The 249,852-nt window shown below is 41.9% G+C and overlaps 2 protein-coding genes and 1 long non-coding RNA gene across 12 annotated transcripts; 2 read left to right on the top strand and 1 right to left on the bottom strand.

Annotated features, from left to right (window-relative positions):
• The first annotated feature begins 6,521 nt into the window (after positions 1-6,521).
• LOC115650397 (NADH-cytochrome b5 reductase 2) lies at positions 6,522-43,444 on the top strand. 4 transcript variants are annotated; one of them, XM_030560316.1, is made up of 9 exons: positions 6,522-6,603; positions 8,099-8,245; positions 9,575-9,647; positions 10,822-10,928; positions 14,562-14,691; positions 17,907-17,990; positions 18,765-18,850; positions 19,771-19,870; positions 43,352-43,444. In XM_030560316.1, exons 1-9 carry the CDS (start codon positions 6,589-6,591, stop codon positions 43,390-43,392), a joined length of 783 nt encoding a protein of 260 aa, XP_030416176.1. In that variant the 5' UTR covers positions 6,522-6,588; the 3' UTR covers positions 43,393-43,444. The 4 variants fall into 4 exon arrangements, with proteins under 4 accessions (XP_030416176.1, XP_030416179.1, XP_030416175.1 ...); XM_030560319.1 differs by lacking the exon at positions 43,352-43,444 and adding an exon at positions 29,151-29,233; XM_030560315.1 differs by lacking the exon at positions 43,352-43,444 and adding an exon at positions 21,056-21,628.
• Positions 28,645-239,309, bottom strand: PPFIBP2 (PPFIA binding protein 2). 7 transcript variants are annotated; one of them, XM_030560305.1, is made up of 30 exons: positions 239,218-239,309; positions 180,300-180,397; positions 150,171-150,385; positions 118,776-118,868; positions 112,776-112,889; positions 100,489-100,620; positions 93,391-93,573; positions 83,446-83,538; positions 76,167-76,275; positions 73,116-73,148; positions 71,126-71,187; positions 66,100-66,175; positions 60,497-60,603; positions 60,209-60,273; positions 59,924-59,992; positions 59,600-59,660; positions 57,143-57,184; positions 48,231-48,384; positions 46,721-46,753; positions 43,451-43,589; positions 42,546-42,674; positions 41,537-41,687; positions 41,196-41,307; positions 40,329-40,417; positions 38,495-38,617; positions 37,159-37,284; positions 34,541-34,729; positions 33,152-33,331; positions 30,860-30,925; positions 28,645-30,105 (listed from the first exon to the last, which is right to left on the bottom strand). In XM_030560305.1, exons 2-30 carry the CDS (start codon positions 180,361-180,363, stop codon positions 30,034-30,036), a joined length of 3,081 nt encoding a protein of 1,026 aa, XP_030416165.1. In that variant the 5' UTR covers positions 180,364-180,397; positions 239,218-239,309; the 3' UTR covers positions 28,645-30,033. The 7 variants fall into 7 exon arrangements, with proteins under 7 accessions (XP_030416165.1, XP_030416166.1, XP_030416168.1 ...); XM_030560306.1 differs by lacking the exon at positions 46,721-46,753; XM_030560308.1 differs by lacking the exon at positions 57,143-57,184.
• Positions 226,228-246,072, top strand: LOC115650398. Its single transcript, XR_004000078.1, has 3 exons — positions 226,228-226,238; positions 227,186-227,191; positions 245,851-246,072. It is a non-coding gene; the product is annotated as an uncharacterized LOC115650398 (long non-coding RNA).
• The last annotated feature ends 3,780 nt before the right edge of the window (positions 246,073-249,852 follow it).

The raw sequence follows: 249,852 nt of genomic DNA, 5'->3' as shown, positions 1-249,852 counted from the left end.
CACTTTATGAATTGTTGATAGAAGGCTTGAAATCAGTCATATTCATCTATTAGTTTCTGTTAGGCTGCCCTCTTTAATAGTGACTCAGTCAGAAATGGACATGTTGACTGGAAGGACTGAGAAAGGACTGTAGGATTTGGCTCAATATTTTTATATGTAATATGTGACCGTATAATAAAAACAGTTATGCACTGAAAATGGCTGCATGAACTTTTGTAGAGTCTAACTGCTTGTGGGCCATTATGGCTCATAGATTCCAAGGCCAGAAGGGACCATTGTGATCATTTTGTGTGACCTCCTGTACAACACAGGCCATGGAACTTCCCCAAAATAACTGTTAGATCAGATCTTTTAGAAAAAAAACATCCAATTGTGATTTTAAAATGGTCATTGAAGGAGAATCCATTGATGCCATTGGTAAATTGTTCCACTGGCTACTTACTCTCACCATTAAAAAATTATGCCTTACTTCCAGTCTGAATGTGTCAAACATCAACATCCAGCCATTGAATCACGTTACATCTTTCTTTTCTAAACTGAAGAGCCCGTTATTAAATATTTATTCCCCTGTAGATACTTGTAGCCTGTAATCAAATCACCCCTTAACCTTCTCTTTGAGCTTTTAGTTTATCAATCTATTTAGCTCATCACTATAAAGCATATTTTCTAATATTTTAATTATTCTTATGGCTCTTCTCTAAATCCTCTCCAATTTATCAACATCCTTCTTGAATTGTGGGCACAGAACTGGACACTATTTCAGCAGCAGTCACACCAGTGCCAAATATAAAGGTAAAATAACCTCTCTACTTGTGCATGAGATTCCTCTGTTTATGTATCCCAGGATCGCATTTGCTCTTTTGTCCACAGTGTCACACTGGGAACTCATGTTCAGCTGATTATCCACCATGACCCCCAAATCTTTTTCTGAGTCACTGCTTCTCAGGATAGAGTCCCCCATCCTGTAAGTATGGCCGATGTTATTTTTTCCTAGATGCATACTTTTTACAGATAGCTGTATTAAAATATATATTGTTTACTTGCATCTAGTTTACCAATTGATCCAGATTGCACTGAACCAGTGAACTCTCCTCTTTGTTATTTACCACTCCCCCAATCTTCATGTTATCTGCAAATTTTATCAGTAATGATTTTGTTTTTTTCCAGGTCATTGATAAAAATGGTAAATAGCATAGGACAAAGAATCGATCCTGTGGGACCTCACTGAAAACAGCTGCTCAATGACGAGTCCCCATTTGCAATTATATTTTGAAAGCTATCAGTTAGCCAGATTTTAATCCATTTAATGTGTGCCATGTTAATTTTATATTATTCCATCTTTTTAATCAAAATGTCATGCAATACCTAGTCAAACGCCTTAGAGAAGTATATTACATCGACACTAACCTTTATCAACCAAACTTGTAATCTCATTAAAAAAATTGAGTTACTTTGACAGGAACTATTTTCCATAAACCCAAATTGATTTGCATTAATTACATTACCCTACTTTAATTCTTTACTAATTGAGTCCAATATCAGCCACTCCATGTTGGGAATGTGGATTACAAGGTACGTCAGGGATGTGTAAGATGTAGGATTGTCACTGTTGAAACTTCAACCACTTGCCCTTCTTTATTCCAAAATATTTGAACACGTGAATAGTTGATCACATCAGCTCAACAAGTAATGAAAAAATTTCTTAGCATTACTTAACTAATTGAAAAGCATTTCAAGGGCCAGATCTGCCAAATCAAAAGCCTAGAATTATACACAGAACTGCTACACATGCAAATACTGTAACAAGGTGATCCTTAAAAATCAGATATTTTCACATGCAAACCACAGTTGTTTACCTAATGCCCACATGGCTACTTGCATGAACAAATACCTGATTTGCAGATGGAATTTCAGCAACTGTCAATGCAAATTAGCCGTACAATTGCATGCATTTTTGTGCATGGCTGAGTGTTTGAAAATCTGCATCCAAAAGTCAGTTTAGAAAAGATCATAAATATAATGGTACAATATTTAGTTTAAAGAATAATCAAGTCAGAGAATATTTTAATGTCTAAGGTAAGTAGTCAGAATGCAGGTAAAGAGCCCAGTTTTGATTATAGCCATTTGAATGGCAAAATCCCTGTTGTCTTCAGAGATCTGTCACTAAGTTTATCAGTCTGACTCAACTGTTTGCAATCTAACCTTTGTGGGGTTTGGGACTCAGTCTTCTGTTTTTATTTTTTTTATTATGGTGCAGCTGAGAAAGTTTTAGGCAACTGTGTAAAACAAAGAGAATATTGCTCTCCAAACCTATGTGTCAGGAACCTTTGACAAGAGTCTTCCCTCCACTGAAAATATTCTGTCAAGACCATACCAAAAGCTCCCGGAGCACATGAAAATACTTGGAAATCTAAGGCTATAAAACCTAGGGAAAGTGTGAGGAAAAGAGACTGGCCATTCACTGCCTGAAGAACAGTGGATGCAAGCTGTTTTTTCATTATGTGTGGTCTTTATTGGTGGTGAAGTGTACTGAAAGCAGTTCTGTTGCTTTTGCACAGCTCTGGTTATAACTTGGTTGATGTCATTGGATGTTTGATGTCATCCACCTTTGTCAGAAAGGAATTTGGCCCTTGAGTACCACCCTTGAAACAGAATTGTAGGTGTGATTGAAAAGGATGTGGTGGAAAACTATTGAGGTTAAAGAGTGAAATATAGAATGTTACTTTGCCAAAGCTTTGTTTTTATTGTTTGATATAATTTTCAGAACAGAGATCAGGGCCTGATTCTTATTTTCACTAAGATCACTTTACCTCGCTCCAGTAAATGACAGTAACACCTATTTCAGGGTCCATCTTCACTGCCATGGTGGTATACACTGACATTAGTGTAAATGAACCTCACGCTCCAAGAGTCTAAAAACAAGATGAAATCATTTGTTTCTTGAAATGCAAGTGAAAACAGTCCTCTCAGTAATAGTGTGTGGAAGCAAATTAAAGCTTTGTGTTACATTTTTATCTGGAATAGGCACTTGTTTTCTTCCTATTGAAATAATTAGAATCAAAAACAACAACTACTATTTCTTAATGTCTAGAACAAGTACACAAAGGTGCTGGGTTCTGTTTCACAGCATGATCAGTATGTGAAATGGAAGTCCCAGTCCTGTGTGATCAGGCTTTCTGATACTCTGGTTATATGTGATGCATCTCTGACCAACCACCTGGCTAATTAGCTCTGAAACATTAGGCCTAGTGTATGCATGTGTGTTAGAATCCAACCGTGCAAACACTTTATGAATGGATGCTACACCTGGTAGAAAGTATTTGAAAGAAAAATTTGGCCCTTAATTACTAGCACGGCTCCATGTCTTCTGAAAGTAAGTGTGCTCTTGCTTACAAAAATTCTCTGTTTTTGAGAGTATGTCCATTGCATAAGAAATATAGGCCTGACAATGGTATGAAACAGGAAGGTGACGTTGGCCTAAAATCTGCATCCATGGGAAAAGATATCGGAAACCCCATGGATCTTATGTGGGTATCTGTGTTGCCTTCATGTGGCTCCCAACTCTTTATTGCCCTGTCTCCTCCCTCCTCCCTTACCCGCTGAGGGCCACACATCTGACTCCTGTGTTATGCTGTTTCCAGTACTCCATCTTTGCTTGTGCTCAGGTGAGCTCCACTGGAGAACACAGAGCAGCAGTAACTTGTATGTCATACTCTCTTGATATACTTTGTCAGGGAGCATGAAAAGCAGATATTCAACCTCTGGCTGCCCACACACCTTTTCCTTTGTGGGGGTCTTCAGTGGAGGAACTGATGGCAGCTGCATCATGCAGCATGTGTTACTCCATTTGTTTTCCACAGGGTCTTCCCAGGCCTATTTTTCTCTTGCTTTATCCCTGCTGGCTTCCCTCTATGCTATGGAAAGGTAAGAAGCATATGAGCCATCACTGTAATTTTTAATGGAAGAAAATTGCCTTCAAATATTGGACCCACACAAAAGGAGGAAGCTTTTCCTTTCTGAAACCAGAGACAATGGGCCTGATTTTTCAGGCACTTACACAAGTGTAAATTAAGGAGTAAGTCCAGTGGAGTCAATAGTTTCACCTGTGTAAAACTGGACAGGTGGAGTAGAATCCAGAATCCAGCTTGTGGTTGGCAAGAAAGGACCATCACTAGAAGAAAGTGAAAAATAATATTGGCTAGAAAGAGGCCTCAGAAATGGCCTGCAATAATCAAAAGATCAGATAAAAATCCACTCCTGAAATTCTTTCAAGGGTTTCAAGACACCTTTCTTGCCTTCATCTTATCATAGGAATTGAAGTCATGTCCTTGAGAGAAGACAAATTCTTTTCCCACCAAAAGCACAGTTCAGAAAGCCACTGATAATCTAGTCACACAGCTCTGCAATCATTAGAGTCACAGTAAAATATGCTGGAAGCCACATGTTTGAAACTAACATACAGTGAAGTTTAGGATTAATTCCTGACTGAGGAATTTGTGTTTAGAGTTTTTTATTGTAGTTTAGTTTTGTCAAGTCTTCAAACTGTAAGTTGAACAACATGGAAACTTTATATAAAAATGTTGCTTTCATTAGTCTTTATTTTAAAATGTTATAAGTATAAATTGTTTTTCCAACTGAACAAATTAACTGTTATTCTGCCATGGAAAATAAGAAGTCATGCCACCTTAATCAATCTTTGTGGCATCAGAATCCAACAGCTTCTGCCATGGAAATAAATCTTATGCTGCTGAAGAATTCCATGGGTCCTGATTATGATAGACTATGGGCTTTGCCCATTATGTTTCACTAACTTTAGGGATTCATTAATGTAACTACTGAATTGTAAACCAGGGCATTTTTCAGAGCACATCTCTGTTCTCTGGCAGTCTGAATAATGGGGAGAATTAATGGTATTTGAGGCTAAACATTCTCCTATTTTTTAAAGTGATGAGTGGAGAAAACAGTGGTAAGAAAGGTAAAAATGATAGGAACCAAGAAAATAAGAGGTGTAGAGGTATTGGATTATGCATTTTCCCCCTCTTTTTATAATCATACTTGCTTCATTATATAATAATATAATGCATGCATTTTACTTTCAGTTTGGATAACTTCACTAGCATGACAAAATATACAAGTGTTACTAAAGTTAATGCACCAAGAAATTGTCTAGGACAGGTTTAATATAGTACTGAGGTTTTATATCTTGCAACCTTATTGTACCACTGTCCATAACCTGACGGTGGAAAATTATTGCTGGCATCTCTTTCTCTTCTCCCAGAGTTATGCATTATTTTCCTTTCTTGCTTCTTAGTATAATGTGTGTGTGCATGCACTATTTTAGGTCATGTCTAAACTGTGGGGATTGTATTGGCACATGGCTGTGCCAGCATAACTCCATAGTATCAACTACATTGATGGAAGGGATTTTCCATCACTGTAGGAACATCATCTCCGTGAGTGGTGGCTTTTCAACAGAAGCATTCTTTCACTGAACTGTGTCTACACTGAAGGTTACTTTACTCAGGAGTGTGAAGAATCCACACTTCTGAGCAATATAGCTATGTCAAAGTGATGGGATAGTCACATTACACAAAGTGGCAGAGCAGGGTAAATTAGATTAATTAATCTGATGAGCTGCACCTGGGGGAGAGCCAGGGCTTGAAAGGTTGATTGATGGAGGCAGAGAAGGAACAGGTGGGGCTAGTATAAAGCCAGGCAGCAGAGTATGTAGCCACTCTCAGGACATTGGAGAGGATATATGAAAAGGTTCAGGGGAATAATAAGATGTAAAATGGTGCAGACCTTGGCTGCTGATTGGAGGGACCCTGAGCTGGAACCTGAAGTAGAAGGTGGGCCACTGCAGGAGTGGCAAGGTCAGGGCAGTGAAGGGAAGACTGCCATTTTGCATGGAGAGACTTTGATGCTCCAGAAAGGGAGGATTATAGTGACCTGATGAGGGGGCCAAACCATGAAGAGAGAGCACCCTGAGTCACAGAGATAGGTGGCAGCATGCATAAGTCAGTGACAGAAGGGGGCATCAGACCTGGTGATGAGCTAATCCCCAGGTGGGCTATTAGGAGGCCCCTGCATGGTGAGTGGGGCCTGTGATAGTCAACCTAATTTTTAAGCATAAATCAGGCCTCATCTAGACTGGTGAAATTCAGTGGTTGGTTAGGGAACATGGTAAGTGCAGTGGAAGTGACCTCTATAGTCAGCTGCTAGCACACTGCAGAAGCAGGGAGAGGGGGAAAGGATTGCCGGGACCAAGGGTCAGAAGGTGTTGAAATGTGTGGGCAGGGTTTTCCAGTGGGGTGAGGGAGCAGTGGGAGTGTGCAGAGCAGAGGCTTGCATGGCAAAGTGTGGGCGGGGGAAGGGGAGCGTGCAGGGCACGAGGGGTTTGCACGGGCTGGACAGTGCACTGGGGAGAGGGGGGAGTGTGCAGGAGCTGGAGAGAAAGCACGGCTGGAGGGGGTGCACGGCGGGGGAAGTGTGCAGGGCGGGACTTGGGAGGAGTTTGCAGGGAAGAGGACTCGGAGGTTTCACCGGGGCAAAGCGGGAGTCGACGCGGGAGCGCTGCCTGCCGCAGTCATGGAGCCGAGCGCGGTACGAGGGGCGCTGTGTCCCGCGTGCAGCGCAGGCTGGGCTCTGTGGTACCTGCTCCCATCCCTCTGCAGCGTGGGATGGGGCTGTTTGAGGAACTCCTGGGAGCGGGGGGAGCTGCTGTAGCGCAAAGGAGCATGGGGGTGGGGGCAGTAATGGGGGCTGGGGCTGTGAGGCGGGTGCTCAGTTTGTGTGTTTGTCTCTTGTCGGGGACCCGCAGGTTCTCAGCATTTCTGAAGCCCCAGATCCTCCTCACAGCCTCGCCTCCCGGGGAGCTGCGCGCCCCCACCCGTCCGTCTGAAATATGTGGCCATAACATTAACGTGCCCAGGGTCACTTTAGCTGTGTCCCTTCGAGGCTGGTGCATTTGCTGCACTAACGCAGTGTGCGCGAAGGCTGTCTGACTCTGATGGAGGGCTGGATTAACCTTTTGTGGGCCTGGTGTCAAACATCTTTGTGGGCCCCCATGGGGAGAATGGAGCATGGCGTGAGGAGGTCAGTCCCCGGAGCGAGGGGCAAGCCAGAGGCAAAGGGGATCGGCAGGGGTGGCCCAGCTTCGCCCAATGCGAGGGCACTATTTACAAACTGGCAGTTGCCAGATGCATAGTGAGCTGCCTGGCCCTGTGCTGCCAGCCTGCCCCTTCTCCTGGGGGGCGGGCCTATGCCACACCACACAGCCCCCCTGCTCAACATCCCCCAGTCTCTATGGCCAGAGCCCCCCTGGACCTCACTATGCCCAGTGCCCCCTGAGACCCACCCACAAATGCACAGTGCCCTTCACACCACCACCCCTGTCCACAGCCCCACCACAACTGCCCAGAACCCCCACTTCCTAATGCACCAACACACAGATCTTCCCGGCCCCTTCACCCCCCCCCCCCCCCGGCTGCCCACAGACCCACTCCCCCAAGCCCTGCCTCCTGGCCGCACTCACTGGCCCTGCTGAGAGGCACTATGTCTGCTGGGCTGAGCCGGCAGCGCAGCCAGGGCTGGTCCCAGGGCCGGGAATCACTCCAGTCTCTCGGGAGTGGCATGATCCGCCAGGCCAGGACCTGCCCTGGTTGGGGTCCCTCAAGATGCACTTGTTTGGAGGGACCCAGCCAAGCCCTCTACACTGTTTCACCTCCCCCCCCCACACACCTGGCTGAAACTGGCCAGGCTTCTGCACCAGTCCCAGGTGGCTCAGCTCCAGGGAGACAGGTGGGGCCCCACAGGTGGTGGGAAGCAGAGACTGCCCAGACTGCCTGGGGTCCAGCCAGGGGGCTGAGAGGACCAGGGGAGTGGGGCCAGGGAGCGGAGAGGAACCCTCGGCCAGGCGAGGGACAGGCTGAGAGGAGCAAGTGGTGGGCAAAGGGAGCCAGTGGGGTCTCAGGGCACAGTGCAAGTGGAGCAGGCCGGGGCCCCTTCTGAGCATGGGCTCAGCTCCATGGAGCCACTGGAGCCATTGTAAACCCAGCATTGCTCTGATGTCATTTATGATCTGTTTTGGTTTTTTTAGGACCTGGCCTTGCTGATTGCTTTGGTTGTCATTGCTGCGACAGCCTTGCTGTTAGTTTTCAAGACTAGGAGATCCCAGAGGAAGAGTGATCCCATTACATTACAGGATCCACACACTAAGTATCCATTGCCATTGATAAAGAAAGAGGTGATGAAAGCCATTTGGTTTTAGAATCCTACCAAACTGCTCTGTGAAGAACACTTGGATTGTGCAGCCTACACTTTCCCAGGGAGGAAGCATGGTCTAATGACCAAACTAGGACTGGAGTTAGATCTGTGCTCTTTCCCTGGCTCTGGCTCTGACTCTTGTTCACTGTGTGATCTTGCGCAGTTCAATGAGTCTTTGTTTTGTCTGTGTCCATATCTGCAAAATGAAGACCCATAATGAAAAGTTATTTCACAGGAGTGTTTTGAAGCTTGCATAATTAGAGATGAACCCAAACACAGATCCCCTTATTTCTGAAACTGGGAGTGAAGGTTTTAAAATTTGAACTTGGATCCAAAGTGTTTCTCTGGTGGTAATGGGTTAGCTTAGAACTCTGATATGAACATCCCTGAATTTTGGGATTTCCAGTTGTGAGTTTTGTGGTTTAAAGGCATGTCTATAATTAATGTTTGTAAAATGTTTTGAGGTCCTTAGTTAGAAAGTAAAAAAGATTATTTTTAGTATTAAATAACCCCTTTAAAGTATCTCCATGAGTGTTCCAATACAAATTTATCATCACCTTTGGTAATAAACTTTTTATATGGCACCCGGATCTTGTATCCTCCCTGTTCCTTGAGTGGGTTTACTTAAAACAGGATTCTCTGTCATTAAGTATTTAAAGTATTTGGGAAACATCTCATATTCATAGCTGCTACTGGAAATGTCTTGGCATATTTTTTTCTAAATGTTGCATAAATTTGGGTCCTAAAACATAATGCAAAAATTAGTGTTTACTTTAGTTACCCCTTCAAAATAGTAAATAACTGGATTAGTTTCTTTGAATGCACAGTTCTTAATCCAGAGGCATATCTTCCTTTTAATACACTTAGAATTTGCATTGGTGGAAAGTAGGAGTTACATATTTACATTAAGGAAGGCTGTGCCTCTACTGAGGCATGCCAGTTCTGTCATAGATCTGGAAACGTCAGAGATACAATGAGCATGCATGTTGATTAGAGAAAATCTAATGATTTTTGTTGTAAGGCTGCAGTTGTCATAATGTCCTTAATCAGTAAAAATTGCCTTCCTGTTGGCTTTGGGGGAGAGGAGAGGACTTCAAGATTTGGCCCTTTATAACCAGGTTTAGAAAAAGATGAACTGTTAGACTTCACTGTCAAAACTGTTTTTGTTTTGCTGCTTGGATTTTGGCTTGCACTTTAATGAACAGTAGTTTCACCAAAGAATATTGTGCTGTTTTCCAAATTCAGAGGGATACTGTACTGTCTTGTTAATACCACGTTGTTTGTTCTCCGTCTCTTTGCTTTCCGACAGGAGATCAGCCATGATACCAAGAAATTCAGGTTTGGGCTTCCGTCGCCGGATCACATTTTAGGGCTACCTATAGGTAAATACTGAAACTCTTTCCTGTGATGATTTTTATTTGTAAATTTAGGATTTTGCCTTTTTTTTTTTTTTTTTTTTTAAGTGTAGTGAATTTGGTGCTCAGGAAGATGGGGTATTAAAAACTCCATCTAGAGGCAGCCATGGTACTGCATTGTTGGACAAGCTCTCTATGTTGTATAGTACCATGTGACAAGGATCCTAGATTAGCACTGACAAACAGGAAAAGGAATGGAGGCTGTGTGGATACCTGTTAGGCTGGGAGCAGCATCAAAAGCCAAATTACTGTGCTTTCATTTTTTCATAAATCCCAAATATAGGTTGACTCATGTATTAAACTGAGCCCCTTCCCAAATATACGTATATAGGAGAAACAACTGTAGGTTATATGTGAAGACATGTGTAGAGTCTGCAGCATCTTGTTCTAACCGTGGGCCCAGCCACTAGAGCAGAGAAAAGGAGATGTGACAGTAGGAATAGTCTGATACAATTTTATCCCCTCTACTGAGTCGCTGTCTAAACTGCAACAAAGCAAAAATCTTCTGCCCAGTAGAAATAATGACTATTCTCTATATTGGTTTTTCAGTAATAGGGATTTGGAATTGTAGATTTATACATGGTATTGCTTTATTGGCATGAATTGGGAAGAGTCACAATGGGCAAAGTGTTTGTTTGTTTGTTTGTTCAATATCTGAGGTGGCCCTGTAAGAAATGGGTTAGGATCCGTGTACTGGTAATGTCAAGGTGTGCAGAACAAATGAACAAAATAGCCCGCATGACATAGTTCAGCAATTTATTTCATGGTTGTAAAAGGAATTTATACTATTGCTGTTCTCATGACATATAGTGTGTGTGTGCGTGTGTGTACTGCATACTCCTGATGGTGTTATGATAACCATGGATTATGCAAATACACATATTGAAGGATATAGAATATATTCTCAACAATAGCATTTATTTGATTACACTGAAATGTAGTGAAGAATGTTTCTAGGGTTGTATGACTAGATGAGACATAACTTCTGTATCCCAACAGGATTTGCCTCTCGTGGTTAGCTTCTAATGCTTTCATTGGAGTTATTGTATATGTTTAGATTCCTTATTTCCCACTCCATTCTTTGTTTTCCCTTCCCCCCAGTCCTGAAAGTGATGATTAGATTGTAACTCTTTCTCCCTAGGACAGCATGTTTACCTCTCTTCCAAAATCAATGGTAATCTTGTCATCCGCGCCTACACTCCAGTTTCCAGTGACGAAGTAAAAGGTTATGTTGACTTAATTATAAAGGTAAATATTAGCTGCCTTAATGTAGACAAATAATTTAATCTAACTGGACATGTTCACTATCCAAGTGTAGAGGGCAATGCTTGCCTTAGGAAGGAAAGGATTGGATTTCAGTGACATTTAAAATGATGCTGTCAAACACTGTAGTTTTGTTTATGCTCAAAATCTGACCTTTCTTAAAATACGGTTATTTGATGGCAAAAGTCTTCCAGGTTAGTATTTATTTTAAAGTGTATTTAGCGAGCCTGGAAGGTGCTGGATATTAGACATGGAGAGTTGTCATAAACAGATAGCTAAGGGTTAATGTCTCTTTCACCTGGAAAGGAGTAACCTGAAACACCTGACCAGAGGACCAATCAGGAAACAATCAGGAAACTTTTTCAAATCTGGGTGGAGGGAAGTTTTGGGTGTGAGTTCTTTGTCTTGGGTCTGACCCTCTCGGCTCTGAGAGTGATCTTTCTATCTCCTGCCTTTCTAATCTTCTGTTTCCAAGTTGTAGGTACAAGGATAGTAAGACAATAGGTTTATATTGTTTTCTTTTGTATTTACATGTGTGTAGTTGCTAGAATGTTTTAAATTGTATTCTTTTTGGATAAGGCTGTTTATTCATTGTTCTTTTAAGCAATTGACCCTGTATATAGTCAACTTGATACAGAGCCTATTTTTAATGTCCTTTTTTTTTCTTTTTATATAAAGCTTTCTTTTTAAGACCTGTTGGAGTTTTTCTTTAGTGGGGACTCCAGGGAATTGAGTCTGCAGCTCACCAGGGAATTGGTGGAAGGAAGAAGTCAAGGGGAAAATCTCTTTGTGTTAGATTTACTAAGCCTGACTTTGCATACCCTCTGGGTGAGGGGGAGAGAGATTAGATCTCTTGGTGCTTGTGTTTCCAGAACTGGAAGCAGGGAATCTCCTAGGGTTGTCCAGGGAGGGGAGCCTGGGAGGAAGTAACAAGGAAACAAGGGGAGGGGGTTATTTCCCCTTTGTTGTAAGACTCAAGGCATCTGAGTCTGGGGGTCCCCCAGGGAAGGTTTTGGGGAGACCACAGTGAGCTAGCAGCAAAGAATCCTGTGGCACCTTATAGACTAACAGACGTTTTGGAGCATGAGATTTCGTGGGTGAATACCCACTTCTTCAGATGCAGTGAGCTAGGCACTGTATAATTCTTAGCTGATGGCAGTGGTACCAGGTCCAAGCTGGTAACTAAGCTTGGAGGTTTTCATGCTAACACCCATATTTTGGACGCTAAGGTCCAGATCTGGGAAGAAATGTTATGACAAGAGTGAAGCCTATTTATCTGTTGAATAGGTAGAGGGGGGACACTGCACATTTCTCCCTACCACTCCCTACCAATGCCTGTCGTTTGAGGGGGATATCTTTTTGGTGCCTCATTCTTTAGGGATGAGATGATGATTGATACAAGGCTGCCAATTGTGACAGCAGTTTTTATGATGTGACACTTGCCTGTTAGGAATTTGAAACACCAGCTTATTTCACAATGTCCTTTAAATGATATAAATCTCGCTAGTAAATCTGCCATCACGACTCTAAGAGTGAGAAGAAACCAATAGTCACTATTTCGGCACAGTATCCAGTAAAATGACACCAGGAGCTCTTCCCTGCTACTTCTTCAGCAATGATTAACTAAGGACTGTTCTTCCCAAAACTATGCTGCTGCCATTGATAGGGTTTACATGTAAGTAGAAAATAAGTGACAAGGTGCTTGCTAACTTCAGCTTCACTAGAGAAATTCCACCACGCCTCTTTAAACTTGGAAGTTGTTCTAATGAGATTATTATTTGGAGAATGCCATAAGCGCAGAGTGCTCTACAAAATGCATAGAAAGACAAGGGGCCTGGCTGAGCTCTCATACTGGGACAAATTAAAGTCAGTAGTTACACTAGTGTAAAATCCGTGTGAAATCAGAATCCGGTGAAGGTTGCCTTCTTCAAGAGCTCAAATGGATAACCAACATGGGGCAACAGTTCAGATGCTTTAAGGCTGGGGACCTAATTAGTGAAGAGTTCATCATTAGAGTTGGTCAGGAGTTTTTCAATGAAACATTTTTCATCAGAAATGCTGATTGATTGAAACCAAAATTTATTGCAGGAAAAGATGAGGTTCAACAAAACTTGAGTTGGGAAAGTTTTCTCCTGACCAGGATTGAATTTTTTGGGAGTGTATCTCTTGTTTTGTCAAAAAAAACTTTGAAAGGTCTCAGGTCACTTTGATGCAGAACAGGAAAAGTTTGGAAATTAAAATTTTTTAATGGGATAGGAAAACTGTCTTCAGCCCACCTCTTGTTTATCATGGGAAGGCTTAAAAAAGAAGTGGGTTTAAAGGAGACATTTGGAGGAGGAGAGGGAGCATTTGGTTGCCAAAACTGTGGGCTGTTCAGAGTGCAAAGGGTAGAATAAAATAAGGTTTGACGCTAGGATGGGAAGGAGACAGAGGTGCAGAAGGTTATGAAATGAGAGCAGAGATGGAGGCTGGGGACGAGATGTGCAGGACCATGAGAATCAATGAGGACCTTGAATTTAATGAAGGAGGAGAGAGGAAGCCCTTAAGAGTATTCTAGGTGCAGTGGAAGTGGAAGAAGAAAAGCTAGTCGGCATCTGCTCCTGGCATGAGCATGAGGCCCTCATTGTCCACAATGAGATTCTTGTACAGAGTTCAGCTTTAAAAATGAGCTGGAATTGATTTTTGTTAGTCAGGATGGGTAGAGAAGGAGATGGTATTGCTTTGCTCTCTCTTTGCAGAGAAGTATGTTACAGCCTGCACATCTATAACCCACTCTTTGAGAATCTGCCTTGCACATTCCCCAGACCATCTCTGTATGCTAATGCAGCAGCCTTAGATTTTTCTCCTTTATTTCCTGTCTGATGCTTGCAAAATTGAACAATGGACTTGCAGTTCTTTGTATACGTGGTGCAGTGTCATGAAAAAAATGTTGCATTGTCTGATTCAGCGTTCCTGGAAGATTTTGAGGAGGGATGTTTGTAGAGTTTCCTTTGCTGGAAGCTTTCAAGCTAGTGTGGATTGTGGAGTGCGCTGTGGTTTGGCTCCTGGACTCTGGAGTTCTTCTAATCCCCATTCTAATGCTGACTGTCTGCCTTTGGGCAAGCCACTTTCTCCTTCTGTTTTTGGGTTTTGTTCTTGTTCTGATTCCTCATGTTGTGAGGATTTGTCAGCGGTTTAACATTTGTAAAGTTATTTGAAGGTGAAAGGCAATATTTAAGGCAATATTCATCTATGGACTCTATGGTGGTGCCCTTTTGAATGCTGTGACATATAAAAGGAGCTCCTGCCATTTTCTGGAGGGAGAGTAGTGATGGAGGTGACTTGAGGCTGGTGTTGCAGAGATATAGGGATATAAATGCAGTGCCTAGAGTCCACGTGGACATTCCCATTAGCTACACTATCTGTTATGGATGGAACAGAAGCAGCTGCATGAAGCAGCATGTTGCTTATTGCACTGTGGTGGTTTCCAGTTACAGTGCACAAACAAATACTGAGAGCGAGAGATTTTCTGAGTCTCATTTCAGGTGTCCAGTGTATTATGCAAGATGTTTTTGAGAGAACACCATTGCCATCTGATAGCTAAACGGTGAACCACTAACAACTGTTGTGTTTTTTCAGGTCTACTACAAAAATGTCAATCCCAAATTTCCTGAAGGCGGGAAGATGTCCCAGTACTTAAACAGCATGACTGTTGGGGATACCATTGACTTCAGAGGGCCAAATGGGCTCCTTGTATACAAGGGGACAGGTACTGTGATGTTAAAAAGGAGGGAGGGGGAATCTAGTTATTTTCAAAAGCAATTTAAATCTTGAGGGCTTTCCAGATTGGGACACTGCTTTCTTTTGAAATGAAATGGCAAGAAGAGCCCCGAAGTTCTCCTGTGGCAATTCTCTCCCAGTGTTCTTGACTAGCACCTGTTGTTGTAGTGTGACCATGTGGGGGAATGAGAGCACTGTACTTGTCTGAGAATGGGATGACTGTGACTGGTCGTGTCAAGGGAATTAAATCCCCTCTTCTGTATTGATACAGTCACATTTTTCTCAGTGACACAACAATATATTTGAAGTAGCTGAGAGTTTTTTAATCTTTGTACCAGATGCTCAGGCTGAAAATCTTAAAAGAACTCCTTTGGGAAGCACATCCTTCTTGCTTTGGAACTCCCTGGTGGCAAGCCAGCTTGCCCTGTTTTAAAACAGGCTTGTCTTGGATAAGGATCTTTCGGAGTGGGAGGGACTCATGTGTTGAGGGACTCTCACATAAGATGGTTGTAAAAGAGTATAAGGGATTTTGCCCTGATCTTGATTGACTGGGACTGTACACCTAAAACTTCCATCTGTTTCAGTGGCAGCTCCAGGTGCTTGGCACGTCTCAAGATTAGGCCCTTTATTAGGAATGAAGTACAAATGAGTCTTCTTTTTTGGATGGAATCAATGAGCCACACAAGTTACAGATCCACACGCTTTTCTGTTGCACTTTGGTTGCTATAGACAACAGCAACTCTGCAGCATTGGTTACAAATCTGTTAAATGATTATCAGAGCGTGCATTTGTAAAGCGTTCGTCATGAGGCTTTCTCTTTTACTCTTGGAGATATGTGGCATCTGAATTGAGTTACAAGCTGTGTCTTATTTTTTGATTACCCCAAAGCAGCAGTATCCGCTGGTGTAGAAAAGAAGTTATGTAGCTTTTTTGATCCCTGGATGCTAGGGGTCAAGGTCACATGGCATTTATTTCAATGCCAAGGGTTTGATTGGATTCTTCTTAGCTAATAGGTATCTAGAGATAAATAAATTATTATAATAAAAAGGGTCTGGTCTGAGTGTGCAGAACACTAATGTATTTAATTGATGTATTCGTTGCAGGGTCTCATGGCTCAAAGCTCTTGATCTGTTAATGTTTTAGTGCAAGTCTGTTGAACACTAACATTATAAAAGGCAAGATCCTCAGCTTTGCTCCTATGATGCAAAGAGATCATAAAGATGACTTAATTAGCCTCCTGAGGATTTCCTCAGGGGAAATCCCCGGGTGACAGTTACTGCTATTCCCAGCTCTCAGGGTAGGGTGCGTGGTCACTGTGCTCCAGCAATCCACAGCTGTAGGATGACCTTTTGGTGCAGCTAGATGCAGTTGTTCAGAGGAGCCTCAAGGCTATTTTAAATTATGCTTGTGGCTAAACTAGTCCTTGTCCAGCAGTGAGATTGGAGACTACAAAGGGGGCATAAAGCCACTTTTACCATTTCCACCTTGGCCTCTGCTGAGCACAGCTTGGCTGGATCTGAAGATCTGTCCCCATGTATCAAGTTGCCAACTCCAACAATTGGACTTCCACAGCAATTGTATCCCTTAAGAGCATAAGGACAAAAACAGCCATATTGGGTCAGACGAAAGGTCCATCTAGCCCAGTATCCTTTCTTCTGCCAGTGGCCAATTCTAGGTAATTCAGAGCAGGCAATCAGTGATCCATCCCCATGTCGTCCACTCGCAGCTTCTGGCAGTCAAAGGCTAGGGACACCCAGAGCATGGAGTTGCATCCCTGACAATCGTTGCTAATAGCCATTGGTTGACCTATTCTCCATGAACTCACCTTATTCTTTTTTGAGCTCAATTATAGTTTGGCCTTCACCTTTGCTGTTCCACAGGTTGACTGTGTTGAGTGAAGTACTTCCTTATGTTTGTTTTTAAACCTGCTGCCTATTAATTTCATGGGTGACCCCTGGTTCCTGTGTCATGTGAAGGAATAAATAGTGCTTCCTTATTCTCTTTTTCCATATCGTTCATCATATCCCCCCTTAGTTGTCTCCTTTCCAAGCTTAAAAGTCCCAGTCTTTTAAATCTATCCTCATACAGAAGCTGTCCCATACCCTTAATAATTTGTTGCCTTTCTCTATACCTTTTCCAATCCCATCTTTTTTTGAGATGGGGCGACCAGATCTGCAAGCAGGATCCAAGGTGTGGGCATACCATGGATTTATATAGTGATATATATTCTGTCCCTTTCCTAATGGTTCCTAACATTGTTCACTTTTTTTCACTGCTGTTGCACATTGAGCATTTTCAGAGAACTATCCACAATAACATCAGCTAATTTAGATCCCATCATTTTATATGTAGAGCTGGGATTATGTTTTCCCATGTGCATTACTTTTCATTTATCAACATTGAATTTCATCTGCCATTTTGTTGCCCAGTCACCCAGTTTTGTGGGATCTCTTTTTAACTCTTTGCAGTCTGCTTTGGACTTAACTATCTTGAATAATTTTGTATTGTCAGAAAATTTTGCCACCTTGCTGTTCACCTCTTTGTCCAAATCATTTATGAATATGTTGAATAGGACTAGTCCCCGAACATATCCTGGGGGGACATCACTATTTACCTCTCTCCATTCTGAAAACTAACCATTATTCTCCCTTTGTTTTCTATCTTTTGTCTTTCTTTTATCCCATGACTGCTTACTTTGTTTGAGTCTTTGGTGCGGAACCTTGTCAAAGATTTTCTGAAAATCTAAGTACACTATATCTACTGGATCAACCTTGTTCTCATGTATGTTGATCCTCTAAAAGAATTTTGATAGACTTGTGAGGCATGATTTCCCTTTACAAAAGTGGTGTTGACTCTTCCCCAACAAACTGTGTTCATCTGTGTTTCTGATAATTCTGTTCTTTGCTATAGATTTAATCAGTTTGCCAGGTACTGAACTTAGGCATAATTGTCATGATTGCCTCCAGAGCCTTTTTAAAAAATTGTTGTCACGTTTAGCTATCCATGAGTCATTTGGTACAGAAACCGATTTAAGTGATCGGGTACATACCACAGCTAGTAGTTCTGCAGTTTCATATTTGAGTTCCCTTAGAACTCTTGGTTGCATGCCATCTGGGGTCCTGGTGACTTATTACTGTTTAATTATGTTTGTTCTATTATACTTTATTTATTCAGTTACCTGTAAGTTTTGAATTTTTCTTCCAGGTAGCTTTGCTATCAAGCCTGACAAGAAGTCTGAAGCATACAGAAAGTTTGTAAAGCATCTTGGGATGATAGCTGGAGGAACAGGTGAAACTGTTGTGCTGAGGGTAGGAACCTCATGAGAGAGCAAATAGAGGTTTAGAGGGTTGTGATGATTATTGAGACATTTTCTGTTTAATTTATTTTGTGACTAAAGGTCCTCTCTTCATTATCAGTTGAATCTGTTGCCTAACAGTGCTCTCTTTGATACATGGATGTAATATTTTAACATTCCATTTGATTAAAACTGACATTTTAAAGTGTTCATCTATGTATTTATGTACTGAACATTGTGGATTTCCTCTCCTTTATACTAAGATATTCAAGGCAGGGACTGTTTTCTCCTGTTTTTACAGTCCTTGGACAATAGGCTCCTGATTCTGATAGCAGATGTGGGGCATTGCCCACAGTATTAATAATCATAACAATACAGAGAAAGAGAGCTCTGGTCTGAGCTCACATGAATTCTGTCCTGGTTCTTAATAAATCAGTTTGTGATTTTGGGCAAGTCACTTTACCTCTCTGAGTCTGACTCAGTCTCTGTATAACAAGATTATAATATTTACTATATCTATCCTACCAGAGTATTTATTATTTAATGTTAGTAAAGCACTAGGTAAAGTGTTACTTTGTGGCTTTTTTGAGTAAAAAGAAGAAACTTTGCACTTAACATGGATCAGAAATTGGGATATTATGGGCCTGATCTTGTGGCTTCATGCAGACAAATCTTCCACTGAAATCAGCTTGCCATACCGCCTGATAATGCAGCCTTTGTGTGAGCTAAAAGGAAAAGTCCATCTATAATTCTTTTGTTCCAAATAGGAATAACTCCCATGTTGCAGCTTATCCGTCACATCACAAAGGATCCTAATGATAATACAAAGTGTTACCTCCTTTTTGCTAATCAGGTAAATATATGATGTCATTTGTTTGCCCTCTCTTTTTTTTTACCCCAGGGACATTATTAGGAGGACTTTGAACTGGTGATACTGTTGTGATATTTTAATTCTGAAAAATTACTTCCCTGAATCACAAGATTTTTTTTTTGATCTGTATTATGCATATATACCACACAGTTGCGTTAAAGCATGTGATCCTAGTCCATATACTTCACATGCACAACTCCCTTTGATTATCAAGGCTGCTATGTGATTTGCCATGGTTTGTTTAAAAACAATCTATATAAGAAGTTATAGGAGATATTACGGTTTATTGCATCTGTTCTCATACACTGTTCTGAGTTTGGTTTCTTTTGTTCTTAAACCAACAAAAAGGAAACAATATCCCTAAGAAATCATATTAATACAATGTACAAAGAGTTTGTGCATGTAAAACTGCCAGAAGCCCCAAACTCCTGAACTGAAGTTTGTGGGTGAATCCTGGTTCCACCGATTTCAGGGATGCCAGGATTTCACTCCCTGTTCTTAATTCTCACTGTTATACCTAGGCACTGCCATATTTGTAATATGCAAAAAAAGCCAGTGGTGGGGAGACCAAGACTAATCTGTGCAAATGGATTAAAGAGTTTTAACCTTGATTCTGAATTTTCTGGCATTTGGCTGTTTTAACTATTTAACACTAGTTTCAGCTAGGTTGCTGTTTAAATCTGATTTGTTTTTACTATTAATCTGGATTTACAGTGAAGAAAAGTATAAACTACCATATGCTTAAGAAAAATTCATTTTGTCTACTGACTTGATAAATGAGGAAAACTCTGATTCCTTCCTGCTGAAAATGAAGTAAGTGCCATGTTAGTCCATGTTACTGTGTGTACTGATATGGTCTGGTCACAAACAATTCCCTCCCCCCCCCCCTTTTTTTTAAACAGACTGAAAAAGACATATTACTGAGAGCAGAGCTCGAAGAGGTAGCCAAGAATCACCCTGATCAATTTAAAGTGCAGTATACATTGGACAGACCTCCTCATGGTAAGTTACTGGTATTTGAAGGAAGACTTTCTTCTGCCCTCTTTTCTGTATCCACAAGTTTTTCTTCCTACTAATGGGTATTGCTACAGTATCCAGCCATCCATTCCTATGGTATTTGAGCACTCCTAGCAAACTTACTAGTATCTGACCTTAGAAAACAGGAACTAATAATTAACTTCTGTTCAATGATGCAACCATTACCTGCAGACCTTTGGATAGTGAAATGAAATGTTTGTCATTGTACTAGTAGGTAAAGTGTCACTTTCTTGGACTTCTCGGCAAAATACACAACTCTGCTGCTTTGTCTAGTCTGTCTTCCTCCCTCCCTCATTTCTTCAGCAGAATCATGTTACCTTGGCATCGTGTCTGCTTAGTACTTGCTATGGGCACAATAGGCAAACATACAAGTGCCGCTTACAGTTTTAAATAGGGTGCAGGTGCACAATACAGATAAAGAATCGGTTGTGGATTTCTACGTAGTACTGTATTGAGAGGGAAAACAAAAAGCTAGAGCTTGAACTCTACAGTATGTAGCTCATAAAACACTGAGCCAAATTAACGGCTGGTGTAAGTGATCAGAACTATGTTGATTTTAAATATTTGACTTCAATGCCGTCAGACCTAGGCTATGTCTACACTTAAAGCAGCATGGGTAGAATAATCAGTGTAGATGGTGAAGCACTGCTTAAGTGAGTAAAGATATGCCAGAACCTTAGTGTATATACTCTACATGGCTTTCTACATGCCCAAGCAGTGCCTCTCATGTCAGTGTCCCACTGCTGGAGTTTTTCCCCAGGGCAGGGGAGAGGCAGCAGGGAGAGCGGTAGCTTCTGAGTGGTGGAGCCTTTCCCCACTGCTTCCCTTCTACTAGAGCCTTTCACTGCCATGTGTAGGTACATGCTGCAGTGTGAAGCAGCCTGTTTTTCACTGCAGCTTATTGCATACCCCACCTCCTGCTGCTAGACAGGGCTGTACTTGCAACAGTGGTGGATGTAGTCCAGGGCTTTGATCCTACCCTTGTCAAGTGCCTGCTTACAGTAATGTGGTATTAATGCTGATTCTATATGGATATTTGTCAGTGTGTGTGGTTGGTGTCATGTTGAGGGACAGGATGGGGACCTTTAGTGTGAATATATGTTTGAATTGTTGTAAGGTACTAATGGTATCCCTTGTTGTTTGTTTCAGATTGGAAGTATAACTCTGGCTTCATTACTGCAGACATGATTAAAGCACACCTCCCTCCCCCAGGCAGAGATACTCTTATTCTGATGTGTGGCCCTCCACCTATGATTCAGTTTGCCTGTCAGCCTAATCTGGAAAAACTTGGTTATCCCAAAGATAATACATTCGCTTATTAACACTGATGCAATGCAGTATGTCTCATTCACATGCAGAAATAATCCATTGTGCTACAGCACTTTTAGAACAATGTAAGTTGATTGCAGTTTTCATAGTCCTAACTAAAGGTTTTATTGAATAGCTGAGTAATTTTGTTCTGTCTCTGTTACCTTGAATGTTTTTAATACTGAGAGCTTGAGTAATAGTCTTTAAATATCTTCTATTGAGCAATAAGACATGGAAATGCATATCTGGCTAACTATAATATGGAGAGGGTTTTAATATACAAAGTTAAAGGCCACCTGACTCTAGCTACCTGGCATTAAGTTGCCCTGAAATGTTCTGTCTTTTTTGCTATAATGCGATAAAATTATCCAACAACGCAGGGGTGAAATCAGTTTAATTATATACTTGGATATAGCACTGACATTCAGTAGCCTACAACTGTCTTAAATTCTGAACCTATTTCTTAACTTACGCAAGCTTTGTGTGACAAGACCCTACATGCTTAGTCCGTTAATTACAATGTGAATAAATTAATTTCTTTCCTGTAGGAAAGAGGGGATAAAGACTACAGTAACTCCTCACTTAACATTGTAGTTATGTTCCTGAACAATGCAACTAAGTGAAATGTTAAACAAATCCAATTTTCCCATAAGATTTAATGTAAATGTGGGGGGTTAGGTTCTAAGGAAATTTTTTGGGGCAGACAAAAGGCATTATGTACTGTACAGTATACTGTGGTTGGAAGGTGCCGCTGGCTTACCCCACACAGGCACAGCTCTCTGCAGACAATGAGGCAGGCAAGGACGCTCAGAAGCACCTTGCGCAGCGGCAGCTTCCCCCCAGAAGAACAGGTGCTGACTTTGCCGGGGGATGCTCCAGGCCCGCCTCTTCCCATCCCTGCTCCGCTCCGCTCCACTCCGCCTCCTTCACGGAGCATGCCACATCTCCACTCCTCCCCCGCCCTCCCAGCGCTTCCCTGCTGCCAAACAGCTGTTTGGTGGTATTTAGGACTTTCTGGGAGGGAGGAGGAGAAGCGGAGACACAGCCCTTCTCCGCTCCCTCCCAGAAAGTCCTAAGCAGGAAGCACTGGGAGGGAGGGGGAGGAGGCAGAGAAGAGGAACTTGTGCTATGCTCCCTTGTAAAGTCGCTGCTCTTCCACAGAATCCTACAAGCAGTGGACAGAGCCGGCAGCCAAATGACGTTATAATGGAGCATTGCACAACTTTAAACAAGCATGTTCCCTAATGGAGCTGCGACAAAACTTTGAAACAACATTAAGCAGAAGGAGATTAAGTGAGAAGTTAAACAGTATTTGTTAGGAGTGTGCTGCCATAAAACAGCAAAGTAGATTAAGGAATAGGGTCTGGGAAGAAATTATAGTAGCTCAGGGCCAGTGAAAGTGCATGAAGAAATTCTCATGACTTCTCATATTGTTGTGTTAATTTTTGTTTTATTCATAGATTCTAGGACGGGAAGGGACCTTGAGAGGTCATCGAGTCCAGTCCCCTGCCTTTATGGCAGGGCCAAATACTGTCTAGACCATCCCGGATAGACATTTATCTAACCTCCTCTTAAATATCTCCAGAGATGGAGATTCCACAACCTCCCTAACCAGTTTATTCCAGTGTTTAACCACCCTGACAGTTAATTAGATCTAAAATTTAATTTAGGGATTCAATAGTAACCTTCATGCTGAGTCACTGAATGTTATTCAGGTATATATACTTGATCATAAGCTGGTTCATTTATAAGCTGACCCCCCACCCCACGCCAGATAAGTAAAAATGGAAAATTTTGATGACCCATTCATAAGCTGACCCTATAGTTCAGAGGTCAGCAAACTTTTTGGCTTCCAGGCCCTCAGGATAAGCCACTGGTGGGCTGAGACAATTTGTTTACCTCGAGCATCTGCAGGCAGAGAGGTAAACCTAAGTAAACAAAGTGTCCCGGCGCACCAGCTGCTTACCCTGACGGGCCACGACAGCAACTGGTGGGGGTCAGGGGAGTAACCCCTGTGACCACCCCCCACATGGCCCCACCCCTAGCCTGCCCCATCCCTTCCCACCTTAGCTGGGGTGGGCCTGGGAGAATGTCTCTAGCCTGGCTGTAGTGTGTTCCGGCAAGTGTGGCTGGGTGGCATGGCTGCAGCCTGCCGCCCTTCGAGCTGCAGCTGCTTCAGAGGCTGTGGGGAGAGCAGTGTGGCCAGAAGCAGAGAGACTCCGGCCCTGCCTCTTCCCTTCTGGCTCTGCTGCCTCTCCTTATTCCCTCTGTTGGGGGTGGGGGGCTTTGTCCCCACCTCTATACTTGTTCATAAGCCGACCCCCTTCTTTGATGCTTCCCTTTTTTTTTTTTTTAAGTAAAAATCTGCTTATGAATGAGTATATAAGGTATTTGTTTGCCAGTATTTAGATTTCTGCTCTAGAAAGAAGATTTGATTTGACAGTCACGGAAAACTGCATTGCTGCCTTACGTTAGACTAAACTTCAATATAAGTATCTACTGTAATGGACTCAGCCCAGAAGGATAAGAGTAGTGAAAGGCGGGTATATCAGCCTCAGATTGAGCTGGTCTCAGTTTCCTGGATAGCCAAACAAAAGCTATTCCAGGACAGTCAGACACCTGATGCCAATTCAACCAGTTAAGGTTGTTTGGCTAATGCTGCCACCTGACTGCAAGTAACTGGCAATGGGTCAGTGAATGCTAATGGAGACAGCTGGAACCAATTAAGGTCCCCTCATACTGCATTAAAAGCTCTCCTTGCCAGTTCTCTTGGGAGAGGCCCAGGTGAAAGGAGCTGGAGGAGAGGAAGCATTGCTGAATCCTGAGGTATGGGTGAATCTAGGAAAAGGGGACCATGGGGAAATGGGCCAGGGGATCAAAGCAGTGTCAGTGGTGAAGGGAAAGCTGCCAACATTACTCTGGGTTCCAGCCCAGGGACCGTAAAGGGCAGGCCTGTGTTCCCTCCCTTCCTGCCCCACCCCCACACTCTACAGAGATCCCCTTGAGAGGGGAAGCAGACTTTGGTCCAGGCAGGAGGCCAAACTGCATCTACTGAGCTCTAAGAAGCAACAGAGACTCGGGGTATTCCACCTCCCATACTGGTCTATGATGAAAATAGCTCAATAAGCTGTGACCTTTGTCCCTGTCACAGTACTTGTGAAATACTGTTCTCTCCATGAAGTACATGTGCTGTGAGCAGTTTCAGAAGTTTGCCTTACTCAAAAGAAAATGGTACTTCCACACATAAGGTACATGACTCATTCTGTGCACCCTTAATCTTCATTGTTTTTACTATCTCTCTTCACAAACACACTTCAGGGCTGGTTTGTACTAGCTTGTGCCTTAAGCTTTGTGGGGCAGGGATCCTGTTTTTACTTTCCAATCAGATGTTTGAGACCAATAAAACTTGTTCTTTATTACCTCACTGGTTTAAGTCTACTCAGTCCACTATCCCAATAACAGTCATAGCAGATAGAGATCAAAACGCTTCAAGCTTGTACGCCAGCCATCTTAAAAGTTGCAATGATCACAGTACCACTGAAGACTGAGCCCTTTTAATACCATTTCATTTTGGAGAGTCATAATCAGGGCCCTTTGGCAAAAACATAAGCGAAGAAAACTTTACAAATTATTTTCAAGAATGTGTTATGGATTTCAGGCAGCCTGGGCCACTGCTGCTTCACTGTTAGCTGGGCCAGTTGTTTTCAACCAAGGGTTGTATATGACTGGGGATACATAGAGGTCTTCCAAAAGGTACATTTAACTCATCTAAATATTTGTCTAGTTTTAGCTCAGGCTACATGAAAAGCACTAGCAAAGTCAGTACAAACTGAAATTTCACAGAGTCAATGACTTGTTGATACTGCTCTGTATACTATACCCTGAAATGTAAGTACAATATTTATATTTCAACTTTTTATAATTCTCAGTAATAGCATGCTATGACATTTTTGTATTTTTATGTCTGTAAGAAGTAGTTTTTAAATGAGGTGAAACTTAGGGGAACATAAGACAAATCAGACTCCCAAATCAGTCTGGAAAGGTTGAGAGCCACTGGGCTAGGCTGTGCAGTGGGAACTGGCAAACATATAGCAGGCTTTAACTGGTGCACTGTTCACTAGCCTGTACTGTGGCTTCCCTCATTCCCTGGCTGCAAGCTGGACTGCAGAGATGAAATCCTGGCCCACTGATGTCCATGACAATACTTCAGTACATTTTTCTGAAGCTAGGATTTTGTCCTAGAGGAGATTTGCTTGCAAAGAGAAGCTCTTCATGTCTCTTCTCTTAAGTACCTCTTGAACCTGTCAATTTTCCCCTCTTGTTCATTCTACCTTTGTTTTTTTAGAAAAAACATTTCTTCTTAAACACTGCATATTTACCCATTGTGATAGCAATTGCTTATAAAGCTAAATAACGTTTTTAAATTATTGTAACACTTTAAAGGATTCTCACTCATTTTGAGGGTGAAGTTTATACGCTTTATGAAATGCACAAGAATGGCCTAAATATATTTTTACACCTAGTATGATGCTTACCTGTTACGGAGCATTTTTCCAGCCACAGACTTTTTCTCAAAGTGAGTCTGCTCATTGAATAGATAGAATAGAAACAAACACTCAGAGGTTAATAGAAATAGCCAGGCATTCAGCAAGGCACTGGCAGAAATGGGAATAGAACCTAGGTATTCTGATTTCATCAGTATTCTAGCCACATTGCTTCTCTGGGTGGAGATGTATTTTATATAAAATCCCTACCCAGGCTCTGGGCATGGTACAAGGACCCTGTACTTCAAGAGAGGGTACTCACTGAAGAGCAAATGGGGGTGAATGAATAAACTTTAAAATTCCCTGAAGACCAGCTGCCCAGGCATATATAAAACATGATCCACCAAGTCAACCTGGAATAAAGACAAACATACAGCATTTATTCATTACAGTCTGAGGGCCCAAAGGTCAGCATTTGTATAGCAAATAAGATACTCTAGTATTCAAATATAAATTAACAGAACACTTAAGTCCACAAACCAACACACTGGAACTGGATTTTTAAAAAATACTTACAGTATGGCCTGCTTGAAACATCTCAGGGTGCAAAACTACCCTTATCTATGTCAGGGTACAGTGAGTCAACATTCATACAAAACAAACAAATTTAATTACATGTTCACAGGCAAATTCATCTAAGGTGCACAGAGCACACTTAAAATGATAACCAGGTGTTCAGACAGACAACAGGAAGAATTACCAAAAGTGTTATTTAAAAACCTAACTCTGATCCCTGTTAAGTGAATGGGACTTTTGAAAATCCCCACTTCTATCAAACAGTTCTGCTGTCTCCATATATTAAACCTCATTTTGCACAATGGGCATCGTGGAAATTAGCTGTTAATTTCTAGCATTATAGAGATTTATACACAAACTTAACTAGTCTTTAGGAGAAGTCATTTTTATGACCACAGTTCAAGTCTCGCTTCCCCACTTGGGTCACACTTTGAAGTTTGTGCAGTAAGGGCCAGATTTACTGCATGAGCAATGTTTTGCTCTTTAACTAGTCCTATGGAGAAGGACCACCCTTTACTATTCTGAATAGCACTTAAGTGAAAACAGCCAGGCTTTAAGCTCTTTTGAATGAGGCATGTCTGGCATTGACATACCCTTGAGAAATATTTCCAAACATGGTCTAGCATCATAACATATAAAATCAAACCTCATTGCAACCAAAAGGGATGAGGTATAACCAGTAACCCACCCTCTGACAGTGTTTAATTCAAGATCATTACATACCAAAACCCAGTCAAGCTTGTTTTTGGAACTGCCCAGTACAAAATATCTTGCTGGTACTATGGTAGTGAATGCTTGTGTGTGTGGAGTCATCACTGTAGCCCCACACCTGGGGGGACCCCTGTTGAGGCCAATACGGCCCTGTCAGTCTATCTGGCTGACAGCTGAAGAGAAACCTTAAGGTAGAAGGATTGTTAGGCAGCATTACATGGAAGGAGGCCTTGCAGGCATAACATCTAGCTTTTACATGCAGCAAGCAGGACTGCAGTTACCTCCAGCTCCAGGGGAAGCCCTCACTGTTTGGTATGTCTACACTGGAGCTGGTAGGTGTAACTTCTAGTTTGAGGAGATGATACCAAACTGGGAGAGGGTTGAGGTTTGGAGGACAGGATTAGAATTCAAAATGATAGACAACCTGAAAAAATGGTCTGAAATAGGATGAAATGTAATAACTGCAAAGTACTGCTTTTCAGAAGGAATAATCAGTTGCACAAATACAAAATGGAAAAGAACTGGCTACGAAGGAATACTGAAGAAAAGGATCTGGGGGTTTATAGTGGATCACTAACTATGGGTCAACAATATAATACTGTTTCAAAAAAAAAAAAAAAAAAAAAAAGCAAACCTAATTCTGGGATATATTACCTGGAGTGTCATAAGCAAGACCGGAGAAGTAATTCCTTCTTCTCTACTTAACACTGGAGTATTGTGTGCAGTTCTGGGTACAGGGCACTACAGTCCAGGAAAGATTGGAGAAAGTCCAGAAAAGAGCAACAAAAGCAATTAAAGGTCTAGGAAACATGACCTAAGAGGAAAGATTAAAAAAACCAGGAGAAGACTGATGAGGAACATAAATCTTCAAATACATAAAAAGTTGTTAAATTGTTCTCCTTAACCACTGAGGACACGTCAAGAAGCAATAGGCTTAACTGGAACAAAGGAGATTTAGGTTCGATGTGAGAAACTTTCTAACTGTAAGGTTATGTAAGAATAGGAACAAAGTATCTGGGGAGGTTCTGGAATCTGTGTAACCTGTTCTTAAAAACCTCCAGTGAGAAACACCTGTCAGGGATGGTCTAGCTCATATTTAGTCCTGCCCCAGTACAGTGGACTGGACTAGATGACCTATCAAGTTTCTTTCCAGTTCTGTATTTCTGTGATTCTGTACCTGGGTGATCATCAGGTCTCCAGAAAAGAACTACACCACTACATTTATGTCCTATTGGAGATGATAAAACATTCATCATTTGCCCTTCCTTAGATGCATACGCAAGGGAGAGTCAGTCTCTTGCTATATTTCATCATTTAATTTCCTTTGGAGCAGAACTTCTGATTCATTGCAACACATCCTGAGACACGTAGCTCAAGTTTCTCTTTCACCTATGCTAGCACAATGCCACTAAAATCTGTGGAGCTGCAGAGCTGATGTGGCCAATCTATACTCAGCAATAAGCTATACTAACACCAGTTAATGGCAGCAGCATTACCTAGCATTTCCTAACTAGTGACTCTTTGTATGTCACACTGGCTAGAGTTGTGGTTCGCTACACTTAATTAGGGTAGTGCTCTACATGAGTACACATAAGAGACTGGAATGAAGAGTGAACAGTTAAAGGAAAAGTATAACTGCAGGTACTGTCTTTAAAAAAAAAAAAAAAAAAAGTTTCTCATGCAAACATTACAACTCGTTTCTAACCACATCTCAGTCATGCCAGTAGGTGGCACCCATATATATTTACATTGCTTATAGTATGCTGAATGCAATTCAGGGAGCAAAGAGTGTGGAGTTTATCACTTAATCCTGGTTTTCCAACCATCTGTGTGCTAAGTTTCACACTACGTGTTAAACTGTGCTTTGTAGCTCTAGTCATTTTGACTCAAAATTCAACAGAGCTTACTGAAATGTTCCAATTGTACAAGGAACTTTTGTCAGTCATAAGGCAAACCACGTACTGGGCAAAAAGTTCTGTTGCACTCACCTTGAAGTATCTGTAGTGAGGGTGGTATGCACCATTTTGGTATTTCAAATGCGTGTTTTAAGTTAATGAATTTTCTGCCTGTTCCATGACCACTAACACACACAGTGCTTGTTTGAAGTTGTGTTAAGAGTCATTTTCTAAGAAAAGTCAACTTTTGGGTCTCTGTTTCCTTTGCAGTCTCAAACTGAAGATGAGATTGTGGAATTTCCTGCTGTGAGCAAATTTCTCATTGCAGAGAGAGCACAGTAAGGATCAGCATGTTCTCTGCTGGCCTAAGAACACACCCACCTGCTAGGGCTTCAGGAAGGGTGAAAGGTGATCTGTCCTTTCTCTTCATCCCAGTGGTATAATCAGGAGAGAGAAAGCGGAGACAAGGAGAGTTGCAGAGGAAGAAAGAATGAGGGATGAAGTTCCTTCTTCCTCTTTAAGGAGTCTCAAAATCCTAAAGCCAATCCTATCTCTAAATCAGACTGCAGCTTTTTCAGCAATGGTTCAGTGAACAACTGTCTGCACCAGTGTCTGTCAGATCCCAAGATAACATGTGCTGCACCATGAATCATATAGCATGATAGAAAGTCACTGGAATTGTCGAAGTATCATCCTCGCCACTATCATATAATATGAAGAGGACCTTATTCTGTGACAGAGGCATATTCTACTTATGTTATTGCTATATTGCAAGTTAATTATAAAAGTACAAAATTATAAAACCGATAATTTAGCAGGTGACAGTGCATAAATCCACTGTATAAAAGTAATCATAAATCTGTAAAGAAATCTTTTATTAGTCTTAATCATTTGCCAATTTTACCCTCTCTGGATGATGAGGAATAATTTTGCATAGCTTTTCTTAATGCCCATGTAAAAATACCTAGCACAGTGGGTTTTTTTTTTTGTTTTTTTTTTTTTACGTGTAAGGTGTTGCTTCATAAACCTCATATACATTTTACACTTCTCAGTGGCAGAAAAGCCTAAGCCATTTTCTGCATATAGCACCCAGCTTTCATCAGCCAGTTCTCTGGATACATGTGAGGTATAACAATGTTCTTGGTCATGTTCATCATCTCCAGTCTTCAAAGGTAGGTGTTAAAAATCTGCTGTCATTCAGCATTTCATCTTGGCTGAGCATATCCTGAAAGTAAACAGTATGAAGACCAATCAGAAGTATGTTCAGTGAGATGTGTATAGAAATGGCAAAGCAATCCAACTGTAATTAGATCTGATTCATGACAGCAGGAACTTACCATCTTGATGTAGCTGATTTGATAATAAAATATTTAAGGAACTACAGGTCACCTGATTATATGTAACAGTGCAATGATAGCATCAATGAGTCTCACAGATGGGTGACATAGTGGATAAAAATACTTTCACATTACATGACCATCCATTTTGCTTTCCAGTGAACGAGTTTATCTACTTAAATCAGCTGCACCAATGCAGCCGTGAATTGTACACATTATGTGATTCTATGTATTAGATACAGAATCAAATCCATACTGCTTCAGTAAAGTGAACTCTGTCTAAGGGAGATGGGACAGCAATTGCTTGCAAAATGCTGGAGTTACTGATTTTCAATTTTTCAATGGGTTTTTATCAGATATAGACACTTATTTACTGTGGGCAAAAGTCACTGTTTTCAGAGGCTGAGCAGAATCAGTGGAGACGACGCACTACTTAAGTTCAACTTAGGCCATCCACTATGACTAGAGGTCTGACAACTTATTTCAAAATAAAGATTTTTGAAGTATAGAAATATAAGTAGGCTGTAAATAAGGGGTCTATAACAAGAACACTTACTCTAGGGGACTGCTGGTCCTTTAACTTTCACTGCATTCTAGCAGGATAAGTTTGTGACTTTACAGCAAGTATAAATTGGTACATACCGTGAGGTTGCTTATGCCTTGAGAGAGCACCCCTATTTGCATTACTGTTCCTTCTGAATGTTCCATCTGTAAAATCAGTCAGTAAACTAGATCAAATCAGACAGCAACTACAGTTTTAGCCAGAGCATGCATGTATGTAGAGCATGCATCTTTTGGAGGTGATTCTGTCTTGAGGAAAAACGAAATCTCAACATAATGAATTACTACTCTTGGCAATGTGTTAACAATTTGTTCTCAAAGTTATATGGAAATAAATATACATATTGTACATAACACCTCACAAAACAAAAGGAAAAATACTCCTATGCCAGCATAATGCAGTGAAAATGCAGTTATGATAGGAAGATCAATTTCTGATGAGAAAAGTCATTCTTTAATCCCTTAATACAAATGTTGCACACACTAGCAAATTTAAGAATTTATCAGTTTTCTCTCATGAATTTTAGTGCTGTGTGTTACAGAAGTCAAAAGCATTCAAGCATTCAGTAATGCATGTGATGCATTTCTACTAGACAAGCAATTACAAGTACTCTTCATACTCTCTTACTGATTTTAAAAAGGGATATAAATTGTTTGAGCACATCAGATGGGCTAAAATGTAAAGAGGGTTCAGTAGTAGTTCATTAAAAGTATTAATATTTCACTGTGTACAAAGGTGTGAATGTATTATGTTCACTTCCAGGTCATTTTTTCAGCTGGAAGATGGACTGTCACCAATTTTTTTTAATATTCAAAATATTTTGTAACATTTGTATTTAGTAATTTAAAATGGGGTCAGGAATGGTGGAATGTTAAAGTTAAATCAAATCCATGCTGCTTCAGTAAAGTGAACCAGGGGCAGTAGTTGCTTACAAAATACTGGAATTTACTTCAGTTTTTCAATTGTTTTTTATCAGATATAAACACTAATTTACTGTGGGCGAAAGTCACCCCTGTTCAGAGCAGAATCAGTGGAGACTACGCACTACTTAGATGCTGCTTTTACCTTGTAACTGGACATTTCATTTCTGTAAACATGTCAAAGCGTCAAAATACAGTACATTCACTACAGATACTGACTGCGCTCAACTCTGTTGGGATTTGGTTCTCTCTTATTTCCTTAACATAAATAAGATTAACAATACTATTTTACTTTGTAAACACTAACACAGGAGCCACTAGATATGAAACATTTCACCTTTTTATCGTTAAAACATGCTAAAACATTTTTGTTAATGGGGTCCTCTAAATAACACAGTGCAAACTTGCACAAGAAAAGACAGTGGTTAGGTAATGAGTTGCTTTACAGATGAGCACAAATGATGCATTAGGTGCAGTAAACCATGCAAATGAAAAATGAATTGTCAGTTTATCAATGTTGTGATCACTCTCTTATCTGGTTTCTCACTTAGGAGAATTATTTAATCTAGCTTCTCTCTGGAACAGTCTGAGCTAGTGTAAATTGTCATAGCTCTATGGAATTCACTGGAGCTATAATAATTTATACCAGCAGGTCTGCCCACATCTGGCTCTTGTGCACTACAGAAGCTCACACAAGCTCCAACAGCTTCCTTTTTCAGGGTTTGCAGTACTTTACACAGACTTTGGCAGGAAGGAGGCTGGATAACGTTTTTAGGGAAATCGTGTGTGTGTGTGTGTGTGTGTGTGTGTGTGTGTGTGTGTGTGTGTGTGTGTGTAAACTAAATTCCATTACAGAGAGAAAGTGATCAATACATATGTAAAAACAATGGAATTATTCAAAGTATTCTTTTATTGTCTAATTGATAATGTTCATGAGTGTTTATATGCTTAAGCATAATTATTTCATAGAGTAATACATTTACGTGGTGCAAATGATGCACTCTTCAGTTAGTCTTAAAATATACAATCCAGTTGTACTTCTCTGAGAATAAAATATAAATTGATATCTCTGTACAAATTGTTCTGAATAAAATTTTATTACATTACAAACCACTTATAAAGATAAAATTTATCTGTGCAGTACTCATGGATTATGTAATTAAAAGTACAAAAAATATTTGGTGTTTCTACTATAATCCCAAATTTAACAGTCCAATACGTTAACTTTCATAGTGTAAAGTTTTGATGTACCTGAAAAAGGGCTTGAAGATAAAAATATAATTCATCTGATATTCTCAGTATAAAACTCTTCAAAAGTGTCCACAGCCCATACGTACGTTCTCAACGAGTTCATGCGGATGTAGCAGAAATTTTATTATATGGTAACAAAAGGTTATTGGCAAGCTTTGGAATGCATGTAGGATGAGAATGACATCAATCTATTTGTCCCACCTGATCCAGTTTGTCCAATTCCCTATCAGTGAGTTGATTAAGTCCTTTGTATCCACCGTAGCTCTTCTGAGTACCATTAGTTGCACCTGGACTTGTGTCCATAGGACAAATGTAATCTGTAGATTCATCAAATTTCTTTTTTCGTAGGTTTCCAAAATGTGAAAATCCAAGTTTCTTTGGCTAAAATAATGAAATATAAAGTTTTACACAAGAGAAACAATTTGTCTAACATGTAAAATCTAGTTTGAAGTTACAATTTTGTACATGCCAACAATGCACAAATCTTGACTGAAGTCTACAAACTAGAAAAATACCGCTATAATCATCCCTTGTATATTTTTTACTAAAGGATATAATAGCAGAACACTGTGCTGAGATTAACAACATTTGATTCTTTGCTAGCTAAACTACAGTACATTTACTAGGATAATGATGAATTCTCACAGTTAAAGTTGTCAAAATAAATCAAGTGTGTTTTTGTGATGGTTTTTTTTTTTTTTAATCATGGCTGTCTGTATATTTGCTAATTCACAAAAGGTCTCCCCTATCATTGGTATGATTTAGTAGGGTTTGACCATAGCTCAGATTAACATATATTTTCATTTGGCACCTGTGTGACCAGTGAAGTCAGTTGTACTAGTTGTGTAACTTTAAGCAATAGTTCAACTATTTCAATTGGACAATTCATGTGTCTAAAGTTATCCAGGTGCTTAAGTACTTTGCTGAGTCAAGGCCACAGCTATGGGCTTCAGTACTCAGAACAAGGATGGTCTTAAGCTCTTTCTTAAACTGGGGTCATAAGCAGCAAGCATAGCACTTACCTGCCTAAGAGAGACCCCACTGAAATCAATAGACTCTTTACAAAAATGAAGTCACTTGTGCATAGGTATCTGCAAGATCAGGTCTACAAACAGCCTCGCTCTATTTTTGGCTACAGTAAGAGCTGATATATATGTTCTACAAATCATAACATTGTATTAGGCCATTGGGAAAAGCGCAGATTTAACAGATACCATTTGTATACTCGGCGTCAAATATACTGTAGGAGCTCAAAAGAAGAGGATTTTAAATTTTCAATGCTATTCAATTCGGAATAATTTTTATGAAACTAGGTTAAATCTTTGTTAAAACTGGGAACAGTTAATGATAAAAATGAACAATATTTTGTTTTGGATTGCGTTTCCTTTGAATAAAAAGGTTATAATATTGTATGTTTATTTCTTTAGTAAATTATGATGAATTTGTGCTGAATCATTGTGTATTAAGAATAACTAAAATGTAACCTTAGCGGGAAGTGGCCTCCCCTACTTCCCAGAGTTGGCCCCTGAGTCTGTAAGAAAAGCAAACTGAACTACACTGAGAGATCCTAGAATTCACACAGTGGCATACCCGAACTTTAGCAGTGGTAGTCAGAGGTGTGTAAGCTGTAGATTCCATTATTTCTCTTTTTTCTTGTTGTGCTTCTGGCCCAATTAACACATTAAAGTTACTGGTCAGGTGGCGTCTCAGGAGGGTCTTTTGAGGTGGAATGTTAAGCAGCATTGCCAGTGTGTCACCATTAAAGCGAGGTTCAAGAATCTATTAAGAACAACACAATTATGCTTTATGTAGACAAACCTCTACAACATACATATATAAAAACATAATTTTAAAAAGTAGTCATCCTATAATGCTGCTTAATATGATCTGTATGTTCTTAGTGTCTATGACAGAAACGTAATTACTATCAGACAAATAAATAAAAGCCTCACTCATTCTCGAGTAACTATTGTAAGTGACAGGAGTCACCTGAAAAAACTTTCCAAATGCCTTTAACTAAACAACATTAAGTCAGTATTTGCACTGTTCCTTAGCTATTCTCTCTATTAACATATAGAGAAGTTAGGAAGTACTTGTGGTAATTTTATGTTGCCAAGAAAGCAAAACAAAGAAACAAAAGCCCTAAAACATTTGTAAAGGCAACCCACTGCACTCAAAGTGCCCTTAGTGTAGATGTACCCGTAAGTAAAATGTGTTTTAAAACCCACAGCCATGGTGTGGACATTCAGGATCAGGCTGGGCTGGGTTTACGAGCCTGAGGTACGCTACTGGTTCTAACACCGCAGCATGAGCCCAAGGCTGGAGACTCTCTGCTGTGGGTTTTGAAACAGTGTACCCTAGCTGCTTGTCATCTTAACTCCCGAGTCTAAACAATTCCTGATTATTGGCAAAGGTGCCACAGCTCAGCAACCCAGGGCAATTCCTTTTCTGTGACCAGCCTCTGTCTCAAGTTCATTTTATTTCTTTGAACAGCTCTGGTGATGTTTTATCAATAAGTTATTAAAGTAATTTCCACTATAATTTCTTTTCTGTAGCCAGCACCTCCCACAGTTCTGGACATCTGGGCTGCTCCCCCCTCTGCAGCTCAGAGATGTATAAAAGTCTTGGCACTACCCGTTCTGGATACACCCCCTCTGTGGCAGAATGTGAATGGTGGTTCTGTTGCTGCCACCTACTTTCTTCTTTTCAGGATTTTTGGGGGGCAATGGTGAGCAGTGTTTTCCCTCCCTAGCCTCTCTCATCCCTGGCTGGTTTACAGTCAGGTGACGTAACTCACCCCGAGCTCCGCTACCATCTCTCTATGCTGGCTCCTCTGCACTGCTCAGATGTGGCAGAGCAGCCCAAAAAGCATAGGGCAAAATCTAACAGGTGCCCCATCTGTGAGACGGCCTTCCTGGGCTTGGAAGACAGTGAACTGTACCCAGCCTTCCGCCCTGAACTCTGTTAGGTCCTGGGGCCATGAGTCGAAGAGGGATGTGTGGGTGACTTCAACATGGAAGAAACAGACCAGGAATCTCTGAACAGAGCAGGGAGAGGTTCTAAAGATGAGGACAATGCTAGTTAATCCCCCCCCCCACAAGTCTTAGTGGGTCCTGAGTGCCCTGGGAAAAGAAGTCAGACTCAAACTATACCCTCCTTCCCAATTTGACAAGGAGGCCTCTAGTGTTATATCCCCAATCCCTGGAGGAATGGACTCAGCCAGGGAGGGCTCTGGAGGTACATCTATACAGTGAAACTGCCCTCACAGCAGGTCCTGCTGCTGGTGGTCAGCTCCTTAAAATGGTGGTTAGCCCAGGGCAATATCTGCAATACTATTCCCATGCGTTTGCCAGATCCTCTGGTCTCATAACTCAGGAGCACACTTGGGAGTCCCAAACCACTTAAAGCAGCTGGAGCCCAGAGGGAACGGCTTCCTCCCCCCACATACCTTCTTTCTGACCTTTTCTATAATCCTCCCTATAATCACTGCTCACTACTTTCCAAATGTCCAAAACTGTGGGAGATGCTGGGCTGCAGAATGGGAAAACATTTCTTATTGGTGATTTCCTTTTTGCTAGTAGCATCTCCCATAATTCTACCCACCTTAAATGGCTTATGAACCAAAAGGTCAGATGTTTACCATGTGACCGTTTTTTGGTCCACTGTACATAGCTGGTCTGTTTACTCTGGAGTTACTCATATTGCTATACAAGTTTTTCCAGTGTTGGAATAACTCCTTTGGTGGCAAGCAGCAGCAGAGGGGGGCATGGCCAGAGCATGCTGCACCAAGACATTAATTCACCTGTGAGAGCTGCAGAGAGGAGGGAAGCAGCCCAGACATTCAGAATTGTGGGAGATGCTGCTAGTAGAAAGGAAATATTTGTTCAGAAATTTTCTATCCTGCACTCCCTGTTAGTCCAGAAGACAATGCAACATCATTTTGGTTTTTAGATTTCTAATATTTCTTTTTTCTTTACATTTCCTATGTTGTAAAAATTAATTTATATAAAACAAACAGACTCAATAGCTTTTAAGAAAGTTGATCCGTGAGCATACAACAACAGATTACTAAAATTAAGGTATATCCTCTTTCTGTTTCATACTTGGAAATTAAATAGAAAATGCATTTCCAAATTACCTTACCAAAACTACTGTAGCTAAGTTAATATTATATATATAAAGGAATAAAACTATGAACCAGTTCTCACAATGAGGCCACCATGAACTCCACTTCCTCGAAGGTTTGGTGCATATTCTGCCAGATCTACTGATCTGAGCCATTCCATCACTCTATGATTGGACCACTGCACTACTTCAGAAGGTGAAATATTATTCTGTAAAAGTAACCACAAAAAGACAATATACTACTCTTCTTTACACAGATAATTTTAGTTTATATACATACATGCAGACACAATTCAGATAAGAAAATACAGTTCAATACTTGAAAAAGGCTGAACCTCAGCTAATGAGTTTACCTTTCATGCCTGCCTAGTTATCAGTTACTATTAAGTCATTTCTCCTGGCTAACAATTAGTATTTCCGAAATTCTGAGGTAACCTGTTTTGCTCTGAGCATCTTAAGCAGCTCTCAGAAGTCTTGGAGAATCCAGACCGGCTCGTGAAATGGAAAGTACATTCTATTACAGATGGAACCCTAAGAACTACTGCTTCATATAAAAGACAATATGCAGAGAATATTTATGCTGCAAAAAATATTGAAATTATTATTAGAAAGGTTTCCATCACTATATTATCTAGGTACTTAATACATAGACTAAGATAAGAACTGATGCTTGCTGGAGAAAGGCTAAATTAGTTTATGTGCTGTTGGGAGTACTGCTTGAGAAATTAGTAGAGCTAAGTAAATAATAAAAAAAATTCCAATGACTTCACTCAAACGTTATTAAATTCTTACATAGTTGTGGAATGATTTGCCAAACTTTGCAGAGTGGGAGAACAATGGAAAAAAAGTGGTTGAATAATTAAAAATAAATGCAAGATTCACTGAATAATTTATTCAACCAGCTCTGGCGCTTACAGATGGCATATACCTATTGCCATCGTACTCCATCTCACTGACAGTGCAGAACTGGTCCCAATGTGTGACAAAACAATGGAACTTCCACCTTGCCCCACGGGAAACTGTTCTACGGACAGTGTTGAGAGATCTCACAGTTCAGAACTTTTTCTGGATATTTAGTCAAAATTCTCCCTCTCTCTCAATACATCCCATTTCATTCAGTTACACCACCTGTGCCAATCTACTTAATGCCACCTGGCTCCCTTCCACATGGGAACACAGAGGGGAACCTGCTTCCTTGGGTTTGGGCTGGTGACATGGAAGAGGATAAGCAGTAACTTATACTATTTTCTTCCTCTGGGATGTGGAACTTCCTTGAGGAGACTCCAGAGGCAGCTCCTGGCTGCAGTGGCAGGTATATTGTACAGTTAATTTTCTTTCATGTTCACCTTTGACTAGTGTGGGATAAACAAGCAGTGGCTCAGTGATACTAGACTCATGACACACAAATTTCTTCTTTACCTCATCAACTGGCCTCCTACGTAGACAATGAGGGTTGAACTGGTTGACATGGAGCACGTGAATGGCACATTTAATACTGAGATGATGCAGCTGGCTGGTGACTTTCAGAAAGAGAAGGTCATTCTGAAAGAGGAAAAGCCTGGGTAAAAGTGGCATAGAATACCACAGCACAATGAGATCCCCCCACCCCCCCCCCCCGGACAATAAATGCTGTCCATTTGTATGTATCAAAGAAATTCAGGTTAGATTAATGGTATGCATTCCTATTAGAAAAACAGTTGAATCTTAATAAAACTAATGTAGACATCTAGAAGACTATTGGTCTATTATGTAGAAACATGAGATGGAGTGTTTCTCAGTTGAGTAAAACCATGTCCATACTGGGGTCATACTTGCTATAGCCACATTTAAATAAAGTGGTTGGTATCAGGGTTCTAGAATTGTCTCCTTGACCAGTATGGACAGACATTTTCTTCTGAGAACAGTTGCTAACCAAAGTTACATTATGGACTCATACCCAGTTGAACTATACGATCGTTTTATAGCAGTTACAAGACAAAAAGAAAAATCTTTATCCACACTAGACAGGGAAGTGATGCTAGAGCCTTACCATCAATTTAAACATAGCAATAGCTTGTATGGTTCTGATACCAATTTGGTTAAGGCTTTACAACAAACTGGGTTCACTGCTGGTCTCCACTTGTTAAACATCAGTTACCCTATGAACAGGCTAAATATCCTGAGCTGCACACGCTGTAGGTTATTATACTCTTAAACATATTGTGTGGATATGGTATTGGTAGTCAGATGTCTTGCAGTAACCAGCTATAGTTGAATCTCCTGTATGCTATTCCTAAGGCAGATATGTGACTACTGGTTTATCTTTGGGCGGCTCTCCCTCTATTGTTCATTAGATAAGGTGATCCCCCATCCCACCAATTTTTGCCTTGTATAGATCCTTTAGAGTCTTTTGAATGTGAGCAAAGTCTCAAGACTTAAGGGAATATTGCTGAAAAGTTACCAGTAAAATAGTAGCTAATTCCCCTTCTTTCCAGAATACAGTAGACTCTGCTTATTAGCAGCCCCTGGGTTGACAACAAAAAGTTGCTATTATGTGGCAGTTGCTAATAAGTGGAAGGCAGGTTTATCAGGCAGCAGCTAGGGAGGAAAGCACTGGGCAGGCCTTCCCTATCTGAAACTCTGCAAACATGCCAGCAGGGAGGGAAGCTGCAGCCCAGATGCAGGGCCCACAGAGCTACTCGGTACCTCTCCCTGCACTCTCCTGGTGTCAAGGTTCAGCTTCCTTCCCTGCATGCAGTCCCCTGGCAAGGTGCAGCCCAGAGAATGCAGGGAGAGGTATTGTGCAGCTCCAACATCTGGGCTGCAACCCTGCTTCCTGCTACTGCTCTGCCTACAGCCCCCGCTCCCAGCCCACAGCCCCTTGCTTCCTGTGTGGGCCCTGTCCACAGGAACGTTTGCTGGGCTGCAGCCCCAGAAGGAAGTATTGGGATGTGCTAAGCACAGTCTCAGGCAGATTTGCGAGGCTGCAACCAGAGAAGATATATCCCAGCACTTTCTTCCGCTGTTGCAGACCTGTGTGCAGGCGGCTCTTTTCTTCCAAAAAAAGTTGCTAATGAACATACTGTTGCTAATATCTGAATCCCATTATCGCTGTTGTTAATGGGATGGGACTGGTTCCTGGCAATATATTGCCATTAACCAGAAGTTGCTAATATCAGGATTGCTTTTAAGCAGAATCTGCTGTATTTGCAAGATGGAGGGTTCAGAGTCAGTCTGAATGGAGGGAAAGTGGTTTTATGGTAAGCCATCTTACCACAGTTAAGTACTGCAACATTCTCCCATCAACTCTGGATTCATGAAACTGATCTTTGTACTGAGGTAAGCCAATATCATCAAGCCATCCTGAAAATATAAAAATAGTGGAGAAAACAAATCCAGATTTAGGAAGTCTTTTCAGATCAAGAAACAATCCATGAAGATGAAATTACATGCCCTCTGCACCTTCACTCAGACTCAGGGTCCTCTGACCCTCTTCAGAAACTCATGTGTCATCTATTCTCTTTTGCACTGCCCTTTCAAGGCCTTCTACCCAAAATGGCCCTCCCTTTGTCTGAGAATGGCAGACAACTCTCACCAAAACCCACAAATGACATTCCTGAAATGCTTTAGAGGACAGAATATATGTCTGAGCATGTGACTTCTACAGGACTGTTTAGCGCCTCCCATGCTAGGAATAAAAAAATCTAGTTCCTTGCACTCAGTCCCCCTCAAGGCGGTTACATTGGAGGGGCTGCTTGATTCCTGGCCTGAGATATTTTAAGCTGAATTCCAGTTGCCTTTTTCTGAGTCCTAAATTCAGTTATGATTTCCACAGAAATAAAAAAGCAAGCAAGCTTTTAAAAAATAAGGCATATTCATTATAACTGGCATTCAAGAAAGGCAAAATTTTAAAATATAAATCTCTAAAATATTCTTCCAATGAAATCTTCCAACTGCCACTATGGTATAGTACATTTAGACAATCAATCAATCAATCCTATAATCAGCTGGCTTTAACATACATTTCTATGAGAAACTCTCATTCACTGTATACAAGAAATACTTGAAACATTTTCATTATTTCCCAGTTGAGGTTAAAAAACCCCCCAACCTCTAGTCCCACAGTTCAACAAGCCCTTACGTGTCACCCAGATATGATCTAGTTGTGCAGACTTATCATCCTGTTTTGTATTTATTGATTTAACGGCCAAGACTAATTTCTTCCTGTGCAGAGGATGTTTTATTCCTAGTTCCTGTAATAAAAAAAAATAACTATAATAAATAGCTTGTCCTTATGTGGTGCCTTTTACCTCAGAACTCATCCCTGTGAGAGAGACTGATTTTAGTTTTTGCTACATGCACCTTTTTGAATTAGCTGCTATATTTTGATGCTTGGATCTAAAGGTGGCCAATGGACTGATACAATAAAGGACCAGCCATTTACACCTGCCTAATAGACAACAATAATTCCAGATTTCTTACCTTTTCCATGTCCTGAGGTGTTGCGGTTAATAATGTGTGGCCAGAAGTCACCCACTGACGTGCAAAAATGACATACTGACCAAGACCGAAGTCCTCAAGCCAGTTACAAACTCTTTCAGTGCTCCACTGAGCAAAGGGGGCATTGTAGTCACTGAAAAGCACAAGTGCTGTATGAGGATCACACTAAAGAGAATTAACTGACACTTTAGAAAAGCCTACTAACCTGGCATGGGGAGGTTAGTGATGCTTTAACAATAGTTTTACTTTAACTACAGTCACTTTTAAATATATTTTTCCAACTTCTGTTAAAAAAAAACAACCCATACCAGGTAGTAAGTTAGGGCCTGATCCTTCAAGGTTCATTAACTTCATCTGATAACACTGAGAAATGTTTAAAAGATTATAAGCAAATTAACTCAATTCATGCACCAATTGCTTATACATGGTTTTAATCTTGTTTCAAGAACAGGCAAAAAGTGCATTTCTACCAGAGTCTCTGCCATGTGGGTAATTACTAATATCTCTGTTCTCTGGATCGCAGTAAAAAGAATCTAGTCTTGCAGAACATGATATGGTAAATAGACACTGCAATATATAGAATGTTAATTTGAACGTTCATAAATAGTTTCAGCTCAACCTACACTTCAAAAACTCACAGGAGAGTGGAGAAAGGAGAGACGTTTCCATCATTCATGTGGACAGAGTTAAGGTGAAATCCTTGACTCTCAGTCATCCTGCAGCTATTCCCAAAGCATGGAATGAAGAGGAGGACATCATGCTACACATGCTCTTTGTTACAAGAGCAATTATGGCTTCTCAGACTTTCCAACCAGCAGCTGCCATTGCCGTCTGCAATCGCAACAGTGCAGATAGGGTTTTTCTGGCTGAGGCTTTCTAGTTACAGTGAGATTCATTTGTAGTGAAATATGCTGGGCAACACTTCACCAAAGGAGATACGCTCTGTTCACAATACTCCTTTCATGCACTGAGAGTAAGAGAGAATGATTACCTCTTCTGCCCCTTTGTTTCCTTTGATCTAGATAATCGAGGTCCAGCTGTTGCACGGAGACCACCTCTTCGAAATTCAGCTAAACCTAGATCGTCTGCATGGAAGTTACCTGACTGAGTTCTTCTTATTCTTTACAGAGAGCAGAACACCAAGTATTAGAGCATGACACAGCATTTCCATTTCAGTCATAAAATGTAAATACACTAGAAAGGTACATTAGCCCTCTGGTAATCCCAAGACATTTGTATTAAAGCTAGAGAGAAGACATGGAACTAACTGATAATTTCAGCTTTTTGTAAGTTCCAAGGAAACTTTAAGATCTGGCTATTATGTTTTTTTTTCTGGGACCATTTAATAACCTTTTCTTGAGCAAACTATGAAAGTTACATAGATGGTTAGATAAGGCAGCTAAACCAAATCTTGTGAAAAGCAATGTGCTCTTCAAGTAACACTGCACCCCAGTCTAAACGCTGGGACTTAGACTGTCAAATGACTGGTGACCTGAAATAGGCAAGTGTCTGACGGGACAGGGTAAGACTAAACCTGTATGTGCAACTTATGCCTTCAGAAATGGAAGGGTAGTGAAAAAAATGGTAATTAAAGTTATTGGTTTCCAACTAATGTATTACATTAAGAAATCAGAGGACTTCTCCTTTGTATTCGATTTCTTCCTATAGCATGTCTGCTCCTTTATTAGTACTGGAATCCATTTTGTCTCAATCTGATGTGTACACATATACCTGCCCATGTGGACACTGCAGAGTTGCTGGTTTTGCTTATTGCATTTGACGTTTTGTTTTTTACAGGTACAGATCCTCTAGGTCTTCTAGAACGTGCCGTAAACTGAAAATGTTCTCATCTGAAACATTTTGACAGGACATGGATAAAGAATGAGAAGGTCTTACTTTCCCCAGATTTTCCTGATGCCTTTTGGGCTCTTTTTATTTTCTGGAGACAATGGAGACTGTGGACCCGATTCTGTTCCAGAAGAAAGGGGTGAAAGTTCACCTGAAGTTATTGTACCATCCATATTTTCTGTCTCTCCTGAGATTAAACATAGTAGACAGGTTATTTTTAAGCTTCTTGTCCACAACGTACAAGATATTAATTCAGAAACTATCTGAAAGGCAATGCTTCACAGAAATTAAGCCATAACAGCTTTAAAAATGAATTCATTCACAAAGAAATTCCACTATGCAGAAATTCAGAATACACATCAGTCAGACAATTTAGACTAAGTGTGAAGTCTGTGAATCACTGAGCAAAAACTTGTACCCCCACTCAGCTTCATCGCTGAAAATCATTTGGATTGATACCATTTATTACAACTCTTTCAAGGAATCCTATTTTGAAAAAGGTCAAATTCTGCTCTCAAGTACACCAGTGCATTCCCATTAACTTCAGTGGAGCAGAATTTAGCCCTTGTCTGTGGGAAGAACTGAACTTTTGTCACAGTGGTACCACTGATTTAGAAAGTTCCTTAAATAGTAATGACATCAGTCATACAGTAAATAGCATTTAGAATAATCCATGGCTGCCGCCATGTGGGGGGATGGCTGGGTCAGCTGTTTAGAGACTTAGGGAAGGGAGTGAGGGGCCCAACAGACCTGTCACAGTGGCTCTGTGTTGCTTTAGCACAGTCAATCTCATTAATAAACAGCAGCAGCTGGTCTGGTCAATACCCTTTATACCACTGCCCTCTGGTGGATGGATTATCAGAGCTGGCCAAGTGTGTGTTATAACAACTTCTTATTCCCTCTTCTTACAATCATGAAGTCTGAGGTGATCCCAGTTTATGGATTCAGGGCCAAATAATGGAGTTATGCTAGTCAAAAGTTTGGGCCAGTATGACAACTGTGAAATCCTGATTGGTCAAGAAGTGCCATAAGAAACTAAAGAAAAGTACTATGCAGCTTTTCTCTAGGGGGGTAGAATCCTCACAAATTTGTGAAATCATGAGGAACAGTATTGTACGGAAACTCACCTTCTAGTACACTTGTCTAATTCTAGAGTTATTTTAATTTTCTTGGCCCTCCATCTTAGAAATGCCATATGAAAGAAACGGAAACAGGACTAAGGTTTGTTACAATTGTTCCTTTTATTCTTCCCTACATCCTTTCTAGATATCAGGGTGACTGAGCAACTTGGTTAAATATTGGGTTCCAATCCCTACTGAAGGGGGTGCTTCCATGGAAAAAGGTTCCATATAGACCCAGGGATGTCTCAAATCACTTGGGTAAGACATTCAACTTGCATTACACAGTCTTTCTGAACTAAGGTCACAATTCTCTCTGATTTACACAGTAGATCTTGAGTACTAGATTCCAATCTCCCTATAGTATGCAAGGAGTTTTGGCACAGGAACTGTAAGTTCCTTGGAGCCAGGACTGTCCTTTTTTACTGTGTTTACTGTGTGCACCTAGCACAGTGGGGTCCTGCTCAAAGAGTAGTTATCAGTGGTTTGCTGTCAAATGGGAGACTGTATCTAGTGTTGTCTTGCAGAGGTCAGTCCTGGGTCCTGTACTATACAATATTTTCATTAATTACTATAATGGATAATAGTGCGTATGCTTATCGAATTTACCGATGACATCACATTGGGAGGGGTTACAAACACTTGGAAAGACATGATCAGAATTCAAAACAACATTTACAAATTGGACAATTAGTCTGAATTCAATAAGATGGAATTCAATAAAGACAAGTGCAAAGTATTTCACTTAAGAAGGAAAAATCAAATACACAACTACAAAGGGAATAATTAGGTTGGTGATAATTTATAGTTTATCACAAATTGAATATGAGCCAACAATGTGATGAAGCTGCAGAAAAATGATAATATTCTGGGATATAGTAACAGGAGTATCATATGTAAGACATCGAAGGCAATTGTCCCACTCTACTTGGTACTGATAAGGCATTAACTGGAATACTGTGTCCTATTCTGGGCATCACACTTTAAGAAAGATGTGGACAAATTGGAGAGAGTCCAGAAGAAACAACAAACATGATAAAAGGTTTAGAAAACTTAGGGAAAGGTTAAAAACTGGGCATGTTTAGTCTTGAGAAAAGAGGACCTAGAAGGGACCTGATAGCAGTCTTCAAATATGTTAAAGGCTGTTATAAAAAGGATGGTGATCAATTGTCCTCCATGTCCCCTGAAGATAGGACAAGAAATAAAGGCTTAATCTGCAGCAAGGGAGGTTTAAATGAGATATTAGGAAAAACTTTCTGATTATAAGGGTAGCTAAGCTCTGGAATAGGCTTCCAAGAGAGATTGTGGAATCCTCATCACTGGAGGTTTTTAAAAACAGGTCAGAGAAACACTTATCACAGATGGTTTAGGGATACTTGGTCATGCCACAGCAGAGGGGGCTCAACTTGATGACCTCTCAAGGGCCCTTCCAGTCCTACATTTCTATGATTCTATAAGATTGGGGGTTGTAGGCACTGTCTCAACACAAATAATAAATAATAATAAAAGTTGATTAAGTTTTTTGCATAAAGGGCAAGTTTACATAAAAGCAATTGTATTGGTGATGTTTATCAGTTTATAATTAATACTTAATATCTTAACACTAATTTCTTAAGAGACTTTGATTTAATAAGAATAGGATTTTTCTAAAGCTCTTATCATTGGCCTCTCTCCTCCCCTTCAAGTTAATGGGAGTTTTACCAGATTTCAGTGGAAGCAGAGTAAGTCCATTGTTGAGTGCTTCTGAAAATCCCACACTAAGGGTATGTCTATACTTAAAATGCTACAGGGCACAGCTGCAGCACTATAACACATCATTGCTAACGCTGCCTACATCGATGGGAGGGGTTCTCCTGTCACTGTAGTTAATCCACCTCCCCAAGACACAGTCAATGGAAGAATTCTACCAATGACCTAGTGCTGTCTATACCGGGGGTTAGATTGGCATAGCTACATCTCAGGAGTGAATTTGTCACACTCCTGAGTGACGATGCTCTGCTGAAATAAGTTCCCAGTGCAGACCAGGCCTAATACTTTTAAAAGAAAAGCAGTTCTTTTGTTTCAGGATTATACTCGCCTAATTTAATTAGGATTCCCAACATGCACCTGCAAGTAGCATTTTTAAGTGAGAAAAACAGAAAAGAAAGCAAGTAGGAAAATTCACAGTAGGTTACAATTGCATCTTGATTGGATACAGTACCTAATATTGGTGCACTAATACTCCTGATGCGATCTTCAGTCATTCCAAGAAGCAGAAAGCCAGATGAAGAAGCAAAGATGATGGAAAATCCAGCAAAATGAAGTTACAGAAAGCAAAGAAATAAATAACCAAGCATTAAAGGCAGGGGGAAAAAATGACAGAAAGCGAAATTACACTGTAAATGAAGGTGGATTTGCAATGGCATGTATGGAACTTAAAAAGTTTTGCACAAATTGTCAGTTAAAACAGATGGAGATGACTTTTTCGTTTATTACTAATAATGCTTTTTTTTTTTACCTCTTTCCAGTCAACTGTAATGTGCTGCAAACCTACTGTACAGCTCAAAAATAATAAAAGAAAAATCTCAAAAGGACCATTCCCCAAAGCTACATGGAATTCATTAGAAATGGGGAAACTGAGTTCAGTGGGAAGAGAGGGGTACTCAGCACGTTTGATAATCAGACTCCGTAATTAGGACCTGTTCTAGTAAAGCATTTAAGTATGTACGTAGCTTAAGCACATGCTTAAAGTGATTTGATGGAATGAAGTCTTAGTAGCTTAAATATGGATTTAACAGTGAGGTTTTCATAGGCAAAAAGGGCATTTAGGCACCTAGCCCCTTTAGAAAATCCAATGGTATATATGTTTAATAAACAAAATACATGCTTAAGACAGGGAGCCGTTTGAAGAGAAGCTAAACGTCTTCCTCCAAGTTCTACATCTGATGGGTCTCTTCTCCCTCTACTAAATGCATCTTTTTCTCATTAGTGCCAATGAGTTATATACAACATATACTGATTACAAAATAGACCACCAGGACTTTCTCCTGAAGCAAGTGTTTACATTCATGCTAGACAGACTGTAAATAAAGAATAAAATACAGATTTTTTTTTTTTTTTACATCAGATGGCAAATATCTTGGGGTGAAGTCATTTGTTAAAATAACTTTCTTAACCAACTGCTTTATAACTTGTCTTTATCTTGGCCTGGCTAGATGTTTTGTTTAGCAAAAGAGGTGAGAGAGCTCTGGAGTTCCCAGGAAGGTTTTGCACTGAACAATGATCACTTATTATTCATAGAGTTACGTGTGCGAGGGGCTTGATTAAAGTCCTGATTTTAAACTGCAGAGGTTTGCTATTTACTATAATACCCCCGCCCCCCAATTTCTGGCCTTTTTCATTGCTTAACAAAATGTTTTAGCTAACATCCAAGAAGCACGTGACATGTGATGCCAGCATAGTTTTATCATTCAACGTTAACAGAAATCAGTACACTGATCTTAGAGACATCCTTTACTTTGCAATCTGGCAAGTTAATGCATCATTTTGATTTTAAGTACCCTCTTAAAAAGGAACAGAAATTTCTTTCCTGAATCCTCTGAATGAAACAGCCCACTATTCTAGCTTAAAGGATTATAAAACATTTGCTTTCTCAGCTGGATCGTACAAAGGAATTTGTTTATATAAATACACAATTATTCAAACACTTGCAGGGAAGTAGGAATACATACTCAGGCTCAATACACTGTTGTCCTCATTGTCATTCATTCCAAATACATTTAGGGAAGTGGGAGTATCGTATGTTCCATGATCTCCGTTGTGTGTGGGTCGAAGAAGCTTCCCTGGCAAGGTCTGATATTTGTTACTCTTCACATATGGTTTATTCTGTATTTTTTTTAAAAAATACAAATTATTTGTATAATATTTGTAAAAAAGGCACTATATTCATTCAAGGGACAGGCAAAGTTATGTGGAGGTCACAAATATTTTTTAAAACCATGGTTTTCCCCTATGGGTGATTTAATTTAAAAACAATAAACAACAACAACAACAACATGTTTTTCTAGCTAAAGGGAAGTTTGTGATTTTTTATAAAGGATATAACACCCTTCACCCACCCTCCAAAGCTATGGTAACACAGTGGGTATCTATCTACTATGTTGAAGTGTAAAGTATTGTTTTATTCTGTCATTAGAATTTCTTTCTTTGCCTTTCTTTTCCTCCTTTCCCATTCCACAGTTTCACTGCATACTCTCTGGTCCATATTTCATCTTGTTTTTCCAGCGTTATTTCCCCTCTCTTCTTCTCTATACGTTCCCTCCCACCTACATAGTTACTCCCACACAGAGCTGCATCTTAGTAAAATATGAATGCAGAAGCATTTGAGTTTCAATCAAACTTAGGTCAAATGTAATCACCCATGTCTAGTAGCAAGGTATAAATATAGATGCAAAACAAAGAGAATATTAAATAGAAGACATTTTTATGAACACCAAAGTTAGGCTAAAAAAATTTGCTAAATAACTATATATAGTTAAAATAATTTTCATATATACATTGCACTAATTTTCTTTTTAAAATTACTAATAGTTTTAACATAACTTTTAGAGGGAAAAGCATGGATTAAACTTATATTTTAGAGTCATTCTATTTAGAGTGGTTATATGAACTCTACTAACTATTCTATACAGTTTTTGCCTGTCTCATACTACAGCAGGTCCCAGTCTACACTCACAGCCAGCCACAGTGCTTAGCACTGTACATAATGTCATTGAAGGCAATGGTACTATTAATCTTGGTAGGGCCTATGCCTGGTAGTAAGTGTTCACATCACGAAGCCCTCAAAACATCAACATTCAATATACACCTCTACCTTGACATAACGCTGTCCTCGGGAGCCAAAAAAATCTTACTGCATTCGTTATAAGTGAAACCACATCATATCGAACTTGCTTTGATCCACCGGAGTGCTCAGCCCCGCCCTTTTAGAGCACTGCTTTACCGAGTTATATCCGAATTCGTGTTAGATCGGGTCACGTTACATCAGGGTAGAGGTGTATTGTACTGAAAGTGAGCGGTACAAAGCAACCATTCACTTTTCTGTTGTATAGGCTAAGCTAAGTATAGGAAAACAGTGAATTTTGTTACAGTAAAACCTTGGTAAGGTCACCTGCTCTGGTGGGCCAAGTTCTCTAAATAGGCATGGTGGATGCATTAAAAAAACTGCATATGTGCCTGCAAAAACCTGTATTTGTGCATACAAATCTCATTGTTAAGAGTCTAGTGAGACTATTTTTAAGCTGAAGTGTGGGTTTCACAGGTGTGCTTGCTGTTCCCAGCTTTGAAAAGTTGTCCAGTAAAAGCGCGATTTCTCAGCAGAATATTGGTATCACTATTTCTTCTGGGTTTCTTCCGAATGAAAGGATGAGAGGCCACCACTTAGGACTTGGTGCACATTCCAGAAGTGGGAGAAATTTAGAAATACCAAGTCCTCACTGGAGAACTGCTGAGCACCCTTTGACTTTTACGGAAGACACTGGCAGCTTTGGGTGTTCTTTGGATCAAGGTCTTATTGCTAAATGTTTATTTTGGCATTATCTGAGAGTACATGAAAGGAAAGGAATGCATGAGGATAAAGAATGCAAAACATATTTAGCCCACAGAAATACATCATGTAACCTCACGTACTAGCCGTACCTTTACTACGCATGCTGCAGGACAAATATAATAGAAACCATGGCTACTAAAATATACATGGGAAATGTACAAATGTATCCCAAGAGTAATGTGTAATTTACTTTACACAGCTATTATATTTCATATGTAATAATTTTATGTAACTTTGTACATCAGTATTAATTCTTCGAGTGCTTGCTCATATCCATTCCAGTTAGGTGTGCGCGCGCTGCGTGCACGTTCGTTGGAAGATTTTTACCCTAGCAACACTTGGTGGGTCGGCTGGGCGCCTCCTGGAGTGGCGCTGGATATATACCCCTGCCGACCCAACCGCTCCTCAGTTCCTTCTTACCGCCTGTGTCGGTCGTTGGAACGGTGGAGTGCGGTTTCACTGACCTCCACCTCCCTAGCTACTCATAGTTTTCTAGTTATTTTGTTGTGTATATAGTTCGAAGTTACATAGTTATAGTTAATTTTTATTGTTCATAGTTAGTGTATAATTAAGAGGGGTTTGGGGATTAGCCCCTTCCCCGCACCCGGTGCCGGGGCCCATGCCCGGTTCACTGGGTTTCAAACTGTACTCGGCCTGTCATAAGCCAATGCCGACAGGAGATCCACACGACTTCTGCCTTAAGTGCCTCGGGGAATCTCACTTGACAGATAAGTGTCACATTTGCAAGGCTTTTAAGCTGAGAACAAAAAAGGAGCCGGACTTTCGGCTAAAGCAGCTCCTTATGGAGGCGGCTCTTACCCCTCCGCCTTCGGCACCAAGTGCTGGTCAATCAGTGGGCAGAAGCACCTCCTCGGCACCAGACCGCGCCGGTACTGCCAAGGCCTCTCAGCACCAGCTGTTGTCGGCACTGAAGTCGACTTGGCACCACTCCCTCTCCCCGAGGTTGAGAAAGCCTAAGACTCCTGCTGCTTCTGTGCCACCTGCACCGCAGCCAGAGAGCTGGTCTAAGTCGGATCGCCCGGCACCGACACCTGCTGCGGCACTGACGATGTCGGCACTGTCGAGTCCGGTGCCTGACAGCTCCCCAGCATGTGTCGTGGTTGAGCTTACTGTTCCCTCCATGCCGGAGACATTCTCAATGGCGAGGGATCTGATTGCCATGACAGAGTCGATGCTGCCTCAACCCCCGGCACTGCCGGTGCGGGTAATACAGTCTATCGGCAAGCCTGCCTTGATAAGACCATCCTCTCTTGGCACAGCAGAGCGGCACCGTTCACGATCCCGCAGATGCTCCAGGTCCCGTCGGTGCTTCCGCTCCTGACGCTGCTCACAGTCCCGGTACCGTTCTCTTCCTCGGTACCGGTCGCACTCGCAGCACCGGTCGGTATCCCATTCGCTGGCCCGGTACTCTCGGCACCGTTCCAGCTCCCGGCACCGCTCCAGGCACCGTGACTCCCGTAGCCGCTCCCGACTTCGAGCCTTGAGATCTTGATCAATCTCCCGGCACTGCTCCGGTCGCAGGTCCCAATATCATTCCCGCTACCGATACTCCTCCTGGTACTGGTCCCTGGGGCCAAGTAGGGCAAGGTCCACTAGAGACAGAGACTCTGCCCAGGGCTTTTCAGCACCTCCATGGCCATCCAGACATGCATCAGTGTCGTCCCACGCGGACAGCTCTTATGCTCAGGACTATGATTCTGATGTGCCCACCAGAGTCTTCCAAGAGACCCAGGCCCAGGACCAAGGACCCCATCAGTGGTCTTTCTGGACACCTTGGGCGTACCACCAGGCCCAGGGCGTACCAGTAGTTCCGTCCCGCTCTGTCTCATCAAAGCACTGAGTGCCAGAGGCGACAGTTAGCCTTCCCCCTCTGACTGCTGCGGAGGAAGCCCCAGTTCACCCACCGGACTCCCAGGTTCCTCTAGAGCAGGAGATCGTCCAAGAGCAACAGGCCACCCAGGACCCGCTCGTCGCCGGCATCTCCTCTTCCTCTTCTCCAGATGAGGCGGCGGCAGGAACATCCTCCTCCAATTGACCTGAGAGTCCATCAGGACCTCCTAAGGAGGGTAGCACTCAATGTGAACCTCCAGGTGGAGGAGGTCCCGGAGGTAGAGGACCCAGTAGTGAACATTCTATCGGCGGATGCCCCCACTAGAGTGGCCCTACTGCTTATTCGGACCATCCAGGCCAATGCCGATACTATATGGCAGTCCTCAGCCTCTATCCCTCCTGCGGCCAGGGGAGTCGAGTGTAAATATATGGTGCCCTCTAAAGGGTATGAGTATTTGTATGTCCATCCTCCTCCCTGCTCACTAGTCGTCCAGTCCATTAATGAGAGGGAATGCCACGGCCAGCAGGCGCCAGCCCCGAAATCAAAGGAGGCTAGGCGAATGGACCTACTCGGCCGCAAGATGTACTCGGCAGGGGCCCTACAGTCCGGGTGGCAAATCAACAAGCCTTGCTTAGCCGCTATAATTATAACACCTGGGTGGCGGTGGGTAAGTTTACGGAGCTTCTCCTTCAAGACTCCCACCAAGAGTTCGCTGCCCTCTTGGAGGAAGGGAAAAAGGTGGCCAGAACTTCCCTCCAGGCCTTGTTGGATGCAGCGGTCTCAGCAGCCAGGACTCTGGCCTCGGTTTTGCCATGAGGTGCATCTCATGGCTTCAGGTTTCAAACCTCCCACCGGAGCTGCAGTATACCATTCAGGACTTACCATTTGATGGTAAAGGCCTCTTCTCGGAAAAGACTGACCCCAGGCTGCAAAGCCTGAAGGACAACAGAGTCATAATGCGCTCTCTCGGCATGCATACGCCAGTGACCCAACGCAGGCCTTTCCATCCCCAGCCTCACTGCCCATACTCTGTGCCTAGACAAAGACAGGACTTTGGCAGGCGGCACGATCGAGGTGGTTGCAGACGACCATAAGGACCCCAAGGGGGCCAAGATCAAGGTCCCTCAAAACCACCACCGGGACCAAAAACGAACTTTTGAAGGTGTGCCCGAGGGCAGCGTACCAGTTACAGGCCAAGATCCCTCTCCTCCCTTCTCCAACCGTCTCTCCTACTTCCTCCCGGAGTGGTCCCAGTTAACTTCAGATCGCTGGGTCCTACGCACGGTGGAGTATGGGTACCACCTCCAATTTGTTTCAACCCCGTCCTCCCACCCTCCAACCCTGTCCCTCTTCAGGGACCCCTCTCACGAGCAATTCCTCTTACAAGAGTTATAGACACTCCTCACCATAGGAGCCATAGAGGAGGTACCGATGGATGAAAGGGGCAAGGGGTTTTACTCCTGTTATTTCCTAATCTCCAAGTCGAAGGGAGGTCTCAGACCTATCCTAGACCTGCGAGGACTCAACCAGTTTATGATAAAGTTGAAGTTCCGCATGGTATCCCTGGGGACCATTATTCCGTCCTTGGATCCTGGAGACTAGTATGCCGCCCTCGATATGAAGGAGGCGTACTTTCACATCGCCATCTTTCCTCCGCACAGGAGATACCTCCGCTTTGTAGCCAACCATCAGCACAGTTTACAGTGCTGCCGTTTGGCCTTTCTACAGCCCCAAGGGTATTTACAAAGTGTATGGCCGTAGTCGCTGCCTACCTCCGCTGACATCGGATACACGTTTTTCCGTATCTGGACGATTGGCTCATCCGAGGGGCCTCTGAGACACAAATCACTCAGCATGTGGGCATCGTCAAGGACCTATTCATACGTCCAGACCTGATGATCAATATAGAAAAATCCACTCTGGCTCCCACGCAGAGGTTAGACTTCATAGGAGCTATCCTGGACTCCAATCTAGCAAGAGCCTGCTTACCACAGCCGTGGTTTCAGGTGATGGCAACAATCATCCGAGGTCTAGAGAATTTCCTGACACCTCGGGTTGCACTTGTCTCGGTCTCCTGGGTCACATGGCTGCCTGCACGTTTGTAACCAAATACGCCAGGTTCCGCCTCTGTCCTCTCCAAATTTGGCTCAACTCGGTATACCGCCCGGGCAGGGACCCGATAGACACGATAGTCGCTATTCCCTTGAGCACCCTAGGCTCCCTAGAATGGTGGCTATCTCCCTCCCTGGTGTGTGCAGGGATGCCGTTCCATCCGCTCCATCCCTTAATGTCCCTGACGACGGACGCATCATCTCTCGGCTGGGGTGCTCACCCTCATACTCAAGGCCTTTGGTCTTCTCAGGAGCTGGCATTACACATAAATATCCGAGAACTGAGAGCAGTCCGCCTGGGGTGCCAGGCATTCCAGCAACAGTTGCAAGGCCGTTGTGTCTCAGTGTTTACAAACAACACAATGGCCATGTACTACATAAACAAACAGGGAGGGACACGGTCCTCCCCCCTTTGTCAGGAGGCCATCCAACTCTGGGACTTTCGCATAGCCCATTCGATAGATCTGGTAGCGTCCTTTCTCCCAGGCGTTCGGAACACCTTGGTGGATAGACTCAGCAGGTCTTTTCTGTCTCACGAGTGGTCGATCCACCCGGACATTATGCAGTCTGTTTTCTGGAAGTGGGGATTTCCCCACATAGACCTGTTCACTTCCCGCGAGAACAGGAAATGCCAGATGTTCTGCTCCTTCCAAGGTCTCTCCCCGGGATTGATCTCGGACGCTTTCCTGATGCTGTGGAAGAGCCAGCTCCTTTATGCCTTCCCACCGTTCCCGCTGAAACTCTGCAGGGACAGAGCGCGCATCATGATGATCGCTCCAGCGTGGCCCAGGCAGCACTGGTACACCACGTTGCTCAACCTCTTGATAGCCAACCCAATTACCATGCCACTCCACCCAGACCTCATAACTCAGGACCACGGCAGGCTTCGCCACCCAGACCTGCAGGCTCCTCACCTCACGGCGTGGCTGCTGTGTGGCTAAAACAGTCAGAGTTACGTTGCTCTGAATCAGTACGACAAGTTCTCCTGGGTAGCAGGAAGCCTTCCACCCGGTCAACATACCTGGTCGAGTGGAAGAGTTTTTCCTGCTGGTGCGAAACGCTTAATCTTACTCCCACTGAGGTCTCGATCCCCTCTATTTTAGACTACCTCTGGTCTCTCAAACAGCAGGACCTAGCAGTATCATCACTGAGGGTACATTTGGCAGCCATCTCTACCTTCCACCCAGGCTAAGGTGGTCGTTCCGTGTTCTCACACTCTATGGTTTCAAGGTTCCTCAAGGGCTTGGAGCACTTATACCCCCAAATACGCCGCCCAGCCCCGACCTGGGACCTCAACCTGGTTTTAACCAGATTTATGTCTCCCCCATTCGAGCCGTTAGCAACCTGCTCGCTGCTATACCTGTCTTGGAAGACAGCTTTCCTTGTAGCCATTACATTGGCCAGACAAGTCTCCGAGCTTAGGGCTCTTATGATGTAGCCGCCGTACACTGTGTTCCACAAAGACAAGGTGCAGTTGCGACCACACCCGGCTTTCCTCCCTAAGGTGGCTTCGGCCTTTCATGTTAAGCAGGACATCTTTCTCCCGGTCTTCTTCCTGAAGCCACACTCAACGCGACGGGAGCAACAATTGCACTCCCTGGACATCTGTGGAGCGCTTGCATTTTATATTGAGCGGACAGAACCATTTCGTAAAATGCCCCAGCTCTTTGTCGCGGTAGCAAACCGAATGAAAGGCCTACCTGTTTCCTCTCAGAGTGGGTGACAGCGTGCATCCGCACTTGTTATGATAGGCTCATATTTCCCCAAGCCACATCACCGTGCATTCTACCAGGGCTCAGGCTTCATCTGCCACCTTCCTGGCTCGTGTACCTATCCAGGAGATACGTCGCGCAGCTACCTGGTCCTCGGTCCACACCTTTGCTTCGCATTATGCTCTGGTTCAACAGTCAAGAGATGATGCAGCCTCTGGCTCAGCAGCTTTACATTCTGCTGAGCCAGAGGCTGAGCCACATCTCACTCCGACCCCACCGCCTAGGTAAGGCTTGGGAATCACCTAACTGGAATGGAGATGAGCAAGCACTCGAAGAAGAAAAGACGGTTACTCACCTTTGTAACTGTTGTTCTTCGAGATGTGTTGCTCATATCCATTCCAAACCTGCCCTCCTTCCCCACTGTCGGAGTAGCCGGCAAGAAGGAACTGAGGGGCGGTTGGGTCGGCAGGGGTATATATCTGGCGCCATGGCGGCGCCACTCCAGGGGGGCCCAGCCGACCCACTGAGTGTTGCTAGGGTAAAAATCTTCCGACGAACGTGCACGCGGCATGCGCACACCTAACTGGAATGGATATGAGCAACACATCTCGAAGAACAACAGTTACAAAGGTGAGTAACCGTCTCTTTCATGTTTTGCTGTTTTTTTTTTAATCCTTCCCCATCTCTCAAACTAGTGAGGATAAAAGTATAAAAGTGAGGATATAAAACTATTGCTGTGTGTCGTATTTTCTACACAGAGGGTAGAATATTCAGCTCACATTGAAATCAATGCAATTTTTACCATAGATTTCAACGAGAGTTGGATCTAGTTGTCTATTTTCATAGATTAAGACCAGAATAGAACATTAGATGATGACAATATGACCTCCATAACAACACAGGGCAAATAACCTCAACAATTTCTGGATCAAAATGAAAACTCTTGTTCAAGATGGCTATAGCAGCTCTTTTAGACAGACATCCAGTCTTGACTTAAAGACAGCAAGTGATGGAGAATCCATCACGTATAGGTAAATTGTTCCAATGATAAATTACCCTCGGTGTTATAAAACTGCACTGTAATTCTTTTCTGGATTTGTCTAGCTTCAGTTTTCAACCACTAAATATCGTTATGCCTTTTCTGATGGACTGAAGAGTTATTAAAGAACTGATTTTATTTTCCTTATTAGACTAGAGTTTTTCCTCTCAAGTTCTACCCCCACCTTTTTTAAAATGTTGGTACTTTAACAATACAAAAACAATTTAAGAGACACTGAATGAGAAGTGAAAAAGTAGCCACTCCATCAATGCACAATCACAGAAGGTAAATGTTAAAGGAGTTAAGATACAGTCAATATACCTCTTGCTCTACAACAGGTTCTACTGGTTTCCCGTCTACATGCTACGGAGTTGCAGGGAGGGTAATTTCAAAATTTGATGGAAAAAAGTAACAGATAAATGTTAGTATAAACATACATACAACACAAAACAACAGTTTTAGTTTGATTTCTAGATAGCGATTCTATCTGAAGATATTAAGAGGTCTATTTTCTCCTCATTCAATAATGTATAGCTCCTGTCTTTCCTCAACCATTTTACCAAAATGAACCTCATCTAGATTCTGTTGAGATCAATGGGATTTTTTGCTTTCAACTTCCACAGGAGCAGGATTCGACCTAAAGATTAAGAATTACTTCATTCAACACTTATTTATTGCTTCCTCTGGTGTTAGATGTGTCAGCTGTTTAACAAACCACAACAATATAATATTACATAATGATCTAGGATAGGAAATGAAGAATATCTTATTTAATTGAAGCTGTATGAAGAATTTAGGTAGGAATGTAATTATGCAAACAGTACTTTGGCCAGGTCAACAAGGCTAACTTTTACTTTAGAAAAGAAATGTTTTGGGATCTTTAATTGTTGCAAGTAAAAAGGACCTAAGTCTTAGACCCCATGTAAGATATTATACTTCAGCAATACAGTACCCCAGTGTTGGTCTATTATGGCCTCAATGGTAGAGTACCAACTATTAAGGCCTTAACTAGCAATGCAAGTAAATGTACTTAATTTTAAACACACAAAGAATCCCATCCATAGTCAGCATAGCACTTAAAACACGTAAGTCCCACTGAAGCATATACTTCCATGCTTTGTTGATCTGGGGCCTAAACTCACTAATGCTATTCTCTGTGTCATCTTGTTGGTTTTTCCTCCAAATACTGACCAAGCCCTACAGCGCTTAGCTTGTCAGATCTGAGTAGCTCAGAGACCAAATTAGAATACCTGCACACCTATATTTGCATATGCATCCTGTATAGCCTTTTAAAATTAACAGCATATACAGGAGCACATCAAGGAGAAAATAGACCTTTAGATTCAACAAGGAACTAAAAACGTTAATCCTTGATTCATTTACCATATGCATTACTACAATAAAATGAGTGCAAAATAAGTTTTAAACACGTTTTGTTAGATTACAGTTATATTAACAAATCAAAAGATCACAGAAAAGGTTTTAGGAAAATCTAGAACAAATTTTGGAATTAACCATAGTTTTACTGGATATGGTTACATTAATTCTATTTAAAAATGAAATATCAATATGCATGGATAAGTACTAGTACACAAACCTAGTAAATGTGTTATACAAAAAAACAATAAAACTCTGGCAAAATTAAAGTGGCAGTGGGAGAAAACCTAAATTTAGCGAGTAGAAATATGATCCATTTGATCGTGTTGAAATAAGACTTGATCAAAGTGAAAAATAAGCCAACCTGAAATGCATTTAGTCTTGACATTAACAACACTGCTCACCCGGTTTAAATAATATAACAACACCAGCTTCAACAATGCCATTTATATCAGAAGTTTTGCTTGGGAAGTAAATATATTTACAATCAAACAATCAAACCACAATCATGGGCAGAAATAATACCATAGCCTCAATATTTAGTAATTTAATTTATTTTTAGATTGTGATCTAATTAATAGTTTAAAAGGTTTGTTACCATTGAAGTCCTTGCAACTCATAGGACTTAAAGTTATTTTAAAATACATAAAACAAGTGTATGTTAATTGTGTTCATGATTAAATCCATTTTAGCCTTAGCAAAAGCATTATAATTTGCTGATAAAGTGAAATTACACAGTGAATAAATACTGTATAATGTCATAAAACAGAATTGGCTAATGGTTGTCAATCAGGACCTGCTACAAGCTTCCTACTGTACATTTAATAGGTAATAAGAGTCAATATGCTCACGGTGTCAGATGCTGAATCTGAAGAATATACTACAAAAATAGAGCTATTTTATGAATTCAGTTAATGGTGAGGCCTGAAAAGGTCCAACTCTGAATAAAAACATCTACTTTTAAAAAGAAAAATATGAAAAAAAAGAGTATATTGTTCATTTGACGGGTAGCTCAGTGCACAGCTCTTGTGATCATGTGTCCTGAAACTTAAAAGGCATATTGAGACATGCAATTCAAAAGGATATTAATTCCCATTACCATTTATACACTGGAGATACTTCATTTTAATGCATTTTCCCTTTTTCCCTTGTTTAGCTGAAAAGCTGAATATTAGGATGTGTTTGTCTGGACAAGGCAAATACTTGGTTCATCTAAGCTCAGACATGGGGGTGGGAGACAGAGGGTTTGAACTACAGTACCATAAACCTTTTTTACATATAGTATTGTTGTTGGTTATGTTTAGCATATGCAAACAGACAGAATATATATTATATAAATTGACACTGATGTCTTAAGATTTCAAATTAAATGCTAAAAGTTGTAAATACTTATGAACCAACCTTTTCCATGGATTCACTCTGCAAGTCCTCTAGACTACTTGACATTTTTTTCTGTGGAACCCTTAAAAAGTATAAAATAATGATATCGGAAAATTAAAACAACAACAATTAATGCAAAATAATGTCTGTGGAATCATATACATTATCAAGATGATATAGAAATGGTGTGATACCACTTGGAATAATCTGAAATTGACAGAAATCTTTAAAACCACCAAAACTGCAAAAAACTGGAAAAGTCACCTGTAGATTACTGATGAACTAAGTGTTCTGTAGATTTCAGTTAATCTTGGTGATAAGTGTCTCAAGTAATATTGTTCTTACCTACTTCTGGTTTCCAAGGATTCCTCATGTGGAGAAATAAAGTTATTTGAAGGAACTGGAATGCTTCCACTGTTAATCAGAATAATATAGCTTGTTATAAGTGTTATGTGTTATGTACACATCTTTATCAATGACATTGCCAAGTCAGCACTATAAGCATATACAACAAGCAGTGCATCCTCATCTGACCACATATTGTTAGCTTTGTACGAATAGGCAAGATTAAATGTAAATATCTGAATATGTTATTTAGATCTAGGACAATTTACAAAACTAAGGTCTTACCTGATTTCCAGAGTTTTTTGTGGCAGTAAAGACTCCATAGTTGGTGACAATTCTCCTGGAGGCATCTGTGTAAAATATGAGTCCCAGTTTGTGATTCTAGACTATGTGTGTTTGAATCTCAAAACTAACCCACCAAACACACACATATGTACAAATAAATTCACCTAGAGTCAAATTCTGCCCTGAGTTATTTTTTTGCAACCATAGTGAGATCAATTGTGTAGACTATCTCTGATATGGTGAAGCTAAAAGAAAAAGTTACTCCTAAACAATATATTTGTTAAATACCTCGGATTTGAGTAATTCTGCTGGGGGCTTATTCATGAGATTCCACTTCTTCAAACTTGCCTCAAGTTCCTCTTCACTGCTACCAGATAGAATTCTCTCTGAAGAGCCTGGAAGAGTTAAAGGATAGAAGTGCTTTAATAGACTAACTGGCTAAATGAGCATTTGATAGGTTCCTATATATTCTTTCTGCTTAAAAAAGCAACTGTCCTATACAGTATTTTTAAGTGAGATTTAAAATGGAGCACTATATCTATATGTAAATAAAACAAACTGAATATTATTTTTTTTGTCACTGCACATGCACTGCACAGATATTTACATTTCTCTTACTAAAAGGCACATGTGTTAGAATAAGCATTCTCTAGCACAATCCAGTTTCTCAAACTTCATTCCAAAGTGAAGTTATAAGCTGACATTTATTTAAATACAGAAAATGTACCCTGAAATTCTAGTGCTCACAATCCAGTGTCATTTTATCCTGACACAGAATATCAGTAATGATGATCAATGATTCACATCAACAGAACACCTCTCATTAAATTCTCTATTTTCCTGCTTATCAATCTACAGAGTACTTTTTTTTTTTTTAAACCCCAGGGACAGTTCCCTCCACCCTAATCTGAAGATGCTGCACAGAACTAACATTTCCAGCTTTCATTTGACTTTAGTGACAGAGTACTTAAGCTAATTCACAATGAAATAAATCCATGTCACATGTGAAAGCAGCCTTTAATTCTGACACAGGGTTGATGTATGCAATTGGAAGGTAAATCTGAAAACGGGCTGAAGTGGAAGAAGAGACACTTTTCTTTCTGAAATATGTTCTCTTCTAGGCCTTTGAGTACAGCAAGGTTTCCTTTGAGATTTAACCTGTTATAATAGCTAATTTCAATAACTGCTGCAGAAACATAGAAAGTATCAAATTACAGCCAAGTCTTGACTTGGAACTTGTTCAAAGAGTGTCTGAACAGATCTTGTGCATGTGTGTGCCTTTACAAAGGCTGATCAATGGAATAATATTGAAACAGAATGTGCAGTACTTCAAAATTTCCCACCATGAAAGCTGTTCTCTTGAGGTCATTTTAGAAAAGAAGTGAAGTACTCAAAAGGCATTGTTATTGTTGATAACAGTATAATCTCAGATGTACAACCAGTAATTTACAGCAAGACATGTAGTACATTTTTAGGTTTCTCTGCCATAAGAATGCAAGTCTGAGGATGTTAAGTGATGTGAATTGCACCCAGCTGATACGAACTGTAAAACAGTTGCTTCTTCATTTCACTATATTTTACTAGCTGATCTATACAGCCTATGATCACTAACAGATATAAAAGAAACTTGTCTTAAACTATGCTGTTCAAAGAAAAGGATTTATATTTATTAGGGCTTGTCTACATCAGAAAGTTGCAACGCTGGTGAGGGAGTTACAGCGCTGCAACTTTGAAGGTGTACACATCTGCAGGGCATCACCAGCGCTGCAACTCCCTGTTTGCAGCGCTGGCCGTACTCCCGTTTTGTCTCGGGTGTAGAGGATCCAGCGCTGGTGATCCAGCGCTGGTAATCCAATGTAAACACTTACCAGCGCTTTTCTTGACCTCCGTGGAAGGAGGAAGCCTCTGGTAATCAAGCTGGTCTCCTTCCCCAGCTTGCTTTCGCGTTCCCGGAACCCCGAGCAAGCAGGTCTCCTTCCCTGCGGTTTGCAGGGGGGTTCGGGAACGCGAGAGCAAACCGGGAAAGGAGACCAGCTTCGCCGCGGTTTGCTCTCCCGTTCCCCGAGCAAGCAGGTCTCCTTCCCTGCGGTTTGCAGGGTGGCTCCGGGAACGCGAGAGCAAACCGCGGCGAAGCGGGTCTCCTTTCCCGGTTTGCTCTCTAGTTCCCGGAGCCCCGAGCAAGCAGGTCTCCTTCCCTGCGGTTTGCTGGGTGGCTCCGGGAACGCGAGAGCAAACCGGGAAAGGAGACCAGCTGCGCGCGGTTTGCTCTCCAGTTCCCCGAGCAAGCAGGTCTCCTTCCCTGCGGTTTGCAGGGGCTCCGGGAACGCGAGAGCAAACCGCGGCGAAGCGGGTCTCCTTTCCCGGTTTGCTCTCTCGTTCCCGGAACCCCGAGCAAGCAGGTCTCCTTCCCTGCGGTTTGCAGGGGCTCCGGGAACGCGAGAGCAAACCGCGGCGAAGCGGGTCTCCTTTCCCGGTTTGCTCTCTCGTTCCCCGAACCCCGAGCAAGCAGGTCTCCTTCCCTGCGGTTTGCAGGGGCTCCGGGAACGCGAGAGCAAACCGCAGCGAAGCGGGTCTCCTTTCCCGGTTTGCTCTCTAGTTCCCGGAGCCCCGAGCAAGCAGGTCTCCTTCCCTGCGGTTCGCAGGGGGTTCGGGAACGCGAGAGCAAACCACGGCGAAGCTGGTCTCCTTTCCCGGTTTGCTCTCTCGTTCCCGGAACCCCGAGCAAGCAGGTCTCCTTCCCTGCGGTTTGCAGGGGGTTCGGGAACGCGAGAGCAAACCGCGGCGAAGCTGGTCTCCTTTCCCGGTTTGCTCTCTCGTTCCCCGAACCCCGAGCAAGCTGGTCTCCTTCCCTGCGGTTTGCAGAGGGGTTCGGGAACGCGAGAGCAAACCGCGGCGAAGCTGGTCTCCTTTCCCGGTTTGCTCTCTCGTTCCCCGAACCCCGAGCAAGCTGGTCTCCTTCCCTGCGGTTTGCAGAGGGGTTCGGGGAACGCGAGAGCAAACCGCGGCGAAGCGGGTCTCCTTTCCCGGTTTGCTCTCGCGTTCCCGGAACCCCCCTTGAAGCCGCCCAACAGCGCTGCAGTGTGGCCACATCTAACACCACTTGCAGCGCTGGTTGCTGTAAGTGTGGCCACTCTGCAGCGCTGGCCCTATACAGCTGTACTAATACAGCTGTAACTACCAGCGCTGCAAAATTTTAGATGTAGACATGGCCTCCGTGGATGTGAGGCATACTTGGAGGATAAAACAGAAGTTACACAGCTATGTGTTTTTCTTTTGCCTTGACATAAGCTACTTATGTATTTTGCAAGAAGATCGGTCTCTGAATATACTTTGAAGCTCTTCCCCATATAAACAGCCCAGATTTTTCTAAGAAAAAACTCAGCCACCACCAAATGCCCCCCAACATAACTAAAAACAACTCTAAAAACCAACACAAACCCCTAGGACAGCTCCAATCTTAGGATCTTCCTCTGAAATATCTTTTCAGTTCTTTGGTGGTAATTCTTCAGATAATAAAGGTTTCTCTGGAGCAAATAGCCAAATGCAGTACATTATAATGTACCAGACTTTTCTGAAAATAAATAGGAGCTATGAAAACCTGTATTCACTTGAGACATAATTCTGAATTCTGGAGAAACAAGGATATCTGGTAAATTTACTTTTCACATTATTCTATACTTAATGATTTTAAAGACTTTCTCCAAATGTTTTGTATTTAATTATATAAAATTAGATCACTGCAAAAGGACTCATAAGAGTATTATTGTGTCTCTGGAAAGGGTTATAATTATGTAAAACAAAATACTGCCTAACAACAGCAGACCCTATTCAGCTAATGAAAATGCATGACAGGTCAGAAAACATGAAAATTGCTTTCAGCTTTTCTTTTGTCTTTCAAGTCTGCTGAAAAAGAAGTTTACTCTGGCTGCTATACTGACCTGCTCTTCAGATGTCACAATGTTGTGTTAACAAGAAGTAAAGGAATAATAGTATAGGCAAACTCATTGGCGACCATATTACAGATCATATGAGACCTTCCAAACCCAACCTAACACCACAGATGCTGTGGTGCCACATCCTCTTGCTTGAAGTTGTTTCCATTACATACAGGGTTTACAGTTTGGTACAATGGCTGTCAGCACGCCCACTATAAAAACTGTTCCAGCACCCCTGTCTAATGCCGTTTAGTGTTCAGTAAAATTTCTAATGGTAGTAATGGTACTAACTTAGAGTCTGACCCACAGCTTGTGGAGTCAACTGAAGATTCCCATTAATTTCAATGGGCTTTGGATCAGATCCTTAAAATGTGCATTTTGTGACACTTTTTTTTTTTTTAAAGAGAAATTGCCTTGCTTATGCTTGGTCTTACCTTAATGGCTCTGCTATTCTAAATGCAGACAGGATGGATGATATTTCCTAGGCTTGTCTAATCAGATGGGCTAGTATTTCATGGTGGATCAATCTGTTTACTAAAATGTCAATTATCCCTCATTTACCCGACTGAGGTGGTTTGATCATAACCTATGGAAAACTATTGCCAGCTATATTAAGCCTTGCTGCTGCCACAAGAATAGACTATTTCCTGGTGTATTTGGACTAGTGTGCATTATTACCTTGTTAGGTTCAGAAGACAGCCAGCAAACCTGCTGTTGTTGACTGAGCTCTTGTGATGTGAAGTGGAAGGTTATTTGGTGTTGCCACAAAGCGTGGCTTCCTATGGGCACATCCTTAACAGTTGTAAATTATCATAGCTTCACTGACACCAGTGGAGCTATGATAATAGAGATAATCTAAAAGTGAGACTATCTTAAAATACCTATCCCATTTTCAAAGTAAGTGATGCAATGGACAAGGATGATCCCCAGCTACACCCTAATTAATTAAGTAGTGTTTTGTAAAACATTGATAAGGCTGTAGTTTTTTCTCATATCAGCATTTGCCCAAGTAGTCAGCTGTGAATATTTGTTTTGGAAGAATTTACTATACTCATTTAATAAATCATCATATGCAAAGAAAAAAAGGATTCTCTTAACAGCAATCAGCTGTATTCAAATAAAGTTCTTTGTAATGAACCTTCTGTAAAAACACTTCTTACATCAAGGAAAACAATGACTTGTACAGAAACATTGATATGAAAGAAGTCTGAATAGCATTAAAAGTATAGTGACTTATTATCATCATCCCAGTAAGGTCTCCTGGAGCCATATTGCACTGCTGAAATTTGTGTCTTATTATTAATTAAAGAAGAGTATAATTAAAGAATTAAAGCATCTAGTCATGCACATTGCAAACCTATGTTAACACAAGCGCTTATTGCTTTTGAGCCCTCTTCTTCTCACTTTTGTTATAACCACTGCTGGTCTTGTCTTTAGATTCTGAGCTTTCCTCGGGCAGTGTTTTGTACTCTGTACAAAATGGGGTCCCAATTCTTACTGGGATTCCTAAGTGCTAGGATAAAAACAAACAATAAATCTGACTGACTGAGAAGCTCTCTCGTGTCAAGGAACCTTAATGACACCATTTAGAGCAACACAGAATTTCAGAATTACATTCCAACCCGCTATTAAATGATGTAAAACAAACTTTTAGGTTAAGACTTTCAAAACTGACTAAGGGATTCAGTCATACAAGTCTATATGAATAGGAGTGACGTGGTGGCTAAATCTCCTAATCAGTTTTGTCCCTAGTTTTATGATGTGTAGTATAGCATGTTAACCAAAATTAAATGTCTAGATGTGACAGATGAAAACTATAATTTGCCTTAAACAGATTCTTTTTTTATGCCTTATCGTGTGGCCTTCTTTTTATGCCTTATTAAGGAATATTCATTACAGAACATACAGTATTCAGGAAGACCACACATCAAACATTATCCACAACACTTATTTTACCATGAGCTGCTAACATTATCTCCTTCACCCTTCTGTACTGGCTTAGCAGCACTGTTAACTCCTCTATTCGACGGTCCTGCAAAAAAATATTAAAGGGAATTCATATTCAAAGTGCCAAATTTAATATCATTACATTTGTTGATAGAGTAAGTTATACATATTATTAATAGATATACATTCACTGTGACGACTGGGGATTTGTGCCTATTCTCAATAGGAATCGTGTCCAGAATCTCATGTTCTTTGTATAGAACATTTATTCCTCAATTTTTAGCTGGTATTATACATATTATTTGCTGAAATGTATATTATTATTATTATATTTTAAAAACCCAGATAAATTTGATACCAATGACAAATCAGTTATTTACAGAGGTACAGCAATAAAGAAATTTGGTTTGATTGAACTGAATCCTCGACTGTTCAGGAGCAGCACTTGATTTACCTTTTTCACCAGCTCCTCTCCCCCTACCCCTAAGGTCATAGCTTAGAACAGCCCTACAGCTATGTTAAGTTGCACTGGCTTGATTGATGAGGATCACTGAAGTACAGTGTGACCTGGCCACATCCTCTTCCTACATTCAACATGCTGCCACAGTGGACCAGGAGGGGATGGTATAGAGTCAGATATGACAGCCATATTCTGTCTGAGGATTTCCCCTGAGAATCCCCAATTCGCTCACTTAAGGCCAGATTTTCAAAAATGGCTCAGCCTGCAACAACTCTCCCTAAAAATCTTCTGAAAATCTGGCCACTTCACTGAGATGTCTGAGTGGGAGCACTGTGCTCAGCTGGACAATCTGGCTTCAACTGTGGGTGCCAAGTTCTTCTGAAAAATCTATCATTAGTTATTAGTCCCATTTGTGCTGCTATAATAGTACAAAGCCAATTTAGTTGGGCTGAATATCTGGCCCAGCATCCCCTTTTTTCCCTCCTGAAGTTGCAGCCATTAGAGTGGAAGAGCAGAGGAGAGGAAAAACAGCATAGCAGAACGAACAGCTGACCACTTGGCCTATTCCTTTAGGTGTCCCCTGAAGGTGTCTGTTGTATTTGGGGTTTGGACAGTGAATGATGAAAGACACCACTCACTGATTTTCTCTAACAATGATCCCTCCCTCTCCAAAGAATTTAAACTGACAAATAGTCTAAAGATTCTCAGCTGTCTAGGTACATAGACTCCACAGCTTCTGCCTAAGCCAGCCCTTCCTTGCCCCCTCCCCCAACCGAACTTAGGATAAAAGTCATGAATTTCCACCATGAAATGCTCAGGCCTCTATTGCTAGAGTTAAAGGAAAATCTCCACAAATGCTAGTAACAGGGCTTAATTCCCCTTTGCAGACCGGTGACAAGAGAGAGAGGTAACTGAGGAAGTCTGATTCAATGCAGCAGAGAACAAAATTGTACATGCCACCAACTAGTACATTCCCTAACGTGAGACCAAGGTTTATTGACAAGCAAAACAATTTCAAAAAAATTTGGAAGAAAGGATGGACTTCATTGCTCTCTGCTGGAATTTGCAAAGGTTCTCTGTCAAAGTTCCTTCCCCACTCTGAACTTTAGGGTACAGATGTGGGGACCTGCATGGACACTTCTAAGCTTAATTACTAGCTTAGATCTGGTACCCTGCCACCATCCAGAATTCCAGTGTCTGGAGCACACGCTGTCCCCCCCTAAAACTTTCCCCTCCCTGGGTTGTTTTGAGGGACTTCACCAGTTCCCTGGTGAACACAGATCCAAATCCCTTGGATCTTAAAACAAGGAGAAATTAACCATCCCCCCTCCTTTCCCCCCACCAATCCCTGGTGAGTCCAGATCCAATCCCCTTGGATCTTAAAACAAGGAAAAATCAATCAGGTTCTTAAAAAGAAAGCTTTTAATTAAAGAAAGAAAAGTAAAAATCATCTCTGTAAAATCAGGATGGAAAACAGTTTACAGAGTAATCAGATTCATATAGCCCACAGCCTTAGGTTCAAAGTGACAGCAAACAGAGGTAAAATCCTCTTAGCAAAAAAGAAACATTTACAATTTGAGAAAACAAAAATAAGACTAACACACCTTGCCTGGCTATTTATTACTTACAAGTTTGAAACATGAGAGACTGATTCAGAAAGATTTGGAGAGTCTGGTCCCTCTTAGTTCCAAGAGTGAACAACCCCCAAAACAAAGAGCACAAACAAAAGACTTCCCTCCACCAAGATCTGAAAGTATCTTGTCCCCCTATTGGTCCTCTGGTCAGGTGTCAGCCAGGTTTACTGAGCTTCTTAACCCTTTACAGGTAAAAGAGGTATTAACCTTTAACTATCTGTTTATGACAGTCTCATAGCAGTCCAGACTGGCAACAACATTCATTTCTCTCTCCCACCCACAATGCAAGGCAAAACAGTAAATTTGTAGACATGGAAAGTAGGAGTTTGCCAGGTAAGAGAAGAGAAGGTGCAGCTGCTACATGCCCTAGGAAGTCTACAAAGAAAAAAAAAATTGGGCTTATAATAGAAATTCAGCTTTTACCATAACTATGGAGACAGTAGAGTCTCTCTATAATGAAAAGCAGACACTGGAATATCCACTCCAAAAAAGTATGCATGCATCTTAAACCTAAACAGAGCAACTTCCAAAAACCTTAAGCATCTGACTACTTTACTTGCTCTCCTAAATGGCACATGCAGTCACATTATTCAAGATAGCTGCTTTACACACATCAGCAATGTACCTCTATACTGGCCATTACTCACCTACTTAAACCCTCCATATGTGCTAATGGAATGGGTCTCCTGTCCCTATGAATACAGTCTCTGAGACTAGAAAGTGAGCAAAGATATCTGATGTTCCTCTTAGGGCCATGTCTACATCTAAAATTTTGCAGCGCTGGTTGTTACAGCTGTATTAGTACAGCTGTATAGGGCCAGCGCTGCAGAGTGGCCACACTTACAGCAACCAGCGCTGCAAGTGGTGTTAGATGTGGCCACACTGCAGCGCTGTTGGGCGGCTTCAAGGGGGGTTCGGGGAACGAGAGAGCAAACCGGGAAAGGAGAACAGCTTCGCCGCGGTTTGCTCTCGTGTTCCCCGAACCCCCCTGCAAACCGCAGGGAAGGAGACCTGCTTGCTCGGGGGTTCGGGGAACGAGAGAGCAAACCGGGAAAGGAGACCAGCTTCGCCGCGGTTTGCTCTCGCGTTCCCCGAACCCCCCTGCAAACCGCAGGGAAGGAGACCTGCTTGCTCGGGGGTTCGGGGAACGAGAGAGCAAACCGGGAAAGGAGACCAGCTTCGCCGCGGTTTGCTCTCGCGTTCCCCGAACCCCCCTGCAAACCGCAGGGAAGGAGACCTGCTTGCTCGGGGGTTCGGGGAACGAGAGAGCAAACCGGGAAAGGAGACCAGCTTCGCCGCGGTTTGCTCTCGCGTTCCCCGAACCCCCCTGCAAACCGCAGGGAAGGAGACCTGCTTGCTCGGGAGTTCGGGGAACGAGAGAGCAAACCGGGAAAGGAGACCAGCTTCGCCGCGGTTTGCTCTCGCGTTCCCCGAACCACCCTGCAAACCGCAGGGAAGGAGACCTGCTTGTTCGGGGGTTCGGGGAACGAGAGAGCAAACCGGGAAAGGAGACCAGCTTCGCCGCGGTTTGCTCTCACGTTCCCCGAACCACCCTGCAAACCTCAGGGAAGGAGACCTGCTTGCTCGGGGTTCGGGGAACACGAGAGCAAGCTGGGGAAGGAGACCAGCTTGATTACCAGAGGCTTCCTCAGGTATGCTGGGATACCTGCTTATTCCACGGAGGTCAAGAAAAGCGCTGGTAAGTGTCTATACTTGATTACCAGCGCTGGATCACCAGCGCTGGATCCTCTACACCCGAGACAAAACGGGAGTACGGCCAGCGCTGCAAACAGGGAGTTGCAGCGCTGGTGGTGCCCTGCAGATGTGTACACCTCCTAAGTTGCAGCGCTGTAACTCCCTCACCAGCGCTGCAACTTTCTGATGTAGACAAGCCCTTAGAATGCAAAATGTTATACAGCCTTGTAACAGCTCTGCTAAAAGATAATGCCACATCTTTTATTGTCCGAATGTAAATTCTGGCTTTTTGACCACTTAAGCCGCTCAGCCTATTATGAGTCACGTTCATTTATGAGGTGCTTAATTCTCTAGAATTATCATTTGTTCTTTCAGTGTTCCCTGCTTCCATATGAGGGTGTGTATTAAGAGGCTACTTGTCCCCACCTCACATCTATTGACATGGACTAACAACTTACTAATGCACACCCTGGCCTGCCTTTTTGCTATTATGGTGCCCTAATTACAATTCTCTTAAAAACATCAATTTAAAACCACCAAACTTTAATCTTTATTTATTTATGTATTTATTGCAAGAGTGAGAAACAACTTAAATGGAATTTGAAGCTGCTCAGCATCTTGCAGGATTGTGTCTTAAAACCTCCCACTCAAAGAGAGTTCAGAAGAACTAGCACATAGCAGTGGAATTAAAAGGCAGGACCATTGTTCCATTTAAAGATGTTGTCAAACTATTTTTTCCAACTTTTCTCTTGGCTTTTTCTGAACTCTTCAGGCTCTCTTCACCTGGGAGTTCAGTTTCAGACTCAAAGGTCATTCTCAGCCCACTCTCTGGTGCAGAATTTAAACGGGCAGTGTCAAGGCACTCCTGATTCAGACTCTGTAATGGAAAGCCATGTAAGAGTGGCTGGAGGGCCACAAAGTGTTGCTGAAAGGTCAGTGAACCTTATAAGCTAGATAAGGAGGGATGCCTGTAACCCTGGATCTCTGTTCCCCAGGCAAAAGAGCTCCCAGATGAGAATCCCATTTTAAAGATGCTGCAGCTGGGCTGGTGGAGAAAGGCAGCATCACACTTTCAAGGTTAGCCACATAGGTTCCATAACCCCATGCGACACCAGGTAACTCACAGGGAAGTTGGCCTTATGAACGCAGCATTTTAGATCATTGCAGAGATGCAATAAATTATACCTTCTTCACACACTTCCATTATTAATGCAAAGGGGCAAGTTAATCCTAACCATTTCCTCACCTTTTCTTCATTTGCAGCTAACAACGATTCCATTCCTATCTTCAGTCGTTGAACTTCTTGATCTAAAATAGTTTTAAAATGTTAAGAGAAAAATGTTTATTATATTTAATCTAGGTTAAGTCATTTCCATTCTGTTCTGCTTAGGTTCTTATACAGGGCCTATCACTGGGCCATGTACTGTACAGTACATAGTATAAGTAAAGTTAAACTGGGACAATCACACTTTTTGGGAGTCTCTTCAACTACAGATAGCTCAGGCTTGCCAAATGCTGTGATATTAAAGGTGCTATGTATAATTAATACTATATAATGGCTTTTGTTTTAAACATTTTATTTTCCTAAAAATTTGACTGGAAAATATTTGACACCTGTTTCCCTAGAGATTTGAGAGGCTCCTCTGTGTCATATTTATGGAAATAATTGTAAAAGAAATAACCTTCCAGCTAGGGAGAATGATCTATAGTTTACATGAACAGTGGTTAAAGAATATTTGTGAAGCTTGAAGATCAACAACAACAAGCAATAAAAAAAGAAAGCCCGACATCCTGCTGTAATTCTGAATGTCTTCTTGTAGTCTTCACTGCACAAGAAAAAGGTTTCTGTGGACTCCAGAATCTATTAAAAACTTTCTAAATTTGAATAATTGAATAAAATCTGTGGCAAAAATACCAACAGCGAATACCGAGCTGTACCACACATATCACAATCTTTACAATGCAATATTTGTAGGTTCTTTATGCAAGTGCATAGGCAAAAATTGTGTGTCTTCACAAACCTGTATTTCTGTAAATTTACAGAACTTTTACAATGGGATTTCTTAACTAATCATAGGCACAAATCTGCCATCAGTTCTCCATGTACTACTTCCACAAACTATCCCACGTCCCCATTTGTACTAACCCAATGTAGATGACCAAGCAGAGCTTAAAAATATTTTATCTATCGTAGCTTCCATGCAAGGAACACACTCCTGGACATTTTTTAATTGATGTACTTGGTTCACAAAGAACTGTGCTACCAGTTCTCAAAGACAGTAATACTATGGATAAGGAAATGGGAAAAAATTAGTGTTGCAAAAGGCATTGTTAGCAAACCTTTTTACAACGAATAGTTTAAGGTTGAACATTCAAGCTTCACATTCAAATTGTTTGTAAATACTTTAATTATTAATTTTAGTTAGTTATTACCAGATCCATACATTTTGCAATGGTTGGCTATGATTAATACATTAACAAACATTCAAATAAAGGTACTGAAAACATGTTTCTCATGCAGAAAACAGCATTTAGTCAACATGCGAGATGCACTAACACAATTAAATCAAAACAAATACAAAAACCAGCAAGCAGTGAGCAAGCAATCAGACAGGTTTAAAAAGAAAGCTGCCTTTTTAGAAAAAGCTTTAAAAAAAAATCAACCTTGAACTAATTTTCATTCATCGCTATCAGACTTTCAAAAGAACCATGTCAAGGTATTTTAATCACTTTTAAAATAAACTTCATTCTCACTGTTTGTAATAATCCCAAACAAATCTGATTGAAAATCTATTTTCTTACCAAAATGTTTTCCCTTATTTACCTCAATGGTGAAAATAAGAAGCAGGCTTTCAAACAAAACTATCTCCCACTAATCACAAAGAAACACATGCACAAAACAACTATCGCATTGGGTTTACATGCAAATAAAAAAAATGAAGGTCAAAACAAGGGCCTATTAACCTTGACAGTGTCCTTTTAAAGTCCAGCTATTTGATTTAGCAACCTATGAGATTTCATTCATATTTGTTTGAAGTGATAAATCAGACTCAAGCTTTAAGCAGGGCCGATAGCTGTCTGCTTGCTGCAAACAATGAAATATTTGTCTCATATACATTATGATAAAGCAACTAATGTAAACAGAAATTAAATTATTGCTGCAGAAGTGCATTTTAGCTATAATTTGTATGAAAATGAATATTAAGAAAATGCCAAAAGTGAATCTCAACGCTTACGTTTTTCTTTTAGCCTTCTCCTATATAGTTCCCCTACGATGGCAAATGGTGAAAGTCAAATAAAGTTTGTAAAAAAAGCACAGACTAGATACTGTATGGCAACTTAGTCAGAATATGCATTCAAGCATAAGAGGTACGTCATGACATTATTGTCCTTGTGTGTTTCAGAAGAAAATCAAAAAGTTTGACCAGAAAATTTGGCAATTTCTTTGAGAGGAGATGTTGCTATTACTTTATATAATACCTTTCAAACATATACCAATTCAGTAGCTTCATTAGGGCACTCACAAATTTAGGCCCTGCTACTGGCTCCGAGCTCTTGGAATCACAGAGAGTTCAAGCATTGATATCAGTGGGAGCAGGGAGTAGTTGGAAAACTGAAACATGTGGTGCTCTTGACTTATTTGTAATACATACTCATTTAAAAAAAAATTCTTTCAACATCCTGTAGAAAATTGTAAACTATTCACCTAATGGAAAAATTCCTTTTCAATTAATCGTTAAAGTTTCAAAACACTGTTAGGGAAACTGTATTCTCTAGTGTCATATGCAAACCTTGTAACACTCAACATGCACAAGCTCTACAGATGACTAGCTAATACAGTGTTAGAGCACTGCCTGAATAGATATGGAAGACATTATGGAAGATACAACTGTAAAGGGCTAGGTTGTCTTCTTCATTTCTGGAAGCGGAGACTCAACAGTTCTCTTTGGAGGGGGAGCAGTGAGAGGGAGGGAGTCATGGGCCTATAGTATCATCTCCTCCTACCCTCTGGTATTCAGTGGAAGTTGGGGGAGGTCAACACTCCAGGGAATGTTGGCGAGGTTGGCTGAAAATGGAAGGAGAGTGAGGGAAGGGGACCAGTTCTTCTGTGTAGCCTTGTTCCCTGCTGATGGTGCAGATGTACACAAAGCAATCTGATGGAGATTCAGTCCAACCAGGGGATGATGTGGTCCTAACAAGTTATGATTTTGAATGTTTGATTACATAGCGGCTGCACATGGCTATTACTGGGATTGTGACGCTGTATGATTGGACTATGACTATTTATATCATTAATATTGCCAATGTTAGACAATTGCAACAAATCCTGTACAAAGCATGCCATGTTAGGTACCAATGGAAAAGTCACAATCTATCAGCTATGATTACCCTGGAAGCATCTCTATTTTGACTCTTTCCTACTCTGAGGTCTGGGCCATGGTCTCACATGAAAAGGAGTATTCTAATCAATGGACTGAGGACCTTCTAATCTTTTGGAAGTTAGCAGAGACTTTACAAGCCAGCATTCTGTAACATCACTGCTTCAAATCTGATACATGCAATCATTGCAAAGTTCTTGTATTTGATTTCCTTAACCATTTTAACAACAAGGAGTCCAGTAGCACCTTAAAGACTAACAGATTTATTTGGGCATAAGCTTTTGTGGGTAAAAACCTCACTTCTTCAGATGCATGGAGTGAAAATTACAGATGCAGGCATTATATAATGACACATGAAGAGAAGGGAGTTACCTCACAAGTGGAGAACCAGTGTTGAGAGGGCCATTTCGATCAGTGTGGATGTAGTCCACTCCCAATTATAGATGAGGAGGTGTCAATTCCAGGAGAGGCAAAGCTGCTTTTGTAATGAGCCAGCCACGCCCAGTCCTTATTCAAGCCCAAATTAATGGTGTTAAATTTGCAAATGAATTTTAGTTCTGCTGTTTCTCTTTGAAGTCTGTTTCTTAAGTTTTTTGTTCAAGAATAGTGACTTTTAAATCTGTTACAGAATGTCCAAGGAGATTGAAGTGTTCACCTACTGGCTTTTGTATGTTACCATTCCTGATGTCCGATTTGTGTCCATTTATTCTTTTATGTAGGGACTGTTCGGTCTGGCCAATGTACATGGCAGAGGGCATTGCTGGCACATGATGGCAAATATAATATTAGTAGACGTGCAGGTGAATGAGCCTTTGATGGTGCGGCTGATGTGGTTGGGTCCTCTGATGGTGTCGCCAGAGTAGATATGGAGACACAGTAGGCAATGAGGTTTGCTACAGGGATTGGTTCCTGGGTTGGTGTTTCTGTGGTGTGCTGTGTAGTTGATGGTGAGTATTTGCTTCAGGTTTGGGGGCTGTCTGTAAGCAAGGATTGGCCTGCCTCTCAGGGTCTGTGAGAGTGAGGAATCGTTTTCCAGGATAGATCATTGATAATGCATTGTAGATCGTTGATAATAATGTGCTAGAGAGGTTTTAGTTGGGGGTTAAACGTGATGGCCAGGGGTGTCCTGTTATACTTAACCATTTTAACTCTCTCCTTTTTCTTTAATCTTCTAAATAAACCTTTAGATTATAGGTACTAAAGGACTGGCAACAGTGTGATTATTGGGTAAAATGTGAGTTACATATTGACCTGAGTACGTGGCTGATCTCTTGGGATTAGAAGAACCCTTTGTTTGATTATATTGGCTTTCAATAACCACTCGTTACAGAGTCTAGTATATGGGTGGAAAAACAAGAGCTGGGATGCCTATGGAGAATGCATTTTTGACTTCATGTTAACCAGTGTGGTGAGATAGAAGTTCAACTTTTGTTTCTGTCTTGGTATATCTAATAATAGAATAACCACCAGTCTGGGGATCAGTCTGCTCTGTTTCTCAGCAGTTTGTCCTGAATCTGGTATTCTCAGCTGTGATCCACTGAGGCACGGTGACAGTGATAAACAATGGTTTGGTAATTTAAAAAAAAGGTAACTAGAAATACCCTTTCATATAACTTTGAGATCAATATTTTACAAATATATAGCTACAAGGAACATTAAATGGTCTTTCAATTTAGAACAAAGTTCTCTGCATTAGAAGTTTTAGTGCTCTGTGGATACCAAATTCTTTTACTTGGCCTGTCAGTAGAGCAGCTATCCCCCCTTCTTCCCCCCCCCCCAAAAAAAAACGTAGAAGGCAGAACTGTCGTGTCTCCTTACATTGCCTTAAATGCTGATCAGTTGCTGCTTCACAGAACTGAAGACAAATGTTTTCATTTCAGCTTTGATTTCTTCCCCATCCATTCTTACCTCTTTCTGCAATTTCATTATGCACCAAGGTCCTGGAGAGTTGACTCTGTAAACGTTCAATTTCTGCATCTTTGAGAGCTAACTGCTCCTGAAGCTGGGCTATTTCAGCCTGAAAGAACGGAACAGAAATTCAGAATGTCACCATCACTGGATACGCATTCATTCTCAACTCCCAAACAAAAAGTCACTTCACTTGATTCCAGACCCTGATTTATAACTTCTTTTAATATTATGAAACTCTTAGATCCTTAAAAATGCCACCTATCCTGCAGGAAGGATATACCTTTTACAGGTACTCACTGTTTTTCCATGGTATTAGCCCTGCAAAGCAGGAAATGTCTTGCAAGGATGGTATGATTTTAAGGATTCATGACTCTACAGCCTGATCAAATACACCCAGGCTGTTTTCTTGGTAAGTAATCTGGGAATAGACAAAGTATTAAGCGTAGTTGTTTTCCCAAAAGTTTTACTTGGGCCAGCAATACAGTGCTAAATATAGAGTTATTTGCAAGAGAGCAGAATATTTTCCCAAATTTTACTCACATTTTGGAAGAGAGCCCTGCGGTGTTCACTATAGCCACGGGTCATTTTATTATGTAAATTGTAGTTCGGATTAGGTGTAGTTTCTACTATCGTGATATACTATTTCTGTCTCCATCATATTAAAAAAGATGAATAATCAAACACAAGAAAAGTGTCCTGGGTTGATTTCTACTAAGTTTGACCACTATTGTCAGACATTTGGTAAAACTGCTCTCACCTTCATCAGATATTTTAGATGGCAATTATGGCAGAAGCAACGCATGAACTGAAAACCAACCATGCATATGGATCAAAACACAATTGTTAATTTACACACATCAGAATTCAGGCTGCCCTTATGACTACGTAAAATCTCAGACTCTAAAATTTCTCAAAAATCCAGCAGGGATAGAAATACAGACTTGTCCAACTGGCAACATAATGATACTATTATCTCATGTTAGTCCATCTGAGAGCAGCTGGCTGTAACACACTTTGCTATTTTAGACAATAGCATCATTTTTCAGATTTTTGTGCATCTTTAGAAGCACTTAAAGCATTTGACTCAGTAAAAATTTACTGTGATCTACCCATGACATTACTAATAGACATATCACTTTAGTATCTAGCATCTAGGATGTAAGGTGTTACCAGGTCCACAAGACATTATAATTAAGAAAAACCCATGATCTGACAGGGAAGAAGGGGAGAGATTTAGTTTATTAGGTGAAAACACATTTTGACAAGAAGGAGCAGGCAGCTGGGTGGCAGCAAACGCTCACCCTTTCTGCCATCAAATCCTCATGGAATATAGGAATTCAGCTGACTAAACCTCTGAATGATTACCATGTGTTCTTAGTGACTAATGTGCTTTATATATCCCAGCCAGGGAGACATTTCAAATTTTTATTTCAGTAGCTGGAGCAATAGGAAGACAGAAGAGCAGACTTCCTAATAGCAGATTTGGACTTGTTTCCTCCACCCTATTCTTCAGTCTTGGTTTCTCCCTTTCCTCTTTTATTCAACTGATGTCATCGCCACAGTTAATTTTCCTCTTCCTTACCTTGCACTTATATTCCTTTCCAGTCCCATATCTTCTGCCACCCATTTCTCTCCAGAACTTTATTCCTCTCTCTCTGTCTCACTTCCTACTTTTTCTCCTCTTTCCTCTGCCTCCACGCTCCTCCACTTTTCCCTTTCCCAGTCACTATCTCTGAAGATAATAGACCGCACATTATTTTGACAAAACATTTACCAAAGACCTAGAAAGTTAATTGTCACTGTTTCAGAAGATGGATTTATTACTGTGACGGAATGCACCCCTGTATACACACTACTGTAATAATCTTTGTAGAAAGTATACCTTGTAAGATATTATTTAAAAACTCATAATTTGCTGATTAGTATTATCCAGCTAAAATAAGCGTGGCAACATTGTTAAGATTCCTCTGTATGATGTTATTAATGCACGTTCCAAACCCCACTGACCTGGCCAGGCAGAAGTCAGGTCTGTCCTAAACAAAGAGACGAATGTGTGCTTGTCTTAATTTGCATTTATGCAGGAAGCAGAGTCATCAATCAGGGAGGGAAAACAAAGGAAGTTTACACATATTCTTCCACATAGACGCTACTCTATGATGATTGGAATGTTGGTGTGGATGGGTATAGTTTGCTCAGGAAGGATAGACAGGGGAAAAAGGGAGGAGGTGTTGCCTTATATATTAAAAATGTACACACCTGGACTGAGGTGGAGATGGACATAAGAGACGGAAGTGTTGAGAGTCTCTGGGTTAGGATAAAAGGGGTAAAAAACAAGGGTCGTGTCGTGCTAGGAGTCTACTACAGGCCACCTAACCAGGTGGAAGAGGTGGATGTGGCTTTTTTTAAACAACTAACACAATCATCCAAAGCCCAAGATTTGGTGGTGATGGGGGACTTCAACTATCCAGATATATGTTGGGAAAATAATACCGCGGGGCACAGACTATCCAATAAGTTCCTGGACTGAATTGCAGACAACTTTTTATTTCAGAAGGTTGAGAAAGCTACTGGGGGGAAGCTGTTCTAGACTTGATTTTAACAAATACGGAGGAACTCGTTGAGAATTTGAAAGTAGAAGGAAGCTTGGGTGAAAGCGATCATGAAATCATAGAGTTTGCAATTCTAAGGAAGGGTAGAAGGGAGCAAAATAGAGACAATGGATTTCAGGAAGACGGATTTTGGTAAGCTCAGAGAGCTGACAGGTAAGGTCCCATGGGAATCAAGACTGAGGAGAAAAACAACTGAGGAGAGTTGGCAGTTTTTCAAAGGGACACTATTAAGGGCCCAAAAGCAAGCTATTCCGATGGGTAGGAAAGATAGAAAATGTGGCAAAAGACCACCTTGGTTTAACCATGAGATCTTGCATGACCTACAAAATAAAAAGGAGTCATATAAAAAATGGAAACTAGGTCAGATTAGGAAGGATGAATATAGGCAAACAACACAGGAATGCAGGGGCAAGATTAGAAAGGCAAAGGCACAAAATGAGCTCAACCTATCTATGGGAATAAAGGGAAACAAGAAGACTTTTTATCAATACATTAGAAGCAAGAGGAAGACCAAGGACAGGGTAGGCCCACTGCTCAGTGAGGAGGGAGAAACAGTAACAGGAAACTTGGAAATGGCAGAGATGCTTAATGACTTCTTTGTTTCGGCCTTCACTGAGAAGTCTGAAGGAAAGTCTAACATAGTGAATGCTTATGGGAAGGGGGTAGGTTTAGAAGATAAAATAAAAAAAGAGCAAGTTAAAAATCACTTAGAAAAGTTAGATGCCTGCAAGTCACCAGGGCCTGATGAAATGCATCCTAGAATACTCAAGGAGTTAATAGAGGAAGTATCTGAGCCTCTAGCTATTATCTTTGGAAAGTCATGGGAGACGGGAGAGATTCCAGAAGACTGGAAGAGGGCAAATATAGTGCCCATCTATAAAAAGGGAAATAAAAAGAACCCAGGAAACTACAGACCAGTTAGTTTAACTTCTGTGCCAGGGAAGATAATGGAGCAAGTAATTAAAGAAATCATCTGCAAACACTTGGAAGGTGGTAAGGTGATAGGGAATAGCCAGCATGGATTTGTAAAGAACAAATCGTGTCAAACCAATCTGATAGCTTTCTTTGATAGGATAACAAGTCTTGTGGATAAGGGAGAAGCGGTGGATGTGATATACCTAGACTTTAGTAAGACATTTGATACGGTCTCGCATGATATCCTTATTGATAAACTAGTCAAATACAATTTAGATGGGGCTACTATAAGGTGGGTGCATAACTGGCTGGATAACCATACTCAGAGAGAAGTTATGAATGGCTCTCAATCCTGCTGGAAAGGTATAACAAGTGGGGTTCCGCAGGGGTCTGTTTTGGGACCGGCTCTGTTCAATATCTTCATCAATGACTTAGATGTTGGCATAGAAAGTACACTTATTAAGTTTGCAGACGATACCAAACTGGGAGGGATTGCAACTGCTTTGGAGGACAGGGTCAAAATTCAAAATGAGCTGGACAAATGGGAGAAATGGTCTGAGGTAAACAGGATGAAGTTCAATAAAGACAAATGCAAAGTGCTCCATTTAGGAAGGAACAATCAGTTTCACACATACAGAATGGGAAGAGACTGTCTAGGAAGGAGTATGGCAGCAAGAGATCTAGGGGTCATAGTGGACCACAAGCTAAATATGAGTCAAGAGTGTGATACTGTTGCAAAAAAAGCACACGTGATTCTGGGATGCATTAACAGGTGTGTTGTAAACAAGACACGAGAAGTCATTCTTCCGCTCTACTCTGCGCTGGTTTGGCCTCAACTGGAGTATTGTGTCCAGTTCTGGGCACTGCATTTCAAGAAAGATGTGGAGAAATTGGAGAGGGTCCAGAGAAGAGCAACAAGAATGATTAAAGGTCTTGAGAACATGACCTATGAAGGAAGGCTGAAAGCATTGGGTTTATTTAGTTTGGAAAAGAGAAGACTGAGAGCGGACATGATAGCAGTTTTCAGGTATCTAAAAGGGTGTCATCAGGAGGAGGGAGAAAACTTGTTCACCTTAGCCTCTAATGATAGAACAAGAAGCAATGGGTTTAAACTGCAGCAAGGGAGATTTAGGTGGGACATTAGGAAAAAGTTCCTAACTGTCAAGGTGGTTAAACACTGGAATAAATTGCCTAGGGAAGTTGTGGAATCTCCATCTCTGGAGATATTTAAGAGTAGGTTAGATAAATGTCTATCAGGGATAGTCTAGACAGTATTTGGTCCTGCCATGAGGGTAGGGGACTGGACTCGATGACCTCTCGAGGTCCCTTCCAGTCCTAGAGTCTATGAATCTATGAATCTTGTCTCCTGACTTTCAGATCAGGGTCCCTCCCCCAGAGTCCTATAGCTGTTCACTTCTGTCTTCTCACATGCAGAAAATGAGGTGGGCAGGGAGAGAGAAAATTGGGAGCTTTGGGATGTTTGTCCCTCTGCTTTTTAGTTTCAGTCCCCCTCTTGAGTTTGTACTGTACATGAGTATCATAGATTATTAGTGTTGGAAGGGACCTCAAGAGATCATCTAGTTCACACCCCTCTTCCTGCCAAAGAATGGCTGCTTATCCAGGTGACTGTCCATCTGATTTTGTTGATACCTGGATGAGGCATCCATTTGCCTTTTGTCTCTGAGGAATTGGTTTGGGCTGTTTCCCCAGATAAATATGCATCAGTGACATCATACAGTAGAATCTTATAACGTTCAATTTTGCCACACATTTTCTCAGGACAATCATGATCAGTGAATTATGATTTTTCAAATGATACCTCAGAAGATATACTTTGTGCAAGATTTATCATGGTTTTGCAAAAGTGGTGAATATAAGGGTATAGTCTGTCACAGAATTATATTAGCCTTTTACCAGTATTACTGCCTAGACAGTTATTCCCCATTTTGTAGTTGTGTATTTGATTTTTCCTTCCTAAGTATACTACTTTGCACTTATCGTCACTGAATTTCATCTTGTTGATTTCAGACAAATTCTCCAATTTGTCAAGATCGTTTTGAATTCTAATCCTGTCCTCCAAACTGCTTGCAACTCCTCCTAGATTTTATAAGCAAACTCTGCATTCCATTATTCAAATCAACAATGAAAGTATTGAATAACATTGGATCCAGAACAGACCCCTGCAGGATAGATACCTCCTCCCAGTTTGACAGCAAACCAGTGATAACTACACTTTGAGCATGGTCTTTCAATCAGTTTTGCACCCACCTTATAGGAATTTCATCTAGACCACAATTTCCTAGTTTGCTTATGAGAATGTCATGTGGGGCTGTGTCAAAAGCTTTACTAACAATCAAAATATATCACATCTACTGTTCCCCAACACCATCCGTTGCGCCAGTAACCCCATCAAAGAAGGAAATTAGGTTGGTCTGGCATGATTTGATCTTGACAAATCCAAGTTGGCTACTACTTATTAACTTATTATCCTCCAGGCGTTTACAAACTGATTGTTTAATAATTTGTTCCAGTATCTTTCCAGGTATCAAAGTTAGGCTGACTAGTCTAACTGCCTGGATCCTTTTTTTCCCCATTCTTAAAGACAGGTACTATGTTTGCCCTTCTTCAGACCTCTGGGAACTTACTCATCCGCCATGAGATCTTGAAGATAATCACTAACAATCTCAAGATTGCTTCAGCTAGTTCATTAAGTACTCTGAGGGGAATTTCATCAGGTCCTGCCAACTTGAATATATCTAACTTATCTAAATATTCTTTTACTTGTTCTTTCTCTATTTTGGTTTGCATTCCTTCCCACTTGTTATTAATACTAATTGCATTAAGCATCGGGTCACCTGAAATATTACAAACAACACTAGTTTCTTAACTAAGTTGAAACACTCTGAATTTACTCATGTGAATAGTCCGTTAGAGCTGACTGGGAACTATTCACATAAGTGGTAACTTGATTATGGACTATAAGTATCTCAGCGGGGAGGAAATGTTATATACTAAACGGCTTTTTAATCTAGTGGAGCAAGTCATAACAAGAACCAATGGCTGGAAGCTGAAGCCTGACAAATTCAAACTAGAAATAAGGCACAAATGTTTAACAATGAGGTTAATTAACCATTGAAACAAACTTCAAAGGGAAGTTGTGAATTCTCTCTCTCTTGATGTCTTCAAATCAAGACAGGATGCCTTTCGGAAGTCCACGCGTTACTCGAACACAAGTTATTGGGCTCAATACTTGAATAACTGAGTAAAATCCAAGATGATCCAATGATCCATTCTGGCCTTACACTCTCTGAAAGTTATTCATGTGGTACACCAAAACAGCTCTGCATTTTTCCTCCCACTGCTGTCTTTGTTTGCATCTGTGAAACTGACTTTCATGCTAGAGAACTTACTCCAGAAGCTTGTAACTGATATGGAATGAGTGAAATAGAAAGCTTGAAAGGAAGGCTTGCTTGTGGAATAATTCCTTTGTTAGCCAAGATATTAGTTTTTGGGAAAAGAAAAAAAAGAGAGGAGAATGGGGTGGCAGGAAGAGTAAAAATCCTAAATAAAAGGACAGAACAACTTTAAAGGCAAAATCTGCATTCAACAGATTGTTCAAACAAAACCTTATTTTACAGTCATCAGTGAACTGTATTAAATGTTAAAAAAAGTAAATATTGAGGGAAATAGGGAGTATCCACTTGCAGGTTAGAATAAATCTGTCTTTCATAAGTGCTAAATTTACTGCTTACTTTGGTTGCTTTTAATTTCCATTCATATTGGGTTCTTTCATTTTCCAGCTCTTCTACTTTAATTTTGAGATGTTTGAGTTCCTGAAGCAAACCCTGCAAAAGGAAAAGATAAAGAACAGCTAAAGAAAGGCTCAGCCGAGTGTTTGTTTTTTTAAGGACACGAATTAAAGCTAATCCATGACACAGTCCAGTGAATGTGGAACCACCCATGCAAAATAAACTTTTCCTTGTTATTTGTGCACCCTAAGTTAAGCAAGTGAAAGCTACTTTGATTTGCTATATTATTAAGCGGAATCCTTTCTGAAACTCTCTAGCCAAAATTATGACCAACTTTGCTTTGTTGTGTAGGAAAGACGGCTGACTCTGATGTGTTCAGGTGCTCGGATCCACTTATATCCATGTTATATTGTACCAAGGGTTGCGTTCAGAGGTTCTTTAAAAAAATCTAGAAGACTGAAATGCTGCCGAAGAGTCTCCTAATGTTCACAGAAGGAAAAAAGCTCCTGCTGGCAGGTATTTAAGATACTTAAAAACACCAACAAATACCACAGATGAAGCAATATTCAGCAGACAGGCACCACACACAAACACTTTACAGACAAATAAGACTATATCCCTACCTGAGGAGCTGATGATGGAGAGACCCGTCAGTAAATAAAAGGTCCCATGTCAATTGATGCAGCCAAGAGATGCATTTACAACAACAACAAAAAGATTCTTAGCACCTTTATTAGGATATCTACATGGGGAGTCTTAACGCAAAGCTTTTTGCTGCATGGCTGCTAACGCGCTGTACACAAGCTGCACCAATAGTGTTCACACGGTTTGAAACTCCTCCAGGTACTGGTCTTCTAGAAATAGCTGCTCAGTGTCCTTCTCTTCTTCCTCACCCTTGTCCTGCTTCCACTGTTGCTGAATTTCCTCCTGCTGCTGGAGGAGCAGTTGCTGCTGCCACATCCTCCACTCAGCAGTTTTGTTTGGCCTTGAGTGCTGAAATACACACCAAACAGTCTGCCACCATGTTGAGCAGAATATTTCTGGCCTCGGAAAACCAGCATGGCTTGGTAGGAATGAATTATTGTGCAGAACTGGGATGACCAGCAGTAGCGAGAAAATTTCAGAGTGGAAAGGGTTACTTTTTTTTAGACAAGCACTGAACTGACCTTGGAGCTTCATCAACAGTGTACCAACATGCTGTACCCCTGCCCCTAGAGAAGCAGGTCACCATTACCATCAGGAAGCTGGCCACTCCAGAATGCTGCTGGTTGGTGGCAGATCAATTCAACTTGGGGAGATCAACTGCTTGCGACATTCTCATGCAGGAGTGTCATGCCATGGAAAAGGTACTGTTTCATCCAGTTATAATGCTGGGTAATGCTCAGGAGACTATTGGGAACCACATACATGCAAAGCCATCAAACTGTCTGGGATAACTTATAAACCATCTCTTATCATTTGCTCCCTCCCAGACCCTCATTCCCCCACTCAGGAACAGAACTTATGAATAGGAAGAGATAGATCTCCATGGTGTTCTAAGGGCTGGTTGACCACCATGGTAGGTTTACAGACATAAATGTAGGGTATACTGGAAATGTACATGATCAGAACTCATGTCTTGTCAAACTAGTGGAAGGAGAACTGTGTGGCCCCAGTAACACTATTGACATTAATGGTGCGGATGTTTCTCCAGTTATTCTGGGAGACCTCTCAAGCCCTGCTTCCTTAGTTAATGAAGCCATTCACAGACCATCTGGACAGAATGACAGAGCTTTCTAACTACCCACTCAGCAGCTGCAGAATGGTAATCAAATGTGCATTTGGCCATCTGAAAGGGAGATGGCACTGTTTGTGGAATAGGTTGGAAGCAGCAGAAAAAAATGTGCTAAGCATTATATCAGCATATTGTATTCTATCCAACATTTGTGCAGATAAGGGAGAAAGCTTTAACAGTGGGTGCAAAGACGAGGTCCAGATCTTGTTCAGTGGCTTGAGCAGCTAGCCAGGTATCTCGCAGAAAATGGAAATAAACCAGAGACATATTGTTTGGGATGCCCACTGTCCTTATTTTGAGTCTCATCCCTGAAAATGTGTGGCTATACAATCAGCCGTTAGCCCCTTGAAGTGGGATTCAGGTTCATTGGGTGCTGTAAGTGTGGCCTTGTTCAAGTACTTCTGTGAAACTCCATAAATTATTTTACCATTGTTTAAAGGGATTTCTAACTTTCATGCAGTGATGAGTCATAATATATGAATTTTAAATGGTTTTGATTATGAAACAAGAAAGAGTCATGTAACAAACCAAAAATTAAGTTTTTACTGATGCAATACTACAGCAGCTTTTAATCAAAAATATATTAAACAAAACAACAGTGCAGCCAACGCTGAAAGTGCCGTGCAGTGCAGAACAGTTGGTGGGGTGGAGGGGCTTAAAGTTACAGGCGAGTATACATCTTGCTTCTGTCTCTTCTTGTGGGATTTCGTGCCGTGGCTCAAAGTTCTCAGGGGCACCGAAGGACTCAAAAGAGCTGGGCTCAGATGCATTTTTAATCTGTGCCTAGAGGGGCATGGCTTCTGGGAACACTGCTCCAGGTGGGTGGAGCAGGGTGGAGTTGCAGGTGGCCCCAGTAACTTGTATTATCCAGGGGCTCAAGAACGTGGCTGGGTCCCACCTCTCTGAGCTGCAGCACCTGCTGTCCTAACACCACCATAAGATGAAGCAGCATATTTTGGCTTAATATAGTCTCTCTGAACTGCCTCTGCATTTCCCTGTACTTTTCCATGGTCTCCTTGGTTATGGCAATGTTTTCCTGGTGACTGTGATGTTGTCCTTGGCCACTGTCTCATTTGACAGCTCCATTTTTTTCTCCCTTTGGCTTCTCAGATACTGCCTCCACCTTTCACACATCTTGAATTTTTCTGTGGGACTCTGTTATGAGCTGTGCAAACACCTTGTCCCAAGTCTTCCTTTTATGCCCCCTCAGATTGGACAGACACTCTGCCATTGACAGAGGCCCTCTCCTTGGCAGTTTGGCCATTGCAGATGTAATGGCTACAGGAGAATGGAAAAAAAAACAAAGAGTGGGCTATTGTTTGTTTTCCAGTCAGGCCATGACAGCTTTTTTTTAAATATGAATTACAGACTTTACCTTCTTGAAATTCTTCCCAGTCTCGAGTGAACCTCAGAGATAAGTGGTCTGCATGTGGGAAAGGTACTGATTGCACTGGAATTTTAGTGTGCACAGTGTATGCTGTCTTGCCTTGCCATTGTGCCTTGGATTGCTGGGGGCAGGGGACTTATGTTCCCGGTCATGCTCTGCACTTCTGTTTGTGCGTGGGAGGTGGCTCTGTACTGTCATAGGAGTGAGGTGGGCAACAGAACATGAGCTGCATAGTAATCCCCTCTACATTCCCTTTGTGCTGCCCTGAGTCATGATGATGTTACACTGAAAAGACTAGGAGGCAGAGAATAGCATTATTCAAAAGGCAAAGGGCAGACCAAAGAGATATGCTGTGAAGATATTCACCAAGATGGTCCCCTAGAAGTGCTGTAGGAGTAGAAAGGAGTTGTGAGCTATACTGGAAGGAATGAGTACATGGCAATCCCTATAATGTGAGAACCAAAATCAAGCCATTTCTCAGTCTTAAATTCTGCTTTATCTCACCTGCAGGCATGGAGAAAATCCAGAGATTAGACAGGGTCCTGCAATAACTGTCAGCTACAATGTGCAGGACGCTTACACCTCAGTGAGGAGCATTACTTTTTGTATCTGCTTTTGTATGGGCTTTCAATATGCATTTATACTTCATGCAAACTATTACCACTAACCAAATTCCTTTTCCTGTAACCAGTGTTTCAGTAACTGTTGTATTTTTAGCACAAAGAATGTATTAATTATTTGAATCTGTCACAGGAGGGGGTGGGGTAGAGGCTGTGGCTGCGCCATGCTGTAAGCTGCCATTGTGAGAGGGCAAACGGGTGACGGTGGAAGAGGGTTCACTGGGCAGGACAGATAAGGAAAGGTGAAAGGAAAATGGGCAGATAGGCATGTACCCTTCATGGACTGGGCCTGAAGACTGCTGATGATCCGGGATTTAAGATGGAAAAGAGTTCTCAAGTGAAACAGCTGCCATCTTGGGAATGTGGATTTGCGGGGAGGAGGGAGGATCTGAGTGAGAAAGGAGGGGGGAAGGAAGGGGGTTTGGGAAACTCAGAAAGACTCCTAGTTTATATCTACCTAAAATGAGCTGTGGGCCACCCAGACAGAAATCAGCATAGGGGCATACCACAATTAATAAAAACAACAACAACAAAAACAAAAAACTTTAAGTAGGTACCTACATGCTGAAGTTCCCTCCAGAGGATGTGTCTCTTTGTAGCTCTTTGGTCCCGGCTTGGGTTACTGGCGGGGACTTGGGCTCGGCTGATAGAGGGCAGGAATTGGGCTCTACAGCTGCAGGGCAGGAACTGCGTTGATTTTCACCCGGCTCTCAGGGGACAGCTCTTTGCCCTCATCCCACTCATCTTTCTGGTTGTCCTTTGGCAGTTGGAAAAGTGCTGGCAGCAAGATCCAAGAGTGTTTGCTGGTCTGTCCAGTTCTTTGTAAAATGGACAGGTTACATGTCTCCTGGTGGATGTTTTCCTTGCATCCCTCAACTTAAGGTAGGCCCTCCTGAGCTGTGTGCTCTTTCTCCAGCACAGCTTGATGTCCCAGTCATGACTCTTTGTGGACACCTGCTTCACAATATCCACAAACTGTTCTTTATCCTGATGTCTGACCAAAAGAGCTTCCTGCACCGACTCTTCTCCCAGATGGCAATGAGATGCACGGTCTTCACATGGCTCCAAGCAGTAGCACAAGGCAAGTTGTGGGGACTGTGGAGTTGAATTGCTATAGTACTGCAAGAACACAGGTACATAGACAGGCCAGTAGTGGTTGACTTCAAAGCACTGAGGGATAGCTGTTGAAGCAGTGCATACACACGAACAACAGATCTAACTAAATCAATTCATAGCAAACTTAGTCCACTTTGCTACAGGACTCCAGAATTTTGTAAGTGTGGAGTTAATGCATGGGGATGTGTTGCGTCACGTGTACGCTAGCGTTATAGAACCGGATTAACTCCACTTGAACTGTTTTAAAACCCCCAGGTAGACGAGTTGTGTCTGTTTAATCCATCAGCGGATGGTCAGTTTAAACTTCCCTGCTGCTGCTCAGTTTTCCTGTTCTTCCCTGCCTCACAGGAGCATTGTGAAGATAAATACATTACATGTGTTAAAGATTGTAAGGGGCTCAGATACTACCTTATGAGGCCCTTATAAAGTCGCTCAAATATCTAGATAAGACATATAGAGGGAACACAGTGAATACTCCCAGGGCCGCCCAGAGGATTCAGGGGGCCTGGGGCAAAGCAATTTCAGGGGCCTCTTCCATTAAAAAAAATTACAATACTATATTCTCATGCAGGCCCCTGCAGGGCCTGGCGCAAATTGCCCCACTTGCTCCCCCCCTCCTCCCCATGGGTGGCCCTGCAAAAAATAAACCTTCCGCATCTCGGCACAAACCCAGTTTTGAGAAAACTTCTTTATAAGGTATCACTGGTTCTCAGCATTAGCTAGTACTAAAAGGTACTAAAGCTCATTAAAAGGGTTGGACAAATATTTTCCATCAAAACTTTTTTCGGATTGAAAACTAGGGGTTTTTAAAAAGCAGAAAAAAATCACGGACAATGTCTGCTTTCCTTCAATATCTGTTATGTTTTTTTTAATTGAAAAGCTGAAATTAGTTTGCCAAAACCTGAATATGGTTTGGGGTTTCAGAAGTGTGTGGCCAAATATTTGCTGCTTGCTGTGTTTGATTGTTTAAAGAAACAATAAAAAAATTCTGCTTAAAAAAAATCCAAAACTTTTGAACCATCTCAGCTTGTGACCAAACGCCTGAGCCCATCCAGTCAGAGATTTTTCCATGTTTCTGATACTCTGCTGGCTTCCTTGACTCGTATCTGACTCCATAGCTTTGGGTTAATTTAGGTTAGAACATAAGAGCAGCCATACTGGGTCAAACTAAAGGTCCATCCAGCCCAGTATCCCCAGATGGAGTGAACCTAACAGGTAATAATCAAGTGATCTCTCTCCTGCCATCCATCTCCACCCTCTGACAAACAGAGGCTAGGGACACCATTCCTTACCCATCCTGGCTAACAGCCATTAATGGACTTAACCTCCAAGCGTTTATCTGTTTCCTAGAGATTGGCTCCATGGGGTCCCTCACAAACTGGAGACGGTTACTGTGAGTTTGTCTTTAGTATAGTTTATGTACATATGCCACGAACTGAGCATTTGAGCTTGTTCCAGAATCTGGGATGAGCCTATGTTGTGAAAACTGAAATGCTCAAAATAGCACATGCATGTGAAAGGACACAGGGTGCTAAAATTAAATTAACCCAGGGGTTCTCAAATTGGTGGTTGGGACCCTTCAGGGGGTCACGAGGTTATTACTGGGAGTTGCAAGCTGTCAGCCTCCACCTCAAACCCCGCTTTGCCTCCAGCATTTATAATAGTGTTAAATATATAAAAAAGTGTTTTCAATTTATAAGGGGGGGAGGGGTCACACTCAGAGGTTTGCTAAGTGAAAGGGATCAGCAGGACAAAAGTTTGAGAACCACTGAATTAACCCCTCTGAAGCCTCAAGGAATGCAGGGGCGGGGGGTCTCCCTTGGTAGGGTTGGGAAGGAGCTAGGTGGTGTAGGATTTTGCTCTTCTCATGTGATCCCTCCCTCAGTGACTAATTTTAAATGAAGCTACTCCCCCCTAACATGAATCTCTCTATGGCACTAAAATTAAATATAGACTATAATTTGGCATTTGAGAAGTGAAAGGGATGGTAGCCCTAATGGAACAGCTAACAGCTTGGCTCTCCTGCAAGCCTCAAACTGCTGAATGAGCTTTAGGGTAGGGAAGGCTGTGCCTCCCAAACAGCCTGGCCTTGCCCCCTATCCAACTCCCACCCAGTTCCTGCCCCTCAACTGCCCGCCCCCCTCAGAATCCCCAACCCATCCTGCTCCTTGTCCCCTCCCCATCCCCGACCCCACCTGCAACCACCAGCATGGGCACCTACTCCTGCTCCCTGTCCCCTAACTGCCCCAACCCTCCCGAGTCCTGACAGACCTCCAGAACGCTCACAATCCAACCCCCCCATTCCCTGTCCCCTGACTGCCCCCCCAACCTCTGCTCCCTCCCTGTGCCCTGACTGTCCCTGGGACTCCCTGCCTTTTAGCCAACCCCCCCCCCCAGCCCTGGCCCCTTACCCCCCGTTTCACCCTCACCCAGAGCCTCAGCGCATAGAGGAGCGTTCCTCCATAGCTGCAGCATGTCTCCGGTGGGGCCTGAGGCCCGCCCCACTCAGAGCCGCATGGTCACGAGGCAGGGCTGCAAGCTCCACGCCGAGCGGAGGGAGCTGAGCTCAGGCCCCGCTGGAGCTCACAGCCCCACCCCCTTACCATGCAGCTCTGAGCGTGGTGGAGCTCAGGCCCCACCGGAACCATGCTGCAGCGCTGTCCAGGGACACTCTTGGATGTGCTGAGGCTCCAGGTGAGGAGCGGAGGCAGGGTTGGGCTGGGGCGGGAGCCTCAGTCATTCTCTTGGGAGCCCCTGTGGAGCCCAGGGCAAATCCCCCCTCCCCCCCCCCCCCCCCCGGGCGGCCCTGAATACTCCTCCCTTCTAACAGCCAGGGTGATCTGGTTGGGGATGGGAGGCACTGCTTCAAATTTATTGGACAAGTACTATCTGAAGACTCGATATAAAAGATGACACTTTGAGGAGGGTAGCGGAAGAGCATCAGGATAGGAATCTCAGCACCTTCCCATTTCCCAACACCTTAAGAGAGATGGAGGGTTAGGAAGGAGGGACATCTCACCTGGGCACTGACCCTGTCTGGTATGTTTAACCACTTAGCTGTTAGGAATCTGGTAAAATTCCCAAGTTCTTTGTGAGAGTGGTGAGATTCTGAAAGATTAAGGGGGAAGAAGAGCATGGTATTTTGGGATGAGAGATCTGGGAGGCAGAAGTGCATGAGGAGACAGAAATTACAGAAGAGAAGGTAGAGCACACGACATAGTGAAAGAGTTATAAGGCGGTGGTAGAAGAGAGGCAACAGATATGGAAGACAATGAAGGAAATATGCACTATGATCTACAATAGAAAAGAAAAGAAAAGGAAAAGAGGAAGTTTAAAGCCAAGAGAAAGAATAAATCTCATTTAAAACCCCCCCAGAAAATTGACTATATTTTACAACAGCACACAACAAACAATACATAATCATCTTATTACTTTAGATTACAGAAGGTGTGATTCTGGAATATGTATGAACAAAATCACCAGTGTATTTTACTAATGGGCTTAGTCCACAATAGGTACATTTTTCAAGCTCTGATTTTAATGCATAGTAATGTTTTGTAATTTAGTATATTGAAATGCAACTTTTGTTACCTTTTACATTGGTGCTCAATTTACCTTCACCAGGCATCCAAGCACGGGGGTTATCCTTGTCACTGAGCCTACTCAAAGGCTCCAGACAGGATCCTAATGACCTCCAGCTATCTGGCCATATCTTGCCTCTTGAATCTCTCCCCTTCTTTAAGATACTTATAACCTCAGTGTTCATTCTCTGAGACCAACATTACTGATGAATCTTGGCACTGGCATCGAGGGGGCACTATTTCCCTGAACTGACATTTGTAATGTGACAAACCCTAAACCTAATCCAAACACATGGATCCTGCATATTCTTGTACATTAAATAATCCTACCTATGTCTCGGGGAAAACAAGAACAACAGTTCTTCAAATGTGCATTTTAAACATGGAACCCGATTCATGGTGCTCTTCATACCTTAATATAAATTTTAACCTTTTTCTCCAATGTGTATTTCATATGTACTCTAATGATTCACTAGACAGTGCCAGACAGAGGTGAATTATTAAGCAAAAACAGCAGCCGTACGTTTAATAGGCATCAAATCAACAAAGGATATTTATTAAAAAAAATCCTATGAAAAAAAGAACAGAAAAATTATTTGAAAACCAACCTACCCACCAGCAAAAAATCAAAACATCAAAACCCTCTGTCAATATGAGTAGATTACAGTTCGGCTTTCCAGAAATGATCCCACAAATAATTAAGGAAACACTGCAAATGCAGCAAAGTGGAACTAAAGAGTAATCCTAAAATAGGCTTTCAAGCATGCCAATGTCACTCCACCTCCATTCAATTTAAGCAGCTTAAGCAAAGTACCTGTTACCCTGACACATGAAGTGGTTTTGATCAAATAAAGTGAAGGTTTGTACTGTAAACATAAAAAATGTTTTATCATAAGTGCTTGTTTCAGAGAATAAAAAAAAATTATTTCAAGATTTTCAATTTTTTAAAAGTACAAACAAAAGTCTTTTCTGAGGTTCTTTTAATTAATTTCATTATATCAGAACACACACAATGAACAGAATGAAAGGAAAGGCAAATTATTTCTGCAAGTGTGCTAAGCACTTCTCAAGTGGCTCACTGTATTCAGTGTGTCAATGCGTAGTTATGCTGACATATATGGTGGCAGATCACCTCAGAAACTATGCTGCTATACAAACATAGTTCTATTGTTGGCATTCTAAAATAGAACAGCTATGACAAAATGCTTTTGAGAGTTAAAAGCAAAATGCAAACTTTATTAAAAAGTTAGGTCCATATTTTGCTCTCATTGACATCTGTGCATTGGTAAAGCAGTCATCAATAAGAGCAGAATTTGGCACTAGGTTTTTTATTATTAACACAGCACGCTCTCTAAAAAAAGTCACACAGATTAATGCCTATTGTTCACAACATAATTCTGGTTAGTGGAATTCAGTTTTTGTGAGAAAGGGGGCAATGCACAAAATTATGCTAAAGTGTACTTCTCATACATCACACAGAGAGCAATTCTTCTGGGAGAGGCTCTCTACCACTGATCTTGTGCTGGCCTGAAGATCATTAGCTGTCAGTTCAAGTTTCCTATCTTGAGACTTTCTTTCCTGGATTTTACTATTAATTTCCAGCTGTAGTCTACACATCTGGTCTTGTAGCTCACTGATCAGGTTCACTACTGACTGCAAGAAGGAAAGAGAGACAGGTGAGAAAGAAAATGACGGGGATTAAGGAAGAAATAAGGGCAGGAAGCACAGAAGATTATTTCACAGTCACAGGACTACGGAATACATGAAGTTGGGAAGAGACTACAAAGAAACAAGCCTGATTTTTCCTACGTGAGATAGGTGTAAATTGGTGTAAATCAGGAGTAGCTCCATTTAAGTAAGTGCTCATATATCAAGGGGATGGATGTTTTAGAAATACCTGAGACAGAGAGGTTTAGTGGAGTTACTTGTGATTTACATCAGCGTGAAGGAGATTAGAATTTGGCGCCAGGTCTTTACCAATCTGCCCAGCAGGATACAGAGATATGACAACAATTGGAACTTATACTGTGATGTTGGCCAGCTGTTCTGGAGCAATTTGTGACCACAGACAGCCTTTTTTTTTTTTTTTGGCTGCGCTAAAATGCGATCAGTTATATACATTAATATATGCACCCAACATCATTTACTAGTAAAAAGTTGTCATGTGATCATTCTGGACCATAATCTACTCTGTCATATAATGTATAATTACAGACATCCATGCCAAAAGAAATCCTACTCCAGAAAATGAATTAGTCGACCTCCATTCTACTACCACAGGGGTGGGCAAACTATGGCCTGCAGGCTGAATCCGGCCCACCAGCTGTTTTAATCTTGCTCTAGAGCTCTTGCTGGGGAGTGAGGTCTGGGCCTTGCCCCACTCCAGTGCTCCAGCCAGGGAGCAGGATCGGGGGCCACTCCACATGGCTCCCGGAAGCAGCGGCATGTCCCCCCTCTGGCTCCTATGCATCTCAACCCCAATTTTGTGAGCATTCATGGCCCGCCATACAATTTCTATTCCCAGATGCAGCCCTCAGGCCAAAAAGTTTGCCCACCCCTGTACTAGCAGGTCCCTTTATACTCAGGACTAGTAAGGATAAGAACAATAGGTCCCTAAACCATCCATTCTGCCATTTAGCCCCACCAACTTGGGCATGTTCCTGACACACATGATTAAGCAACACATTTTGGAGAAGCCAAAATGATGCTCTAAAAAGGAAGGCAGCAGAATGACAATATATAGGGTTATTTTAAAATTGTGAATACATTCAGATAGGGAACAGCTTCCCTGGAACAGTCAATAAAACAGGACACTTCTAGTTATGGGAAGGAAACCAAGCGCAAGTCTGTAGTAAAAGTTATGTGACGTCCTATTCCCCTTTCTTAATTAAATGGCTCAATCTTCAATGCTTCCTCAGAGATTACAAAAATTTGGAATTGCTCTCTTAATATTCATGTATATTGATATCACGTATTTTACAGCCTCTCATTTTTTCTAGGCAAAGTAAATCTTATGACATTAATCAATCACCTAAGTGAGTGGGAAACTTAATGGGCAGCAGAACACCCAGAGGGAATGGGGACCTGCAAAAGGGGCACAGAAGAGATTTCCAATTTTTCTATTACAAAACATGAAAATCCTCTTAAAAGTTTACACTTACCTGAAACTCTCCTGCAGTGCAGTAAATGCAAAGCTAGCTAAAATTGTAGAAGGGATCACTGAGAACTTCTTTGTGCAGGGGAGCAGTTTATTGGGTCTCGGCATATATTGTTCCAAACAAGCAAATACTCTACAGAACCAACCAAGGTGCACTAATGGCTCAGAACTCCAAAAGCAGGATCAAAGCCTTTAAATATACTCTCTCTTTTAATTTCCGAAGGTATGCACATCAGCAATCTACAGAAGTTATATGGCAAACAGGTATTTCATGCTAAGGCCCTGATTCAGCAAAGCATCGGCTAACTTTTAAGCACATATTGAAGTGGTTTGCTGAACCAGGGCCTAAATATATGCTGTTTTCAGATCCCTTCCTCCACTTAGCAGTGAACAGCCTCTTTAACATTTAGGAAAAGTTGTGTGGCCTGCAAAATCTGGGTATTAGTTCCTTTACAGATTTTGCTACACTGTGCCAGGACTGTAGGTAACAAAGCCAGGCTCCTGAAGCATCAGCTAATGCAGATGGAACTGTATCCCTCATATGCTGAGAAGACTGAGTGACCACATCCATTAGCAACTTTGCAATAACACAGCAGGGCAGTGGGGAGGGAAGTGTTTCTGTAGCCAAGCCCATCATCCTATCACATTATTGCCAGGGGAACTCCTGGAAAGCACAGGCTTTGTGTAAAATCAGGATACTATCCAGAGCCCTTGATTTTCCATGTCTGGATTTTGTTCCATTTTCACAGTCATTGCCACAACAAGGCAGCAGTTTTTTTAAAAATTAACACTGTGCTAGTAAATTCCTATTGAATACTATTACTGCTACAGGCTGAGATTTTAAAAAGAGACTAAGGAAGCTAGACACCCATCTTCCACAGAATTTCAATGGGAGTTGGGTGCTTGCCTAACTCCCTTAGTCTCCTTTGACAATCCCATTTTTTATTCTGCATTTGTCGTTGGCAGGGAACAGGGAGCACTATTAACCTTTATGAGGTAGAGCCAAGCTAGGTTTTGCAGAATCCTTGGTGAAATCAGATGTGTGGGGCCCATGCAGACTTCTGTAGGTATGCATTGGCACAGGTAAGGGACTGGCAGCTACTTTAGTGGTAGATTCCAATCCTGGCAATGCAGGAGTTTGGCAGCTGGGAGAAGATCCCCTCTGCTTTCCAACTCTTTTCCACTGTGCTCCAGTGACTGGTTCCTGGAATGTGGGGCTGTGTGCGTCTGTGCACTCTGGACTTGCCTTGAGCCACCCCTGATAAGTTGGAGATGGTAAAACTCCCTGTCCTCCCCATAGACAATAAGATGGGTCCATAGAGGGAAAATGCTCCAGCTTCAGTCTCTGCCTTTGTAGCTGCATGTTCTCGTTTTATAGGGAAAAGGCTGAGAATACATTCTTTTCATCTTTCTCTTTTTGCTTCTCCTCTTCTGGGAATCTCTTTCTATACGTTTTCCTATACCAGGCCTTTTCTCTCTCAGCATTAAAGGCTGTTATAACTATAGCTGGAGTTTGATTTGAGCCAAAGAGTGGATCTAAACTCCCCTAGACTTTGGGGAAGCTTAGAGCCAGATCTAGGATCAAACTATGTGGCTCTTGGCTTTCTCTGAATATACGCACAAGAACGTTCAGAAACAGAGAATGCACCCTCTCTCTTTTGCCAACCTCTTCCCCACAGCTCTCAGACGAGGCTCAGAAGATCTTGCAAATTAAATCTGGATTGAGGTGAAGTGATGCAAAAAGCTGAATGTCAACTCCACCTACTAGCAGCTCCAGGACTGCAAGTGATAGGCTCCTTAGAGATACAGACATATCAGAGATAAATGTGTTTCTTTTGGTTATAATTTCTAGATACAAACAAAAAGTGCCTCTAAATAACCCTAGCCACAACAGATGAAGAATCATTGTACATGGGACATAACTTTTCCTACTGACCACTAAAATGGTGGCACAGCAGAGATTAGTTGCTACTGTTTGAGTCTCTCTTCTTATCCCAGTAAACTCTGTACAGAAAAGAATTACTGAAAAAACAAGAAGCATTCCAAGATTCGTTTTTCCCACAGCTAAAAACTATGGGTCCAATTCTGCCGCCTGTCCTCATCTGAGTAAGAGCTCCAGGATATGGCACAAAACTCTTTGTCTTGCATACACATACTCCCATTGAAGTAGTTTTGCCTGTATTATAACTTCAGGAAATTACTTTGTTGCTTTATCGCACCAGCAAATGGAACTATAAAACATACAAATCTGAAGAAAATGTACAGGGCAAGTTTATGTAGATGTGCTGGGGGCACAAATGTGGAAGCAGAGCGCCAGGACCCAATTCCCCACTCCCACTGCCAGGAGGGACCAGGGCACAATCCCTTCAAACAGGACACTCATGATAGTGACAGGGCTGTGTCCCTCTCCTGCACGCTGTCTACCTAAGACAAACAAGATTGTATTGTCCAATGGGCCAGAAGGGCCAGTGCAGCACGTGTACACCCTCTGTGCACCACGGACCTTAAGGAGTGTGGCAGTGCATTGCCTTCAATGCAGATCAGTGCGTAAGCTACACTGTCTAGCCAACACCATACAAATGGTCCATTCATACAGCCAGAGTGTACAATACTAGGTGCGGAGAGGGATGGGTAGGGTGGGGGGAGGGGAGCATGACAGTTGTTCCTGACACCACCTAACAGAAGACCTGGTTATGCCTCTGTACACATATTGCAGGTGGCTCCAGTGCAGGTGGTCACTTGATACTGCAGCTCTTTACATAACCTCATATTTTTTAAATAATTTCCAAGGGGTCCAGAGCTTCTAAAGAAAGGAAAAAGCTACAGAGAGCTCTTCAGGTGGGACTTGAGAAACCAGCTCATAAATCTTTACAGTGCTGCACTGTGACAGAAGAGAGAGTTATTTTGCGGAGTGGACATTAACGTTGCAGAGCTCAGGAGTAGAACCTGTCTGTTTACAAACTTCTATCCTCTTGGCCCTCCTGTTACATGGATATAAATAGCACTTTCAATTTAGCTCGTGCTTTTGAAGAGCCAGTGACAACTGGCATTCAGTGTAAAATTAATACCTTTGAGGGGAGCTTAGAGAGATTCAGACTCTTTGTTACTAACTAAAATCAAAACCAAACCACAGCTGCATGTTGTGCAGGACAAAGTGAAATGGATTTGAGAGATAAAACTCAGAATCACTCCCAGATATACTTTGCCTTATCTTCCCATAATACTAGAGAGAGAATTTAAGAAATTCTATCTAGCTGATGGGAAACAGCTGGTTTAAAATATAAAAGCACAGAATTAAAAATTACATATATGTTTTAGTTAAATTATCCTGTGTTTTTGATACTCATTTAAAAATAAATTTAAAAAATCCAATTGCAAGAGGCAAGTTTTAATATGCAGTATAATTTGCAGGCAATTTAAAAAGGCTTAGCTAGAGAATGCCTCTGGAGTAAAATAGCACTGGTGCTGGGGTCAGGCCTTAGCACTATCCCCTCTAGGTAGTGTCAACACAGCGTCCCATCAATCAATGTCATACCCACCTGGGTCAATCCCAGCCCCAGTCTAGAGCACAGTGATTGGCTGGCAGATGGCATGGTGCTGCCTAGAAAAGGCAGTGGCTGGTGAAGGCAGTCACCTTCCGCTCTGCCTCCTGCATCTTCACCCACACTCCCATGCACCTACCTTATTCCAAATGTTTATTGCAGCTTCAATTTCATTTAACAGATGCAGTTACTAGAGGGTGCTATGTACATTATGGTTATTTTGCTCAGTCAGTGCTGGTTTGTACAGGTTTGGCTCTCTGAAGCAACCAGGTGGGCCACAGCATGACTCTTCAAATTCAACAGTCTCAGTTTTTCTTACTTTGGGTGGTAGTCTCTTAGCAGTCAGGATCAAACTGACCCTCACATTGGGGTTATGGTGGGGGTCAGATCTACCAACCCTAGAGAAGTTGACAGTTTGGCATATACTTTAACCCCACATTTCTCAGCCATTCCCACCAAACTAGAACCTTCCTATCACTTAGGATAGGGCAATGTAGTCATAACCCCCCACGTTGAAAACGCCTGACACAATCCAAAGGAGATGGGATTACCCCATTCTGATGGGATGTTTGGATTCTTGGGAGCACCTACCCCTTAGTGAGAGATTTGGCGATTTCCTTGTGAAGTAGACTACACAGACCTGGTTAGACCTTAGGGTTACATGGGATTCTACACTTAAAACACTAATAGTTCTGAGTGAAAAATCATGGGGAGGCCATAGATGATAAAAGGGGCACGTGTTACTTACTTGGCTGTCAACCACTGCCAGAATTTATCCTCCCTAATGCTATCAAAGTTTCAGAAACCTTGAGAAGCTCAAAAATCCCAAATTCCAAACCTAGAAGTGAGCAGTAAATTACAGCTCCCATAGCTAACCTATGTACAGTCAGCATGTGTCCAACAGTTTGTTGGAAGCATTACAGAGGACAGATATTTTACACAACCTGAATTTCAAATTTTTCCTAGGTAAATTTAGAACAAAACATTTTTCTGCTGCAGTAAAGTGCAAACCTTAGTCCCAGAATATAGTCCTTGTAATCCTCCCCTGGCAGGCTACTGCAGAGCTCCATTCTGTTAGGGGCACTGATCCCCACCCCGGCTGAGGTGCAGGGAAGTTCTGGGGAGCTGTGCTCTGTGATGTGCCTGGAAAGTGGATTTCCTGCAGGGTTCTCAATATCCTATTCACCTCCTCACCCCATGTGCTAGAAACAAAGGTTCTGCTATGTCCACTGCCTCCCATACCTGCAGTACGGTCTAGTATTTGTCCCAATATAGACATCATTTCTTTTCACCAAGATTTCTCTTCATTTGACATTTACAGTGTAACTGCAAGAAACCCACCTGTCCTCCACATAAGGGAAATCCTGCCCTCCCACTCCCCAGGTCTGGTGTTCATGGCTGATTCAGAACCAGTACAGATCTGCTGTATGGGACCAGGCCACAATTGTGCTAAACCACCGGCTATTCCCTCCACACAAACATGGGGCACATCAGCTGTGGTAGACCTGAAACTGCAGCAGCAGCTGCAGAACTGCATTGTTGGCTTTGGAAGGATTCCTACACTCCCCTCCCACAGCTCTGTGGAAGAGGAAGGGTTACGTGATGAACAATTTTAATGCATGTTTTTGGAATGGACTCTGGGTCTGACTAAAGTGACACAGTAACCTTTGACATTAGTAAGTATGAAAAGGAAAACACACAGACACAAATACAGTAGCATCTAGGGCACATTACCAAAGGTACAGACAGTGCACTGTAAGCGGGAGACGGCTGTTGCACACGCATTTCAGCTCAAGTGCTTCTCAGAACTACAGTATAATGCATGAGACTGAGCATCAGAAAATAAACAAGGAACTAAGTGAGACTCACCTCAGCTTTGTTCTGCTTCTCTTCATATTCACTCTGTTCCTTCTCCATGCCAACCAACTTAATCTTCAGGTCTGAAACTTCTGCCATTAGATCTAGTTTCTGAGTCTCTAGTGACGTTCGACTTAGCAGCTCCTGAAAGAACAGCAGAGTTTTCCCCCTAATTATTATTATTTGTATAAAACACTAGCAGTGAACTAATGTATTACTAACATTTATGTGGACAAAAGTCCCTGCCCAAGGAATTTACACTTTCAATACAAATTCAAGATGACTCTATATCTTATTTAAGAACCACCATTCACTCAAGCGTATAATTTAAAAAAATTGTAACTTACTGTAAAATGTAATAAATTTACTTTTAAGGATTTTTTAAAAATTAAACCGGAATTAAGCAGTAGTAAGTCACCAGGACCCAAGAGTGCTGAAGAAATTCAAATATGAAATTGCAGAATTAACAACCTATCACTTAAATCAGCCTCTATATCAAATGATTAAAGAGTAGCTAAAAAAGGCTCCAGAGGCGATCCTGGTAATTGCAGGCCGGTAAGCTAACTTCAGTACCAGACAAATAGGTTGAACTATAGTAAATCACAGAACTATCAGACATAAATAAATACTATTCATTGGGCAAGTCTCAACACTGCTTTTGTAAAGGGAAATCATGCATCAAACTATTAAAATTCTTTGAGACTGTCAAAAAGCATGAGGAGAATGGTGAGCTAGTTGATATAATGTACTTAAATAAACCTTTGATAAGTTCTCTCATGAAAGGTTCTTAAACAAAGTAAGTCGTCATGGGATAAGAGGGAAGGTCCTCTCATGGATCAGCAACTTGCTGTTGCAGAAAAATCAAGCAACTTGACTGCAAACGTAAGAGGAAAGCAGCCTTTTCTACCCCCTCCACTGTGTGTATCCTTCCAAGGATGTCAATGAATTTTGCAGCTATTTTTCCTAAATGTTCTTCCATGTAAGCTACTAGATAATATTTTTTTCAGGAGAATGTTTGTGTCCAAGCTGTTTCATGGCCAGGACATCAAGCTGGAGCAGTATGTGGAGGCTGAATAAGCACAAGGACATAATCCTACACAAATCTTCAGATGACACAGTAGAAAAAAGTGTATCAGATAAAATCTTTTCTTAGAGTTTTCTGCAGTCCTGTGACTGAGCGCCTGAATTCCAGAACACTTACCCAGACAGAGACTGATTTTAATATTACAATGCAATAATTTAGATTGAAAAAGCTTTTTATAACGCATTATTCAGCAAAATATATGTTCCACAACATGGAATCCCACAAAAGGCTCAAGAAATCCACTTCAGTTGCTGCGTTAACAGAGACAGGCAACTTCTTTCCTATCACATGAATGTACCCTGAAAGTTTTCTTTGCACAGTGTAGCAACTGTTAATTTTGGAAGCGTACACATGCTGCAAAGTGAACAATGTTGAATGGAAAGTGATGTGATCTAACTGGAATCCAGCACAGAAGACAATGTCTAAACTGAGCCACATATTAACTAGAAACATTTGGCCAAGGCTTTTGCTTAAGCAAGCGAGCTGAGTTTATTTTTTTGAAGTATTAGAAATCTATGGCAGAGCATGGCATGATTTGGATAGAAATAGTAAAAGTGATTTTCATACCAGTCTCGGGTCATGTTTGGAAAACATCCATTTCTTAAGATTTATCTCCTCACACCTTTCAATTTCCATGCCAGTCAAAGCCAAGAAAATAAGATGACAAGGATAGAATTTTCAAAAGCACCTAACGTACTTAGGTACACTTCTGTCTCATTCTCCAGAGTGATGTATACTTTTAGGAGCCTAAACCTGCTTTAAAGTCAATGGGCCTAAGTAATCTTTAAAAATAGAATGTCAGCTCCTAAACCACATAGGCATATTTTGAAAATTTTATCCCAAATCTGAAATGGGGTACTAAAGAAAGGAGGCTAGACTCTGATCTCAGTTGCATGGGATAAATTCAGAGGAATTTCACTGAAGTCAGCATAGCTACTCTGGATCTACACTGATGTTATGGAGATCAGAATCTGGTTCAAAATTATTATGTATGTATAATATGGTTTAGAACCAATGAAGGATTTTGAAAAAACAAGCAAAAATTTTAAAGTTATACAGTCACTATTTATTTAGAACCCAAATTTAATCCACCTCAACATTCTTTCAATCTGGTGGAGAATATTGTCTGGATTAAAAATAGTAATCGACTGTCATCTGTGCTGCAGCAGCAAGTATCTAAACCACCCACTGTTCCCACAGTTGTGCCCATTCTTGCTGACATTGTAAAGGGTATTTGGGCACAGACAGGAAAATAAACAGAACAGGAACGTCGTGTTTTATGCCTCTGCCTATGCATCCCTCAGAGTGTTGCATCTGTCTGATACTGAATTATTTCACTGAGTTACATCTGATTATTTCCTCTTTTGTTTGTTTCAGTATTTATAGTTTAATATTTTATTGATGTAATGTTGTTCAGAAACTTTGTTCCAAGAATTACTCAATATATCATTTTAGTAGTGACTGCTTTTTACAAAACAAATTCTGTTTTCAAAACTGTGAGCCAAAATCCTTATAATATATAAAATATAAAAGTTATTCTTACACTTTTCAGCCTTCCTGGAAAGCAAGGATAAAGCACCACAACTACAGCAACATGTAAAGGATCAATGTCCAGAAGTATTTATCACTCCAAATTGGCACAGGCATTACTACTGTAACTTTAAATTAGAATTTTAACTTCAAAAAGGGGAACTGCACAAAAATGAGGAAGCTTGTTAAATGGAAATTAAAAGGAACAGTCACAAAAGTGAAATGCCTGCAAGCTGCATGGAAACCATTTAAAAACAACGTAATAGATGCTCAAACAAAATGTATACTGCAAATTAAAACAACAGGACCAAAAACATGCCACCATGGCTAAACAGCAGAGTAAAACGTGGCTAGAGGCAAAAAGTCATCCTTTAAAAACTAGAAGTCAAATCCTATTGTGAAAAATAGAAAGGAGTATAAACTCTATGAAGTTAAGTGTAACAGCATAATTAGGAAGGCCAAAAAATATCTGAAGAGCACCTAGCAAAAGACATACAAAAAAAATTGCTGTTATCTTTTAAGTACACCAGAAGCAGGAAGCCTGCCAAACATTCAGTGGGGCCACTGGACAATTGAGGTGCTAACTGAGCACTCAAGGAAGATAAACCCATTGCAGAGAAGCTAAATGAACTCTTTGCATCAGTCTTCACTGCACAGGATATGAGGGAGATTCTTACCACTGAGCCATTCTGTTTACGTGACAAATCTAAGGACTGGCTTAGACTGAAGTGTCAATAAAGGAGTTTTTGTACAAACAGATAAATTAAACTATAATAAGTCTGCAAGATCGGATGGTATTCCCCAAGAGTTCTGAAGGAACTGAAGTATGAAACTGCAAAACTATTAAGTGTACTATGTAATCTATCACTTAAATCAGGCTCTGTATCAGAAGACTTGAGGACATCTGATATAATGGAGATTTTTTTTAAAGGCAGTAATTAGAGCAGGCGTCCCTAACGTGGTGCCCGCTCCCGCATACTGGCCGGCAGATGAGCATCCGCTGAAATGCCGCCGAAAGTCGGCGGCGATGCCTCTGGATGACGCTGCTTGTCAGCGGCAAGTGGTGTCATCCAGAGGCGTTTCCGCCGAAATGCCGCCAAACTTGGGCGGCATTTCGGCAGATGCTCGTCCCCCACTACAGTCCTTCGTCTGGTGCCCACCAGACAAAAAAGTTTGGGGGCCACTGAATTAGAGGCAGTAATAAATAACTTCAGTACCAGTAAACTGGTTGAAACTATAGTAAAGAACAGAATTATCAGACACATAAATGAACACAATATGTTGGGGAACAGTCAACACATCTTTTGTAAAGAGAAATCATGCCTCACCAATCTATTGTAATTTTTTGAGGATGTCAGCAAGCATGGGGACAAGGGAGGTCCAATTTATATTGGACAGTTGGACTTTCAGAAAGCCTTTGATAAGGACACACGCCAAAGGCTCTAAAGCAAACTAAGCAGTAATAGGATAAGAGTGAGGGTCTGGTCATGGATTAGTAAATCATGGATTAAAAGGTTAGAAAAAAAGGGTAGAAATCAAAGTTCAGTTTAAACAATGGAATGAAGGAAATAACAGGGTCCATAAAGATCTGTATTGGTATCTGTGCTGTTCAACATATTTATAAATGGTCAGGAAACGTGGGTAAACAGTGAGGTGGCAAAGTTTGCAGATGCACAAAATTACTCAAGATAGTTAAGTCCCAAAGCTGACTGGAAAGGGTTACAAAGGGATCTCTCAATGCTGGGTGACAAAATGGCAGTTAAACATCAATGTTGATAAGTGGAAAGTAATGCATACTGGAAAACATAATCCTAACTATACATACAAAGTGATGGGAGATAAATTAACTGTGACAATTCAAGAAAGAGATCTTCAAATCATCATGGCTAATTCTCTAAAAACATCTGCTCAATGTGCAGCAGCAGTCAAAAAAAGCTAAAAGAATGTGAGGAATCATTGGCAAGGGACCGATAGTTAAGACAGAAAATATCATAGTGCCACTACATAAATCCATGAAACGCCCACACCTTGAATACTGCACACAGTACTGCCCCATCTCAAAAAAGATAGAATTAGAAAAAGTACAGAGATGCAATAAAAAATGATCAGGGATATGGAACAGCTTCTATACAAGGAGAGAGAAAAAAAGTCTGGGGTTTTGTCTCCATTACATGGTTCAGGAGTGTGGAAAATCCACACCCCTGAGCAATGCAGTTATATCAACTTATCCCCTGACATAGTTACCGCCTCTCGGGGAGATGGAATACCTATACCAATGGGAGCAGCTTAGTTTCTTCACTAAATACTACAGTAGTGCAGCCGCACTGCTATGCTGTATGTGTAGACAAGCGCTGGGACTGTTCAGTTAGAAAAGAGATAACTACGGGGGGATACAGAAAGAGGTCTATAAAATCATAAATAGTTTGGAGAAACTGAAGAGGAATGTCTTATTTATCCCTCGCATAAACCAAGAAGTAGGGGTTACCTAATGAAATTAATAGGCAGCAGTTTAAAAACAAACATAAGGAAGTACTTTTTGTGCACAGTCAACCTGTGGAACTTGTTGCCATGTGGTGAAGGCCAAACATATAACTGGGATTTAAAAAGAATTAGATAAGCTCACTGAGGATAGATCCATCAATGGCTAGTAGCCAAGATGGTCAGGGATGCAACTCCATGCTCTGGGTATCCTTAAACCTCTGACTGCCAGAAGCTGAGACTAGACAATGGGATGGATCACTTGATAATTGCCTTGTTTCATTCATTCTCTCTGCAGTATCTGGCACCAGTCACTGTTGGAAGACAGGATATTGGGCTAGATGGACCATTGGTCTGACCTGTATGGTCGTTCTTATGTAGCTTTGTATCTTACTGTGAACTTGGTATGAAGTAATCAACAACATATTAAAAAGGCTAGAGCACCAGGTCTGCTGCAACTGTTGCACTTTGGCTCCCATATATAAACCTTAGTTTGACTGTTTAACTGAAATGTTTAGAGTACTTTTTGAGTTTGACATCGGTTTGAAGTTTCTTTATTATTGTTAAGGACCATGATACTGCAGGAACACCACTAAAAAAAAAATTCTGTATCAAAAACATGTGCATCAATGCAATACAAGATCTTTCCTTAGACTAGACTGTATAGTATTTCCTTATGAAGATTTTGCCACAGTTACTCACGTAGAACAGTGTATCTTATCCATTCAGTAGACCCATGTTGACTTTAATGGTTCTGTTTGAGCAATAAGGTGCTATTCAATGTAATAAGTAACTATTTACACCAGCTGACGTTCTCTCCTGGATCTAGAAAGTCTGTAACTTTTGGTTTGATATAAAGCACAGTTTAAAGTTCTTGAAATGGATACCATCTGGAAGCAATTACTTTAATCTTCTAGCAGATGCTTCTAGTGAACAGTTCAGCCACTGAATACAACCCATTTTGTTACAGAGAAATTATAGAGTACTTCAGTGGTATATATGCAATTTGAAACCAGCTTGAATAAATATGCAGTTGTAAGAAAAGAAAATACAAATTTGTGTTGTTGGTTTTCAAGTAAAAAAGATAATACATGAGATGCAGAAGGGTAATTTTGGCTACAGAGGTTTTAGGAGGATCTTAAATTTAGAGTCAAAGTCCAGTGTAAAAATAGAACATATTCTACAAAGATGTCTTGTTTTATAACATTAATTAGTATTTCTTATAACTGGTCAAACAAAGTAACTTGTTTAAAAAGTGACTTTTACCTCTTAAAACTCAGAAAAATATTATTCCAGAGCAGAATTATTATAAAGAAAAACCATGCACAAGCTGTTACATTATGTACACCACACAGATCAATGTACAGCAAACCTAAACCTGCATCTTATTTCTAAGTTCAGATTATTTCTGAAATGCTCAGAGTAGATTGTATAAAATAGCATTTTTTATTTTTACATTAAAACATGCATTTAATAATTCCAATTAAATCTGGACATGTGCTATTGCTCACTTTCAAATTTACACAGCAGATTTTGCTGGCTTGGGAAAAGTACAGATCTTGTAAAGTTGTTATAAGAAGGTTTAAATGAAATAGGATACTTTAGAAAAAAGGCCTCTGCAGAGTGTCTATATAGCCCAAAAATAAAGTAAGTACAGTAAGTTCCAGGATATTCAGTAGCCTACAGGAACAGGAGGAAAGTCATGCTATACATTAATAGAGAAATCACAGAGAAGATTCTCAGTCAGCTAAGAAAAACTATTCTGCACAAATACATGGTGTGAAATATTCTGCTGAAGAGTCAGTTTGTACTTTTAATCTTTACTTAAAGCAGTTTTGAAACAAAATGGTTAGAGACCTACCTGGTTAGCAAAATTCAGCAAGAACCACCACTAATGAGGACTGCACTTTTCAAGTGCTGTGTGTCAGCTGTGGTAGAAATAAGATACTTGCTTAACTCAAAACACAGCTGAGAGCAACGTACATGTGTAATCTCCATGAAATGGTGCAAAACAGTAGCAGACAGCAAATTACAGCTCTCTGATTCACCATTTGCACATTCTATAGCCAAGCAAATGGAAAGCACTGAACTTACCAATACACAGACTATTTGAATAGTCCTTTGCATATATGTGTGAAGAACAGAGCAGTACCTATATTAATGTAAACTAGCAAAAGGTGTGCAATGCTCACCTATGCAAACAGCACATGATTAGCCAGTTTGCTACTATAAACTTACTACCACCAAAAAAGCACAGAATATATCGCCATTTAAAATGCTCGCACCAAGCGAGCTACTGCAAGTACTTGCTGCAATTGTAAGAAGTGTTGAAACTTGTCTGCATTCTGGTATCTTGGGTAACTGAAATTTGACAGTATGACCTTTTCTGGGCAGCAAAACCCCCATGAGGTGAATAGTTATTCCAGATTTACACCACTGTAACTGTGATAGGAATCTGGCCCCACTCGTATACAGGAAGATGATAGCGAGAATGAAATAATTACAGGCTACAGTGGATCACACACAAAGTTGCTGCCCTTGCACCATTTCCCCCTGCGTTTTTTAAGCCCTAGTGCTTGTGGGAGAACCATGCTCTCCAGTGGCATCCTGGCCAGCCCTTTCAAAAACACAAGCAAGGACAGAGTTCCTTAATACCCTCCTCCTGCTTCTTAAACCTATGAAATGGTTTGGCCAGACTCTCACCCCAAGAGGAGAAAAGGACATAAATACAGACCCATTTGTGTTCAGATCTTTATTTTCGATTTATATTCTTAAGCGACAGTGTCCTGAAGACAGTCTGACTGATCCAAGACTCTTTGGCAATAGACCTTGTGGGAAACATCTCTTGTCATAATGTTATGGAGACTATCTCAACAAACTACACGGAGTCCTCTGAATTGACTATTGCTGATCACATGCCAAATGCAGGATTTCTATGGAAAACGGGTGGAATCAAACGGTCAAAGCATAGCTAGGCATTGGGACTGATATGAGGGAGAAGCACAACATGCTGAAAATCAAGACTAGCCTGAGGAATCAAGTCCTTCTTGCTCTTGGAAGATTAAGTTACCACAGCCTTGTTTGCACTCATTTACTTGGTCAATCTTGGATAGTCACTTCCAAGGCTAAGACAATAAGACAATCTTCAGTAGTGAGTCAGAGCAGGGATTCTGCACCTTGCCTCACCCTTTATAATTTACCTACAGATGGACAATATAACTACAAAATGTTTATCTATCTATGAACTAAAGCCTTGTCTAAAACAAAGACCTGCACTGGAACTGCCAAAACTCTCTTCTCTCCTATTTATTTATTTTTGACAAAGAGGATAAACGCAGGAATCTCTAGTATTGAACTCACACATCAAAATAAACTTTAAGCAACTCTCAGCACTTCAGGATGAATTTCCTCTCAGTCAGAATGGGACGTATATTTAGGGCCTATCCAAAGTGTTAAAGTCAACAGAAGTTTTTCCACTGATTTCAATGGATTTTTGAAAAGTCTTATATGTTAAGTGGTTTAAAAAGAAGGAAAAAAAAAAGAAAAAGAAAAAATACCCAATAATACCCATGATCCTCTTCTTCATTTCTGACAAGACAGAATACATATTTTCTAAATTTAAGGCTTTATCCAAAACCCACTGAAATCAATTCAAAGACTCCTATGTCTTCAATGGACTTTAAAAGACCCATAGTACAGCTCTTGGGTTATGAATCAAGCCCTAGTAAAAGCAGAACCACCATTACAAGTTTCTTCAAGAAGACATGAGAAGTTGATCTTGACACAGTCACATGTAAGACTACTCTCTAGCACCTGAGCTGTTCCACTACACTCTGCTTTGTCATCCTCTACAAGAAATGGAAGGACATTTTGCATACTACTAATACACAAAGAGTAGCTTATTTTTAAACCACTGTTTGTAAAGTGTTTGCACTGCAGCTATAAAGCAGAGTTCAAAATAACCACCCATAAATCATAAGTCAAAAGGATCCTAGCCAATGGCCCCACCCTTACATCCTGGGCGAGTCTCTGCTAGTCTAGGTTCAGCTGGTATGTGTTTTTTAGAGTAGCATTACATACTGATGTTGCAGTGATATAATCAGATATCTTCCTAAAGGAACGTCATTAAACCATATCTAAGCAAGCTCAATAAAAAAATAGACAACATCATCTAAGTGTAGCACTTTTGGAGCACAAGCAACTTTGGGAGAAACTCAAATTGTATTATCTGTTAGAAAATAAAATTAAAAAGCCAGAACGCATTCTGGAACAACATACATTATTGTTATTTTCAGAACAGTGAACATGCTGATCCACGTTGCATTTTGGCTTAGACTGGTTCTATTACACGTTAAGTTTTTCCAAGCATGGAGAATAATCTTTTCCTTTTCATTTACTATTTAACACAAGAAAGGCAGAGAAAGTGAACTGCCATTCACTAAGATAGAGTCAAGGCAGCTCAACATTCAGTAGCTGAGCAATACAACTATAAATTAAGGCTGATATTTTCAAATACACCTAAGAGAGATAACAGCGCAAGTATTGCTGAATGGCAAGCGGAGTTGTACTGTTACCTCCCTTAGATATTTTTGAAAATCTAAAACTTGCATGGTACAAATTTAGCACATATATAAATCTTTGCACAGCTGGGACCTAAATTAACAAGTCAGTGTCTGGAAAATTAAACTGAAGATAAAATTTTGTAATGTTTAATTCATAAAGAGACTCCTGTTCTACATGCTGTTTGAAAAAATAATAAATAAATCACCAGTTTATGCCTATCCTTACTGTATGCTCCTACCCAAAAACAATGGAAGTGGTAACAAAAACGCAAACCACGTATAGAATGTGTAGGTTTAATTTAAACAAAGCAAATACCGCATGCAATAGTTTAATAATAGACTTGAGAGTCAGGTCTCCTGCGATCTGTTCCTGTCTCTCTCTCTGCTTTGTGGTATGATCCTGGCTAAATCCCTTGGGGCTTGATCCTGCAGTTAGCCCTGTGAAGCTGTTAAGGTCCACTGATATGTAACTCATTGCAGAATCAGGATCTAAAAGTCTCTGTGCTTCAGTTTACACAAGAGTTAAATAGCTATAATGTTTACTCTTGGGGGAATTCTGCACCACTGCGCAAGGGCAGAACTAATGTCCCTGGCAGATTTTACTCTTTCCCTGTGGAATAATTGAATCACATGCCCCTCCCAGACAGTGGTCCTGAGCAGGTGTATCTGGTTTGGGAATCAGGAGCAGCCAAGAAGTGTAAGTGCTGGAACTAGGGATGCTGCCACATCCTCTGGCTTCAAGTGGATTCCATTATTTACAAGCTTCACAGCTTGGTTCAATGGCTCTCAGCACTCCCACTATAAAAATTGTTCCAGCACCCCTGTTCCAGCAAGCAGTCATAAATTACCACCTCCGGGGGTGCGACTGGGTGTGCGTGCAAGATTCTGTCTCTCTCGTTCACTACAGAAAGTGATCCTGGAGCCAGGGATGAGCAGGACTGGGAACACCCCTGCCAGTGGATCCTGCTGTGTGCTGGGCACTAGCTGCAGAGAGACTTCCTCTTCCTCTGCACAGGCCACTCCTGGGGCAGCGACTGGGTTAGACCCATCCACAGGAACCTTCCTTGGCTGCCTCCATTGCTCCCCAGCCACGGGTGGAGGGATCACTGTATGGAGAGCTGCCCCCATCTGCCCAACCTCCATGCATCCGGACCCCTACCCCCGAGCACCCTGCACCTGAACTTCCACCCCACTGAGTCCCATCCCTCCTGCATCACTCTACCAAGCCCCTACACTTGGACCCCCACTGAGCCCCAATCAGCTGCCCTCGGATCCCTGGTCCCACCAAGCCCCACTCCCTCAGCACCTGGACTCCACCCTCACTGATCTAGAAAAATATCCTCTCTGATCTGACTAGGAATGCGTGTATTCTATTTCTGATGTTTCACATTCTTAACAGCTGCCATTCTTTTCCAGAGATTCACCTTCTGAATAGAAAATCATAGGTGTTAAAATTGGCATTTTTCAAAATTTAGCTGAGTTTATACGGGTGAATCCAACTTCCCCCAACTTAAAAAGTTTGCGACCATTAATATTACCAAGAAATCATGTTGGTTAAGATGTGCATACGAAAATTGTGATTTTAAAGAGAGACATGAACCAACTTTACTATATGTTGACTGCCACTGTTTACCTAATATTTGTGTACCAGAAACACTATTAACATGAACATGGAGAATGTCTATATAAATGAAGACAACGCAGTAATAATTTAAAGTCATACATATTTTGTATTATCTAAAACTAAGTGTAGATAACACTTGGATAACATCAAAGCAAATAAGCTTACCAATAATTTTGTCCTAGAAATCTACAGCCTTGATTTTAAGATCTATTTAATTCTCTACTCTTTCCTAAATATCAATAATCTAAATTACCTGCAGACACTCAGCATTTCCAGTACCTCTTGTTGGTAACATGGAAAATTGCAGAGACCAACTTCTTCATAATCTCTGTCACTCCGAAACTGTCACTGCTGTATGAAATGCTTAACTGTATTTACTTTATGGTGTATTCTACTCCCTCATCTCCTGCTGTGAAATGGCATGGATGGGTTAAGTTGAACAGCAAACTGAAAGTGAACTGTGGTTTTGTAAGCACATGGCTAGAAGTAAGGAAAAACAGCTTTATATAGTAGCTCTCTTTGAGAAGAGAAAAAGAAAGCTCATAAAAATGAATAAAGAAAATTTTAGCCTAATTCATTTCAACCTCGAATGAGTTTAAAATTCAGCTTCAAACCCAACCACATGAAAGTAGGACACAGTTTAAAGCAGTGCACATTATAAAATTAAGCCCTACAGAAACTGGTATTTTGTTATTATATTTAACTTGTCTAACAAGTTATTCAACCATCTCTCCAGCCCTCCTCCAGCTTAATTTGTTTGACTATTCTGAATACTATACAGTGGCTTCATTTTACATGCCTACTGCTTACAGTGTTATACAACAGACCAGTAAAATCCATGTACACCAAGAAAGCAAACAAACGTATTATGAAAATATCGTTCAAGGCAACAGACACAATAAAAGGAGACAAAAAACTTTTCTATATCCATTTACTCAGGGCATAACAGATTCAGAAGCATGAATACATGTTCCTCCATCTTGAAAGAGATTGCATAAGAATCCTTCCCACTAGACTTTACCTGTTGAAGCATTTCTTCAGTAGCATTAAGTTTTAGCTGATGCCCCTCAAGACAGACTTCTAGGTCCCGGATTTTCTCTCCTTGGGCCTCCACCTGATCCGTGAGGACACTCACCTGTAATTTGAGAACAAAGCAAGGAGAACACCTTTGAAATTACTATAAATAAATGTCAGCTAACCTTATTAACCAAACAGTCCAGCATACAATGTATTTTTATATCCAGTCTGTCACTGAAAGTCCTTAAAAGTTTCACATTCCTGAGTATCATATCATCTTCCTCTAGCAAAACAAACACAAATTTTGAATCTTACCTCATAGCCTGTTTCACAACATCTTTGCTTTAAAAACATCAGTCATCTTTCTTATACTTGTTTTAAAATTAAAAAAAAATAAAGACAAAACATCTCTGGAAGACTATGTATAAGCAGCCTGAGTAAATCATATACCAATGTGTACAGTAAACACTCTCTTTTAAAAAAAAAAAGCATAGAATGTTAATGTTTTAAGTGGCATTAGAACATGCATTGTTATTTCAGCTTCTGAAGTGTCATGCACTTCACTCCTTGAAGTAGATAAACAATAAAACTGTTCTTCAGGAAACGAACCAATTAAAGTACTACTTACAAGAACCTGAGAACAACTTACCTATCAATAAAGCTTTGTGAAGCTATAAAAATGTAATATGTAAAAGGCATGTTTTAGCCTTGACAAAACTTTACCCCCACAAAATTTCCAAGCTTTACAAGCCAAAACGAATGCAAAAGAACTGAAATACAAGGGATGAATCGCTGCAAAGGAACCAATTAGTAATACTCTTAAGGAACTGTAAGAATGGTGGTACAAACTGGTTTACAAAAAGAGTAAGCTGTAATAAGAAGAGCCCAATAGCTTAACTCAGAAACTTATTAAAACTCAAAAGATGTATTCAGCATAACACTACAGAGATTTGAAAATCTACCCTGTAGGCCTAGGTGATGCAGTCCATGCTGCATAATCTCATATATTAGTTCATTGTTGTTATTATTTATTAGCATTTGGGTAACCCTAAGAGACCCAGTCATGGACCAGGACCCCCATTGTGCTAGGTGCTGTACAAACAGAGAACAAAAACGACAGTTCCTAAAGATCTTATTTATGCACAACAATCCCCCCAAAAACAAACAACAAGGATGAAATTGCAGATTTAACTTCTAATTTCTTGGCAGTAATATAATTAAAATCAAACTGAAATTTGTGCGACAAGTTCATTTTTGTTTAAGTTCTTTCTTTTTTCTTTCTAAAAGTGGCTATAAAGGAATGAATGAGATTTCATAGAACAACGCATTGTGACTGACGCGCACTGTATCTCTGGAAGTTAAATTTCAGGCCTTCTTACATCCATAGTAATGCAGATATTTAAACACTTTAAAAATAAAGTGCAGAATGGCCAAGTTTTGTGCATTTTGAAGCACGGTGTTTAAAATTTAATAAGTAAATTTCCACATTTTCAATTAATTTGCATGTAACCACTTATGGTAAACATACGCTGTCCCAAACCACGGCAGGGATAGCATAGGGAGTTGCACAAAACTCAGTGTAGTTGGAAGCATGGAGGGGCCAGTACTGGGCCCCCCCAACCTTCTGTCCCCACACTGCCACCACTGCCAGATGCTCCTTTCCCGTTCAGCTCCGGCATGGGAAGAGGCTGCCTGGCTGCTGCAGAGCAGGCACCACGGTGGCCCCTGGCAGACAAGAGGAGCATCTGCAGCCAAGCTTGCTGAATGACGTATTTTCTGAGCCGCAGGAATGTGTTGCAGAGCTACCAAATGCTTGGGTGTCATGCCAGGAACACGGTTAAAAATCTTCTGAAATAATTTTATGCTAAAACATAGTCTCACATCAGGATTTCTGAATTTGTATCCCTAATTATGCAGCCTCGCCTCGCCATATAGAGTCAAGTGGTTCAATATGTATCAACTATCATAAGCAAGGGTTTGACTGTCCTTCTCTACCCTGGGCTAATAAATCCTTCAGCCCTGGAGCTTTAGTTTGCTACAAACACCTCAGCCTTCATTCTGAGAATTTATTCAGCCCTGGCTATTACTTTAGATAGAATGTAACTTCAGGCTTCTAAACTCCTGCTAAACACAACCTTTCCTCAGCCGTCACGCCCAGCTGCAGCACAACAACAACTAGATAAGCCGCTGTCCTTGAGGAGAATCTCCAAAACCTTCAAATGGGCCAGCAGGACCCACCTACTTTAAAAAAAGTCTGCTTGTCAGACAGCCCTTTAAGAAGAGGCACTAAAGAAGAGGCACTGCTTAGATATTTGCAGGCTTTTGAACCCACCTGCTAACCCAAAGGAAAGGATGATCAATTGAATTCGCTGCAGAGGGAGCGGTTTGATAGGATGATCAATTGAATTCGCTGCAGAGGGAGCAGTTTGATAGTCCACCTTTCCTTATTTATGAAGAGATTTGGTGGGAGGGAGGGGAGACAAAAGAGTAAGAGAGAGAAAGGAAAAGGGGTATTTTCTGTTACTTCCTTTATAGTTTTTGGTTCCAGGGGAGAGTCCAGATGAACACAGATAAATAGGTAGGCAGAATTTTAAGGAAAGAAAAGAAGCAACAAACACAGACACATCTGAGCAGCATGAAAAGCACCCCAGCAAGAGACATGGGTTCTATAGGGAAAGCTGCTGCTGCTTAAATACTTAATTAGGTTGTCCATTTTTTCCATGAAATGAAGATGGCAGGGAAACGGACAGATGAGAAAGGAGGTGATGAGTAGAGATAAGGGGACAGGGAGAAAAAGATGTATAGAATCCTCCTTTTTAGTTTGCTCCCTGCAGCTGTCACTATAAGAGAGAATGCAAGTTCTGTTTAAAAGGTTACGGTGTAATTGGGTAAACACTGTAATCCCCAAGGAAAAGGTGACCTGCATAGGCATTTAATAAAATCCCAGCAGCTTTAGAAGTACTGCTGAATGTTCCAATAGCTAAGCTAAGAGGCACATTAGTAGCTTAAAATGACATAGTTTCTCCTCTGTTAAGTCTCACATCTGCCAGCTCCTCTGGGAATCACTGAATTGTGCATAGAGCAATGTTCCCGCATAAACCACCAGCCTCAGTCGTCAAAACCCACTAAAGCCTATAGAGAAAGTCCTTTTCTTTTAACTCACTTCCTTGGCTTTGCACATGTTTATTGTTTGAGAGCCCAAAGGTGAGAGCTTTGAAAAACTAGGCAATATAGGAGAAAAGAGGCACTTGCATGAACTCCCATAAACTGTCTCAGGGCTACAGCAGGTTGATGCGGCATCTCTAATCTATACAGCACTTTTGGCAAAACTGAGAAGCACTGGTCAGTGGTGAGGCTTGATGGGAGAGAATTTAACTCTGAAAGATTTAAAGCAGAGGTGTTTGAGTCAGCCCACTCACTACAGGGTAGAGGTAGGGGGCACTGCCTTTTCCACTGCTTCATCTCCAGCTGCTCTGTGTGGACCAGGAATGCTCTAAGCAGCCTAGAGGCTACTTAACCTTGTGCCAATGGACTATGGTCCCTAAGAAAACATACACCATGTGGGGATAGCAGCAGAGCAATGTGCACCAGTCACTCCCTCATCTCACCTTGCCCTCTTGCTGGAGCACCCATGGGGAAAAAAGTCCCACTGATCAGCTCCTCCTCCTCCAGCGCTTCCCACCTGCCAGCAGCTCTGCCGATCAGCACTTTCCCCTCACTCCCAGCACCTCTCGTCCATCCTGATCAGCGGTTCCACGTGTGCAAGAGATGCTGAGTGGGAGGGGAAGGAGTGAGGGTGGGGCGCGCTCAGGGGAGGGGGTGGAATGGAGTTGGAAGACCCGGGGTAGGGGTTGAGCAGGGGTGGGAAGAGGCAGAGAAGGAAGAGGCAGGGTGGGGCTGAGGCCTTAGGGGAAGAGGTGGAATGGGGGCAGGCGCCTCTGTGACTCAAGCTAAGAAGTATGGACACCACTGATTTAGACTGTGAGCGCTTTAGGGCAGCAATGGTCTTTTACAATGGGGCACTAGTCTTGGATGGGGCCTTGTGAGTGCTACTGTAACACGAACAGGAAATAATGTGAGGTGGGGTGGGAAAGTGAATGAGATCAATATGTTGAATAAGCAACTTTGATCCGGCTTTCGGGAGCATTCAGAACAAATTTTTGAAGCAATTTTATTAAATTCCTTTGTACACAGACCCAAAGTAGGTGTCTCAGCCATGCTTAGAACTAAACATGTATGGTTTTAAACCAAGTTTCAAACAGAAGTTTTACTGCTAAGGTTTTTGCCAATAGCAGTTCTAATTAGACAGGAATTAAGAATTCGAACCAAGCCAAAAGAGTATGTCTCTTAAGAGGTTTACTGCTTATTTTACATTGGTAATGAAAACGTTACTCAGTTAATTAAAGCAAGTGTGAACAGAAACACATGCAACTGAAAACTAGTTCACAGAAGCTCATTACTGAGATTAACAGAGAATATAAACCCACATGTATTATGGATATGTGACCTAGGAGTCACTTGCAGAGAGAAAAGGATAGATAAAGATTGCATATCTAGAGAGACTTCTGCTTTGGGCTTTAGGAACAGACACTGTGCAGCCTAGTAAAGGAAAGTAAAAATATTCAGAAAGACTCAAGGACCTTGATTTTACCTTATGCATAGTTTTATTTGCCCAAGAATAAAACTTATTCACGTGGGACAGAGGTCCTGCTTTTGAAAAAAGCTTATAAACTGGGAAGCAGAAAACCTGAAAGAAACTGAACTGGTTTCAGACTTATTTTCCGCTGGATTTATTGCCAAATTCTTCCATCCCCTCAGATTTTAAGGAAGTAAAACAGCTCAGCTACAATCCAAAGGCAAGGAATGATCACAGAACCTACTGCTCTCTCTGCTTCTTGACAGAGAAACGAGATTTGGGAAAGCCAGATTTTAAACACATTTCTGAAGAGGGATTAGGCAATGGGAATACAGTGATATTGATGTCTGGCTGTGGTTTGAGTCATGGGGTAGAGAAGAATGAGACACCTGGAGAGTCTCGTGTCACCTGGAGAGTGGAAGGAGCATGTGTGAAGGAACCATGCTACTATGGAGGGAGTCTCTTCCTGCCCTCTGTAACTTTCCCTTGATCCCACCTTTCCAGTTCCCTCATTTCTCCTGTTCCAAGTTCCTCACATTCTCCCTACAACCGCAGGACCACTGGATCTATCACTTCACCTTTGAATTCAGAGTATGCTGCTGAACAACAAACTATGGGACTTCTCAGATCACATTATATATTCTCATGCATGGAAGAACAACTATAATAGAAAAAAAGAGAGTGGGGCAACTGGATCCTCATACTCAGTCATAAATCCTGAGGGTCAGATCCTCAGCTGCTATATGTCAGAATAACTCCACTGACTTCTGAGGATTTACACCAGCGGGGGGGAGGGAGGGTGGGGACAGGCACCAAAGAAGAAAGAGAGGGAGTATTTGTGGCAGGTGGATCACGACAGAGGAAGTGGAAGCACAGGAAGATGGGAGAGAATTGGGCACAAGAGCCAAACATCCAGTTGCCAGACAATTATAGAAATTTGCACAGAACCATGTTCTCCATAGAACCAACTGGGACAATCTCACAAACTCAGAGCAATCTCTTTGACCTGCCACATCTGGTCACTCTACAGTGTACTTTTTGTGGATTTTACAGAATGCTGTGAATAAAGTCAACTGACATGTCCACTATTTATGATTTGATTTTTCTTCTTGCTTATTCATTCTCTTCTCTCCTATCTCTGTGTTACATACAAATATCAATCATGTTGGAGGCCAGTCTGGTTAGCTGCAAGCCTTCCTCACATCCAATGACAATTTCATATTCCATGGCCAGTAAATGTTTCTGCACTTAACATATTCTTATTGATCTAACAGAACCAAGGTGTTTGGCTTCATGTCTCTTTCCGGACTCCCTCTAACTTTTATCCATTGAATACCAAATATGTTGATAGTACGCTACTATACATACCTGCAATATGAGGGACTCTTTATCACCCTCTAATCGTGCCAGTCGTTCTTGATAGGTTTCATTGTTAGCAGAAGAAAGATGATTCACCTGAGACTGAAGATAATGATATACTAAGAATTTAAACAAATCACTGAAATTAAAATGTCAAGCAATAGCAAACATAATGAAAAGTAATATAGAACCAGGGGAGTTGCAATAATGCAAAATAAATACACATATTATACTAAATATGATCTGCCAAGAGCAATCTGGTATGCCATAAGCAGTTTAAGTGCAGCAGAATTTTAGATAACTTCTTAGTTCTAGAGATCAATACTTCTGAATTGACTCAAAGTTCAAGAATGACATCCAGTAGAATTTCATGTCACTCCTGGCCTTTGTGCCTACTAACACTTTTCTAAATTCAGTGGAATACTGATTGTGGCTTGAACTGGAATCAGTGTACCATCAGCCATTAGTGAGCCTAAGGTAAGGTATTACATGGCAGGCATTTCTTTCTGCTGTCCATTTGTCATGCAAACTTCCACTGAAAATATCACAGATAGGTTGGAAATTCATAACTGCAATGCAAATATTTGTGCTAATATGCAACTTTGTGAACATCTTGGTAGTGAACTCCTGAAAATAAATGTTTGTTTATTAGACCAAAAATATGAAAGAATCCAGCCTCTATGGTGATCAGCTGCAACTTTCTGAAGAAAAGCAGCAAATCCTATAGAAACGACAGGTGAGTCTAACTGAACCACTGGCTTTGGACACCTGCCATCTTTGGAATGTTAAATTTCACTTCAAGAACCAAACTTTGTATCTTGGACCCATTGGTGGAAATGATAAAAACTAAGAACTATGAAGACTATGCACAGAAGCACACTGAATTATACTACTTTGACATCCTTAGTCAATAAGACTTCGTATTAATTATAGCTCATGCAGGAAAGCCATTTAAGGATCCACTTTACATTTTTAAAGTAACTCCAGAGTATAGCTTGCATTGCAACTAAGTCCCCAAGAAAAGGCTACAGGAAAATATGACATTTTCTCTTTTATTATGAATTTATTAAAAATATCTTATGTTTATAATGGAGACAATTTAAAATTTAACAATATTCAATATAAGTTCAGGCTTTAAAAACCCTGCTGAGAAATAAATCCTTCCATAATTCTTCCAACATGTAAGACTCTACAGAACCTACTTCAAGTCCTTTGCTCTGTTTTTTCAGTCGAAGTAGACCACAAAAAGCTACCTTGTATTTTATAGGCTACAGCTCAGTAGATACATTTTTAAGCAACATAATTACTATAAAAACAATGCAAGGGGAAAATGAATCCTTGTTAATAGGTTATTATTACCTTGTTCAGCTAGCAACTTATCAGGAACTACTGCAGCTGTTTAATTAGATTTCTAAAGTAAACTCACTGTGCAGAGCAGACAGGAAAAAAGCAAATGTCAAATTAGAACATAGTATTAAATGTCATTGTCAGTGACCATCCAATTATGGGGCTTAATAACAATCAATAGTGCCACAGTGTCTGCAGTGATTCTGAAAGGAAGACAGTGGAAAGCTGTGAAATGTATGCAAAGGAAAAATCTGTATACAACAGCACAATCTACTGAAATACTGCCTAATTCTGCTTCCAACTAAAGTCAACTGCAAAACTCCTTTTGTCTTCAGTGATGCAGGAGCAACTCCACATATTAGTAATTTTTGAAGAACATGCGGCAAATTGCTACGATAGCAGATACCACACTAGGCAACAACAGGAAAGGATGGTACTATGGACAAGTCACTAAGGCCAGACCTCCAATGTGTGCAAATAAGTGTATCTCCATTGATTTCAACATAGTTTTGCCAATTTGCAAAGTCAGAAGATCTATCCCTTCTGCCTCCCCTCCAGTATATAAAACGGGGATTATAATATTTCCTATCTTCCACCCTTTGTTTTTTCTATTTCACTTGTAAGCTCTTGTGGGCTGAGGTGTCTCTTACTATGATTTGGAAAAATGGGTAAACAGTGAAGTGGCAAAATTTGCAGATGATACAAAACTACTCAAGATAGTTAAGTCCAAAGCAGACCGCGAGGAGTTACAAAGGGATCTCACAAAACTGGGTGACTGGGCAACAAAACAGCAGATGAAATTCAATGTTAATAATGCAAAGTAATGCACATTGGAAAATGTAATCCCAACTATACATTAAAATATAAATCTGATGGGATCTAAATTAGCTCTTACCACTCAATAAAGAGATCTTGGGAGTCATTGTGAATAGTTCTCTGAAAACATCCACTCAATATACAGCAGCAGTCAAAAAAGCTAACGATGTTGGGAATCACTAGGAAATAATAAGACAGACTAGAATCATAGAATATTAGGGTTGGAAGAGACCTCAGGAGATCATCTAGTCCAATCTCCCTGCTCAAAGCAGGACCAATTCCCAACTAAATCATCCCAGCCAGGGCTTTGTCAAGCCTGACCTTAAAAACCTCTAAGGAAGAAGATTCCACCATCTCCGTAGGTAATCCAGTCCAGTGCTTCACCACCCTCCTAGTGAAAAAGTTTTTCCTAATATCCAATCCAAACCTCCCCCATTGCAACTTGTGACCATTACTCATTGTTCTGTCATCAGGTACCACTGAGAACAGTCTAGATTCATCCTCTTCGGAACCCCCTTTTAGGTAGTTGAAAGCAGCTATCAAATTGCTCCTTATTCTTCTCTTCTGCAGATTAAACAATCCCAGTTCCCTCAGCCTCTCCTCATAAGTCATGTGCTCCAGCCCCCTAATCATTTTTGTTGCTCTCCACTGGACTCTTTCCAATTTTCCACATTCTTCTTGTAGTGTGGGGCCCAAAACTGGACACATTACTCCAGATGAGGCCTCATCAACGTCGAATAGAGGGGACTGATCACATCCCTCGATCTGCTGGCAATGCCTCTACTTATGGAGCCCAAAATGCTGTTAGCCTTCTTGGCAACAAGGGCATACTGTTGATTCATATCAAGCTTCTTGTCCACTGTAACCCCTAGGTATTTTCTGCAGAACTACTTCCTAGCCATTTGGTCCCTAGTCTGTAAGAGTGAACTTCCGTTCTAAGTGCAGGACTCTGCACTTGTCCTTGTTGAACCTCATCAGGTTTCTTTTGGCGCCATCCTCTAATTTGTGTAGGTCCCTCTGTATCCTATCCCTACCGTCCAGCGTATCCACCACTCCTCCCAGTTTAGTGCATCTGCAAACTTGCTGAAAGTGCAGTCCACACCATCCTCCAGATCATTATTTCCAAGCCTGAAATTGTAATCCTCACTGCAAATTCACTTAGGGTCACAGGAAGCCAGCACAAAGCATATGCACCACTAGTCCTGCCTAAACCCTGTTGTAAGGAGCCAAAAGCAGTGCACAGTCTTTTTGCTGGCCACTTCTGCATGGGGGTGAATTTCTCCCTTGGAATTTACAGTTTAATATTAAATTAGCTTTTAGAGTGGTGAATAATATTCTGTTAGTTTTCAAAGATTTCACATTTGACCATGTTGTGCATTTTTGCTAGAAGTATTGTGGCTCACTCAGCTTCCTAGAATATAGAATTCCTCTCTGGGATGTCTGACTGAGTTTTGTAAGAAGACGAGCCACATCGATGCTTTCAATATTACAAGCATCCCCAGTAACTAATCTTCTTTGGCTGCGTAGTTGGGCTCAAACCTGGGAAAATAAAATATGATGCAATTTTGTTGCTGTTAGAAAATGTACTTAGCTTGCTTAGTTGCTGATAATGTTCTGTCTTTGACTATAAGGCCAGCGATGATAAAGATAATGGTTCTTTCAAGAGTTTGTACAGGAATCTTGAAGTAGGTAGGCTCTCCTGCAATTTTTCAAACTTCCATTTAGTTTAATCTCAACAGGACAGGCAATATTCAAGGGAGAAAAGAGGGCTACTGTGGGGGGAGAGACAGAAATGTGGTTCTAGATTTCAAGACCTGTGCAGGAGAAGCTTCTAACAAAAAAATAAGATTGTGTTTGCGATGAAAAAGATGATGAATTTTGTATGATATACTCTTTTTCTGCTGGTTTTCCCTTTTTGCTACATTGTTTTTCAGAAACAGGTCTGTGGCCGCTTACGTTTAGGGGAAAGATTGTACAGCACAATGAATTAAATGAATATCACATTTTTTGCCATAACTAACTTGTCATGAAACATAAACAGGGTTCAAAGTTGTACCTGAAGAGTCAGCTATCTAAAAGAATTAGATCAGCATCAAATCACAGATAACTGAGGTACTTTGCTGTACCCACATTGTCTGCCTTGTTGTATGCTTGTGAAACATCCCCAATTGAAAGTGTATTATTCAATATCCATATAAAAGCTAGTGAATCATTTTCATGTGAGCAGAAAATATCAGCTTTGCTAACAGGTTAGCATGAGTGAGCTACTGTCTGTAGTTGTCAGATAAGTGCAAACAAGATGAGCTGTTAAATAAAAGTAGTAGACTGATATGTAGCAGTTGTTTAAGACTTGGGCAATATTTGTGGTGAACAAAGACAAGATTAAAACAATGTAATATAGCCCAAGACCATCTGAGAATGGTTGGAGTACTTTCTGCAGTTGTAAAGGTAGATTATTTAGTTTACTCTAAACCAATGCAGATAGATACCAACAAGGACTGAATGTGGGACCTTTGACACTAAAATCACAAGATCTTAAAGTACTTGATTAAAAGACATAGCGCCAAAAGCCCGGACCAGCAAGACTTATCACAGTGACAACAAAAATATTAAGTCTGAGGACCAAACTTGAAAGACCAAAAGTAAACATGTGTGATGAGTAAACCTTTGATAAATTAAGTCTGCAGTTTATAAACTAAAATGTGTTAATTACAGAGCTGGTCAGGAATTTTCTGTAAAAATTATTTTCTGATGGCAAATGCCTTTTCTGCAAAATCAAAATTTTCTTTGGGGAAATTTCAGTTTTGGCCAAAATGTTCAATTTTCCACTGTGGAAACAGAAATGATGCCTTTCCCCGCTGCCTTCCCCTTGCCAGAGCCTTTCCCTGTGGTACTGACAAGCTCCAGCATTTCCTTGTGGTGGGGAAAGTCTCTGATAGCAAGGAGAGGATCTTTCCCTGCTGCCTCCCTGATCACAGGCTGGAGCCTCTCTCTGGTGTCTTCCTACTGCCACAGTCCATCGGGAAAGGCTCTGGCGGTGGGACACCACCACACTGTTAAAAATTGCAGTATAGAGAGAGAAGGCACTGCTTGGGTGTGTAAAGAGCTGTTTAGGGTAAAAATCATAAGGTTCTGCCCACCTAAGCAGTGCTTCACCATCTATACTGCTGTTTATGCCGGTGCTAGGGGGTTGTGCAGCATATGAACTCTACACAGCTGTAAGTCTAGACACAGTCTGAAACCAATTTTCAGAATTGTGGCAGCACTTCAGTGCCTGTTTGTTTTAAGAATGCATTATGTATAAATGCAAACATTCTCCTTAACCCAGCATGCTCTGTGTGACATCTACAATTGTTTTCCCAGTTAAAGTAAAAGTTTTCACATAGAGGTTTATCCCAGCATTTGCTTCAATGTCTTAAACATCTTCGGTGTCTATGCCCACGTCCAGACTAACCCGCGGCATCGTCGGTTAAAATCAATTGCTCGGGGATCGATATCGCGTCTAGTCTGGACGCGATGTATCGATCCCAGCGCGCTTACATCGATTCCGGAACTCCATCAACCCGAACGGAGTTCCGGAATCGACACAGAGAGCGCGGACATCGATGCCGCGCCGTCCAGACGGGTGAGTACCTCGATTTTAGAAATTCGACTTCAGCTACGTTATTCCCGTAGCTGAAGTTGCATATCTAAAATCGATTTTAATACCTAGTCTGGACGTGGCCTTAGATTCTCTCTGTCATATCATGCTCTCTTCTAGCTTAGATAAAATGCTGTTATGTATTGGAAGCACTTGCTGTGCTCTCATTTATGTAATCTAGTCATTAGCCATTCCTCTTCCAAGAAGCTTAAATGTTATATGGCAAGAGTGTCACAAAAATTTCAGGACATGCTCTAGAAGTATTCATTTTATAAGAACATCAGAATTAATCACTAAGAAGTACACAGATTGAGCTGTAAGAGGAAAAAGGAGAAATAAATCAGACCACCACCATTAGCTACTTTAATTTTATGAATTGGAGGTCAGAGAAGCTCTTGGTCTGGGTATGCATGGATTTTTCAAGCTTCGTGCCATGTCTCATTTTATTTTCATAGGAGACTGGATTCAGAACACAGCTTATTGTCCCATATAGAAGGAAAGCCAGAATTCAGGTTTCCTGTATTAACTCTCATAGCTGAATGCTCCACAGCCTGCAAAAGTAAGGCCTTTAAGCAAGGACATATGGAAAATAATAAATTCAATATGGGTCAATCTATGGTTTCCTTGTGCATGTTAAATTTCAGCTTCAGGAATCTTTGTCAAGCTTGATAAGTTGGTCAGTACATTGAAGCACAGTAATTCAGCACTAATTCTAAGGAAGCCATATTGAAAGAATATAATAAAGCTCACAGACATTTAGATCAGCGATTCTCAAACTTTTTTGGCAAGGCGCCCATACCTTAATAGGGAGCTTGTGTCATAGTTCTCCTCCCATCCCATTCACAATCACATGAACCATCTCCAATTCCACAGGGAATTGAATACGTTCCCTGGGGCAACTATGGCAATTGCATGCATGGAAAAAGTAGTATTAAGGACATGCATAATGTATTCTGTCTTCTGTTGCAATTTGGCAGCTATGAACAAAGAAGCGGAGCCAGCAGCGTGCGACCAACCAGTTTTCCACTGACTAGTAGCAGTCCATGGACCACAATCTGAGAACCTGTGATTTGTCATTTGCATCCAGATTGAAGAAAGAACACCTCATTCCTCTACCTGCTTTTTTCAGGATCAGTCTAGTATGGGGTCAATGCTAATGAGAAAAATATGTAATTCCCACCTCTATCACTTTTCTGGGTCTCATTGGGGTCACTACTTCCATTCCACAACAATTGTGTAGCAATGGGCACATAGCATATTATTTGTGAGATATTTGTATTTGAGGATATTATTTGAATCTCAAATAGGATTGTAATCCGAATCCAATTCATTAATGTTTTAGAGCTACCTGACTGTATAGGATTTTTGAGGAGTTGCTGGATAAATTGCTCTTCTTTTTCTGTTCACCTGGATGGAATGAAACAAGCAGCCAACAGGTTTCTCCCCTAGCCCATCTCTCATGTTTGGTTAGGATGAGGGAGAACAGTAGCCAGCTAGACAGACCTAAAAGCACATGATCTGAAACTAAGCAAGGCAGAGCCAGAGGAACTTATACGCTCTTAGATAGCATGAACATTTGCTGAAATTCTTTGCTCTGAACTGGATGGCTGGATATGGCAGATGTGCTGGCATTTGGAAAATCTAATATTTTATTTCCCCCCTCCCTGGCCTTTCCAGCCAACAAATGTGAGAGGGTTGTCCATTCTGCTCCCTCTCACATCCTTCACTAAATTAATTAGACCAGTGAAGGTCTAACAGTTTCAGACAATTCTCACCCCACAGTTAGTGGAAAACATCAACATTTTTTATGTCATTAGCTGACCACTTATTGGTGCACACACACACTCCCATAGGCAACAATGGGGATCACACTTTTATTGCAGAAATATGGGTTCTACTTAGGTCAGAGGAAGGGATACTAGAAAGCAAAAGGGAAATGGGGAAGAGTGATGATTTTGGAAGCAATCGTAAAATTCTGTGGGAGAATTTCCTCCCTCATCTCATGGGAACTGAACAGAGTTCATACTACAGATAAGTAACTTTTGACCTTATCCTAGATGGGAGCCTCTTTTCCTCTTCACTCCCAGCTTCCTCAGTTTGTCATGGAAGGTTTAATTGGGGAGACCATGTTGTCCTTCCTAACTGATGATGGGTTGAGTCACAGGGCAAGCCTTCTGTAAAATGGCTTGAAAGAGGCGGCAGTCTCCACAAACTAGTGCTGTGTGAGAAACATCTACAGTTGTATATCCTGATGGGCTCACTTTTGTCTGTAGGTAGCAAGGTCTCTTAGAATGTCTCCATAATTTCAAATGGCAAACTGAAACACCACATACCACCACATCCACCACCACTGTAGTGTTACATATATCTGCCAGATCTTATTCAACTTCTTAGACAGTATAGGCTGAATGTTTGTTGGTTCAGGAAATTGTTGATAGGAAACAATTTCACAGTGTGCAAAGGGCACAGTGAAATTACTTTTTTGCCCTTCCACCAGTAGGTAAGATTCTACTGGTTTGGGGAGTTATTCCCTGTGCTTATTATAGGGAATATTGCTACAACTGATAATATCTTTCCTATCAGTAAAAGGCAAAAAGAAAACATTTTAACTGTGCTATGGTACAACTGAGAACAGGGCCCTGTGTTTCTTGGCTCCATTGATTTGCTCCTTCATTTTTCTGCTACCCAGTCAATGCCCAGGGCCCGTCTTGGCACTGCTGTCTTAATGAGTCTTTTCACTGCTAGGAAAGTACAGTACATACACCTGGATTGTGGTAACATTTGTTTCAATTTGATCTAAGTGGTTTTTCTCCTTCCAGCTATCACCTGGCACTCACAGCTGTACAAGTTAAATGTTACAGGAGATTGCTGTTAAGGGACTGATTCTGATTTTCTGAGAATCTGAAAACATCAGCTGCATTATCTGTCTGGGGTTTGGGTTTGCAATTTTACATTTGTCCCTGCACTCCCATAATCGAGTTCAAGACCACAGACTTGATACTGTAATGAAAATCCAGCTATACCACCTAACCTCTTGTAAAATTAAAATTGATCCTTCTCCCTTAAGTGTTTTATACGCATGGTGAAACTGTTCTTTATCGTAGGAGAACTGCTTTTATTATCAGCCAAAAAGCAACAGTTTATGATTACAGGATCTGAAATCTTTATATGCTATCACAGTTGGTACCAGAACATGTGACACAACACTGGGATTCTGGGACATGAGGATTCAGTAAATCACTTAGATTGTTGCAACATTTTATCACTTATCATAGGAATTTGGGAGCACAACAGCTCAGGTTCTTCTGGGATCACTGCAAGATTGTTTGCAGTTCTCCACTTCCATTCACTCCCACACTTTAAGAACCATTTATAGAAAAGAGAGAAGTATTGACACTGCCTTAAAGTCATCAACATAAAAGGAATTACACAGCTACTGTAGTCATTATACTTTCATTTCTGTAAAGGTAGATTATCAAGTATGCACTATAATTATAGGTTCATACATTTCGGCATATTGTTTTTGGAATAATCCCAATGTAGCCACTGTGTTCAAGAATTATTTTCCATGAAAGCACTATACAGTGTTAAGTACTCCTTATCATTGGGAACAAAAGATAATGGTGCTTCCAAGCTAACTCTTAAGGAATTTAAAATTCATCACTGTAGAGTCCAGCTTACCGAAAGCCTACTTCTTGAGCATTCCCATTTTATTAGAGAGAACTGGTATGTGTTATTGGCCTCAGTTTAAAGTGTATGCTGCACATCTTCTTTACTGCACACAAGCCTTAACTTGGCATATGTAAGATCTGAGAGATGAATTTTATCAGGAAGGGGAAATGTATTGTTGAGAACTTATGTTAGTAGAAAGATTTAACTTCTGGCCTAGGTAAACAGTAATAAAAGTTATTTATCTTTGCTTTAATTGTGCAAACACAGGCTAACCTCTGATAGTATAATAATACCAACTGCCATTTCCTGCTGCATACCCCTACTGAAAAGATACAAGGGCCTCCGGGACTGAAGCAAATATTTTCCACATTTTTTTTTAAACTGACTGAACTTCAAGCTTCTCAAGCTTCAGCCTTTATCAGAGATGAGATAATATTGTGAAGCTTTCCATGAATTCAAGAGTCAATGAAAATTGCAGATCCTGTTCACATTTCACATACAGAATAGACTTCTACCTACATATTTATTTATTTTTATTTATATAAAATATACAGGCAGTTAAAATCAGTAGCCAGACATTTCAAAAACTGAGATAATAAAAGACAATGCGAAAACTGTACTGGAATGATACTTAATTTGATTCTTAAGCGAATGCATAGTATTTGCAATAAAATATTACACAAATACATAAAATTAGACTTTAAATGCTAGACTATTTCTGGAAAGTTAAGAGTTTTTTTTAATACAAAAAATATTTATGCTATGTTTAAAAAACTGAAGATAGTGTCAGGAAAGGATACAGAAAATTATAAAAATCCACTAGAAACACACTTAATTCTAGATGAAAAGGAAATTCTGTTTTCTGCACTTTTACTTTTAGACAAGACAACTTTAAAAAATCCCATTTAGAAGTAACTTTGTTAAGTTCAGACTGTTCACCATAAAATTAAGATTTCAATTGTATTTAATCTATTTTAAAAATCCATAAACTACACTGGATGGCAAGTGTGTAACCCTGCCCCACTTCAAAGTTCCGTGCAATTACACCTATGCAGAAAGAGCTAATTAAATGAACTACCGACACAAATACACTCTATCACAAATCATCAACAACATATTCTCATTGCTTACCATAAACTCTTATAAAGGAAGCATGCTTTATGTTTACAGTCTCAGATAACAGCCAAATTAAAATATTCTTTTCCATTTGTTCAAAAGCTTGATTTCAGAGTTTCATTTTAAGCACAAAGACAGTTGACTTTCCCCCTCATGAGGTATGCCTATAATTAGAGTCTCATGAAGAACTTGGCAACTGCGTAAGTTTGAGGCACTAAATATGTTTTCCTTACAAAGCTGAAAAGTCAAAGTCTGTTACTAACAAGTCTTTACAAAGAGACAACAGAGACAACAAATCACTTACCCTCTTAAGCCAGGTGAAGTGCTTGTAAATATCAATCTCACCATCCATGCTTTGGGCCCATCTCAGCAATAATATTTCCAGGGTTAAGAGGAACTTTTGGACAGAGGATAGAGCTTCGTCTTGCAGAATGCAATCACTCCGTCTCCCCTTTCCGCCCCCACCTCTAAGAGCATGAATCCGTGTCCATATTTTTCTTAAATCTCCTGCCTCTCTGTCCCTCAGGCTTATCCCAAACTCTACTGACGGATGTATATACAACACACAACTGCATAAACTTCAGACTCTCCCCTCTGAGCAGCTGTTTTTTTAGTGCAGATCACAATTAGTGACAAGCAGCAACATCATTCTAAAAGCTTCAAAAGAGTGCATCATGCCAGATGGTCTCTTTGAAAAAAAGGAGCCTTCCATAGTATCTAAACCTGCAGTAACTGTTTCCTATTAATGGCAAAACAACAAGCTAAAATTACTAACTCTCATATAGAAACTATTTTCAAGTAATGCTTTCCCTGGCTTTCTGTTTCAAGTGTGGCTGGAACTCATTACCCAAAGACCCCCTATTTACCTGTCTCTGTTTTACTGTGTTTATCATAACACTCCTCAGCTTCTTCAATTTATTTCAAGATGGGGGTTAAGCCTAAAAATAATCCCTGCTCTTTGAATTACTTCCCTGTTCACAGAACACACTGTAAAAATAGAAGGGAATTCAAGAAAGACCTTTATGGATGAGTTATGAACAAGACTTTTGCCAGAAGGGCAAAGCTTCATCTTTACAAAGAACAACAATATGCCCCCAGCTTTTTTTTACAGTCTTTTCCTACTGCAGCTGAAACCACATAGCATGGCAACATTTCAAACTTGTAATGCCAAGATCAATGTATAGTCAAAGCAATGCTTCTGTTGAGAGGGGAAGTCTCAGGCAATTTTGCCTGTGATCGTGGTGTCCCCTAGTGCCGACACACAGTATTATGGCTGTGACTTAATTTTTCTTTATGAATTCCAGTTTCAGTTTTTTAGATTTCACTAGATTTAGAAACTGGACAATAAAGAACTCCACATGAAGACAGAATTATTTTGGACAAAAATATTTAAAAAACTGTAAGAAGTTAAATGACAGGATCCAGGTCATGTCAACCTCTGAAAAAAAAAACCATGATGCCTTATGAGTAATGAGGTTATGTCGCACCAAGTGGCTTGGGGAGTGGAGTTTTCCCCCTTGCTGAGGAAACAATGACATCCTCACACCCATGCAGGTCTCAGAGCACTCACACAGATTCCCATTGCTTCCAGGTTCCCCAGCCAAACTCTTTCTGCCTTTAGAGGTAATTCAACAGCAGAATGAGGGAACCCATGACCAATAACATTGCCAACAATGGCACCACCATGTGCAAGGAACAACCAGGAGTTTGAAGCAGTATGTTTCCTTGAAAGACAACTCTTGTCTAGCTCTGCCTCATTTAGCTACACCTCAAAGTACAGAGCCTCAAGTAAAAATCTCCATCACTCGAGATTTTTAAGAGCAGATTAGACAAAACACCTGTCGGGGTCTAGATAATACTTAGTCCTGCCAAGAGTGCAGGGGACTGGACTGGATGACCTCTCAAGGCCCCTTCCAGTCTTCTGATTCTATATGGAGAAGTTTCTGCAGTTGGAGTGGTGAAAGGAATGGTGCCATGTTATCTCAACTCCTCCTCAGACAGACTTTGGCCAAAGTATCAGGGGATAGCCATGTTAGTCTGTACCCACAAAAACAACAAGGAGTCTGGTGGCACCTTAAAGACTATCAAATCTGTTAGTCTTTAATGTGCCACCGGATTCCTTGTTACTTTGGCCAAAGAAACTCTGTTCTATATCCTCCAAGGAAAAAAAGCAGAGGGGGATAACGCAGGTTGCCAGCTCTGCTTAAAAGATCCTTTTTCTCATTTAAAGCCACATGCTGGGGGAAATGTGTAAGACTTCTAAAGAATGAGTGATGTTAAAAAGTGCTAGTATGATTAAAGGCACAAGCAAACCTCTGACAATGTAACAGAATGGTAAGCCATTTGTGATAGCACTTTGAAAGAATTAGGATATTTTATATTTTCATTCCAGGTTTGCCTCATAAGACTTTACTGATGGCTGGCCTTTGTTGGTGGGAAAGGCTTCTCTTAGTAGTTCTGCAGTTCTTGACATCTAGAACAACCAGGATTGCCAAGCCTCTAGGATTGGCCTGGAATCGGCATTGATCTCCCAATGACTACTGAAAGCAATCCGGGAGATTTTAAGAAAAGGATATTACGTCATGGTAGGGAAAAAAATCCTTCCGGAATAGCTTCAGTCAGAGTTGGCACACAGCCTTCCTATATTTGTCTGTCTCATCAACTCTCCATATCATTTAAAATCTCATAAAAACTCTCATTTCTCATCTTACATAAATTAAATATGCCCATATGTGACAGCCACTATCTTGGCTGACATACTGGGGATCTCTGGAACTAAAAACCAACTGTTACAGCTTGAGATAAAGAGATCTGAAAGTTCTGAAACATATTTTCATGCAGGACAACAATAGTTAGTTACAATTTTATCTTGAGCTTCAGGTGTACATTACATGGCACTACTTGTGTGGAACCAGACTTCCCAAACTTTATCAATTTCAGATCATTTTCCAAACCTCATTTCAGATAACTTTCCAAACCTCCCTCATTTCAGATCATTTTAAAAAATAACTTGTCTGTGTTAAAAAGCTTTCCTGCCCCCGCCACATTATGCTTTTAATTAGTCAATTAAGTCCAATCATAATTTCTTTAAAACTTTTCACAATCAAAATGTCACTGCTTGACAGCAGTGGAATCAATTAATTATGCTCAAGGAAAGCTGCATTACCCTGCTTATTACTGTCTAAATACAGTAGTCACAGACAGGTGAACAATCTCTCTCTTGCTATAAAGAAAATTTTAAATTAGTAACATACCTTATTCCTGCCCAATGATTTGTTTCAGATTTCATGTAACTGCGCCTTGATTTTGTCACAGTCATTCTTTCTGACTAAAAGGTAACACTGTGACTGAATTTCTAGATATCTTACACACAGTCAATCCCTTATCAGCTAGGAATGTTGACAAAGTACATTCCAAACAGTCACATGCTTGCTGTTAGCCTGTCACCTGAATGCTGGATTTTCTCTCCTGTTTTGAGCTTTGGCCCTAAAGAGTTTCAAGTACCAAATGAATAAAGCAAGGTTAATCAGCGTATTTTTTCATTTAACTAGGAAGATGGGCTGGTTTCTCTCAGGTGTATAAAGAGTGCTTGTGAGAAATGTTAGTTTGGAAGTATTTTCATCAGGCTACTATTATATCGCTCCATTATATCTGCTGTTAAGAAACCAATGTCAACTTCTAAATATTCCTTTTTAAAAAAATTGAACAGGTAATCCTACATTCAATCCAGACTATTCTCAAGAAACTTTATTGCTTATACCCCCCCGCCCCCCAACAAAACAAAACAAACCACAAAGGATACACAGCAGATATGGTAATATAATCTGAAACATTAATCTTAAAAATAGCAAAGTTCCTGTTGTCCATTGTCTGTTGCCAGAGACCATTGAACAAAATGCCTTCCCTTCCCAATGAATTCTCAGAAGAGACCCACTGATCACAGCTACTGCTGTTACAATATCAACTCCTCCACTTTCAAAACAGATCAAGGGAGAGATCCACACGAATGTCTTGCCTAATATATAATGAATGGAAACCACACTGCTGTTACCCTGTGCAATTTTGGCTATGTACTAATCTATATTTAGAAGCATTACATTTGCTTTTAAAAGCTCAAATACTCTTTTAATCCCATATCAAACATTAACAGACTTAGAAATGTATTGTGGCAAATCTACTAGGATCAGTGTGCTCCAGGCTCTTATTTATACCTCCTGCAGATAAGAGACCAATGTTGTCATCTAATTCCAGAAGTAAAAGGGAAACAAAAAGCCACAGATCCCGTGGGGTTGGGGAAAGAAGGGAATGCTTGCTTTATGTCATGTTTGTCTTCTCTAGGGCTGAGAAGATGGTCATTCTTGGCAGCATTGTTCTATTACATGTTCTGGTGCAAACCTGTTGTGATGTTTTGGGATGGCACCCAGCAAAAATGTCTGTGAATTGTATTGAAGCCATGCTGCCATATGAGGTCGGAAAGGGGGGGGGGGGAACAATACAGAGATTCAGGAACTCTATATGTATGACTCTAGCCTCCAGCAGATCTGCAGAGGAGAGAAGGGGGGCATCTGTTCTGAGGACAAATCCCTCTGAAATGGAGCACATCAAATTAAATTTAAAGTAAGAAGTTTTAATGAAAACTGGGAATTGTTCAAGGATATCCTCCTGGATGTCCAAAAAGCCACAAGTCCATAGACAGTGTAAAAAAATTACACTGAGCAAGAAAGAGACTTGGTTAAGAGGATTATATATCTAAATAAATAAAAAGATAGAAAAAAGTGGAAGTAAATGGCAATGAATACAAGTTTAAAAAACTATGCTATTGATAAGGGAAACCAAAGAAATCAATGAGATATAAATGGCCAATAGGGGTAAAGATAATAAGGTGGCATTTTTTAAACATATTAGCTAAAAGAAAAACGCTACGTCAGGCATAGGTCCATTGTTAGATGCAGATGGTAAAACTATGAATAGTGATGTAAAAAAAGAGAAATATTCAATAGATATATCAATTCTGCATTTAGAACAAAGCAGGAGGATGTATCCATCTGTATGATGTTGTGGATGGAATAGAAAGTTTACTATCTGTGACAAAGAAAGATGTGAGGCAGAATCTGCTAAAATTAAACATTTTTAAATCAATAGGCTCAGATAATTTACACTCAAGAGTCTTAAAGGAACTAGCTCAGGAGTTCTCTGAACCACTAATGATAACAAACAACAAACCTTGGAAAACTAGAGAAATTCCCAAAGGGCAGGAGGACTGCTACTGTAGTTCCAAATATTTAAAAGAGTAAAAGGGATAGGATGACCAGATGTCCTGATTTTATAGGGACAGTCCTAATATTCGGGGTTTGTCTTATGTAGGCCATTATTACCCCCACCCCTTCCCGATTTTTCACACTTGCTATCTGGTCACTCTAAAAAGGGATGACCCAGGCAACTAAAGACCAGTTAGCATGATCTTAATCCCGGGTAAAATAATTGAATGGTTAATTTGGGATTCTATCAGCAAAGAATTAGAGACTAAAAAAAATAAATGCCAGTCAGCTTCGTTTCACGGAAGGAAGGTCTTGCTGAACAAACTTCCCCCCACCTCCCTTTTTGGACAGAATTACAGATCTGGTTGATAAAGGCAATTGTGTTGATACAGTATAGCTGGATTCTTCCAATGCATTTAACTTAATACCACATGGCATTTTGATTTAAAAATTTATATTATATGGAGTTCACAGTGCACACATTAAATGGATTAAAAACTTGCTCTACTGACAGATCTCAAAATGTAGTTGTTAATGGGGAGATATCAATGAGTAGGACTGTTTCTAACAGAGTCCCCAAGGGATCAGTTCTTGGACCAACACTATTTAATATTTTCATTGGCACTCTAGACAATGATGTAAAATCTTTGCTGGTGAAGTTTGCAGAAGATAAAAACAGTGGGATAATAAATACTGAGGACAGGCTACTGTTACACAGTGAACTGAATCACCTGGTTAAATTATCACAATCCAGCAAAATGCATTTTAATACAGCCAGAGGCAAAAGATAATACATTCAGAAACTAAGAGCACAGATTATGTGAGGTTTAAGGAGCTCAGTTTATTCATTTTATCACAGAAGAGGTTGAGAAGTGACTTGGATGGGAGTTGTGGGTCAGGGAGCCCATGTAAACTCTCTCTCTTTTCACCTCCTCAAGCATTACCATTAGCCTGTCCTCCACCTCTTGCCTCCAAAGCTTAACCCTCCTACTGCTTGGGCTGGGCAGGCCTTAGAAGTTACATATATCCTTGGAGACTGGGGGGAAGCAGGCCAGGATCAGGTTTCACTGGCAGGTTTTGAATGTGAAAATGCCCTAGGCATCCAAAACCCCATGTCTGCAGATACGGAGTGGTAAGGGGGCATGACAGGGTGACCACATAGCAAGTGCGAAAAAATTGGGATGGGGGTGGGGGGATAATAGGCACCTATATAAGAAAAAGCCCCCAAAATTGGGACTGTCCCTACAAAATCAGGACATCTGATCACCCTAGGGTGTGGTGCATCTCATCAGTAGAGTGGAAGTGTGAATGTGCTGAAAAGGAAAATCAGGCCATTTGAGCAAAACGCAGCAGCCCTTTTACATGTGGTGGGAAATGACTGTAGAAACATGAACAAGCATCTCCAACAGTTGGTTCTCAGCAATTTGGTTAAGACCAAGTGACACTCCCTGGATGACAAGCCCAACACAAATGATGTACATTATAGCATATTTGGACCAAGCAGCAGCAGAAACAAGGAGCACGCAGCTTGTCTCATTGGCAGAAGGAGAAACAATTTTGATTTTGGAATTAAAACTTTTAAGTGCTTATTTGGAGTTCTGCATGTGGAAGCATCAGTGTGTAGTCAGGACACAAGACTTTTAACTTGCAAAGGACATCAAACAGTTTTTTTTAATCCCTTCCTCTTTTCTAAGCCTGCATGATTAAGCCAGGCTCCTATTACATATGCTGGATGAAAACATAACTCCTCAAGCAGGTGCAGGAGACTTTGGAGCCTTTCCCAATTGCAGGTCATACTATACCATAACTCCGTAGCACATTTGGCCTTCCTGGTAGTTCTAGCAATAACTGGCTCTCTTCTCTTCATTTACACAAAGAAAGTATCACCAGTGCTTGGACAGAAGTTACTATTTACTTGTTCATTCATAGACATTTGCACATTCTTGGCAATTTCAAACATTCTTTGCCACATACTGAAATATACTTTCAGACCCAGTCACAAAGGAGCTACAATTTACATTTGAGGTTTCATTAAATTTACTTAAAATAAAAATGCAGAATTTAGGAAATTTTAATACTTAGCCTTGGTGTAAAATTAACTAAAAAACATTTATCTTTTAATCAAATGTGCAACTCCTGTTATGGACATCCAAAACTAGCAGGTCTGCTCCACCTAGGGAAAGGTAAATCAATATGGAAAATGTGAACTTGGAAAATGTTTGATGAGACTAGTGTAAAAATTTCTCCTAGTAGTCTGACTTACCAGCTCAGACTTGCAATATTTCGCCTGACAGGTTTCCATGTACCACTGAAATTATGAAATATATAAGTGACATGATAAAATGGACTGTGTTAATAATTGCATTTTGAGGCTTCACACACCCTAGCGTTTTACAGTTAATTTTTTTATTTTAAAAAACTGGGCAAAGGCTTACCTACAGTATTTTATTATAACCTGGCAGGGAATGACATCTAGTTTCTAGATCTGTTTTGATTCTAGCTTCACTATGCGCTGAGAAATAAGAAGTCAGTCTTTTAGAGGACTTGGACTTAGGAACACTCAGCCCACGTCCAGACTAACCCGCGGCATCGGCGGGTTAAAATCGATTGCTCGGGGATCGATATATCGCGTCTAGTCTGGACGTGATGTATCGATCACTGAGCGTGCTTACATCGATTCCGGAACTCCATCAACCTGAACGGAGTTCCGGAATCGACACGGAGAGCCGCGGACATCGATGCCGCGCCGTCCAGACGGGTGAGTACTTTGATTTTAGAAATTCGACTTCAGCTACATTATTCCCGTAGCTGAAGTTGCGTATCTAAAATCGATTTTAATACCCTAGTCTGGACGTGGCCTTAGTATGAAAACATTTATATAAATCCTGTACCTAGTGTTATGATTATTAATTATACTGTATCATTATTATAGTATATCAGGCAGCAGTGTGATCCTTCCTCCAACTAAGTGAGATGGAGTGCAGGCTGGGTTATTTTCCTCTTTAAAAACTTTCACTCCAGTGTTGAACAGGAAATAAAACAACTTCAGCATTTACTCAAATTGTAAACAAAACCTATCAGGATATGTATCCTGTTTTATTTATGTGTATATGAACTACAATATTTAGGTTTTTTAGCTATTCAGTACTGGAAAGATGATAAAACCTGAAAATATATTTAGCTGGAACTAAAGTCGAAGTGCACCTTCCTAGGCAATGTTATGTTTTTGATTTGAATTATAAAGATACTGTTATCTTTAATAGGGAAGATATTGTGTTATCTTACAGATATGATAGACCAGATTACCCAAATACATTTTGTACAGATTGAATGTCTGGATGACAGCTGTAAGCAAGAATATTTTAGGTCTATACTGTTTCTATACAATTCCAGTAAGATCTCCAAATCCAGCATTGGCTATCCAGAAACAGAGACTTTTATCATGGCTATCTCTATCTCACAGTTGTGGCACCCCTAGTTTTTATCTAGTTTTCATGATCTAATAAAATAAATCCCTCCTTATTCAGCCCTTGATAGACAACAATTCCGTCAACAAAAGCCTCCTTCCTCACATACAGCAAATTACTTTTCAACCTCAATATCTGTAAAATTAGAGCAGTGCATCATACTATGTCAATAGGAAGAGCTAGAAATTGCAGTGGCAAGATCGGATATATAAAATGAAAACCTGTCAGCAAGCAGAGCTTTAGGCACAAGGAGAAAAGAACTTATACACATTTGTCAGCTGCTTATTGCAAGGGGAAAAGACACTAGACGACAGCTGAGACTTTGATACATAGGATTTGTCCAGATCCAATATTCAAAATCCTCCTAAAGGCAAATGTGCAATTGCTATCCCCCGATAGGTTCTTGAAAACACACAAAATAGTACCCTGCTACAAGCCCTATGAACTAACGAAGAGGAGGTATTTCAAATGGGGGATGGGGAGAACTCTACATTTTTATTATAGACACCCCAAATCTAGCTCTGAACAGTGTGAATCCCCCTGCTCAATTCCTGGCAGGAATTCTGAGAGGTGGTCATGTTCAGACTGCGGGACAGCACTGCTGGCTAGAACATGGGTGCAAATAACTGTGGAAAACGGAATCAATGTTTCCTTTTTGAGCAAACATCTGAAGAGAGCCAGTTTGGCCCCATTAATTGTAAGATGACTTCTAACTTGTGGCTTTTGTTTGCACAGTGTTGATTTTTTCCTATCTCTGCTGAATAGCTAGTACAGTAAATGATTGTAATGTTAGTTTCTGAAGATTTATCATTTCCAAGCAGGGCAAACCTATAATAAATCATATCTGTAATAGAGAGTATCCACATCAAGCCCTGGCTATTTATATGGGGGAGCCAATGCTGTCTGGCATTCAGCAATAGCTGAAATATAAAGACACTCCTACCACTTCTCTCCCCTGACCACACTTCTTAAGGGTTGTTAGAAGAGTTGATATAGTAGCTCTATACCTACACAGGGGGAATTCCCAGCTGGCCAAATCTTCCGGCTTTTGAGCCACTTTGTGCTGGGAGATCAACGAAAAGGAGTCAGAGTGCATCTCAGAACTGGGTCCTATGTTTTCTACCAAAAAAAATGCTTTTCAGAAAAGGTATTCCAGCATTGTGTTTTAAGTCAGAAAAAATAGATGAATGAAAACGAATGCAAAATGAAGGCTCTCTTTTACTCTCCAAAGTCTCTCTGCAGATCAGTTTTCAATGTTATGTGTGCTAATTCCACTTGGTGCTAGGGAGATCATACTATATTTAGATTCATGATGCCTCTCAACAGTTAAGTTCTATAGTCAAATTGTTTCTGGATAAATGTATGAGTCTCAATTGGCACTACACATAAGAGTGTCTATCTTCATCCCAATGTGGGAGAGTCAGCTGCAGATGAAAATTTATAGAAAAGTATAGTTTATTTTTTTCCTTAAATCAGCCAAACTTTCAAATCAAATATTGATATTGTATGCAACTCACTTAAAATGACACTGATTAAGCTATAATAAATTATTTTTGCAAAAATAGAATTTTTACCTATGTTACTGCTAACACCTTAGATCACTAAAATAAAACAAGGATTTTGAACCTTTAATTTACTTTCCACTATTTATGCACTTCACTTATTTGCACTTCTCTCAGTTTGACCAATGAAAACTGACTGGTCGTTTTATAAAACTTTCATTTATAGTTCACAGATTATTAGGACAAAAGAGACCACTGTGATCATTTAGTCTGGCCTCCTGTATAACAAAGGCTTTGGAACTCCCCTGCATTAATTCCTGTTTGAACGAAGGCATCTCTTTCAGAAAAGCATAGTTAATTTCACTTTCAGGTCCTCATACACTAATATAACTCTGCAGTGTCTGAGTTGTGAACAGGGTAGTGTTTACTTGATAAAAAATATTTCTGTAACAATTTTATAAATAAGTTTGAGGAAAATATTATTGGCATCAAGTTTAGTAAAAGCTATGTTTTACAAAATCCATACTTTGGGCCAATTTGATCGCACAGTGTCCCTTAAATTTCTGTACAAATAAGAATGATCTATTACCAGCGGACAATATTACAATTATATAAATCCTTTCCACCTATACAATGACACTCGCCCAAATCTCTCTCTGACATTGCTCCCCATATTCTTCACAATGATACTATTATGATAGGATTATGGCATCATTACGATGCATTTTGTACAAGATAAGTCATGTGAGGTGTTATTGGAAAAGTTATGATTTGCTGAATATGATTATCCTATTTGTATGCACGGATCATTTTTGTACCTGAACTAATGAATATTGACTATGTATCTGTATTTCAAATGTAGTTACACCTGGGTAATGCCCACTAGACAAGATGCTTTCAGTCTAGATAGCTAGCTGGGAAGGGCCTATTCAGGGCAATGAGCCATTAGGGAAAACAATAGGTCTTAGGAGAGAAGCTTATCTCCCACTTGCTGAGCCTTCCTGAGAATGCTACAGCCAGCCTGTGAGTGATGGCTGCTATGACTCTACAAGGACATGTGACCAGGCCACATAATGCTGGACTCTTATCTTGGGATGTCAGTATTTTTCCACAGACTGGTCTGGGAATCAAGCTTTGGAACAAAGGGTTCCCACCATATGCAAAAGCTATATAAGGCAGGGAGTGATGTCATCTGGGGCTCTTCACTCCCCACACAAGAAGATTCCTCAAAACACCTGAGAAACAAAGACTGAACTGGGGGAAGTGCTGGACCCAGGCTAAAGGGATTTCTAACCTGTGTATGAAATGCCTGAGGATTCCAAGCTGTAAAGCAAGTGCAGCTTGCCCCTAAAGAATCTGCAGCCTGCTTGTATCATCTTTTAGAGTGAAAATCTGCTAATTCATATCCAATCTATCTGGTGTATTAAGCTTAGTTTGCATTTTTTGTTTATTTATTAGGTAATCTGCTTTGATCTGTTTGCTATCCCTTATAATCGCTTAAAATTTATCTTTTGTAGTTAATAAAGTTGTTTTTGTTTTAATCTAAACCAGTGAGCTTTGACTGGAGTGGTTGGGGAAAAATCTCTGCTTAGTTACCACAAGTGTGCCTTGTTCTCTTCACACTGAGGGAGAGGCAGACCAGGTATTAAACCCATATACTGCCCAGATTTGACCAGGGCAGCAGGACCCTACTGCTCTAGGGTCTCAGGCTGGGAAGAGAGCCTGCATGTAACTGCAGCTGGGTGTGTCCCTACCTGTATGAATGCTGGTGAAAGTGCAGGCTGGAGGGCTTTGCAGCTTGTCAGAGCAGTACAGTGAGAGAGGGAGCCCAGGCTGGTGGGTCAGAGGGTTCAGTGGTACCCCAGTTCCAGGTGGCACCCCAGGGGGAACCCATCACGATCTCCAGTTCCTTTGCAAAGCAGTAATAACCCCATGTTATGGGAGGAGAATTCTGAAAAGTCCACCTCAGTCGCATTTAGAGAAGTGGGGAGCAGAGGGATTTGGCACCAAACCCCCCAATTCAGCAAAGTATTTAAGCACATGCAAATTTTAAATTTTGAAGTCAATGGGTCAAACACATTTGTAAACTTAAGCTTGTTTTTTATTCTTTTGCTGAACTGGGGCCTAGTGGTTTGATCCAAAACCCAACTAAGTTTTTAATTAGTGTAGAAGCACCCAGAGTAATAAATAGGCACTTGTTACAAATCAAGAGAGATTAAATAAAATAATTTAAAAATATGTATAGTATTTCAGATTTTTCTACTCTTCTTTTTTTCCTTACCATCTGGCAAATAGATTTATCAAGTTTGCCAGAGTTGCATTTCTCAAAGTGAATATGGTCAGGAAAATATTTCCATGTTTTCAAGAGTCAGCAGCTTTCGAATGGCCAATGTACAATGCTCCATGGTGAAGTGGTTTAAACTAACTAGACATTTTACAATCTACGAAACTAGATTGTCACTCATGTTAAAAATCATGTTAGAATTATTCTCAGGTGAAGTGGATCCAAACATTCTTATGGGAGAAATGCATCTTTGCAGAGCCTAACACACAAAAGAGCATTAGCAGTGCAGAATGTCATTTGGAATTAGTAAAATGAAATGGTAACTAAATACGTATCATTTAGCTGACCAAGTCAAGCACAGTCAGTGGTTAATTTTTAATGCTGAAATTACTATCTGCTGTGTGATACATCATTTTGTCCTTGCACTACTGAAATATTTAGCAATAACTGTGGTACTATACCCAAAGTCATTTTACAGCCAGTTGCCCATAATAATCTTAGCTTTCATTTTGCAGTGTGTCAGATACAAATACAAAGCATTTCTAAATGACACAGACCTGTTCACCCACAGGCAAAGAATCTCAATACAGTTCTTACTGTATTGAGTAAGTAAGTATTTACAGCTGTTCAATTAACACAGCTTTATTCCATCTTAACCTTGTAAAAGCAATAGTCCTGTTCTAAGTTACAGAGAATGTTAAGCCCTACTTAATGAGCTGCCTACATCTAATACACTCAATACATTTCCTGTGAAACTCAGTTCTGACTTCATGAAGGGTAGATTTGTCCCACAGTATTGGGAATCAGAGTTCTAGCAGGTCCAGAATTTGAAGTCTAATAAAAAAAGCCAGCCAGGAATAGCTACATCTCTCTTCCTCTCTGTTTGAAAACTGCACTGACACAGCTTTTGAGGTTGTTTCTTCAATAACTTTTTGTGCACCTGGGTTCTCAGTAGCATTTCTGTCTGTTACGCATTCAGCTAGTTCATACTAAGGAACCACAACTAGTGACACCAAATCCACTTATGTCAGACTCTTTGGGATATGTTTTAAAATTACAGAAACATCAGCAGCTTCAGAAGCATCACTCCACACAGTCCTCCTCTAGTCTCAGGAACCTTGGGGTTCCCTGATCATAGGTTGAGAGAGAATAGGAGCCTTATGGTATGAGCTTGTGGCCTCACTACCTTTATTACTGCGAATGGTCTGTTTTTAGAGCCTTTCCATTCACTCTGATGGGTTCTGGGCCAGGCCCTTATTTTCATAAGTACAAAATTCATCTTAAAGGAACCATGGAGTCACAACCAATCCTTTCCATAGTAAAGGATTAAAACAGACACTTACAGAAATGCAGGTGAGCAATGATGGGCATAAAACTTTCTGGTTATGTTATTATTTTGGTTTTACACTCTATGAACATAACTAAATTTCATGGCACCTACATACTTACATCTATAGCAGATACCCCCAAAAGGCTACAGCTATAATTGGTTTAGATTTAAAAACAAATGAATGGATTTAGTGCTTTGTGACATGCTTTGTGACAGGTAGTCTCTATTTACTGATAGAACAGATATAGCATGGGCAATAGTCATAAAGCTTCCCCCTCATCACCTTGCCAATATGCTTCAATCCTGGCCTGGAGGGACCAAATTGCATAGCCTTGTCTACTTTAGCAAACTTTGTAGCAGTAATTCACCACTGGGAGTATCAATGACAGAAGTGGTATTGTTCCAGAAGTTGTAAGCTCTTCAAGGCAGGGATTTTTTGTTTTGTTATATGTTTGAATAACAATGCTGTAGAGAGGCCTTTTTTGGTCACTTTCCATTGTCTATCCCCACTCTACATTACTCTGGAAGATCTGAAACAGCTGCAATAGGGTTAGGCGACCCAGAAGTGAAAACACACAGTGTCCAGGGGGAATTCTGGTTATGAATTTCACCAATGAGAAAACAGTTGAGTCTCTGTTCTTATTCAGCAATGAGTCCCGTGGCACCTTATAAACTAACGGATGTATTGGAGCATAAGCTCTCGTTGCTTTTTGCAGATCCAGACTAACACAGCTACCCCTCTGATATCTGTTCCTATTCAGTTACTGACCTTTGCTAAACAAAAATGTGAGGTTTTGTTGCTTTAGTTTTAAATGATGATACACTTGTGAGCTCTCCCATCGGCTTCACTATTCCAGCCCTTGCAAGCGGCAGTAGCTGTGTCGGTGGGAGACGCTCTCCCACCGACATAGCGCTGTCCATGCCAGCGCTACTGGCAGTGTAAGTTGTGATTTATTCACCCCTCTGAGCAACATAATTTATACCGACATAAACTGTAGTGCAGACATAGCCTTAGTGCAGAATGGCAGCCTCTCTTGGGTAGGGTTTGCTACATGAAGCATACTGTACCTGTGCTTCATAGACTGTACTGGCTATTGCTTTGCTTTGGTATTCAAATCCAGCCCTTAATGGTTTGGTTTCTGGCTATCTTGGGAGACCACCCTTCCTCACATCATGGGAGATGGAAAAATCACTTGGGTCCTTTTTACACCAATCTTTTGATTTCAGTGCTCAGGGCTGAAAGTGAAGTGTTCTCAGAGTATGACTTTTAACCTGGAATTCGTGTCCAAGTTCACTGAGCAGACCAGGAGTTTGACAACTTCCAATGGATGATGTACATATTTACTTGCTCAGGCTTTTTCCTGATGCCTCACCAGAGCTGCCACCACTGAGCAAGAGAATGTTTCAGAAATTACTCTTGCAATTTGTCATTTTGAATAGGCTGCCGTGAGTCATGTATATGCCACTGGACACAGGGTTAGGTATATTCTTAAAAGTAAGTAAAAACAAAACATAATATAATAAAGTGAAAAACATTAAAAAAGCAGAAATATTGTTTCACAAGAGACCCAAAGATAGATAGTACAAGTTACCGCTAATTTATTGTTTTTGAGCATATATAGCCCAGGTACTTCACCCAAATCAAAACAGTTCATGACTTACTAGACAGGGCTGCAAGATTTGCAACTACAAATAATGATGTTCTGAGAAGGGAACTGTGGTTTCTGTTTTAGATAATGTCCCATATGAGGAAAGTACTATATGAGAAAACGTGCATTTGTTAAAAGATTAGTGGAAAACAGAGGAGTCTAAATTCAAAGGGGATAATACTCTCAGTATTACCTGCCTCACAGAGATGTGACGCTTAATTCATATTTGTACAAGAGAGGAGCCCAAAGCAAAATCCCAGATCTAAACTCCCCTGAGCTCTGTGGTTCAAGGCCAATGCATTTAGATGGTGCTATGAAAACGTAAAACCAGTATATAAAGTACTAAATATTTATATTTTAATAAATACTTTCCTTTACCTACCATTGGACCAAGACCTGAAAGCCTGCCTAAGTTCTTACCCAGGAAACTCAGCAGGAGCATGCCTGAGGGAGGACTGAATAAGAACTGACCTCAGGATTTGGCCAACAGATTCCAATGCTGAGAAAATTAAATTTAACATTTTTAAAAACCACTAAATCTGCACCAACTTCCCATTCCTTCCTTTCATAAGGTCCCAGATAAAGACTTTCCAACCACAACATTGCACCTCTAGAGTATGCAGTTCAAAGACAGGCCAGGCTAACAAAGGCAAACAAAAGGCAGAAAGTATTCCAGAAGCCTCAGCACATATTAACATCATGACAGCTATGGTAGGTGATGCACATTGGATCAGAAGCTAGAGTCATAATTAGGAAAGAACAAAATTGTTTGTTGGAGCCAACCAAAACTGCCACCACCCACCCATACAAACAAACCTTTCTGAAGCTTTGAAAACACTTGGTTAACTCTCATCCTCCTTACCTAATCACCACATATCTGCAGAAACATGTCTTCTTGGGGAGGTGCATTTTGGCAGTCTACACCCATTTTTCCTCCCCCACTTACACTGGGTCTCTTCTTCAAGAGGTTGTCTGAGGCCGGATCACCACTTCAGTGAGCCTCAGGCCATGTCTACATCTAAAATTTTGCAGCGCTGGTTGTTACAGCTGTATTAGTACAGCTGTATAGGGCCAGCGCTGCAGAGTGGCCACACTTACAGCAACCAGCGCTGCAAGTGGTGTTAGATGTGGCCACACTGCAGCGCTGTTGGGCGGCTTCAAGGGGGGTTCCGGGACAAGAGAGCAAACTGGGAAAGGAAACCAGCTTCGCCGCGGTTTGCTCTCTCGGTCCCGGAGCCACCCAGCAAACCGCAGGGAAGGAGACCTGCTTGCTCGGGGTTCCGGGACCGAGAGAGCAAACCGGGAACGCCGCGGTTTGCTCTCTCGGTCCCGGAGCCAGCCAGCAAACCGCAGGGAAGGAGACCTGCTTGCTCGGGGTTCCGGGACCGAGAGAGCAAACCGGGAACGCCGCGGTTTGCTCTCTCGGTCCCGGAGCCACCCAGCAAACCGCAGGGAAGGAGACCTGCTTGCTCGGGGTTCCGGGACCGAGAGAGCAAACCGGGAAAGGAAACCAGCTTCGCCGCGGTTTGCTCTCTCGGTCCCGGAACCCCGAGCAAGCAGGTCTCCTTCCCTGCGGTTTTCTGGGTGGCTCCGGGAATGAGAGAGCAAACCGCGGCGAAGCTGGTCTCCTTTCCTGGTTTGCTCTCTCGGTCCCGGAACCCCGAGCAAGCAGGTCTCCTTCCCTGCGGTTTGCTGGGTGGCTCCGGGACCGAGAGAGCAAACCGGGAAAGGAAACCAGCTTGATTACCAGAGGCTTCCTCCTTCCACGGAGGTCAAGAAAAGCGCTGGTAACTGTCTACATTGGATTACCAGCGCTGGATCACCAGCGCTGGATCCTCTACACCCGAGACAAAACGGGAGTACGGCCAGCGCTGCAAACAGGGAGTTGCAGCGCTGGTGGTGCCCTGCAGATGTGTACACCTTCAAAGTTGCAGCGCTGTAACTCCCTCACCAGCGCTGCAACTTTCTGATGTAGACAAGCCCTCAGTCTCCTTAACTAGATGACCAAGTGGCTCATTTCCCTACCTGCCTCCTAACACAGCCTTGCATGCTCTGGTGCAACAGGAGCAAACAGTGAATCTCGCTGCTATGCTCACCGCTCTCCTCTCTTAACAAACCCAAGCGGTACTTTGGAGAGTCACGATACCCCTGAGTGGGGACACCACAATGTAGAAGGCTAGGAGCATGAGAGATCCCTTTAACCCTTTCCATATTAGCTGCCTCAGAAACACATGCCACTCTACACAGTCACATTCTGAACCAGGGACTAGAGGTGAAAGGTTCTGTATCCAGTTACAAATCTCATAGACTCATAGACTCTAGGACTGGAAGGGACCTCGAGAGGTCATCGAGTCCAGTCCCCTGCCCTCATGGCAGGACCAAATACTGTCTAGACCATCCCTGATAGACATTTATCTAACCTGCTCTTAAATATCTCCAGAGATGGAGATTCCACAACTTCCCTAGGCAATCTATTCCAGTGTCCAACTACCCTGACAGTTAGGAACTTTTTCCTAATGTCCAACCTAAATCTCCCTTGCTGCAGTTTAAGCCCATTGCTTCTTGTTCTATCATTGGAGGCTAAGGTGAACAAGTTTTCTCCCTCCTCCTGATGACACCCTTTTAGATACCTGAAAACTGCTATCATGTCCCCTCTCAGTCTTCTCTTTTCCAAACTAAACAAACCCAATTCCTTCAGCCTTCCTTCATAGGTCATGTTCTCAAGACCTTTAATCATTCCTGTTGCTCTTCTCTGGACCCTCTCCAATTTCTCCACATTTTTCTTGAAATGCGGTGCCCAGAACTGGACACAATACTTCAGTTGAGGCCTAACCAGCGCAGAGTAAAGCGGAAGAATGACTTCTCGTGTCTTGTTTACAACACACCTGTTAATGCATCCCAGAATCATGTTTGCTTTTTTTGCAACAGTATCACACTGTTGACTCATATTAAGCTTGTGGTCCACTATGACCCCTAGATCTCTTTCTGCCATACTCCTTCCTAGACAGTCTCTTCCCATTCTGTATGTGTGAAACTGATTGTTCCTTCCTAAGTGGAGCACTTTGCATTTATCTTTATTGAACTTCATCCTGTTTACCTCAGACCATTTCTCCAATTTGTCCAGATCATTTTGAATTTTGACCCTGTCCTCCAAAGCAGTTGCAATCCCTCCCAGTTTGGTATCGTCCGCAAACTTAATAAGCGTACTTTCTATGCCAACATCTAAATCGTTGATGAAGATATTGAACAGAACTGGTCCCAAAACAGAACCCTGTGGAACCCCACTTGTTATACCTTTCCAGCAGGATTGGGAGCCATTAACAACTACTCTCTGAGTACGGTTATCCAGCCAGTTATGCACCCACCTTATAGTAGCCCCATCTAAATTGTACCCTAGCTTATCTATAAGAATATCATGCGAGACTGTATCAAATGCCTTACTAAAGTCTAGGTATATCACATCCACCGCTTCTCTCTTATCCACAAGGCTCGTTATCCTATCAAAGAACGCTATCAGATTAGTTTGACACGATTTGTTCTTTACAAATCCATGCTGGCTATTCCCTATCACCTTACCACCTTCCAAGTGTTTGCAGATGATTTCTTTGATTACCTGCTCCATTATCTTCCCTGGCACAGAAGTTAAACTAACTGGTCTGTAGTTTCCTGGGTTGTTTTTATTTCCCTTTTTATAGATGGGCACTATATTTGCCCCCTTCCAGTCTTCTGGAATCTCCCCCGTCTCCCATGATTTCCCAAAGATAATAGCTAGAGGCTCAGATACCTCTTCCATTAACTCCTTGAGTATTCTAGGATGCATTTCATCAGGCCCTGGTGACTTGCAGGCATCTAACTTTTCTAAGTGATTTTTTACTTGCTCTTTCCTTATTTTCTCTTCTAAACCTACCCTCTTCCAGTAAGCATTCACTATACTAGACATTCCTTCAGACTTCTCAGTGAAGACCGAAACAAAGAAGTCATTAAGCATCTCTGCCATTTCCAAGTCTCCCGTTACTGTTACCCCCTCCTCATTGAGCAGTGGGCCTACCCTGTCCTTAGTCTTCCTCTTGCTTCTAATGTATTGATAAAAAGTCTTCTTGTTTCCCTTTATTCCCATAGCTAGTTTGAGTTCATTTTGTGCCTTTGCTTTTCTAATCTTGCCTCTGCATTCCTGTGTTATTTGCCTATATTCATCCTTCGTGATCTGACCTAGTTTCCATTTTTTATATGACGCCTTTTTATTTTGTAGGTCACGCAAGATCTCAAGGGTAAGCCAAGGTGGTCTTTTGCCACATTTTCTATCTTTCCTAACCATCGGAATAACTTGCTTTTGGGCCCTTAATAGCGTCCCTTTGAAAAACTGCCAACTTTCCTCAGTTGTTTTTCCCCTCAGTCGTAATTCCCATGGGACCTTGCCTATCAGCTCTCTGAGCTTACCAAAATCCGCCTTCCTGAAATCCATTGTCTCTATTCTGCTGTACTCCCTTCTACCCTTCCTTAGAATTGCAAACTCTATGATTTCATGATCACTTTCACCCAAGCTTCCTTCTACTTTCAAATTCTCAACAAGTTCCTCCCTATTTGTTAAAATCAAATCTAGAACAGCTTCCCCCCCCAGTAGCTTTTTCAACTTTCTGAAATAAAAAGTTGTCTGCAATGCAGTCCAGGAACTTATTGGATAGTCTGTGCCCCGCGGTGTTATTTTCCCAACATATATCTGGATAGTTGAAGTCCCCCATCACCACCAAATCTTGGGCTTTGGATGATTTTGTTAGTTGTTTAAAAAAAGCCTCATCCACCTCTTCCACCTGATTAGGTGGCCTGTAGTAGACTCCCAGCACGACATCACCTGTGTTTTTTACCCCTTTTAGCCTAACCCAGAGACTCTCCAACCTTCCGTCTCCTATGTCCATCTCCACCTCAGTCCAAGTGTGTACGTTTTTAATATATAAGGCAACACCTCCTCCCTTTTTCCCCTGTCTATCCTTCCTGAGCAAAGTATACCCATCCACACCAACATTCCAGTCGTGTGTATTTCAATTGCTTTTCTCCAGATGAGGGCAACAGAAAGGGCATGGAAGGAGGGGCAGCACTTTTAAACTTTCCTTTCCACCTCTCTCTCCATCCTCCCCCTCCCACCATAAAATGAGACCTTCGACCCCCAGCTATGCTAGCCGAGTACAAACAGCTGAAGTCCACTAAGTGTTCTAAAACTTGAGTAGATTGCTGCAGCTTGATTTCATTACTACAAGAATTGAACCATGAGATACGGCAGTCAATATTATTCCCCAATCAGATAGAAAAGTTGTTCAAGATGACTCACCAGGTTTTCCTCCAGCCACTCCTGTATACATCTTGCTGTATCCCCCGGTATCTGATTTCGTAATGCTTCTCTCTCTTGAGGATCGTCTAGCATTTCTAGTGCCATCTTCAGGTCTTCTAGCAGATGCAAAATTCGGAATGTGCCCAAATATACTGATGGAGCAGGTGACACAATGTCATATATGCTATTTGCATATTCTGTGGCTGCCTTAGTACCTAATACAAGTAGTAAAGAGAGGGAGAAAAGAGGTTTTTATAAAAATGTTAAAAGGTCTCCAATAAATATATGGACATAATTTGATGATACAACAATAGCTACACTCCAGATGCTACTCTGTGGGCATTATTAACAATTAAAGAAAAGGTAAATATGACATCTTTCTGATCGCACTTACACATTTTTTAGTTAGCTGTTATTTAAACAGACAAATAAATGCCCCCTTTCAGAATGAGGCAGAGGTGAAACATTCAGATCACTACATTTTTAAAAAGGAATACTGGGTCCAGGATAGATTTGCTAAAGCCCCATAAACACAAACCAACCCCCCAAAACCATCTGCAATTATCCTTACCAACCATTAGATGTCACAATGTAGTTGAAAGACCCCACACTAGCCCCATTTCTCCTGTATTACAAAAAAGACTTTTGTTGTATTTTAGTAAGAAATCCAGGTGAGAACAGGTTTCATTACAATCATGACAGAAAAAACTAAGCTTTGATAGAAAAAAAAATCATAGCTATATAGACCGCTAGCAAATCCTCTCTCACCCTCTTAAAACAGAATCCAGCCATACTGAGAGAGAGAAAAAAAAAACTTTCCTCAAGGCACAATACACATGCAACTCCACTAAAGTTTTAGAAGAGGGCAGAAGTTAGCCCTTAGATAAAGCCTTAAGTTCCAAGTTCCAAAGTATCAGCTTGGCATTGATTAAAATTACCAAAAGATGGACAGGAAATTGGAACTGGAAAGAACCCATTGCTGATGTAATGCTTTCCTATCATTTAAAAAAAAAACCCAATAAGGTGGGATTAGGAGACATTTCCCCATGGCATAATGTAAATTTAACTCCTTCAGCAGGGTCCCCTCCCTTCATATGGTAATCATGCACTGACTGGGTTGAAAGAGTGCCAACTAAATGCAAGCCTCAGAAATTTGGATTGTGGCTTAAATATGGAGGAGTTCATTTTCCTTACACAGGAAAACTGGATAGCATCCTTAGCTTAGTAAAACATTTGATAGCACAGAAGACAGTCATCAGTAAGTTAAGCCCCCCCAACAATGTGAGAAGGGAGTGTCAGAAACAAAAGGAGAAGCAAATAAGGGCCAACACAGGGCAGGGGAAAACTTCTGTTTATAAGGCCTTGGCTACACTGGCGGGTTACAGCGCTGCAACTTTCTCGCTCAGGGGTGTGGGAAAAACACCCCCCAAGTGCTGCAAGATACAGCGCTGCAAAGTGCCAGTGTAAACAATGCCGCAGCGCTGGGAGCCACGCTCCCAGCGCTGCAAGCTAATCCCCATGAGGAGGTGGAGTACGTGCAGTGCTGGGAGAGCTCTCTCCCAGTGCTGGCACTGCGACCACACTCACACTTCAAAGCGCTGCCGCGGCAGCGCTCCCACGGCAGCGCTTTGAAGTTTCGAGTGTAGCCATACCCTAAGTGTCAAACTTCAATTAGAACATAGGAATTGCCATACTGGGTCTTGTTCCATCTAGTCCAGTATCCAGCATGCGTACTACAGAAGAAACCGAAAAGAAACTCAGTGGTGTGCTATATGTGAGATAATTTGTTCCTCCGTGAAACCTTCTCTTAACCCCTAACAGTTAAGAGACTGGCATAAACCCTTAAAGTTTTTTTCTTCCTTCAAAAACATTTTTGTTAATATTTTGTTGTAATTCTGGATATTATCTATATCAATGTTCAAGCCCTTGCTGAATCTTGCTAAATTCTTGGCCAAAACAACTTCCCGCATCAATGAGTTCCACATTTTAATCATGGCTTGTGTGACTCTCATGAGAATGGTCCCTGAAGAGGCACGGGGAAGGCGGGTGGGGTAGAAATGAACTGTAGGGTATAACCCTTCCCCACAGTATCGGGGACCCAGCGGTCTGAAGTTATAGCAGTCCATGTGGGGAGGAAAAAAGAAAAGCGGTTAGAGAACAGCAGGACAGACGGATACAGAATACTACGCGCTAAGGTATAACTGGTAAGAAGAATAAATCCAAGCCTTTTCTTTTGGTAAATAAAGTGTCTTCAATGTAATCAAATTTCTTCATCAATGACTCAGGGCCTATTCATCACTCACCACCAGGGGGCTATCAGGCTGGATCTTGCAAGGCGCTGAGCATTCTAACTTCAATGCAACAAAGTCTATGGGACTACTCACATTTTTAAAATTAAGCACATGCTTAAGTGCTTTGCTAGATTGGGGCCATAGTGCTGAGCACCCTGGAAGATCAAGCCCCTATATGGGTAACTTTCATTTTCTGGAATGGGAGCTAGGCACACAGATCCCAGTGCATCATTGAGAGAACATAATCCTTCCTCTCCCCTTTCCAAACACACGCACACACTCTCCTCTTTTGTGCTGTTATTTTAAATCCAATTTGCTGTGGGTTGCCATTGCAGCTCTTCTGCTCTTTGACTAAAGGGGGGAAGGGAGGGCAGACAAATCCCCCTGGAGGCAATGCCAAGGCACAGTTCACCAGGGAGAGAAGTGATGTAGAAATGTAGAGGCTCATTCAACATTTTAATGCATACAGCTTCCTATTTTGCTGGCTGAATACTGGCAGGACTCAGATCATTGACTTACTTCCTCTTGTTCGGTTCCTAAATATCTTTGTATTAAATAGAAAATGCCTTGTTCATCTGAAAAGGAGAATAGAAGAAAGAAACTGAAAAAACAGAACTAAAAACCCACAGGAACTAGTTTAATTAAATACTGTTTATGTTCAATTTAACCAAGTCCACACTAAAACTGCAAAGAGCACAAGCGAGTTACAATACAAGACAGACAGGTTTCTGAAAGCAAGAATGAGGATCGTCTTGCAGCCTGAAACCTGATGAGATGCTAGGATCAAAAGAAAGACTGCACGTGTTTTCCTACCATTCCCTTCTTTCTTAAAAGCTCAACAAGGGAAAGATGGTTAAAGCAAAGGCACCTATCTGGAACTCAGGAAAAATGGCCTCACTTCCCAGCTCTGCCGCACAGACTCACTGGGTGATCTTAGGCAAATCATTTAATCTCTCTGTACCCCAGTTTCCCATCTGTAAAGAAGTGAGAAGTAATATTTCCTTTCTCCCACCTTTTGTCCATATTTAGATTATAAACTCTGTGGGTTAAGAATCTTCTGATACCATGTGTCTATTCAGTGTCTAGCACAATGGGTTCCTGATCTTGGCTGGGGCCTCTGGGCACTAATGTAATACAAATATGTTTTCCATGTGGCTCTTTGTAAAGTGTTTTTGGGACCAATTCAAGTAATCTTTTTAGGGTTAACCAACTCCTTTTTTGGCCTGCATATCCAGATAGTGGGTGACTGAGGTTACAAAGCTTCTGCACAACATATTTAAAAGTGAGGGGGAAAAGGACATCATTTTCAGTTACACGTTTCCTATTCTCTGAACATAAAAGCGTGTTTGCAGTTCAAAGTTCTTTGGAGCCATTCAGTTAATTCCAGGGAAAGGTTGCTTTGGGGTAAATATATAAACAGTTGGAAAGAAATGCATTTGCAGCCTTGTGAAATAAGTTACCAAAGGGAGCTATAAAATTATAGTGAACAGGAATTGGGGTGGCGGAGGCCATGGTAAATTGTTTCACAAGCCTAGAAATGCTAATGTCAGCTTTGTACATATTCTACATAGTGTCATGTTTTGTGTAGCTCCAAAGATTTTAAAAATATTTTGTTAGCAGCTACATAGGGATTTCCAACACTAAAGGCAAACTGCAGCAACTGGTTATAATGCTATAATCCTAGGCAGCTACATAACTGCATAGCTACATTCAGGGCCGGTGCTTCCATTTAGGCAACCTAGGCGGTTGCCTAGGGCTCCAGCATTTCGGGGGGCCGCATTTTGCCGCCCTCGGCGGTGGGGGGTCCTTCTGTGCTCCAGGTCTTTGGTGGCAATTCTGCGGCGGGTCCTTCACTCGCTCTGGGACCCGCCGCTGAAGTGCCCCGAAGACCGGGAGCGCGGAAGGACACCCCCCCACTGCAGAATTGCCGCCTATCGGGAGCACGGAAGGACCCCCGCCTAGGGCACCAAAAACCCTGGCGCCGCTCCTGGCTACATTCCCTCATAGGTGCTGGGAAATTGAGTTCAGGCTTGCAGTTTCCTTTCGATTCTTCTATTGGGAAGACAGGGTCCACTTCCCCATGGAAAGGGTAGAAAATTCATCTAAATCCATGGCTATTGGGCAGTCCATTGAAGGCAAGGGCCACCAGCATGAGAACCCTGTGTTAGGCCATGCTCTTTGTCCCCAATCCCTTTACCTCAGGTTGTATTGCATTCAGAGGGATTCCAACGGTAGCTTTTATTATCTTTTGTATTATTGTAGGGCCTACAGGAACCAACCCAAGATTTGGGTCCCACTCTGCTAGGCACTGTACATGCACAAAGAGAGAGATATCTCCTACCCACCAAAATACGTAGAATCCCAACTAAATGTGGCAAGGGGAGAAATGGGGGATACGCCAGCAGCCTCAAAGCTAGTGTGAAGAAATGCCTGCACCATAGGTGGATTACCATTGATCCCAGCAAAAGGTTTAGGGGCAGAACCACAGACCATTTTACCAGGCAGAGGAAAGCAAAATCCACCCTTGTCCCCACCAAAGTAACTTAGGGAAATTCTGTAAAGAGAGTCTCAGACAGATTTCCTTTGCCAGACCATCTCCTGCAGGTTTTCTAGCCTAATGAGATTTTGATATGATGGGGACAAGAGAGAGAAGACATCTTTTCAGTGCAAAATCCAAAATGAACTTATCTGCCCCAGAAAGCTTTGTGGTAACTTTAAGTAGGCTGTAGAGAACAAGAACACTATCAAAAAAGCTGAATCTCTGAAAGTATATAAATAATACATTCTTTGGTTTGTAGGGGAAAGGAAGGCATTTAGCCTCAAATAGTCACAAGGCTGCTTACATTTTTGTGTTATTTTTTTTTCTAATCTTAACTTCTGTTCATAATGGAACAAAACAGCATTAAAGACAGAAACTCTATGGATGATAAAACTTGTTAAAAACTGACAGTCTTCAAAAATTTAATTGACAAACTGAATGACTAACATGAACAGATTTCTGAACCACAAAAGACCTTTGTGCTTCAGATTCTCCATCCTATGGGATGATAGCTAGCATGTTTTTAATGCCTCTTTTTGCCTACATTACTGTATTTTCTGCTCCTTGCACTTCTATTCCTTTTAAAACATATAGCTTCCACAATGGGAAGCCTGGAATTATATATAGCTTGTAGTTTTCTTGGGCATTCCATAGGTAAGTTTTAAATTAGTTTCTAGAAGGTGGAATATGAAGCTCCCTCACCCAACTTCTGTACTCTCTATAGAGAAACCAAACCCCTTGAAACTTCATGTGGCACACTACAGCTCACAGTAGCATTTTCCTGGGAAATCTGGGAAATTAGGGATGTAAATATCAGTTTAAAACGTTAATCAGTTAAACAATTAAAATTATATCATTTAACTGGTTAACTGTTAACCCAGCTCCCTCCAGCTGGCCAGAGCAACGCGACCGAGATCGCTTCGTCTGGCCGGCATGGTGCACCCAAGGCTGGGGCCACTTCGGCGTGGCCGGTGCTGAGGTCCTAGTGAGCCATCCGTTGCCTCTCCATCCGGCCCAGCGCAGGGCCAGCCGGGGGTGGGGTGCCGCCCCATGGGGCTGGCTGGCCCAGCACTGGGGCTGCTCTGGCCCAGCGCGGCTGGGGGTGGGATCACTCCGGCTGGTGCAAGGCCTCCAGGGTTAACAGTTAAGGTCGGTTAATGGTAAGTCTAATGCTTACCGGTTATCCGTTTAACCTTTTACATCCCTATGGAAAGCAAGTGTTTTGAAGTTAGTGACCCAGATCCTTCAACACGTGTAGGCAGCTTTGTGTCGCTCTAACAGTAGTGTAAGCGTGCCAACATTCTTTCTGAAAGAACTCTCTCTGAAAGGCAACTTGTAAAAATGTTGGTTGAGCCAATCAGAATTCTCTGTCAAGGAGCCAACTCCTAGAAAGGTCATTTTTGGACACAGTACTGGATGCCACCAAATGATGTCACCTTCTAGTTTGGAGGTACACAAGGCTAAGGTATGCACATTTTCCCACCTCAGGACCCTAAAATAGCCATTCAGGTTCAGATGAACTGAAAATTGGTCTAATCAGCTCAATCCATCTCTACTGAATACCTTAAATAATAAAAGATATGGTATATATAAGTGGCACATATACTTAATTTAAATGTTGTAGTCTTACAAGAGCCACAGGAACAAAATGGTGCAATATGTTTTACTGTGTGTTAATTCAGAAATGTGGTGCTTGATTATGTTTTGATGATATAACACTTGTAGGCTTGGAGTATCTGGAGTTATAGTTGTATAATTTAAATGGCATTTACTTTCCATCCAAGGTTCTTGATTTAGAACTTGTTTTGATTGTAACATGGTTTTGAGATCTTTGCCTTTATTGTTTTGTAAAAATAGAGAGAGCTAACTGCTGATGTTCTAATTTCGTACTGATCTGTGGAATCTTCCTCACATATGTCTCAACCATTTCCTTTACTGACATTTAAATAGCAGACATTCTCAGTTGTTGGTTGAAGAGTAATTTTAGAGACAGCAAGGTGTACAAGACAGACATATTTTCTTAGCTGAAACATGGCTCTTAGTGTGCAGGTGTAAGGCGACTGTTGTCCCCTTACTAAAACTCAGTTGGGGTGTTTTGGTTGGCTAGCTCCTAGTACCAAAAGAAAGGGGAAGGGTCAATGGGAAATCAGGACACAGAGTGACAGTCCCCAAGAACAATGGGGAGAGGCCAATGCTCCAGGTCAGCTTGATTGACAGGGCGGGCAGGCTAATCAGGAGGACGGGGTGGGGGTCCCCATCATCTACATGAACCGGAATTGCCTGGGTCAGAGTTGGGCCGAGCTGAGCTGGGGAACAGAGCCGTGCCATCCGGAGGGGCCAGAAAAGCAGTCTAGGAAGCAGGTCAGTGCTGGGAGCAGAGTCACAGAAGCAGCCCACAGAGCAGACCTGTGCTAGGAGGAGAGCTGTAGCAACCAGAGCCAGAGGGGCCAGCAAAGCAGCCCAGGGAGCTGGAGGCAGAGCAGAAGCAGTACTGAGGCAGAGTGGAGCTGGAGCTGTCTGGAGCCAGGTGCAGTGAGCAGCTGTGGTGAGCGAGGGGGACCCTAGGCAGCCCAGCACAGGGAGATGCCCCCATCTAAGATGCCTTGTAGGCCAGACTTGGAGGGGGGATCGTAACCCGAACAGGGTGGAGGCAATGCTGAGAAGGAGCCTGCCACCTAAAGCCTGAGGGCGTGTAGCGACCACCAAAGCAAGTGTCCAAACCGCAGAATCCCTGAAGCATAGCCAGGGCCTGAGAAGGCGGCCTGAGATTTGTGAGGAACAGACTGAACTTCCCTTACATTCCAGAGATGCTGGTTGCAATGTCCCCATACACAGAGTGGGGTTGTGTGTTTTCCTTTAAACTTTCCCATTTTTTCTTTATTTTTTAAAATGGATTCCTGTTTAATAAATTGTATTTGTTTTGAACTGTACATAATGATCAGTGGGTCAGGGAAGCATCCAGTACAGAGAGAGCACCCCAGAGTGGGAACAAACTAGCCCCTGCCCAAAGTGACCACAACAAGGTTGGGGGTCGAGCCCTGCAGAAATCCTGGGCTCAGCCTTGTTGGGATTATGAAGACTGCCCCACAGGAGAGTGGAAGTAAGGCTGGTTCCTGGAAGCTTTTTTAAAATACTACAAAACAAATTACAAAACAAAAACTGAACTTTTAAGGACAGTGCTCTGGTAAATTTATCTGCAATGATCAGCACCTTACTTCATAAACTAATCAGAGTCCCACTGATTTCAAAAGGAACTACTCGTGGAGAAAGGCAATCAATATAAGGGTATCAGAATTGGGCCCTGAGTTTACAGCAGTTAAGGTTACCCCAAAGTAGTTAATTAATTTAGATAATTATTTGTGCTTCATTGATTCGAAAAGAGAAACTGATTTAAAAAAGATAAATGTGGCAAATTACATGTTTATTAAATGAACCAATTCCTTTCTATATTTAACATATTGCACAATTTACGTGAGCATTACATTTCCCTCTTAATGCCACATTAGCAAGATATTATGAGTACTTGAAATGTACAGAAAAAAAATGATTAATGATCTCAGCACTAACTGCTGTGTTATGAAAATCCACCAGGCATCAGAGGCCCTGATTCTAGTCCCAGTTTGATGAATGATTCACTGGGTCAGATGCTGTGGGTCTCGGACCAACGCCTGCAGGGTTGACGAGTGAGAGCGTGCAGGAGGGGGCTGAGGGTTGGAGCTGAGGGGTTTGGAGTATGGCAGGGAGCTCCGTGCTGACGCTGGAAGGGTTGGGGTGTGGGCTCTGGCCTGGGGGTGCCGGTTCCGAGGTAGGGCCAGAAATAAGCATTCAGGGTATGGGAGGAGGAATCAGGGCCAAGGCAGGGGGGTTGGGTATGGGAGTGTGTGAGGGCTCTGACTGGGGATGCAAACTCTGGGGTGGGGCTGGGGCTAAGAGGTTAGGGGTGTAGGGAGGGTGCTCTGCGCTGGGACCAAGGTGTTTGGAAGGTGGAAGGGGGAATCAAAGCTGGGGCGCGGGAGGTCAGGGGTACAGGCTCTTGGAAGTGCTTACCTCAAGCAGCAGCTTGTCCCACCTGTGGCTCCTACGCAGAGGCATGGCCAGGTGGTTCTGCATGCTACCCCATCCGCAGGCGCAATCCCCACAGCTCCCATTGGCCATGGTTCCTGGCCAATAGAAGCTGCAGAGCTGGTGCTTGGGGCACAGGCAGCATGCAGAGCCCCCATGGCTGCCCCTGCGTGTAGGAGCTGGAGGGGGGACATACTGCTGCTTCCAGGAGCGGCGCAGGGCCTGGGCAGGCAGGGAGCCTGCCTTGTCCTGCTGAGCTTCCGACTAGACTTTTAATGGCCCGGTCAGTGATGCTGACCAGAGCCACTAGGGTCCATTTTCGACTGGGCGTTTTGGTTGAAAACCAGACACCTGGTAACCCTACTCACTGACTCATCAGGATCTGCTGACTAGCAGAAGACTCCTGACTTGTCACCTCTCCATAAAGCTTCCTGTTCCTGCCACACCCCTTGTCTGAGAAACTAGTGTCTAGGCCTGCTGCTGACCAGACCTCTGAGACCAAGTTCCTGCCTCCTCATTGGCTTTTCCCTCCTTGCTCCCATTCCTCACATCATCACTCCTTTGCCCTAACTCCAGTTATTGCCGCTTGGCGCAACTCTGACACTGGCTTTAACCCTTGATGTGACTTCTAAATCTGACTCCAGCCTCACCCCTGGAGTGATTCTTGACTATGACCCCACCTGTACTGTGGGCTTCGACCATTAGGAGGCCCTGATAAAATTGTTTGATTTCAGCCAAGTCAATTAGCTTCTCTTGTGTCATTTACAGAATGGAATTAATAATACATACCTTTGTAAAACACCATGAGATCTCTGGATGAAGATATTAAAGGGCCTATCCACTAATTAATGCTCACCTGCTTCCGAAGTTTTTTTTTTTTTTAGGGCTGTCAAGTGATTTAAAACATTTATTGTGATTAATCGCACTGTTAAACAATAATAGAATACCATTTATTTAAATATTTGTGGATGTTTTCTACATTATCAATTTATTGATTTAAATTACACCCTATCCCGATATAATGTGACCTGATATAACACAGGTTCGCATACAATGCGGTAAAGCTCTGACACACTGCTCTGAGCAGCGTGTTAAGGGTGCTAGGCCAGGCTGGGGCTTAGGGGTTCGATAAGGGGCAGAGGGCGAGGTCAGGGGACTCCCCGCCCCGGGACTGGGGGCAGGAGCTGTGGAAGGGCACTTTTGTGGGTCCTGGAGTCCCAGAGTCGCTGTCAGGGGGCAGGGGGGGAACGAGGGGGGACAGGGATTGGACCAATCAGGGGACAGGGGGGTTGGGTATGGGGTGATTAGGGACGGGGGTCTCTGGAGGGGACAGTCAGGGAACAAGGATTGGGGAGGCCAAAGCAAGTTTGATACAATGTGGTCTCACCTATAACACGGTGAGATTTTTTGTCTCCCGAGGACCACGTTATATCGGGGTAGAGGTGTACGCCACAGAATACAAAGTGTACAGTGCTTACTTTATTTTTGATTACAAGTATTTGCACTCTATAAAACCATAGAAATAGTATTTTTCAATTCACCTAATACAAATACTGCAATGCAATCCCTTTATCATGAAAGTTGAACTTACAAATGTAGAATTATGCATAAAAATAACTGCATTCAAAAACAACAAACATTACATTTTAAGAGCCTGCAAGTCCAGTCAGTCCTATTTCTTGTTCAGACAATCGCTCAGATAAACAAGTTGGTTTACATTTGCAGGAGATAATGCTGCCCGCCTTTTGTTTACAGTGTTACCTGAAAGTGAGAACAGGTGTTCTGATGGCACTGTTGTAGCTGGTGTCACAAGATATTTACATACCAGATGCACTTAAGATTCATATGTGCCTTCATGTTTCAACCACCATTCCAGTGGACATGTGTCCATGCTGATGACAGGTTCTGTTCGATAACCGTCCAAAGCAGTGCAGACTGATGCATGCTCATTTTCATTATCTGAGTCAGACGCCACCAGCAGAAGGTGGATTTTCTTTTTTGGTGGTTTGGGTTCTGTAGTTTCTGCATCAGAGTGTTGCTCTTTTAAGACTTCTGAAAGCATGCTCCACATGTTTTCCCTCTCAGATTTTGGAAGGCACTTCAGATTCTTAAATCTTGGGTCGAGAGCTGTAGCTATCTTTAGAAATTTCACATTGGTAACTTCTTTGCGTTTTGTCAAATCTGCAGTGAAAGTGTTCTTAAAACAAACAACGTACTGAGTCATCATCTGAGACTGCTATAACATGAAATATATGGCAGAATGTGGGTAAAACAGAGCAGGGGACATACAATTCTCCCCCAAGGAGTTCAGTCACAAATTTAATTAATGCATTTTTTTCAACAAGCATCATCAGCATGGAAGCTAGTCCTCTGGAATGATGGCCGAAGCATGAAGGGGCATACGAACGTTTAGCATATCTGGCACGTAAATAGCTTGCAATGCTGGCTACAAAAGTGCCACGAGAATGCCTGTTTTCACTTTCTGATTAAATTATAAATAAGAAGAGGGGAACATTACTTCCTGTAAATGCAAACAAACTTGTTTGTCTTAGCAATTGGCTGAACAAGAAGTAGGACTGAGTGGACTTGTGGGCTCTGAAGTTTTACATTGTTTTGTTTTTCAGTACAGTTAGGTAACAAAAAAAAAATCTACATTTGTAAATTGCACTTTCACAACAAATAATCCAATACAGTACTTTTATGAGGTGAATTGAAAAATATTATTTCTTTTGTTTCATTTTTACAGTGCAGATATTTGCAATAAAAATAATACACAATTTGATTTCAATTACAACACAGAATACAATATGTGAAAATGTAGACAAACATCCAAAATAATTTAATAAATTTCAATTGGTATTCTATTAACAGTGTGATTAAAACTGCAATTAATCATGATTAATCTTTTTAATCATGATTAATTTTCAATTAGTTGTGTGAATTAACTGCAATTGATAGCCCTAGTTTTTTATTATTAATTATTATTATTATTAATATTTCACAGAGAGAATCAGTGTCACAAAGGGAAATACAATTTAGGTGGTCTTGGCTCCCAGTGTTGTACTCAGATGATATCACTTGCTTAGTATATTAGAAGAAAGAAGGCAGGTTTTGGCAACAATAACCCAAATAGTTGAAATAACCTTCTGCAAGATCAAACACACTGAAAAAAAAAAATCAGGAAATTCCAAAGTTCAGGTTGTTCTGGCAATGTTGGGTAAGGAATGAGAGAGAGACACAATGCCACATTCGTACAATCATACGGCGAGACTCTTGACTTTTTTTTTTTAATCAAAACTGCACCCAGTCATTTAAATAAGTCCTTCACATTCACCAAGAGAAATAATTCATGACGCACCAAATTATTTGCAGTACACAGAATCTTTGATGATGCACTTAATTCCTGTCCAGACACTTACATGCAGTTCAGTACAAAACACCAGAGACCTGGTTGGCAACAGAAACAAAATCAAAACAGAATGCAGGTAGTTAATATGTACATCCTCTGGAATAGCTGAGCAGTGGGACAACTTAAAAAGTATACCAAGATGGTTTAAAATTCAAACAAATACTCTTATGGGAAACAAGGAGAATGAATCTGACTAAGCACCGTGGATATCAGGTCTTACTCCCCATTTGAAGGGGAGTTAGGAAAAGATGTGACTTGGGAGTGCTAGTAAGAGACCCCAGGTTATTTCCTGTCTCCTGTCACACTGAGTTAGGGTTACAAAGTTTATAACCTTGTCACTTCTAAATTTTTTTACGTGATCACAGAACAGATGAGAATTAGCTAATTCAGCATTAACTAAACAGCATTTAACATCCTATATCAAAAAAAAAAATAAGCCAATATTTGCTGTCTTCTCCTATTTACTTCCAAGATAAACTGAGGACTGTATCTTTATGACAAGATCTTGATAAATATGTTTCCGGTAGTGGTAGGATAGGAAATTATATATTCCTCTGTCAAGGATCTTGTCTCAAAGGAGTCATTTATTGATGCATTTCCCCTTTCATATTCCTATTCTTTATATGAGTGTTCTAGTTGGCAATTTCAGAAGACCATTATTGTAATTCAGATAATCTGAGTATACTCTGTAAAATTTACAATACATAAATTTAATTAAAGTCTGAGACTGTAGGGAGCAGAACATCCACAGTATGAGCTATTTATTTCTTTTGTTCATCTGAAAATATTCTAGTGTTTTTATTAATATATAAAAAGAGAAAGACAATAGAATGCTAATTGAAATCCAAACTATTAAGGTAATTATACTGTATTTGGAAGATACAAAGAATACCACAAAATACAAAGATTATCAGCTTCAGCCACTGTTACTGTTGGATGTCCAATTACTCTTATCCAAGAGGAAACTAACAGCTTATTATTTCAATTATTCCATTTCAATCACCATTATTTCAATTATATCCTTAACAATGCATGGCTTGAGTAAAATTCTGTAATTTCTGTTTATTACTAGTTGTAAAGTATTACATATCTCTATCAAAGAAAAAGATAAAATACAAGCAACTTCTTCTCTCTTGAAAATACTATGAGTCACAAGTAAGATGGAAGGGAACAAAATGCTGGATGACACAGTGCTGGGAACAAGAACATGGAAAAAGTGGCTACAATGGGTTCTCCCACCCATTCCATACAACTATAAGAGTTCTATACTACCCATCAGTTGTTACACATCATTTACTGTACTTTTAAAAGCAAAGTACCAACTGATTACACAAAACAGTATGAAGTGTTACCTGTTAGGGCTGAGCCATTTCAATCCCTTGTGAAGCAAAGCCATGAATTCTATTTTATTTACAAAAGACTATGAGATTAGCTCTCACATAGTATGAAAAGATATTGGATTACAAATGAACCCAATGATGATGTGCAGTCATTCAAGAGGAAAGCATGTAGCCACCGGGAAATATTCTGATTCCATAAGGCTGAAGTGGGATATTGATATGAAATTCATTCCAGCATGCACATAACTCAGAAACCAAAGCGACAAAGAAAGTTACTGGCATTTTTCATCCACTGGTATTCTCGAAATCTTAGTGCAGAGAATTAAGCTTGGGCTGTCTTGGTGGAACAACAACAGGCACAATACCCTGCTAGACAGGACAGAACATAAGAATGACTCTACTGAGTCAGACCAAAGGTCCATCTAGCCCAGTATCCTGTCTTCTGACAGTGGCCAGCATCAGGTGCCCCAGAGAGAATGAACAGAACAGGTAATCATCAAATGATCCATCCCCCGTTGCTCATTCCCAGCTTCCAGAAAACAGAGGCTAGGGACAATATTCATAAGAAGACTAATGGGAGCAGAGTGGGGATGGATGGGAAGAAATGAAAATCTACAGCACCACCTACACAGTCTCTATGGATAGAAATTCCATGATTGAAAAATAAGGGAAGGTACTACTGACCACCTGACCAGGATCGTGACAGTGACTGAAATGCTCAGGAAGATTAGAAAGAGGTTCACAAACAGAAAACCCAACAACAATGGGGGATTTCAACTATTTCCATATTGAATGGGTACATGTCGCCTCAGGACAGGATGCAAATATAAAATTTCTAGAGACCATTAATTACTACCTCTTAGAGCAGCCAGAACTGGAATCCACAAGGGCATAGGCAATTCTTGATTTAGTCCTAAGTGCAGCACAGGTTCTGCTGCAAGAGGTGCATACAGCTGAGTCACTGAGTAACAGCAACCATAATGTAATTAAATTTAACAGCCTTGTGGGGCAAGAGGAGGAACACCAAAGAAAGCCATCACAGTAGTATTTAACTTCAAAAAAGGGAACTACACAAAAATAATGAAGCTAGTTAAAGGAAATTAAAAGGGATTGAGTGAAATGCCTGCAAGCTACATGGAAACTATTTAAAAACGAAATATATTCCCCCCTCCCCGCTTAAAAAAAAAGTAAGAGGACCAAAAAATGCCACTGTAGCTAAATAGCAGGGTAAAAGAGGCAGCTAGAGACGAAATACCATCCTTTCCAAAGTGGAAGTCAAATTCTACTGAGGAAAATAGAGTAATATGCCTATCTCATAGAACTGGAAGGGACCCTAGAAGGTCGTTGAGTCTAGCCCCTGCTGTCACTAGCAGGACCAAGTACTGATTTTGCCCCAGATCCCTAAGTGGCCCCCCTCAAGGATTGAATTTATAACCCTGGGTTTAGCAGGCCAATGCTCAAACCACTGAGCTATCCCTCCCCCATATTCTATCAAGTCAAGTGTAAAAGTATAACTACGCAGGCCAAAAAAGAATTTGAACAGCAACTATCAAAAGACATTTTGTGTTTTAAAAGAACATCAGAAGCAGGAAGCTTGCCAAACTATCAGTGGGGCCACTAAACAATTGAGCTGTTAAAGAAGCACTCAGAGGACCAGGCTGTTGCACACAAGCTAAATTAATTTGTTGCATTGGTCTTCACCACAGAGGACATGAGGGAAATTCCCACACACAAGCCATTCTTTTTAGGTGACCAATCTGGGGAACTATCCCAGCTTGAGATGTCAGTAAAAGAGGTTTTGGAACAAACTGATAAAATGAAACTGTAATAAGTCACCAGGACCACCAACAGTTCTGAAAGAACTCAAATATGAAACTGCAGAATTAATAACTATGCTATGTAACCTATTACTTAACTCAGCTTCTGATGTAATGGCGATTTTTTAAAAAGGCTTGAGAGGTGATCCTGGGAATTAGAGGCACGTAAGCCCAACTTCAGTACCAGGAAAAGTGGTTGAAACTATAATAAAGAACAGAATGATCAGAGACATAGATGAACATGACATGTTGGATAAGAGTCAAAATGGCTTTTGTAAAGAGAAATCATGCCTCGCCAATCTTTTAGAATTCTTTGAGGGGATCAATAAGCACATGGACAAGGGTGATCCAGTCGATATAATGTATTTGGACTTTCAGAGGGCCACCGATAAGCACCTACACCAAAGGCTTGTAAGCAAACTAAGCAGTCATGGAATAAGAGGGAAGGTCCTCTCATGGATCAGTAACTGATTAAAAGATAAGGAAAAATTAATAGGAAAAAGCATCAGTTTTCACAATGGAATGAGGTAAATAGCAGAAGGTCCCCAAGGATCTGTACAGGGACCTGTGCTGTTCAACATATTTATAAATAATATGGAAAAGTGGCTAAACAGTGAGGTGGAAAAGTTTGCAGATGATACAAAATTACTCAGGATAGTTAAGTCTAAAGCTGACTATGAAGAGTTACAAGGGAGCTCACAAAACTGGGCGATGGGGCAAAAAAACAGCAGATGAAATTCCACTTTGATAAGTGCAAAGTAACGTATATTAGAAAAAATAATCCTACCTATAGATACAAAATGATGGGTTGTAAATTAGCTGTTATCACTCAGGAAAGAGATTTCAGAGTCATAGTGCAGCGGCAGTCAAAAAAGCTAACAATGTTTGGAACCATTAAGAAAGGGATAGATAACACTGGTCTACAATTTTTGAGAAGTCGTCTGCTTCAGAGATAAAATGTGCTACTTATTATGTATTTTGATGTGCTGAATTCAAATATGACAATTAAAACAACTGATTGGCTACTGTTTCTAAGATATTTAAGTTTTTACATTTTATGTCTATGTATATTGTGTAGCTAGTAGAGTTTTAATCATAAACTGTAAATCTAGGTCGTTTCATGTGTTTATGGTTGCTTTACATGATGATATTTCACATGTCCTGTTTATGTAACACTTTAAAAATCAGCAAAAGGGTTATATCAATAAAATTTATTATGAAACAAAAGGCAAAAAACTATTCTGTACATAGTTTAGTCCTATTCAGTGTCTACTCGGTGCTTCTTGGCTTGTCTCTTGTATTCATTAAATGGAGCATCTCTTGTCACTGTCCAGCACTAGTCTGCAAGCATTGATGGGCTCCATTTGCCCTGATAGCGTTTCTCCATTGTTGCAATGTCCTGGTGAAATCGCTCGCCATGCTCGTCGCTCACTGCTCTGCAGTTCGGAGGAAAAAAATCTAGATGTGAGGGCAAAAAATGTATCTTTAGTGACATGTTGCAACCAAGGCTTCTGTATGCCTTGAGGAGGTTTTCCACCAACAACCTGTAGTTGTCTGCCTTGTTGTTTCCGAGAAAATTTATTGCCACTAACTGGTAGGCTTTCCAAGCCGTCTTTTCCTTGCCACGCAGTGCATGGTCAAATGCATCATCTCGAAGAAGTTCACGAATCTGAGGACCAACAAAGACACCTTCCTTTATCTTAGCTTCTCTTAACCTTGGAAATTTTCCACGGAGGTACTTGAAAGCTGCTTGTGTTTTGTCAATGGCCTTGATAAAGTTCTTCATCAGACCCAGCTTGATGTGTAAGGGTGGTAACAAAATCTTCCTTGATTCAACAAGTGGTGGATGCTGAACACTTTTCCTCCCAGGCTCCAATGACTGTCGGAGTGGCCAATCTTTCTTGATGTCGTGGGAATCTCTTGCACGACTATCCCATTCACAGAGAAAACAGCAGTACTTTGTGTATCCAATCTGCAGACCAAGCAAGAGAGCAACAACCTTCAAATTGCCACAAAGCTGTCACTGATGTTGGTCACAGTTTATGCACCTCAAAAGCTGTTTCATATTATCATAGGTTTCCTTCATATGGACTGCACGACCAGCTGGAATTGATGGCAAAACATTGCCATTATGCAGCAAAACAGTTTTAAGACTCGTCTTCGATGAATCAATGAACAGTCTTCACTCGTCTGGATCGTGAACGATGTTGAGGGCTGCCATCACACCATCGATGTTGTTGCAGGCTACAAGATCACCTTCCATGAAGAAGAATAGGACAAGATCCTTTTGACGGTCACGGAACATGGAAACCCTAACATCACCTGCCAGGAGATTCCACTGCTGTAGTCTGGAGCCCAACAGCTCTGCCTTACTCTTGGGTAGTTCCAAATCCCTGACAAGGTCATTCAATTCACCTTGTGTTATGAGGTGTGGTTCAGAGGAGGAGGATGGGAGAAAATGTGGGTCCTGTGACATTGATGGTTCAGGACCAGAAGTTTCATCCTCTTCCTCTTCCTTGTCTGACTCAAGTGAGAATGATTCTGGTGCATCAGGAACCGGCAGTCCTTCTCCGTGGGGTACTGGGCATATAGCTGATGGAATGTTTGGATAATGCACAGTCCACTTTTTCTTCTTTGACACACCTTTCCCAACTGGAGGCACCATGCAGAAGTAACAATTGCTGGGATGATCTGTTGGCTCTCTGCAAATCATGGGCACTGCAAAAGGCATAGATTTCCTTTTCCTGTTCAACCACTGGCGAAGATTTGTTGCACAAGTGTTGCAGCATATGTGTGGGGCCCCCCTCTTGTCCTGATCTCCAATTTTGCAGCCAAAATCAAGGTGATAGGCTTTCTTAACCATTGTGGTTATATTGTGCTTTTGTGATGCAAAAGTCACTTCACCACAAACATAGCAGAAGTTATCTGCACTGTTCACACAAGTACAAGGCATCTCTGCTCACTTTGGCTAAATAGAAATGTGTCCCTTTGCAAAATCAAACACTGACAAATAAGAGAGCAGGACACTGTATGATTTCTAGAGCTGATATAGGGCAATTTGTTCAGCAGAGTGATGTAAGCTTCGTTATGATTGCATCATCCATGACTTCTACGAATAACATGATGCAATTTATATCATGTATGATGCAATACCAGCTTCAGATTGCATCCTTCATTGTTTTGCCTAAAAAGCAAGTACCGTCCAAACCCAGTCATAGATTTATTCATAGATCCAGTCAAAGATCTGTTTTAGTCATTTCTGGTTTAAATTGAGATCCCTTCTCTTTATAACTCACTTATCCTCCGCCATTCCCAAGTCAAGGGTCGTATATACTGACCCAATAGCATATCTTGAAAACTAGAGCCAATCAACAATTTTAAGCATCATTTTCGTTCTCAGTGACCCAGAATTAGTAAAGCTGGACTACATTTATTTCAGAAGCATTTTGGCTGTAGAGCAGTGTAATAAGACAGAAAATATAATGTCACTATATAAATCCATGGTACCCATTGTTTCCTCTAATTATTTCCATCCATGTGCAGAATAAATTTTGTTATGTGCACTGTGGTATGTGCGGAGGTGTGCAACCGGTAGAAACAAAAAACCAGTTGTAACAAAGTTCCTCTTCTACCTTGGTGGGTCCCTGCACTTATTGGCGGATTTGCTCACCTCACAGATTCACCCTATGGGTTGAGAAACAGACGAGAGACCTTCCCCTCCAGTAGAAGCCACAGTCCAGGTTAATTCCTCTTGTGTTTGATCAGGAGTTGGGAGGTTTGGGCCCACCCTCTACTCCAAATTCCAGCACAGGGCCCTGTGGACTGTAGCTGTCTAGAGTGCCTCCTGGTACAGTTGCGCGACAGCTACAATTCCCTGGGCTACTTCCCCATGGCCTCCTCCAAACACCTTCTTTATCCTCACCACCAGATCTTCCTCTTGATGTCTGATAACGCTTGTACTTCTCAATCCTCCAGCAGTATGCCTCTTGCTCCCAGTTCCTCGCATGCACTTCCTCTCCCCTGGCTCCCTTTGGCCTGACTGGAGGGAGCTCTTTTACAGTATCAGAGATGCCTTAATAAGAGTCAGGTGCTTAACAGCCTCACCTGACTCTTAGCAGGTTAATTGGAGTCAGGTGATCTCATTAGCCCCTGCTCTGGTCACTCAGGGAACAGAAAACTGCTTATCCAGTGGCCAGTATATCTCCCTTGTACTACTCTGCTGTTCCCAACTGGCCTGGGTCTATCACACTAGCTAATATGTATTTTTTAAATTATCATAGGCTAACTACTCCAGCCAGAACAGGTTAGGCATTTTAGAACTCACTACTCAAAGAATTAAATTTAAGTGTAAGAGAAATAAAAATTATGAAATGCATAGATGAGTCAAAACACTAAAATAACACCGTTTGAAAGAATAAAATTACAGAGAATATATGCGCATTGCAGGAAGTACCAAGAAGTAACAACAACATAATACAAGTATATGTTGGGAGGTGATTGTGAGAGAGAGGGAGAGGGAGAGAGAGAGAGACTGTGTGAGCTGGCTGCTGGGGAAATGTCAGAAACAGCGCACTGTCTCTAAGAAAGGCACTCACTCACTCACTATTCACAGCAGCAGCTCTGAGTCCTGAGCCAGGCTGTCTCTCCTGCCTCTCCCTTGCTCTGAGGAGATGGTGGTACAAGGGCAGGGGGAGAAAGGGAAGGGAGACATCCTGACATCAGCACCCTCCTCTCCCCTCACCCAGCACAGCCTGCAGGAGGGTTCTGGGAGCAGCTGCAGGATGGAGCAATGTGGGGAAAGGGACACCTGAACATAGGCTAATCAGCTGGGTGGCATTTGAATTTCTCCTGCTAAGTGCGCAGCTTACAAGGAACACCAGTGGTACCCTCACATTGCAGTTCTATTTGTCACATGTTAAAAAAAGATATATTAGAATTGGAAAAGGTACAGAGAAGGGGAAAAAATGATTAGGAGAATGGTACAGCTTTCATATGAGGAAAGATTAAAAAGACTGGTACTGGTTAGCTTGGAAAAGAAATGACTAAGGGGGTATATGTCAGAGATCTATAAAATCACAACTAGTATGGAGAAAGTAAATAAGGAAGTGTTCTTTACTCTTTCCCATAACACAGGAACCAGGGGTCACCCAATGAAATTAACAGGCAGCAGGTTTAAAACAAACATAAGGAAGTACTTCACACAACACACAGCGAACCTGTGGAACTCATTGCCAGGGGATCTGGTGAAGGCCAAAACTGTACCTGGTTCAAAAAAAGAATTAGATAAATTCATGGAGGATAGGCTCATAAGTGGGTATTAGTCATGGATACAATTGCATGCTGTGGGTGTCCATAAACCTCTGACTGAAGTGTGGACTGGATGCTATGGGATGGACAGAGGTGAAAGTCGGCTGGTACGGTATACCGTTAAGAAGTGGCTGCCAGTACCGGCCCATGCAGAGCTGACGTGCAGCAGCGCTTTAACGTCGCTGCCCCTTCCCTCCTCCTTGGGTCGACAAGAAGGGGGGCAAAAGAGGCAACTTCCCCAGGGCCTGACGACTTAAAAGGGCCAGGGGGTTCCAGCCACCGCCGCTGCTACTGCAGCGGCAGCCGGAGCTCCAGGCCCTTTAAATTGCTGCCGGAGTCCCAGGCGGCATGGGCCAGGCAGCGTGGAAGGGCTGGTTGGGGGAGGCTGACCCCTAGCCTAGCCCCTTCTGCCAGAGGCTCCGCCCCTTCTTGGGGCCCTGAGCCACACCCTCATACCGGTAAGACTTTTAAGTTACTTTCACCCCCTGGATGGATCATTTGATAAATTGCCCTATTCTGTTCATTCCCTCTGAAGCACCTGGCACTGGTCACTGTCAGAAGACTGGATACAAGGCTAGATGGACAATTGGTCTGACCTACTATGGCCACATGTACTTACTCTCTGGCAACCAGACTCCTTGAGGAAAATACATTAAACTGAACTAACAAGTCTATGGCTCTTTTAGGGATAACTTCCAGAAACAACCATTTTATTCTCTTCAGTACTTGACCAGGACAATCAGATGAACATGAACCATTTACTCCTCAAGAGAAAAGAGTTTGTTTAAACTCTACTCTATTTGGACAATTTCTTTTTTGTCCAATTTCTTTGCAACTGTTAACTATTTACTTCAGCAGCACTTGTATGCTGTATACATTCAGGTCACACACACATTTCCTGTTTCCATAATGATAAATCACAAATGCAACAACTTTTACAAAAGGGAAAAGTAAATAATCCCACTGATTAGCTGCTAAATTTTAGAACTCTTAGTGCCATCTCCGCTCCATAACTCTGCTCAAAACCAAAATATTGCTATGAGGGCCTTTAGATCTGAACTTGTGGTGATCATCCAAAAACAGGAAGTAATGGATTCCCAGGCCAATGGCATAAAGAAACAGTCTATGATATAAACAATACAAAAATATTTAATGGGATCAAAGCATTTTGCAAACATTGATCTCCACAGCCTCCTTGTGACGCATACACAAATTTTATTACCCCCTATTTTACAGAGAAGGAGGCTAACAAAGGGAGAAGTTAAATTACTTGTTCAAAACAACAGAGTCACTGTCAAAGTTATGTCCACCATTCTGTCCAGGCTTTACTAGATCTGACATATAGGAAATATTCTTTAAATTGAGCCTTTTGCTTACAAGGTAAGCAAGTTTTGTTGGCTAATGGATCAGTCCTGTTAATTGGCAATCACATTACTCTCTTTTGCATTTCTAGGGAGATTTTAAATGAGGCAGCTAGCTTTAGACTAATCATTCAGCATCCCTAATTCATACAGCTATGAGGGCGGGTTATCAGTATAGATGTACTGAAGCAGAAAAGGCTTGGGAACGCTGACCTATCTGTTAAATTTGATTAAGCCCAATACAGTTCAATTTAGTAATCAGTTTGACAATCTTACCCTTATACGATCTAACACAAATATATTTTATATTGCACTGAGCTGCAAGGTCTAGAGTAAGACTGTTTTTATTTGGATGAGCTAGAGACATATTAGGTCTGTTCAGAATGGGTGTGTGTGTGTGTATGTGTGCGCACTGTTTTCAAATTTAAAAGCCTAAAATTAGGGATATAAATCTATGTTTAGGCACTTGAAAAAAATCAGGTCACTTATTTGGATACCTAACTGTGAAATTATATGTTTGTCTTTAGGCACGTTTGAAAATTGTGGCCATAATCTATTATTTTAATGTTAAACTATGGTTAATATGTGGAATTAAGATAATAAATTTTTTTGTATAAAAAAGCTAAAATTAAAGGCAAATTCCAGTGCTGTACAACAAAAGCCATATAGATAAGTGTGGGAATACAAAACTACCCAATGGGAATTAAATGCCCGTAGAAACCTCTGTCTGTGAAAAGTTCAGATTTTGTGTCTTGGAAGTGGACATCTTGCAAGGCAGAGAGCAGCAGCATTGGATATCTCTTTCCCATGGCAAATCGGTGGCCATATACCATCATCACTCCACTCCATATCTCACCCAAGCTTTACCCAGAAAGGGAACTTCTTTCTAGCGGCTACTTAGATTCCAGCAAATAGCAAGGTTGACCTTACCCTTGAATCCTAGTACGTCATCAGTCCTGGTACCCTCCTTGCCAAGTATCCAGTCCTCCCTTCTGAACAACCTTCCCCACTTCATTTCCCTCTGATGATTTTGGAAAGTATCTAGTTTGGCCAGCAAAGCATTCCTGTCTTCCAACCCATAGGAAGTTAAAAACAGAAGCCTGGATATTTGGATCATGGAGCTGAGAGAGGAGGAGAACCAAGCCAGGATTGTTACCAGGTTCCTAGATCTGGAACAAGATGGGCTATTAATCAGAATCCAGGTTCAGGCTTCAGCAGAGATGTTTGCTCTCTGGGTCAGGATGGACAATGCAAAATCTTCAACCAGCCTGACAACCCTACAGAAGAAGGATGGCCCAATGGTTAGGTCTCTAGCCTAACACTGGGGAAACTTCAGTTCAGTTCCCTGCTCCACCACAGGCTTCCTGTGTGACTTTAGACAAGTCACTTAGCCTTTCTGTACCTCAGTTCCCCATCTGTAACATGGGGATAATAGCATAGTCATAGGGGTATTGTGAAGTTGAATAATATGAATATATATCGCTAGTATATTTTAGTTAGTTATATGGCCCCCATTACTGTAGTACCTCCCATACTATAATGTCTTCATCCTCACAATATCCCTATGACAGGGGCAGGCAAACTTTCTGGCCTGAGGGCCACATCAGGTTTCTGAGATTGTATGGAGGGGTGGTTAGGGGAGGCTGTGCCTCCCCAAACAGCCAGCTGTGGCCCGGCCCCATCCCCAGTTCCGCTCCCTATCTGACCCGCCCTGCTTCTTGTCCCCTGACGCTTCCCCCCTCCCCGGGACTCCTGCCCCATCCAGGCCCCCTTGTTCCCTGTCCCCTGACTGCCACTGGACCCGCCACCCCTAACTGCCTCTCTCCGCCATATCCACCCCCCCATCATTCCTGACTGACCTATCAAAATGATATCTATTTCCCCCGCCCCCCAAAATAAACCAAACAAATCTCATTAAGATAGTTAAGGATGAGAATACATTTCTTAAAACAGTGTTTCCCAAATAGTGGGATGCAAGAAGTATCTAAATGGGTCCCAGGCTTGGGGAAGAGGCCAGAGAGCTAGACCACAGAGCAAGACCACCCTAGAGCTCCTGTCCTATGGGGCTGGGCCTGGCTCCCCCTTCTGGGTGTTGCAGCCTGGGTGCATGGAGTCAGAGTACCACTCAGGTTTGGCCTAGCTGCCCGTCCTACGAGCAGTGTGACCTGGTGGATGGGGTGGTAGTGCCAATCACATTTGGCCTGGTCATGACGGAGTGGTGGCTGGGTCAAACCTGAGTGGTGCTGCTGCCCTGTGCACCAGGTTGCCATACTTGTAATGGGGGAGCTGGGCCCACCCTGTGGTACAGAAGCCACTGCCACAGGGTGAGCGAGGGGCAGGCTCGCTCTCCAACCCCCAGGTTTCCACTGCACAGTGGGCTGGGATTAGGGTTCCAGTACCCGGGTTGCCACAGGTGTTTGGTGCCCCTCAGTGGGGCAAGGGGGAGGAAACAGCAGCAGCAGTGAAGGAGAATGGCACTGGCCTACGATTTTGCCCTGCCCAACTCTGAATTTGGATCCTGGACAAGATGCAGAAAAAAAAATATTTACAAAATGCAGTTGATGGGTTACCTTAGTAAAAAATTTGGGAACCTCTGTCTTAAAAGCCCCTCACTATTTTATTATAATCTCCACTCAACCTTCTCCAAGTGGTAGGAGATCTATACTAGCTGCTACTCAAAATAAACCTGTATCAGCTTGGTTATGTATGTGCACAAGGAGTATGGGGTTTCCTAGTATGCTACGATCTACATCCTGCTTCGGGTATAGGGATAATCACAGGCTCTTACATTAAAGATTACAGGGGATCACATGTGCAGAGTGGACAGGATCCAGGTTGATCCTTGGCCTATATTCAGAGAATAAAGTTTCCATTTCACAGTGGGAAAGGAAAAGGGGTACAGCGGGTCTGTAGTCCACAGCAGGTTGGTGTCTCCAGCCCATGCAGTGAAGGGTCAGATGTGGGATGCAGTGCTCTCTGGCCTGTAGCATGCTGCAGGATGGAAAAGGGTGTTCTCCAGCATGCTGGTGTTAGATGGATATGCAGGTCACGAATCAGCATGCTGAGTTTTCCCAGGAACTGTGGGCATGGTCACTCATGTTGGAAAAACATGAAATAAAGTGATGCAGGGGTTAGGACTAGGACCTTACTGAGGATTTCCTGTCTTTTGAGCTTTTATAACAAGTAATTTTGTAAAAGTAATAAATAAAATCATCAATAAATAATAATAAAATAATAAAATAATAATAATAATAATGGATGTGTTCAAGAAACATTTCTCAATTTTGACAGAATTAATTGTTAGGGAATTATGATATCTTAAACCAATCTTCCCTCTGATTCTGAATTACAGAAGAAAATACTAATGGACACTAGAATAAAAATTAGAGCAGTGTAATGCTCTTACATAAATCAGCTCCCTCAGAGAGGTTTCTGTCTTGCTCATGACCTGCATGTACTCTGTGGAAAAGAAGTCTGTGCACCCACAGGCATGCCCAAACCCTTCAGTTTGTTTCCAGAGCTTGGGCACCAACACCACCATGAACTAGCTGTGAGCGGGATGTGCAGTCAACTGATTGCCATGCAAGTGAACATGCTAAGCTTCCATACACTAGTTGCATTGCTTCCCTGTAATCCCACATCCAGTGCTATGACAACCAAGTGAAGAAAAAATACTGTTTGGCAGCTTGGGACAATCAAAACCCCAGTATGAATGAGTGAAATCTCTTTGCTCACTGACCAACAGTACATTCCTCAGTGCACAGGCATAAGCAAAACTCAGAACTGGCCTCCTATCTTAGTTACTGTGCAAATACTAATCCATTACGGAAGAAATACATAATATGCCCAGCAAGCTTATATAATGCTTACTAAACTGCTCCCTACAGTCAGCTGTGCCAAACTACACTACAGTTTTCCTCCTAAACAGCATCTATTATTAAATACTGTGATAGACCCAGGCCAGTTGGGTACAACAAAGTAGTGGAAGGCAGATATACTGGTCACTGGATTAGCACTTTTCTGTTCCCTGATTGACCAGAGCAGGGGCTGCTCCAGACTAATGAGAACACCTGACTCCAATTAACCTGCAAAGAGTCGGGTGAGTCCATTAAGGTAATGTGAACACCTGACTCTAATTAAGGCCCTTTGGATACTATAAAAGGGCTCACTCCAGCCAGGCTGGGGAGAGGAAGTGTGGCTGAAGGGCTGGTTAAAGAAGACACCCTCAAGTCATTGGTAAGGGAGCCCTAAGGTAAGGGTGAAGAAGGGAGAAGCAGAAGAGCTGTGGGGAAGTGGCCCAGGGAAATGTAGCAACTCTGGCAGTGAAAGGTCGGCTGTCAACAGCTGTTACCATTAGGGTCCCTGGGCCGGAACCTGGAGTAGAGGGCAGGCCCAGGTTCCCCCCCAACCTGCCACTACAGAAACACCTCCTGGAAGGGGAATTCAGGCCCCTGTCAGGACAGGAGGCTGAACTGTTCTGAAATAAACCCTAGGGAAAACAGAGACTGTAGAAGTTCTCTCACCAACCTCTTTGCTGGCTTATGATGAAAAGGGCTCAGTAGACTGTAACCCTGGCCCTAGAGAGAGAAGGGCTACATGGAGAGTCGCAGTGAGCCACTGAGGCTAGCATATACCGCCTAGAAGCCCGGGACCCACGGGGACAAGGTCGGAGCTCTGCCACAATACTTATTGTCATCTAATGAATAAGGCCACAACTCCCATCTGCAAAAGCTCCCGGAATATCAGTGCAATGAAGCAAAGGTGGCATTCTCTGCATCTGAACTTTCCTTGTCCAAATTCACAGGATCTGCATTTCCTCCATGGAAAGGCTGATATGGCCTGTAGCTTGACTGACTTTTTTCAGGAAGAATATTATAGAAATTAGTATTTAAATTGGATAGTCTCTCTGTGTACCACTGGAATCTTCATACAACAAAACATAGCACTTCTTGTAGGTCATCTGAGTGATAATGTTTGCCTATAGGTCACGTGGCCTACACCTCACAGCAGGGAGATTTTAGAGACAACTAATTCTAGAATATGTAATGCTGCAGGTGACCAAACTCTTAAGAAATGACTATGTTTAAAACCCATGTTAGAATCATGTACAACTTCTCTCCCATCCCCCACAAAAACCTCAAAAATCAAAACAACAAAAAAGCTGTAACAGAAAACCATTCCAAATCTGAAAGATTTTATTTAAATGGAACAAATGTATGTTTCTGACTGAGTTTTTAAAACAACTCAAGATGTGATAGTATGTTATCATCAATCTGTGCTGACCTCTGAAAGCGTTCCCTTGGAAAGAAGACAAAGTACAAAAAAATTAAGTGCCTAAGTGATTAAGTGCCTAAGTGATCTGTGAGCCTATTACCCATATTCAAAACAACTCAAGAGCCAAAGTCTCACTGAAAGTCAATGGCACATCAGCACTTTTGAATATGTTACCCATGATAATTACATTGCCCTACATTTGCTACAGTTGAGAAAAAAAACATCTATTCTAACTCACCTGGTTTCCAAAAACAAGAACCTTCAGTTTGGAACAAATGCCATTTTGGGATGGCAAATAGTAACATTCTGTTTGCATGTTTCATAAGTTGGTAAAAGATGGAAAAACAAACAAAATTCCAGTAACCTTCTCTTGGTTAAAAATATTTTTCAAGTGATTTTGTGTTTGGTGAAAAACTGAAAAAAGAAAAATAATGCATACTCCTAAACAGTCAAGTTTGCCTGGACCTTGTCCTGATTGGCGTGAAGAGTTGTTTGGAGGTATGTTGAGCCCTACAGAGCATATATGTTTCAAGTCAGACCAGATATCACAGCGGTATCTCCTGGATTTGGAAACGATGGAAGCATTTTCTATATGTTCTGTACCTTTATAGATTAGGTTGCCTGCTTGCTAGTTATCTATGACCTGCTACAGTTTGTGCGCCCAGAACAAGGACGACGTTTGTGGTTGGATCAGATCCTTTAAAATAAAAATCTTGGACAGGAACCTGTAACTTGGAGTTATGGGGTACTTTTGCACCAATATTTTGAGGTTCCATTATGAGCCTCCTGAGGCTGAGCTTTACTGGGATGTCATAAAGAAATGCACAGCTGAACTGCCAAAGGCTGGATTCATCTCCCTGGGTAGTAGGAAAGAATGAGGTTCAGGACATTACTACACACTTAAAAAGCTGTGACAAGTGCTCTCACATTGTGCAGAGGGCGAGGTCATAGCTCTGCCCAGACATCTACTCTGGGAGTGTGCTCAGTTTATGATGGCGCCTATACAAACCCAAAGGCCAATGGAATCCTAACCACAGAGGTCTTGCCCACTTCTTGTATACTGGAATGCTGGGAGAAAGATTACTTGCTTCTGTATGGGTAATATCAGAGAACTGCAAATTGCTCCTTGCACCACCTCCATCGCTGTGCAGGCAGATGCATAATTTAGCACTGTGAGTTGTAGTGCTGGTGTTATACTCCAATGATCCCCTCCCTCAGGGGGTCCTCTGGGGAGGCAAATCAGCACTGTATGCTGCTAACGCTGTTATAGGCATTGCAAGGTATTTCAGAACAGGTTAAAGGTGTGAAGGTGGAGTGAAAGGTTTGTTTGCAAGTTGCAAGAGGCAGAAGAGGGAGGAAGGGAGAAGAGAATGGGTTAACTCAACGCTCTAGCTAGGTGTTAGGATAAGACGCTTACTCCAGCCCAAGGCCACAGCAGACAATCGATTCTCAGCTGCCTGCCAAGAAAGATAGGGGCCTGAATTCAAACCCTGACCAGCTGCGAGAAAGGAGGATTCAGCTGAACAAAACTGCAGGGGCTGCAAAAACTAGTGAGACAGTGAAGGCCAGCAAGGGGGAAAACAACAGTTTTGTGTCCCTGAAGCCAGCGTGTTTTGGGAAAGCTGAGGGAGCCACAGAAGGCCGGTTTGGACTGGAACAAAGAGCATGGGGGACAGAGGTCCCTGAATGAAATGCCCCCCAAAAACCCCAGGACTTAAAACCTTCCTGAAAGCTGAAGCAAATCGGAAATCAACAGCGGACCCTGGACGGCCTGTGAACAGGATAGAATTCTCTTCCACCCTTCCCCCTCTCCTTCTTACGTTACACCCAGGCTTGGCCAGCCTTGGGTTGTATGTGTGTAAGTATAAAAGTGGGTTAGGGCATGGGCACGGGCACTAACGCTTTCTTCCTTCCCCTGAGTGACGAGGGAAGACCCCTACCATTGTTATTTTATTAATAAAGCTTTAAAACTTAGACACTTGGTGTGCTCCTTCATCCCCTCCCCTAATAATCCTGTGGCCTCAGCCTAATCACCTGATGCCTCAAGCAGATTGGTAACAAATCTGTCTCACTGGCATAGAGCAAATAAATTACATAATCTCAGTCCCTAGAACACTGAAATAAAACTAACAGCACATCACTTAAAAAACAAACAAACAACAACAACAAAACCACTGGATGGTTCAGCCTTGGGAAGATCTCTGAAGTTTTGCAAACATAATTTTAATTTTTCAGATTCAACATTTAATACCTAAGCTGTTTCCCAGTAACCAGGCCCATGCTGTAAGGCAAATTTGGGAATTAGTACTTATTATAATGTTCATGAGATTTCAAAAGAACAAGCTCCAGCTAGCAGTCACTCTACCACACATGCTGGTGTGTGTTTAATTCCTTCTATAACTTTACGGAGAGGTAAATTTGTCCTACAGCAATATTATGAAGGGGTTTTTTTAGCTGATTTATCTAAAATAATCTTGCAGATGTGAAGTTTTCCAATGCCCAAATTGTCATTGTTTGTCTTTGAAATGTGTTTGAGGGGAAGTGCTTGGGGAGAGGAGGGAGTGTAGAGAGAGACAGAGACACACTGAAAGACAAAGTTTGGTAACAAAAACAAAGATCCTGAGTAGATCCAACTCTCACTGGTTGTCAAAGAGTTGCAGCTACTCAGCATTTTTCAGGATCAGGTTCCAATCAAATCCGTTTGATCTCAAAGAAAGCAGTACCCATACCTGCAATGATATCATCCATCTGCTCTAAGGCTGCTTCAAGCATATGACTAGCATCAGAAGCCATGATTTCTGACTTGCCCAAACCTTTATTCCTCCTACTGGAAAAAATTAAAAAAGAGGGAGGTGAAGTCATATATATTATGCTAAAACACACACATTTTAGAGAACGTATTTCAATATGGCTCTGCTGTAAACTGAACCATGTGAACTAAAAGCAGCAAAGAGTCCTGTGGCACCTTATAGACTAACAGACGTATTGGAGCATGAGCTTTCATGGGTGAATACCCACTTCGTCGGATGCATGTGAACTAAATTCACCCACTGGCAAATTAGGGCATAATGCCATAAAAACCAATGGAGTCTCTTCTGCTTCTAGCAATGATTTTAGCCCAGCATTTCCAGCTGTTCATTTATGTTTACCTTAGTTTTTTCTTCTATGTAATTTCACCAAAATCAGCAATATCAGATTTTAAAATGTGAATGAAAGGCTTGAGATTCAGACATGAGCTCTTTCTTAAACAGAGGTGAAGTCTTCTTCCAGATACTAGGCTTGCTTCTCTCTCACCCACCCCATTTGATGGGGAAGGAGGATTTACACTCTTAACAGGGGTCAGACAATTGTGGGCTACCATCGTTCCCGGGGTTCCCAGTGGGGTATGACATTTTTATACCACTGGTGTGACTCCCGAGGACTCTGACTGACAGAGGCTGCCTGGGGTGTGAGGAATGGAACTTAGACCCCAGACACCAAACCTCCCTGGTAAGCATCTTGCACTTCCTTTCCCTCTGAATTCCTGTCTCTAGGTGCCCTGTGCTCTTCCACTGATACAACTCAGAATAAATCAATGCTCACAGTCTAGTGTCTTCTCTGACTCCTCTTTCCACACAATCAGGCTATCGTCCAAGCTTTCAGCTGCTTCTTCCACAATATATTGAAAATAGAGCTCTCTTTTTCTGTACAAGTGGCCAAAATGCTCCCTCAATCATTTCACTTGGTGAAGTAGCCATATAGTTATCTGTGAGGGTGAGAGGGAGAGAGCAGAAGCTACCTGTGAGTGGGAGGTGAAGGGGCAGGAGGAGGATTGAGGGGTGGTACTAAGACTCAGCAGCGGGGTTGGGGGGGGCAACTAGTTCCAGGCTGGGCAGAAGGGTCCTGGGGTTTCCTACCTGATCCCAGGCCTGTTCCAGCCCCTTTGGGTCCTGCTGCCATTCGCGTGTCCTGCTGCTCCAGCATCCCTGGGTCCTGCTCTTGCTCCCCTTGGGTATGTACAAGTTTACTATTTCCATTGCAGGGAGGCTCTAGCCTCCCACTATTATCTTCTTCCTAACTTAACATCCCATTTTCTAAAGCAGAGTTAAGTTTCTTTTGAAAGTTCAGTTCCCACCTGATATCAGAGATATTACTGTAAAATCCCAGGCAATATTTTCCAAAAATATGTCAATTCCCAAAAAAGTCAAAGATCATGTAACTCCCCTGTCAGATTCCTTTCCAAGTAACAGTTCCTGTCATCAACAGATAACATTTCAAAAGAAAACAGAACATGCACCATCTTTTGGCAGCCTGTGCTAGGGGCGGATGCTGGAGAAGGGGGTGGGTAAGTAGGGGACGGGGGGACATTGCCTCCCAATTTTTTAAAGGCAGGGCCATGCCCCCCACTTCTGAGAACCAGAATTCAGCAGGGCGCAATGAGGTGTCGTCCCAGGCTCCCCGCTTGGCCCCTGACCGAACCTGGGTGGTGTAACAGCAGGACCTTTGCCCTTTGCCCAGATACCCCTCTGTCATGAAGCGGTGACCAGGCCAAGCTGTCCCCCTCCCCCACTTCTGCAATTCTTCCGGCCTCACTGGTGCTAAGAATACCTTTGAAGAAAAACTTCTCATATGTCCATTTTATGGCTGAGGTATGGAACCAATTTCCAGGCTATCACTGAATTATTCAGTGCCGGTGCTAGCCCCTGGTGGCACTAAAAATATTCCTCCCATCCTTGCCACAACACATACTCATAATCAATAACCCCCTTCACCGCCGCCCTCCCCCCCCCACAAGCTGCTCGGGCCCTAAGCAATTGCTTAGTCTGCTTATGCACTGCGCCAGCTCTGGCTGAATAGGCCTTTCACTTCTACATTCTTGCCTACCTTTCACATTATTATAACATGCATATAAAGTGTTGCAGGTCTCGGTAAGGAATTTTAATCAGCATTTTGTGTTCTGTCTGTTCTCCCATAGGTGGGGCTTGATTCATCCCTGGGTGGCTCTGGGGACTACAAACTACGTTCTCCTGCAAATTTCTGAACCCCAGGTGCATTCACCCAATAAGAGAGCAGACAATTTTCCTCTAGGTCGCGCCCACTGGCTCCCTGGATGCCTTCGAGGAGCAGTGGGCACTGTCCACGGTTCTCTGTGTCCTCCTCTACCTCCCTGCTTTTGATCCTGTGACCCTCACTCCCATCCCTGTTTTCTCATTTGTCCTCTCCTGGCTTTACTTGAGCACTGGGTTCAGTGGCTTCTCACCTTAGGCTGCACCTCATTTTGAGTAGACCAGGGGCCAGCAACCTTTCAGAAGTGGTGTCTGAGTCTTCATTTATTCACTCTAATTTAAGGTTTTGTGTGCCAGTAATACATTTTAACATTTTTAGAAGGTCTCTTTCTATAAGTCTATAATATATAACTAAACTATTGTTGTATGCAAAGCAAATAAAGTTTTTTAAATGTTTAAGAAACTTCATTTAAAACTAAATTAAAATGCAGAGCCCCCGGACCAGTGGCCAGGACCCAGGCAGTGTGAGTGCCACTGAAAATCAGCTCGCGTGCCGTCTTCGGCACCCATGCCATAGGTTGCCTACCCCTGGAGTAGACTTTCCACCAGCAGGCGCCCCAAGTACTCAAGATGTGTATAGAAAGACAATTGAGGGCTTGTCTACATCAGAAAGTTGCAGCGCTGGTGAGGGAGTTACAGCGCTGCAACTTAGGAGGTGTACACATCTGCAGGGCACCACCAGCGCTGCAACTCCCTGTTTGCAGCGCTGGCCGTACTCCCGTTTTGTCTCGGGTGTAGAGGATCCAGCGCTGGTGATCCAGCGCTGGTAATCAAGTATAGACACTTACCAGCGCTTTTCTTGACCTCTGTGGAATAAGCAGGTATCCCAGCATCACCGAGGAAGCCTCTGGTAATCAAACTGGTCTCCTTCCCCAGCTTGCTCTCGCGTTCCCCGAACCCCGAGCAAGCAGGTCTCCTTCCCTGAGGTTTGCTGGGTGGTTCCGGGAACGCGAGAGCAAACCGCGGCGAAGCTGGTCTCCTTCCCCGGTTTGCTATCGCGTTCCCCGAACAAGCAGGTCTCCTTCCCTACGGTTTGCAGGGTGGTTCGGGGAACGCGAGAGCAAACCGCGGCGAAGCTGGTCTCCTTTCCCGGTTTGCTCTCGCGTTCCCGGAACCCCCGAGCAAGCAGGTCTCCTTCCCTGCGGTTTGCAGGGTGGTTCGGGGAACGCGAGAGCAAACCGCGGCGAAGCTGGTCTCCTTTCCCGGTTTGCTCTCGCGTTCCCCGAACCCCCCTTGAAGCCGCCCAACAGCGCTGCAGTGTGGTCACATCTAACACCACTTGCAGCGCTGGTTGCTGTAAGTGTGGCCACTCTGCAGCGCTGGCCCTATACAGCTGTACTAATACAGCTGTAACAACCAGCGCTGCAAAATTTTAGATGTAGACATGGCCTGAGTCTATTTTGGTTAACTAATGATAAATAGCTATGAGAACACTAAATTAGCTTTTTCTGAATGAATGAACCGGATTGCTCTCACATCAAACATTGCTTCTCAGAAGTGAATTTCTGAACATTAGTCTAACATTAACTTAATTCAGAGCCATGCAAGGATCTTTCTTGAAGTGTTTGTACTGAGACATTTCTATTTGACTGTAAAACCCAAGAAACACATTTGGCTAAACAAGTTCTTTCACAGAAGGATGTAGAGGGAGAGTTATTCCTTTTAAGATGTGGAAAAACATGCTCACCTAAAATGAACTTTAAGTTATGCTGTTTTAAAGTGACAAACTTTAGCAAGTGATTCTGCAAAGAAGTTCTGGCCATAATTCACTTAAAAAGGGATGATTAAGGAGAAAATGTGAGGTGTTCCTTTTCATGCCATATGATTACTAATATGAATACCAGCACCAGTTAGTTCTAAGGGTTGGAGAGTTGGGCAGTTGCCCCAGGTGCCAATTTTCAGGTAGAACTGTACTGCATTTTTTCCCCTTGATTAATACGGTAGTGGAGTATGGAAAAACACATGAATAATACCAGATTGGACAGTGCAATACTTTGCTTTAAAATAACCAGTCATATTTAAGGGGGAGAATGCCACAACCAGCCTCTCTCATCTTTCTATTTACTTAAATAAATAGTGGAGGGGAGGGATAGCTCAGTGGTTTGAGCATTGGCCTGTTAACCCAGGGCTGTGAGTTCAACCCTTGAGGGGGCCACTGAGGGATCTGGGGCAAAATCAGTACTTGGTCCTGCTAGTGAAAGCAGGGGGCTGGACTCAATGATCCTTCAGGGTCCCTTCCAGTTCTATGCAATTGGACTCTAAAGGATATATATTTATATACCTAAGAATAAAGACAGCTATTATCTGAAATAGCCCAAATTTGCTGACTTCCAAGGAAAGCTACAAAAGCCATTTTTGACAGAATCTCTGTAGAAGGCTGAGTATATGCTTCCTATATGATGGAGCAGTAGGTGGTTGCCTGAGCTCCTGTGGAACTCATGATTTTAATTCTGATGAGATTTAATTCAACTGTATTTATTGTAGGAGTAGTTTTACTAGGGTACCTAGAATCCTGGATAATTTTATTATTTAAAAAATAATTAATAATTAAATTAATTAAATAAATAAATAAAATAATTAATAATTAAATTAAATTAATAAAAAAATTAATAAATTAAAAGTTAATAAACAAATATCTCCAATGACAAGCTATATGAAGATATTTTTGTCTGGTATTCACCCAATGGTAGTTCCACTGTTCACTTTCAATGACGTCACTGGTATTTAAACACCCACGTTTATTCTCATAATTGCAAGCTTCCTGAAGATAAACACTAGGATGAGAATCAATCAGGCATGAAATAGAGTGGTGCATTAAAATATAATTATCCATTTTTTGTTTACCAAGGAAACAGCCATGCAATACTGAAAGAGTACCTAAGGCTAACTCCAAATCTTTGTACCATAAGAAACATCGTAGCTCAGTAGCAAACCTACTACAATGGAAAATATAGATATGGACATAAATGTAGATCTGAAAGGGACCTCAAGGTCATCTAGTCCAGGGGTAGGCAACCTAGAGCATGTGTGCCGAAGGCAGCACATGAGCTGATCTTCAGTGGCACTCACACTGCCTGGGTCCTGGCCACCAGTCTGGGGGGCTCTGCATTTTAATTTAATTTCAAATGAAGCTTCTTAAACATTTTGAAAACCTTACTTATTTTACATACAACAATAGTTTAGTTATATATTATAGACTTATAGAAGCAGACTTTCTAAAAACATTAAAATGTATTACTGGCACACAACACTTTAAATTAGAGTGAACAAATGAAGACTCGGCACCCCACTTCTGAAAGTCCTTAGGGCTGGGCAAAGGGGGCCCACATTCAGACTGCAGTAGCTGGGGGGGGTGACACAAGGGGCTCGAGCTCCTCCTGGCTGGCTGTGGCCGGACTCCTCTCTTCTCTGGCCCCTCCCCCACACTGGGCCAGTGGGCTTCTCCCCATCCCCTGACCCCTCCCTCCCTCCCTCACTCCTCACCCGGCCAGCTGAGGGCTCCGGCTCTGCCCCAGCCCCGGGGAGCCCAGAGTGGTGTGGCCGGTCAGTGGCGGCACGGCCCTCCGCCCCCTGCCTGGAGCAGAGCCAAGTCTCTCCCTGCCTGTGGCCCTGCGCCGTTCGGTCTCTGGCGGGGGCCACGAGTAGCGAAACTTCAACCGGGGGTGGGGGGAAGAGGAGGGACTTAAAGTGACAATGCCCTCACTGTCTCTCAAACTTTCCTCACATGCACACACACAGGCTCTCATACCCATGTACACTGTCTCTCACAGTCCTCCAACACAGATTGTCCTACACACACAGGCTCTCTCTCTCTCTCTCTCTCTCTCTCTCACACACACACACACGTTTTATTATTGTTATTACAGCATGGTACTTCCTGTCAAAATGCTCGTGGTGAGCCAGGAGGGGCTAGGGGCTGCAGGAGAGCTGTGGGCTCTGGCAAGATGCAGCCCCCATGACAACGTGAAGCCTGCCTTGAGCCACAGGCCAAGCACCAGGCACCACAAGCCACCACAGCAGCACATAAGTAAGTGTGGCAATACACCATATACCATTCCATCCTTGCTTCTGCTGACAGTGGCCTAGGAATTTGCTAGTTGTAGCAGTTATTCATTGTGATGTTATCTGATTAAAACATGACCATGTAGATCATCGTTGCAACCACTGTTTTATATTTGCAACAAATCTTGTACAAAATATGGCATGTAAGATGTCTATGAAAAGGTTATGACTTGCTGAATAGGTTTATGCTGTTTTTATGCATGTATCATTTTTGCATTTGAAGTTATGAGTGTTGGCCCTATACCTGTGTTTCAAATGTTTGCTCCTAGGGTAATGCCCACAAGGTAGTTAGCCAGCACATCTTCAAGGGACTAGTCAAAGAAAGCGGCTCATCAAGGGACACTTAACTCACAATGGATCATGGGAGCTGACCATCTACATTGAATGGAATTTCCTGTGGACATTCCATATGAAGTATAGGTAATGGCCCAGAAGTGATGGAGGAGGGGAGCTCGTAGGAGCCAGGGGTGATGACGGGAGGGGGAGATGGGGTGCCAAAATACAAGTTTGCCCAGGGCACCATTTTCACTAAGGCCGGCCCCGAGTCCAGCGCTCTGGGCTGAGGCAGGACCAAGTATATCTAGACCATCGCTGACAGTTATGTCTTTAATATCTCTCCTCACCACCACTCCCGATTATGTGGATTCTACAACCTCCCTTGGAATCTTATTCCAGTGTTTAACTATCATAGTGAGACAGTTTTTCCTAATATCTAACCTAAATCTCCTTTGCTGCAGATTAAATTGATTACTTCTTGTCCTACTGACAGCAGACATGGAGAACAATTGATCATCTTCTTTATAATAGCCCTTAGTCTTCAAGTATGTTGTTATCAGGTCCCTATGTTTGCTATCAAGTAAAGATAACTTATTCCAGTTACAAATCAATAATTCTGTGATGCACGCTCCACCAGGGTTGGTGAAATATTCACAAAGTTAATGATAAATGACCTTTCTGTTTAATCATTGCACTACTAATTTTTTTGCGTTCTTATGTCTATTTATACACAGCTCATCTGTCCGTTCTATAACAGTAGTGCTGTCTAGAGGAACAGAAACAAGATAGGGGTCGAGAACGACCGTGTTCAAATTCTAGCTCCGCCACAGACAGCTTGTAGCGTTGGATAAATTGATGTCTTCACATCGGATAGAGAAGAAGAAGGGAATTATTCTCCAATCCATCCAAGGAGAATAAAACTACATTTTTACTTTGGGTCTTTTTCTATTAATTTGTTATGTTCGTAAAAATGCTACTTCATAATCTTAGGAAGATTAATAGACTAACTCGACCTATTCCTAACCCCTGCACTCATTTAATCAATATAGAATAGGAATGGAAACAACCATTTTTGACATGTTTTAAAAAAACCCAACAGACATGATCTCAGTTTACGCCCCCACAACAGATGATTATCTAAGCAAAAAAAAAAAATCAAAAATCAAACCCGTTTAAAATTAAGCAGGATAGTATCTTCCATATAAGGTTAGAGTCCACCTTCTATAGAGCTGATTAGAAGCACCCTGTGCAGAAAGCGCTGTTTTGTAACCTTGACAAGCTACAACAGGCATACACATTTATTCTTTACAGCATATGTGGCAACTTCATGCTGCTGCAAGAAACACTGAAAACAATTTCTGCTAGAAATATGACGATTAAGGCAACTAGGCATTCTGAAATGCTATCATGTGGTGCAGAATGCATTAATCTTGAACAAGTCCAGAGGGCACGTGTCCCTCACACTGCATACAGAGAGAACAAGAACTCTCCCTCCATTTCCAGAGTCAGTCCCTCAGAGGAAAGCCTGCACTCCTCTTCAAAATAAGCACTTACATCTAAATATTCATCTACGATCTCCAAGAGAAGTTGTTAGTTTTTGACTGCCTGGCCCCAAGGTTGGCCCTAACAAGTTTGCACTGCAATATATTGAGTAAACATTCCTAGATCAGGTTACTTCCTGTTGGATCTGATACTATGCACCAAAAACTAGCCAATAATAGTGGGCCAAATCCTGTTCTGTATACCTATGTGATCCCACTGCAATTCTGCATTGCTATTTGTGCCTCATATCTGAATTATCTAATGGGAGAAACCTCATTTAAAGTTGTGATTATATCCATTGCCATAGAGATAATATACAGGTTTTTAATATGATCTCAGCTATTAGGAGAATAAGGATAGGTCTTCACTAGCAACATAAAACCACCTCCACAAGGGCAATAGCTGCCAGTGCTGGTGCACTGTCTATTCTACACTGCCACTTTACAGCACTGAAACTTGCAGCACTTGGGGTGGAGGTGGGGGTGGGGCACGTGTGTGTGTTTTTTCAAACCCCAGGCGAGAAAGTTGCAGTGCTGTACAGTGGCAGTGTAGACAACGCTTAAGCTTTAGTGCCTTAATAAATTATAAAAGGCCCTTGAACCATTAATATTGGTCTACTTGCTTTCAGTTTCCTTCTCAGTTCTTGTTTTCAAACTTATGGAAGAGACCATGCTCTGCACTGTGTTGAATTTGTTATTCAGTTTGAGGTTTGCTACAAAAAGAATTATTTGATAATTAAATATCAAGGGTGTAAAACTGAACTGACTGGTCAGATTTCCTGCTGGCAACAGATCTAACAAGAGACAAGACGTTGAATCTTTGGAAAGTTCTTTCTTCCTCACTTTTTTGTATTAGAAAGATGATTGAGTTTCTAGGTCTAGAAATTAGCATTAATCAGAAACTTTTCTTGAAAAATAATTTTGATGAAAAAGCCACAGAATTTTTCATTTTGGGTTTTTCACCAACCCTACTAGTAATAAGCTTGACAAGTGAATTTGGGGATGGAGGAGAAGGGAGTGGGAGATGGAGAACACAAAAAAGCAACCTCCCCAAAAGTATTCCAAGCTTCAGATAATCATGGAATTTGGAGATGAACACAACCTATAATTAGGTCATCTTGTCCTTTTCCTGCCAATGAAGGACAATTCTTTCTTTTAAGTGACTTATACAATGAGACTCCCCCTCTTTCTTGGGAAACTATTCCATAGCCGAAGTGTCTTCCACAGATCTAACCTTACCCAGTTTAAAGCTATTGTTTTCTCAGCTGCACCCCATTTACCCTGTTTATACTGCTAGATTCTCCGGGCATCACTTATCTATTCCCTCCTCCATGAGCAAGCCCAGAGGGAACACCAGCTTTCTATTGCTCATCAGCCACTCCTACTGACTGATCCACATTTAAGAGGTGATGGTCTTGGGGCTTGTCTACATCACAAAGTTGCAGCGCTGGTGAGGGGGTTACAGCGCTGCAACTTAGGAGGTGTACACATCTGCAGGGCATCACCAGCGCTGCAACTCCCTGTTTGCAGCGCTGGCCGTACTCCCGTTTTGTCTCGGGTGTAGAGGATCCAGCGCTGGTAATCAAGTGTAGACACTTACCAGCGCTTTTCTTGACCTCCGTGGAATAAGCAGGTATCCCAGCATACCTGAGGAAGCCTCTCTGGTAATCAAGCAGGTCTCCTTCCCCGGTTTGCTCTCGCGTTCCCCGAACCCCCGTGCAAGCAGTTCTCCTTCGCCGGTTTGCTCTCGCTTTCCCCGAACCCCCGTGCAAGCAGGTCTCCTTCGCCGGTTTGCTCTCGCGTTCCCCGAACCCTCGTGCAAGCAGGTCTCCTTCCCCGGTTTGCTCTCGCGTTCCCCGAACCTCCGTGCAAGCAGGTCTCCTTCCAAGACCTGCTTCCCCACGGTTTGCTCTCGCGTTCCCCGAACCCCCGTGCAAGCAGGTCTTCTTCGCTGGTTTGCTCTCGCGTTCCCCGAACCCCCGTGCAAGCAGGTCTCCTTCGCCGGTTTGCTCTCGCGTTCCCCGAACCTCCGTGCAAGCAGGTCTCCTTCCAAGACCTGCTTCCCCGCGGTTTGCTCTCGCGTTCCCCGAACCCCCGTGCAAGCAGGTCTCCTTCCCCGGTTTGCTCTCGCGTTCCCCGAACCCCCGAGCAAGCAGGTCTCCTTCCCCGTGGTTTTCAGGGGGGTTCGGGGAACGCGAGAGCAAACCGCGGGGAAGGAGACCTGCTTGCTCGGGGGTTCGGGCAACGCGAGAGCAAACCGCGGGGAAGCAGGTCTCCTTCCCCGGTTTGCTCTCGCGTTCCCCGAACCCCCGAGCAAGCAGGTCTCCTTCCCCGCGGTTTGCAGGGGGGTTCGGGGAATGCGAGAGCAAACCACGGGGAAGGAGACCTGCTTGCTCGGGGGTTCAGGGAACGCGAGAGCAAACCGCGGGGAAGCAGGTCTCCTTCCCCGGTTTGCTCTCGCGTTCCCCGACCCCCCCTTGAAGCCGCTCAACAGCGCTGCAGTGTGGCCACATCTAACATCACTTGCAGCGCTGGTTGCTGTAAGTGTGGCCACTCTGCAGCGCTGGCCCTATACAGCTGTACTAATACAGCTGTAACAACCAGCGCTGCAAAATTGTAGATGTAGACATACCCTTGGGCTCTAAGACCTCTATGTAACTCCTTACAATGTAGCAGTGCATTTATATTCAGCAAAGCACTTAATCTCATGAATGAGACTGAGGCTTCCTCTATGGGCTTGGCTACACTCACACTTTACAGCGCTGCAACTGGGGTGTGAAAAAACACCCCCCTGAGCGCTGCAAGATACAGCGCTGTAAAGCGTCAGTGTAATCAGGGCAGCAGCGCTGGGAGCGCAGCTCCCAGCGCTGCACGCTACACCCATAAGGGATGTGGTTTACATGCAGCGCTGGGAGAGCTCTCTCCCAGCGCTGCCGCTCTGACTACACTCACACTTCAAAGTGCTGCCGCGGCAGCGTTTGAAATTCCAAATGTAGCCATACCCTATCAATGTTTAAACCGTTTGCTGAATTAGAACCTGAGAAAAATCCCATCGCATTCTCCTGGACTCAGTGGTAGAAATAAATCAATGATCCAGAGAGAAATTAACTGGAAAGATAAATGTATTAAGATTCCCCAAGGATGGAGAATGACTTATGTTCATTTGCCTATTTGACCCATGCTATGTTAATTTTGGCAGCATTTTCTTTTCCTTTTCTTTCTTTTTAAAAGAAGAGGTTGATGCAGTTAAAGCTGATAAACTTTCCAATGAAACGTTATTACATCTGCAAATGCCATTTCATTAAAATTAAAACTTTCTACAGGAATCATAGAGGATAGAATCACAGACTGGGAGGAACCTCAATAGATCTTCTAGTTCTGTCCCCTGCACTCAAGGCAAGAGTAAAGTATTATCTATTTTAGACCATTCCTGACAAGTGTTTGTCTGAGCTGCTCTTAACAACCTCCAAGGATGGAGATTCCACAACCTCCCTAGGCAATTTATTCCAGTGCTTAACTATCCTTACAATTAGGAAGTTTTTCCTAATGTCCAACCTAAACCTCCCTTGCTGCAATTTAAGCCTATTGCTTCTCGTCCTATCCTGTATCAATTTTGGTGAAATTTCATTTAGAAAAAAATTGAAACAAGGGGTTTTGATAAGGTCAATATTATCTGAATGGCACACTTCAATTTTTCATTTTGAAACAATTTTTTGTTTCAAAAGTTTATTTTATATTAGAATATAAAATAAGTTAAAATTAGTAAAAAAAGTTTAAAATTTATCAAAATAGAACATTTTGATGGACCTAAACCAACCTTTTTCCAGAAATTTCATTTCATTTGAAATTTTCAATTTGTTCTGTGTGTATGTGTGTTCGTTCCAACTCAGAACAAAAACAGAATTTCAAAATAATGGAATTTCCCAAGGAACATAAATTGTGGCTCTTGCACAGCTCTACAATTAATATAAACGTTGATTATCTGAATCATACAAAAGGTAAAATATATTTAAGGTTAATTTATATCTACATATTTTATTCATATTGCATGCAAAGTAACATGGAATCGAAGAACCTGCATGTTTTATGTTATATGAGGTAAGGGAGGTAAAGAACATCTGTGTTGCAATATGGCACTCAAAATACCTGAAAGTATGGTTTTCTCAATTTTTTTTAGAAAAACATTTAGATTTTTAAAATTACTATGTTGAATGTAAGTCAGCTTCCCCTCAGAGCTCTTTAATCTTCATTATAAATTGATTGAGTTAAACATAACTTGGGTATTTCCAAACAGATTGATCATTTATACAAATATTCTGGAACTTGTTATGTGCCCCATCATGTATAGAAACGTGCTTCAGTGCTGCGATCCAGTTTCTTGGTTTTAGTAGTTTAAGGTGGATTCTGGTCTCCTGTTGCCACATCTTTTAATGTGGTATTTGCTGGTATTATTATTAAATTCAAGAAAAGTGTTTGTCCGCCAGAGATATTGGGCCCGATTCATAGCTACAACTGGATCACAGACGACTCTCACCAGTGTAGGAGGATACTCCTGTGGCAGAGAGATGCCTTAGCAGCTCCTAGGCTATCTTGCCCCTTTGGCTGAAGAATAGGGCACGTATACATTCCCTACCAATCCCTGGCTGTACTGTGGCCTCTTGGGGCCATTGACAGCTTGTGTAAATTAGAGCAGTCCAGATCCTGGACTGGTGCACAGCTAGCCCATAACTGAGGGGAGAGAGGTAATAAAAAAAGTTTTGCTTAAAGCCTCCAGCCTCTGAGCTGCACTATATGCCCCTCATTTGCAGTGTAAGATTGTGGCCATGACATCCTATATGCTTAAACCAGCCAGATGGATTCACACTTATTATTAGCATGAGATGCCAGAAAATGAGCTCTTCCTAAATATAAAATATATGTTTGGGTACATGCATGTGTTTATGACTAGAGGTGCGGAAAACTGTCACTATGAAAATGACAGAAACTTCAGCCTTTCATTGTGAATGTGATATTGGTCCAGCTTATTACAGTTTTGACATTAACACAAGACCCTTAGGTCAAGTAAAAATTTATCTCACTGAAAGAAACCCAAAAAACGTACATTTCTGAGTTGCAAAAAAAGGAGTTAATTTTGGGTAGAAAACTGCATGAAAAGTTTGCCATTATTTTATATGGTCTTGCTACACCTTGTACTTTTTCCTTACCACCACTTCATTGTACACACCTGCCACAATATATTTATTATTCAACTGAAAGTCAAGAGAAGTAAAAAAAATACCCTCCAAAAGCCATATCATAAATAATATATTAAAAAAGTAGAGCACAGTGTAATTTGTTTCAGAGTGACAATGTAATACTACTTGCTTGACATCTTTTTCTAGCCAGACCTGTTGCTTGAGCTTCAGGCAAATTTCATTTTCCCCAGACACGCCTCTCTTGCTTGTTTGTCTAGTCTAAGCAAGAGTTTTCAAGCAGTTCACTAGTCCTGTACGATGTCAGTTACAGTCTTTGGCCCTAACTTTCTTTAAGTAATGTGGACTCTTGTCAATGGGACCCTTGCATAGATCCCACAGTAGGGCCAGGGCCTTGAAATGTGCCACATATTTGCTGGTATTTCTGCAATTTTTACTTGTTTGACAGTTTCTCTACTCAGCTGACACTAACAGATGTGCAATTCATAAGATGCCTTACAATACAGTACATGTAAAACTTGAAGAACAAAACATTAAAGGACTTCTCTCTCTATGTAAGAAGAAAAACTATTTTTGGAGAAATAGCTTTGTTTCAATACCTAACAAGTTTGAAAAAGGATATTTTAACCTCTAAATTAAAGCAAACTTAAATAAATGTATATAAATCAGTTAATTAGGGAAATACAAAAGCAACTCACTCACCTTTTCAGGTCCCTAACATGAGGTTTTCCTTTTGCTCTGATTTGTGAAGTCTTTCATTGCTAATAGTTATAGCCTCACTACGAAACAAATGACAATCCCCAAATATAACCACCACCCTTAAACACATGCCTACAATAATCTGAAGCCCAACCCACATACAAAAACGCTGTGATCTTATTTATCGTAATTACTTAAATTCAACCACATACAAGTAATAGGATCTGTCAGGTAGTTAAGATCAAACTGGTCTTAATACATCCTGCTTCCTTTGCTCAGTCAGTTATACTGTTCAAATCCTAATACATGATTTGCATTTTAAACCAGTTTTGAAGGGGATGAAGAGGGTTTTTACCTGGGACAGTGCCTCTAATTTCAAGTAGATGAAAACAGACTCCAGAAAAACTATTGTACTTAGGGCACAACTTCTCCTTTCAAACTGTTTATTGCTTACTCTGGTTCCCCTACAGAAACCCACCAAGGTAGAAAGTCCCCAGACTTTCCTGTTCTCCACAAAATATAAGACTGAATTATTATTTTTTTTGTAATCAATTTTTTTTGTGACTGTGAAAAGCCTGAATCATATTTTTAACTATGTGGCTGCCTTGAATCTGCTGCCAGTCAGAGATGGGAACTGCCTCAACTCTCCTTTTCGTGAACCAGATGTTAACTCTCAAGCCTATTCATGATAATCAAGTTGCAAATGCTGTTAGCTATTAAGTGAGATGTGGCTTAAGCTTAGGAAATCTTGAGTTCTAGCCTTAGCTCTTACACTGACTTCCTGGCTGGCCTTGGACAAGACATTCAACTCCCTTCTCCATTTATAAAATGCATATAATAATAATTAATAATAATAATACCTATACCTTGCAGGGATCTTGTAAAAACATATTTTAAGTGCTTTAAAGATTCAAAATGCTGGGCACTGTACTTCTATTATTTTCTTCTTATTACTCCATGATGCAAGCAAACATCAAATGGCTTGGTTAAACCCTGAAAAGTTTATATTCAGACTTCTGAAACCTTAAGGGCTTTTCAGCTTTCCCTCCCTTCCATTAATGTTCTCCCTTTTCCTATGGCAACTTCCACCTTTTCATGTTCTCTGTATGTATATATAATCTTCTTACTCTACCTTCCAGTCAATGCATCTAATGAAGTGGGCTTTAGCCCACGAAAGCTTATGCTCAAATAAATTTGTTAGTCTCTAAGGTGCCACAAGTACTCCTGTTCCTGTTCCTTCATGCATCCTCCCTGTACATACCACTTCACCTATATCTACGCACTCTACAGACTCTCTGGCTATGATTGCTGCTTCCCCCCCATAATGTGGTCCAACAGTTCTTGTGTAATGCCTTCTGACAAAGTTCTCATATTCATTTCAATCCTGTCATAAAATTTAACGTACTTGCCTAATTAAGTTACATAGGTTCTAGCCCTAAATAACTATCCACAGCTGCTAGGAATAGATGCATTTCTGATGATAGCTGGAGCTGCTGCCAGCACAAGTAATATTACTTCTGCAGCACCCTCTAACCCCCCTATCTCCAGAACATTGTGTTGCCATGCAATAGAACAAAATAAATACTGTTTAACAACACTAAAATATCATCCTCTTTAAATACAACACATTAAAAGCAACTTTTTTAAAAAATTAGACGTTCAGTTATACAGAAGGACTGAAGGGAAAGCTAATAAATACAGGGACAGCATTAGTTACTTACGCCACTTTTTTAAAATGTGGGGATGAAATGACAAGTTATTTCTGAAATTCCTTGTTGCAGGCAAAAGTGTAATTACTTTCTGGTGCAATCCTGGGAGGTCAGAAGATCTCAAATGAATCCAGGGCCAACACTGTTAATGGCTTTAAAAACTGGTAGCACCTCTTTAAAGTCAATGTACCACTTTGAGTGCCTTTGTAAAGAACACATAGGGTCACAGCCTCAGCCTGAGTGCAATACTATTGTGTTGCAAAGGGACTATAAAACTAGTCTATAGAGGCTACTTCCCCTAGTATGGAAGATCCCGGGATGATACAAAAGGGGTTCTTACTGCTGGCACAAGTTAAAGCTGCCCTGAGTTACAAGCAATTAGAATGACAGCATTTTCAACTAACAGTTTAACAACATACAGAGTGATGATATGCACAATGAATTACATGAATTGCAATGGTCACATATTCAAAACAGAGTCCCATGGCACCTTATAGACTAGCAGACGTATTGGAGCATAAGCTTTTGTGGGTGAATACCCACTTCGTCAGACGCATGTAGTGGAAATTTCCAGAGGCAGGTATAAATATGCAGGCAAGAATCAGTCTAGAGATAACAAGGTTAAGAATGAGGCCCTTTTCCAGCAGTTGAGGTGTGAACACCAGGTAGTTTCTCCTCCCTTGGTGTTCACACCTCAAGGGCCTCATTCTCCCTGATTGAACTAACCTTGTTATCTCTAGACTGATTCTTGCCTGCATATTTATTTAGCATTCAAGAATTGGATAAATGAGTACTAATTCGATATGTTGTCAAAATTATATGGATAAGAGAGATAAGATTGTCCATTATTAATAAAAGAAAACTTGTAACTTCTGACTGATCTTGCAAAAATCCTCCCATCAATTATGCATTAATTATGCATTACTGCATTATGTAGAACAACAATGCTCCGAGAACTTTATAGCTAAGTATCACTAACATGATCAAAAACCATTTTCATTAAAAAATGTTTCTAATTAGAAAACTACCACGTACTGTCTTGGCATTTCAAGCAATACAAACAATAATATAAGATACTGCTTTGGATTTAAGCAGGACAAAACACTAGAAATCTGCTTATTATTTTAGCAGAAAAGAGTCCATCTAAGGGAACAGTTCATACACATCCACAGGGATATAGTTCAAACTGGTTGATCTCTAATCTCTCTTTTCCAGCTCTAACCTTTAGGATTCTATGAATAAGTTAACCTAGCAGTAACAGTTAAATGCAATTATAAATTATGCTTCCCATCCCCTATTTTATTTTTGTTATCCTCCACATGGAAAAAGTTGCTTAGTGTCTTTTTTTCTTTTTAGAAGAGCAAGTATCTAAGGATCAAAAAACCACAAATATAAAAATATACAAAATAATCAGTGTTATAAGGAGGGCAGGTCCAGGACTATGGTTCACGTTGCAGTATTGCCCACTCCAAGCACGCAAAACTCCATGGATCAGGCCATAAAAAAATCATGAGTTTTAAAAATCAATAAACATTGGGTTCTTTTTCACTGCCCTCTGGTGTTTTAGGCTTTAGGATATACTGAGCTCACATTTGCAAGCTTTTTTCCACAACCACAAAGGACCAAAAACATACTTAAAAATAAATAAAGCTGAAATTCTCAGTTATAAAATTGACTTCCAGGAAAATATCAAATATTGTGTGAGTTGATAAAATCATGAGAGCTCGCAACACTATGTCATGATACAAAGGGGACTTTCAAATAAACTGAAAGGTAGTAAATTTAAAACTGGTACAAAGAAACACTTTCTCTACACATTCCACCTCTGGAACTCATTTCCATAAGATATCACTATGCGCAAAAGTTTAGTAGGATTTGAGAGAAATTGGACATTTATACAGTTAACAAGAAGATCCAGAGTTACAACAGTAAATATTTAAAACAACCCAATAATTTTGCTTCAGAGCATAAACCAATATTTGACCATTGGAGGTCAGGAAAAAACTCTCTCTTGGGGCCATAACTGCCTACTATGGGGTTTCTTGCATCTTCCTCTGTATCAGTTGGCTCTGGCTACTGTGGGAGACGGGATATTGGACTATATAGAATCCTAGTCTGTTCCAGTATGATAATTCCTATGTTCCTATTTTTGTTTTCTTGTATTTTAGTAGATCTTAGAATTAGAATATATTCTTAAAACTTATGACCATGTTATGAACTGAATTCAGCAAAGTACGTAAGTACCAGCATTAAAGTCAAAGAAAGCAAAGCAAGTGCTTAAGTGCACTTGTGAATCAGATACTTTTTCCTTAAAGATAAGATATCCAAACTGAGTCTTCAAAAGCTAACTGTCTGAAAATGTGGATGATTTTTTGCATTATATCTGATGGTACATTGGCAGAGGCCACTGTAGGAATTCTGATGTCTCAAGCAAACCTCCAGATGCTTGACCCTTACCATCCCACAGTGATCCACAAACACTGAAAAAGCTGCATTTGGCTGCCGACAATCCCTCAGACCATGGCGACACTTACAGCTGTACAGCGCTGGGAGTTACAGCTGTCTTTGTACAGCTGTGTAGGGAAAGCGTTGCAGTGTGGCCACACTGACAGCTACCAGCGCTGCAGTGTGGCCACATTTGCAGCATTTGCAGCGCTGTTGGGAGTGGTGCATTCTGGACAGCTATCCCACAGAGCACCTGGTCCCATTTTGACGCCGTGGGTTGTGGGAAGGTGACGGAAGGGTGCGGGTCATTCCGCTTCCTGTCCCAACGCCCCATGGTGCATCACTTCACATCCCAGCAGTCACTGTTTTTCCGTCCACATTTGGCGCCATTGTGACTCTCCCAACAGTTTCTGTGCAGCGCGATTTCTCCGGGGAAATGGAGCCCGAACTGCTGAGGACTTTGCTGATGAGTCTCGCCAGCACATCACGTTTGGCAGTTGAGCTATTCCTTCAGCTCCGAAGTGACAGGGAGGAGTCCGACGATGATATCAGGTTGCCTGATGCGTATGACACTACATTGCTTGTGGCTTTCACGGAAATGCTCAGCACCGTGGAACGCCGCTTTTGGGCTCGGGAAACAAGCACTGATTAGTGGGATCACATCGTCATGGAAGTCTGGGATGATGAGCAGTGGCTGCAGAACTTTCGGATGAGAAAAGCCACTTTCATGGGACTGTGTGAGGAGCTTGCCCCCACCCTGCGGCGCAAGGACATGAGAGATTGAGAGTTGCCCTGCCGGTGGAGAAGCGGGTGGCTATTGCAATCTGGAAGCTGGCAACTCCAGACAGCTACCGATTGGTTAGGAACCAGTTTGGAGTGGGAAAGTCGACTGTTGGAATCACGTTGATGCAAGTTTGCAGGGCCATTAATCGCATCCTGCTACGAATAACCGTGACTCTGGGGAACGTGCAGGACATTCTAGATGGCTTTGCTCAAATGGGTTTCCCTAACTGTAGCATCCGAGTACGTTAATCGGAAGGGTTATTTCTCTATGGTTCTCCAGGCGCTTGTGGATCACTGTGGGCGTTTCATTGACATTAACACAGCCTGGCCTGGAAAGGTGCATGATGCACGCATCTTTCGGAACACTGGCCTGTTCAGGAAGCTGCAGGCAGGGACTTTTTTCCCAGACCAGAAGATCACAGTAAGGGATGTTGAAATGCCCATTGTGATCCTTGGAGACCCAGCTTATCCGTTAATGCCTTGGCTCATGAAACCGTATACAGGGAAGCTTGACAGGAGCAAGGACCGGTTCAACTACAGGCTGAGCCAGTGCAGAATGACTGTGGAGTATGCTTTTGGCCGTTTAAAAGGGCACTGGAGATCTCTGTACGGGAAGCTAGACTTGGGAGAAAGCAGCATCCCTGCAGTTATATCCGCGTGCTGTACCCTCCATAATATTTGTGAAGGGAAGGGTGAAACATTCAGTCAGGAGTGGACCTCCGAGGTTCAACCCCTGGAGGCTGGAGGGGGGTGGAACTGCATCAGGAACGTCAGCTAGCAAGTGACTGAGATTCAGCCCTAGAAAGGACTTTGAATGCAGTCCACTAGTTGGATCATCAGCACGAATTCGATACTTCACAGGACACGCTAGGGGGCTGCAGCTGATGTCCAGAACTCGTCTCTTATAACTGACCTGACCTGGCTTTGATTTGCCACACCCCACTCACGGGCCATTCTGAACAAGACAGGGTCAATGTGCAGCTTTCACACCCAGGGCCAACGAGAGGATCTTACATGTGGCTGTGGCCAAAGACAATGCCTCACATCACTGTCAACTGCCCTCTGATCAGATCTTATGGTTGTCTGAGGGCTCTGCACTTAGCCGATGAGGCTGCCACAAAGTGGCTTGTCAAGCTCTGCATCTGATAAGATGACAACCCACAAACACTTACTGAACAGTCCGCTAACCCTAATACCATCTTTATTACACTAATTAACCACCTGTTTTACCAGCATGCATGAGCTGACTCTGCCTCCCCAACAGCCCTTGTCAGTAGAATCTCTAATCCAGGTCTTGTGTGTCCATCAAGCCACATGAGTAGAGCATGGATTTCAATCTCACTGCAAACATAAGGTCTCCCTTGAGTTATAAGGCCCTGCTTTCTCTGTGAGAGGACCTAGTGCCTCCAGTTTGATTTACCATGGTATGTATCATGTACTCTAGACTGGGATGCACCAAACAATGAATTCACACTACTGTGGCTCTTTTGGGTAATGCTGATCGTGAATTCGGCTCCCGAACCATTGAGGTCTGAGTAACACTGCTATAGGCTACCTGAGAATGTTAAAATTCATACTATACTTGGTAAGATCTAACAAAGGTACAGAGGGTGTAGAGAAGAGATGAATTTTCACAGCAAGTCACAGGTACCTTAGAGAGAAATCAGAGACCAGAAAACTGGCAGAGGGAGCCAATTAATTTAAAGTCCTTGTGGCAGGGCAGGGGTGAACCCCCTTGAATGCCCTGCTAAAATGCTGGCTAAGCACTGCTTTCGGGCAGAGAAGCCAGGGGCAGAGGTGCAAAGCAGCCAGCAGGGAGCCCAGCTGTGGGCTGTAATGAGGGCTGGCTCACTGCAATAGACTGAACGAAGCACCCAACAGCTGGACTGAAGGCTGGGAGGGCTATAAAAGCCCTGAGCAAAACTCAGTTAGGAGGCTACAGCTTTGCCTCCTCACCAAAAGAAGGGAGCCTCAAGGGTTAAGAGACCCTGGAATGGGTTGGAAAGGGGATAACTGTTGGGGGGGGAAAGGGGACTGCACGGTGGCACTGTAAAATAAAGCACAAGGGTGAAACACCAGAAGAAGGCATGAGAACTCTTTATTTTACCAGCTTCAGCACAGGGCAAGAAGGCGGAAACCTGTGCGGACCCTGTGATAGGCCTATATTGATCTAAAACGTATGCATTCAAAAACAAAGATTAGGTTCAAAACAGTTTGTTCATTTTATAAAACATGATTTCCACCATTTGACAAAGATATTTGCACAGCTCTGAAAATTATGCACAAAATAACGGCACTGCTTATTCACTTTCTTTCAAAATAACTGTTTAGATGCAGAAGATCTTCCCTACCAAATTATAACGTTAAGGAAAGATAAATGTTGGACTTCAAATTCTTGAGAGTGTCCCTAATTGCTTTTAAAAAATGCTCCATTGGGTCATGGAAATGTTTTTACCCATTCAAGGTGTACTTCAGAGCTCATTTTTACCACTAATTGTGGAACGTGAAGCCTTAACCCTTATTCGAGTTTCTATATTAAGGTCCAGGAAATCTGCATTACTCCAAAACAAAAAAAAAAATGCATCTCACTTTGTTACTATTTCCCAATTTTATTTGACAGTAGATCTTTTAACATCATGACAACACCAATGCACCATATGAAGTAACGTTTTTTTCTTGTACAATGAAACAAGGTGAGTTGCTCAGATTTTCCAGGTTATTTGCTACCGCAAGAAACTACGTGACTAGAAATTATACAATGCCCTGCCAGATTACAGAGTGCAGTGAATTGATTTGTGACTCATCTCCCTGCTCTACAACATGAAAAAGATCAAAGTTTAGTAACTAGTGAGATATGAGTTCACATGAACACAGAGAACAGCTTTAGGAATGTGGTCACCAGCGGAGGCTCCAGGCACCAGTGCAAGCCGCGGAGGGTGCCCTGCCGGTCCCTGCGAGGGCGGCAGTCAAGCAGCCTTTGACGGCTTATAGATTCATAAATTCTAGGGTCAGAAGGGACCAATATGATCATCTAGTCCGACCCCCTGCACAAAGCAGGCCACAGAACCCTACCCATCCACTTCTATAACAAACCCATAACCTATGCCCGAGTTATTGAAGTCTTCAAATTGTGGTTTGAAGACCTCAAGCTGCAGAGAATCCTCCAGCAAGTGACCCGTGCCCCACGCTGCAGAGGAAGGCGAAAAACCTCCAGGGCCTCTGCCAATCTGCCCCGGAGGAAAATTCCTTCCCGACCCCAAATATGGCGATCAGCTAAACCCTGAGCATGTGGGCAAGACTCACCAGCCAGCACTCAGAAAAGAATTCTCTGCAGTAACTCAGATCCCATCCCATCCAACATCCCATCACCGACCACTGGGCATGCTTATCTGGCGATAATCAAAGATCAATTGCCAAAATTAGGCTCTCCCATCATACCATCCCTTCCATAAACTTATCAAGTTTGCCTGCGGGAGGTCCGCCAGTACCGCAGATTCTGCAGCAATTCAGCAGCAGGTATGCCGAAGCCGCGGGACCAGCAGACCTCTCACAGGCAAGCCACCGAATCCACAGGACCAGAGACCTCCCGCAGGCAAGCCGTCAAAGGCTGTCTGACTGCCGTGCTTGGGGCAGCAAAAAAACTAGAGCCGCCTCTGGCTGTCACTGACTGAGCAAATGTTTTGTCATTTTATCCCACCGAAGGGTTCAATTTTCAACCAAACCCACAGCTCCTACATTGAAACACAGCCATCTATTCTCCCTTGATGAATGCACATTCTTTCGACAAGTTACTCTATGTGCACACGTTTATAGAAGAAGGTGCACTCTGTTATCAATACTATACCTACAGCATGCACAAAATTGTACATCCTTAACAGTAAATGTGCTAATGAAATGCATTATATGAATTATTGACAGGAAACTCTCCAGCTATAACTGTAATGGGCAGCTGCTCCTCACTAGCAGAAATGGGGTTAAAAGCAGCCCTAAGGAGGCTGCTCCAGAGGCAGACAATTCGAAAAGAGCTGAGATGAGTGGCCAGTCATGGCCCAGCAGGCTCATGTAAGAAGGCTAAAGGGCAGAGCAGTAGATGAATGGTGCACGAGGGGAGAACAGCAGCACGTGGGACAATTCAGTGCTGCAAGCAGGGACCGAGGAAGCTAGAGAAAGCTCCTGGTGGGCTGTTAGGGTCTGGAGGCTGAGGCCATGAGGTAAGGGCAGAAAAGGATGCTGGAGTCACATGGGAAGTGGCCCTGGGACAAAGGACTGTAAATGACACTGAGGTAATGGGTGGACGGAGATTGCAGATTCCCCAGAAGGGAGTAATGCAGGTGGAGGGCAGTGTCACCGAAGAGGACCCCGCAGTCCTGGGAGTGGCGCGGAATGAAAGGGACAGCAGCAAGGCACCACCAGAAGAGGACGTGCTGGTAAGAAGAGCTACTTCCTATGACAGCCGGCAGGAGGCACCATAGTGGTGAGTCCCACCCCATCACAATAACATTAACACAGAGAGAACCTAATCAAAGAACCGTATAAAATAAATTCACCTGTGAAGTCACCAAGAGGTTATGAATAAGGCACATTGATTCAGGCCTGATCTACAATGAAAACTTAGGTCAACATAGTGACCGTACTCAGGGAGATGAAAAATCCACTCCCTTGAGTGCTGGAGCTATGCCAACCTAATCCCAGTACAGAGGCAGCTAGGTTGACAGAAGAATGTTTCTGTTGACCCAGCTATCCTCGCTTGTGGAGCTGGACTTCCTACAGTGACAGAAACCCCCCTCCCAGCACTGCAGGAAGTGACTACGCTGCAGGGTTCCAGCGGCATAGCTACAGGGTCGTAGCTGTGCCTCTGTAGTGCCTGTAGTGTACACATGGCCTAAGCTTCTTGGGACTGTCTTTGAAACAAAAAATTAAAAAAATAAAAATAAATAAATAAAGGTGTGTTCTTAACTTGAGTTAAGGTCCTAGTAAAGTTAAGGCAATTGTAGTTTTCACATGAGTTAATGGGTTGACTTAAAGCTGGCTTTAAATAAATATTATATTTTTAAAATGAATACTAAGATATCTTTTCGACTTTGTAAAGGTTTAATGATTTAATTAACATTTTTCTCCTTGAAATGCTTTGTGAAGCCATTTGTAAGTAACTGGATACATCATCAGGCTTATTTAAAGACGATGCTCCCTGCTCCTGGGAACACACACAGAATTAATGTTGATTGGAGCTGACAGTATGGAGTGGTTTTGTGTTAAGATTTGTTACTGTAAGCCTCAGTAGCTAGCTATTATGGAAGCTTCCAGAAAATACATCTGTGAACACGGAAGAGAGGAATTTCAGATATACAGCAAGCATCTTTCCAGAAACAGCAAAATCCTACAGGCGAATCCTTACTTGGACTAAAAACAGATTCAATCTGGAATCAGGAGGGCATTATTAAAATCACTGGACCTGATATTACATTGGATTTCTGAATGTCTTCTCTAGATGGAGCATTTTGTTTTCTTATTGATAAACTGAGGTTTGCAGTATTGATCCCTGTTTACAGATTCAAGTTCAGTTATTGTCAGTCTGCTCCAGTGCACAGTAGCAAAGTCCCAGACAAGTCCAACACAATTTGGATATATTGCGCTTACAGAACAATCAAAGCTGGGAGTCTTTGCTTACATAACTGTATCTATTTCGCTGAAAACAATTAGACATACTGGTCACTTGTTGTGGATGATCTTAAAAGGAGAATTTCAAGGAGTTTGAACTGTTTCAGATTTGAAGGTCAGGTTTAAGCCTTGTTTGCAAATGAAAGCTGACTGATTTGCTCAATCAGAATAGATTTAAGCTTAATTGATACCAGGCACTCAGCAGATCTAAGAGTGTCCATGCAATGGGGGTGCACTTGTTTAAATAAAATCAGTTTCTAAATTAAATTAAGTTGATACAAGTTTTTGTTTTTAGACAAAGCCTGTCTACACTACAAAGTTAAGCTGACGTAAGGCATCTCATGTCAACCTAACTATGGAGGTGCACACACTACAATGCCCCATCTGACGTTGTAACTTGCCTGCTACACCGACCCGATAAAAATCATCTCAATTAGAAGCATAGTGCTTAGGACTCTTTGCTGCTTTTACAGATCCAGATTAACACGGCTACCCCTCTGACACTGCTTAGAGCAAGAGTTCTCAAACTGGGTGTCAGGACCCTTCAGGGGGTTGTAAGGTTATTACATGGGGGGTCACGAGCTGTCAGCCTCCACCCCAAACCCCAGTAATAATGGTGTTAAATATATAAAACGGTGTTTTTAATTGATAAGGGGGGTTGCACGAAGAGGCTTGCTATTTGAAAGGGGTCAATAGTACAAAAATTTGAGAACCACTGGCTTAGAGCGACATAGAGCGATACAGTCTGAGTTTAGACACTGAGTTGCTTATATCACCCTAAGTGGCCCCCAGGAGGTCTTCCACAATGCCCACCTTGACAACTCTGGTCACTGGTTTGAATTCTGCCAGGGATGCTAGAACAATTTTTATAGTGGGAGTGCTGAGAGCCATTTAATCAAACTGTAAACCTGGGAAACCACTTCAAGCCAGGCGGTGCAGCAGCACCCCTAGTTCCAGCATCTATGAACTCTGCTGCCCTGCAGCCAGGTACACAGGCATGGGCCCCTCCCCTTTTAAAGCCCCAGGAAGTTTTGAGATTGCTCTGTATGCTCTGCGTGCACAGTTCACATGACATCTTCCCAGCTGACCATGCTGGCTTCCTAGCAAACATGCTCCTTCATGGAGTACACTGGAGGTGATGGATCCCCTAGGTCTGTGGGGACAGAAGGCTGTACAGGAACAGCTCTGTTCCAGCCGCAGGAACTTTGATATCCATGGCCAAATCGCTTGAGGCATGGTGGAGAAGAGCAATGATAGGGACATGCAGTGGTGCCAGGCAAAAAATCAAGGAGCAGAGACAAGTGTACCAGAAAGCAAGGGAGGCAAATAGCTGCTCTGGTGCAGAGCTGCAGACATGCTGCTTCTACAAAGAGCTGTACGCCATCCTTGGCGTCAATGTAACTTCCACCGCCAAAAGCCCCATGGACACTTTGGGGAGGCTGGAGACAGTGGCCACCAGAGTGAATCTCAAGGATGATGTGCTGGACAAGGAAGTGGAGGCAAAGGAGGATGGGGGATAGGCGAGAGGGAGATGTGGTGGCTTGGCAAACCAGAACCTCTTTTTGACTTCAGAGCAGTCCAGCCAGTCCTAGCAGTCCAGCTCCGGCAAGTTGAATGCAGGGAAGGGATCCTCTGGTAAGTACTCATTCTGCTTCAATAGTACAGGGACACATCTGGTCATGTGCTGCTTTGTTAATCATGCTAGAATAGGTACTGAAATAACCAACACTGGCACAGCTTGGATCTGCTTCTCATTCCCCTGGACAGCCATGCAGATGGGGCCCTGCAGAAAAGTTTGTTTATGCACATTAGGATATTCCGTGAATCCTCCATAGAGATCTCTAGGAAGCTTTCCTGGAGGTAATCTGCAATTCTCTGCCAAAAGTTTCTTGAGAGGACAGCCTTGTTTCTTCCCTTGTGGTAGGAAACTTTGCCACACCACTCAGCAATTACTTCAGCAGGCACTATGGCAGCACACAGGCTAGAAGCATACGGACCTGGTCTCCAGCCACATGCATTCAAGAGCTGACCCTTGCAGCCTCAGTTACCCTTAAGAGTGAGATATCATCTGCAATCACCCCTGCCTGTGGAAAATGGTGTCAGTATTCGAAACGGTAGCCTTATGCTCTTGTACTGATACTTCAGCGCTTTCCTCACCTTGTCGCAACTTGCCCCTTCTCCCCTAGGCCAAACTCATCATGGCTGAGGCAACCATCATGATGTATGGCTGCCAAGGGAACGTGAGAAAGTTGCACTTGTAACTTGTTTGGATCACTGACAATAGGACATCTCTCTATCCATCAGATAAGAAACAAGAGGACACAGGAAGACATGTTCCGGGAGGTGCTGCAATCCCTCTGGTGCTTCGGACTGTGAGCAGAGAGCATGGAGAGAGAGGCGATCAATGCAAAATTGTGGCTGGCTAGTCAGGATAGGAAATGGGCAAAATAGATGGTAACACTGCTCAGGGAGCAGACAGACATGTTGCGGTCCCTGACTGAACTTCAGACTGAAAACATCTGCACTCACCTACCCCGCAGCCTATACTGAACTGCCTTTCAGGACCTCCCCACATTCTTCCCACACACATTCCTCGTATCTTCTAGACCACAGCAGTACCCCCAGGCACTCCACTCCAAGGGAGATTTTTCACAATCAGAGCAGGACATACACACAAATGTGCCTGGGATTTTACTGTTCCTTCCCCTTTGAAGATACTTTTCCCTGTAGATATGAAGCTTACGTTACTATGACATAGATATGTTTGCATGGCTGTGGAATAAAAATATTTTTATGGAAAGTGAATGAATCTTTTAGTCTCCAACATATGAAGATTGCTGCTAAAATTCAGAGATAGTGCAAATAGGTGTATTTGCATGGTTATATTAGCGCACACATAACAAATCACTACAACGTTCATACCATGGTGTAAAAAAAAAGACAATGCTTAGCTCAACACTGCAGCTCATTGCTAAAATGCTCTCTCAAAGCTTCCCTGATCTGAATAGTTCCCCGTTAAGCACCTCTTACAGCCCTGGTATCTGGCTGCTCAAAAGCAGCAGATCCACAACGTTTCCCACTTCCCTCCCCGGAAGAAACTTCTCCCCCTTGGCTTCACACAGGTTATGAAGCGCATAGTAAGCACGGATGACCATGAGGATATTTTTCTTGCAGAGGTCTAACCTGCCAAGGAAACAGCACCAGCACTCCTTTAAGCAGACAAAGGCACATTCAACAGACATTCTGCACCTACTGAGCCTGTTCAACTGCTCCTTGCTACTGTTAAGGTGGCTGGTGTAAGGCTTCATGAGCCATGGGATCAAGGGGTAGGCTAGGTCTCCCACTGGCATTTCCACATCCCCAATGGTAATCCTCTGTTCTCTGCTTGCAGTTTTTTGTACAGACCAGTGTTCCTAAAGATGCATGCATCATGCACCTTTCCTGACCAGCCTGCACTGATGTCGGTGAAATGACCCCCGTGGTTCACCAGCACATGCAGTACCATAGAAAAGTAGCCCTTTCAGTTGATATACTTCGTCGCCAAAATGGGGATATGCATGCCATTTATTGCCCCACTGCAGATTGGGAATCCCATTGCTGCAAAGTTATCCACTCTTTCATGCACATTGCCCAGAAACACAGTCTTTCATAGCAGGAGGCGATTAATGGCCCTGCACATTTGCATCCCTGCAATCCCCTCCAAGTGGATTTCCTCACTCCAAACTGATTTGAGACTGGCGTTGCCAGCTTCCACAACAGTGATTGCCACTCACTTCTCCACCACTACAGCAGCTCTCATTTTGGTGTCCCTGCATCAGAGGGCTGTGAGAAGCTCTGCACACAATTTCAGGAAGGTGGCTCTGAGCTTCTGAAAGTTTTGCAACTACTGCTCAACATCCCATATCTGCAAAAATGATGCAATCCCACCACTCACTGTTTGTTTCTCATGCCCAGGACCAATGATCCACCATGTGCAGCTGCTCCATGAACGTCCACAGCAATCTTGAGTTTTTTCTGTCCATGGCACACAGCAGGACAGACACTATGACATCATCATCAGAATCACAGTTCATGAAATACTGCAGGACCAGGCGCATTGTGTTCAGAACACTCATCACAATACTGGAGAACAGTGCAAGATACAAGGATTCAGATATGGCAGGTATGCAGTTTACAGGGGCTGTTGAAAAGGGGCACAAAATGTATTAGGAAGCCCCTGGAATGATGGAACAGAGAAAACTGCCTCAAGGGATGCTGAGCTGTCATGAGGCATTGCAAACCTTTCCCAGAACATGCTGTGGAAGATGATGGCAAACTGCCCAATAGGACAGCTACCCACAGTGGACAGCTCTCTGTCGATGCGAGAGCTGCTACTGTGGGCACGCTCGGCCAACATAAGGAGCGTAGTGTGGAGATGCAACAGCAATGTAATTACAGCAGTGGCTGCTGTATGTTGACAGAACTTAAACCAACAACTTTATAGTGTAGATATCACCTAAGCATACGCAACAATATACAGGACACAGTGCCCCTATGCAGTGGGCCGTAAGGCAACAGCCAAGCTACCAAGTCAAATCAGAATGGAAAAAAAATATGAAAATGTATCTGCATATTCTTGTTTCTTTTCTCTCTTTTGTCTGCAAGATACCTTAATTCAGTCGTCAACTACATCACTTCCATTGGAAGTGATCTGTACCTAAAAGTTTAGTGCCAAATTCTGCTCCCCTTACTCATAGTGAGTAGTACCTTCCTCTTTTCATAATTCTATTGGCAGAATCTGGACCACAGGTAAAACTGTACCTCTAATATTCATTTTACCACAGCTAATTTCTAAACCAAACACTTAGCACTCACATCAAATTGAGTTTCTTTAGCTGGATGAGGAACAAAGTTTAGCAATTACAGGAAGAAAGCTTTGCATAAGGAAAGCAGAACTACAAGTGAAGCACAGATAGGTATGTGACATTCAAAAGCAGCACTGTGCCTTTTTAAACTTTGCATAGGGAGAAACTGGTAACCTTTCCCAGCTCCAGGAGTGCTGAGAAAGTTTGGCATTCCCCTCATTATTTTCCAGTAAACTCAGATAGATGTCTGAATACTGAAATGGCTACAGACTGATTAATAGCTCAATTACTCACCCATTGAAGTTAGTAGCAGATTTTCAACTGACTTCAGTGGTAACAGGAGGCAGCTCTTAATGGGTATGTGATGAGATGCCTGGGATCTCTAATGCTGTCTCTCATGAAGAAGCTATATTTGTACATGGGGAAATATTTATCTAGAAAAGAGATCTTATCATCATCAGTCATACAGAGAACTCACTGAAGTGCTCAGCTTGGCTATTTAATACCTGACTAAAAGATTATTTGTTCCTCTCCCTCTTTTGCCCTGACAGCTGAAGTAAAACTAGATGCATAGCTACTTGAAGTTTGCTTGAGTACTTAGTGCAATCTTTTTTATGGGTCTACAAAAGAATGTAAGTGCCCAGCATGCTGCAAACAGTCAGTCTGATATATTTGGTGTCATGTGATAATGAGAGAAATTAGAAAGCTTTTGTTATATATAGCACCTTTTATCATAAGAATGCTTTCCATGCCTGAAGTTCTTACTAACCACAAAGCAGACCATGCTATGTCCATCATCCACTTTGGGGGGGGGGGAACTTATACACATTTCTATGCAAGTGTAAACTGTTACCAAATTAACATATATACTTACAAGGAACAAAATTCTCTAAGCAGTTTAGCAGATAATAGTTATACACCTAAAGATTTATTTCACTACATAAGTTTAGAATGTTTAAAATGCATTTAAAAAAAACACATAACTAAGATACCTTCATTTTAAAATATAAATGTTCAAAACTTTCTGGAAAAACCATTCAAAAGTGAACTGTATTGATCAGTCACCTGAAATATGAATGAATTTCCTTTTCTTTATGCCACACTAGACACAAACTTTGTCACATTAGATAAGACAAAAGCAAGTTACAACAAAGCTACTGAACTATACAGGATGCCATTTTCCGTCACATTATTGGAAGTTTCTGGGCACACTAATGGCACTTGGGAAAGACTGAAGCCTTGTCTACATTACAAATGCTCTGCCGGTGTAGCTATACTGGCAGAGCCCCCAAGTGTAGACACAGCTTCGGCTGACAGAAGGACCTTTTCTCTTAGTATAGTAACACTACCTCCCCAAATGATAAATTAGTTATGCCCAGGGGCGGCTGTATGTATTTTGCCACCCCAAGCACGGCAGTCAGGCGGCTTTCGGCTGCATGCTTGCAGGAGGTCCATCAGTCCCGCGCCCCCGCTTTTGAATTACTGCTGAAACTAGCAGACCTCTCACAGGCATGCCGCCGAATGCAGCCTGACTGCCACCCTCACAGCGACTGGTAGGCCGCCCCCTGTGGCTTGCTGCCCCAGGTGAGGGGGATGTGGGTTTCTCACACTGGTCACTGACAGAGCTATGTTGACAAAACTTTGAAGTGTAGACCAAGCCTTACTTGTTTTAGACTATTGTGTTATGTACTTTGGGGCTCCTGAAAAACAGTGAATAATAGAAAATTAGAAAAAATTACTTACAAGTATTCAACCAAGATATTAAATTAACTAATGAATTTAGCTTAATATCAGGGCCACCTGCCAGTCCCAAAACAGAATGTGATGATGACACACTAAATCTAACTAATACTCTGGTACCTTTGTATAGAAAAAATTAACTTTGACCATGCACCCTAGAATTTCTACAAAGTGGGACATGGTCCTGTGTAGCTGATTATTTACAGAACTCTGCTAATGCCATTTACAAACTTATATTATTCAAATTACAGTTGGACTTAAAATATGCTAGGGGCTGTACAGACAAAAGGAAGACAGTCTCTTCCCCCAAAAGCTTAAAAGGTAAAAGGATAAAACATACAAGCCGTATGTTCAGGTGGATAATCAGTATGTCTTGAAGTTGTTTTGGAAGGGGTCGGAATGAGCGGGGCATTGGTTATATAAATTAATCTTCCATTATCCTTTCTACCCAGCCATTACTGGATAGCTAATTTCTTGTAGGTGTCAGTAGAAATTGGTCCTGGGGAGGGATATGAATGTGAAGAGAGCAACATTGCAGATCAGCTCAAGAGGGGTGTTCCATGCATAAAGCCTGGTGTGGAACACAACATAGCAATGGTTGTGCGAGAAGTGAACAATGGGGCCCCCGACCATTACTGGCAGAGCAGAGGAAGTGACATGATAACAGACCCTCTGTAGAAATGATAAAAGGCTGTACCTATTATCATCTAGGAGGTACAATATTAGGTCTGAGAGCTAGAAGTGTAATATTACCAAATACGTAGCTCTTATGTAGCACCTTTCATCAGGTCTCAAGCCACTTTACAAAAGAGGATGACTATCACTATACCCATTTTAAGTATGGAGAAAACTAAGGCATAGAGGTGAATTGCCCAAGGTCACACAACTTGTCAATAGCAGAACTAGGAATACAGGCCAGATCTCCTGACTCCTACTTGTGTCCTGCTCAGTAAAGTGTACTGCTTCAAATACAGCTGTTTTACAAAATATAAACATCATGAACCGGGTTCACCCCATATGACATCTGCTAGAGAAGCAGAGCAAGAAGAGTTGATTGGCCATGGCTCTGTTTGTGTGTGTGTGACGGCCAGTCCATACATTAGTGAAAAATTATAAAAACTAACTAGATTCCGTGTGTTGATAGGGACTAAATACTCAAACTAGTTTGGTATATGGGTCACTAAAACTTCTGTGGACAGCTCAGTCATTTTGTCTTAAGGGTTCTGAGCAAATCTAATGTAAAATGCCCCAAAAAGATTTTTGAAGGGCTATGTACATCAGTGTGTTTGATATCATGAATAAAAGCGATCTGAACAGTTTTCAGACAGTGAGAGCTGGATCTAGAGACAGTCACATTTCTGTGCTCTTTTCGCCCTTTTTATTTTTATCTCCACATCCTGAGTCTAGACTGTTGCCAGCATATTGGGTTATTACTATAAGTAATTCCCTCTATTCCCATTTGATTTAAAAACTCCCATTAGTGATAATGTGCACTGAGGGAGTATATATTATTTGAATTCATATTTTATGATGCATGTATAGTTTGTGAATGTCTTTATGTTCATGCTCAAGTTGTTAGACTTGTTTCTAAATACATATTTTAATTAGCTATGGCAATTCTTTCTGCTGCACAAACAGAAATCCATTCTCTCCACACAACAGATTATGAGGAAGTACCTGATGTCTATGATTAATATTTTGTTTAATTCTCATTTAGCCTCTAGTTAAACTATTTCTTGAAAACTTAATTACAAAGAGAGGAAACTCCCCTCTCACATTTACAGACCAAAATCAAAACAAAAACTAACTCTCTAGATCTCTCTAGAAGAATTACCTTCAAAAAAGCTTTACTTGTCATAGGTGTTTATAAAACATGGGGCCAAATCATGAGCCCAGGTGATCCAATGGCAAAGAACCTTTGTAATGCTCACAGACCCCAGTTGTCAGCAGACAGAAGCGAACCTGGGACCTCTGAAACTTAGCGTACGAGCCTCAGTCTTCTGCAGGGGTAATCAATTATTTTTTGTCAAGGTCCAAATTTCTTGGTCAAGATATTGTGAAGGTTCATGCTCCAGAGAAAATACAAAAATAAAAATAATAATAATAAGTGAATATAAAGATATTGCAGTCCATTTTAAAGCATCTTGCCATCTGGATTTGGCCCACGGTCCACCTATTGATTATCACTGATCTACTGCATGAGCTAAAAGCCACATGGCTCTTAGCCAAGGCTGTAGCAGACTCATTAATCTCTAGCTGGTCTAGATACCACTAAAAGGAAACAGACCACCACATCAAGCAGGCATGGGTTACACTTTCAAGGCCTTTAACCTATCTGAGTTCTATCTATAGCTGTGAAAATGTGCACAGTTCCTGAGGGGGAGAACCCCAAATTTTCAATCTTTATACTGCTGCTCTCCATCATCACAGCCTCAGTGGAGGGAGTGGGTGGGGAACGGTCAGGATACTCAGAAGGGAAGTCGTTCATATGCATGGAGTTTTTCCCCTCATTCTCCCAATGATTCCCTTATGAAGTCATCCTGTCTATGGTTCAGAGAAACTGTGGGCTTGTCTACATCACAAAGTTGCAGCGCTGGTGAGGGGGTTACAGCGCTGCAACTTAGGAGGTGTACACATCTGCAGGGCATCACCAGCGCTGCAACTCCCTGTTTGCAGCGCTGGCCGTACTCCCATTTTGTCTCGGGTGTAGAGGATCCAGCGCTGGTGATCCAGCGCTGGTAATCAAGTGTAGACACTTACCAGCGCTTTTCTTGACCTCCGTGGAATAAGCAGGTATACCAGCATACCTGAGGAAGCCTCTGGTAATCAAGCTGGTCTCCTTCCCCGGTTTGCTCTCGCGTTCCCCGAGCAAGCAGGTCTCCTTCCCTGCGGTTTGCAGAGTGGTTCGGGGAACGCGAGAGCAAACCGCGGCGAAGCTGGTCTCCTTCCCCGGTTTGCTCTCGCGTTCCCCGAACAAGCAGGTCTCCTTCCCTGCGGTTTGCAGAGTGGTTCGGGGAACGCAAGAGCAAACCGCGGCAAAGCTGGTCTCCTTCCGCGGTTTGCTCTCGCGTTCCCCGAATCCCCGAGCAAGCAGGTCTCCTTCCCTGCGGTTTGCAGGGGGGTTCGGGAACGCGAGAGCAAACCGCGGCGAAGCTGGTCTCCTTCCCCGGTTTGCTCTCGCGTTCCCCGAACCTCCGTGCAAGCAGGTCTCCTTCCCTGCGGTTTGCAGGGGGGTTCGGGGAACGCGAGAGCAAACCGCGGCGAAGCTGGTCTCCTTCCCCGGTTTGCTCTCGCGTTCCCCGAACCCCCCTTGAAGCCGCCCAATAGCGCTGCAGTATGGCCACATCTAACACCACTTGCAGCGCTGGTTGCTGTAAGTGTGGCCACTCTGCAGCGCTGGCCCTATACAGCTGTACTAATACAGCTGTAACAACCAGCGCTGCAAAATTTTAGATGTAGACATACCCTGTATCTGCCTCTCCCTGTGCCAGCAGGTGTGACTCTAACTTGCACTCTCGTCAGGGCTGGGATCATACCTTCTTTTCTATCTGCAAAACACCATGCTCGTGCAGACCTTCCACCACTGTTTTAATACTAGTGCAGCTCCAGGGTGAACGTGACACTATCCACCAGATGCCAGCATTTTTAGCTCCAAGATAACTAGAGCTGTTCTAACCAGTGTCAGGCAAAAACCTCAGCAGTCATTCTACACTAGTGTTCCCAGGGTTGCTAACACTGGGAAAACAGCAATGGGAGCCCTCTGTCTCTGTATAGTAATGACCTGAGAACTCTTGTCCAAAGAGATGTCAGAATGGTCAAAAACTCACAGGTGCATCATAATAGCGAGAAATGTGGAAAAAAGTATTTGATGTCAAATACTATTTTGCCTCTAACTTGAAAAGGCCAAACTAACGTAAAATATTTTTTTGTTAAACGTAAATAAATTTCAGGCCTGAATACCTATATTCTACTTCCAGCCCCACCCAAAGTTCTGCAACCAAGTTTAAAAAAAAACAAAAAAATTGAAAAATTAGTTGTTAATGTACATGCTAGCAGAATGTAAAGTACACAGCCACTGTTACAAAATTAGTAGAACTTTATCAGCTCTGCAGCAAATGGATTTAAAAAAACTGCATTAACAGACAAGATAAATAAAGCAGAGCTTTCATATTACTTTAAGTTGGCTGAATAATGTCATTACAGGATGGATACAAACCCTGCAGCACAGAATGACACCAGAGGGGGTACTCAAGAGTTAGTAGAACAGGATTTATTATATCCTGTGGAGCATTTGGAGATTTGATTCAGTGGAAATTTTCATTAACATATGAAAATTTCCTAGCGGTGCTTGGTCCTACTGCAAATAGAGTCATGTGGTTTCACAGGGAAACAACATTATCTCAATATTAACAATAAAAATACATTCACTGATTATCCTCTGTACCTATAGGATATAGTTAGCAAGAGAAAGCAAAAATAAAACATGATTCCTTGTCAGTGAGCACGCAAAACCAATTAATCCTCAACAGCTACCAGTTGGCTTCTCTTTCTAAGATGTCGCTCAGCTTTCTCACAACGTTCTTGTTCCTGTGGGAAACTTACAAATCCTAAAAGTTTAAGTAATTTTGAAACAGCGGGACTGATCAATTTTTCAGACCACAGACTTGTTTGATGAAGAGTAAAAAGAAAACACCTTTGAACACAGGGAAGACTTTAAAGAACTGCTCTCATGTCTTCCTACTCTCCCATCTCATAGAGCAAGAGGGAGAGCAGTGAGACATGAGATCAGTGATGATTTGGGTGCACTGGGGAGGAGGAATTTGAATTCGAAGCAGTTAGAGACTGAAACCAATGAAAAATTTGTGGAGGGAGTGATATGGCTGGAGCAGCAGTATTTTGGATAGGCTGCTGGAGACAAAGGTATGGGGAGGTCAAGGTGGAAAGAGAGAAACCAAAGTGAAAGATGAACAAGATGTAGGTAATAACGGAGATTACGAGGAAAAGGTGGATTTTGGAAGAAGAGAAAGAAGCCAGATGACTTAACAGCAAAACCAAACCAAACCCAAACTAGATAGGAGTGAGAAAGGAGAGAGAAGATGCTACTGCTACTGAGGTTGAGAGACTGGGAAACAGAATGGGAGAGTGAAGTTGTTGGTGAAGAGAGAGTGAGTTAAGTGGAAAAAAGTTATGTTTTGAAGAAACTGGGCCAAAATCTACTCTCATACTGGTGTCAATCAAGAATGACTTAGCTTTTATCTGAGTTATAAAAGGTATGAAGTTACCCCTGGTTCACAGCAGTAGTGTAGAAGAGATATTTTGCTCAATGAGTGTGAAAGGACATCAGGAACACCAAGTAGAGAAATTAAAAAGTCAGTTTTATTAATCTTGAAAAAAATGAAACAAAAAATCTGTTAGGTGTGTGACAGAAAAAACAAACTCCCCATCTGGAATTACACTATTTCCAGAGACCTCTGCTGTCAAGGAGGAAGGTCTTGACTTGCCCAAATGGGGGGAAAAAAAGTACTGTATATTTTATTGAATTAATTTAAATGCCCCAATATTTGCCTTATAAGAAATGGTTGTCTGCAGTGTACGTGCTTATATTTGCATAAGTATCTACTAAATTTTGGTGCTTCAATTTTTAGACACAAGGTTTAATTTTCAGAGGTGCTGAGCACCTGCACGTCCTAGTGACCTAAGCTGGCATTTGGGTGCTCAGCACCTCTGGAAAAAAAAAATCAGGCCATAAGTATTCCAAGTTGGGCCTCAAGAACTGGAGAATCCAAAATACATGTATGAGACTTCCTCTGGTTTTTAAAATGAAGCAATTTTGCAAAAAACATTAAAATACAAGAACAACAATTTTAAATAAATGCAGGCTTGATACTTCACAACCCTTCACTGTGCAAGTAGTTCACACTCTTGTGAATTAACCATAAGTTGGGAATGTAATCTACCAACTAAAACAGAATAAACTGACATCATCCAAACAAAAGCAGGGAATATAGCCACAAAGCAAACTGAAAAACAACTCAGTTTTCACAATAGTTCATTATTTCTTAGGCTGGATTACAACTACAGGAACTCCTCGCTTAACGTTGTAGATATGTTCCTGAAAAATGTGACTTTAAGCGAAACGATGTTAAGCAAATCCAATCTCCCTATAAGAATGAATGTAAATGAGGGGGTTAGGTTCCAGAGAAATTTTTTTTCACCAGACAAGACACACACACAATATACGTTTTAAACAAACAATTTAATACTGGTACACAGTGATGATGATTGTGAAGCTTGGTTGAGGTAGAGGAGTCAGAGGGTGGGATATTTCTCAGGGAATGCCTTACTGCTAAATGATGAACTAGCAATTGACTGAGCCCTCAAGGGTTAACTCTCACAACACTCTACAAGGCAGCAGGAAAGGAGGGAGGGCAGACAGAGACACACACACACACACACACCCCCTGTGTGTGAGAGAAAAAATGCACATTTTCCCTTTAAGTAGCTGACCCCAGGCTTAAGTACACTGCAAAATCAGCTTGCTGAGACCTAAGACCCGCAGCTACTACCTTGAAGTTCCCTTCCGGTCCTGTGTGCCCCCTGCTCTATGGAAGATGGGGTAGGCGGGGTGCAGGAGCAGGGAGAGACACCCTGACATTAGCCCCTCACTTCCCCTCTCCCCTGGTACAGTAAGCAGAAGTCTCTGGGAGCAGCTACAAGGCAGAGGGGCAGGAGCAGCACATGGCAGTGTGGGGAAGAACAGCTGCTGCACAGGGAACTTAAGGGAGCGGGGAGCTGATAGTGGGGCTGCCGGTCCACTCTGGTTCCAAACACCCACCAGCTAGCTGCAACGGGCTGCTCTTCCTGCAAGCAGTGGACAAAACAGGCGGCTGCCAAATGATGTTAGAAGGGAGCATTTCACAACTTTAAACGAGCATGTTCCCTAACTGATCAGCGACTTAACATCGAAATAACATTAACCAGGATGACTTTAAGTGAGGAGTTCCTGTACTATAAAATATAACACTTATCAGGCACAACTGCAACAAACGTAGAAGAGGTAAATGGCTATTGTAGACTTCTAATGCACTTGTCTATTAAACGCTTTTTGAGTACACTTACAAATCTTCCAAAAGATATTCACAGGCTAGAATAGATTTTCCCATATGTACCACAAAAGTTTGTTAAAGCACCATGTATTTCCCTTTTCACTATGTTCTATTTTATAGCCTGCTAGATCAGACTATGCATGTATTGTTCTTTACAATATCAGATAAAATTACTTTGAAAGCATTCAACTTCCTACATTAAAGAACATTTTTACTTCTCACTCAAGGCAGAAAGCTGAAAATATAGAACATCTATACAAAACTAATCATTTATAAGGGTTCCAGTTTCTGAGAGACTAAGTTTCAAGTTTATAGTCAATTAATCAATCACTATTACTGTTAGAATGATTTGTGCATATACCATTGTTTGCAAAAGAGTTAAGACTTTATTCAGAGAAAATAAAATTGATCTCTCTGGGGAATACATAGTTGAAATCTTTGGAGCACAATGGAGGAGTTAATAAATATGTTCTCATATGGGAATGACGTGTCTCATTTCCACCGCAATTCTTATGAACATGTTATGAACAGAACATGCCTCAGGTCCAGTCAAACTTGTTTTCCTTCCACTCCAAACACAAATCCATGTTCACATGAATTTTATATTTTTTTTCCCTAGGAATATGTATTAATGTATAGTGAGAGAAAGGATTATATGGACCTACATGGAACTCTCCACGACATGATCTCCAGATATTTTAAAATTTGAGCTGCATAAAAATATTAAGATTCTCTTTTAAAGAAGGTGTAATATTTTTTGGTGTTAGCTAGACTCTTTCACTCAAACGTTCTTTAAAAACATACCCAAAGTTGGTTTTTTACTTTACTGCTTTTAGTGAATATAAAAGACACTGTAACAGCCAGGGGCTTGTTAAAAATCATAACAGAAACCCAAATTGTAAACGTTGTAAAACATTACTTGCTGGGCAAGATCCACATGGGAAAATTTACTACAATTTTGTTTAAAATTTCTCAAATCTCTTTCAGTTGCACTAGATTTTGCTATTAAAAAAGAAAAGGAAACATCATAATTTGTTTGTAATTTTGTCACCACCAGCAGGACAGCAGATTCACACACAAAAGAAAAAAAGGCTACTTTAATTAATCTAATTAAGGAAAAAATTTCACCAGGTCAGTTTTCAAGAAAAGGGGAATTTTCACTGCCCCCACCCCAAGTTTGGAAGTAGAAAATGTCCATTCACCCAAAGTTTCACAAAAATACCATCACCCCCCCCACACACACACACAATTTCTGGGGTGCAAAATTAACTGTTGACAAAATATTTTTCACCAATTTTATCCAGCTTCCATTATAACACAGTTAGGTGGAAAAGTATGACAACAAACAAAATAATAATAGCTGAGAATAAACTCTCAATCTAGCCTCATAGCAAGGGCAGTACATAGTTGCCCTGTCCCAGGAATAGTATTGTGATTCCAAAAATCACAATTCTCCCCCACAGTCCTATGGCTCTAGTGCAGACCTTCCCCTCCACTCCAATCACTCCAGTTCAGCTGTGCTAATTAGTGCACTGGGGGGACAGAGTGAAAGCTCTGCCCATTCCACACACACATCCTGCTCACCTTCATGACACAGCATGTAGAAGTTTCATGGAGGCTACTGTCCCTGTCCACGCCATGCCCTGTATGGTTAACCCACATTGTGGATGAATAGGACAGAACATGATCTTGCTCAGTAATAATTATTTGCATGTGCATGTTATACATAACACACATACCTTTCCTGTATGGAATGGCAAGCCCATGTCTCAGACTGTTGGTAACCAAGTCATGACTAAAAACTGGAAATGCCATTTAAATAGAAAATAAGATTCAGTCAACTTTTGTATTCCACATCAGATAAGCTTCTCTTCACTGCATGAAAATAGTAAATAACTAGTAAAAAACCTGTTCTTTATATCCCTTACACCAGACAGTCCCTCCTTTGAATAAATAAGGATCTCTCTCTTATATTGAGCCCAATGTAGCCCCTGTAGCCCTAAGAATGCCCCCAAATGCCAGATGGCACATTGTTGTCATGATATTTACCCAAAAGGTGGCATGCAGTATATCACTGGAAAACTAATAACTCACTAATCATTAATATTCTTACCTGATGTATGTATGGTTATCTCACAAAGAACTTTACAGATATACTATGGAAATATGTGACTAAAACGTGTTTAATCCAGGCAAGTCAGGGGGAATTGATACACAGGTCTTCTACAGACAAAATGAAAGAGGCCAACACCTCACACCAGATGTGGCCAAATTCAATGGGCTATTCATTGGCATCAGAGATCGCAGGAAGATATCATTTGCATTGTAAAAATCACCAGTGGAGGAGGAACCAGCATGGAGTCTACACGAGAGGGTGTGGTTTCTACACCCAGCAAGGGAAAGGAACTTTCAAAGTTTACTGGACTATAAAGGGGAGGGGGGGAAAAGCAAACCCATTAGTTCCCTCAAGAAGTGGATCACTAAGACACCAACACTTCGATTCCGTAAGGCTGGAACAGCCAGTCATACAGGAGAAGTTGCTGTAAGTATGGAAACTATCCTGAAAAAGAACTATAGCTGATGAAGTTAAATTTTAGAATTAGGGCTTTTCTACACTTGAAATGGTGTAGCTGCACCACTGTAGTGTTTTCTGTGTAAACACTACCTATGCTGACAGGAGGGATTCTCCTGTTGGTGGAGGTAATCCATCTCCCAGACAGGTGGTAGCTAAGTCGACAGAAGAATTCTTTCACTGACCTAGCATAGTCTACACTGGGGGTTAGGTTGGCTTAACTATGTCACTCAAAGATGTGGATTTTTCACACCCGAGTGATGTAGCGGGGTCAACCTACCTTTTCAGAAGCCTTAGGCCTTAGAAGCATGTTTTACTTTTGTTTGTTTGTAACCATTTTAATCTTTATTCTTTCCTCTTGGTTATCACTTAAACCAGTGGGTCTCAGACTTTTTTTACTGGTGACCCATTTCACACAGCAAGCCTCTGAGTGCAACCCTCCCCTAATAAATTAAACACACTTTTAAAAATATTTAACACCATTATAAATGCCGGAGGCAAGCAGGGTTTGGGTGGAGGTTGACAGTTCGTGACTGCCCCCATGTAATAACCTCGCGACCCCCTCAGGGGTCCTGACCCCCAGTTTGAGAACCCCTGACTTAAACCTACGCTGTTTTGTTAATACATTATGCTGTTTTGTTAATACAGTTTACTTTTACCATAAACCAACTTCAGTGCTTTGTTCGGGGGTTTATTAACACCAGTTAATAAACTGCTGTGTATTATCTCTGTAAAGGAGCAGCTAACTTAATAACCTCTGAGAGTGTTGAGTAAGAGGGCTGGACATCTTTGGAGAACTTGGGAACTGGGGTTCGCTGATTGTTACCTGCTAGGCAAGATTTGGACTGGCAAAGTCCTGAAGACTTTGCTGGCAGGACAGACAAGCAGGAGCTAATCCACATCTTAGTGGCAGCAGAGTTTTCATTTGCTGACGCTGAGAAGGGTAACAGTGGCGTACAATTATGGGAACCCCAGCAGGTTGTCCCAACCCCTTACTTACACATATGAAAAGATTAATTAGGAAATTCCCATCCATAAAACTTTGTAAACTTTGAACTGAAGTTACTCAAGTGTATTTCTTCTCAATGGAAGGGCTAAAAGGAAATACATTTTCAGTAAACAGTCACACCCAGCAAAATATTTGTCTCCAAGCTGTATCCCACTACAATCATGACACTCTTCGACCCTGACACAAATGTTCTCTTTACATATTCAATTTCAATTCACTATGCCAGGGGTGGCCAACCTGAGCCTGAGAAGGAGCCAAAATTTACTAATGAATGTTGCCAAAGAGCCACAGTAATATATCTGCAGCCACCCATCCGCTACCCCCCTCCAGCCTCCAGCGCCTCCTGCGCATTGGCAGTGCTGCCAATCAGCGCCTCCTCCTCCCTCCCCACTTCTCTTGCCCGCTGCAATCAGCTGTTTCGCAGCGCACAGGAGACTTTGGTGGGGAGTAGGGAGGAGCGAGGGCATGGCAGGCTCCAGGGAAGGAGTGGAGTGGCGGCAGGACCTGGGGCACAGCAGTGGATTGAGCAGTGAGCATCCCACAGCATATTGGAAAGTTAGCATCTGTAGCTCCAGCCTCTAAGTATGCCTAATATGCCTATGCAAGGAGTCGCATATTAACCTCTGAAGAGGCGCATGTGGCTCTGGTGCCACAGGTTAGCCACCCCTGCATTATGCTGTCATCCTCATTGTACACCTCAAAGAACTGAAAAATTACATTGCAATGCACGACATTAACTCCAACCTATTTATCTTTTATTTAATTATACATTATAAATGTACATAGGAATATAACTGGTTATGGGCGTTTTAGGAGTGTGTACTATATTATCCGATTGTTTTAGAGTTATAATGTAAATACACAGAAATCTGAATGGAGGATTGTTGATGAAAGTGGGCTAACACTCAGATTGGTATTATGTTGTATGGACTCTTTCCTAATGGTTTCCTTCCTTTTTAGTTAATGTTTGCACACTGAAAAAATACACTCAAGCAAACTTAATTCTAGGTTTGTGAAATTTCTTGTGTTAGAAAAAAGAATGCTGTTTATTACAGCATAAACCCAGCATAAGTGAGAGGAAAATCATACCCATTACATTATGTCTTATTGAAAGATTTTGGATTAAACCAAATAATGAACTGAAAATTACTCTCCTTTTCCCTCACACCCCAAACTCAATGAGTTATTTTCCACAACAGAACAATTTAACAATTGCAAGATCTGTTATTGTCAAAGGCTGGCGAACCTCCCAGACACTTGCACAAATAGAAGAAAATATAGTTATTGTTTAGAGTAGCAGAGAATGTTATTTCGAAAGGAGGAGGTTAACAGTGGAAATGCTTGTCAAACTTTGGTTTACATCCTTTCTAATAGGCAGTTACTCTTCCAGTTCAGGAGTCAGAGTGCTGAAACTAAGGACAAATGACACCATCTGTTACTTCCATCCTGCACAAAAAAGTTCTGTTTTAATACCAACACAAATTCTGTGCTGAAATTCTACAATCAAATGTCTGTATTTCATGCAGATTATACTACATTAGTATTAAAAAAGTGCACTGAACAACAACCTGGAACTAATTTTGTACATTCTTATGTCTTCAAAAAAAGCTTAAACTAAACATGATGCTTAGAGAAGATTAAAAAAAAACAGAAAAGTCTAGTTGTGTGCCTCTTCACAGAATTCTCTCTACAAGTCCCATATACTATTATAAATTCAAATGATCCATGCCTTCATATAATACACAGTGAGGATGATTTTACAAAGGATGCCTTGTGCCTCTACAGATGTGGTACAAGAGATTTTTATTAATAGTACCAATTAACATCAAGTCTGGATTTAATAAGGCCATCAAATTACACAAGAGGGAATGCTATACTACAGATGCTAAATAGAAATTTTGCATTAAGTGATAATAGCAATTCAAATATGAACAGATTTTCTTTACAGAATAGCATAGTTCTGAATATGCACCACACACACTGCTATTGTATTGTACAATGACTACCTCAGCAAAACGCAGAACCTTTGTTTCCATGAGGTTCTTAACGACGGTCTCTTATCTCTTTACTAAACTGGATTTACTCCAAGGTCTTCTCTAGACAAAGCATTATCTCCAGATATCACCAGAATACTTTGGTTTGGCGACCTATTATATCACACTAATACATGATCATCACAATAAGTTATATTCATAAATCTTAGTGAAATAACAAAGTAAGATGCTCTGATTATGGATCATTAAAGCAGATGCTACCATCTGGACTACTTCAATCTCAATTTATATACAAAATGCAGGTTAAACATGCAAACAATAATTGGGTTAACAAGATCTATATTGGAACAAAACCATAATTCACAGTGTTTCTTAAAGACACCTCAAATTTGATAAAGGCTTTCCTGTTATTGCTAAGAATTTTCTGCTGTATTTTTGTGTAGAAATTTGTGCAAATGGAGTGACAAAGTGATGTTCTTGTATGAAAGTATAAGTGGGTAATTAGAGATGGCCCGAAGCAGGAATCCCTGATAAATAAAAAAAAAAATCTCTGCATTTCAGGAGTGTCCAGCTTTGACCTTTGCAGATTGCCTATGACTTAAATTTTGGATGAATCAAAATCCCAGTTCCAATGTTGAGAGTGTTTGAAATCCAGATAGGTTCAATCTGAAATCAATCTGTTGTACTTACTTCACTTGCATACAATCTGGTGAACTCTTAAATGAAGACCTTGTATGTGTGTGATTCATTTACTATGAATATTCATGAACCTTCTATTACTATTCCAAATTAACACAAGAATCACATATGAAGTTGTGGATAAGCACTTGCTGCTGCCTACACCATAGAAACAGTCTCTAGGCCTGCTGCTCTCTCCACACACCATCACTTGCCTCTTCAGTACCCCTGACCCCAGGAAGCAGCTCCACCCTCAATGAGTGTGAGCCTATCCTGAGATTCTAGGGGAGAAAACCAAGTCTGCCATCTGTACCTTCTTCCCCTAATGCAGACTCCAGTTGCTTTACATTGTCATCACTAGCTTAGCAGCCCATCCTTGGGTAGTTTGTAAAATGGCTCTAGCCTCCGGTAAGGAGTTCAGGCATTGTTGCTGCCAACACACTGCAATTTCTCAGTAGTCTGGTCTGTATTTCCCACCCCAAACACATGCTTTAACCACTTTCTGTGGCTACCATAAGCATTTTTAATTTCTGGGCCAGCATACAAAAGATCCCTTCCTCCTCCTGATAGACAGCTGCTTTCTTTCCTTAATCCTCCACCTCAATCTTGGACAACTTCACATTTCACATAGATGATGCAATTTAGCACAGACACAGTGTATATTATTACAGTTGAGAAAACATGTCCCCTTAACTATTAAGCTTTGCACTTCTAATTTTCTATTTAAAGAACATGGTTATTAACAATGATACGCAGCAGTTTGCATAGTAAATCTTCAAACTCATATGGAAAGAAAATAATAGAAATGATTGTTCCAAGTTTTTAAGGAATCCCTGGCTTTCCCCATTATTTGATTGATTGTCGGGCAGATAGCCAATTGTCTCCTTTACGTTCCAGAAGTGATTGATTTTATTGTCTCAAGAAAATCATGACAAGATTAATTCCGGGCAATATTTTCATTTTTTGTTGTTGTGATAATTTCAATTTCTGCATTATGACCTTCAAAAATTAAACAAGCATGCCTCTCTCTCTCTCTCTACACATGCATGGAAATAGCTTATGTACCCCATGTGTTGTTTTTCTGTATTAGTATCCATGTGTAAATGACAATGCTCTGCACTGTACTACTTTTAATTTTATTTAAAAAAAATACCAGAGAAAGTACAGAAAGGAAGTCTCCAGAGAAGTCAAGAGATTGTATAAAACTGCACTAAAGGAGTTAGGCATCAATCCTGCCTAATTTATGCACCTGCTTTTAAAAAAACAGTGATGTCAAATACCTAATGCCAAAATCTGACAGACATCCCTTCTAAATGTTCTTATTCTATAAACGTTATTATTGAAACCAAAAAATTACTTGAGTTCCTCAACATAATCATAAAGAAAGAAAATACAGCCACTATTTTTACAGGACACAGAAATTATATTGTCTACTCCTTCTGTAGGCTCTACAAAAACAGTTATTTAATTCTCAGGTAATAGTTATTCTGGCACCAATGAGGATATAGGTGCACAGATAGCTAGCCAGGAATGAGAAAATGAAAGTTGCTGTTAAACTAAAAGCAGCCATATTCACTGTTATGCCAAATAAAACACAGCAACATTTGCCCCATGGCGGGGGGGGGGGGAGAGGGGGAGGGGACTGGTTCTGCGAGGTTGTCATAAACAGATGGTTAAGGGTTAATGCCTCTTTTACCTGTAAAGGGTTAAGAAGTTCACCTAGCCTAGCTAACATCTGACCAGAGGGACCAATGGGGGAACAAGATGTTTCAAAAGGAAAGAGGGAAGTTTTTTCTTTGTTTAGAGTTTCAGTTTCAGCCGGAGTGAAAAAGATGAAGGAACCAGCCTCTTATCAGAGTAGTAAGTTTTAGAAAGGAATAAATAAGTTTATTTCTTTGTAACCTGTCTTATGCAATTAGAGGTAGAATCAAATTGGGTATTTTTTTTTTGTGTAATTAAATTTGTGCCCAGGGGAACATCCTCTGTGTTTTGAATCTGTTGTCTGTGAGAGTAGCTGGTATGCTAATCTCTTTCAGAGGGTTTTCTTTTACCTTTCTTTTCTTTAATTAAAAGCCTTTTCCTTAATACTTGATTGATTTTTCCTTGTTTTTAGATCCAAGGGGATTGGATCTGGACTCACCAGGGATTGGAGGGAAAAAAGGAGGGGGGATGGTTAATTTCTCCTTGTTTTAAGATCCAAGGGATTTGGATCTGGACTCACCAGGGAATTGGTGAAGGAGTCTCTCAAGGCTACCCAGGGAGGGGAAGGTTTTGGGGGGAAAGGAAGTGATCCAGACACTGAAAATTCTGGATGGTGGCAGTGATACCAGATCTAAGCTAGTAATTAAGCTTAGAAGTGTCCATGCAGGTCCCCACATCTGTACCCTAAAGTTCAGAGTGGGGAAGGAACCTTGACAGAGGTACTGAGAAGGGGTGAAGTGTGGTCACTCACTCATGCTCAGATAGCATGGTGGTGATGATTGATATATTTATATCTACACAGAGATGAGACAGGATTAGATTAAGAGAGAGCAAAGACTGCAACACTTAGAAATCATCTGTCTTCATTTAATGGCTCAGAGGTCAGAACATCATATTGCCATAAGAGGGACTCGGATTAAAAAAATCAATTCCAGTGTCACAGTATCAGGACTCCTCTTCTGCAAAATTCCAAAACCCCTCTTCCAAGTTCATGGAATTCCATGATAGGTTTGGACATAGTGTTAAGTTGCTCTATGTCGCATAATTATACTGCCATGCAATTTTTGTCGCTTCTGATACACAGGGAGAGTTGAACGGAAATTTACTGCAGTCACACCTCCCTGTGCAGAAATCATTCAGTTGTTACAAACTAAACACATGGCTAAGCACATCCACAACACCAGGTTGGACTAGTGAAATGGGATTTACGTGGAGATATCCTTTAAAATCTCTCAAACATTCCAGTTATTGCTGAATATGATGACCCTACTTGCTTAGTGGAAAGAGATAGATGAGATCAGAATTGCAACCTGTGCTCCATGGGCTACTTTGGCTTACCTTATGAATTATATACAGCCCTATACGCCAGCACGACGGCTGAGATCAGAATAAGTGATTGTGTATCTAAAGATTGTCAACATACTTGCAGATTGGAAAGAAGGTGTTCTTAGTGAAGGACCCCAATTGTGGAATTTGTTCTCACTGGTGAACTGTCAACACTAGAGTTTATTAGCATCCAGAGCATGACACAAAGCTCATCTTTTAAATCAAATCTTGCAAAATGGGTTTAAAATTTAAGGTATTGTCTTTTCATATTTTTGAGTTATAAATGCTGACTGATTTACTTGTGTTTATAGCTGGAAGCCACTGTGATGTAACAGTGGACAACTTTCCCAAAGATTATTAACCCGTGTTCCTGGATGCTGAACATGAGCAGCGTGTGAACTGCCTGCTGAGGAAGGCAACACCCCCCTCCCCATCATGGCCACTGTCCCAGACAATCCCCGGAGTGCCGGTCCCAGCCTCCCTCAGGGCCAGGAGAGCTGGAGCAGGGCTGGAGCACTAGATACAATTTATAATGACTATTGCACTAACACAAAGCAACTCTGAAATGGAAAAAGAGGAAAGGTAGGGAGATAACAGATTTGCTTGATTTATACTCATTCCTGTAAATAATTTTAGCTCAGTTAATGTCACCTAGTTACTGCTATTGTCCCCGTGCCATATATTACGGCTTAAACACATTACTCCATCATCAGAGTTTGGTAGTTTTAAATTTAATTGAGAGTTTCACCTGTTACTACTGCAAACCCTTTGATTGGGCAGAAAAAGTAAAGTACCCAGTATGCATGGGATTTAAACTCTACACTTCTCTATCGGCTTCCAGTCAGGATACTAAGTGCTTCACAAATTTAACGCTTCTGCCAGGCAGTTAATTGAAACAAAAAGGGCTGGGGGTCCAAAATATCTAGGTCCCTTTTGACAAATACCTAAATTGGGTCAAGCCCCCAGCCAGAATCCTGGGGAAACTAAATGCACCATTCCCAAGTGCCCTTAACAGGCAGAACTGCCCCTAATCTCAAGTACTCAGACTGTGTACACACAAGGAAACCCATTTAAACAGATGTATACATATGTACAGAATGTAAATTCATATAAAGAATAAAATACTCCAATAATTTTGGCAGTTGTCCATCTAACTCCCTTCCTATCCAGAGGTGAGATTGTCCCACAGGTAATAGCTCCTGCCACACCAATTGACTGACCCCCATTCAGAATCTGGATGAGAGAGTAGCAATATAGTCTACGTGTCTCTTTGCAGGTCTGTCTCCAGTCCCAATGGAGGGGGCTTGTTTGGTCTAACCTGGAGTGCCACAACTTAACCCATTTTAGTGCTTCATCTTTATTAAGGTGTGAGTAAACAGGGCCTCACCAGAGTCTGCTCAGCATTGCTGTTGTCCCCTGCGTCATCTCTCAACACAAAGTCCTCAATCTCTATCATCTGCACACAGAGCCCTTGATCAGTGTCCTAGCTGCTTGGAAAGAGCTCTTTGCCACAAGGTATGCTTCTATGGGAGTCCACTACTCCACAAAATCCTTGGTGTTACAAGCACAATTGTGGGTAGGTAGCCTATGTAAATAAAGCTCTTTGTTACAAATCCTTACACTAGAGATTGGCAACCTTTGGCATGCAGCTCGCCAGGACATGCACCCTGGAGGGCCAGGCTGGTTTGTTTACCTGCCGCATCCGCAGGTTCGGCCAATTGCAGCTCCTACTGGCCGCGGTTCGCTGCTCCAGCCCAATGGGGGCTACGGGAAGAGGCAGCCAGCACATCCCTCGGCCTGCGCTGCTCCTCGCTGCCCCCATTGGCCTGGAGCGGAGAACCGCGGCCAGTGGGAGCCGCGATAGGTCGAACCTGCGGACGTAGCAGGTAAACAAACTGGCCCGGCCTGCCAGGGTGTACTTACCCTGGCAAGCCGCGTGCCAAAGCTTGCCGATCCCTGCCTTACACGAATGGAGGAAGTAGAGAGATTTTCTACTCTGGAGGTTCTAGCCATAGGGCATATAGAAATATTAAAAAATTAAGCCTTACATCAACCCACCACCACCTCTGAGTAATATTATCTGGTTTACAAATGGCAAACCTGAGGCACAGAACACAGATCTCCATACTGCCAGTTCTGTGGATTCCTAAATGGTTACTTCTCAAATCATCAATATAAAACAATAGGCAAGTTGATCTAGAAGTTGCATAGGCTTTGCTGATTTTGTTGTTTTTAAACAAAACTTATCTTTGCAATTAAAGCTTCTTGTGCTCATTGGCTTCTATATATCAATGAATTGCCAAATAGATTTGTAGTGCTACTGGGGAATGATTTTATAGCAAAATAAAGTGCACAACATCCACACAAACAAAGGAGAAAGAATTGCACCAAGTGTAACAAGAACACAAGAGAATGTAAATCAAAACACTGAGCTAAAAATCTATGGGAATAGTCATTTAGCTACAAGAAGTGCCTTCATTTTGTTGTTTAACATGCATCCACATAAAAGCAGGAGGAGGAGACAGGGACTACTATACTGTAAAGAGGGGAAATTATGCAGCCAAAGTCCATCAAAAACATCTTATCTCCTTAGTTGTGGGAGATCAAATAAAGTCAAAGAGCTAATCATCCAGGGAAAAATATGGTCTCAATTACTGCTTCAGGCAATGCCTCAAAATAAACGGGCAAGCTGATGTAGCATAGAAAATTTAATATACCATGGAAAGATATTGACAAGATGGAGGGAATTTAGAGAAGAGCAACAAAAAGTATTGCAGGCTGCAATTCTTGGATTTTGAGAGATTAGAAAAAAACTAAATATGTATAACTTGGCTATTCAATTATTTTGGGAAGTCAAGGATGGCAAGGGGGAGGACACGATAACATCTACAAGTATCTGAGGCCTTGGCTACACTTGGAGGTCTGCAGCGCTGGGAGTTACAGCTGTCTTCATACAGCTGTGTAGGGAAAGCGCAGCAGTGTGACCACATTTGCAGCATTTGCAGTGCTGTTGGAAATGGTGCATTATGGGCAGCTATCCCACAGAGCACCTCGTCCCATTTTGGCGCCGTGGGTTGTGGGAAGGGGACGGAAGGATGCGGGTCATTCTGCTAACTGTCTCAACCCCCCGTGATGCATCGCTTTGCATCCCAGCAGTTCCTGTTTTTCCGTCAACGTTTGGCACCATTGTGAGTCTCCCAAAGGTTTCTGTGCAGCGCGATTTCTGTGGGAAATGGAGCCCGAACTGCTGAGGAGTATGCTGACGAGTCTCGCCAGCACATCACGTTTGGCAGTGGAGCTATTCCTTAAGCTCCAAAGTGATGAGGAGTCCAACGATGATTGCGAGTCGCCTGACGCGTACGACACAACATTGCTTGTGGCTTTCACGGAAATGCTCAGCACCGTGGAACGCCGCTTTTGGGCTCGGGAAACAAGCACTGAGTGGTGGGATCACATCATCATGAAAGTCTGGGATGACGAGCAGTAGCTGCAGAACTTTCGGATGAGAAAAGCCACTTTCATGGGACTGTGTGAGGAGCTCGCCCCCACCCTGCGGCACAAGGACACGAGATTGAGAGCTACCCTGCCGGTGGAGAAGCAGGTGGCTATTGCAGTCTGGAAGCTGGCAACTCCAGACAGATACCGATCGGTAGGGAATCAGTTTGGAGTGGGAAAGTCGACCGTTAGAGTCGTTTTGATGCAAGTTTGCACGGCCATTAATCGCATCCTGATAAGAAGAACCGTGACTCTGGGGAACGTGCAGGACATTCTGGATGGCTTTGCACAATTGGGTTTCCCTAACTGTGGAGGGGTGATAGATGGGACGCATATTCCTATTCTGGCGCCACCCCACCTAGCATCCGAGCACGTTAATCGGAAGGGGTATTTCTCTATGGTTCTCCAGGCGCTTGTGGATCACCGTGGGCATTTCATTGACATTAATACAGGCTGGCCTGGAAAGGTGCATGATGCACGCATCTTTCGGAACACTGGCCTGTTCAGGAAGCTGCAAGCAGGGACTTTTTTCCCGGAAGATCATAGTAGGGGACATTGAAATGCCCATTGTGATGCTTGGAGACCCAGCTTATCCGTTAATGCCTTGGCTTATGAAACCGTATACAGGGAAGCTTGACAGGAGCAAGGACCGGTTCAACTACAGGCTGAGCCAGTGCAGAATGACTGTGGAGTGTGCTTTTGGCCGTTTAAAAGGGCGAGGGTGATCTCTGAATGGGAAGCTAGACTTGGGAGAAAGCAGCATCCCTGTGGTTATATCTGCGTGCTGTACCCTCCATAATATTTGTGAAGGGAAGGGTGAAACATTCAGTCAGGAATGGACCTCCGAGGTTCAACGCCTGGAGGCTGAATTTGCACAGCCAGAGAGCAGGAGAGAGGCCCAGCACAGGGCTACTAGAGAGGCCCAGCACAGGGCTACAAGGATTAGGGGATGCCTTGAGGGAGGAATTTGAGGCTGAAAACCAACAGGAATGTTTGGTTCCTTGCACGGGAGTGAAGTGCAGTGGTTACAATGTTAGTAGGAATCTGTTTTTCCTAAAATGATTTGCAGTGCATGTTTCTTTCCTGGGCTACAGTATCTTTCACTTTCTGCAATAATAAAGACTGTTTTCAAAGCCAAGAATTCATTTATTGAAAAGAAAATAACTTTCTTGACAGACACACAACATTTTGAGAACCTAAAAGGACAGGGCGGTGGGGTGGTGAACTGTACAGTCACAGGTTTGAATATGTCCTGTCTGGAGTGCTGTGCAATGACTGCTGCACTTCAGGATGCCTATACTGCATGGTGATGGGGGTTGAGTGTAGAGGGTAAGGGTCATAGTTCTCAGGGCTGGTTGGTGAACGTACAGATGTTGGAGGCAGCTGGTGGTGGTAAGAACCTGGATGCTGGGGAAGGGGGTTTGGAGCTGACATTGGGGCACAAGGGAAAGAGCTTTGGGACAGGGCTGGGGGCGGTGTGGTAGTGCTCTGCCTGCATGGCTACGAGTGACTGTATACACTCCGTTTGGCGCGTAAGGATGTTTATCAGCTGCTTTGCGCTTTTCTTCTTAGCCACTGCGTTTCTCTGGTGAAGCCTGCTTTCCCTTTCTTTTTTACTCTTTTTACCCTTACTTTTTACCCTTTCTTTTTTACAGTTTTTTACTCTCTCTGGCAGACTGATCCATAACTGCTTTCAGCATGTCTTCTTTGCTTTTTCGCGGTTTCTTCCAGAGGTTTTGGAGTCTCTGAGCTGCTGTTAACAAGGGCAGCTGAGAACTCAAGGTCGCTTGTGGAAAGGAAAAAGGGCAACAGTTAACAGAGGGAGCATTGTTTATATCTCAGACAGTTATTCCCATACAGTGAAGGAGTTTACAGTCTTCACTTTAGCATAATTTTCCCATACCAAAGAGAGGACACATAACCCACAGGAGCCCCGAAATGGTGAGTAGGGGGGACTGATTGCTTCAGGGCTGTGCTAGGATTTCTGTGCATCAGAGAAAGCAAACAGCTGTAGGGGGCACCTACACTGAACACTCTCCCAACATTTTCACAGGAGTTAATCCTGGAAGATATCTCGCTGCTGCGGGTCACCTGGGAAGAGCGGGAGGGTCTTCTGCAGCAATGCGGATTCCGCCCTGGCCCCTATGCAGCTTGCCTGTGTGCAGCAATGGTCCCCCCACCCCTCGCGGCACAGTGGCGCGGACGCGTTAGCCTGACTGGGACAAGGACCACAGTGGCTCTCCCTATAAACTTGTGCCAGCGCACTGCCCACGCTCTGGCTGAAACTTTTCAAGAGATTACCGAGGCCGATTACCGCAACGTGACAGACCACATCAATGGGCTATTCCACATCTAGGCATGCATGCATGCAGCCCTAACCCTCCCTCCTCTCCCGAAACATTTCCATCCTGAAAATAAAAGCCGCTTACCGGGAACCCGCTCCTCTGCTTGTCCTTCACCAAGTACCGGCTGCTGCGACTGGCTACCTTCCTCCTGGCTTGAGAAGAGCTCCTGGCTGCATGCCTCCTGGGACGCCGGGGTGTCTCCCCCAACCCCAGTATCCTCACTCTCGGTTTCCTCCTCCTCCTCCCCCTACCCCTCCCGCCCCCGCTCTGAAGTGTCCATCACAGTCCTCGGATTGGCGGTGGGGTCACCCCCAAGTATCGCGTCTAGCTCTTTGTAAAAACGGCAGGTTGTGGGAGCAGAACCAGAGTGGCGGTTTCCCTCATGGGCTTTGCAATAGGCACTTCGCAGCGCCTTCACTTTAATCCTGCACTGCACTGTGTCCCGGTCATGGCCCCTTTCCAGCATGGCCCTTGAGATCCGCCCATAGGTATCGTAATTCCTATGGCCGGAGAGCAGCTGTGACTGCACAGTTTCCTCACCCCAAACACTGATGAGGTCCAGCAACTCGCCATTGCTCCAGGCTGGGGCTTGTTTGGCGCGTTAAGGCATGGTCACCTGGAAAGATTCACTGACTGCACTCCACACCTGGCTGAGCAAACAGGAAGGGGATTTTTAAAATTCCTGGGGCATTTAAAGGGCGGGTACCCTGAGGCCAGGGCAGTAGAGTTTGAACTGATGAGCAGAGTTGCTGAGCAGGCATTCTGGGATACCTCCGAATACCTCTGGAGGCCAATAACAGCGCTTTTGGTGACCACACTGGCGGAGCAGCGCTGCATCACCAGCGCTGCAATCGTTATTCCCCAGGCAGAAGTGGAGTACATGCAGCGCTGTAGCCAGGGAGAAACAGCGCTGTATGTGCCTTGCAAGTGTGAATGGTGAGTAAGTTGCAGCGTTGTAAAGCCACCACCAGCGCTGCAACTCTCCAATGTAGCCAAGGCCTGAATGGTGTAACCCCTTTTGTGTGATGTCTCTGGAAGTCATTTTTGAAGCCTTTTATCTTTCCCGCAAATTGTGAGCATCACAGGTTGTTTTGTATCCTAGTGCATTTACTTTCCAAGTTACCATTTTGTAACTTTAGAAAATACAGAGAGGCCTTGTGTGATAAACTGCATTTAATGAGAATGTGCTTATGTTTATACTGTTGTGATCCTTCATACAGCTTGTCACACATGTGGTGGACCTCATCCAATGCACTAAATACCCCAATAACAACTGTGTGGGTGAAAGAACTCAATCACTACTCTCTCTCAAATGAACTCACACTGAAAAATAATAAAAGACAAGAACACTATCACCTGTGAGGAAGCACTTTTCACAAAACAATTACTCCATATCTCACCTCGCAGTCCTTGTCCTCAAAGGAAACCTGCACAACACCTTCAAAAGAGGAGTCTGAGATCTTGCTAGACATTAGATACTCATGGTTTAATAATGGCACTGATTTAAGGCTTATTACAATAATCTGTATCCCACTAACCCCGTTCTTTTGTCTTATGACTGAAGAGGTGTTAATGGGCCACTTCACCTTGAATGGTCCCTTAGAATATGTGTTAATGATTTATGCAAAACAATATATGACACCTTGTATTTAGCTGTGACACTCCCTGTACCTTTCCCAGACATGAAGAAGAGCTGTGTCTAGCTTGAAAGTTTGTCTCCTTCACCAACAGAAGTTCTTAATAAAGATATTACCTCACCCACCTGGCATGTGGGAATGTATTTTTACAATAAAGAAAACCTTTAAAATATAGGAAAATACTATCATCTCTATTTGGATAAATACTGAATGCTCTCAATTATATTTAAATACTTAAAACAGACATTTAAAAGGAGGTGATGGTTGTAGACCCTGAATCTTGTAAACTGATTAATACCCAAGCCTAGGAGAGCCCCACTGCAATGAGGCTTCATGTAAAAACAGGGCTATGCCTGCACAGATCAGCAGAATCAGGGACTTCACTTGTTTGAAACAAACAGATGGATGGCTTGGAAACATTTTCCCACTTTGCGCAAGGGTCTCATTTAATTTGTAATTTGAATGATGTTACTCCTCTGCCAAGCAACTTCTCCTGCTCCAGTGGGACTCTGAGCTATACCCATACAGTTTCATCATTCCAGCCTAAGCTGTGTACAGGTGAAAAGCAACAGTGGCTTCTTCCCAAGTGGAATGTCTGACACTCAATTTAGGAAGCAACTCAAGGCCAGTGGAACCTCTCCTCACCCTAACCTACTATAAACACAGACATCTGATAAAATGGTCTTGCTCTCTGGATGTGTGAAAGCTTTCATAAGCCACTAACTACATCATATTTAAGTAGACATACTAAACTGTCACACACTTTTCCCTTCCTTCTCACATCACTGTCACCATAAGGTTTGTATTTAAACAGGTTTTTCCTTTATGAAAGGCAGCATCACTAGTGGTTAAAGCATACTAAGAGTTGTGGGTTCTAATCCTGTCTCTGCCACTGAAACGCTGTACATCGTTGGACATGTCACTTCACCTCTCATTATTATTTATTAGCATTGCAGTAGAGTCCTGCAAATCCTCAGATATCCATAGACCACTTTTGCAGATCACGGATTGGATGCGGATACAAATTTTATATCCATGCTGGGCTCTAGCTAAAGGCCCCAATCAAGACCAGGACCTCAATGTGCTGGTCACTGCCAAAACATCCTAAGAGAAACGCCTGTCCTGAAAAGTTTGCAACCTAAGCTAAGGGGCTGTCTACATGGGGACACTCAGGAGACCTAAGACAAATTAACTAAAGGTATGAAGTTAAAGCATATTAAATCCCTGTGTGGATGCTCATTGCGAAGTAAAGTTGTTGCTGTTTGCTTTATTATCTGGGGATTAAGTGGCAGAGTCAGAAAGAGAAGCCCCGTTTTTCCTGATTCACCTGCAAAATGGGGGCAAAACCTAAATTACAGGGATACTGTGATGCTTTACTCTAACAACAGCAAATTCAGTTCAAGAACTCTACCCTAAGTTTCATCCTGCAGCCTGACACAACTTCTGTCTTCTCAGGTCATCAGGCCTGTGTTATTGTGGGCTTTAGGATATTGAATTCAGATACTGATAATATTGGCCTCTCCTCACTTCTAAATTAACTCCTCAATGCCTTTTGATTTCAATGTGCTTCTTAAAGTTATGTTTACTGTTGGCCCTGTAAACAGTACTTCCCATCCCATCCACTCTGTCCTCTTTTAAAAGTTTCAGAATCAAGCTGTTCTGCTGTCAGCTGGTATATACACATAACACACACAATTATTTACCGCGACTTCTTAATACCAAAAGAAAAATGAGAAGAGAAGAAAGTTTCCCTAAAAAGACCACAAGCAGGAACTGAATGCAATGCAAGAACCTTATCAGGTTATTATAGTGGGTTTTCTAATGCAAATCTCACACCACAGACCAATTAATATTTTTATTAAAGCTAATATTAAAATTATCTAATACACAGGTTAAGGAAAGAGTGTCTTACTAAACTTGATATTAATCATTAGCTACCCAGACACCCATATCCACTAGTTTGCCTAATATATTTTCTCCTACCATTTTAAAAATCCTATGACTGCAAAACTGACCAAAATGGACTGTGAATTTGATAGAGCCCTAAGCAAAGTCAACACTCATGAAAATAAGAGATCATTTGACATACCCAATACTCTTGCTTCCCATATATTCCCAGGTTGCAAACATATGTAGATGTACCCTAACACACAAGTTCTACAGCGCTGCAGCTACACTGCTATAGTGTAGACACTTGCTACAGTGACAGAGCATTTTTTCCACCACTATAGTAAATCTACCCCCTTGAGAGACATCACCTAGGTCCCTGGAAGAATTCTTAAGTCAACTTGGCAGTGTCTATATCGGGGCTTATGTCGGCTTAACTATATGACCTCCATGATTTATGCAGGGGCAAGTGTGGCTGACCCCAGGGCCACCCCAGCAGCTGGCTCCAGGACAGCTACTCAAGTGGCCCCGGGACAGCCACACCAGACGCTGCTCTGGTGGCCCCCAGCCGGAGCAGCCACGGTCCGCAGGCCCTGGCAGCTACTGCCACTGGGCCTGGGTGCCCCCCCACCCTGCCAGATCCCTGCAAGATTTCATTACAGGTGTTATTAGTATAAGCCATGGACAAGTCACAGGCTGTGAATTTTTGTTTATTGCCCATGACCTGTACATGACTTTTACTAAAAATTCTGGTGACTAAATCATAACCTTATCTATGAGTGATGTAGCTAGATCAACCTAATTTTTAGGTGTAGATGAGGCCTTAGAAACAACAAAAGTCAAGCTCCTGAGGGCTTAGAATTGATCTACTTTTGTGTGGTGAAAAAATAATCCATAATAATATGTTATCTGCCATTGTTCCATACATGATGTCTGTCCTCTTAGCTATTTTATTCCCTTTGGTAACTTATTTTCTGAATTAGTTATTGGATAAACACTTCCACGCCACATTACATAAAGTATACTTGAATCCAGATTTCTTTCACTCTTGCAGTGATGAGAATGAACAACCAAACAAACAAAGCAGGACTGAATGCTGAAGGCACAGCAGTATTACGAATTGCAGTTCATGTAACAATATGCACATTCCTCTCTTCCACTTAAATAAGTTTGGTTGCAACAGGATGTACTCAATGACAGCACATACTCTGAATCAACAGCCTTATGTCAATAAACTAGTTTATTAACCCACCAATGTAAATTCCGTTTTAAAGCCTTCTTAACCCAACAAGAATAAACATGTATAAGAGAGTCTCTTCATGAGTCATTTTCATTTAAAAGTAATGTCTCAATATTACTGGCGAAAGAATAAAAGTCCCTATAATGCAAGGAAACAAAACAAAAAAGGAAGCGAGAAGCCCAGCTTTGCACTTAGTTTACAGACACTCATATGACTGAAGGGATTTTTAAAACTCTTGCACACGTCTAACAAAATACTTACAGCACCTTAAAATAATTAACACATACATCCAAGAACAGCCTGTGAGATGGGTGTTTACACAGAAGGGAAACTGAGCCAGGGAAGGCTGGATTACTGCCGGCTCTGTTACACTGCAGTGAGTCACCCCGTTCTAGCACCAGTGTTTAAACTGAGAGCAGCCCTGGGCTCATGGAGCAGAGAAGTGAGGTGCCCAGGACACAGAGCCAGTCAGTGGCAGAGGCTGGGGTAGGGCAGCGCAGCGGTCTGGGCTCCAGCTGCCCCTCAGCCTTGTCACACGCAGCCCCAGGCTTGCTCAGGGCACAGCGGGCAAGAGAACCGCTAAGGGTGTCTCGGAGGAGCCCCCAGCCCAGCCCAGCCCGTCCCCAGCCGCCCCCCGGGGTGAGCCCGCACTGGCCGAGTTACCGTTTGTTGGCGGGGCACAGCACAGACTTTCTCCCTCCCGCCCAGGCAGGCGCAGGGCTGCCCGGCGGCACCGACCTGGGCGGCCCGGTTCCCCTCGGCGTGGCGCCCAGTGGCGCGCGCTCTGCCCGGCCGGCGCAGCTGCGCGGGCGCTTTGCTCGCTCTCCGGGCTGGAGGAGACTCGCGCGCACCGGCCGCCCCTGGCCGCGCACCGGCCCCTGCTCCCCGCTGCCTAGGGCGAGTGGAGTCTGGCTGCCCGAGTCCGAGCTCCAGCGCCATTGGTTCTGGGGACGGGACCGGCAGGCAGCGATTGTTCCCACGTGATTTGCAGTGGCAGCGGAGGGAGAGAGGGGAAGGCGGTGCGGGGCGCTGGCTCGGGGCAGGTATTCCCCGGGGCGCGGGCACACGGGAGAAGGGCTCAGAGCAGTCCCGGGGTCACTGGCTGCACACGGGGGCAGTTGTAGCAACACTTGCAGGGCCCAAGGGGAGACCCGGGCAGGTGGCGCTTCTTTCCCGTTCAGTAGCTACATTCGGGTGCAAACTTTCCACGCTTCTCACTACAAAGTATTTGGTTTAACAGGCTTTCGTGGGTGCAGTAAAATGCCAACACGTAGGAGGGCCGGCTTTAGGCTTATTCCACCAATTCCCTCGAATCGGCCCGTGCCCAGTGAGAATCCCTTTCCTGGCTAGAGGCGCCTTTTTTATTTTTACTCACCCAGAGGTGCTCCAAGTCTTCGGCAGCACTTCGACGGTGAGTACTTCACTTGCTCCAGGTCTTAGGCGGCACTTCGGTGGTGGGTCCTTCAATGACGCTGAAGACCTGGAGTGAGTGAATGACCCGCCACTGAAGACTCGGAGCACCGCTTGGTGAGTACAAGCTCCATGTGTTTTTTTTTAAGTCATCCTTGAAGGGGCCTCGTCGAAACTGTTCGAATTGGGCTCCGCACTTCCTAAAGCCGGCTCTGACACGTAGGTTTCATCTACACCCAGAGCTGTACCTCTCTAGTGGTGTAGTTAACGCGGTGCAAGCCCCTTAGCGTGGCTGCGGTTGTACTGGTCTAAAAGTGAAAACAGTGGTGTAGCTTACTTCCAGACAGGAAGGGTAATAAACTACATCAATTTAAGCACTTTTAGACTGGTTATAATTGCATCCATGCTGGGGGTTGTACCAGTATAACTATAAAAGTAAAATATCGCCCCCAACCAAAATATTTATACCAGGGTTTGGTTACAAAGGGATGGCAGGAATCTGGACATACTGTGAGCTCTGCTGTTGACTCCCTGTGTGACAATGGACAAGTTGTGATCATTGCTACTCTGTGCCTCAGTTTCCTTGTCTGTAAAATGGGTTCATTAAGACTTTCTGTATCTCTCAGCAGTGTGTTGAGCCTTAACTCATTAATATTGGTAAAGTTTATCTATCTAGGTATCTAAATGGGCTTCCTTACTAGTGCCTTTTGTCCTGATTCCTTAATGAGCTCTGTAGCCCTCTCTTTGCAGGATCAGAGCCTTAGTGATTTGAGCCTTTGAGTGGAAGGTGATGCAGAAATGCACTGTATGGAAAAGATTTTCAAAAGCACAAATAGCTATTTAGCACCCAATTCTCCACTGCTATTTATGCCTTTGCAAATATCCCCACTACGTTATTGCTGAAATGGAATAATAAATTTAATAATTTGGAAGAACATTGTTATCAAACAAATATTTGTTGAGGTGATATTTCTTGTTGCAATACTACTATTCTGTACCAACAATTTTCCAGGAGTAACTAAACTATGGCTATAAACTTTTGATCCAGAAAAAAAAACTGGACTGTTTGTCTCCAGAGATATAGAAACAAAGTAAGGCCCGGTCAGCACTTAAAAAGTTTTACTTGTATAACTTATTGGTTAGGAGGGTGATTTTTTTTACCAACATATTTATGCTAGTAGCAGGTTATACTTGTATAAAGGTGATTTATGTCAGTATTTTTACCAACATATTTATGCTAGTACAAGCCCTGGGTTAGACCAAGGTTATACTGGTATAAAGGTGACTTATATTAGTATTGCTTATTTTGGTTTCTAATGCAATAATTTTCCCACTTAGGATTGTTTCTGAGCCTCATATAAAATATGATAAGATCAAGCCTTTAGTGTTTACTGACCGTGTCCCTTTCATGCAGGTTGCTGATCCAGAGACTGATGACAATATCTATTGTCTTGTTTTTTGTCACCCAAATAGGTCACTGAGCATGCATGTCACCGACACAGCTCCTTCAAAAAGATGAAAAATACAGCTTCCATGTGGTGAGTGTGTCTGTTATGTTATTTTTCTAAGAAGATGATTAAATGACAGTGGGCAATTAGCAGAAAATACAACAAGAAGTGTTAAGTAGTTGTAATGTGCATAATGTAATTAAAAACAAATTTCAGTTAGTCTGTACTACAAAATCATATTTGAACTACTGAAGTATATTGACTGCCTCAGATTATATCTCGCATCCATTTGAATGGTCTCAAATATTTAAAGTTATGTTTCCACATAATTCTAATTACTACTTCTTATCTGTCATTTTAAGAATTCTTTCCAGTCAGCGTAAAACACTGCTGTGCTTGGAAAACCAAAAGATTTAATGGTTTTGTTTGGTGTTTTGTTCCTTGTTAATCATCTAACATAGCCCAATTCTGCAAACGTTTATGCATGAGCTTAAAATTTAGTTAAGCTCATGCATTAGTGTTTGCACGCTAGGAGCCATAAAGCACATACCAGGGCAAAGAACTGGAGTTGACTGGTAGAAGGAAACTGTCCAGTATGGGAGAGGGAGCAAAGAGGGAGTGAGGTTAAATATCTCTAACATGCTAGCAACTAAGTAAAATTGGCCAGAACCCACAGATCTTGCACTGATTTTGACTTGCTTTTGAACCTGATTCTCATCTTTCCTACTGCTGGCTTCTCTAGATTCCTCTCAGCTCAGCCGCCCTGTTAACTCTGAGGTTTCCTTTCAAGCAGGTTTTAAGTTGACTAAATCACATGGGGGGCTGCAGAGTTGGCCAAATAAAATAAAATACAGTTCTGATATGGATGTGAAGCAGATGGATTGCTGGTGAGCACTAAATGGCCTAAGGAGCATTTCAAATATAATTAAGTTAGGTGTTTACCCTAAAATATAGTGATGAACTAACAAAATACCACAACTGTGCAATACTGAAACCAGTCACTTTCCCAGACCTCTTTAAGCCCTGCTCTCAAATCCTGGCCCCTCAGGTCATGTCTACAGTAGGAAAATATGTCATGTTAGAAAAAATGTTTATTAACATGTTTTAATTAACATGATGTTAAATATGATTTTGCCTTATATGTGTATAAGGACAATCATATTTAAAAATCTTGGGTAACTGTGATCGATCCATTTGTCGCAGACAGTTAACACACTTTTAAACACTACTTGTTCCTGACTACATTAGGGCAAAGTCATGTTTTATGTCATGTTCATTAAAACATGTTAGTTAAAAATTTTCTAGCATGACTCTCCCCCAGGGTAGGCATAGAGAAACTGTTTCTCTCTCTCTCAGCTGTCCTGAATCCCTGCACTCTTTCTGTTTGGCTAATTACCATTCCAGTAATCCCTCCATAATTCACTAAGAATAGCTTGTTTCTTTTCTACAGCAGTGGAGATACACTGCGTCACAAAGACAGTGCTGTATTAGAACTCTGCTTCTTTCTGATAACAATTAACTTTATTCAGAGACAGTAGAACCTTGCTTCTCAGAGTAAGCCTATGCAAAAACAAGGCAGGAAACCCAAAAATAGTGATTCTGTCACACTGTTTTTTGTCTGAGTTTTAGTGACAATTTTTCCCCCTGCCATTTCTCGATGCTGTAGGACTATAGGATCAGATTAGACCTGAGCAAACTATGGTTTTAAATTGGATTTGGATGTTAGCAAGAATAATTGGCTCTAAGCATGTGACCAAAAGGAATGAATTCAGGAGAAAGAAGGATTGTTTGTGCCTTTTGGAATACTGGTGTTATCTTATTTAAGGCTTGAGAAATAAAGAAAAACTGGTTAATAGGGCACCAGGTGCAGTAAATAATTGGTTAGAAATGCTTAGTCCAAAAAATATGTGAAAGTCTTATAAAGGAAAAAACATTGAAGAAAGCAGAGTGCAGCCCTAAACTCCTTCAGCTGACTGCAGCTAAGGTTCAATAACCAGCAATGACATCACTTGTTTATTATAGTGTATAAAAACAAGTTTTTTTTAAGGGGTTCTTTGTCAGAGCTTTTCCTTACACCTCCAGAGTCTTGCAATGTACTTCCCTGGCCTGAACTTAAGTATTTTGGCCAATGCTTACAATTGTATGGTGTCTAGGGTATAGAATATGAGTGGGGGGTATGCTTATACTGTATTTGTATTTTCGATGTAACCAACACTAAGTGGTCTTTGGGCTAATAAAGAGATGCTTGTGTGGAAACTGAGTCATGGAGAACCTTATTAATGTTATTGGGAAATGATTTCCAGCAGAAGTATTCGAATGTTGTTTGTGACTTCCCAGGTGTTCAGCGTCAGTGTAGACATACCCATAGTGTCTGATTAGAAGAGGTAGCCTGGTACCCTGTCCCTCTTTGAACAGGCTTTTTTATGGCCAAAGCATGCCCAGTTTGAAAATCTACTCACAACAGCTCCTTCAATTCTGTGGGCGCCCTGCATACAGTCTAAGCAAACCTCCCTGAGGCCTGCAGGGAGCAGGGCTGAGAGTTGTTCCACTACATTGTAGGCCATCTGCTAAAACCTTCCTTGCCAAGTCCTTGGCAAGACTTTTTCCCCTCTGCAGAAGAATGACCACAATAAACACAAACCCCCACAAAACTGGTGGAGTTAATGTGAAATATCCTGGATGAAAACTCAAATGGGTATATTTTGTTCCTATACTAAAGGATACCTGCAGTTTACTTCTGAATTTTATGAGAAAGAGGAAAGGATCGGGAACAGATCCTTGATATTAAAACTCAAAATAATTCTTGTAAAATTTATTCTTCAGTGTATACTGAACATTCTGCAGCAGCAGTGTATTTTAATGTCTGCCATAGCATTCATCTTTAATCAATCTCCCCTCTGAAAACAACTGTGTCCTGTGACTGAAATGATCCTTGTAGGTCTTCTCTAGTACAATAATGCCATGAATGCACAAGAACAGAAATAACTTTTAAATATTTTTAAAAGGCATTCAGTAATTCATCTGTAAACTTTGTGCAGCATTATCAAATGTAATGTGTAAACCAGTACAGCCATTGAGCAGGCTGTCTAAATCCAACTAATTTTTGAGACAGCTATAGCTCTAACGTTAGGGAAGAATAATAATGGCAAGCAAATAGCTCCACCTAGTGTTCAGTATCTTTCTTAGTTCTCTTTTTTATCAATTTCCCACTAGAGGGCTCCTGTTATCTCATATCTTAACTGATGATTGCACACCTGAAAAGTGTTAAATAACTTTTCATAAGCAATAAATAACTTTCTATAAGCAATTACAGTTACTTTGTAAGAGTCAATAAGGTAGTGTATAAAGGTGAATATTTGAATTTATCACAGATTTGATATAACTTAAAAAGACCTACTGGAAAATAATAAATAATATCACCCACTTATTACCTCTCTGTCCTTTCCCATGGCCAAAAAAGAATGTGAATCCTCCCCTCCCCCTTCACTTAAATGTTAAAAAAACAGTCCCTACATCCTCCAAAAACGTCTGTGGATCCTTATATCACACAGTGTCTTAAACAACTTCGGCAGTCTCCCTTCCTGGAGATGGGACTGGACAACTTAGTTGAAATTGCCCTGTTCTGTTCATTCCTCTGAAGCACCTGGCACTAGCCACTCTCAGAGAGAGAATGCTGGACTAAGTGGACCATTGGTCTGACACAGTATGGCCATTCTTACATAATTGCAGTTAAGTCAGTCGCTTTCGCACTTAAAACAAAAAGAGAAAATCTTCCACATTTGGCTATAATTTACATTAGTCCACATAAAAACGGGACCTGATAATGTTCACAGACTCTGTAATATTTTTTCCAGATCTCTTCACATTCACACCTAGACATTAAGCAAAGTTCTTACAGGTGGCATATAAACCTTTTGATTACCTTTTAATTCTAACATCCACACTGAGACTTCAGTCCAGATGTTTGTATTACTGGCAGTGTGTTCTGGTAAATACCATTTATTTTTCTAGGTAGCTTCTCAAGGAGCTCATTTGCTTTGGCTTGTTGCATCCACAGATGGTTTAATACTGCATAACTCACTGCTTCTCTCTTTCTGTACTTCTGTAATTATGACACATCTGAGGTCAATTTTCTTGATAGGATATCCTGGCTCTGATGTTTGTCTTCATAGAAGTACATATCTGAGTATGTCTATGCTGAAAAGAAAAACCGATGGTACTGAATCTCAGAGTCTGGGTCATTTGACTCAGGCTTCCGGGGTTCAGTCTGTAGGACTAAAAATAGCAGAGTAGACATTCAGGCTTAGACCAGAGTCTGGGCTCCTAGGCCCTTACCCTTCACGGGGTTTCAGAGCACAGGTTCCACACATTGCTATTTTTAGCCCTGCAGTCCAAGCCTTGCAGCCCTGAGTCAGTTGACCCAAACCCTGAGACTCAGGCCTGGTCTACACTGGGGAGACAGGAATAGGGAGATCAATCTAAGTTGCGCAACTTCAGCTATGTGAATAGTGTAGCTGAAGTCGATGTACTTAGATCTACTCACCACAGTGTCTTCACTGTGGTGAATCAATGGCTGATGCCCCCCTGTCTACTCTGCCTGTGCCTCATGCGTCGTTGGAGTACAGGAGTCGACGGGAGAGCGCTCAGAGGTCAATATATCGCGTCTAGACTAGGTGCAATAAATTGACCCCGCTGGATCGATCGCTGCCCACCGATCCAGTGAGTAGTATAGACATACCCTCAGTGCTGCAGGTTTTTCTTTGCAGTGTAGATGTACCCGTTTAGACCCACTGTGCTCTCCTGTTTAGTTATTCCATCTGTTTTCTATTTTGTCCAGGGGTTTGGCACCCTACGGCATGCATGCCAACTTTGGTACACAAGCCGATTTTTCCAGGCACGCGGTTGCGAGCCAGGGTCCCAGCCGCCGGCCCTGCTCAGCGCACAGCTGACTAAGTGAACAGAACCCCAGGCCAGCAGAGGCTAAGTGGGGCCAGCAGTCGGGACCCCAGACCAGCGGCAGGCGCGCCCCCCAGGTTCCTCCTCACTGCGCTTAGGTTCTGCGGCTACCAGGAGTGTGAGCTGCTGGGGTGCAGGGCCCTGAGCCTGCTGCAGGAGGGGCAGTGGCTCACACTTCTGGGAGCTGCAGAGCCCGAGCACAGTGAGGGGGGAGCCAGGGCACACAGGGACCTCCACTCGCATGCATCTGCTGCAGAAGCCACCCCCGGGGGAGCACCAGGCCACAGCCCAGGCAGGCACACCCCCCGGCTCACACCTCACCGTGCTCTGGTTCTGCAGCTCCTGGGAGTGTGAGCTGCCGCTGCCCCTCTCACAGCTCCCCTACTCCACTGCCTCAGCACTCCACATGGAGTTTTGGTTGGGGCAGTCAGGGGACAGGTAGGTGGTAGGGTCCTAGGGGGGTATTTAGGGTGGGGGGATGTCTCGGGAGGGGGCAGTCAGGGGACAAGGAGCAGGGAGGCTTAGGTAGGGGGTGTGGTTTCGGGGAGCAGCCCCTGGGGTCTATAAAGGCTCATTGGGATTTGCCCCTCAATGAATCAATGTGCAAGGGTGGGGTGCAAGGTGGAAGTTTCACCTAGGGTGGAAAATATCCTTGCGCTGGCCCTGCCCCAGGGGATGCGTGCACCCCAGGTTAAGAACCACTGCACTAAACTGATAAGATCTGCATTTTAATTTAATTTTAAATGAAGCTTCTTAAACATTTAAAAAAACTTGTTTACTTTACATACAACAATAGTTTATGGACTTATTGAGGGAGACCTTCTAAAAACATTAAACTGTGTTACCGGCACGTGAAACCTTAAATTAGAGTAAATAAATGATGACTCGGCACACCGCTTCTGAAAGGTTGCCGACCCCGATCTAGTCTAACAAATTGTCCAAGAATATATGCTCTACTCTTGTTATGATGTTTTTACAAGGTTGATTTCTTTTCACATTTCTAATGAGTATGAACCTTAATTATCTGCTGAGATGTAAACTCATGCCTAGTTCTGAGATGCACGTCAATATCATTCTGCAAATCTATGGGATCACCCTCTCTTTGGTGTTATTGTTGATAAATTGCTTTTTCTCAGTCCAGACCTGAATTTCGATTCAAAGACAAGAGATAATAAATATCTCTGCTCTTCTTACAAAGGGGCCTTCAGCTGTTTGGTATTCAGTGTCATGTTACTGTTACCTGTGTTTTGGCCAGGATTTTCAAAAGAGTGTAAAGTCTGCCAGTGTAATTCCTTTAGGCTTCTTTAAAAATCCAAGCAATTATGCCCATATAGGGCCCGATTCCCAGTGCTCCTAAAATACTCATTGAATTCAGTGGGAGTTTTAGATATGCAAGAAACATATTCTTCCTCACTGTTGGATGGGGGATGAATGAGAAAGAAACAGACTTTGTGAATAAGTCAAAGCAAGTAACTTATTCAGTGAATTTAGCCTCTCATTTTTCCTGCTTGCATAATGTCAGCGGGCAGGACTATCTTTCTTCAAACATGAGAGATTCATTTTTAAAAAATTCTTTACTCTCTATTGATCATGTGTTTTTGAAATTCATGCACTGTTGCTTGAATGTGCTTAGTGAGAAAAGACTGTTCAAAGAATACAGTAGAAGCTCAGAGTTATGAACACCTCGGGAATAGTGGTTGTTTGTAACTCTGAAATGTTTGTAACTCTGCACAAAACGTTATGGTTGTTCTTTCAGAAGTTTACAGCTGAACATTGACTTAATACAGCTTTGAAACTTTACTATCGAGAAGAAAAATGCTGCTTTCCCTTTATTTTTTTTAGTAGTTTACGTTTAATGCAGTACCGTACTGTATTTGTTTTTTTGTCTCTGCTGCTGCCTGGTTGTGTACTTCCAGTTCCAAAAGAGGTGTGTGGTTGACTGGTCAGTTCATTACTCTAGTGTTTGTAACCTTGAGGTTCTACCGTAGTTATCAATGGTATGCTGTCAAACCAGGGGAACCTATCTATTGGCATCCCGCAGTGACCAGACATTGGTCCTCTACTAGTCCAGATGTTCTTTAATGTCTTGGATAATAGAGTGGAGAGTATGCTTATAAAATTTGCAGATGACACATAACTGGGAGGGGTTGCAAGTAATTTGAAGGACAGGATTAGAATTCAAAATAACTGTGACAAACTGAAGAATTGGTTTGAAATGAACAAGATGAAATTTGATAAAGACAAGTTGAGATAGGATCTACAGATCTCACGCTGAACCAGGGCTGGGAGTAGAGAGTAATACAGGGAATTATTCCCCCAGGAATGAAGGCTGATGCTCAGAGCTGTGTCAGAAGTGGCAACAGCTTAATGAAGGCTGCTCTAGCAGCAGGGACTTGGATTACCTCCTCCCAACCTTGGGAGCTCAAAGCTCAAAAAGAGGTTGATTGAACAGGACACTGAGTAGAGTCTGCTAAGCCAGTGACCATGCCCCAAGCGCAGGAGCTTCAAACTGGTAAGAAGGGACCCGGGGAAAACATATTTTGGGGCAGCTTAATAACTGGTCTTGACACTCTGATAAACTCCTAGGGCCCTGGGTTGGGACCTGGTGGACAGGATGGGCCTGAGGCCCCCTAGCCGCCCTATTCCTTCCCTCCACTCCATAATGAAAGAACCCCTGGAGGAGCAATTGGAGCATGCGGGAGTGATTGAGGCCATTGCCAGGGCCTCCTGTGGGATGAGTAGACCAGCAGAAACCATAAGGCCAGGATCTGACCACTAAGCCAGCTGGTCATCAGACCTTCTCACTAAACAAGTGCAGAGTATTATGCTTTAGAAGGAAAAATCAAATGCACAGCTACAAAATAGGGAATAACTGAATAGGCAGAAGAGGACAGTGGTGTGCACTCACACATGCATGTATGCACACACACGACAGTTCATTTAAATACTTGGCATGAAATAAGTGTACATCCTTATATTGATTTCTTAGTACAAAACTCACTGTTCAACAAAAGGTTAATAAGAAAACAAGTTCATTCATAATATATTATCAGTTGCAGTTTGATTATTGGTTAATGAGCTATAGTAAATTATTTAAAAAAGTGTTTAACAAATTATTTATTAAAATTGCAAGACTGACAAGGCATGTAATATACTCAACTGTGCTACATGTCACAAGAGCTCATATAAATGGAAACATATCACATATGTTTCTCATCATGCTTTTAACATGAGAAGAAAAGAACAAGTCATTCTGGAGATGTAGTAGTAGTGTGGGCCCCAGTCCAGTCAACAGCTATGCATGTGTTTAATTTACTACTGTGAGCCATCCTTCAGATGCATGTTTGAAGGGTTGGGGCCTTCATGACAAACAAGAGATCTAGGTTTTCCTGGACGCAGTCTATTGCTTCCTGAATTGGCAGAAGGAGTGGGCATTTCATAGCACATGGCAGCATTCCCTTACCTAAAAGGATTATTGAAACGG

The sequence above is a fragment of the Gopherus evgoodei genome, chromosome 4 (assembly GCF_007399415.2).
Source record: "Gopherus evgoodei ecotype Sinaloan lineage chromosome 4, rGopEvg1_v1.p, whole genome shotgun sequence".
Classification (NCBI taxonomy): Eukaryota; Metazoa; Chordata; order Testudines; family Testudinidae; genus Gopherus; species Gopherus evgoodei.
Note: the sequence above shows the minus strand (reverse complement) of the source record. Positions and strands in the feature narration are given on the sequence as shown.

Coding starts and splice junctions, on each gene's coding strand:
- LOC115650397 (XM_030560315.1), top strand. Junction 8,246..9,574: donor TGCCATTGATAAAGAAAGAG/GTGATGAAAGCC, acceptor GCTTTCCGACAG/GAGATCAGCCATGATACCAA. Junction 19,871..21,055: donor ATTGGACAGACCTCCTCATG/GTAAGTTACTGG, acceptor TGTTTGTTTCAG/ATTGGAAGTATAACTCTGGC.
- PPFIBP2 (XM_030560305.1), bottom strand. CDS start 180,363: ATGGCTTCTGATGCTAGTCATATGCTTGAAGCAGCCTTAGAGCAGATG. Junction 93,574..100,488: donor AGAAGCAGAACAAAGCTGAG/GTGAGTCTCACT, acceptor TCCTTCTTGCAG/TCAGTAGTGAACCTGATCAG. Junction 71,188..73,115: donor GAGAAGGCTAAAAGAAAAAC/GTAAGCGTTGAG, acceptor AAACTATTTTAG/ATCAAGAAGTTCAACGACTG.